The sequence below is a fragment of the Amblyraja radiata genome, chromosome 1, assembly GCF_010909765.2.
Source record: "Amblyraja radiata isolate CabotCenter1 chromosome 1, sAmbRad1.1.pri, whole genome shotgun sequence".
Taxonomy (NCBI): domain Eukaryota; kingdom Metazoa; phylum Chordata; class Chondrichthyes; order Rajiformes; family Rajidae; genus Amblyraja; species Amblyraja radiata.
Window position 1 is genome coordinate 53,908,742 of NC_045956.1, and position 246,055 is coordinate 54,154,796.

The following is a 246,055-nucleotide window of genomic DNA, read 5'->3' on the forward strand; positions in this document are numbered from 1 at the left end:
TTGGTTTGCCGCTGTGAATACAAGAAAAGTCTGTTCGATTAACTTTTTGTAACTTTATTGGCGCATTTCTAGCGACTGTTGTGCACTGCCTAGGTGAGGTCTGACGTACGATTTAATCGAAATTAATGGAAAGATTCCAAGGGGAGAAAGGGACGACCATGGCTGACAAGGGACGTCAGGAACAGTATACAAATTAAACCGAAGAAGTGCAATGTAGCAAAGATGAGCAGGAAGCAAGAAGATTGGGTAATGTTTAAAGAACAACAGAAGATAACCAAAAAGCCAATACGGGGAGAAAAGATGAGGTACGAAGGTAAGCTAGCCAAGAATATAAAGCAGGATAGTAAAAGCTTCTTTAGGTATGTGAAGAGGAAAAAAATAGTTAAGGCCAAAGTTGGACCCTTGAAGGCCAAAAAAGGTGAATTTATTATGGCGAACAAGGAAATGGCAGATGAGTTGAACATGTACTTTGGATCTGTCTTCACTAAGGAGGACACAAACAATTTTCCTGATATAGTAGTGGCCAGACGATCTGGGGTGATGGAGGAACTGAAGGAAATCCACATTAGGCAGGAAATGGTGTTGGATAGACTGATGGGACTGAAGGCTGATAAATCCCCAGGGCCTGATGGTCTGCATCCCAGGGTACTTAAGGAAGTGGCTCTAAAAATCGTGGATGCATTGGTGATAATTTTCCAATGTTCTATAGACTCAGGATCAGTTCCTGTGGATTGGAGGGCAGCTAATGTTATCCCACTTTTTAAGAAAGGTGGGAGAGAGAAAACGGGGAATTATAGACCAGTTAGCCTGATATCGGTGGTGGGGAAGATGCTGGAGTCAATTATAAAAGATGAGATAGCCGCACATTTTTATAGCAGTAACAGGATCGGTCCGAGTCAGCATGGATTTACGAAGGGGAAATCATGCTTGACTAATCTTCTGGAATTTTTTGAAGATGTAACTAGGAAAATGAACAAGGGAGAGCTAGTGGGTGGATGTAGTGTACCTGGACTTTCAGAAAGCATTTGATAAGGTCCCACATAGGAAATTAGTGGGCACATGGTATTGGGGGTAGAGTGCTGACATGGATAGAGAAGTGGTTGGCAGACAGGAAACAAAGAGTAGGGATTAACGGGTCCCTTTCAGAATGGCAGACAGTGACTAGTGGGGTACCGCAAGGCTCGGTGCTGGGACCGCAGCTATTTACAATATACATCAACGATTTGGATGAAGGGATTCAAAGTAACATTAGCAAATTTGCAGATGACACAAAGCTGGGTGTCAGTGTGAACTGTGAGGAGGATGCTATGAGAATGCAGGGTGACTTGGACAGGTTGGGGGAGTGGGCAGATGCATGGCAGATGGAGTTTAAGGCGGATAAATGTGAAGTTATCCACTTTGGTAGCAAAAACAGTTAGGCAGATTACTATCTAAATGGCGTCAATTTGGGAAAAGGGGAAGTACAACGGGATCTGGGGGTCCTTGTACATCAGTCTATGAAAGTAAGCATGCAGGTACAGCCTGCAGTGATGAAAGCGAATGGCATGTTGGCCTTTATGACAAGAGGAATCGAATATAGGAGCAAAGAGGTCCTTCTGCAGTTATACAGAGCCCTAGTGAGACCACACCTAGCGTATTGTGTGCAGTTTTGGTCCCCTAATTTGAGGAAGTACATTCTTGCTATGGAGGGAGTGCAGCATAGGTTTACAAGGTTAATTCCCGGGATGGCGGGACTGTCATATGCTGAGAGAATGGAGCAGCTGGGCTTGTACACTCTGGAGTTTAGAAGGATGAGAGGGTATCTCATTGAAACATATATGATTGTTAAGGGCTTGGACACACTAGAGGCAGGAAACATGTTCCCGATTTTGGGGGAGTCCAGAACCAGGGGCCACAGTTTAAGAATAAGGAGTAAGCCATTTAGAACGGAGACGAGGAAACACTTTTTCTCACAGAGAGTGGTGAGTCTGTGGAATTCTCAGCCTCAGAGGGCGGTGGAGGCAGGTTCTCTAGATGGTTTCAAGTGAGAGCTAAATAGGGCTCTTAAAAATAGCGGAGTCGGGGGGAGAAGGCAGGAACGGGGAACTGATTGGGGATGATCAGCCATGATCACATTGAATGGCGGTGCTGGCTCGAAGGGCCTAATGGCATACTCCTGCACCTATTGTCTATTGTCTATTAATTGGGTTGTATGCAAAACAAAGTATTTCACTGTACTTTGATACATGTGACACTACAGTCTTATTGAATGATTGAATTGTGTGTGCGCGCCTATGTATTATTCTCCACTCACTCCAAACACTCAGCTTCCTTCTACCTGTGGTGATAAACTACACTCTCTTAATTGGCTAAAAAAAAAACCCAAGTCATGATGAAAGAGAAGAATTTCAAAATTTCAGAATGAATTTGCTGCAATGGAGAATGATTCAATGATTAATGCATAATTGGGATTCAATACAAGATGTTGCTCTGCCAACATTTATCCCTCAACCAACAATATTAAAGCAGATTACTACATCATTATTAATTGCTGTGTGTAGGAGATTGTTGTATAGAAATTAGTTGACAACTGACATATAATACAGCACAAAATTACCTCTTTGGTTGCAAAGCATCTTAGGATACAATAATAAGTGCTTTCTGCAGATCTTTATCAAAAGAAGTTACGACGTTACGAGGATACAATTACAACGTTTTATTTGGACAAATTTATCGTTTGGAAATGTTGAGCGGAATACGGGCCAAATGCAGGCAAGTGGGAGTCACCCAGCATGCCATCCTGGTCGAAGGGCCTGTTTCTGTGCAGCACAGCTCCGGGACTGTGATTCGATTTACTCCGGGACTGATACCCCAATTTGGTTGACGGACTGTAAGAACTGACACTGCGACCCAATCCCCTTTCCCCTCCATGAGATTCACTGGGCGGCAAGGTGGTGCAGCGGTAGAGTTGCTCCCTTACAGCGCCAGTGACCCGGGTTCAATCCCGACTATAGGTGCTGTCTGTACGGAGTTTGTACATTCTCGCAATGACCACGTGGGTCTTCCCCAGGTGCACCGGTTTCATAAGTTCATAAGTGATAGGAGCAGAATTAAGCCATTCGGCCCATTAGGTCTACTCCGCCATTCAATCATGGCTGATCTAACTTTCTCTCTAAACCGAATTCTCTTGTTGTCTACCCATAACCTCTGACTCCAACACTCCAAAGACGTACAAGTTTGTAGGTTAATTTGGCTTCTCTAAAAATTGTAAATTATCCCTAGTGCGGGGGCTAGTGTTTGTGTGTGAGGATCACTGGTCGGCGTGGACTTGGTGGGCCAAAGTGCCTATATCTGCACTATATTTCTAAACTAAACTAAGAAATGATTTAAATACAGGTTATGCCTACAGACAAGTCAAACTGCTCTTAGGAAACAAAATTGTCCCTCCATTTGAATTATGGAATGTGAATAACACAGCAAGGTAGGAATTTAGTACTAAATGTTTCCAGATAATTTACAATTGGACAAAATGAACAAAATTCCTGTTGCACAGTTTTGAGGACTGGGTAATGGGAACAATTCAGAGCTGTGGGTGAATGTGGCTGAGGTTGTTGTCAGTGTAGTATCTCTCTATTTGATCATCTTCCATGCACCATGAGCTTCTGCAAGCACTCTACTCTACGTAGCTCAAATGCCATAATCAAAGCCACAGTCAAACAGTCTACAGAAGGGTCTCGACCTGAAACATCACCTATTCCTTTACTCCAGTGATGCAGCCTGACCCGCTAAGTTACTCCAGCAATTTTTTTCTATCAAAGCCAATCACTCTTCAGCTCCGCATCCTTTATTGAAGACCAGCAATGGACTGAATACTCAGGTAACGGACCACACAAAATCCCTGGTCTTATATTCTATAGTTTTAGTTGTTTCAACATTACATCGGCTTTCTTGATTGCACTTTTGCACACTCTATTATAATAGTGGAGATCATAAACATTTTTGATAGAAAACAAAATTTGAGGAGATGCAAGTTGATGACTAAATGAAACTAAATGAAACTATTGTAGTTAGATTTTAGGCTGGGTAGCCTGTATAGAGTGAAAGTGGAGCGGAAGCTTCCACTAGTGGGAGAGTCTAGGACCAGTGGTCACACCTTCAGAATAAATGGACGTACTTTAGAAAGGAGATGAGGAGGAATTTATTTAGTCAGATGGTGGCGAATCTGTGGAATTCATTGCCACAGAAGGTTGTGGAGGCCAAGTAATTGGGTATTTTTAAAGTGAAGATTGACATATTCTTGATTAGCAAGGGTGCCAAATGTTACACTAGAATTTAGAAGATTGAGGGGGGATCATATAGAAACTTACAAAATTCTTAAGGGGTTGGACAGACTAGATGCAGGAAGATTGTTCCCGATGTTGGGGAAGTCCAGAACAAGGGGTCACAGTTTAAGGATAAGAGGGAAGTCTTTTAGGACTGAGATGAGAAAATCATTTTTTACACAGAGAGTGGTGAATCTCTGGAATTCTCTGCCACAGAAGGTAGTTGAGGCCAGTTCATTGACTATATTTAAGAGGGAGTTAGATGTGGCTAAAGGGATCAGGGGATATGGAGAGAAGGCAGGTATGGGATACTGAGTTGGACGATCAAGGGATATGGGGAGAAGGCACGGGTTATTGATTGGGGACGATCAGCCATGATCACAATGAATGGCGGGGCTGACTCGAAGGGCCGAATGGCCTCCTCCTGCACCTATTTTCTTTGTTTCTATGTTTCTGTTTTTTTTATTTTAACATGTTTCTATGTTTCTATGTGATCGACGGTCAGTGCGAACTCTATGGGCCAAATGGCCTGTTTCCATGCTGTATCTCAAGACTAAATTAGTTTAAACTAAACTAAACTAAACATGCCAATCATTTCTGTAACAGAAATGTGACATAAAAATATAGATGGAAAATTACAATGTGAGGATAATTTGTTTTCACCTTGGGTTTAATTAACAGAGTTGAGCAAGTAAATGCCAATGCATACCTCAGCCTGAAGCAATTTGGGAGCCTACCTATTCAGACGTCTTAATTCAAGATCTTACTTGCCCATCCAGGTGGAGATAAAAATATCCAAATAAATTACCATGGCTAGCATTTATTCTCCAATCAACAAACCGAAGGCAACTCACATTTATGATCATGGGGTTAGTCCAAGAATGAAAAGAAATAGAATGTTAGTCATCACCTTACTGACTAGTAGAGGAACTGGAGGAGTTGAATGGCCTCATCCTGTTCATTTCTTGTTTTTTGTTGTATCGTCATTTGATAAATTGGTTGCCAAGAATGCCAGTATTTACTTTGGCGACATAGCTTGAAAACAGGCCCTCCAGTCCACTGAATCCACGCCGACCATTCACCACACGTTTAGTTTAGTTTGGTTTATTGTCACGTGTACCGAGGTGCAGTGAAAAGCTTTTGTTGCGTGCTATCCAGTCAACAGAAAAGCAATACATGATTACAATCGAGCCATTGACAGGGTACAGATACACAATAAGGGAATAGCATTTAGAGAAAGGTAAAGCCAGCAAAGTCCAATCAAGAATAGTCCAAGGGTTACCAAAGAGCTAGGTAGTAATTCTAGGTATGTTACAAAACTTACCTTCAGCAGCACTGCAGTTCTGTCACTGGCCGTGTGTGCGACTTTGGCGCCTTTGAGAGGGGGGGCGGGTTTAAAATGCCGTTTTTCTCCAGCCTGATCAAATCGATCTTTGTCAGGCTGTTTAGTTGCTGAAGAAAAATCGCTCCGACTGCCGTTATATCAAGTTTATTAAAATTAGAGCTGGATAATTTAATAGCAGGAGTAAAATTAAAATCGTCTTCTAAAGCCGCCAACGCCGACAATGGGACGGATCTCACGTACGGGACAAAGCAAGGTACGCCGTTTATTTTTACATATAAACGTGCTTCTTAGGATACCTTTAATCAAAATTTCACGTTGCGAAAATGTGATTATGTATATATATGAACCGTGTTTTTCCTGCCGATATGGGGTTCAAATTCACTGCAACCGCAACATTCCAAACGATCGCGTTCCACAAAATCTCACTCGCAAGATGATTTAAATGGCCATTAATTTACGGGAATTAAACACTAAATGCCTTCCATTTGGCCTATAAATTCATGAGAATGAGATTTAAAAATCATGTTATATTGTGAATTCTTGTGTGAATTTTATTTGGACACTTAGGCTATTTAAAAATATTAACCTTTTCTTAAGAAATGGATAGATGTTTAGATCTAGTAATTAAATTTTGTAATTAGCTACAATTACGTAAGTAACTAATTATATGCTTTAATTTCAGGTCATCCAAGTAAGATTGTTTCATATCTGTTTCAGAATGCTTCAATCTATGATAACTGAAAATTTCTTTCAGTTCTCTTAATTTTTAAGAAAGTTATGGGCTTTTGACTTGATCACAGCTTTTGAGTTAAGTCAATGGAAAAGCAATAGGGAACAAGATACTAATTTCCGAGTATGAAAATGGCCATAACTTTTTTAATACTGAGATATGAAAGCGAATTAGGTGTCAAATTAAATTTTTTAAATCTCAAAATTTGGTAACATTGCTAGTAGTTCAGCACTGCTCTCTGGTTGTGGTAGGTTGATTCAGTTGCCTGATAACAGCTGGGAAGAAACTGTTCCTGAATCTGGAGGTGTGCGTTTTCACATTTCTTTGCCTGTTGGGAGTGGGGTGAATTGGGAGTTGCCAGGGTTCGACCCGTCCTTGATTATGCTGCTGCCCTTGCCGAGGTTGTGTGATGTATAAATGGAGTCAATAGAAGGGAGATTGATTTATGTGATGGTATGGGCAGCATCCACAATTTTCTTGTGGTCTTGGACGGAGTTGTTCCCAAACCAAGCTGTGATGCATCCCGATAAAATGCTTTCTATGGTACATCTGTAGAAGTTGATGAGAGTTGTAAGTAGAAGCGTTGCTCGCTTTCTTGGTCGTTGCTTCAATATGGGTGCTCCAGGAGAAATTGTTGGTGATATTTACTTCTGGAATTTGAAGATTTTGTAGCGGCACCTGCTGGTGTGCGCCAGCGTCGAACCCTGCAGTCGGAAGCCACATGCACGTGACTCTGGGAGGGGTCGGGTTTTCGCGAGGTTTCTGGGATCAGCTCGCCAGTCGATTGAGGACCACCGTTGTGGTCAGTTGTGTATTAGAACCTGTGATATCGGAGAACCTCGATTCAGAATAAATCTTGTTCAAACAACCGAATGTCGTTTCTAATCCACCAAATTGGTGACCCCGACGAGTCTAACCGTCGTTAGACTAGAGGACATGCAGGAAGAATATTTACCCGCCGAGGCAGCCGGCGCTCAGCAGGACTTCGCCAGCCTTCGGCTGCCCCCTTTTTGGCCCGATCAACCACAGGTTTGGTTCGCTCACGTGGAGGCGCAGTTCCACCTGCATCACATCGTCGCCGACGAGACTAGATATTTCCACGTAGTGGGGCCCTGCCTCAGGAGTCGGCCTTGAGGTTGCTGCCATACCTGAGAGATCCACCAGTAGCAGCTAAGTACGAGGGCCTCAAGGCCCTGTTGCTACATACCTTCGGGCTCAGCCGCCGAGACCGGGCGGTGAAGATCCTGCATATGGACGGGGTGCCAGTTCGACTTGCGCTCCATCTCCTTCTTAGGACACAGGGTTACCCCTCAAGGTGCCAAGCCGCTGCCTGAGAAAGTCAACGCCATTCGCCAGTTCCCTCAGCCGCTCACTGTCAAGGGTCTTCAGGAGTTTATAGGGATGGTGAATTTTTACCACCGGTTCGTGCCGTCGGCCGCCACTGTCATGCGTCCATTATTCCAGTGCCTCGGTGGTAAGCCGCGGGACCTGGTATCGTCAGACAAGGCTGACGCGGCTTTCGAAGGTGCTAAGGCTGCGCTGGCTAATGCCACCGTGCTGGTGCACCCGAGGGTGTCCGCTCCCATGGCTCTGGCAGTCGGTCCCCAGACATCGCTGTGGGTGCTGTCCTGGAGCAGCAGGTCGGTTGCCGCTGGCAGCCGCTGGCGTTTTTCAGCCGGCAGCTTGGCCTCCGGAGTGCAAGTACAGTGCATTCGACAGGAAACTCCTCCTGCTCTACCTAAAAGCCGTCAGCAGTAAAATGGAAGAAGAATGATGTCAAAATAAAACTTCACTGAGAGATGGCTCCTCAACTTCAGTTTTTGTGCAAGACTCTCCTTTGTGACATTCCGTTATCAGTATTTCTCTTATACTGAGAACCTACTTGGCTGACATTATGTCGGCATGCCATTCTGGGCGTGGTCTTTCACTCTGAGATGCAGTAATACAGCTTGTAGATCTCCTCCCATACTATTGAGTCTGAAGAAGGGTTCCGACCTGAAACGTCACATGTTCTTTTTCTCCAGAGATGCTGCCAGACCCGCTGAGTTGCCCCAGCACTTTATGTCTATCTTCAGTACAACTCCAGCTACCAGGGTTCAGTCCTGACCTCCATTGCTGTCTGTGTGGAGTTTGCATGTTCTACTTGTGGACTGTGTGTGTTTTCCCTTGCTACCCCGGTTTCCTCCTATCTCTCAGAACCTGCAGGTTGGTTTGGTCTTTCTTTCCTTCCGTCATTCTTCACAAAGCTATTTTTCATTATTTGCAACTCGTTCAATGAAAATGAAGATAGACACAAAATGCTGGAGTAACTCAGCGGGTCTGTCAGCATCTCTGAGGAAAAGGAATAGGTGACACTTCATCAAAGCCATAGACGAGCCTCTACCTAGCGATCAGGCATTTTTGTTGCTTCCTCGAGGGCTGGGCTTTCACTGGTTTCAGGGACCACAAACCGCTTACTTTCACGTTGAGCAAGCTCGCTGACCTGTGGTCCGCTAGGCAGCAGCAGCACCTCGCCTACATATCCGCGTTCACGACTGACATTCGGGATGTAGCAGGGAAGCTTAATGTCGTGGCCGACGCGTTGTCCCGTCCAGCCATCCCATCGGTTTCGGCTCTGGACCTCGGAGTCGACGACGCAGAGCTGGCAGCGGATTCGGGCCTTGAGCTAGCTGAGGTGCCTTGCGGCGCGGCTGATGTCTAGGTCCTCTGTGATGTCTCCACGGGTAGAGCCCGTCCGATTATCCCGATCAGTTGGAGACGACGGATCTTCGACACAGTCCACAGCTTAGCCCACCCGTCCATTCGTGCCACATCCGCCTTGGTAGCGTCTAAGTTTGTTTGGCATGGGTTGCGGAAGCAGGTGCCCACATGGACCCATGCTTGCGTCCCGTGTCAGACTTCCAAGGTTCAGCGACATGTGCGGGCCGCCCGTGCAGGATTTCGCTGTGCCTGATGGCAGGTTCCTACATATTCATGTAGAGCTTGTCAGACCCTTACCATGTCCGTGTGGGGCCACGCACCTGCTTACTATAGTGGACAGGTTCACTAGGTGGCCGGAGGCAATCCCGTTGGCGGATTCCTCCGTGGAGGCTTGCGCTCGGGCTATCGTGTCCAACTGGATAGTTCGTTTTGGGGTCCCGTCCGACATCACCACAGACTGTGGGGCTGAGTTTACCTTGTCTTTGTGGTCCTGCTTAACGCAGCAATATGGCGCCAGCCTACACCAGATGACCGCTTATCACCGGGAGGCGAATGGATTAGTCGAGCGGTTCCATAGACACCTTATGTCGGTGTTGAAGGCCCGGCTCACCGGCCCCGATTGGGTTGACCAGTTGCCCTGGGTCCTCCTGGGCATCAGAACTACGCCAAAGGAGGACCAGGACGCCTCCTCGGCCGAGCTCGTCTATGGCTCGGCTTTACGGGTTCCAGGGGATTTCCTGCCCGCCATCTGTGATCAGGAGGTTTCGGCTTCGGCGGTGCTAGTCGACTTTCGTGAGCGGGTGCGCGCGGTATTCCCTGTCCCCACCTCCAGGCATGGGTCAGCTTCGGTGCATGTGCCAGTGCCATTACAGGATTGTGCTTATGTTTTCCTTCGTAGGGACGCTCACCGCTCGCCGCTGCAGCGGGTTTATGAGGGGCCGTATAGCGTGCTGAGGATTGGAGTCTCCACATTCACGTTGGACGTGGGCTGCCGGGAGGAGTTCGTCTCCGTCAGCCGCCTCAAGCCCGCGCACGTGGACGAGGACAGCCCAGTGTTTGTTGCGTAGAGGTTGTCTGCCGGCCGTTCTGTCGTCTCCTGCCCCTGTTGTTCCCGGCCCTGTTTCGCCGGTCCCCGTTGTTATGCCCGCCCCTCATTCACGGTTTTCGCGTCCCCCCGGTTCTGTTCTGCCGGTCCCTGTTGTTACGCCCCTCGCGCGTTCGAGGACTACGCATTCAGGCCGTACTATTCGGCTCCCGTTGAGTTTCAATACCTCGGTTTCTGGGGGGGGCCATGTAGCGGCACCTACTGGTGTGCGCCAGCGTCAAACCCTGCGTTCGGAAGCCGCGCGCACGTGACTCTGGGAGGGGTCGGGTTTTCGTGCGGTTTCTGGGCTCAGCCCGCCAGTCGATTGAGGACCACCGTTGTGGTCAGTTGTGTATTAGAACCTGTGAGATCGGAGAACCTCAATTCAAAATAAATCTTGTTCAAACAACCGATTGTCGTTTCTAATCCACCAAAATTTCAACCATCTCTAATTTGGCACCGTCAATGCAAACCGGGGTAGATGTACCACGTCGCTTCCTGAAGTCAATCACTATATCCTTTGTCTATGTTACCCACTGTCTGATCCACTCCCTAGACATTCAGGGCAATTCAAGTTCAAGTTCAAGTGAGTTTATTGTCATGTCCCTGTATAGGACAATGAAATTCTTGCTTTGCTTAAGCACACAGAAAATAGTAGGCATTTACTACAAAACAGATAAATGTGTCCATATACCATGATATAAATATATACACACATGAATAAATAAACTGATAAAGTACAAATAGCAGAAAGTGGTTATTAATAATCAGAGTTTTGTCCGAGCCAGGTTTAATAGCCTGATGGCTGTGGGGAAGTAGCTATTCCTGAACCTGGTTGTTGCAGTCTTCAGGCTCCTGTACCTTCTACCTGAATGTAGCAGGGAGATGAGTGTGTGGCCAGAATGATGTGGGTCTTTGATGATACTGCCAGCCTTTTTGAGGCAGCGACTGCGATAAATACACCCGATGGAAGGAAGGTCAGAGCCAATGATGGACTGGGCAGTGTTTACTACTTTTTGTAGTCTTTTCCTCTCCAGGGCGCTCAAATTGCCGAACCAAGCCACGATGCAACTGGTCAGCATGCTCTCTACTGTGCACCTGTAGAAGTTAGAGAGAGTCTTCCTTGACAAACCGACTCTCCGTAATCTTCTCAGGAAGTAGAGGCACTGATGAGCTTTTTTGATAATTGCGTTAGTGTTCTCGGACCAGGAAAGATCTTCAGAGATGTGCACGCCCAGGAATTTGAAGTTCTTGACCCTTTCAACCATCGACCCGTTGATATAAATGGGGCTGTGGGTCCCCCTCCTACTCCTTCCAAAGTCCACAATCAGTTCCTTGCTTTTGCTGGTGTTGAGGGCCAGGTTATTGCGCTGGCACCATATGGACAGTTGCTCGATCTCTCTTCTGTACTCTGACTCATCCCCATCAGTGATACGTCCCACAACAGTGGTGTCATCAGCGAACTTGATGATGGAGTTCGCACTGTGGTTGGCTACACAGTCATGGGTATAGAGTGAGTACAGCAGGGGGCTGAGCACGCAGCCTTGAGGTGCTCCCGTGCTGATTGTTATCGAGGCTGACACATTTCCACCAATACGAACAGACTGTGGTCTGTGGATGAGGAAGTCGAGGATCCAGTTGCAGAGGGATGCGCAGAGACCCAGTTCTGCGAGTTTGGTAACCAGTTTGGAGGGGATGATTGTGTTGAATGCCGAGCTGTAATCGATGAATAACAGCCTGACATATGAGTTTTTGTAGTCCAAGTGGTCCAGTGCGGAGTGGAGGGCCAGCGAGATCGCATCCACCGTTGATCTGTTGTGGCGGTAAGCGAACTGCAGTGGGTCCAGGTTTTTGTCGAGGTAGGAGTTGATTTGCTCCATGATCAGCCTCTCAAAGCACTTCATCACCACCGGCGTTAATGCCACTGGTCGATAGTCATTGAGGCACGTCACCTTACTCTTCTTGGGCACCGGTATAATTGACAATTTACAATAGTCAACAAACCTACAAACCCGTGAGAGAATGTGGGATGTGGGAGGAATCTGGAGCATCCGGAGGAAACCAGGTGGTCACAGGGAGAATGTACAAACTCTGTACAGACACCATGCAAAGTCAGGATTGAACCCGGGTCTCTGGCGCTATAAGGCAAATACTCTACTGCTGCGCCACAGTTCCAGAGGGCAATTGCAAACTTGCACATCTTTGGGAATGTGGGAGGAAACCGGAGCACCTGGAAGAAACCCATGTAGTCACAGAAAGACCCGTGCAAACCCCACACATACAGTCTCCGGGTCTCTGGTGCTGTAAGGAAGCAGCTCTACCACAATCATTTCACTATAGGCGGTTCATTGACCAACATGCACTTTGTGATGTACAGAAGAAGTGAAAGGTGCTACATAAATTCAAGTTCTTTATATGTCATTGAGCCAATAACTGCAAATCTATGGTTGATTATTAAAATATGTCACATTACCACAGGGCTATAGCAAACCATAACTTTCTCACAGTGGTTCAAATGGAGTTTTTGTGGTTGTCATTTCCTTTGTTTCATAAGTTGCACCTAAGCTTTTCACAGAGAATTACGAAAGAGGAAATTTCAGAATCTTACCGTTTGCTTCTTACAGAAAATATCTGAACCGGCAGCTAATCAGAAACCGGCAAGTCAGACCAGTAAAGAAATGAGTCACACTGGGACTCCTACATTGCTTCAAGACCAGTAAAGATACCAGCAAAGTCATTGTGTAGGAAGGAACTGCAGATGTTAGTTGGCACCAAAGATAGACACAAAGTGCTGGAATAACTCAGCAGGTCAGGCAGCATCTCTGGAGAAAAGGAATAGGTGACATTTCAGGTCAATACCCTTCATCAAACTTAAGGTGAGGGGGGAAGTCTGATGAAGGGTCTTGATGAAGGGTCATCTATTCCTTTTCCTTTTAGACTTTTTAAAGTATAAGTTCTTGACACCTAAATAGATATGAAGGCTTACCAGAATGCGAGACACAAAACACTGGAGTAACTCAATGGGTCAGGCAGCATCTTTGAAGAAAAGGAATGGGTGACTTTTCGGGTCAAAACCCTTCTTCAGATCCTGTCGGAGAGAGGCGGAGAACTTCTTCCAAGTAGGCATTCCGAGGAGACTTCCGTCGGAGAGAGGAGAACTTCTTCTGCCTAGCTTTGAGGATATTAGCTATAATAAGAGGTTAGACAAACTGGGATTGTTTTCTCTGAAGCATCGGAGGCTGAGGGGGGGGCCTGATAGAAGTATATAAAAATTATGAGAGGCATAGATAGAGTAGAAAGACAGTACCTTTCCCCCAGGATGAAAATATCAAATGCTATATGCATATCTTAAAGGTGAGAGGGAAAAGTTTAAAGGAGATATACAGGGTATGTAGCTCACTCTGGGAATGGAAGAGCCAATACCAAGAAGGTCAGGATGGGAATGGAAAGGGAAGTTAAAATGGTTCACTCCTGGGAAGTCCAGCAGTCCTTGGCGGTAAAAGCGCGTGTTTAAGACACGGTTGCCTAGTCTACGCCTACATCGGGAGTAGCGAATGCAGCAGACAAGGTTGGAAGAGGAACATGTGAGCCTCTGTCTCACTTGCATGGGCTACTGGTTGCCCTGCGATGGCAGGAGATGTAACACCAGACCCTACAAATCCTCACTGCTGATTGACCATATCAATTGTCTAGATGCTCCAGAGAAACCAATCTGAGTTTGTCCAACCTCTCCTTGTAGCTAATACCCTCAAAGCTAGGCAGAACTGTCTGAAGAAGGGTATCGACCCGAAACGTCACCTCCCCATGTTCTCCAGAGATGATGCCTGACCCGCTGTGTTACTCCAGCACTTTGTGTCCAGTTGTCTTGTTTGATTGGCTAGACACCGACAGTTTAGTGTGGGGTTATCAACATAACGTGGCCCAAGTTATTGTCCATGTGATAGCTATTTACGTTGAACGGTTTGTCTGCCAAGATCAAACTCCCCCAGTAATTTTCTTGGTTATTTCCTCAGATTTCCCAGGTAATTTCCTCTACGCTCGACGAGTTGTAACTACATCCTCCCTCCAGTGGTGGTGCTGCAGTGCCACTGTTGGTAAAAGACTGCAATTACAGCACTGCAAGTTTACATGGATGCTTTTTTAAAATCAGAAACCACTGCCTGGTGTCTAATTAGATTGGAGAGTTAAAAATAGGTACAAAGTATCCCATTTAAAAAATGAAGATTAGTGGTGGGTATTACACATCTGAGGGGGTAAACACAACAAAGGCAAATGTGATTGGAGTTCAAAAGTGAACATTCTTCCAGGTGCAGACTGATAATACATCGGATCCAGTCCAATTATCCTTACTTTACCTCAAGACTGCACCTGACATTGATATTTTGTTTATGTACAGCACCCCAGGTGATTAATTAATGTCTGTGTATGAATAAATATTTTTTGAAGATTGTTTTTAGGTGTCTACTCAAGATCATAAAGATATTCCATTAGCTTCTGGGGATCAGCAGTGAACAAATAACTAATCTAACACTTTCTGTGAACATCGAACGTAGAACAGTACAGCACAGGAACAGGCCCTTCGGCCCACAATGTCTGTTCTGAATATGATGAGTCAAGAGCAAAGATCATATGATCTTTGGTCAAGAGAGTGTTACTGTCATGTGTTCTGAAAGGGAATAATGAATTTCTTACTTGCAGCAGCACAACAGATATGTAAACACAGCACTCTGAAAACACCATAATAAGCAGCGAAATGTGCAAAATAATGCAAAAATAAACTAATCTCATCAACCTGCACATGATTTATGTCCCGACATTCATGTCCTGCACATCCCTGTGCATATCTAAAAGCTTCTTTTAAATGCCCCAATTGTACCTGCCTCTACAACCAGTCCTGGTAGCTTGTTCCAGGCACCGATCACTCTCTGTGTAAAAATAATGTGCCTTTAAACTGTAACATTCTCACCTTATGCAATTCCTTCTGGTCTTAGACATTTCCACCTGAGACAAAGTATTTGACTGCCCTATCTGTGCCTCTGATGACTTTAAGATTTCACAAAATGAATGCCCAAACAAATATTAAAATACTTCTAATCAAGTCCACACACAAGATTAGAAGTCATCCAGCCAGAGCTGAACACACTTCTCGGCATCTGCATACAATGGTGTCTTTCTTGTCGCTTCTTGTGCATGGTGGTGGAATGATTGGTGGAAACAGGGCCGCGATGTGAACGCTCTTTCCTTAACCCCATTAAAATACTAATATATTTCTTTCTTTCAGACAGGAAGAGAGGCAGAAATCAGGAAACAACAGGGCTTAACACGTGTGAGATGGAATAGACAATAGACAATAGACAATAGGTGCAGGAGTTGGCCATTTGGCACTTCGAGCCAGCACCGCCATTCAATGTGATCATGGCTGATCATCCCAAATCAGTACCCCGTTCCTGCCTTCTACCCATATCCCCTGACTCCGCTATTTTTAAGAGCCCCATCTAGCTCTCCCTTGAAAGCATCCACCACCCTCTGAGGCAGAGAATTCCACATACTCACCACTCTCTGTGAGAAAAAGTGTTTCCTTGTCTCCGTTCTAAATGGCTTACTCCTTATTCTTAAACTGTGTCCCCTGGTTCTGGACTCCCCCAACATCGGGAACATGTTTCCTGCCTCCAGCGTGTCCAAACCTTTACGATCTTATATGTTTCAATAAGATCCTCTCTCCAGAGTGTACAAGCCCAGCTGCTCCATTCTCTCAGCTTGTGACAGTCCCGCCATCCCGGGAATTAACCTTGCAAACCTACGCTGCACTCCCTCAATAGCAAGAATGTCCTTCCTCAAATTAGGGGACCAAAACTGCACACAATACTCCAGGTGTGGTCTCACTAGGGCTTTGTACAACTGCAGAAGGACCTCTTTGCTCCTATATTCAATTCCTCTTGTTATAAAGGCCTGCCTGCTGTACCTGCATGCTTACTTTCATAAGGGTGCAGCAGCTTTCATTAAAGACCTTTTCGCGGGATACCGACAAATTCATGGTAACCAGGCAAAGACAACATGGTTTTGTGAAAGGGAAATTGTGTTTGATCAATTTAGTTTAGTTTGGTTTAGAGAAACAAACCGAAAAAACGCCCTTTGTCTCACTGAGTCCACTTCGACCAGCGATTCCTGTACACATTCGCATTATCCTACACACGAGGGACAATTTACAATTTGTACTGAGCCAAATTAACCTACAACCTGTACATCTTTGGAATGTGGAAGGAAACAGGAGCACCCAGGGAAAACCCATGCGGTCACGGGGAGAATGTATAAACTCTGTACAGACAGCACGTGTAGTCAGGATGGAACCCAGGTCTCTGGTGCTGCAGTCGCTGTAAGGCAGCAACTCTACCGCTGGGCCACTGCGCAGCTCTAATGACAATTTATTAGAGTTCTTTGAATAATGTGTGCTGGAGATAAAGGGGAAGTTGGAGATGTCCTATACGTAGATTTCTAGAGAGAGCTTGATTAGTTACTGAATTAAAGATTACTGTAAAAGTGGGTCAAAAACAAGCAAATGGGATTCGCCCAATATGACACTTTGTCAGCATGAACAAGGTGGGCCGAAAGGCCTGTTTCGGCGCTGTACAACTCAATGACACCATTTCCCTTGGACATATTTTCTGACGTAACATTTTGGTGTGGATAAAAAAATATTGGCTGGCTAATATGAAACTGTGATTAGGCATAAATGGGATGTTTTCTGGCTCTTAAGATGTAATGGTTTGGTGTTAACTGTGCTAATGACTAACAGATAGTTAGGAAAGTTCGCTTTTTTAGAGTTTTGGAGATAGAGCATGGAAACAGGCCCTTCAGCCCACCAAGACTATGCTGACTATCAATCACCAATTCACACCAATTCTACGTCAACTCATTTTCTCATCCATTCCCTACATGCTAGGGGAAATTTACAAAGGCCAACTAACCTACAAACCCACACATCTTTAAGATGTGGGAGGAATCCGGAGCACCTGGAGAAAGCCCACTTGGTCACAGGGGGAACATGCAAACTCCACACAGACAGCACCAGAAGTCAGGATTGCATCCAGGTCCTTGGCGCTTTGTGAACCATTGTGTTGCCCTGGAAGATAAAGGAATAGAACTAGATTAGGCACGGCAAAGATCTGACAAATGGTGAAAATTTGAAATAGTCTATTTTTGTCCTCTTCTTCTTATCGAGTCCACACACAAGATTAGAAGTTGTTCAGCCAGAGCAGAACTCACTTCTCAGCATCTACACAATGTTGACTGTCTTACGCTTCTTGTGCTTCTTGTGCGTGTTGGTGGAAAGATTAGTGGAGACAGGGTCGCGATGTGAACGCTCTTTCCTTGATCCCGCCTATTTTGGTACGAACCAAATAAAAGAAGCACATTTCCAGTTAATGGTGAGAGGTGGTTAAACTCAGAAATGCATTGGGATCTGGGTGCAGGGCTTGTAAAAAGATATTTAGGATTGAGCAAGTAAGTTTCTGAAGAAATACATTGAATATGAGTTTTGACAATTTATTAGTTGCCATCATCACAATATGACAACAGTAGTTTCGAGTGTCGTGAGACAGGCCCTATAGTCCGTTAAATTCACACCAACCATCCACCCGTTCATGCTAGTTCTATCTTATTTCAGTTTCGCATCCACTCCCTACAAACTAGGAGCGATTTTACAGAGGCCAAGTAATCTATAAACCCGCCCGTCTTTGGGATGTGGGAGGAAACCGGAACACCCAAAGGAAACCCACGTGGTCACAGGGAGACCATGCAAATTCCTCATACAGCACCTAAAGTCAGAATCGAACCTGGGTCTATGGCACTGTGAGGCAGCTCCTTTACCAGCTACACCACTGTGCAGCCTTGCACATGGTATTTTACATCTGGAGTACTGTTTACACTTTTGATCTCATTTAAGTGAGGATGTAAAGTACAATGGAAGCAATTCAGAAAATGTTTTCCAAACTCATATCTGGAATGTGTACAGGATGGCCAGGCTGGGCTTGCATCTACTGAAGAGGTGAGCGGTGACTTGCTTGAAATATTTAAGGTACTGTGGTGTCTTGAGAGGGAGAATATGGAGATTGTGTTTTTCCTTGTTAGAAATCTGCAACTAAAATCACTGTTTAGAAATGAGTAACCAGATAAGAGAGGGATACATCAATATTATTTTTCTCTCTGAGGATTGTGAGTCATTGCAACTCTGCTCTTTGAAGCTTGATGGAAGTAGAATTTTGGAGCCAATGGTAGTTTATTTCAATCTAGTTTAGCTTAGTTTAGTTTAATTTAGTTTAAACTGTAGTTTACAGTTTACTTCAAAAAGTGGTGAACACTGCCCAGTCCATCACAGGTACTGATCTCCCCACCATCGAAGGGATTTACAGGAGTCGCTGCCTCAAAAAGGTAGCCAGCATCATCAGAGACCCACACCACCCCGGCCACACTCATTTCCTGCCATCGGGAAGAAGATATAGGAGCCTGAGCCTGAGAACTGAAACATCCAAGTTCAGCCAACAGGCCATTAAACACTACATCAGGGGTCGGCAACATTGTTCTGCATAGGGGCCGGGACACATGTCTGTGTGCGGATGGCGGGCCACATCTATCACGTGTACACATGGATCCCGCCCCCATACCGCCCCAGATGGCAGGCACCAAATCACGTGTTCACAGAAGGTAGACAAAAATGCTGGAGAAACTCAGCGGGTGAGGCAGCCTCATGCAATCCTTGCATGACTCACCCACTGAGATTCTCCAGCATTTTTGACTACCTTTGATTTTTCCCGCAACTGTGGTTCTTTCTTTAACGTGTTCACAGAAGGTGCGTGGCCGTGCCGGCGGCTTTGCGCAGGATGCGGTACAGCCAGAGCTCGGCGCTTGGCTGCGCGCGGCAGGCCGGATGATTACAGGGGAAAAAATGCATCTGCGGGCCAAATGTCTTCGGGTTACGGGCCGCATTATGCCTGGGTGCCGTAGGCTGCCGACCCCTGCACTACAACCTCCAAATAAGCTTTGAACTACATAGACAAAATTGCTCAATATATATATATTTATTTACACACACACACACACACACACACACACACACACACACACACACACACACACACACACACACACACACACACACACACATATATATATATATATATATATATATATATATATATATATATATATATATATATATATATATATATATATATATATATATTCTGTTGTGTTGCTGCAAGTAAGAATGTCATTGTTCAATTTGGGATATATGACAATAAACACTCTTAACTTGACTTTTAAATCTGTTTCTCTTTCCACTGATGCTGCCTGACCTAGAGAGTATTCTCAACATTTTCTGTTTTAATTTCAGCTTTCCATTGTCTGTAATTTTTTTTTTGATTTTGCACATAAATGCATATATCATTTTTTCAAATCATCCGTGACTATTGTGACTCCACTGTTACACCATCTTCGTTTTGCAGATATATTCAGGAAAGCTAGAAATATGCATCAAATATGGTTATCTATTTAGAATTCAGCTGGCAACATTTTTCACACTAATGCCAATGAAATTTGCCTTTTTTGAGAGCAACTCATCCAAGACCTAATGAAAGGATTTGTCTCTAATATATCTGCCCCTCCTTCCCATTAAATAGCTTGCAGGTTTAGAACAGATTAGATTAGAGATACAGCTATGGTTGCCAACTTTCTCACTCCTAAATAAGGTCAAAATAAGGGACAAATTCCTGATGACATAAAGTAGCGATGTTACAAAACTTTGAGATTTAAAAAATCAAGTCTGCAATTTATCCCATCAGATAAAGCATGAAAAGAAGTTTAATTTGACACCTAATTCACTTACATATCTCCAGTATTAAAAAAGTTATGGCCATTTTCATACTCGGAAATTAGCATCTTGACAACTCACAAAAGCTGTGATCGAGGACAGTCAAAAGCCCATAACATTCTTAAAAATTAAGAGAATTGAATGAAATTTTCAGTTATTATAGATTGAAGCATTTTGAAACAAGTATAAAACATCTTACTTGGATGACCTAAAATTAAAGCATATCATTAGTTAGTTACCTAATTGTAGCTAATTACAAAATTGACCGGTTCGACGGATATAGTAATTTACACCCAGACTGCCTTGAAAATTCAAAAATGTGATATTCTCAAGATCGGAACTTAATATTGTATTATATGCTGTAAGTCCATAACAGATAGGTAAATAAATTACAATTTCTAGCAATAGACCGTCTTTATGGAGAAGATCAGTTGCTAGCTGGTACATTGGCATATCATAATCAGCAGCACCTTCATACTTTTCAGATTGTAACCAATAAACAACTCTGTACACCTTGTTTTTCCTCAACTTTTCAATTTTGGCATTGTTAACTACAAGTTTTTGCTCTTCAAACCACGCATGACATGCCTTTCTGCCCACTACTTTCCCATTAACAATGTCCTGTAGATTCCATTTCTTAAGAAAAGGATATATTTTTTAAATAGCCTAAGTATCCAAATAACAAACTAATCCCATTCACACAAGAATTCACAATATAACATGATTTTAAAATCTAACTGTCATGAACTTATAGGCCAAATGGAAGGAATTTAATGTTTAATTCCCATAAACTAATCCAGAAACATCCACTCAAAATATAATCAAAATTATTGTTTTTTGCACAATACATGTGACTCAAACTGTTGTGAATATTTAGTTTAAAAATAATGATTATGGAGAGAGAATAACACAAAATATAGACAATTTAGACGGCTTATGACATGATTGTCCAAAAAAAAAAGAGAATTTTAATCATCTTGCGAGTGGGTGATTCTGGAACGCGATCGATTCGATCGTTGCATTTACGGTGAATTTGAACCCCATATTGGCAGGAAAAACACTGCCAGTTCATATGGGGCCCAAATAACATTTTCGCAATGTAAAATTAGATTAAAACCATCCCAAGAAGCAAGATTATATGTAAAATAGACGACTTACCCTTTGTTTTGTCCCGTTCTTGCGATCCGTCACGTTGCAGGCGTTGAGGGCGTTAGAAATCGCTTTTTATTTTAATCCAATTATTAAATTGTCCAGCGGATTAAAAAATAAAAACTGGGAACGGAAGTCCGATCGATTTTTCTTCAGCAGCTAGCAACCCGAGAAAAAACCGCCTCCGACAGGCAGTACAAAACTGCATTTTAATCCCGCCCCCCCTCTCAAAGGCGCCAGAGTTGCGCACACGACCAGCGGCAGAACTGCAGCGCCGCTGAAGGTAAGTTTTGTAACATCGCTACATAAAGTACAGAAGGCCTTCATTGAGTCACCGCTGACGGGCTTAACCCACATCTTTTTTGCTTCCCATTGTTTGTTATAACCGCGCAGTCTTTTCTTTTTTGCAGCTTTATCCATATTTGCACATGACAAACCGATCGAACAACACCAGACGTTACTGAAACTTTTTGTTTTGTCTGGAATCGGCAAAATATAGCGTACAACTGATGCGCATAAAGGGGCCTGTGATTGGATGACAGGTGAATCTCTCGTGCGTGATGCATCAACTTACGATATTTTGACTTTACGATGGTGCAAAAGCGATAAACATTCAATAGAAACCGTACTTCGAATTTTGAATTTTGATCTTTTCGACGAACCAGGCGTGCAACTGCTGCACAGAAAGTGACAGGACTTCAACCAAGTCACCAAGTCCGGGACAATTTGTTGACCGACTCGGCCGTGGCTGGGTGAATGATGAGTTGGCCCGGGTGCTGGACTGCACACAAAGTCCAGCCGGCGGGCCAGCTGAGGAGTTTTGGCCTGGGCTCCGGACTTTGCATGCGATGTCGCGCGCAGAGTCCGGCACCCCATCCAACTCATGAACCGATGATCGACCATGAAAAGGAAGGGTGGCGGTTTCGGTGGTAAGCAAAGGTCCGAAGATCGGACAGCTGACCGGGCTGCCGACCGACGGGGCCACAGGCGAGGTGCTGCTGCTGCACTCCATGGGCTGCACTACGTCGGGACGGGTGAGGCGGGGTCGAACGGGGCGCTCTGACCCGACAGTCCCCTCGACCCGAGTAGTAGGAGTCAAATGCGGGACAAGGGCGGTCCCGTATGGGACAAACCAATTCACCCCAATATACGGGTTGTCCCGGCTAATACAGAACAGTTGGCAACCCTAGATACAGCATGGAAACGGGCCCCTTTGACCTACCGAGTCCAAGCCGGCCAGCATTCACCCGTACACCATTCTTTCCTACACACTAGGGACAATTTACAGAAACCAATTAATCTACAAACCTGCATGTCTTTAAATGTGGGAGGAAATTGGAGCACCCTGAGTAAACCTATGCTTCACAGAGAAAATGTGCAAGCTCCAAGCAGACAGCACCCATAATCAGGATTGAACCTGGATCTCTTGTACTGTAAGGCAGCAATTCTACCTACAAATTTCAGTAAATAATGAACAAGCTTTTTGTTTTTCTATCCTATTTTTATGTTTTCCACACCAAGATGCCTATTACAGTTCTGATGAAGTTACACCTGAAATATTAATTTATCTTTCAATTTGCAGAGGAACCTATTATTTTGCACATTTTCCCTAATATGGAAGCATCTTTAAACATACATTTGAAGCAATCAGAGTGCATGTGTTTAGACATTGGAGATACAGCTTGGAAATGGGCCCTTCAGCTGACCAGCAATCATCCCGTATACTAGCACTATCCTACACACTAGAGACAATTTACAATTTTACTTCGGAGTCACGTGAGTGACTACGTGAAGAACCCGCTCAGTGCGCAGGCGCGGCATTACGCCAGCAGTGCAACAGCGGCCGCAACGGGAGTTAGGCTTTCCCGTTACAGGATGAACCGGACCGTCAGGTGAGTACCCTGAGGTCGGGGTTTCTTTTACAGGTGAGCCTTTTTTCTGCTTGTGTTTTTTACAGGCAGAGAAAAAGGCTCTGGAACAAAACTGTCCCCCGTTCAAGGAGGAACGGTTTCCCGTCGGGGGGAAGGGGAGCAGCAACAGGCGGTAGGAGCGACCCGGTGTTCCGTAATTCCCCGACACCGTGCCGAGGCCAGCCCGCTAGTACCTGAGCAGCGGGCTGGACGCATAGCCACTCGAGAGGCATCCGGCAGGTGTTCCCGATTGGGACGGGACGTCTCTCCACCCGCACGGGGGGAGAGAGAGCCGCCTGAGCCGCTGGAGCGGCTCACGGAGCAGGTGCCTGCGAGACGCGCTGCTTGAGGGGCGCTCTCGCATCTACAAGGCAAAAGCTCCAGAAGAAGGCGGTAGGAACCGGGCGCTCCGCTATTCCCATCACCGCGCCGAGCCCAGTCCCGCTAGTGCCTGAACTGCGGGCTGGATATCTAGCCATCCGAACAGGCATCCGACCGGTGGCGTCCGATTCGTCGGACGGGGGCATTTCTCCACCTAAATGGAGGAGGGACAGCCGCCTGAGCTGCATCCAACAGCTATTGGAGCAGCTCCAGCGAGATGCGCAGAAAGAGCGCTCTCGCGAAAAGAAAAAACAAGACTTTCGAAATCTGCCCCCGTCCAACTCCGCAAGAGGAGAAGGGGGGGCAGCAACAGGCGGTAGGAGCGCTATCCGGGCGCTACGCTATCCCCGACACCGAGCCGAGTCCAGCTCCGCTAATGTCTGAACAGCGGGCTGGAGGCAAAGCCAAACGGAAGAGCAACCGGCCGGTGGCATCCGACTCGTCGGACAGGGACGTCTCTCCACCCAGGAGGGGGAGGGACAGCCGCCTGAGCCGCATGGAGCGGCTCTTGGAGCAGGTGCTCCAGCAAGGTGCACCCCGGGAGGGGAGCTCTTGCAGAGGGAAGTCAGGCACTCCCTCTACAGTGCCTCCTGCACTGTCCATTGCATCCTCCTTTCCAGAGGATAGCTTTGGGGACCAGGACTGGGCTGGTCCAGAACAAGGGGTTATGGCTGAAGATTTCGGGAGTATGCAGGGGGTGCAGGAGCAGGAACAGCTGCTTGGTGCAGTGGGCCGCTACGTGTCAAAACCCCGTGCAGGGGAACCGCTAGAGGCCAAACTAGCGGCAAGTATCAATCACCTTTCCAACAGAGCTCTGCAGGGGCAGGTGATTAATGAAGCTTTAGATACTATACGGCGCCGGAGAACTGTGAACCTCTAAAAAGTACCAGCGGTGAACAGCCAAATCTGGGGACACATTGGGGCAACCATCCGGCACCACGAGCTAAAGCTGCAGCGGATACTCCGACTATTGACAGCAGGCATCACTTCGTTTGCTCGTTCTATAAACAACACCGAGATGACCACCAATCAACAGGATACACTCGCGTTGTTGTGTAACACGCAGTTTGAAATTAATAATCTGCGGAAAGAAATCATCAAACCTGCCATCAGTCCTCGATTTGCCGGGCTGTGTAAAACACTAGCCGATAAGCCAGACAGGCTGCTCTTCGGGAAGGCAGGGTATAAAACGAGCAAACTGAAAACACACACCACCAAGTGGCAGCACCCCGCCGCATCCACCAGTAAACATCCGCCATTCAACACTGGTGAAAGCTCGGGGTCCGCTTACTTTCACCGTAAGTCTTTTTTAGACCAGGGCCCAGAGCGGACCCCATGGAAAATGCGCCAACCCCCAACAAACACGACACATCAGACACCTCGCAAGCCGACCAAAGGGAATCAGAGGAAATACCCGTAACCATGGAGGTAGGTGGGTCTGGTTCCTATCACCTTTTGGGAGTTGGAGGCTTAATACTAACAGGAGGTAGATTGCACCGGTTTGAAGCATAGTGGATACAAAATACAATTCATGTCAGAAAAAACGCCGCCAGTTCAACAATGGCCCCAAAGGGTATTTCTCCCTCCGTCAAAGAGAAACGTGAGGGACAAGCTGAACTGGTGAGACTTATCACAAAGGGGGTCATCAAAAAGACCAAACATGAACCTTTGGAATTTGTATCGAATATATTCACTAAAACCAAAAAAGATGGTGGCTGTCGCATCATCATTGACTTAACATCACTAAACAAATTTGTTAAGTATATACATTTCAAAATGGAGACATATGTTACTGCCAAACAACTGAATTCCAAAGGATATTCGACAAGTAGCAAGAGTAATTGGGAAAATGGTAGTAGCAAAGGTACAGGCAATAAAACGACATACAGGTCACTATGATCGTGTCATGAACTTACCCACTGAAGCAATATCAGAGCTACAGTGGTGGGCAGAAAACGTTTGGCATAGTTTTCTGCCCTATCTTTATCACTAACCCTACTTTAGTTACTAAAACAGATGCCAGTGCTCAAGGCTGGGGAGCGACTAACTCCATATCCAGCACAGGTGGTAGATGGACTAACCTAGAGTCATCATTACTACTTACACTGGGCATTAACTATCTAGAGATGTTGGGCGCCTTTTATGGTTTAAAAGCATATGTATCTAATATGCAGCACTTGCATGTTCGGTTACAAATTGATAAATACTACGGTGACGGCTTATATTAACCATATGGGTGGCATAAAATCATTGTCATGCGACAAATTGGTCAACATGATTTGGCAATGGTGTGTCGAAAGACATATTTGGCTATCAGCTACTTACCTACCAGGTAAGCTAAACACCCATGCCATGAGAAAATTAAACGCCTGGGTTGCAAGTTTGAACAGACCTTACCTGGAACTAGGATTGTCCAAACAAACCATCACCATGTCGGCATCCCTTCGAACATCCACCAGAGGCAGTACTTAACCAGCATCAAAAAAGGGAGAAGTACTGCCAGGAAACAGGGACGACATACGCAACAGCTACAGCCACCAACATACTGGAGTTCCTGGCCTATCTACACCACGATGTAGGGATCAGCTACAGTGCCATTAACAACCAGCGCCAGGACAACAGGCGATGGGATCCCATCCACTGGTGGTAAAACTGATGAAGGGCATTTACAATATCAAGCCCTAAGCCCAGGTATACCCATATTTGGGATATCAGTGTGGTCCTGACATATCTCAGGGAATGGCCACCAGCCAGATCCCCCGGCCTCGAGCAAGCTACACTAAAGACGCTCATGTTGATGGCACTTGTATCCGCTCAGAGGGTCCAGTCACTACACCTATTGCGACTGGACAACATGATCACAGCTCCAGACCAGATCTGTCGTTATCCAGCGACTGATCAAACAGAGCAGACCAGGAACACCTAATCCAGTCGTGGCTTACCCACCAGAACCACGGTTATGTGCCATGACTCACCTACTATCCTACATAGACACAACCAAAATATACGAGGGAGATGAAAGGCCTTGTGGGTCAGTCACAAAAACCTTATGGTCGGGTGACGAGCCAAACCATTGCGAGATGGCTCAAGCAGGTGCTAGAAACTGCTGGGATAAACACTAACATATACAAATTTTATTCCACCAGGACAGCATCCATGTTGACGGCTAAAGAATGGACATGCCTATAGACCACATCCTGGCTACAGCAGGATGGTGGGGGGGAAAAGACCGTTCAGAAATTTTATAATAAGCCGTTGGCAAAACCTGGTTTATTTGCAGTAAAGATTTACGAACTGCAAATATTTAATTTAAGCCCAGGGGAGCAACTTAATTCTTTGTTGTTATTGTTTAAAAAATACCATTGTGTTTTTCTACAAATAGACTCATTGGTTGATTACGATAACACTTCCTCCCTCTCCGGCAGTGAGTGAAATGAAACTGTTACACGGTTTGAAATCACAGAGCTTTGAAATCTTCACGTAGTCACTCACGTGACTCCGAAGTAAAATAGTAAGATTAAACGAGAACTTACCAGTTTGAAGTTTGATCTGTATTTTATGAGGAGTTACGATGAGGGATTACGTGCCCTCCGCTCCCACCCTCATTATATGGATCAAACTAATAAATTGATGTCTCCTTATCTTTACTATGTTTACTTCAAATAACTGTGTCTATCTGTGATTCCACACCGCTGCTTGGAAGTATGCCGCGCCTGCGCACTGAGCGGGTTCTTCACGTAATCCCTCATCGTAACTCCTCATAAAATACAGATCAAACTTCAAACCGGTAAATTCTCGTTTAATCTTACTATTTTACCAAAGTCAGTTAACCTACAAATCTGTACCTATTTGGAGCGTGGGAGGAAAGCGGAGCACCTGGAGTAAACCCATGCGGTCACAGGGGGACGCAATGAATTCCACAAATTCACCATAACGCCACAAATTTTATTTTAGAACATAGAACAGTACAATCTAAACTAATTGGACTATCTTTGATCAGACTTTACTGGACTTTATCTTGCACTAAACATTATTCACGTTTTTCCCTTTATCATGTATTTGTACACTGTGGATGGTTTAATTGTAATCATGTATTGTCTTTCTGCTGACTGGATAGCAAGCAACTAAGCTTTTCACTGTACCTTGGTATATGTGACAATAAACTAAACTCTACTTAACACAACTCAACTGTAATCCTAACCACTGGCACTGGGTTTGTATTCCTTGACGCAAAGTGCTGGAGTAACTCAGCGGGACAGACAGCATCTCTGGAAAGAAGGAATGGGTGATGTTTCGGGTTGAGACTCTTTTTCTCTATTCCTTGCCTGTCATTCTATTCTGTGTCTGTCTGAATGCCTGTTATATGTTGCTATTGTACCTGCTTCGACCACTTCCCCCAGCAGTGCGTTCCAGCCACCTGCCACTCCCTGTGTAGAAACATTCGCACTGCCCATCCTTTAAACCTTCCCTCACTCATTTTAACATAATTAAGCTACACAGCCCCTCAAGCTTTGTCTGCCATTTAATAAGATCATGGCTGAAGCTATGCTACAGGTTGACTTTCCTGTTCAGCCCTCATATCTCCTGATTCACTTAGTGTAATCTATTGATTACAGCCTTGAGCGTGTGCAATGACTCAGCATCATTAGCCCTCTCAGGTAGATTTACAACCCCTCTTTGTTAAGACATTTTTCCACATATCCGTGCTAAATAGATGATCATTTTCTCCCTTGTTTTAAACTGTCCGGTCACAGGATGGAGTCTCTTGGTATCTCAAAAAAAGGAATAGAAAATAAGGCACAAAGTGCTGGAGTAACAGCAGTTCAAGCAACATCTTTGGTCCAAGCAACATCTAGCTACCCCACACCATCAGGTCCAGAATAAATTACTTTCCTACAACCATCAGGTTCGTGAACAGTCCTACACAATTCTCATCCTACCTCAACACCAGACCACTAACGCAATTATCAAAAAAGCTCATCAGCGCCTCTACTTCCTGAGAAGATTACAGAGAGTCGGATTGTCAAGGAAGACTCTCTCTAACATCTACAGGTGCACAGTAGAGAGCATACTGACCGGTTGCATCATGGCTTGGTTCGGCAATGTGAGCGCCCTGGAGAGGAAAAGACTACAAAAAGTAGTAAACACTGCCCAGTCCATCATCGGCTCTGACCTTCCTTCCATCGAGGGGATTTATCGCTGCCTCAAAAAGGCTGGCAGTATCATCAAAGACCCACACCATCCTGGCCACACACTCATCTCCCTGCTACCTTCAGGTAGAAGGTACAGGAGCCTGAAGACTGCAACAACCAGGTTCAGGAATAGCTACTTCCCCACAGCCATCAGGCTATTAAACCTGGCTCGGACAAAACTCTGATTATTAATAACCACTTTCTGTTATTTGCACTTTACCAGTTTATTTATTCATGTGTGTATATATTTATATCATGGTATATGGACACACTGATCTGTTTTGTAGTAAATGCCTACTATGTTCTGTGTGCTTAAGCAAAGCAAGAATTTCATTGTCCTATACAGGGACACATGACAATAAACTCACTTGAACTTGAACTTGATTCTCCTCTTCAAGCAGAATGGACTTCTTTTCTAATTGTGTTTTCCATTAACCTCTTGTTTTTTGCAGCATTTTTTCTCTTTTCACTGTCTTGTGGAGTCTACGTACAATTTGTATTTTTGTATTTGTATTTGTGTGCTGTCTGAGTCCATGTGCCTGTGATGCAGCTGCAAGCAAGATCTTCATTGTACTTCTACATCATTGAACCCGTGCATATGACAATAAACCTGACCTGACCCATGTGGACTGACAGAGGTGTCTCGCAGCACAGTTGAGTCCCACATTACGGAGGAGGCTGAGTTCTGAGTAAATGATCTGTGACGGGGTGGCACAGTGGTGCAACGATAGAGCAGCTGCCTCACAGTGCCAGGGACTAGGGTTCAATCCTGCCTACGGGTGCTGGCTGTAAGGAGTTTGTACGTTCTCCTTGTGACCACGTGGGTTTTCTCCGGGTGCTCCGGCTTCCTCACACACTCAAAGATGTACAGGTTTATAGGTTAATTAGCTTCAGTGAAATTGTAAATTGCGGTAGTGCTGGTGTACGGGGTGATCATTGCTCGGCATGGACTCGGTGGACTAAACGTTTCCGCGCTGCATCTCTAAAGTCTTCTTGGTTCTCCAAAATGTGTGTCTGCATTATCGATTCAGACTTAAAAACATTGTGCTCATTGATTTCATCTTTTTCCCCACATCAATTTCAGAAAAGTGAATTTTTATTCCATATCCCAGAATTTTTAGTGGTGATATGTGAATTCCGTAAGGGTGAATTTCTGTTACCCGAACTGTTGCTTGCAGAGGTCTCCTGAATCTACTCTGTCAACCTATCTCAGAATCTTCAATGCTCCCATAATAGCCCCTCTTATCCTTCAATGCTCCAGTGATCATTTCTTTACTCCATTCACTTCAAGTCCAATACCTGGCTGATTTTCATTTCTACCCTTCCCCAAAACAGTGGATGTCAAATAGCAAGCTGCCACCAGCTAAACCATGCCAGGTCAGATGCACTGTTAACTTCTTGGTCATTATGAATGTGGAGAGGATGTTTCCACTGGTGGGAGAGCCTAGGACCAGAGGTCATATCCTTTAGAAAGGAGATGAGGAGGAATTTATTTAGTCAGAGGGTGGTCAATCTGTGGAATTCATTGCCACAGAATCTGTGGAGGTCAAATCAACTTTGTAAGGAGGAGATTGACAAATTCTTGATTAGTATGGGTGTCAGGGGTTATAGGGGGAAGGCAGGGGGATGGGGTTGAGAGGGAAAGATAGATCAGCCATGATTGAATGGCAGAGTAGACCTGATGGGCTGAATGGCCTAATTCTACTCCTATAACATGAACCTATTAATGTTCAGTCATTTACTGAGGAAGGTGAACATTTATATAGCATCTTTCACAATCACAACCTCAGGGCATCCCAAAGTGCTTTTCACCCAAATGAAGTACAATTTTGAGTAGTGTATTCATTATCTGAGCAACTGAAAGGGTCGTGTAAACAGGCAATTACAGGGTGATGAATATCATCCACAGATGGGACTCTGTGATCCAACACATTGAGAGCAGAGTAGCATTTGATTGGAGTTTGTCCAAGTTAAGCACAATTGTGTTGTTCTATCTTTAATAGTCCTACTGCATGAAGAGCAATACTTGATTCATGCATTTGGTTTTAAATCCCAGTCAGTGGTGACATGAGAGCAGTCTATAAGAAACGTTCCCCAAAACAGTGGACCAAACAAAAAAACAGCTTCTTCCTCTCTGTTATCAGACTGTTAGCTTTTGTGTCCTCAGTGTTAGCTTGTTCCATTAGCTTAGGGCACTGTCCAATTCACCGCTTCTCAGTTTTGGACATTGGACATTGTCTATGGTACTGACTACAATGCTGATAACTATATCCTGCACTCTGTATCTTTCCCTTTGCTCTATCTATTGTACTTGAGTTTGACTCAAGGCTTTTCTTTTTTTTTTTTTTTTTTTTTAATTAGGTGCAGGAGTAGGCCATTCGGCCCTTCGAGCCTGCACCGCCATTCAATATGATCATGGCTGATCATCCAACTCAGTATCCCGTACCTGCCTTCTCTCCATACCCTCTGATCCCCTTAGCCACAAGGGCCACATCTAACTCCCTCTTAAATATAGCCAATGAACTGGCCTCGACTACCCTCTGTGGCAGGGAGTTCCAGAGATTCACCACTCTCTGTGTGAAAAAAGTTCTTCTCATCTCGGTTTTAAAGGATTTCCCCCTTATCCTTAAGCTGTGACCCCTTGTCCTGGACTTCCCCAACATCACTATACCTCAGTGCATGTGACAATAATAATCCTAAACCTAAACCTTATGTGAGCTCCAGGATGCAGAATAAACTGATGATATGACCCCAGGTGGAAGTTGAATTGCTAATGTAAAATTCCTCACTCCTGCTGCAACAATTACCTGATTGTATATGGTGTGTGGCCAGCACAGTAGTCCTCCAGCAGCGATCTCGGAGTGTGCTATTTTTGGCACTGCGCAATCCTGAGATAACTTGTACTTGAAACAAAATTAACTGCATATTAAATACAGCATATACCTTGCTGTTTTCTCCAATCCTCCCTCAATGTGGTGCTACCATGGGTCATGGGTCAGTCAAAGGCTAGGTATAAGATGTGAAGGCCACATATAGTAATGCATAACTTTCTGGTCAACTATCTATGTAATGTCTCCGTCCAGGAGAAATATGCCAGCACATTGCCATTAATCACTCCTAGGTTTAGCTTTGTTATTGTAGCAAGGTACAGTGAAAAACTTTGTTTTGCATGCTATCCAAACAGGTCAGATATACTACACATAAATACAATCAAGTCAAACTCAAGTACAATAGATAGAGCAAAGGGGAAGATACAGAGTGCAGAATATAGTTCTCAGCTTTGTAGCGCATCAGTTCCATAGACAAAGTCTAATGTCCACAGTGGTGTAGAGGTGAATTGGACAGTCCCCAAGTGTATGGAAGGACCATTCACGAGCCTGAAGACAGAAGGGAAGAAGCTGTTCCTGAACCTTGTGGTGCACACTTTCAGGCTACTGTACCTTCTGCTGGTCGGGATTAGGGAGAAGAAGGAATGATAGGGTGGAACAAGTCTTTGATTATGTTGGCTGCTTTTCCGAGGCAGTGTGAAATGTAGGTGGAGTCAATGGGGGGGGGGGGGGGGGGGGGGGGGGAAGTATTATTTTCAAGGAATTCTGATTACTTTTCATCTTCCCTTGCTATCCGCTTCCCCCGTAATGAAAGTCAGCCTCAGTGGGCCGAAGAGCCTGTTTCCACACTGTATCTCTAAACTAAACTAAATGAATTGCTTGCAGTAAGTTCTGACGATGTACAGTAATTTTGAGACTTAATGTAATTGTACTCTACACCTCATATATCCTGATTGACCATGTTGGGTCATTTTTGGTATAACATTTGGGTTATCCCCATTGAAGAAACTCCATATCCTGATAATTTTTGCTCTGACTGCACACAAATACACTTCCATGGAAATAAACCTGGAGTGCTCTCATGGTTTACCTGCACCGTGGCATGAATCAAGATACTTTCATTTGAAGTTTATTGACCCAGTCGTGACCCTTGCTCTTCAGCCTTGAAACCTTGTTTTCTCCAAACCTTTATTCCTTTCATTTGGATGCAGGTAGGAGAACTGAGGAAGCTGCAATAAGCTTTGAAGTTTGTGTCTGTCCCACAAGACACCCTATACAAGGTCTGCTTGTTCCAGAGCGTGCACCTTGGAGGTCAATGTTTCTTCTTCAATCCTTCCACTGAACGTGCATGAGCTGAGAATGGGAAGCGTGAGAACAAAACAATGCAGGAATAATTTCACCCTCCAGTGGAGCTCATTTGAAATGCACTTTTAGACCAGTCAGTAATAATCTGGGGTGTGGTTCTGGTTTATGGTTAGTCCTGAGTTAACCAAATCTCATTAGAGATTGCACAGGAAATGTGACATTTGATATTTCTTGAAAAAAATGGACAAAACTGGATTTGTAGAGCATAGACTTAAAATGCTGGAGTAACTCAGCGGGTCAGGCAGCATTTCTGGAGAAAAGGGATAGGTGATGTTTCGGGTCGAGACCCTTCTTCCGACTGAGAGTTAGGGGAGAGAAAAAGGTAGAAAGAACAAATAAATAAAAGGTATGAAAAGAACAATTTAAAGCCAGCAACAATGTTCAAGGCAAAGTGGAGCACCCAATGGTCCATTGATGGATATAGAAAAGGTGATAATAAGGTGATAATGAGGAGTATCTTTTGGGACATACCAACATTTTTCTACAGTGGATGGAATATATCTGAAATAATGCAAATGCAACACTTGGAAACTTCCAACATGGAGACATCTAGTAATCACCAACCATCTGTTTTATACGGGAATAGGTGGATGACGTTTTGGGTCGGGCCCTTCATCAGACTCTCATGAAAGGTTCTGACTTGAAACATTGTGCATCCATTTGCTGCCTGACCCTCTGGGTTCCACCAAGCTTCCAGCATCAGATGCTTCTTGTGTCTCTATCTGTTTTAGGACTGTTGATTGAAGGATAAATATTGAGTACGTATCTGAGCCAAATCTAAAAGACCACTACTAACAGTTAGTGAACACCCGCATAAGAGAGAAGATGGAGTGGTTTACACCCACATAAGGTGGAGGTTTCAGTTGAACTTCTCATCCAAAGGACAGCATCTCCAAGTGTGCAGTATCTCTTCAGTGTTATATCATAATGCTGGTCTACATATTTATGCTCTTGCCTCTGAAGTGGGTCTTGAACTCTAAACCTGAGAATCCTACCAAATGACCTAACATGGGGGAGGCACAGTTGCACAGTGGTAGAGTTGCTGCCTTACAGAGCCAGAGACCCATGTTCGATCTTGACTACGGGTGCTGTCTGTACATAGTTTGCACATTCTCCCTGTGACCACATGGGTTTTCTCTGGGTGCTCCAGTTTCCACCCGCGCTCCAAAGGCATACAGGTTTTTAGGTTACTGATTTTAGATTTTAGAAATACATCGTGGAAACAGGCCCTTCAGCCAACCGAGTCTGCGCCAACCAACAATCACCCCATACACTTGTACTATCCTACACACTATGCACGTATATACGTTTTATGCACGTATATATATTTATATTTATTGCTCATATTCTATGTTCGCTCTTCTGGGGAGATGCTAACTGCATTTCGTTATCTCTGTACTGTACACTGCACAATGAAAATAAAGTTTGAATCTGAATCGCAGCATCGGATTTAAATGTAAATTTGTGTTTCACAGTACTATTGTTGTAAAAATTCAGTAAAGGGTATCCATGTCTTAAGAAATTAATCTGTTTTTTCCGCCAAGACAAGCCTAATGTGTAGTGTCTCGGACATATCTGTAATCCACATCTTCAGTGTGGGGACTGTTGTCTGTTTCCAAAATTTAAGTATAACATTTTTCGCCATTATTAGGCCGTAATTGAGGAAACGTCTTTGAAATATCGTTAGCTTAGAACAGGCCTCTGACATACCTAATATAATCAGTTTTATATCTGGGTCCAATTTAGTTTAAAGTATTTTGGAAAAGGTATCAAATATTCTCCTCCAGAAGTTTTGTAACTTTGTGCAGGAAGCAAAAGAATGGGTTGTGGTCGCTTCTTGGAGGAGACATTTATCACAAATAGGAGAGACATTTGGGAAGATCTTGTTCAATTTGGACTTTGAGTAATAGAGTCTGTGCAGTATTTTAAATAGTATCAGGGAGTGCCTAACATTAAGAGAGCAGTAATGTATGTATAAAAGGCTTTCCTCCCAACTATCCTTTGAGATTAGTAAACCCAATTCATCTTCCCATGCTCGCCTAATCATTTCAGAAGATGGGATGTGTGCAGTTAAAAGGGTATTGTAAATATAGAATCAAATACACAGGACAAGATGTTAAGAAGTCCCTTGTGCCAATAGGTGGGGAGCATTTCACGACATTCGTTGATTGTTGAGAGTGGTAGACGCTCAACATCGGTGGGGGGGCGGGGGGGGGGGGGAGTGGATACGTATATCTTGGCCTGGGTAACCTTCAGGACAGTTGGGCACAGGACACATCATCAGTAGTGTACCCTTGCATCACTGGGTGTTTCGGCCTTTTAACACTATACACCCTCCACAAGGGCGGCCCGCTGCAGGATGATCAGCCCTCAGCGCGTGTCCCGTGTCAAACCGTCCCAAAGATTCACCCTGAAGTACTTGGGGCCCAGCATGGGTCTTTCCGCTTGAGCCAAATCCACCGGCTGCTTCTTTCAGCCGCCTCTGAGAGTGATCTTATGGTCTTCCGCAGAGCCTGACCGTGGATTCCAAGCTCCTTCAGCAGTCTGATGGTAGATGACGCAACAAATCCTCTGCATCCCACTTCAACTGGATAGACTTTGGTGTTCCAGCCACGCTGCGTTGCCTCTGCTGCAAGCTCTGCGTAGCGCAGCTTCTTACGCTCATAGGCCTCCTCAACAGAGTTCTCCCATGGAACTGTGAGCTCTATGATGTAAGCAGTCTTCTGTGAAGGGGACCAGAACACCAAGTCTGGCCTGAGGTTGGTGGAAGCAATTTCAGGTGGAAAAACTAGTTGTCGGCCGATGTCCGCCAGCATCCTCCAGTCGCGGGCCCTGCATAGGTTTCCTTCTTCTGATCTGGTGGAAGGATGTTTAGATGTTTTCTGTCCTTCTCGGACAAAGGTTGTTGCCCTTAGGGGGAGGGGGTTGCTTGCTCTCGGAGGCAAGGAGTTGGTCGCACACCGCCTGTTCTCAAGGGCTGATGCCAGGCTTTTTAGTACCTGATTATGCCGCCACGTGTATCTCCCTTGCGTGAGGCTGGTCTTGCAGCCTACCATGATGTGTTTGAGGGTCGCTGGAGTTGGGCAGAGGGCACAGGTTGGATCCTCGCCGTACCACTGATGGAAGTTCTTTGGTGATGGAAGCACGTCATAAGTCGCTCTGATGATGAAGCTGATCTTGCTTGCTTCCATTTCCCATAGTTCTTTCCAGCTGATCTTCCTCCGCTCCACACCTTCCCACTGCATCCATTGCCCCTGTTTGGCAAGAGAGACCGCCTTTGCACTTCTTGCGGCCTCCTCCTGTCGCCGCACCTCCTCGACCACCAATGTCCTCCGCTCTGATGTTGTGGCCTTTCGCCAAGTTGGTTTACTTGTCGTAAGGCCAAAGCCTCCTCTTCCCTGCTGGACTTGCCCCACGATGTCTTTGTGCCTCAGGGCTGATGAAGCTTGCTGTACTGCATCAGATGGTGTCCACTTCCGGCCAGTTACTAGGGGCGGCGCAACAGCACTGATGGTCTTGTCTCTAGAGTCCCTCAGTGTCATCTGAAGTCTTACTTTAGAACACTTGTATTCCTCTGTTAGACTAGTGAGAGGTAGTTCCAGGACCCCTTTGCCATATAGGCCGATGTTAGTTAGACATCGTGGGACCCCGAGTCATTTCTTCGCATATGAAGTTATGGTTCGCTCCATCTTCTCCACAGTTGTTATTGGGGCTTCATAAATGGTCAGTGGCCACATTGTCCGAGGAAGGAGTCCAAACTGTAGGCACCAGAGCTTCAGTTTCCCAGGCAGTAGGGTCTGATTGATGTTCTCCAGGCCATTGACAATTTCTTGCCTTAGTTGTTGCACCTGCTCTTTGTCCTTGAGACTTGCGTTGTACCATCTGCCCAGGCTTTTAACTGGCTGTTCAGACACTGTTGGTATTGGGTCGTCACTGATACAGAACCTTGTGTCTCTAAGCACCCCCTTGACTATGGAGATGCTTCGAGATTTACTTGGTTTGATCTTCATTCGGGCCCACTTGATGTTCTCCTGCAGCTTTCCAAGTAGCCGCTTGGTGCATGCTGCAGTAGTGGTTAGTGTGGTCATGTCGTCCATGTATGCCCTGATGGGTGGCAGACGGAGCCCAGCCCTGGTTCGTTCACCGCCCACCACCCATTTTGAGGCCCTGATGATGACTTCCATGGCCATTGTAAAGGCCAAGGGTGAGACTGTGCAGCCTGCCATGATGCCTACTTCCAAGCGCTGCCATGTTGTACTGAAGTCAGCTGTTGTGAAGCACAGCTGCAGGTCTTTGAAATAGCTCTTGACCAGTGTGGTGATGAGCTCTGGTACATGGAAAAAGGCAAAAGATTCCCAAAGGAGTTCATGGGGAACTGAACCAAATGCATTGGCCAGATCGAGGAAGATCACATGTAGGTCTCTCTTCTCCTTCTTAGCTGCTTGGATCTGGTGCCAGATCATGCTTGTATGCTCCAAGCAGCCCGAAAATCCTGGAATTCCTGCTTTCTGTACAGATGTATCAATGTACTTGTTTGTTACCAGATAGGTGGACAGCCTTTGTGATACAATGCTGAAAAAGATTTTTCCCTCGACGTTGAGGAGACATATTGGCCGGAATTGGCTGATGTCTGACGCATCCTTTTCTTTAGGTATTAGCACGCCGCCGGCCCTTCGCCACGCCTTAGGTATTGTTTGCTTCTTCCACACCACCCTCATGAGCTTCCATAGAAAGCGTAACACATCCGGTGCGTTCTTGTAGAGCTTGTATGGTACTCCGTTTGGCCCCGGAGCTGATGCTGCTCTTGCTCGCCGGACAGTGTTCTCTACCTCTTTCCATCTTGGAGGGCTGGTGTCCAGGTTGAATTCAGGTGGTTGAATAGGCGGGATGTCATGTGGGATGACTAACTGCTCATGCCTTTTCGTGTCTTGGTGGGCCTTTTCCAGGTGTTCCTCCAATTCCCGTTTTGATGTTTTCAAAGTTCCACTTTTTTCCTTTGCGAAGAGGTCTTTGATGAACTTGAAAGGGTCTTTGTAGAACCGTGTTCTTGTGTGTTCTTTCTTCTTGCGAAGTTTCCTCAAGTTCTCTGCTTTTCGCAAGGTTGCCAATCGGCTCTTGATGTCCTCTTGGAGTAGCATGAGACCTTCTCTCTCTGCCTCAGTTGCTTTTTTCCATTGCTTTTTCAACTGTCTCCTCTCTCTGATTAGCCTCTCGATCTCCTGCTGCCTCCTGGACTTGATTGGTGTTGGTAATTTCTTTCCACCTCTCCCTTTACTCACCCCAAACCGTTCTTCTCCATAGCTGTAGATTGTGTTGCCCATCCTTTCAAGCTTTTCCACTGCTGTGCCCGCTTGTTGCTCCAAGCTATGTATAAGGTCACTGTTGACCGTCTCCCACTCTTTCTTTTCAACAGCTTTGGGCCATTTCACTCCAGGTTTGTGCCCTTTGATCTTTCCCTCCAATGGAGGTCTTTGTCGTTGTTGCGTGGGCTCCTCCACCGGCATTTCTGTGCTTGTATCACCCTCTTCAGTGACATGGGTGCTGATGCTCTGCAAACTTTGGTTTGAGTCCTGTCGCTGTGCTTCACTCGACTGATTTGACTGGTTGCTTCGTAAGAAGTACTGGTCAATGCGAGGCCCATGTCTCTGCTCTCTCAAGCACTTTTTCCTCCCTTGGTGGATCTTCAAGCCCTTCACTGATGTAATTTTCTCCCAACCACAAATGCACACCTGAAGTTTGTGTCCCGCAGCTGTTGTGGATGTCTCATGTGCCATGCTCTCCTTGTCCGTAGTCGTTTCCGTTCCTGGGTCTGTAACCGTGTTATCAATCGGTGAGCCATCTTCCGCCCCCGCTCTCGCAGGCTCTAGGGGTATTCTCTTTAATTTACTTTTAGTAGCATTTAGCGGGTGTCTCCAACTAACTGAAACAGCGTTGGGGACTGCTATCATGGGTAGCTAGCCCATGACGGCCCCAGTGGGGTCTGTTCCCTCCTGTCAGCTGTCTCTCCAAGCTGTCACGTGGACTTTCCCATGTTGTCAGCTGTCCTTTCACAGCAGTCACTGGACGAGTCCAGATTATCAGAATCAAATACACAGGACAAGATGTTAAGAAGTCCCTTGTGCCAATAGGTGGGGAGCATTTCACGACATTCGTTGATTGTTGAGAGTGGTAGACGCTCAACATCGGTGGGGGGGCGGGGGGGGGGAGGGGGAGTGGATACGTATATCTTGGCCTGGGTAACCTTCAGGACAGTTGGGCACAGGACACATCATCAGTAGTGTACCCTTGCATCACTGGGTGTTTCGGCCTTTTAACACTATACACCCTCCACAAGGGCGGCCCGCTGCAGGATGATCAGCCCTCAGCGCGTGTCCCGTGTCAAACCGTCCCAAAGATTCACCCTGAAGTACTTGGGGCCCAGCATGGGTCTTTCCGCTTGAGCCAAATCCACCGGCTGCTTCTTTCAGCCTCCTCTGAGAGTGATCTTATGGTCTTCCGCAGAGCCTGACCGTGGATTCCAAGCTCCTTCAGCAGTCTGATGGTAGATGACGCAACAAATCCTCTGCATCCCACTTCAACTGGATAGACTTTGGTGTTCCAGCCACGATGCGTTGCCTCTGCTGCAAGCTCTGCGTAGCGCAGCTTCTTACGCTCATAGGCCTCCTCAACAGAGTTCTCCCATGGAACTGTGAGCTCTATGATGTAAGCAGTCTTCTGTGAAGGGGACCAGAACACCAAGTCTGGCCTGAGGTTGGTGGAAGCAATTTCAGGTGGAAAAACTAGTTGTAGGCCGATGTCCGCCAGCATCCTCCAGTCGCGGGCCCTGCATAGGTTTCCTTCTTCTGATCTGGTGGAAGGATGTTTAGATGTTTTCTGTCCTTCTCGGACAAAGGTTGTTGCCGTTACGGGGGGGGGTTGCTTGCTTTCGGAGGCAAGGAGTTGGTCGCACACTGCCTGTTCTCAAGGGCTGATGCCAGGCTTTTTAGTACCTGATTATGCCGCCACGTGTATCTCCCTTGCGTGAGGCTGGTCTTGCAGCCTACCATGATGTGTTTGAGGGTCGCTGGAGTTGGGCAGAGGGCACAGGTTGGATCCTCGCCGTACCACTGATGGAGGTTCTTTGGTGATGGAAGCACGTCATAAGTCGCTCTGATGATGAAGCTAATCTTGCTTGCTTCCATTTCCCATAGTTCTTTCCAGCTGATCTTCCTCCGCTCCACACCTTCCCACTGCATCCATTGCCCCTGTTTGGCAAGAGAGACCGCCTTTGCACTTCTTGCGGCCTCCTCCTGTCGCCGCACCTCCTCGACCACCAATGTCCTCCGCTCTGATGTTGTGGCCTTTCGCCAAGTTGGTTTACTTGTCGTAAGGCCAAAGCCTCCTCTTCCCTGCTGGACTTGCCCCACGATGTCTTTGTGCCTCAGGGCTGATGAAGCTTGCTGTACTGCATCAGATGGTGTCCACTTCCGGCCAGTTACTAGGGGCGGCGCAACAGCACTGATGGTCTTGTCTCTAGAGTCCCTCAGTGTCATCTGAAGTCTTACTTTAGAACACTTGTGTTCCTCTGTTAGACTAGTGAGAGGTAGTTCCAGGACCCCTTTGCCATATAGGCCGATGTTAGTTAGACATCGTGGGACCCCGAGCCATTTCTTCGCGTATGAAGTTATGGTTCGCTCCATCTTCTCCACAGTTGTTATTGGGGCTTCATAAATGGTCAGTGGCCACATTGTCCGAGGAAGGAGTCCAAACTGTAGGCACCAGAGCTTCAGTTTCCCAGGCAGTAGGGTCTGATTGATGTTCTCCAGGCCATTGACAATTTCTTGCCTTAGTTGTTGCACCTGCTCTTTGTCCTTGAGACTTGCGTTGTACCATCTGCCCAGGCTTTTAACTGGCTGTTCAGACACTGTTGGTATTGGGTCGTCACCGATACAGAACCTTGTGTCTCTAAGCACCCCCTTGACTATGGAGATGCTTCGAGATTTACTTGGTTTGATCTTCATTCGGGCCCACTTGATGTTCTCCTGCAGCTTTCCAAGTAGCCGCTTGGTGCATGCTGCAGTAGTGGTTAGTGTGGTCATGTCGTCCATGTATGCCCTGATGGGTGGCAGACGGAGCCCAGCCCTGGTTCGTTCACCGCCCACCACCCATTTTGAGGCCCTGATGATGACTTCCATGGCCATGGATATTAATTTGTATCTGCCTTTCTATTCATGCATTTGTCTAATATATCTAGGCCCATAGTCTTGTGTGTGTGTTTTCACATCGTCTCGGATTTGAAGATATCTAAAAAAATTGCTTTCAAATGATATTTCTCCTGTCATTCTTCAAACGAGAGGTAGCTCCCCTTCTCGTAAAGATCTCCCAGCGTTTTAATTCCTAAGTTTTCCTATTGTGCAAACGCCTTATCTAAAGTAGACGGTTTAAACGAGGGATTGTTGGCGATTGGTAAAAGGAGAGAGAAATTTCTCAATTTGAGAGTTGATTTCAACTGTTTCACCCTGACTATGGGTGCTGTCTATACAGTTTATCCATTCTTCCTGTGACCACATGGGATTTCTCCAGGTGCTCTGGTTTCTGCCCACATGCCAAAGACTTACAGGTTTGCTGGTTAATTTGTCTTCGGTAACTATTGTAGATAGTCCTTCGTGTGCAGGATAGTGCTAGTGTATGAGGATCGCTGGTCGGCACGGACTCGGTGGGTTGAAGGGCTTGTTTCCACACTGTATCCCTTAACTAAACTAAACTAAACTAAACTAAACTAAACTAAACTAAACTAAACTAAACTAAACTAATCTCGGCACTAAATTTTGGACACAGATATGGTGGTTAAACAAGTGAAGCTGAATTTCTTAATTGGCTTTATCCTATTGAATCTTCATCATTTTAGATACTTTGTTTAGGTTACATCCTAACCGTCTAAACTTAAGGGAATACAAGTTAGTCTGGTAACCTCATGATATCATCCTGATATCATTTTGGGTTGTGTTCCATCCACATCCAATAGATATTTCTTGGTCCTAAGCCTGACATTGAAGACAATACTCCTCTAGGGATCTGACCTAGACTCTGAACAACCCAAGCATAACTTCCTGCCCTTTGTATTCCAGCCGCCTTGTGATATAGGCCAAGATTCCATTAGCTATTTTTGGATCTGGCTTGTGCCTATTTTTTTTAAACTCACTCCTGCTGAGTTCTCACTCTGTTTTGCCAAATCTACACTGAGGACCAGTTTTAACAAAGCAAAATGATCGTCCATTAAGTCTGGAGTGAAAGTAGATAAAGTGAAAGCACTGGTAAAGTCAGCAGTCTTAGTTACCTAAAGCTTTATTACTGATGTCCATGAATCCGGAACAGTTTACTTGACTAAACCGTACAATTCTGGACAGAAAAGCACCAACTGATAAGTCACAGTTTCATAGTTTTTATTAATTTATTCAATTCCATGTTTAATCAAATGTTATTTTTATACATAATTTTAGATCATTTTCTTCATCTTTGTCTTGTTCATTTTGAAATTGGCATGATTAGGATACTGAAGTCTGAAGAAGAGTCTCGATCTGAAACATCACGTATCCATGTTCTGCAGAGATGTTGCCTAACCCATTGAGTTACTTCAGCACTTTGTGTACTTTTGAACACTACTCAGTCCTGCCTGAGAGTTCCATCTAAACAAACGCCTCCCCCCCTTCCTTCCTCTCTTTCCTGAGCACCATCTAGAAATTCACCTATTTCTCCTACAAGAGTATGAGAGTAGACTCGATGGGCTGAATGGCCTAATTTTACTCCCATGTCTTATGGTATTATGCACCTATGACTATTGGATTTGATTGGAATACAATTCAAAATGTTCCTAGGGCTATAGTAAGAGGTTATATAAGATTAACTTGTATTCTCGAGTTTAGAAGCTAGAATGTGACCTAAAGAATCGGAATAAAAGTTAATTTTATATAAACTCATAATATCACCCTGTTAACATTTTGAGTTGTGTTCCATCCACAGCCAATAAATAGAAAAGGTTAAATATAGTTTACATAAGAATAACTTGTTTTCCCTTGAGTTTAGAAAATTGTTCCAGGCACACTCCACCCTCTGTGTAAAAAAACTTGCCCCGCACACCTCCTTTAAACTTTTCCCCTCTCACCATCAAGCTCTCCCCGTCACTTCCGACATTCCAAAGACAACAATTTATGGTAAGTCTTTCCAGCCTCTCCTTGTCGCTAATACCCCCTAATGGCTTGATTGTAATCATGTATTGTCTTTCCGCTGAATGGTTAGCACACAACAAAAGTTCAGCACGTACTGTGTAGTTTGTACGTTCTCCCCGTGACCACATGTGCTTTCTCCGGGATCTTTGGATTCCTCCCACACTCCAAAGACACACAGGTTTGCAGGTTAATTGGCTTGGTGTATTTGTAAATTGTCCCTAGTGTGTGTAGGATAGTGTTAATGTGCGGGGATCGCTGGTCAGTGCGGACTCGGTGAGCCGAAGGGCCTATTTCCGCGCTATATCTCTAAACTAATTTTAACTAAAAAACGAACTAATCCAGAAATCTTTCTAGTAAACCTCTTGTGCACCATTTCTATAACCTGTACATCCTTCCTGCAAATTCATCACTCTCAGCTTCATTTGTAGGCTTACTACCCAGCATCCATGGGGAATGGGCTCTGCTGCTTGGACAAATATGGTGTTTAGTGAAGAGTTACTTTTGTTGTCACATGTTCAATGTTACTGAAGATTATGAAATAAGGCAAGAACCTTTAACTCACCTCCAAATTGGCAATTGGAGAATGTGTAGGGGATTATGAGCTGCACGGTGGTGCAGCAGTTAAGTTGCTGCCTTACAGCGACAGACACCCTGGTTCGATCCTGACTACAGGCGCTGACAGTACGGAGTTTCTACGTTCTCCCCATGACCACGTGTGTTTTCTCCGGGTGCTCCGGTTTCATCCCACACTCTAAAGATGTACAGGCTTGTTGAAAAATTCCAAATTATCCCTAGTGTGTACGATAGTGCTTATGTACAGGGATCGCTGGTCGGCGCGAACTCGGTGGGCCGAAGGGCCTGTTTCCACACTGTGTCTCTAAACTAATCTAAACTAAATAGGGATGTCAGTGTTCTCCTGATGTTGGGCTGGGTGCTCCTTCAGTGTTGGCCCAGTGGGTGTGGGAGCTCCCTCAGTTTGAGTTTTGTTTATTGTCACGTGTACCGAGGCACATTGAAAGGTTTTTGTTGCGTGCTATCCAGTCAGTGGAAAGACAATACATGATTACAATCGAGCTATTCACAGTGTACGGATAACATTTAGTGGAAGATAAAGCCAGTAAAGACCAATCAAAGATAGTCTGAGGGTCTCCAATGAGGTAAATAGCAGCTCATGACTGCTCTCTGGTTGTGGTAGGATGTTCAGTTGCCTGATAACAGATGGGAAGAAACTGTCCTTGAATCTGCAGGTGTGCATTTTAACACTTCTGTACCTTTTGCCAGATGGGAGGGGGTGGGGGGAAAGAGGGAGTGGCCGGGGTGAATCATTTGATTCACATTGTCATTGATTATGCTGGTGGCCTTCCCGAGGCAGCGTGAGGTGTAGATGGACTCAATGGAAGGGAGGTTGGTTTGTGTGATAATCTGGGCTGTGTCCACAATTCTCTCAGAAATTGCAGAGAATTGTAGACACACCCAAGTGGGTCTCTCAGTGCTGCCCCGCTGGGTGTAGGAGCTCCATTGATGCTACCCCACTGGGCCCCTCGAGGGGCTGAATAACCTGTATCTCTAAAATAAACAAAGAATTCTTCGTGATTACCTTACAGCGCCAGAGCCCTGGGTTTGATAATGACTAGTAGGGGTACTGTCTGCTACGTTCTCCCTGTGACCACGTGGGTTTTCTCTGGGTGCTCAGGTTTTCCTCCCACACTCCAAAGATATGTGGGTCTGTATGTTAATTGGCTTCAATAGCTTGTAAAATTGTCCCTAGTTTGTAGGATAGTGCTAGTGTATGGGGTGATCGCTGGCTGGTGTGGACTTGGTGGACCGAATGGCCTGCTTCCGTGCTATAGCTCCAAAGTCTCAAGTCTCCACAGATTGACCTGACTTACACTCTACTGTTTTGGCTATCATCAGTTCGGTTTCTGTGTCTCCGATCTGTGTGGCTGAAATGTTCAGCATTTATTATCCTGAGACTCCTGGGTCTGTCTCAACAACTCCCTCGGCTATTAAGCCTGTAAATAAGATGTCTTAAATGAGGTTAATCATTATCAAACAATTTGCAGTGTTATTCCCACTGCAATTTGAATTTTCAGGTACATTATAGCACAGAGCAGAGTGAAAGTGTTCTGTTAGAGGCTGGGACTGTGCATCTGATGAATGAGCATGAGCAGAGATGTTTTCTTTAATAAGATGCTATTCTAAAAACAAATGGATCTGTTTCAACCATACATGTTGCAAAATGTTCATTAACCTGGAAGCACAGTGGCACAGTGGTAGAGTTGCTGCGTTACAATGCCAGAGACCCGGGTTCGATCTTGACTATTGGTAGACACAAAATGCTGGAGTAACTCAGAGGCAGAATCTCTGGATAGAAGGAATGTGTGACTTTTCAGGTCGAGACCCTTCTTCAGACTGAATCAGGGGAGAGGGAGATACAGAGATAAGGAAATGTAAGGTGTGAAAACGAGAGAGGAGAATATCTTCAAAGTAGACATACCTTGAGAAGATTTGGTTCTACCTGTACGGAGTTTGTACGTTCTCCATGTGACCATGTGGGTTTTCTCCGGGTGCTTCCACACGCCAAAGACGTACAGGTTTGAGGGTTAATTGGCTTCGGTAAAGATTGTAAATTGTCCCTAGTGTGTAGGGTGGTGCTGGTGTTTGGGGAGTGATGGTCGGCCTGGACTCGGTAGGCCGAAAGGCCTGTTTTCACGTTGTATCTTTAAACCAAACTAAACAACATGTTTCAATAATTTAAACACTGGCACATGGTAAAGTTTTATTTTAAGATATTTTCAGATAGTCCCACACAACTTCTATTGGATTCTTTGGGCATGTGATTGGATCCTGATACATTAACCAACCTTCAGCCAAAAGGAAAGCAAATAACCCCGGCTGCCTTGAGTCATGCCTTGGCTCATCAGACAGAGTATTGAGTATGGAAGTCGGGAGGTCACGTTACAGTTGTATAAGTCATCGGCGAGGCCACATTTAGAGTATTGTGTTCAGTTTTGGTCACGCTGTGATAGGAAACTCGAGGGCCTGAGATTTAGGGAGAGGGCGAGCAGACTAGAACTTTATTCCTTGGAGCATAGGAGGATGAAGGGTGATCTTATAGTGTAAATGATCATCAGAGGAATGGATCGGGTAAATGAACACTGTCTTTTACCCAGAATAGGGAAATCGAGAACCAGATGACTTGGGTTTATGGTGAGGGGAGAAATATTTAATAGGAAACTGAGGGGCAACTTTTTTACACAAAGGGTGGTCGGTATATGCAATGAGTTGCCAGAGGTGGTAGTTGTGGCAGGTACTATCACAGCATTTAAGAAACATTTGTACAGGTGAATGGGTAGGGTAGGTTTAGAGGGATATGGGCCAAATGAAGGCAGGTAGGACTAGTATAGGTAGGGCATGTTGGTGGCCAAAGGGTCTGTTTCCACACTATATGACTCTATGATTCTAATAAGATACCATCCAATTGTGAAAGCTCAGAACAACAACAATAACAACAGTTGGCATTTACCTAGCACCTTTTAATGTAGGAAAATGTTCAAAGACAATTCACAGAAGACTAATTAGTCAAAATCAGGCAGGTGCGACTAGTGTACATGGGGCATGTTGGTGGGATGACCAAGTTGGTCCGAAGGGCCTGTTTCCACGTTGTATGACTATGTCTCTCTGAATCCAAGTCACTGCTCTACCCTGCAACAAACAGCATTGGCATCTCCAAGACATTGAGGTCCGAGCAACTACTACATTTTGACCAAAGATAGACACAAAATGCAGGAGTAACTCAATGGGCCAGACAGCATCTCTGGAGGAAAGGGATAGGATATGTTTTGGATTGAGACCCTTCTTCAGATTGAGAGTCGGGGCAGAGGGAAACGCGAGGTATGAAAAGGTTTAAAGAACAAATGAATGAAAGGTGTAAAAAGAACAAATCAAAGCCAGACAGATGATCAAGGAAAGGTGGGGCCCACAATGGTCCATTGTTGGCTGTGGAGAAGGCGATAACGAAGTGAAAACTAAGCAGGACAACAGTGAAACTAGTAGGATGACTAGGATGGGGGAGGGGTGGAAAGAAAGTTACATGGTTAGAGAAATCAATATTCATATCACTGCGTTGTAAGTTGCCCAGGCGAAATATGAGGTGTTGTTCCTCCAATTTGTTAACCCTGCCCACCTGGCCCGTCACCAATAAATGCCGTACCATTAGCTCCTGGAAGATCCAGACACTGATGCGCCCACTGGCCATTGAACAGTGGCCGAGTCTATGTAGAGCACCTCCAAATAAAATTGCACATTGCACTGAATAAACACAGCTTATTGTCAATGGAACAGCATTCAAGAGTGAAATATATACGGTTGATTGAGCTTAGCCCAATTTAATATATTTTTCCCGCAGACTTGTAGCACAATCCTGCTGTTCTGATTGCTCCACTGTAAGGAGAACTGTCAGACTCAACATGGTTAATGACAAAGTGCTAATATGTCTGCAGACTGATACACTTCAGCTTTTCATTTTTTTATTTCCTAATAGGAAATCAAATTCCAGAAAAAGCTTTTGCAGATATTAAACTACTTGGCAGGAGAAGAGACGGAGATCAGTGGTTGAACAACAGGACTTCTGCCGTTGGTTCACAGTGGACGGAACAAAGATTGGTGATTTAACAAAGAAATGTGCAAACTGCACCGATGTTAATTGAACAACATAGAGGCAGAGCAAGGTCTGGCAGACTGCTCCCTGACTGAAAGATCAGAACATTAACCTAACACATGTCACTTGTACTAAGTCCAAACAACAGTAGACTCATTGTTAAGCAACAGCATCCTGGTTTGTTTTGTTCATTCTTCACATTGGACTACTTCCATCATAGTCCCCACAAAACACAAATAAACTGTACGCCAGCAGGAGAGAAACTGCATTGCCTCCATCATGCTCAGAATGTCTTTTGATGCCCAACATATGTGCATATGTTTCAAATTCATTCTAAAATAATGTTCTTAACCAGTGCATTTTTTTTGTAGAAAATAAAAGCTGCCAGTACGCATGATTAGTTTAGTTTGGTATAGAGATAGAGCATGGAAACAGGCCCTTCAGCCCACCGAGTGTATGTTGACCATCGATCACTATGTACACCAGTTCTATGTCCGACAAACTAGGGGCGATTTACAGAAACCAATTATCCTACAAGCCTGCATGTCTTGGGTGGAAATGAGAGCTCCCGAATAAAACACATCCTGTCACAGAGAGAACGTAGAAACTCCACACTGACAGCTCTCGTAGCAAGGATCGAATCCAGGTCTCTAGTGCTATACGACAACGATTTGGGATGAAAGGCCTGTTTTTGTGCTGTGCGACTCTATGACACTCTGCCTTCTTGCCTCTGCCCTAGCATACTCCTTTAAAATGTTTGCTTTGAAGTAGGTTTCTGCTTGGGCGCTTTAGAATCTCCCTCTGTGGTTTGGTGACAACATTTGTTTGATAACACTTCTGTCATCTCTGGGAATATTTAGCAGCATTGAAGATGTGATATTAGTGTTGTTCAGATGTATGTTTATTGTACTTTCATTGCCGTTTATCTTCGATGAGCACAGAAAGTTTAACGATTGATCAAAATTTCTTGAAGTTAATTTACAGCTGCTGTGATTTTTCATGCAAGACGTGGAAGGAATGAAAAAAAGGAAATAGCTTCTTTAGTTAAAAGGAGTTTGAAGACACAAGGAATTGCAGATGCTGGAATCTTGAGCGAAGCACAAGGTGCTGAAGGAACTCAGCGAAGAAGTTTGCAGTTCTGTTCTATTTGTGGGCAGAACTTGCTACAGATTTATCAGTCAAAGCTGTAACCAATATTCTTGCAACAGAAATGTTCTGCTCTCTGGGGTGTACAATTCCTTGCCGCCTTCTCCTTTATGCATTCTCAGCTTTGCTTAAAAACTATGAATGGAAGTTTTTGCATTGGTAAGAATTATGGCGTAGGAGAAAATTGCTCCCATTTATTCCCTCATTAGGGAATAATAGTCACGTGGCATGGAATCAGGCCTGCAGTGAACCCATGCCAACCTTCAAGCTCCATTTACACCAATCCTGTGCTAATCTCAATCTATTCTCCCCATCTAACCATCAACTCTCATCAGATCTTACCATACACCTGTACTAGAAGCAATTTACAGTCCCCAGATAATTTACCAACACACTTCTTTGGGACACAAAGTGCTGGAATAACTCAGCAGATCAGGGACCCGGGTTCCATCCAGCCTACGGGTGCAGCAGCAGAGTTGTTGCCTTACAGCGCCGAAGCCCTGGGTTTGATCCTGACCAACTACGGGTGCTGTCTGTACGGAGTTTGTACGTTCTCCCTGTGACCTACGCGGGTTTTCTCTGGGTGTTCTGGTTTCCTCCTACGCTCCAAAGACATACGGGTTTGTGGGTTAATTTGTTTTGGTAAAGTTGTAAATTATCCCTAGTGTGCGTAAGATAGTGTTAATTGGCGGGGGTCGATGGTTTGCACGATGAGAGCGGAAGGGCTTGTTTTCATGCTGTATCTCACCATTAAACTATCAGGCGGCATCTTTGGAGGACATGGATAGTCAGCACACTTCTTCAGATAGAGTCCTTCAGAGATACTGTCTGACCCGCTGAGTTACTCAAGCACTTTGTACTTTTTGTTTCGCAAACTGGCATCCCCAGTTCCTTGTCTCGTCTCTTCTCTGGGATGTGGGTGCACTTAGCTTCTCCTATTTGTTTTATTTTCCATTGATAGCTACCACCGTTTTCCCCTGCACATCCTGCAGGCAAAATACACGAACAATATCAACATTTACAGAACACCTCAAATTATCACTGAGCAATTTGTAGCAAATTGAGTTGCATTGCCTGAAGTGTTGATGGAGGCAGACATGATAACGGCGTTTAAGAGACGTTTCAGTAGGCACATGGATATGCAGAGAATTGAGGGTTATGGATCATGTGCTGGCTAATGAGATTAGTTTATCTTGGCATCACGTTCAACACAGACATTGTGGGCTGAAAGGCCTCTTCTGGTGCTGTGCTATTCTATGTTTAATTTCATGTTCAAAGTTATTTTATGTGTTGACTACTGTTATAATGTAAGGAAAAGCAGTGGCCGATTTGTGCAACAGCAAATTCTCACAATTAACACTGAGATAAGAACCAATGAACTGTTTTTCTTTTGATTTATTGACCTGCATTCCTTTGATATTGTGGTAGGGGATACTTTAAGTCCAACTGGGAGGGCCAAAGGATTTTCACTCATCCGTAATATGGCACGGTGCACGAATCCCTCAGGCCTGCACTAGATGCCAATATTAAATTTATACTCCAGGATCTAGAATGGGATTGAACTCATTACTTTCTGATTGAAGTGGGAGTGCTGCCACCGAATCTAGACTGACACAATTTAGTGTGACTTTTAAAAGAAAAACCTCACTAGATTAATTTGGAACCCTGAACTAACAACTAGTACAAAGCAAGCATGAGGTGCAGGATGTGAGTTCAAATGACATCACAGAAAATTGAATTAAATATAAGTCTGATAATAGTGCAGAGAGGATTTGCCAGGATGTTGCCAAAACGTCAAGGATGTGAGTCAAAGAGTCATACAACGTGGAAACAGGCCCTTCGGCCCAACTTGCCCACACCGACCAACATGCCCCATCTACACAAATCCAACCTGCCTGCATTTGGCCCATATTCCTCTAAACCTGTCCTATCTGTGTAACTGTCTAAATGTTTCTTCAATATTGTGATAGTACCTGCCCCAACTACCTCCTCCGGCTGATCGTTCCGTACACCCACCACCCTTTATGTAAAAAAGTTACCCCTCTGGTTTCTATTAAATCTTCCCCCCCCCCCCCTCACTTTAAACCTATGTACGCTGGTTCTCGATTTCCCTACCCTGGGCATGAGACTCTGCGCCCTGATCTATTCCTTTCATGATTTTGTACACCTCTATAAGATGTACACATATTAAACTTAACCCGTTATCTTTAGAGATTTATGAAGTTTAATGTCAGATAGAATTGATTTCCTCGCCAACAGATACAGTAAGGATATCACATTGCAATGAACATTGTTTTACTAATTAATGTATAAGAAGGGTTAAAAACATTAAACAAAATAAATGGGTTTTACCTGTCTATAGTTCTGCACATTCCTGGCAACTTCTGATGTTGGCCAGAATTACAATGCTGCCTCTTGGAAGGCTAGAAGGTTGTTCACTTCCTTTTCCAATAAAGAAGACTTGCATTTATATAACCTTCCACAAGCTCTGGATCTCCAGAATACTTAAGGACAATTAAGCAGATCTGAACTTGGATTGTTTTCTCTGCAACACGAAGGTTAAAGGGAGACCTAACAGAAGTGTGTAAAATTATTATCAGAGGCATAGATAGAGTAGACAGTCAGAATATTTTCCCAGGGTGGAAATGTCAATGACTAGAGGGCATAGCTTTAGGTTAAGAGGTTGTAACAAGGTACTGCAGGTGCTGGTTTACACAAAAGGACACAAAGTGCTGGAGTAACCCAGCAGGTCATGCAGCATCTCTGGAGAACATGGATTGGTGACGTTTCAGGTAGGGATCCTGAAGAAGGGTCCCAACCCAAAATGTCACTTATCCATGTTCTCCAGAGATGTTGCCTGACCTGCTGAGTTACTCCAGCACTTTGTGTCCTTAGCTTTAAGGTGAGAGAAGCAAAGTTTAAATGAGATGTGCGGGGAAGTATTTTTTGCACAGAAAGTGGTGGGTGTCTGGAACGCGCTGCTACGGATGGTTGTGGAGGCAGATATGACAGCGACATTGAGGAGGCGTTTGGGTAGGCACATGGAGATGCAGGGAATGGAGAGATATGGATTGAGTGCAGGCAGATGAGATTAGTTTAGCCTAATGGTTAGCACAGACCTTGTGGGTGAAAGGGCCTATTCCTGCGCACTGCTTTTCTATGCTCTATATTAGTCAGTGCTGCAATATAGGAAACGTGGCAAGCAATTGCAAGCAGATGAAGTGTTTTAACAATGTTGGTATGGGGATAAATTCCATTGCCCTATGTGAACGGACAGGCGTTTAAAGTCTCATCCAATTCACCCCACGTCCAACAGTGCATCCCATCCTCCGTACTACAATGGAGCATCTGTTCAGAATTGTCAACTTAATTTCTGGAAATAATCTTGAAACCATAAACTATAGGACAGCACAGTGGCGCAGCGGTAGAGTTGTTGTCTTACAACGCCAGAGACCTGGGTTCCATCTCCTTGTGACCGGGTGGGTTTTCTTCGGGTACCCTGGTTTCCTCCCTCCTTCCAAAGACATGCAGGGTTGTAGGTTAATTGGTTTCTGTAAATTATCCCTTGTGTGTAGGTTAGAACTAGTGTACGGGTGATCACTGGTCGGCGCGGACTTGGTGGGCTAAAGGGCCTGTTTCCACACAGTATCTCTTAACTAAACTAAACTAAACTAGTCAATAATTTCCAACTCTTAGATACGACAGAAACTATACAATGGGATGAGCTTCGTCATTTAATCTTTGTTGCCCGGCACCTCATCACTCCTATCTTCTTTGTCTCCGTTTGAATCTGTACGGAATTTTAACCTGTTCATCTCCATCATCCACCAGTGATAATGCATGGTCTCTCTCTCTGTAGATGCTGCCTGACGATGAATAATTTCCAGTATTTGCGGCTTTTATATAAGCATTTGCAATAGTTAAGGCATTTCCATTTGTGTAAAGCAAACAGAGTTTACAAAACGTGGTGCCTTTTTCAACTAACAAATCATCCCAAACCATGTAGCTCTGTTATAGATTCATAGAATCCCATAATGTGGAAACAGGCCATTTGGTCTAACTTGCCCAGGCCGACCAACATACCCTATTTACACTAGTCCCACCTGCCTACGTTTTGCCCATCCCTCTAAACATATTCTATCCATGTACCTGTCTAAATATTTCTTAAACATTGCGATAGTACCTGCTTCAACTACCTCCTCTGGCAGCTCATTCCCTATACTTACCACCTTTTATGTAAGAAATTGCACCTCAGCTTCCCATTAAATCTTCCCCCGCTCACCTTAACCTACAATTAGATCAAGCCAATTCTCCCAATCTTCACCAAAAAATGCAAAAAAAATGCCCATGGATGGACAGCTCTTTCCTTGATGTTAGTTTGCTGATTTGATTGAGGCACGATGCATCGCAGATACTGGAATGTGGAACATAACACAAAGTGCTGGAGGAACTCAGCGGGGTCGGGCAGCATCTGTGGGAGGAATGGACAGGCAACGTTTGGAGAAGGGTTCCAACCCAAAATGCCATCTGTCCATTCCCTCCACAGATGCTGTCTGTCACATTGAGATCCTCCTGCGCTTGCACTTTGGTGATTTCATGACATGAGTTGCTGGATTCCATCAAAGTGGTGTAATACTTAACAGGGTGGGCTGCAACAAAGGCCACAACAATGTCTGAAGAAGGGTCTCGACCCAAAACATCACCCATTCCTTCTCTCCAGAGGTGCTGCCTGACCTGCTGAGTTACTCCAGCATTTTGTGTTTATCTTCAGTACAACAAAGCTTGCATTTCCCAATAGAACATAACACCAGATTTAAAATGATACAATAGCTAACCTTTTGAAAATAAAATTAGTTGTCTAGGCTGCTGTTTAAAACTCTAAATAACATTAATAGCCATAATTTGCAGAATATGGATACAATCACTTTACCCTATGATATTCTGAGCATTTGCATACCCCATTGTTCCAAAGAATCATTTGCATACCCCATTGTTCCATAGACTTTTCTGCCTTGTGCAAGTGTGGATGTGTTTGTGTGCCTGTGTGCATCTATGTGTGTGTCCATGTGCGGAACATTGTGCAAACATTGGCCCATGGCCAAAGGAGCTCTTGTTTTAGCCTGCATGGTGTCAACTATCAATGGCCAGGACCTTGGCAAAGGAAAATGGTTCTTTCATTACAGCAAATAAGTCTTAATTAATGTAACCTTGGGCTGAGCACATTTTGGGTGTAGTTACCTCGTCGTTTTGACTCCTGCGGTGAGGAGCAACCTGAATGTTGTGTGACTGATGAAACAAACTGGACTATGATAATCTTCCTCCTACATTGTTCGCCGGGTGAAACAAATTACAGGGCAGAGGGAAGCGATGAAAGACATCCCGTTAAGTTGTTGTAGTTCCACGTCAGTTGGCTGCAAGAGTCTAGACTTTAGACTTTAGAGATACAGCGCGGAAACAAGCCCTTCAGCCCACCAAGTCTAAGATGACCAGCAATCACAACGTACACTAAACACTATCCTACAAACTAGGGGCAATTTTATAATTTTACCAAAGCCAATTAACCTACAAACCTGTGCATCTTTGGAATGTAATAGGAAACCGGAGCACCCAGAGGAATCCCATGCAGTCACAGGGAGAACGTGCAAACTCCATACAGATAGCAACCGCAGTCAGGATTGAACCTGGGTCTCTAGCGCTGTAAGGCAGCAACTCTACTGCTGCATCACTCTGCCACTCACTGGGATAACTTAGAACAATCGTCATAGAGGTAGGCAAAGAACTATATTCTCCACTCTGTATCTTCCCCTTAGAGAAGGGTTTTAACCTGAAACATCACCTATCCATGTTCTCCAGCGCGATGCTGCCTGACCCTCTGAGTTACTCCAGCACTGGGCCTTTTTTTTGTAAACCTGCATCTGCAGATCCTTATGTTTACAGTGAGTCTAATTAAATCTGTTTGTGTGAAGTGCTGTTATTAAGAGATCTGACTTAACACTCTCCGGAGTTGTGGGGAGACCTGATCGATATAAAATTATGAGGCATAGATAGGGTAGAGAGTCAGAATCTTTTCCCCAGGATGGAAAAATCAAATAGTAGAGGGCATAGCTTTATAGCGAGAGGGGCAATGTTTAAAGGAAATGTGCAGGGCAGGTTTTTAACACAGAGGGTGGTGAGAGACTGGAATGCACTGCCGGGGGGTGGTGGTTGAAGTAAATACATTAGTGGCATTTGAAAGACCTTTGGGTAGGCATGTGGATATGGAGGGGATGGAAGGATACGGATTTTTAATGCGGGCAGTTAAGTGATGGTCTTGGCCTCATGTTCAGCACAGATATTGTGGACCGAAGGGCCTGTTCTTGTGCTCTATGATTATTGAAAAATAAATGTAAAAGTTTCTAAGATTATTGAAAAATTAATATAAAAGTCCAATAATAACGAGAGAAAGCTGTGGAAAGTTAGCGTGTCAGGCTACAACCAAGTTCTCAATGAAAAGCACTCAACATTTCAATTGTGAAACTTCTTATTGAATCTGAACTGTGGACAAATATGATCACAGATGAGTTTAAGTTTATGAATTGCAGACAACATTTTTTTCCCCCGTCTCTGCTGTTTTAAAACGCTGGATTGAGTCCAATCTCCACATTGTACCCAGATCCAAGGCTTTGATCTCTCTGTGTGTTTTATTTTCCTCCTTTCGCTCTTTCCTTTACCCGGAAGTGAACCGTTGCAGCCTCAGCTGGAACACGTGGGAAATAACTGCATTTTTTTTTTCGGAGCTCGGCTCCTTTCCAAATGCAAGGAAAGTGGAGAGAAGAAAGCGGCCGCCGAGAGATCAAAGGGACGGGCAGCCCCTCCTCCTGCTTTATAAGAGCAGCCCCGTCATTAACCCAGCTCTCACGCGATCTGCAGCCGGCCGCTGGCTTGGTGGAGAAGCAACAAAAAATAACACAGCAGAGAATTAAAACAAAATGTCTTTATTATGGCAAATATCGAAAACAAATAACCCTAGCTTCTCCCTCTAAAACTCTCTCCCCCCCCCCCCAAACTGGAACATATTTCTCAATTGCCTTTCCCATGTCTTATCCCTCCCTCCCCCACCTTCCTCACTTCCATCCCATTTCACCCAAATTGTTTATCCAGATTTCGGCAACATGAAAGGGGTGTCGGAGCAGAAGTTTCCCGCACCGATGTTTAAAGATGTTTGCAAACACGATGGCCCACAGTGGCTGCTCTGTGGTTGCTGTTCAAGACTTCATTCTGCCCAGTGTCGCTCAGATCAAAGGCTATTCCTGCAATCTCCCAACCCAATCTCCTGATTTTTGTGTGCTTTATATTGTTCGACTTTTTTGGTTCCTGACTTACACCCTCGTTTTTTGTTTTCATACCTGGACTGTATACGAGTTGTGCATAGTATTTACTGGCGATATAAACATGTAATTGTTCTCCACTTTTAAATCAGACCAGCATACAGCCTTGTCCCCTTTGATATGTTCCCTTTTAAGTCAGCCTAACGTACGCCGTCGTTTTTTTTCTTACACTCCGTCTCTCTTGCTGGAGCTGTACGCCTTACTGCTTTAAAGTCGACTAAGAAGTCTGTCGGTCAGATCAGAGACTATGCCTCTTACCACTGCTCTCTCCCTCAATCCCACTCTGTCGCCGCAACAGGTTCGATCCTCGCTGCGCTGCGTTGGAATCGAAACTTCCTGAGTTAACGATCTTGGCATAAATCAGACCCCCCTCCCCTCCATCCTCCCCCTCCCTTCTGTCCCTACTTTTAATAGCACCGAAGTACACTGGAAAGGATTCATCAGCACCAGGGGAAAAACTGGTAACTCCTTCAAATAGAATCTCGCCGGACACGCACTGAAAGAGAATAGCAATGATTGAACATTTTAAGACGTGTAAAGCAATCTCGTTTCCGCTACACAATCGGCTGCACTATCACACGATTGGAATAATCCAATCCTGCTGTACGGATAGACGCCACTCGGCCCGTCTCGGCTGTTCACGCTTGTTGGAAGACCTTATGTTTCACAGGCTTTCCCCTTCCAAATACACATGCAAATCCCGGAGAGTTTATTGTATAAAGGGCAGCGGCGCATTTAGAGTCCTAGAGTCATACAGCACGGAAACAAGACCTCTCGGCCCAACACGCCCATGCCGACCAAGATGCCCCGTCCAAGATAGTCGCATTTTCCCGCGTTTGGCCCATATCCATCTAAACCTTGGAAGAAATAAAGTGCTGGAGTAACTCAGCGGGTCAGGAAGCATCCATGGAGAACATGGATAGGTGACGTTTCGGGCCACATCCCTTCTTCAGGCTGAGGCTAAAAATACATCTAACCCTTTCCTAACCACGTACCTGTCCAATATCATTTAAATGGTGTTATAATACCTGCCTCAACTACCTCGTTCCATGCAACCATCACCCTCTGAGTGTCAACGTTGTTCCTTCAGGTTCTTATTAAATATTCCCCCTCTCAATTTAAACCTCTGCCCGCCCGCTGGTTCCCGGGTAAGAGACTCTGTGCATTCATCCCATCTATTAATGTTACGTGAGATAAGTCATATATCGAAATATTGCGGATTGTTAGGGCAAGTTGGACATTGGTTGCAGTGCACAAAGGCGCTTTTTAAGAAAGATTACATTTCCTCTGTATTATTAAACATGAAATATTCAGGACGTCCTAAAAAAAGGTTTCCTTCCCCATTCGTCGCTGATGTCCATTGTCCCGAAGCAGTACTTTACAGTTTCAAACGTGTATTTATTTACACGGGATTGAGGGTTTTGCTTCGGTCCCCCCCCCCCCCCCACCCCCAAAAAAAAATCATAGCTTAAATAATAAACAGAAAAAGTGTCAATCCTATTGTGGTCGTGACTCATTGGAATTCAGAATGACAAGAGACTGCAGATGTTGGAATCTTGGATCAGGGTCCCGGCCCGAAATATCAGCGGCCCATTTCCCTCCATAGATGCTACCTGACCCGCTGAGTTACTCGAGAATAGACACAAATTGCTGGAGTAACTAAGCGGGTCAGGCAACGTCTCTGGAGAAAAGGAATAGGTGACGTTTCAGGTCGAGTCCCTTCTTCAAATACGAAAAGTTTGATTTTTGGTCTCTTTGAATTTCCTTCGATTTTATGTTTAAGAAGGAACTGCAGATGCTGGAAAATCGAAGGGAGACAAAATTGCTGAAGAAACTCAGCGGGTGAGGCAGCATCTATGGAGCGAAGGAAATAGGCAACGTTTCGGGCCGAAATCCTTCTTCAGACATTACATGTTTTTTTCCTGAGCTTTAACAGAAAGAAGGCCGTGCGCCGTATAAACAAAATCACAATGCTGCCCAAAAAATTCGTTGCTGTACGGTGTACCTGAAGCAAGGAAAAAGCCTTTGATCTAATGTTTCAAGTTGACCTGGCTGGTCGGACGTTTAATGCCACCCTATGGGTTTGTGTATGTGTAGCAGATTAAGAAAACCGGAGTCAATTTCGCCTTTCCCTGATTAAATATCAACAAAAATCCTTGTACTTTCTCGAATCAAGAGGAAATTTGTTTACCTTCCCCGCGCACATGAAAAATAAAATGCTCCCCTAAGTTACATTGCGATGGGTTCAAAGAAATTTCGTTCAGCATCGTGAGTTTAATCGAGCCCCCCTAAAAAGAGGCTGGAAGTGGGGTTCAAAATAGGGCTGTTTGTTTTGTGGATTGATTGGGAGGGAGGGGGGGGGGGGGGGGGGGATGTCTGTGTGTGCCGGTACATTTGCAAAATCTCTTAGGTCTTTGCCTGCAGAGGCAGCGCTGAATCTCATTAGAGAAGCGGGAGGACAATTGTAAATCTCTCCCGTCAATCAGGCATGTCACTCAGCCCAGCGGCGCAGCTTTGATCTCCCCTCTCCCTCCTCCTCGCCTCGGTTTTTTTTCCCCTTCTCTGCTGCAAGAATCTCCGCCGTCTCCTCTAATACAACCAACCAACTAGTCTTCTGGGCTTGCTTTAACCAGCTTCACTCCCAAGACGGAGCGAGAGAGAGGGAGGGAGGGAGAGAGAGAGTGAGAGAGAGAGTGAGAGAAGGGGGCAGGCAAAGATAGAGTTTGCATTTAACGAAAGAGAGAGGAGAGTGAGTTACTATTGTGTGTTCTTGCTGGAACTTGTGCGATTGTTTTATACATTTTTATTGCAGGGGTTTTACCGAGATAAAAGACTGGCTTTTTTGTTTGGAAAGTCCGCTTTTTCTCTCTCCCCTCCCCTCCCCTCACCCTGCCCATCAGTTGATATTGTTGCATTTACCGGTTGTAAAGATCCCCCGAAATACAAGGGAGGGATGCCACAGTTAAACGGCGGTGGCGACCCGGAGTTGGGTGCGAACGATGAGATGATTTCGTTTAAAGACGAGGGCGACCAAGAGGAGAAAATCCTGGCGGAGATCAGTGGCAGCGAGGAGCGAGATCTGGCCGACCTGAAGTCGTCGCTGGTCAACGAGTCGGAGATTAGCCCCGGCAGCGGACATAGCGGCGACGGCTGCAACTCACGGGGGCCCGAGGTAAAACTAGAGCGAGTGAACCAACGCCGGCACAATCTTAACTCCCCTACCGTCCTGTCGCCTTCTCTGTCCCCCTGCCCAATTTAAACAACAGCTCAATAACCTCTACTCTCTCTTTCTCTCTCCTTCCCCGAACAACCCTAAAACAAATCGTGTTACCGACCCTCTAGGTGGGAAGGCGGTTGCAAGTTATCGAGGATTCCTATCGGAATAAAATCCGCCGCCCGGGCACCGAGGAGGGTGAGCACTTTGTGTTATTTTTACATGTGTGCCTTTTGACCGTTAAGGGTGCAATTAATTCGCGGGGCAATCTCATCTTTCACTCTTGCTGGTGTGTTTTATAATATGTCCATCAACTTTTTTGCTTTGGGCAGGGAAGCGGCTGGATGGGTCGATGGTCCCGGGATTCTGCGCTTATCAGCCCAGTTATATTATGATTCCCAACCTCAGCAACGAGCCGTACCTGAACAACGGCTCGCTCTCCCCACCCGGCGTCAGGACGGTGAGTCACAAGCCTGTAGTTAGTCCGCGGTGATGGTCACTTGTTTGTCTGTTGTTCAACTGAAGAAACCTCCTGTTCCCTCGCTGTATCTCAGCCTGGACTGGCATCTGTCTGACCCGCTGCAGGTGTGGTCTGCAGTCTGCAGAGCTCACCTGCCCGGGTCTGGTCTCTATAGCTCTTTGGTGCTGCTGCCTTATCTGAGTTAAATTGTATCACCCGCAAGTTCTACGTAAAACCAATGTGCGTGTTAGCGTGGCTTCAAAGTATTGTACAGCCGACCTGTTATTTACCCAGTCCTTTAATATCAATTCTGCACGTTAATTGACCTCTTTTTTTCTCGGATGGTTTTCACAAGGTGTATTTAGTGGGTAGGAGATTGTCGCTATACCTGCTCTATCCTCCTCTTCATACAGACACACACACACATCAACTTCAAATTAACACGAGCGGTTTTCCGCCGCTAAATTTAAACAGGCCGTGAGATGGCTCACTCTAACAGCAACAAAAACACCAAGAACAAACACATATTGCGAAGTCTGTACAGAAAGGGGACAGTTGTTTGCAGTTCGTGTCTCCTCCACTCTTCCCCCCGAGGGGGTTGGGAGGATGGGATACGGAGGAGGCGGGGGACAGGCTTGATTTAAGGAGGACAGGTCTGGAGTTTGTCAGCGGAGTCGCTTATCAGATTGCTGGCTATTTTTTTCGGTGTTCGAATAAGATCCCTTACTTCAAAAAGCGGAACAGGGATTGTGTCAAAGGCTGAGAATTTAAAATCTCACGGTGGAATCAAGGGATGCCTCCAGTAACAGCAAGCTCAGTCTGGAATGTTTCGAATTCAGTACTAATGCTGCACATACATTTATACTGCATTCATGCGGTGCCTGCCTTGCTGAAGCTGATCACCTCGATTGAGGACTTGCTGAAATGCCACAAGGTCTCTTCGTGAGCCACTCTGTTGTTGCAATGTTGCATGGAGAGCAAAAGGCGTTTAAAATGCCACATGCCAAGCCTCGAAGAAGTGCTGGCTTTGTTTTAGACCCTAATGAAGCAGAGTGCTTGATGTTCACGCCTGGGTCTGTAGCTTTTACTGCCTTCTATCCTTGGTGTGTGTACAGTACGAGTTTGAAGTGTTAAAGCTCTGGTTGTCAAGAGTGTTTTATTGTCAAATGTGTAGGGAGGAACTGCAAAATCTGGAGATAGACACAAAATGCTGGAGTAACTCAGCGGAACAGGCAGCATCTCTGGAGAGGAATGGGTGACGTTTCGGGTTGAGACCCTGCCTCAGCCCTTAATGTCATATGTCTCAAACAGAACAACAACATTCTTCTATATACTTATATACACATACACACATACTTACACATAAAATCAAATGACAATAATAGTGCAAAACGACAAACCAATGCCCCCAAGTCTATGTAGTTCAGAACTTATTTGAAGGTTGCAGTGATTAATAGCCTGATGTCTGTAGGGAAGAAACTGCTCCTGAACCTGGACGTTTCACTTTTCAGGCTCCTATATCTTCTGCCCGATGGCAGGAGTGAAATGAGTGTGGCCCGGGTGGTGTGGGTCTCTGATGTTGCTGGCTGCCTTTATGAGGCAGCGACTCCTGTAGGTCCCTTCGATGGTGGGGAGGTCAGAACCCGTGATGGACAGGGCAGTGTTCACCAAAGATCCTATAGCGGGGTGTTCACCACTTCTTTCAGTCTGTTCAGATGTCCCCGGACATGACTTCACACCATTGATCTGCCCACTTGCAAGCTCGGAAGTTCCCTCAGAGATTGTTCAGTTAGGGCAGGATACTCTGACTCTGCCCAGAGTGATTTATATCCCCGCGTTGATAAATAGCTTATCATTAGCTTGTGAACACACAGTTTGTAACAGAGTGATTGTTAGTTAGCATCTCCCATATTGGTCAAATTGCCACAATAAATACATTTAAAATTGTTTGGGCAACTGCATATTTGAGATAGTTACATATAATCACTATTTCTTCTCTCTATGTTAGGAAATTCGTTTTTGAATAAGTCTTTATTTTCTGAAAGAGAAAATACTAAAATATGACTTAGCTAGGGTCTTTTAAACTATAGGGGGCTTTGACAGAATAGATGTAAATAAGATGGGGGTTTTTTTAATTTTAGGGGTATATTAAAATGGTGAAAATATATGTAACCTCTTCATAAAAAATGTTCAGGGGAATTTTCACTTCAGATTAGTTCAAATCTGGAATTTGTTTCCAAATAGATTAGTTGAAGGAAGTAGTAGTGAGGAATTATTAGGACGCAAATTAGTACAAGGGAGAACAGAATGGAAAAATATACAGGACATAACATACAGGACTGTATGTCCTGTATACAGCAGGTCAGGCAGCATCTCAAGAGATGCACCAGCATTTACTCCAGCACTTTGTGTCCTTTTGTACAAGCCAGGGTCTGCGGTTCCTTGTTTCTACGGAAAGATATGCAGATTGGGCAAAGTGGGCAACGGGCTGTAGGTTTGCAGTGTAAATCCAGGCGTGTAAGTGGTGGATTGAATGGCCTGTTTTCATGCTGCGCTACACTCTAGGTCAACAGCTATTGATATATTGTATTTGAGTTTAAATTACATTGAATTACATTGAAATGAGTGTGGAGATGTCTGATGTCACATGGCTCCTTTACAGCAGTATAATTCATGCATTTGGCCTACTACTGTTGTGTCTGCACCACCTCATGGTGCAACTACACAATGTTTGCATAGTTCGTCAGGTAGTGATATTAACCCGCTGCCCAATGTTGTTAAAAGTGTAGCTTTAGGCAACTGTAGCACTGCAGCATTCTGTAGCCACCACGGGTATGGGGGAGGGGTGAGGTGCTGGAACCCTTTGCACTGTTTTGTTGTTTTCCCTTTTTTTCCCTCACAGGCCTTTTAAATCTAGTGTCAAATCAAAACTGACCAAGTTCTGATCACCGAGTTAAATGTTATCTTCTACTGCAACTAGGACACCCCCTCCTTACCGTGTTTACTTTTTTGACTAATTTCTCGTTCAATCGATGGTAGACAAACAGGGATTCCAAACTGCCTGCTAATCCAGGCAATTTTTTCCAATCAAAAGTTCGTGTTGGTGTGTGCTCCGTGGTTGTGAAAACATGTGGAGGAGATGACCCATGGTGAAGCGATTGTGGATAATCTACACTGGTAATGCGAATTGTACTGGAGTTCAGTTCTGACAGAACTGGCTATAGCACTCTGTTAACACGATAGAATTCACTCTGTCTTGGTGTTTACATGCTACTGCTCCTTTGAAGCTCGGCATATCTTGGATAGTTTCAAATTTCAGTCTTGATGCACAGGATGTAATGCATTGATGTTAGAGGTACAGGGAAGAGGGGGAGAGCAGACCAGTAAGATTTACTTTGCACATTTAGTTTTTGTTTACAGCAGACCCCATTTAATGCAAACTACTGTGAATGTTGTTAAGCTGAAGCATAAATGGAGAAAACTCGAAATACACTGCAAAATACGCAGCGAGGTGCTTGCTTGACCTATAATAGCCAGGTTTACACGATCACTACACAGGGTAGTGGCAATGCAGATTTGCCACTGCAATATAAATGAGTTGGAAATCTGAGATATTTTCTGAAGGGGATCGCAAAACTGGATTTAGTTATATTTTTTAATTTGAGGATGACAGATTTTACCACCTTTTGCAGTCGCAACGTAATGTTGTTGGATTAGAATTCATTCTTGTCCTGTTCAGAGAAAATCATTCTTTGATTATTTTGCTTAGTGGGAAATGTTATTTCTATTGGAGAAAGCACTACTGCTTGCTCCTTATAACTGGAGTGGACGTAGGCAGTTTTGGTTAATCAATTTGAGTTACAAAGCTTTATAATACGTGTGAACATTGCTCTCTTCTTGTGAACAGTATTGTTAAAAAGGAAATTGAAATTGATATATTTTGTTTAAAAATAAATCTGTGTAGGCGCTAAATAGTGTGCAGCAGATGCTTTGTAAAATAAACATGGCTCATGTCTTTTATGCCCTATATCTACCCAGTGTGGTCTGCGGTAGCAGTTATGCTCCAAGGTGAAAACATGTCACCGTTTTGTTTAGTTTGTTCAGTGAATCTGGGGAACAAGAGAGTGCTCAGTGGTCCCATGTGTTTGATCAACTCTGCTTTACAATCTTTACTGGAGCAAAAATCTGCAGATGGTTACCTTCACCAGAGGCTTATGATTACCATGCGCACATGTTGGAGATGCCTCCTAACTTACACCAGGTCCCGCTTCCCCCATCGTTACCCAGCTTCCTGATCTACGTTACAATCTGGTCCAGACAACTGAAGTTCTGGTCCGTTGGCTTCAAATCCCTCCTTGCCCTTTTCCCATCCACCCTGACCTCTAACTTCATCCCAACCTACTACGGAGATATCTGTCTACTTCAGCTGCTGGCCTCTTGTGCTTCTTTCTTTCTGCTCTGCCTCCCCTACCTGGGGTTCAGTACCTCATCAACCCTCTTTACCTTTTAGACCCAACTCTCTGTATAAGTGCTAACTCACCTACCCTGTTGTCTCCCTCTATAATTCTTGTCAGATGGAGCTGCTGTAAAGGGCCCAGCAACATCTTGATGTTAAAAGTGGCATCTAAAAATGTTGGTTGTTGTTAATTGTCAGTGGCTTGCCTTTTTAAGATGTAGATTGAGTAAATTCTTTGCCAGTTAGAGCTCCTTTTAATATCAATCATAGCTGCATGATGCTGATTTAATTATTAAAATGATTGATTGAAGTTATATTCAAAACTGTTTGATTTCTTGAGTAACTGGCATTGACGTTAGTAGGTCATATTGCTGTGAGTCGTGTGGCTGGGAGGTCTGATCATTCAATTGGAGAATGCAGGTGTCTAAAGTGATAGTCAGATGAAGTTTGGGTTCAGATTTTTGGCTCATTATCTGTGCAAGTGTGTAAACGTTGCAGCCTTGCAGCCAGGTGAGATTCATATAAACGGTGATTGTTGGCAACAAATATGCAACAAAACATGGCTTTGCTATACATGTAAGAATCTTATCTCCATTGTTAAAAGTTGAAAACAAAATGACTAAAAAGGGTTTGAAGAAAGGTCCCGACCCGAAACGTCGCCTATCCACGTTCTCCTGCAATGCTGTCTGACCTGTTGAGTTACTCCACCACTGTATCATCTTTTGCCACAAAATGTTGTTTATGTAATCTGTCATTTAAAAGAAAATTGTCAGGAAAGATCTTTGCACTGTCCGTCTTGACTTATTGTATAGATCACAAGAATAGAATAACAGATGCAGGCTCTATCTTTCCCAGTTACTGTCAAGAGTCTCAGCTGGTCAGTTATGTCTCATGTACAGGGAGTGAGAACTGGGTACAAGAGCTTTGGATAAGGAAGGTGTTGAATGTCCAGAATCCCTTCCACAGTTCAATATCCAGTAACCTGCCTTCATCGAAAGACGCACTTGGCAACCTCAAGCTTTGGGAAGGGTGTGCCTCTTGCAGTCAAGTGGCATCGCAACTAATCAACATTTGTCCCATCCCCATTTCTCTTCCCCTCCCCCTCTCCCCCTCTCCCCATTGCAATCAGGCTGAAAAAGGGTCCCAACCCAAAACGTCGCATTTTAGTTTAGTTTACTTTATTGTCATGTGTACCGAGGTACAGTGAAATACTTTGTTGTGCGCTATTGTGTGCTATTATGTTATGTGCTTTGCCACAGAAAGCTGTGGAGACAAAGTCAGTGGATATATTTAAGGCAGAGACAGATAGATTCTTGATTCGTATGGGTGTCAGAGGTTATGGGGAGAAGGCAGGAGAATGGGGTTAGGAGGGAGAGATACTGTAGATAAGCCACGATTGAATGGCGGAGTAGACTTGACGGGCCGAGTGGCCTAATTCTACTCCTATCTTTTATGATCTTACAATATGATCTATCCAGTCAGCGGAAAGACTATACATTATTACATTTGTGTCGACCACATTTTACAGATACAGGTTAAAGGGAATACCGTATAGTGCAAGATAAAGTCCAGTAAAATCCAATTTAATGATCGTCTGAGTGTCTCCCATGAGGTAGATGGTAGCTGTCCATTCCCTCCACAGATGCTGCCTAACCAGCTGAGTTCCTCCAGCACTTTGTGTTTCCCCCAAGAATCCAGCATCTGCAGTTCCTTGTGTTTGCAAAAATAGACTATATATTATCAGTGCTGACAGTTAATGAAGTGCCAGGTCTACAATGACAGTCAGTACTCAAACGTCTTATAATGGAAGGTCCTTGAGTAGGATCCTGCTAAATAATAATATTGCTGGAAAGATATGAACATTTTCACAAATTCAATTAGAAAATTTTAGGCAACATAGAGAGGAAAGGTCATCAACCCGAGTTAGAAATAGAGACTTGAAGTTACAATCAGATTAGCTGTGATTTCATTGAGTGGCTGAGAAGGTTCAAGGGGTTGAGTGCCTTACACTTGCTGCTAATTTATACATGTGCATGTACGTAACCAAGGGGAAATGTAGTACTTTAGTACTAAGAAGCACTCCCCATTATGCTTCTCCTTCTCCTTTTCCCGTATCAGTGTCCTTCAGATTTTCACCACTGTGATGGGAGTGATTTGGAGGGGGGGGGGGGGGGGGGGGGGGGGGGGAGTGGGGGGAAGAAATCAGTCGTTATTCTTCCTTTGTCATCTCACTGTGCACAAAACATTTCTATGTAGTTTACTTTATGTGACAGAGAAGCGACATAAAACTACCTGCGAGTTAATTAAAATAGACGCAGAGTCCTGATGAAAAGCCTGGGTGACACGTCAGTGTATGTAGAATGACCACTGCACTGTTGGCATGGTGCCTTTAAGGAAAATATGTTATAGTGAAGCCCAACTGTCCTGTCAGATGGATATAAAAATCCCCCCCCACCCCCACCAAAACATCCACAGACACTGTGATATTTCAAAGGAACTCGGGGACTCCTGGTCAATATTTAACCCGCTAAATAAACATTTAAAAACAAATTATTTGGTTGTCACCGCATTACCCTTTGTGGGAATTTACACTATACAAACTACTTACTGGGTTTCCTATATTACGAGTGTGGCTACACTTCCAATGTTCTTCATTGCCTGTGCTTTCAGAGGTCCTGAAAGTGACACTCAAAAAATACCAATAAACACAATCTATCTTGCTTTGTCTTTCAAAGTAACTTAAAACAGAGAACAGCAACTTCCGTAAATGTAGTTCCATGAACGGACTAAAAAAAATCTATTCCCAAAATATTCGCGTCTTTAAATTTGGTGAAAAAATGCCACAAATTATTCGACTGCATTTTTATTAGGAATTGAGAATGTTTTAAACATAATTAATTCTCCACTGTAATGATAACACCAAATAAGAGTGCAATGTTTACGATTGTGGCATTTCATCATTGTAAATGCAGTTCCTCGAATGGTGAAAAATACAGTTGTTGATAATTCTGGATTAAGTAACGTTTAATCAAATTGATGTGGAATGTATTTTATTTTACAAAAATATATTTATAAAATAATTCAAAACTCACCCTGTGGATTAACCATATACACATATCCCATAAGTTTAGTGTTGCGTTACTTTAGATTTATTAATCAATTTATTATACAAAAAGCTTGCTCTGATGAAAGAGGGATAAAATCATTTTAATTCAGGCATTTTAAATATTCATAATTCACATATCACATCGGATGATTTCTGAGCTATATTTAATCCCTTTGAATCAAACACCATTGTTACAAAGGGTATTCAATGCCTTTTAGTGAGTGGTTGTAAATCACACTGCCTAACATTGGTTACATCCCATTTCACCAATGCTATTTTCTGCAATTTAAAAATGTTATTGTATTACCTCTCGGCTGTGAAACCGGTGCGTTTATTTTGTGATTTATTTTTAATTTCTTGCTTTGTGCCAATGCATCATTGTCCAAAATGAGCTGAACAACATATCCTGGCCACCCAAATAATATGGATATGTATCTTTCTCTTTGCTTGCAAAGTAGAGTACTGTGACAAAACAAAAGAAAATACCCAACAGTGGTACGAGAAAGAACTTGACGTAAGATGGTCAACTTTGATTGTTGACTTGCTCTGTGTGGAGGTGCTGCTTGAATTGGCCCTGACCTGACACCCCCATCGGTGCAACCTTGCTTCCCACTGTTAGAATTAACGACAGACAGAACTTCAAAGGCTTGCTCTAATGACGGACCCAAGCTTCAAAGAAGAAAATGTTGCAGAGTAACCGCTAATGAAGAGGGATCCTGTAGAATTATAATGAAAAGCATTAACTCGCTTATTTTCCTGTACGACATTCCTGGTCCCTACTGGCAACTGTGTGTTCCTCGATCTTCACAACTGACCAGTAAATATCACGTTAAAAAATCTATTGTCTAAAATCATTTAAATCTTATTGATGAGCAACAACATATAATTCAGATTGCTGTGCATGTAATATACCCGAGTAGAAAAGGCAAGGAGCTCCATTTACAATTTCATAGTAGTTTTAGGGCATTCGGAGCAACAAAGATTTAATACCAATTTATGCTGTTAGCTCCATTTCCTTTAATGTGAAAATAGTGTGGGACATTGCATGCGTTGGAATATATTTTAAGTGTTGTATGTAGTAAACTGTAGGAACAAGGGTTTTGTCAGCTTCCAAGATGTTTATGTTTTGAAACTCACTACACGATGCCTGTTAATTTAAAAAAAATTATGTGTGTGCAATTGAGCCCTCTTTAACGATTCGGCTACTGAAACCCTTATATACATGCCTGTGTTATCTCTTGACTTCTTGAGCAATCTGTCCTACTCTACCTTTCTTGTACATGAGTCCATTCAGAAATCCTGCTTTTGTTTGACCATTTCACCGTCACTCCTGCACTTGCTGAGGTTCTAAGAGATGCCTCAATTTTAACATTTGACGTTTTACTCAAATCTGACATTCCTTCCAATTTTGTTACTCTTCTCAGCTCTGCAACCTTCTGAGAGATGTGTGCTCCTCCAATTTTGTCTTCTTTATCTTGCCATGAATAATATATCTTTACCATTGGTGGCTGTGACTTCAGTTGGCATGGCCCTGCGTTCTGCAATCCCTCACTTCTCTGCCTCAAGGCAGTCCTTGTAGCTTACCTCTTTGATTGGACTCTTGGTCATCTGCCCTAATATTTTCTCATGTGGATGGGTTAGTGCCAAATGTAATTTGTTTGTGCTTTTAAGAAGTGCTTAACAACCAAGGAATCATTGAAAACTCACTGCACAGATAAAGGCCATTTGGCCCATCATTTCCCTGACTAGGTGCCCAGCCTCCTCCCATCAGGTTGGTTTTGGCTCTTTGAGCATGCTCCCAAGTATTTTTTAAAGGTGATGAGAATTTCTGCTTACCCATACCTTTCCAGGCAGTGAGTTCCAGAACCGTACTGGCCTCTGGATGAAAAAAAAGTTTCCTCATTTCTCCAGTAATCCAATTAACATTTGATCAAGGCAGCCTATTCTGAAGAAGGGTCTCGACCCGAAACGTCACCCTTTCCTTCTCTCCAGAGATGCTGCCTGACCTGCTGAGTTACTCCAGCATTTTGTGTCTACCCTATTTTTCAATGCCTCTACTAAAGAAAGTAGATCCTATCTATTTTCGTACTTCAGGCCTCTCAACATTTTTTACTGATCAATTGCATCTCCCTTTTGCCTCATCTACTTCATACAAAACAATCCCAAGCAATCCAATTTTCCCCATAGCTAGAATTTCTATCCGTATAAATTTCCTTATACATGCACAATAGTGCAACCCCAATCTTTGGTGTCCACAACTGCAATCCCGTATCCCGAAATCATCCGGCCCGCAGGCGTATATTTTTTTCCATAATCATCAGGCCCGCAGACTTCTTCCTTCATGTCCTTCATCTCTGGTGCCTCCCGAGGCTCCAGGCACGGTGACGCAAGGACGCAAGGAGGCCTGCGCTGGCGGCCGTAATTGCGGACCCGCCGAGCGCCCGAGTGGGGCCAAGCGCCGAGCTCTGGCTGCACCGCTTCTGTGCCTGGGCTTCACTGTCGGGATCGGGGTTGCCAATAGGCCGGGGTCGAGTGAGTGAGTTTTTCAGCCACCATCTTCAGGACAGAGACAAGGCAATGGCCCGTAGGTACGCCATGTTCATGAGCGCCCATAACTAGGGGCCAGTTCTCCAGGTGGCGTCCTCGAAGGGGCGGGATCTATGTGAACACGTGATTTGATACCTGTCATCTGGGGCGGGATGGGGGCGGGGTCTATGTGAACACGTGGTAGATGTGGCTCGCCATCCACTCACAGACATGCATCCTGGCCCCTGTGCAGAACAAGGTTGTCGAACCCCTGCTTTAGACTTTAGAGATACAGCATGGAAACAGGCCCTGCAGTCAACTGAGTCCATGCCAACCAGTGATCACCCTGTACACCAACTAACCTACACACACTAGAGACCATTTTTACAACTTATCAAAGCTAATTAACCTACGAACCTGTACATCTTTTCGAGTATGGGTGGAAATCGAAGCACCTGGTGAAAACCCACACGGTCACAGGGAGAATGTACAGACTACGTACTGGCAGCACCCGTTGTCAGGATTGCACCCGTGTCTCTGGCGCTGTCAGGCAGCAACTCTATTGTTGTGCCACTCTGCCGTCCCACAAAATGATATTGTTGGGCCCATTTCTTTCCGCCTTTCCCCATGTGCTTGGATTTTTTTGCTTCCAGTTATTTATTCTGTTACTTTATAAAGCTCTAATTGAATCTATTTCCAGCATTCTGTTCGGCAGTCTGTTCCAATTCTAACTATTCCTTGTAAAAAAACGTATTTCTTTGGTTCTATTGCCAATCGCATTACATCTGTGCACATTGAGCCATTGGATGCATTTTTGTCATTTGATTAAAATGTTTGTTGAAAACCAGCCCACCTGCAGAACTGTGTAGGAAGGACTGCAGATGCTGGGTTTTGCCGAAGATAGACACAAAATGTTGGAGTAACTCCGCGGGTCAGGCAGCATCCTGGTAGAAAACAAATAGGTGACGTTTCGGGGCAGAACCTATCTTCAGACTGAAAGTCGAGGTGGGGGAGGAGGTGGGGTGGGGGGGGGGGGGATAAACTGGAGGCGAGAAAAGGCCAGATAACATCAGGGCTGGCAATCGCCCTTGCTGAGGTCATCTGTTGCCGGCTTTGATTTGTTCTGGCCTTTTCTCGCATAAAGTTTATTTACTACCCCCTCCCCCACACCACTACTTTCAGTCTGAAGAAGGGTTCTGACCCGAAATGTCACCTGTTTTTCTCCAGAGAGGCTGCCACGACCCACTCAGTTAATCCAACACTTTGTGTCTACCATCAGGAGAACTCTCTTGTATTTCTATGAATAGTACCATGTGTTCTAGTCCACCTGCACAGGCCAACAGGCCTTTGCATGACATCTGGTATGAAACATGGCACCTTTGGCAATACTGGGGCTCCCCGATTTACGATGCTTCGACTTCCGATATTTTAACTTTACGACGGTGCAAACACTGGGCAATGGCAGCGAGCCGCTGCTCACTTCCGGTCACGTGGTCAAATTGTATTAAATGTGTTTTCGACTTACGATATTTTTGATTTACGATGTGTTTATCGGAACGTAACCCTCGTAGGTCGAGGAGCAGCTGTATAGCACTTAATCAGTGTTGGACAATTTGCAGCTGGGGTTTGAACCGGTGACCTTCCACCTTGGGTGCTGCTCACAATGTCACCTGCTGCTCTCCTGTTGCACTGATGCCACTCACAAATTGGAGTTGCAATGTCCTAAGGCACAAGATTTTGCCTGCCTGATCTTTTGATTTAATCATAGAGTCAAACAGCATGGCAACAGTACCTTCGGCCCAACTTGCCCAGGCCGACCAACATGTCCCATCTACACTAGTCCCACCTGACTGCACTTGGTCCAATATCCCTCTAAACCTATCCTATCCATGTACCTGTCTAAATGTTTCTTAAACATCGCAATAGAACAGCCATAACGACCTCCTCGGGCAGCTCATTCCATTCATCCACCGTCCATTGTGTAAACAAGTTAGCCCTCAGGTTCCTATAAAATTTTCCCTCACCTTAAACCTATGTCCCCTGATCCGTGATTCCTCAAATCTGGGTCTCAGTAGAAATTGGTTGAATAACTGAAGTTGTATTTCAGCTTTTAGCGTTAACATAAGAGGTGAGGCAGATTGGTGACTAATTTGATGAAGTGGCCAGTGGTTATATGTTGTTGAGAAATATGTGGATTCCATGATGTGATCAAGATAGCTCCAAGCCAATGGGAATTAGTTGACACTTTATTGAGGAATTGATAATTGTGTCCAAACTTGTTGCAATGACTATTCTGGCAGATGATTTATCAAGCGATCTGTTTTACAGCGGACATAAGAATAGACTGGAATTCCTCTCATGAGTCTCCAGGTAACTACCTGTGTTCTTACCTATGACCGTGTAGGTTTTCTCTGGGTGCTCCGGTTTCCTCCCACATCCCAAAGGCATGCGGGTTTGTAGGTTAATTTGCCTCTGTGAAATTGCCCCCCCGCCCCACCACCCCTACCTAGGGAGTGGATGAGAAAGTGGGATAATGTAGAACTAGTGTGAACAGGTGATTGATGGTCAGTGGGCTGAAGGGCCTATTTCCACGCTGTATCTCTAAATTAAACTAAACGGTTCTAGCCAATATGAGAATGATTAGAAAAGCTATCTAGCTTCCCACAAATCCCTGTAAATGTTCCCCTTCAATAATTGAAACAACTCTCCATTGAAAATTACAGTTGAAGCTGCTTCCATCACCAGATTTCAGATTCTAAGGTTGGCTGCATATTGACCAGATTCACATGTTGCATTATTTAATAGTATTTATTCTGATTACATCAAGGAAAAAATTGTCAGGTCCATGATATGCACTTAACTGTTTTTAGCTGTGCAAATTATTAATTCAGCATGATCTTAGAGTTTGGAGTATCCCTATAATCAATCTTTACAGTGGGAACAAGTTGGTCTTTAACTTTAGCAACTGCAACTTGTATTTGAAGAATACCTTTGTAGTAGTTACATATTCCAAATTGTTTCATGGTAGGATAAGAACCGTGACGTGCATGCCGTTTTAGGACAGGTGACTAAAACTAAGCTGGAATTTGGCTGTGGTAAACAATACCATTTTCAATGTCATTTTCAAAACAATTTGTCATGGATGTTATCAAGCTGGTCTTTTTTAACACAACAGGTTCTGAGCCAGTGAAGTAAATGTATAGACCATTTCCATTGAATCTCAATCTGTTTGTGCTTCAAGCAAACCTGGTGCGTTTCTGGCTGGATTCCCTCCTTTTCAATGCCTATGTGGCACAGAAAGAAACTCCATATCTGTTCCCTCTTTGCCCATTTGAAACTTGGACCAAGGTTGGTAGAGTCTGATCCCAATGCCCTTTACACCATCCAAGCTATCTTTTGTGGTCTGTGTGATTCTTCTTTGATCTCAAGTTCAAGTTCAAGTGAGTTTATTGTCATGTGTCCCTGTATAGGACAATGAAATTCTTGCTTTGTTTAAGCACACTGAACATAGTAGGCATTTACTACAAAACAGATAAATGTGTCCATATACCATGATATAAATATATACACACATGAATAAATAAACTGGTAAAGTGCAAATAACAGAAAGTGGTTGTTAATAATCAGAGTTTTGTCCGAGCCAGGTTTAATAGCCTGATGGCTGAGGGGAAGTAGCTATTCCTGAACCTGGTTGTTGCAGTCTTCAGGCTCCTGTACCTTCTACCTGAAGGTAGCAGGGAGATGAGTGTGTGGCCAGGATGGTGTGGGTCTTTGATGATACTGCCAGCCTTTTTGAGGCAGCGACTGCGATAAATCCCCTCGATGGAAGGAAGGTCAGAGCCGATGATGGACTGGGCAGTGTTTACTACTTTTTGTAGTCTTTTCCTCTCCAGGACGCTCAAATTGCCGAACCAAGCCACGATGCAACCGGTCAGCATGCTCTCGACTGTGCACCTGTAGAAGTTAGAGAGAGTCTTCCTTGACAATCCGACTCTCCGTAATCTTCTCGGGAAGTAGAGGCGCTGATGAGCTTTTTTGATAATTGCGTTAGTGTTCTCGGACCAGGAAAGATCTTCAGAGATGTGCACGCCCAGGAATTTGAAGTTCTTGACCCTTTCAACCATCGATCCGTTGATATAAATGGGGCTGTGGGTCCCCCTCCTACTCCTTCCAAATCAGTTCCTTGGTTTTGCTGGTGTTGAGGGCCAGGTTATTGCGCTGGCACCATATGGACAGTTGCTTGATCTCTCTTCTGTACTCTGACTCATCCCCATCAGTGATACGCCCCACAATAGTGGTGTCGTCAGCGAACTTGATGATGGAGTTCGTACTGTGGTTCGCTACGCAGTCATGGGTATAGAGTGAGTACAGCAGGGGGCTGAGCACGCAGCCTTGAGGTGCTCCCGTGCTGATTGTTATCGAGGCTGACACATTTCCACCAATACGAACAGACTGTGGTCTGTGGACGAGGATCCAGTTGCAGAGGGATGCGCAGAGACCCAGTTCTGCGAGTTTGGTAACCAGTTTGGAGGGGATGATTGTGTTAAATGCCGAGCTGTAATCAATGAATAACAGCCTGACATATGAGTTTTTGTTGTCCAAGTGGTCCAGTGCGGAGTGGAGGACCAGCGAGATCGCATCCACCGTTGATCTGTTGTGGCGGTACGCAAACTGCAGTTGAGTCCAGGTTTTTGTCGAGGTAGGAGTTGATTTGCTCCATGATCAACCTCTCAAAGCACTTCATCACCACCGGCGTTAGTGCCACTGGTCGATAGTCATTGAGGCACGTCACCTTACTTTTCTTGGGCACCGGTATAATTGATGCCCTTTTAATGCAGGTGGGGACCTCAGACCTCAGAAGTGAGAGGTTGAAAATGTCCGTAAAAACTCCCGCCAGTTGGTCCGCACAGGTTTTTAGTCTGGAAGTCAAATGCTCTTCATTGTCACACACCTTCTGGTGATGACCCACAAACCATAAGCAACAAGCAATGTTGGTGCTCAGGACCACATACAACCCTTCTTCAAGGAAAACCTGGATGAATAGGTAACGTGTTCCATTCCGTGTCGGCAGAATGTGGTAGCTGGAATTGGCATGTTTCCTGTTTCTTTTCCGAAAGCCAGTAGCTCATTGGAAAGGGAATAATGAAAGGCCTAGACCGAGTGGAGGTGGAAAGGATGTTTCCAATAATGGGAGAGTCTAGAGCCAGAGGGCACTGCCTCAGAATAAAAGGACGTGCCTGTAGAATGGAGATGAAGAAGAATGTCTTTACCTAGAGGGTGGTGAATCTGTGGAATTCATTGCCACAGACAGCTGTGGGGCCAAGTCATTGGGTATTTTTGAAGCGGAGATTGATAGGTTCTTGATTAGTAAGGGCATCAAAGGTTACAGGGAGAAGGCAGGCGAATGGGGTTGAGAGGGAAAAAATGTCAGTCATGATTGAATGGTGGAATAGACTCGATGGGCTGAATGGCATAATTTTGATCCTCAGTTAAGGTTTTATGGTTTTATATGCTGGAATACAAGTTAAGTTTTATTTGTCTCAAAATGGTTACATTTACTCATTGCCGCGTGGTATCCGGTATCGTGAATCAAGTACCAATACATGAATAGGAAAGGCTTAGAGGGAGATGGGTCAAACGCGGGCAAATGGGACTAGCTTATCATCTTGATAGGCATGGACCAGTTGGGCCGAAGGGTCTGTTTCCATGATGTATGACTTTATGTGCATTTGTCATTTTCAAAGCAATTTTAATTGCGTTATTTATATGCAGGTAACAATGCAGGTATCTTTTGAGTTTTCTGGTGAGTCCAAGTGACATTTCCACAGAGAAAACCTTAATTAAAATAACATTATTCAGTTAACCTAAAGGACTTTTCCATCAGACATAGGGCCACCCACCCACCACCAAGCAAGGAAAGACCTAGTGTCATAGAACTAGGCCCACCATGTCCATGCCAACCTTTTTGCCCAACTACACCAATCCCACTTGGTTGCCTTGACTACTATGTGCCTGTATTATTGTCTCTTAGTGTCTAAATGTCACATAGTGATTCCACCTGACTCCACCGCCTCATCTGGCAGTGAGTTTTAGATATCAACCACACTGTAAAAAATGTCTTCTTGTGAAACAGTGAACTTTCGTTGGGTGGAGATCTCAAAATCGCACCCCTTGCTCACAATACATTTCTCACTCCCAGATGGTTTGGTGTCCTTAATTACTTTTATCGTGTTGTGCTGCAAACAAGAGAATTGGAAGTTTGGACAGAATTGAGTTCTTCGCGTAGAAACAAGGAACTGCAGATACTGGTTTACACAAAAATACATGAAGTGCTGGAGTAACTCAGCAAGTCAGGCAGCATCTCTGGACAAAGCCACAAAATGCACTGCTGTAAAATGCTGGAGTAACTCAGCGGGACAGGCAGCATCTCTGGAGAAAAGGAATGGGTGAGGTTTCTGGTCAAGACAACATGGATAGGTGACCAGACCATTCTTCAGAATGAGTCACTCCGGCACTTTGTGTCCTTTTGAGTTCTTCTTTCTGTGACATTTTCTATTCAGTGCCTTTTTCAAAAACAATCGAGAGTAAAACCACAAAAATATCTCTGTAGTGAAAGCGAGTCCCAGTGTTGGTTGGATTGAGGTAGTATTATCAGCGGCAATTTGTTTTGAGGTTACATAGCGCATCGTAAAACCATGAATTAGGTCATCATCTTCTACAAATATCTCCAATGAAGAATTCTTTACTTACTTAGAGATTGCAGAATTTTGTATCATAATGCAGCTGATGCAAACAGAAATATTAAGTTAGACTTATATCTGAAACGGAAAGGAATGGGAAAGGATACATTGACAGGAGGAGGTGAAGCCTTTTGTTTCTATGAAGAGCAGGCTCTGGAACACGCTACACCTCTGGGGCTGAAAAGCATGATTTTGTTTGCTTCAAATTGTAAGAAATTTGGCCGTGTCTCACTTTTTAGGAATGGAAAGCATAAAACAAAGAAAGATCATTTAGCTTGCTGATTCTTTCCTTTTTAATATAGTACCAGAATTTTAAAGCTTCCTTTCTTATCCATATAGCCATCCTCACGCAAACTGAATTCCTTTCAACTTCTTAAGTGGCTGTCTGAGGAAGTTTAGGTGGACCTATTAAAGATCCCCATTAAAGGGGCTAGTCAGACTATGCCCATTGTAAAGGTAATAGGCCAAAAAATAGTAGATTTACAGAATCTGTCTGGGGTGTGGAATGGTGGTCATTGTAAATGGTCTCAGCATTGTATGAATGTCACCATGTGTACCAAACATGCGTACACTAAACAAGCTGCACATTGTACTCCATTTGCCAAGTTAATTTCTGCTGATCCTCAATGGAACTGAATTTGAGAAGTGGAGTACATCATGAGCTGTTTCTCTGTATCAGAGGCTTAACGTGAACATAGTTTCATAGATACACCGTGGAAACAGATCCTTCCGCCCACCGAGTCCGCTCCGACCGACAATACACTAGTTCCATCCTACACACTGGGGACAATTTACAGAAGCAATTTAACCTACAAACCTGCAGGCCTTTGGAATGTGGGAGGAAACTGGAGCTTGTGCAGAAAACCCACCTGGTCACAGGGAGAACGTGCAAAATCCATACAAACAGCACCAGTAGTCAGGATCAAACTCGGGTCTCTGGCACTGTAAGGCAGCAACTCTACCACTGCGCCACTTTGCCGCCCCTTAATGAATGGCAACAATTTCTACAATGCCTAGAGTGGGTAAAACAGTCAACTTTGGGCAAAGTGTCAAAGTGGCCCATTTCTGAGCAGCAGCCCCATTGTACACATCTCCAGGATGTCTAACAGCGCTACGAATCAGGTGGCCCATGTTAAAGGTGGCCAATCTGATGATGCCTCTTTCTGTTAACTCCCTAAAGTTGTGAGTTGAGACTTTAGAATTTACTTTAGACTTTAGAGGCACCATGTGGAAACAAGCCCTTCGGCCCACTAAGTCTATGCCGACTAGCGAACACCCCATACTCTAACACTATCCCATACACTAGGAACAATTTACAATTTTACCAAAGGCAATTAAGCTACAAACCTGTGGAGTGTGGGAGAAAACTGGAGCCCCGAAGAAACCCCATGTGGTCATGGGGGGAACGTATAAACTCCGTACAGACACCTGTAGCCAGGATCGAACCCTGATCTTTAGGCAACAACTTTACCGTTGTGCCACCCTAAGCTTAGCAGAAAAAGACCTATTGCAAAGTCCCATATATACAGTAATCACAAAACCAGTTGCTTTAGTCAGTTCAATCAGATCTGCCCACCCATCCTGAACCCTCCCAAGCCGAGAGACAGCTTTGACGAGAACAGGGACCAAGCGGGAAATGAAAGGTGAATAAAAATTGAACCAAGAAAGAAAATTCTAGAACTCTTTGTCTTCCGGTGTAAATATGATTGATCTTGCTGCTTAGTTCCTGCAACCTGTAGGATCATCATTTCTCAAAACAAATGAGGTATAAACAAGGGGAGGATAGTAGCGGTAGTCTGTGTACAGAGAGTGGTTCTACTCCACCAATTACTGTATCAGCCACCAACCTCACGATCTTGCGAAATAGTTGAAGCCAAAAACAAGTGGAAAAAAAATATTAAAAACTGTGGTTAATCGCACAGGCTTGCTTTAGTGTTTTGGTTGTGTCAGGCCCTCAAGTCAGTGGGAAGGTTTTTTAGATAGAAGTGCCGGGAAACTGTTTCACACCCCACACAGGAAGGGGTGACAGGGCTGGTGAGAGTTGCATCCTTCACTTTGTTGTCGCACTTGCCGTCACTTTTGGTAAGTGTTGTTCGGATTTGTAAGTGGGGCAGAACGATCAGCAGCAGGGAAACAGGGAGATATTCATGGGAACGGTAGGATAGATTGGAAACATAGTCCTAGTCCGTCATAGTAAACAAGGTTGGCAATGCGGCACAGTTGGTAGAGCAGCTGCCTAACAGTGCCGGAGAACCGAGGCTCGATCATGAACTCGGAGGCTGTTGGTGTGGAGTTTGTACGTTCTCCCTGTGACTGTGTGGGTTTCTGCCGGGTGCTCCGGTTTCTTCCCACATCCCAAAGCCATGTGTGTTTGTAGGTTAATTGGCCTCTGTAAATTGCCCCTAGTGTGTAGGGAGCGGATGTGAAAGTGGGTAACATAGTATTCGTGTGAATGAGTGTGATGGCCAGCATGGTTCGGTGGGCAGAAAGACACATTTCCCTGCTACATCTCCAAACTAAAAGAACGATTGAAAGGAAAAATAGGCTAGACCTGATTTTAAACTCGCTTGCTTGGTCTGATGCCTCAAAATCACCCCATCCGGTTAATTTGCCCTCGATTGCCAAGGCCTTATGAGGTCATCAAGGACTTAAAAGTTTCAAGTGCAGTCAGTCACCGAGGTGGTCCTTGTCTTGATAAAATACAACTCGTACTTTCATTGTGCCCAATGAACCATCAGGATCTATTTGTGTGGCCATTGTGGGTAGAAAAAATCAATTGTGTTCATGCTTCAGGTGGTCTCTTTAAAATGCACCTCTTGTCAAAATGCTGCCCCAAGTCACACGGAGCTGCTACTGCTGCCACCAGCAGCTGTTGTTTACTGCTCTTACATCCAGCTTCTCAAGGCTGTGTGGTGTAATGTGTCTGTCTAGCGCTGCACAAGTTAACCCACAGTACCTGAGCGGATATCTTATCTGATGAGCTGGCTAGGAGCAGTTCAACTAAATCTAACCACATTAGCACCTGGCCGTGCTATTCATGCAGGGCTGGTTTTATGCAAGAGGTGCTTTGCTTGTGTGTCTGTGTGTTTATGTACATATCGGTGTTTGCATGAGTGTGTCTGTGATGTCTGCACTGTTTGTGTGCATGTGTGTGTGTTTGTGTGTGTGTGGCTGTGTGCATATACGGGTGCGTGTGTATATCTGTGCATATCCATGTTTGCATGTGTGTGCCCAGGGCTGCCAACTCTCACGCTTTGAGCGTGAGACTCACGGCCTCAAGCAAACTCTCACGCCCTCACGCTCATCAGAAATTTCTCACGCTCAGTGGTGAGAAATGTTGTGATCAACGAAAATGTCAAAACTCGGATAAACTGCATGGTCCGCGGGTGTTGGAGAGCAGGGGCTATGGGAGGGATGGGAGCGGAACCAGCGGCCGGAACAGATGCGGGGAACCGGGACTTGCGAGTGTTTGCGGCGCTGACGCTGCAGCTCCGGGCCATGGAGCATTCCGGACAGTGCGAGTGTCCCGGGCCGCGGAGCCGTCGGAAGCGTTGCGCCGCTGCTGCGAGAGTCTCTGTGCCGAAGGGACAGATTCTCAAAGGGAGAGAGAGAGAGGGGAAGGAGACAGGGAGACAGTGGGGGGGGGGGGAGAGAGGGGGGTGAGAGGAGAGAGAGGGGAGAGACAGAGGGGGCGTGAATGGAGAGAGAGAAGAGGGAGGGGGGGAGAGAGAGGTAGGGGAGAGAGAGGGGGGAAGAGAGAGAGGGGTGAGAGGGAAGAAAGAGGGAAGAGAGAAGGGGTGGAGAGGGAGGAGAGGGTAGGAGAGAATGGGAGAGAGAGGGAGAAGAGAGAGGGGTGGTAAATGAGAGAGGGGGAAAGAGAGAGAGATGGGGAGGGGACAAAGAGAAAGAGGAGATAGAGACAGGAGAAAGAGAGGGGAGAGAGGGAGCCAGGGGGAGAGTGAGGTGGGAGGGAGAAATGGGGGAGAGAGGGAGAGAGAGAAGGGGGGGAGGGAGAGAGAGGTGAGAGGTGAGGAGAGACAGAGAGAGAGGGGAGAGTGTGTAGAGAGGGAGGGAGAAAGAGAGGGGGGAGGGGGGAAGAGAGGGAGAGAGAGAGAGAAGGGGAGAGAGAGAAGAAAGAGAGGGGGAGAGAGAGAGAGGGGGGGGGAGAGTTAGGGGAAAGAGAGGGAGAGAGAGTTAGGGGAAAGGGAAGGGAGAGAGAGGGAGAGAGGGGAGAGGGGGAAGAGAGAGGAGAGAGGGGACGAGAGAGAGGGTGAGAGTGAGGTGGTAGGGAGAGAGAGAGGGGGGAGAGAGGAGAGAGGGGAAGAGAGGAGAGAGGGGGAGAGAGAGAGAAGGGGAGAGAGAGAGAAGGGGAGAGAGAGTTAGGGGAAAGAGGGGAGAGAGAGTTAGGGGAAAGAGAAGGGAGAGGGGGGAGAGAGAGGAGAGAGGGGACGAGAGAGGGGGAGAGTGAGGTGGGAGGGAGAGAGGGGGAAAAGAGAGAGAGGGAGAGAGAGAGGGGGGAGAGAGAGGGGAGAGAGGGGAGAGAGAGAGAGGGGGAGAGAGTGAGAGGGGTGAGACAAGGGAGAGAGGAGAGAGAGAGAGGGGGAGGGGAGGGAGAGGGGGGTTGAGAGGAGAGAGAGCGGAAGAGAGTGGGAGAGAGAGAGAGGAGAGAGAGGGGGGAGAGAGAGAGGTGGGAGAGCGAGAGAGGGAGAGAAAGAGAGGTGTAGAGAGAGAGAGAGGAGGAGAGAGAGAGGGAGAGAGAGAGGGGGAGAGGGAGAGAGGGATAGAGAGGCTGGGCTGCCAACTCCCATGCATTGAGCGTGAGAATCACGCATTTCACCAAATTCTCACGCTGATCACAAATTTCTCTCGCTCTGTTGTGAGAAATTCTGTGATCAACGAAAATGTAAAAACTCATATCAACTGCATGGGTGTTGGAAGCGGAAGCAGTGGCGGGGACAGATGTGGACGGGGAGCGGGGCTGGCGAGTGTTTGCCGGGCTGGCGAGTTGCTCTCTGCAGCTCCGGCCATGGAGCAGCCTCAGTGCAAGAGTCCCGGGCCGTCGGAGGCGTCGAAGCCTTGCGCCGCTGCCATGAGAGTCTCTGTGCCGAATTTGCCCAGGTGACCGGCATGGATCAGGCTGCGGCTCGGTGCATCCTGGAGGACAACCAGTGGCTGCTGGAAGTAAGTACCAAGCACTGGGTAGATACAATGGAAGATAGTGGACTTCAAATGGGGGTGCTTGGAGAAAGCATCCTGCTTGCCTGCTAGATTTTCACTTACTGTAACTGCAGGAAAAATGTTCCCGATGTTGGCGGCGCTCAGAACCATGGGTCACAGTTTAAGAATAAAGGGGGGGCCAGTTAGGACTGAAATGAGAACAAACTTTCTTCACGCAGAGAGTTGTGAATCTGTGGAATTCTCTGCCACAGAAGGCAGTGCAGGCCAATTCACTGGATGTTTTCAAGAGAGAGTTACATTTAGTTCTTGGGGCTAACGACATCAAGAGATATGGGGAAAAAACAGGAAAGAGGTACTGATTTTAGATGAATAGCCATGATCATATTGAATGGCAGTGCTGGCTCGAAGGGCCGAATGGCCTATTCCTGCACCTATTTTCTATGTTTCTATGCTTGAGTATATGACAATAAAACTCGATCACTTGATTTTGAAGCATTCATGCATGGTGGAGGTATAATGTAGTCATAGAGTGATACAGTGTGAAAACAGGCCCTTCGGTGCAACTTGCTCACAGCCGCCAACATGTCCCAGCTATGCCACCTGCTTTTGGTCCATACCTCCAAACCTGCCCTATCCATGTATCAGTCTAACTTTTTCTTAAATGTTGGGATGGTCCCTGCCTCAACTACCTCCTCTGGCAACTTGTTCCATACACCCATCACCCTTTGTGTGGATAAAGTTACCCCTTAAAAAGTTACCTCTTAAAAATATTTCATACAAAAAACATTGAAATCATACTTCTACAGTGCACTAAAACATGATTTTAATACATCAAATTACAAAAGGTTCCTACCCTGAGAGGGGGGACACCCTTCTTCCACACCCTCTCCCCACTCGGTTGCTCCACTCCCTCACCGGGTACCCCCAAGGCCAGTGATCAGTGATCGCACAGCCTCCCCCCTTTCAAAAACGCTCCAATCCAATTTAAAGCATATATATTGCATTCAAGTGTAAGTTAAAAGACTCGCTACAGTATGCACCATATTGCACAATTTTAAGCTGAAAAATGCAAATGTTCCATACCAATGGGAGGGGGACACTCTCCTCCCCCACCCCCCCCCCCCCCCCCGGTCGCTATACTCCCTCGGGCTTGATCTCTCGCAATTTCTCACTCCCAACTCTCACCCAATGTTGGCTGCCCTGGTGTGCCTGTGATGTCTGCATACGTATGTGTGTGTATTTATTCAATATGTGTGCATCTTGTATTTGTGGTGTCTTGTGTTTGCGCAGTCTGTATGTGTGTGTGTATGTGTCTGTGCAGTGCGTATGTGTGTACAGTTTGTGTATGGAGTCTGCATGTGTGTGCATCTATGATGTGTGTGTGTCTTGCATTTGTGGTGTGTGTCTGCAGTGTGTTTATATTTATGCTGTGTGTGTGTGTGTGTGTCTGTGTTTGTGCAATCTGTGCAGTATGTGTGTGTGTGTCCATGTGTGCATGGTTATGTGTGTGCCGCTATGCTGTGGGTATGTATGTCTTGCATTTGTGGTGTATTGTCTGTGGCACCTGTGTGTGTCTGTGTATTAGTGCCTCTGAGTGTGTCCGCGTGTGTAGTTCACACAACCTGTAGATGCTGCCTGTGTACTTGGATACCCACGCTTCCAACTACCTGTTGGAACTTTTACACTTTATGCCTTAATATTAAAAAATAATATTCGTTTTCAAAAATTTAGTGTACATTGTATAGAATTATGCACTAAATCTTACAAATTGCTGTAAAAGTGAAGTAATTGCCTTCTAGCTGAACGACTTTTAACAGGGTATTTTACTGGCTTTTATTGGAGCGGCACAGTGGCGCAGCAGAAGAGTTGCTGCCTTCCAGCGCCAGAGACCCGGGTTCAATCCTGACAACGGGTGCTGTTTGTACGGAGTTTGTACGTTCCCTCAGTGACTGCAGGGGTTTTCCCTGGGTGCTCCGGTTTACGTCCACACTCCAAAGATGTATAGGTTAATGGGCTTCGGTAAAGATTGTAAATTGTCCCTAGTGTGTAGGATGGATAGATAGATAGATAAGATAGATAAATACTTTATTAATCCCCTTATTCAGGGGAAATTCTGATGTCCTTGCAGCACACTAATAAAAATACAACACAGTATTCATAAAGAAATTCAACACCAAAACATCCCCCCACAGTGATTCCCACTGTGGGGGAAGGCACAAAGTGCAGTCCCCATCCTCTTGTCCACCCATAGTCGGGCCTATTGAGGCCTCCACAGTCGCCGCCACGGCGCCCGATGTTCTCGCCGGGTGATGGTGCTCCGGCGTCGGGAGAACCCCCAGCAGCTTGGGGTGCCAGGAACGGCCGCCTTCCCACCGGAGCCTGCGGCATCCAAGCCAACAGACCGCGCCGGACAGAGCTCCGCACACTGGCGATCTCGGCGAGATGTAAGTTCAACGTCGCAGCTGGCCGCTCCGCAGAACCGCGGCTCCACGATGTTTTCCTCGGCGGTACCAAGCATACTGGAGTCCCAGCGCGGTGACCCAGGAAAGGCATTGCCCGCTCCGCAATAGCGCTCTAGCGCTGCACTGCCGCCAACGCCGACGTTCTGCGCCGCCGCCAACGCCGATGTTCTGGCTAGGTCCCCTCAGGGAAACGTCGCTCCAGGACCCGCTGGTAGGCCGCGAGGACAGAGTTAGTGTGTATGGGGATCTGTACAGACTCGGTGGGCCCAAGGACTTGTGTCCTCACTGTATCTCTAAAGTAAGCTAAATAAAGAAACATCATACAGGTGCACAACCTTTTATCCGGAGTTCCGGAAACCGAAAAGCTCCGAAAACCGGACATTTTTTCCAGGATGTCGTCTGCACACCAAAGCTCGCGTTTGGCGCCAAACTTGACCCGAAACGACCCACGGTCAACCCAGGTCTGTACTACTGTAGCGGCTGCCTCCTCCCCGGAGACCGGGGAGACACTTAAACATCTGTAAATCATTGCTTAAATGTTAGTCAGTTAGTTTGGAGGGCTTTTATGTGAAGGGGGGGGGGGGGGGGGGTGAAGGGGGAAACTTTAATTCTTAGTCCCCTACCTAGTCGGAGAGGCGGGGAGCGGGCAATGCTTTACCGGGTCGCCGTGCAGTAAGCTTCGGAGCGCTGTGGCCGCCGACTCCCAACATCGCGGAGCTGGGGCTGCGGGCGTCCGGCCGCGGGCCGCGCTGGATTTGGAGCGCCGTGCAGCCAGGGGTAGAGTTCGCCGGGGTCGGAGTTCCAACCGGCGCCGCCCGCGGCCGGACGCCCGCAGCCCCCAGCTCCGCTATGTTGGGAGTCGGCGGCCACAGCGCTCCGGAGCTTACTGCACGGCAACCCGGTAAGGCATTGCCCGCCCCCCGCCTCTCCGACCAGGTAGGGGACTAGGAATTAAAGTTTCCCCCTTCACCCCCCCCCCACCACATAAAATCCCTCCAAACTAACTGACTAACATTTAAGCAATGATTTACAATGATTCCCCGGTCTCCGGGGAGGAGGCAGCCGCTCCAGACTTTTCAAGCCGCCCGCGCTACCTACCTAATCTACGCTAAAAATCTTCCATTCCGAAATCCGAAAAATTCCGAAATCCGAGAAGTGTCTGGTCCCAAGGCTTTCGGATAAAAGGTTGTGTACCTGTATAAAGATCATCATGTGGAAAGGGAAGAACGCAGATGCTGTGGGAATTTTAGCGCTGAAACTGTTGGCTCCACTAAATCTGTCTAATCTGAGTATTCCTTAAACTCTCTGCATTTATATCATCTCTCAATTTTCTTTCCAATGTTTCTTTTATGTTGTTTACATAAGGTGTGGCTGACTCTAAATGCCAAAATTAAAACTCTGTCCCTATTAAATCTGAACTGATGAGCCAATTGAGTGTGGAGTCAAATTAAGTGCAGACTGGGTAAGGGTAGGAGATTCCCTTCCTTGGTGGATATCAGTGAATCCTCTTCTTTAGACTCTAGACTTTAGTGATACATCATGGAAATAGCTCCATCGAACCCACCGTGTCCACGCCGACCAACGATCACCCCGTACACTAGCACTATCCTACACACTAGCGACAATTTACAGAAACCAACTAACCTACAAAGCTACGTCTTTCGAATGTGGAAGGAAACCAGAGCACCCGGAGAAAACCCATGGGATCACAGGGAGGACGTGCAAACTCCGTACAGACAGCACCCGTAGTCGGGATCGAACCCGGGTCTCTGGCACTGTAAGGCAGCAACTCTACTGCTGAGCCACCGTGCTGCCCAATTCTTCTTCTCCTGAGGCATTCCCTCTGCATTTGAGAAATACTTGCTGCCTTTTCTTCTGTATTCTGAGGGTTGACGGGATCTTTTTTTCGGATTTTCAAAAAAAGTATTAACTATCCATGAGTACTGTGTATACAGGCTGGTTGTGCTGCTGCAAGAAAGAATGTTCTTGTTCTGTTTTCAATGCATATGGCGATTAAACACTCTTGACACCCTCTTGATAAATCAGATGTTGGGGTAAAGGAGATTTTGATAGTTGGATGGTTGTCAAGAGATATGTAGCAGGTATATGGATAGGGTTCTAGGGCTGTAGTTCTTAACCTTTTTGGCACCAGTACGCGCAGACGCGTATGAACCTTTGTTAGGTTCCCAAACATGGGCTCAACAAATTGATATGTTATTTGTGTCCCCTTCATGACCCCTGGCAAAGCCCCAGAGGGGATCTCGACCCCCAGGTTAAGAATCACTGTTCGAGAGGGATATGGGCCAAATGCAGGAAAATGGGATCAGCCCAATATGCCAACTTGTTCGGCCTGGTCTAGGTGGGTTGAAGGGCCTGTTTCCATTTAGGTTTAGGTTTATATATATTGTTGTCATGTGTACTAAGAACAACGTATGACTTTGTTTTACATGCTATCCAACCAGATCAGATTATACCATACAGAAACACAATCGAGCCAGATATATGAACAATAGAAAGGAAAAATGTAGAAACAAGGAATTACAGATTTACTAAAGAATGACACAAAGTGCTGGAGTAACTCAGCTGGTCGGTCAAGAACCTGGATTGGTGATGTTTCAGGTCAGAATCCTTCTCTTAGGGAATGGTAGAGAGTTCAGAAATCTTTGTCCGGGTCCATGACTATTGTTCTAAATTATCCCATAGAGGATGTTGCTAGGACTAGAGGGTGTGAGCTATTGGGAGAGGTTGAGTAGGCTGGGTCTCTATTCCATGGAGCATAGGAGGATGAGGGGAGAAATCATATAGGCAGGGGCGGAAATCTCTGTTAAAACATGGGGGGGGGGACATAATTTCTTGGTGGCCGCATGCGCACACACACACACGCGCGAGGCTTCGGAGGCTTCGGCAGTGGGCCGTGTGGACGGTAACATTGGGAGTTGACCTGGTTGCTGACCTGGTTGGTGAACGACTCCGAGCTCCACCAACGTCCGTCCTGAATCGTCCGCCCCAAATCGTGGGGCTTGAATGGGCCCGTTCGCCAGGCATTTCATCGCCTGGCGCGGCTTAGAGCCGGCTGTAGGATCTTCCATCCCCCAGCGGGGGCTTCAACATCGATCACCTCGACGCAGCAATTTGACCGCGGGGCGGTGGAAGATCCCGCGGCCGATTTTAAGGTGTGCTGGGCTGGGCGATGAAAGGCCCCGCGAACGGGCCGATTCAAGCTCCGCTCTATGATCTTTGCTTCACCAGGACGTCTCCCTCCTCCAACCACGGCGCTCTATCCTCAGTCCCACCCCTCTACCTTCTCCCCTGACTGACCCCTGACTGACACAGGTGTTACCTGACCCATTGAGTTCCTCCAACGTTTTGTATTTTGCTGGCCTATTTTGCGGATGACACAAAGCTGGGTGGCAGTGTGAACTGTGAAGTGGATGTTAGGAGGTTGCAGGGTGACCTGGACAGGTTGAGTGAGTGGGCAGATGCGTGGCAGATGCAATATAATATAGATAAATGTGAGGTTATCCACTTTGGTGGCAAATACAAGGGGGCAGATTATTATCTCAATGGGGTTAGGTTGGGTAAGGGGGAAGTGCAGCATGACCTGGGTTTCCTTGTACAATCTGAAAGTTGGCGTGTAGGTACAGCAGGCAGTGAAGAAAGCTAATGGAATGTTGGCCTTCATAACAAGAGGATTTCAGTATAGGCGTAGAGAGGTTCTTCTGCAGTTGTATAGGGCTCTGGTAAGACCACATCTGGAGTATTGCGTACAGTTCTGGTCTCCTAATTTGAGGAAGGACATCCTTGTGATTGAGGCAGTGCAGCGTAGGTTCACAAGATTGATCCCTGGGATGGCGGGACTGTCATATGAGGAAAGATTGAAAAGACTAGGCTTGTAATCACTGGAGTTTAGAAGGATGAGGGGGTTCTTATAGAAACATATAAAATTATAAAAGGACTGGACAAGCTAGATCCAGGAGTAATGTTCCCAATGTTGGGCGAGTCCAGAACCAGGGGCCACAGTCTTAGAATAAAGGGGAGGTCATTTAAGACTGAGGTGAGAAAAACCGTTTTCACCCAGAGAGTTGTGAATTTGTGGAATTCCTGCCACAATCACTGGATGCCAAATCACTGGATGGATTTAAGAGTATCTAACTCTATCTGAGCTCTAGGGGCTAGTGGAATCAAGGGATATGGGGAGAAGGCAGGCACGGGTTATTGATAGGGGACGATCAGCCATGATCACAATGAATGACGGTGCTGGCTCGAAGGGCTGAATGGCCTCCTCCTGCACCTATTGTCTAGGTTCTACGTTTCTATGTTTCTATTCTTGATGTTTGTAATCTGATGTCGGTCTGGTTCATAATGTGAATGCCTTGCATTGCACACATGGGCATGATTATCAAATAAATTGACCAATACTCAAAGCAAGGAAATTAGGGAATTGATTAGTGATTAGTAGGACACTGGGATTAGTTTAGATTTTTCCACTAAAGAGTTTGCAGATTTGTAGGGTCAACTGTGATGTAAGTGCCTTATTCTTTAGTTTTCTCAGAGTCTCTTTAGTCAGAGCATGGTGAATCGGTGTAATTCATTGCCACAGATGGCTGTGGAGGCCAAGCCATGGATATTTTTAAAGTGGAGATCGATAGATCTTGATTAGTATGGGAAGAAGGCAGGAGAATGGGGTTGAGAGGGAAACATAGATCAGCCATCATTAAATGGCGGAGTAGACTTGATGGGCCGAATTGCCATATTCTGCTCTTAGAACTTAGAACTTATCAACATATGAATTTATGAACTTGACTTGGCAGGAACCAAGATGGCACTGGAGCATGGCGACTCCCTGCGTGCTGGTCCCAGTGGAGGACCTACTATCATCTGCTACAGTCACTTTGCTATTTTGAATCTCTTTTGTTCCTTCCTGTAAATCTAGCACCATCTCTAGTTGTTCTACTTGAGTTCAACTTGATTGTACTTACGTATAGCAATATCTAATCTGGATAGCATGCAAATCTAAAGCTTTAGACTGTACCTCAATACATGTGACAATAATACATCTAAGCCTAAAGATCCTGATGTGGTGCTATATCTCCAGCTTGAGTATTGGCAAGAACACGATTGTCACATTTGAAATGTACCTGGATGTGCACTTGATGTGTCTATAACCTACAAGACTATACGGAGCAGAGCTGGAAAGTGGGATTAGTGCCAGTCGCACAGATATAGTGGGTCAGATTCTTGACACTACCTAGTAGGAGGTAAACGCTTTAGATGGGGTGTGGAGAGGATTTACTAGAATGGATTCAGGAAAGAGGGCTTACAGTGACAGCGATAGTCTGGAAAACCCAGTCTCGTTCTCCTTTGAGTAGAAAAGGCCAAGGGCAGATTTAATACAGAAATGAAAAGTCATGAAGGAGAGATTAAATAGACTCCTTCCAGTAGCTGACTGGCCAATAATCAGAGGACACAGGTTTAAAGTGATTGCGAGCATGCAAAGAGATGCCTTTTTTTCCGCAACTAGTTAAGACTTGGACTGGACTGTTTGAGGAGGAGAGGGTGGATGCGGATTTTGTACCAGCTTTCCGACGGGTACTGAATACATTTTTAAAAGAGGTGATATCGCAATGGTAGAAGAAAAGTGCAAGTAAATAGTAATAACTGAATTGAACTTGGAAAAAGCTGGCATATGCACAATGGGCTCAATGGCCTTTTTCTGTATTGAAATATCCCGTGATTCAGATAGCTGAACCTCTCCTTGCCTGTGTTCACCTATTACCTAAGATGGACACAAAAGGCTGGAGTAACTCAGCGGGTCAGGCAGCATCTCTGCAGTTCCTTCCTCCAACTATTAGATGCCACTCTTTGTTTTGCCTCCAGCATTCCGGCAGCTTACTTCACACTCACCGCTTCCCCCACAATCAGTCAAAAGAAGGGTTCCAACCCGGAACGTCACCTGTCCACGTTCTTCTGAGACGCTGGGCTACTCCAACACTCTGTGTCTTGTTTTGTAAACCAGCATCTGCGGTTCCTTGTTTCTACGATCAGATGGCTGCCTCCAAGTTGGGGAGAGGAAGATATTCCAATAATGCTGGGGTCATGGGCTGTGAGGAAGGCTGTTAAGGAATGTACAGCGGAATATAGAACCGCAACCTGTGAGGAATGTACAGCGGAATATAGAACCGCAACAGAAATGGGCAGAAGTTTACATCTGGTGGTTTACATCGATATGGATATGCAGGGAATGGATTGAATTGAATTTCCTTTATTGCCTTTCAAACAAAAAATTTGAACGAAATTTCGCACCATGTAGTCATGACAGCAAAAAGCAACAAAACACACAATTAACACAATTTAACACAAACGTCCATCACAGTGAATCTCCAGGCACCTCTTCACTGTGATGGAAGGCAAAAAGTCTTATCACTTCCCTGCTTCTTCTCCCGCGGTCAGGCAGTCAAACTGCTGCGTCGAGGCGATCGAGGCTCTTGATTTTAAAGCCCCCTGCGGGCGATGGTAGATCCCGCAGCCGATTAAACCGCGCGGGGTGATGAAAGGCCCTGCGACGGGCCGATTCAAACCCCGCGATTCGGGGCGTGTGAAGTTGCCGTGCGGGAGCTCCCGAAAATCGGTCTCCACCCAGGGACCTGCGAGCTCCCGATGTTACCGTCCACAGGGCCCACGGCCGAAGCCTCCGAAGCTCCGGTCAGGTCGGAGCAGCAGCGCCACCACAGCCTCCGAAGTCAGCCAGCTCCGTGATGGTAAGTCCACAAGCTCTGCGACCGGAGCCATCAGATCGATTCCAGTTGGAGGCCGCCAGCTCCATGGAGTTAGGCCTCAGCGACAATGGAGACACGACAAGGGAAAGGTCGCGTAGAATGAAGAGATTAAAAAAAGTTTCCCCCATCCCCCACATATACACAACTAAAAATAAACCAAAACATACCACTCACAAGGCAAAAAAAAGATAAAAAGAAAAAAAAGACAAACAGTGCCGCCACTTCCAAATGGAGAGATATGGATTATGTGCAGGCAGATAGGAGTTGGTCTTAGCATCATGTTTCGCACTAACATTGTCTGCTGAATGGGCTGTTCTCGTGCTGTACTCTTCTATCTTTTATTTTCTACATTTTTCATCACGCAAACCAAACTCCTTCCATTGACTCCATCCACACTTCACGTTGCCTCGGCAAGGCCACCAGCATAATCAAGGACCAGTCTCACCCTGGGCACTCCCTCTTCTCCCATCTCCCATGAGGCAAGAGGTACAGAAGTTTGAAAACGCTTATCTCCAGATTCTGGGACAATTTTTTCTCAGCTGTTATCAGGCAACGGAACCGTCCTCTCAGCAGCTAGAGAATTGTTCTGACCTCCCATCTACCTCATTGGAGATCTTCAAGCTATCTTTAGTCGGACTTTGCTGGTGTTATCTTGCACTAAATGTTATTCCCTTTATGTCTTATCTCTGGAGATAAAGGATGGGTGACATTTCGGGTCAGAACCCTTCCTCAGACTGAATGTAGAGGGGAGGGATCAGGAGGTAGGAAAAGGCCAGAACAAACCACGGGTGGCATCAGATGATCAAGGAAGGGTGGAGCACATAATAGCCCATTGTGTAGAACTGGTTTATACTGAAGATAGACACAAAGTGCTGGTGTGACTCAGTGGGTCAGGCAGTAACCCTGGAGAAAAGAATGGGTGACGTTTCAGATCGGAACCATTCTTCAGACTGTCATGGATCAAGTAGAGAGTTGGAAGGGGGATCCTGTAATAGAATGAGTCGTTTCTTTGTTTCTTCTTTCGTTGGCATAGGTTGAATGCCCATAGTTTGTTCCGACCTTCCGTTTTCCTCAAAGAGGTGGCTTGGAGAGAGAAATATAAAGGACTAGTGGAAACAAGTTGTTGTACATTAAAGTATTGTTATCTCTGGGGCTAATAGCAGAAAATAATTAACTTGTCGCTTCTAAGATTGTCGATGTTCTTATTGCAAATTAAAGGATTTCCGATGCATGAACATATGCCTCAAGTCACATTTCAGCATTCTGTTGGCAGAAGGAAAAATTATGATCTCATGTGACCAGAGATTTTTTGATGTTCTTTAACCCTGTAGTCACTGATCTTAGGCAACGCAACACTTGATGTGATCTGAAACCAATTACAGTGGAAGGTGCATCATAAATGGCTGACTGTCTTGTTGTGGGCAACTCGATGGGCAGTGATCTCTACTTCCAATAAAGTACTTACTGGGATGGCGGGTGAAATATTTTGAAATGCGTAGTTAAACATTACCCCCTTCACCTTTCCTTTGATTGTTATTCCTGCGCCTTATCTCCCTCTCTCTGTAATACTTTTCAAAACACCTCCTACCATCTCTCACCCTTCTCATTCCTTAAGGCTTTCTTGAACACATTTCCTCCTTAAATTTCCTGCATTGACTAACCGCTGTTTACCTCTTTACTTCTTTTTCTGATATGCCTTGAGGGATGAGGGGGATCTTATTGAAACATATAAGATTATTAAGGGATTGGACACGCTGGAGGCAGGAGACATCAGGGATGACAACTCTCACGCTTTGAGCGTGAGAATCACTAATTTGAACAAATTCGCACGCTCTCACGCTGATCACAAATTTCTCACGCTCTGGCGAGTGTTTGCCGGGCTGGCGAGTGTTTGCCGGGCTGGCGAGTGTTTGCCGGGCTGGCGAGTGTTTGCCGGGCTGGCGAGTGTTTGCCGGGCTGGCGAGTTGCTCGCTGCAGCTCCGGCCATGGAGCAGCCTCAGTGCAAGAGTCCCGGGCCGTCGGAGGCGTTGGAAGCATTGCGCCGCTGCCGTGAGAGTCTCTGTGCCGAAGGGACAGAGACTCTCAAAGGGAGGCAGAGAGAGAGAGGGGAAGGAGACAGAGAGACAGGGGGGAGAGAGAGAGAGGCGGTGAGAGGAGAGAGAGGGGAGAGACAGAGGGGGAGAGAATGGGAAGAGAGAAGAGGGAGAGTGAAGGGGGAGAGAGAGAGGGGAGATAGGGGAGAGAGATAGGAAGAGAGAGGAGCGAGGGGGGAGAGAGAGGCAGGGGAAAGAGATAGGGAGAGTGAGAGGGGGGAGAGAGAGGGGGGAGACAGAGAGGAGAGTGAGGTGGGAGAGGGGGGGGGGAGAAAGAGAGGGGTGAGAGGGAGGGGGAGGGAGGGGGAGGGAGAGAGGACTGACCAAACTGTGCCTTCCACCACAATGATGAATGCTGTGGTGGATGTTTGTGTAACATTTTTCTTGTGTTTTGTGTGTTCTTTTTTTATTGTACCGCTGCTGGCAAGTTCATTTCACTGCACTTTATGTGCAAGTGACGAATAAAACTGACTTGACAGTTTAAGAATAAGGGGTAGGCAATTAAGAACGGAGATGAGGAAAAATTGTTTTCACCCAGAGAGTTGGGAATCTGTGGAATTCTCTGCCTCAGAAGGCAGTGGAGGCCAATTCTCTGGATGCTTTCAAGAGAGAGTTAGATAGAGCTCTTAAAGATAGCGGTCGAGGGATATGGGGGGGAAGGCAGGAACGGGGTTCTGATTGTGGATGATCAGTGAATGGCGGTGCTGGCTCGAAGGGCCGAATGGCCTACTCCTGCACCTATTGTCTATTGTTTATTGTCTATTGCCTTGGCACATTATCTCTTAGAACGGTAGAATAGATATGGTAGAAGGCAGCCACTAGGTTGTCCGTGCTTGTGTCTGTTATCAGGTAGAACATACAACGTGTTCCACTCGTTTACATTTATTTCTTCTTTCAATTAATGATACAATTGCCTCGCAAAAGCCACAAATAATTTCACCTCCCCGTCAGGCTTTAGACTTTAGACTTCATAAATACAGTGCGGAAACCAACCCTTCAGCCCACCGAGCCAATGCTGACCAGCGATCACCCCGTACACTTACACTATCATACACGCTAGGATTCAATTTTCTATTTTACCGAAGCCAATTAACCAATTAACGTTCGTGGAGTGTGCGAGGAACATGAAGAAAACCCATGCGGTCACAGGCAGAACGTACAAACTCTGTGTAGCCAGTACCTTCTTCTTCTACTTCTTGCGTATGGCGTGCACAGCCTAAAGTTGTCGGACAACTTGTTCTATTTGATCTTATTTGATTGTGCACGCCGGGTTGATTGCATTTGTGGAAACACGTGAAGGTTGCAATCTCCCACCCCGTAGCCAGTACCTGTAGTCAGGAACGAACCCAGGTCTCAATGGTTCAATTGTTCTTTATTGTCACGTAAGCACAGCACAATTAAATTCTTTTTTGCAAACCACAAATGCACAGTTGCTATATTTTGGCGACTTTTGCCGAGAAAAAAAAGTCAAACGTCCAAGTCTGGTCCACACGCTGGAAGTACTGGAGCGCCCCTGATCCAGATAAGCCCAGGCTGTTGTAGGCTCATGACCCAACGTCCCTCTCCTCATCCGACTGCCTCTGTGTCCCGAGGGGGGGGAGGAGGTACCTCCTGGTGCCGACCTTGAAGGTGCTGGAGACAATAACCAGTCCCTCTCCTAGCGTCCAACTCCTTGCGTCCATCGTCACCAGCAGCTCCCTCCTCCTCGATTCTCCGTCTTTGGGACCTGTTTAGGAAATGAAGCCCAGATAGTAACTCCGTATCGCAAAACACAACATGCTGGAGGATTGAGTGGGTTAGGCAGTATCTGTGGAGAAAACGGACAGGAAAATTGCCACTTTTCATTTCACTGCACATCTCGTATGTGTATGTGATGAATAAACTTGACTTGACTTGACTTGGGTATGAAAAGGGTCTTGGCCTGAAACATCACCCATCCATGTGTAGGAAGGAAATGCAGATGCTGGTTTACACCAGAGATAGACACAAAATGCTGGCGACTCCAAAGAAGGGCCTCGACCTGAAACATCACTTATTCTTTTTCTCCAGAGATGCTGCCTGACCTGCTGAGTTACTTCAGCACTTTGTGTCCTTCTGTCTATTAATCAGCATCTGCTCCACAGTTCTTTGTTTCTACAAAGAAATTCGTGCTTGCAGTAGAATAATAGGTTGGTAAACACAGTACCCATAGATAACATAATAAACAAAAGGAAGTTTAATAATTTCAATAAAACCCCGATATTAGTGCAAGATAAAAGCTCGATATCCCTGGTGCAACCAAGACAGTTTTTAGTCTGCAGTTTAGTTGGTGTTTGTTCAAGAGCCTGATGGTGGTTGACATCAAGAGTGTCATGTTGTAAGTGCAAACTGCTTTTGCCCGTGATTCATTTACACAATTCCCACTAGTGTCCTGCAACTCAAATACATGAATGAATATTGAATATTTTCAAAATTAATGATTTCTGTTAATTAGCAATAAAGGTTTTAAATGGAAGCAAAGAGCTGTTTGCAAAAGCTAGAGTGGTTCCCGAGAGATGCATGTACAGATTGTTAATAGTTTTGTGACAGGAAATTGTTGAACAGAATTCACATGTTAGTTGAACCTTTGCCTGGGAAGGAACTGCAGATGCTGGTTTACACTGAAGAGAGACACAAAATACTGGAGTAACTCAGCGGCTCCGGCAGCATCCCTGGAGAAAAGGAATAGATGACGTTTCAGGTTGAGACCCTTCTTCAGACTTGTGATGTTGCAGACTAAGTCTGAAGAAGGGTCTCTACCCAAGTCACCGATTCCTGTCCAGAGATGCTACCTGTACCGTTGAGTTACTTCAGCATTTTGTGTCCATCTTCAAAGAATATTTGACAGCATTCTCGTTCCTTGCCGGCCAGCTCCTCGGGGTTGTTGATGACTTGTTTCACCTCAGTTCTGTGGCATCTGAGGGGGCTGGTGAGGACCATGTTGGATGCTCAGAATCTGCTGCAGGTTGGGAGGAGGTCATGATGTTCGTGGGAGTGGGTGGTTTAGGTGTAGTTCCCTCCTTCAGTTGAGTATCACCGCCTGCATATGCATTTGACAAATAAACTGTAATAAATTGCCGTCAGCGCAAGAAATTGTAGAGAATTGTGGACGCAGCCCAGAACATCACACAAACCAACTCGTCTTTCATTGACTCCATCTACATTTCACGCTGTCTCGGGATGATTGAGGACAAGTTGTGACCCTATCAACAACTAGAGATCGGTCCTGAGCCACTAACTACCTCACTGAAGACCCTCGGATCATCTTTAATCGGACTTTGCTGGACTTTATCTCGCACAAAACATTATTCCCTTTATCTTGGATCCATACACTGTGAATGGCTTGGTTCCAATCATGTATAGTCTTTCCACTGACTGGGTAGCATGCATCAAAAGCTTTTCACTGTACCTCAGTATATGTGACAATAAATTAAACTAAACTAAACTAAACATGTACATGTGGTGTGGATTATACCACTTTGCCCACTCCTCTATCCAACATGCATTACTAATCCTTCCTCCTAGATTATCCCCCCCCCCCCCCACCAAATCTCTTCTCCTTCAATATCTCCCTACTTGGCAACCTACGCCTAGTGCTCCCCAACCCCTCAGACATCCCTGTTCTCACCACCCTATTTCTTGCACTATTTAACCTCCTCTTCTTTTCCCAGCAATGGGAACATTTCCCAAACTCTTTCCACTTACTTTCTGGTCTTCCCACTTTGTTCCCACTCCACCATCCACCTCACTTTCCCCTTTCCACCCCCCACCCCGAGTCCTTTCATTCTTGGAGTTGGTCTCGCTACCCCACCCTGCCCCACCCCTCACTCCCCAATGCCCCTGGGGCCCATAGAGCATTCACCCACCCGAGACCCGATGTGGGCGGCACAGTGGCGCAGCGGTAGAGTTGCTGCCTTACAGCGCCAGAGACCCAAGTTTGATCCTGACTACGGGTGCTGTCAAGTCAAGAGTCAAGAGTGTTTTATTGTCTACAGGGAGTTTGTACGTTCTCCTTGTGTCCGCGTGGGTTTTATCCGGGTGCGATGGTATCCTCCCATGTTCCAAAGATGTGCAGGTTTGTAGATTAATTGGCTTCTGTGAAATGTTCCATCCTAGTATGCAGGACAGAACTAATGTATGGGTGATCGCTGGTCAGTGAGGACTCGATGGGCCGAAGGGCCTATATCCACGCTGTATCTCGAAACTAAACAAAGGTAAATTTTAGCTCCTCCACACCCTGTGCACAGGGTTTTTCTCAGTTGCAAACATTATTTGGAGTGGGTAAGAACTGATCACTTATCTCATTTCACACTTTTACTTGATAGTTTCCATTTTACACTGAACTAGTAGGTTTACATTTCAAAGTGAAAAACTCAATGTATCTCCCTGTCTATGTAGCAGGTTAATTACTTTGGGTACATTTGCATGTTGCATGTTTTTAAAAATATTACATTTTTCGCATTGATAATCCAAAATTAATATATTAGTCCATGAAGTACAAGGTGAACTAGCTTTGCAGAATGTGCAGACGGGTTTATTTATATGGTAATTCTGATCCCAGACTGGAAATGAAACTAAATCCTTTTGAAGTCAGTCAAAATGTGTAGGAAGGAACTGCAGATACTGGTTTATACCGAAAATGCTGGAGTAACTCAATGGATCAGACAGCATCTCTGGAGAAAAAGAATGGTGACATTTTGGGTCGCAACCCTTCTTTAGAGGTGGGGGGGAAATAATGTGGAGGTGAGAGATGGCCAGAACAAATCAGGGCCGGCAACAGATGACCTCAGGAAGGGTGGAGCCCATAATGGCCCATTGTTGGCTGGGGAAGATGTGACATCAAGAGGGATATAAAGATGCGTCCAGTTGAACTGGCAGGACGACTGAGGTGGGCAGGGGTGGGGGGTGGGGTGTGAAGGAGGGAGGGGAGGGGATGCAAGAGTGCTTGAAATTAGAGAAATCAACTTCCCTGGCAAAATATAAGGTGCTGTTCCTGGGCAGGTCAGGACTGAGCTCGACAAGAATCAAGTAAATGTTTGGATTTTCATCACTAATTCTTAATTACTAATTACTTTTCATTACTGACCGACTTTGCACTACTAATTGTTTTATATGCCCTGGTTTTTGCACTAACATTGTCCAGTTTGCATTGGATAAAATTTATTGTATATTGATTGTCGTTAATGCGTCTAAATGTTCCTGTAAAGCTGCAACAAGTAAGAATGTCATTGTTCTGCTTCATATCCAGTGCAAATGATAAATAAACACTCTTGACTCTTCCTCAAACCTCCTCAAAGTTTAAGCAGCCAGAAAACCTCAATGATCGCCCTTTGATGGGATAGGATTGACCAAACATTTACGCCCTGCTCCACTTAGTTTCATTGGTAATTGGTTGAAAGTAAAATTGTGCCATCTGTAAGTCAAGTGGGAGTCCAGTTTATGTTTATTTCACACATAATGATTGAAGATGTTTTTCTTTGCATTCATTTTTCGCGATCTGGGCACCACTGAAAAGGCCAGTGTTTATTGTTCATCCCCCTAAATGCCCCTGAGATGATGATGGTGAGCTGCTTTTGGAACTGTTGCAGTCCTGAGGAAGATATGCCCACGGTGCCATTGGGTAGATTGGTCCAGTTAGAGACCCAGTGACAATGAATAAGTTGTGGTACGTTTCCACATTGGAATAGTATGCAACTTGGAGCAGAGAATGAAAGCATGGTGTTCTCATGTGCTTGCTGCCCATATATACAGAGACCGATTTACCTACCAACCCGCACGTCTTTGGGATATGGGAGTAAACCAGGGCACACGGAGGAAAGCCATGTGGTCACAGAGAGAACATGCAAACTCCACACCGACAGCAACCGATGTCATGGTCAAAACTGGGTCTCTGCCGCTGTGAGGCAGCACTGTGCTGCCGCTGGTGAGGTGGTGGAGGAGAGAATGGATGGTCAGGGTGGCTACTGAGGTCTCTATGACAAATATAAAATAGAGTATATTTAGGATTTTTACTTTACCATGAACTTAGTCAGTGGGTTAACTTGTCTAGAAGATGCCATCCCACAAACAATGCTGTGAATTGACTCTCAATGGTTCAATGGTTTTAAAGCACAATCGCCTTGGTCAGTACAATATGAACAGAACAGCCCACTGAGTCCATGTGCAAGAGGTTCTATTTTACAAAGCCCGCTGCAGTCGTCCCGTGATCCGATGTCCCTCACCACGCCTGGATTGACCCTTCAGTGGATTATTTTAATGAAGGTTAACTCATGGGAAACAGAAGAACTAGCAGAGGCTATTGCTGCCCTGAGCCTGTTGCCCAGTTCAATCAGCTGATGGCAGCTCTGTACCAGCGTTTACCTGCATTTAATCCACAAGGCTTGCCACTCTTGGTTGACAAAATCGTACTGGACTCAAACTTCAAGATTTCACAAGAAGGCTGTTTAAAATATATTTGGACAGTTATATGGATAGGAAAGGTTTAGAGGAATATGGGCCAAATGCAGGAAGGTGGGACGAGCATAAATGGGGCAACTTGGTCGTCATGGGAAAAAGTTTAGATTTTTAAATTTTCAGATTTCAGAGATACAGGGCTGAAACAGGCCCTTCGGCAACCAGAGTCCGCACCGACCAACGATCACTGTACACTAGCACTATTCTGCACACAATTTACAGTCGCCAATTAGCCTTCAAACCTGTACGTCTTTGGAATGTGGGAGGAAACCGGAGCAGCCGGAGAAAACCCGCGTGGTCACAGGGAGAACGTACACATTCTGTACAGACAGCGCCAAAGGTCAGGTTTGGATCCGGGTCTCTGGCGCTGTAAGGCAACAAATCAACCATTGCGCCACTGTGCTGCCCTTAGTTGAGCCAAAGCGCCTGTTTTTGTGCTGTGTGTCTTTGTGACTCTTTCCAGCAGAATCACATTAGTGAGAGTTAATTTGACTTCCGAAACTGCTTGTTGTTGTTGAAAGATGATGTTTATTAAAGTGGTGGTTTCAAGGGGGGGGGTTACTTTTGACCACAATGATGCTCACCAGGGAGTCTGTTTGAGTCATTGACTCACCCCTGGGGGTGGGAAGGCACAACGGCAGACAAGTGACTTATTCTGTTCAGACAGAATACAACGTTCAGGTCTCAACATTGTCGTCTATCCAACATCCTGAATAAAGATGCTCTTGTGTGGGAGGAGGGTTGGAACAAATGGATTTCTCTTCAGCCAACAGTAACATTCACTCATCGAGTAAGATGATTCTTAATCTAATGGAGAGAGAGGACTTCTGCTTCAGTTGCCAACGCTGCAAATAAGATCAGTGCTGGAAGAATATCAGTGATGTCAAACATCATTCCCCTCTCTAGTTGCAATTCAGGTTTGTTATCGTCAGCTACTGGTAGCAAATGTGTAAGAAGTAGAACCCAAAAAATGCCCCTGTCCCACTTAGGAAACCTGAACGGAAACCTCTGGAGACTTTGCGCCCCACCCAAGGTTTCCGTGCAGTTCCTGGAGGTTTTTGTCAGTCTCCCTACCTGCTTCCACTACCTGCAACCTCTGGCAACCACCTGCAACCTCCGGGAACCGCACAGGAACCTTGGGTGGTGCGCAAAGCCTCCAAAGGTTTCCGTTCAGGTTTCCTAAGTGGGACAGGGGCATATCAGACTAAATGGGTCAGAAAAGAAACTTTAGGCATACAGTGCAGAAACATGCCCTTCGGCCCATCGAGTCTGTGTCGACCAGCGACCACCCTGTACACTAACCTACACGCACTCGGGAGAATGTTACAACTTACCGAAGCCAATTAACCTACAAACCTGTACGTCTTTGGAGTGTAGGAGGAAACCAGAGCACCCGGAGAAAACCCACACAGTCACAGAGAGAATGTACAACCTCCTGGGGTCAGGATCGAACCCCGGTCCCTGGCGTTGTGAGGCAGCAGCTCTACCAGCTGTGCCACTGTGCTGCTTTGCACGATATATTTAGTTGTTTTATATATCAAGGTATAATTTAAATCTTTTTGTCAGGGATGATTGTTAAAAAACCAATGGAGGTTTGTGGTAATTCATACTCGACCTGTGGCACTAGTTGCTCTATAAATAAATGTCTGTGGATTTCAACCCACATTTAAAATTTTAGTTCATTTACTTTAAGGAACCAAATTTTGAACGCTGAAAAAAAATTGTGCACATATAATGATACAGTTTGGGTAAAGCTCACATCTGGGAATATATTTTCCCAACACTGAGTGTGCAAAATGTGAGCAAGCCTTTGTGACTGGTGGGTGCATGGGTGTCGACTTGGGTTCATGTGTTTGGAGGGGATGTTAGTTTTATTTCCGTCAGTTTTGAAATATATGTTATTTGTCTTCATGTAGGTTTAGACGTAGTTTTACTAGCCTATAAGTACAAAGGGATTTGAGGGAAACTGAAAGAAATATCTGCAGTTGAACCTGTGTTGGTTTAAATAGTCTGAAATGTTGCAATGTAAACCGTTTGGTTCACAAAGGAAGACTTTGTCTTTCGTTAAACAAAATAGGTCATCTTAATGAATGGTCTTATCTTCAGCTTCTGATTTAACCACCGCCATCATTTGACACTTGGCCGTTAGAGTTAAAGGCAGTTTTGTGATTCCCTCCCACACCCAGTCGAAAATCCCCCTGAAAATTGTTTCTGGAAAGTTAAAATATGGAATGAGCCGAGTTAACATTTTATTTCTTGCAAGCGTAATTAGCTTTTGATGTGAGTGAATAAGGGTGTTATCTAGCATTGATCTGTGCTTTGTTATAAAGATATGGAAGTTGGGAGGGATGGTTGGGGGGGGGGGTTAAAATATGCAATGAACCAAGTTAACCTTTTATTTCTTGCAAGTGTAATTAGCTTTTGATGTGGCTGAATAAGGGCGCAATCTATTGTTGATCTGTGGTTTATGGAAGATGGGAGGGAGGGTTGGAGAGGGTGGGGGGGGTTTGATGGTGGAGTGGAAGAATCACCTTGCTGCTTTGTTGTCTGGATTAGTTATTGATGAGATCCGAACCTGTACTGGCAGCATTCAGAGCGCATTTCAGCCATAATCTGACATGACATTGAGAATGGATCTGTGCATAAAAGCCTGCGATGGTCCCAAGGCACACAACTGCTTCTGGCCTTGGCTTTGATCTTCTTCAAGAGCATCCTCCTGGACCCGATGATTTGGCTCGCCGTGTGTCTCACCGAGAGGCAAGAGGCTTGTATTCAGCCCAGGATCAATCACTGCACAAAAAGAAAACAATTACGTGTAATTCAACCTACATGGAAATAAGGCAGAGATTAGGGAGGGGACTTGTTACCTGAGCAACCGTGTGGTGATGGAACTGGCGAACATTAGAGTCCTGCTGACATACAATGTCTGAATGGGAATAACAGATCCATGAATGATGTGGCGAGGGTATGATGACAAATACTGGTCATGCTGTCCAGCTGAGCAGAAAATGTGGTTACAAAGAAGGATTATGTTTGCACATGTAACCCTATTTATACCAGCTGCAGCACTCCAGTGATCTAATGGGACCAGGCAAACCTACAGAAAGTGCTGTCGGGGTTCCCCCTTTTGACTGATTTCCTTCCAAGTATTCTAAGAGCGCAATTTGTTTGAGGACTGGAAGAGGGGACCTTTTATAATGTGAAATTTAAAACTCCACGTGCAATACATTGTAAGAAAAAAAAAAATCTCAATCCTATGAGGTGAGTGTAATATTCGGGTTGACATCACTCTGCGAGAATGGTTGAATTACTGTGAAATGAAGTTATATGGACATACAATCTAAATACAACCCTCAAAAATATGAAAAGCACAAATTACACAATTAATTTTAACTTAAGGTCAATACTAACCTAAAATTCACCTCCTGTGATAAAACGGCAGTGTTCATAAGTTCACAAATTTTAGGAGCAGAATTAGGCCATTCAGCCCATCAAGTCTTCTCTGCCATTTAATCACGGCTGATCTATCTTGCCAGCTCGGTTTCAGTCCCTTGTTGCCATTTCCGTGGTATCTGGGTCATTTCTAATCATCTAATGTTGAGGTGAAGGAGGTGCCTTTCGATCTAGGAGGACATAATCGTTCCAGTCCCGGGGCGTAAAGTTAAATGAAGGCAAATAGTTGCATTTGTACAGCACCTTCTTTGTCCATTTCAGGACGTGACGTATCACCTTAGCCCAATGAATCAGGGTTGCAATGTAGAAAATATAGCAGTTAGTTTACGCAGAGCAACCTCCCATAGAAAGCAGTGTGGACATGAACTTTAGTTTAGTTTAGTTTAGTTTATTATCATGTGTACCGAGGTACAGCGAAAAGCTTTTGTTGCGTGCTAACCAGTCAGCAGAAAGACTATCCGACAATACAATCAAGCCGTCCACAGTGTACAGATACATGATCAAGGGAATAATGTGAATAACAGACAGACTTTTATAGTATATTGATTATGGGACAAACATTGAGCAGGAAACTGGGCTGAACACTGCCACTCTTTGAAATAGTCTGTGGGAAGTTTAATATCCACCTGATTGTGCAGACAGGGGTCTTATCTGAAAAAAAGCATGTAAGCATTTAAATTGCACGATACTGGAGTGGCAGCCTGGATTTAAATGAACATAGAAGATAGACACAAAAATGCTTGAGTAATTCAGCGGGTCAGGCAGCATCTCTGGAGAAAAGGAATAGGTGACACTTTGGGTCGAGACCCCCCTTCAGACTGAAAGTCAGGGGAAAGGGAAAGGAGATATAGAAGGTACATAGAACAAATGAATGAAAGATATCCAAAAAGCAACACAATGATCAAAAAAAAAGTGGAGCCCACAATGGTCCATTGTTGGCTGTGAGGTAGGTGATGACGAGTTATACAGATAGCGCAACTCAACAGGACAAGAGTGAAACTAGTAAGACGACAAACACATTTTAAACAAAGGTATGAATTAGCTTTGCACTTTAAAAAAAAAAAAATTTCAGATTCAAATAGGAACTATTTATTTTTAACCTCTTTGTGGGGATATGCTTGACAATATATTAGCTACCTGTAATTGCAGATAAATGCGGTCAGAATTGTGCAATGTCAAAAAGGCTTGCTGTGAGTTTCAAGCTGTTGTCACCACTCCTTTCCATTTTCATTTCCAAATAAAACCACAGGAAATGTTTCAATTGAAAATGTGCACTCAGAAAATGACCTTTAATTGAGATTTACGTTAGATATTCATCAATAAAATCAGCCTGAAGGTTATTGTTTCGATATTAGTGGTTGAATTTTTATTACTTAACCAACACAATTCAGCAAATTTTGAATGCAGAAAGCCACATGTAGGTATCTACCTAGTTATGTTGCCAACAACAATATGTGGTTCATGTAATCACATTTTGCACATTGAAGCAATCGGAAGTTTTATTGTGTAATTCATGCTTTTCATATTTTCTGTGTTTTATTCAGATTGCTTGCAACTTAATATCACAGTAATTCAACCACTTAATGAATGAGGGATGTGCAAAGATATCAGTCTGAGATGCTTCAAAATCCGAGATTTTGTCATCAGTGTCTGAAGGATTTGTAAGGACACAGAAAATTAAAAAAAACTACAGTGTATGGGAAGGAACTGCAGATGCTGGTTTAAACCGAAGATAGAAACAAAATGCTGGAGTAACTCAGCGGGACAGGCAGTATCTCTGGAGAGAAGGAATGGGTGACATTTCGGGTCCAGACCCTTCTTTAGACACCATAAAAAAAAAAACTACAGTGCAGGAACAATAACAGGCCCTTTGGCCCACAATATCTGTTATCGAACATGATGCCAAGCAAATCTAATCCCCTCTGACTGTACATGATCCATACCCCTCCATTCCCAGAACATCCATGTGCCTCTCCAAAAGCCTCTTAAACACCATTATCGTATCTGCTTCCACCACCAGCCCTTGCAGCGCATTCCAGCAACCCACCCCCGACCTCTGTGTTCGAAAACTTGCCCTACACATCTCCTTTAAACTTTGCCTCTTTCACCTTAAACCTATGCCCTCTAGTCTATGATGTTTCCACCCTGGGACATTTCCACAGTCTACTGGTGCATAGTGCATGATCTGTGGATGTTGTATAGAGTAGACTGTAGTCTATATAGGTTTATACAATGTACCCGATAAGGTGGTGTATGAACTGTCTGTACTGTATGTACAGCGACATGTGTGCTGTAAACGACATTGTATTTGTACAATGTAATGGCACAGTTAAGTCCATGTGCACAGTTCCCTGGATAAGATGTGTGTGTTCATTTCCTTTGTGCACCTGGTAAACTCCAGACATGACGGAGCATGTAAGCAATCCGATCTGCCTATCGGACAAAAATCAGTGCAAATAGAGCTTCAATGTTGGACTAGAGGGGGACACTGACGTTGATTTATTTATATTATTTGAACGATTTTGTAGGGACATTGGTGGTGTCTCCCAACACCTCCAGCTCCCCTGTCATAAATAACCCATGACACAGTTTAAGGATAAGGGGGAATCTTTTAGGACCGAGATGAGAAAAACATTTTTCACACAGAGTGGTGAACCTCTGGAATTCTCTGCCACAGAAGGTAGTTGAGGCCAGTTCATTGGCTACATTTAAGAGGGAGTTAGATGTGGCCCTTGTGGCTAAAAGTATCAGGGGGTATGGAGAGAAGACAGGTACAGGATACTGAGTTGGATGATCAGCTATGGTCATATTGAATGGCGGTGCAGGCTCGAAGGGCCGAATGGCCTACTCCTGCACCTATTTTCTATGTTTTTATGACTCTGACATGGATCGGAGAGCAGGGATATTAAGTACCCAGCAGACCATCAGCTTTCAGGTTTGAAGTCTTAATCTTCAAATACTTTTGTCCTCAGATGGTAAAAGGCCTTGCTGGTACACTGAGGGGGGCACTCTATTTAATCAGGGATATCAGGCGTACACCTCTGTATACTCAGCACAGAGTATGTCTTCAGTTTGGTTTAGGGATAGAAACAGGTCCTTCGGCCCACCGAGTCGACACTGAGCACTGTACACTTTCTCTATGTAACACACTAGGGACAATTTACAATTTTACCAAGCTAATTAACCTGCAAGCCTGTGCATCTTGGGAGTGTGGAAACCGGAACAACCAGAGAAAGCCCACGCGGGTCACAGGGAAAACATACAAACTCCGTACCGACAGCACCCATAGTCAGGGCTGAACCCTGGTCTCTGGTAAGGCAGTAACTCTACCACCACGTCACTGTGCCGCCCTTATAAACAGAATGCAGGAGTAACTCAGCGGGTCAGGCAGCATCTCTAGAGAGAAGGAATGGGTGACGTTTCAGATCAAGACCCTTCTTCAGACTTGACCCAAAACATCACCCATTCCTTCTCTACAGAGTTGCTGCCCATCCCACTGAGTTACTCCAGCATTTTGTGTCTATCTTCGGTGTAAACCAGCATTTGCAGTTCCTTCCTACACATGTTTATACGCACACACCAATCACTGGGAACAAAGCCTAAAGTCGGCAGGGCAATTGGGATCCTGTGTACTGAACTGTGAACTACAAACTGTGCCGATTGCACTTTGGGCTTTTGTTTTGTTTTGCACTAAATTGGGTTTTTTTAATCGATTTTTTTGTTTCTTTATTATGTTATCCAGTACTTTGTTCACAAATCTCTCGTGCTGCTGCATGTAATTCTGATTCAGTACACATGAAAATAAAACACTCTTGACTCTCTTGACTCTTGTGAGAATAAAGTTGGATTAGATTAGTGTAAGATTAGTGTAGACGTGTGGTTGATAATCAGAGTGGATTCAGTGGGTCAAAATGCCTTTTTCCAAGCTGTAACTCCCTATCTCCCTATACATACACAACCCGACTTACGAATTGGACGATTTACTTCAATTTGCACTTACATAATAATTCCGCCAGTTTGTAATTTCCACAACACTGTACGATCACTCACGTTTACATCGGAAACAAGCCGGCATTGGCGATGTTACTTACCGCAGAAAATGCCCTGGTCACAACTGCACGCAGCTGAGACAGTTAATACTCTCAGGGACCGTCACATAGTGATGAAGTAACTCAGCGTCTCTGGAGAACATGGATAGGTTTTGGGTCAAGACCCTTCTTCGTATTCAGCGAGTTATTTCGGGCAGGGGATGGTGCAGTGATTCCGACTTACATAAGGGTTCACGAAACGTAACCCTTACGCAAGTTGGGGAGCGCTTGTATCTGTCCAAATGTCTTTTAAAAATCATAATTAGATTGGAGAAATGTAAAGATCTTGAAGGGTTGAGGCTGGAGGTGATTAGTAATGATATTGGAGGCTCAGACTTTTATCAATTGGAGATTTTGCTGGTCTTGGGATTGTGTATAGGTGAACATGCATAGAAACGATGGCTAAACCAGAATACACAGAGGTTGCAGACTTATGGACCATTGTGGGATCATATGGGAGAAAAGCAGAGGCCAGCCAGAACACTGCAGTGAAAAGTAACATCTGTACTTGCTGGTATTTCCAAAGTTAGCAGTGACTTGTAGAATTAGTTACATATAATCAAAGACATGTCCCGCCTCGGTCATTCCTTCTTTTCCCTGCTCCCATCTGGCAAAAGATACAGAAAGTTGAAAGGGTATACCATCAATTTCAGGAAAAGCTTTTTCCCCTCTGTTTAGACTTAAGAGATACAGTGCGGAAACAGGCCCTTCGGCCCGCCGAGTCCACACCGACCAGCAATCATCCCATATACTAGCACTAGCGACAATTTTTTACAATTTTTACTGGCCATTAACCCACAAACCTGTATGTCTTTGGAGTGTGGAGGAAACAGGAGCAGCCGGAGAAAACCCACGCGTTCACAGGGAGAACGTACAGATTCCATACAGGCAGCACCAAAGATTATAGAGCAGAGCATGATGCGCCACTCTGTGAAAAAAGCGTAGTATGACATGGGTATGACATGACGCCATTTTATTGAGCTGCAATTTACAATAATATGAACTAAATATGTGGTGATCGATGCTATATAAAACACTGTTCCCTACAACACTGATTACACCAAAGATGATAGAGCGGATCAATCTTTGGAACGGATTACACCAAAGATACTAGAGGAGCATTGCCCGCTGCCTCGGGAAACGCTTGAGGCTCTCCAGCCGGCCGCCTTCATCTGGTATCGGGGGGACCGAGAATCAGTCCTGGATCAAACTCAGGAGTGGAGGAAACGTCCTCTTCCCCCAAAGATACTAGAGGAGCCTCTAGTATCTTTGCTTTTCCCTGCAACCTGATGTAAGAGCAGATTGTAGAACTGTGGAGTCCGTCCCCGCTACCAAAGATGTCGCGTTTGGCATAAACAAATGGCGGCCGTGACATTCCGTTACGTACTACATGTCAGTCCATAGGATTTCGGAGGAGTGGTCTATCTTGCTCTTTATAATCTTTGGGCAGCACTGTAGTTAGGATTGAACATGGGTCTCTGCCGCTGTGAGGCAGCAACTCTACCACTGTGTCACTGTGCAGCACTGCTATCAAGCTTCTGAACAGTCCTTCCATAAGCTAGGGTGTTATGTTTTGTAGTTGTGAAGTTTAAATAAAAGAAAGAATGGAGTCAGCATTTTGTGTCGTGGTTCACATTGAATAACTTCCAACTTAATGGATTCTGCTCTTAATGGGTTTGAATCTGCACCTGCCCTGCAGACTGCTCCTGGTCACATGACGTCAATACGCCCTGTTCTCAACCGGCATGTCACAACATAGTTGTCAAGTATGACAATATAACATGGATAGGACAGGTTTGGAGGGATATGGACCAAGCGCAGGCAAGTGGGACTAGTGTAGCTGGGACATTGTTGGCCGGTGTGGGCAAGTTGGGCCGAAGGGCCTGTTTCCACACTGTATCACTCTATGACTCTCTATGACTCTAACATAGGGTGCTCTACTGCCTCTATACCACCTCTACTCCATTGTGGACATTGGACTTTGTCTTTGGAACTGTTGTGCTACAAGGCTGAGAACTATATTCTGCACTCTGTATCCTCCCCTTTGCACTACCTATTGTAGTTGAGTTTGACTTGATGGTGTTCATGTATAGTATTATCCGCTCTGATTGGAAAGCATGCAAAATAAAGCTTTTCACTGAACGTGAAACTATTGTACACATGACAACAATAAACCTAAACCTAGGTTTTCACTTCATAATGTTGATTCTCTCTTCAGTGGGATATCAGTGCAATACGTGGCCTGCAAATGACACAAACACAATCATTGTGGAGCCAAAATTCTCTTTCTTCAGAGTCTTTTTAAAGCCTTTGGTATTTGGGTTACAAAATCAGCTGCTCTGATGATAAGGGGCCTTCTTACTCAAGTGCGTTACTCGAATGTACTCAAATGTATTCTTGTTTTTCCATCTTGAAAATTTTGTTTTTTTCATGGCCAAGGGCCTTTTACAAACTATTTTTGTACAGGAGGGTTAAGAACTGAAAAGAAAAGGGGTATGATTAGGTCTCTTATGTGCAAAGTATGGAACATAATGACGCTTCTAATACTGTCTGCATCTTGAATATTACAGTGCTGGGGAAAGTACATTTTTCTTTTATCTGCAAAATGTATCCTCGGCAGAAACAGTGGAAAATGACAGCTGAAAGGCTACAGAGTCTCTGGCTGATGGTCTATAGAATCAGGTAAAGCCTTTTATGCTGCTTAAGGTTAGACATCAGAGACAGCGAGTCACTTTGAGTACTGATCTTCAAACAATGAGTCAAAACAAAAAATCAATCCACTCAGTCCCCGGGTGCAGTTATCTAAAGATGAAAGGAAAGGTACAAGAATGGCGAAGCTGATGGAGGAATGAAAGCTACGGGAATGCAGAGGGCAAGTGTGAAGATGAAGTGGCTCAAAAACAACATCAACAAACAATATCTTATCAGGGAAAGCATAAGGTTGCCGACTCTCTCGGTTTCATGTTTGCATTTTGTCCATTCCAGTGGTCTGTGCTGGTTTCAATTACAGTCAGTTTCACAGCTGCAAAATGGATCTGATAAACAACTGTACAGGTCCAGTAGTATCCTGATTAACAGTGTCCACCACTGACACATAAACTTGGTAAACAGTTTTGACTTACGTAGCATTGATACACATCAGTCAAAAGAGTTATTTACTGATAAACACTGATCAAATGGGCAACACAGAAGTTCAACATATTTAATGCAATTGATGGGCAATTTCACATGTACACAACTAGTTTTGTTTTTTTATTTAGATATACAGCAAAGGAAACGACCCTTCCACTCACCGAGTCCATGCTGACCAACGATCACCTGTATACTAGTTCTATCCAACACGCGATGGATGATTTACAGAATCAATTAACCTACAAACCTGCATGTCTTTGGAATGTGGGAGGAAACCGGAGCACCCGGAGAAAACCCACATGGTCACAGGGAGAATGTACAAATTCCATGCAGACAGCACTCGTAGATAGGATCGAACCCGGGTCTTTGGCACTGTAAGGCAGCAACTATACCACCGTGCCACTGTGCTGCCCTAATTAGTGAATAATTACAACAACTTGCTTAACAAACAATATCACACATACAACACTGTCCTGTTAAACAATTTCCCATACTGTATACAAAGCAACACAGATAAACAGTGTTATTTTTCTAAAGCACTCCTGATAAAGAGCATAATTCACAGGCAAAAGTCTTATCCATTTCCTTTTTTGTTCCTTTATATGATGAGTATTAACACTGAGAATGGAGAGTTTATACACAGTTTTGTTTCATATATATTTTAATTCTGAATAAAGTTTATTTTAAAATAATTTTTATTGATGAGTTATGATACAGTTGTGAGAAAGGAATTAGGATTTTGTTTGTCATTTCTCATTAGTACTTCAGTGCACTAAAAATAATGTTTTTTAAGCACAACAAAAACTAGATTTCCGAGTACTTATACGTTAGTTTGCGTTTTGTTGCTTTTTTTAGCCACTTTTTTTTAGATTTTTAAGTTGTGTGGGATGGAAGCAACAAAAGAAGCTTAAATGTACATGCATGGAGAGGTGGGAATGCCAATGAAGTAAGGAACGTCTGCCAAGTTGACACTGTTGTGTTCCTGTTCTCTAACCCATTATGTATATATGTGTATATTTAGATCACCTGGCAGACTTCAAAGCAGCTGGGAGTGAGTGAATAGACAGCTAAAGAATGTCAGACTGCCCAAAAACCACTGCATAATATTATTCATTATTTTTATGGTTTCCAGTTATTCAAGGTGTTAGTAACACAAAAGAACACAGTAAATTCCTCAGAGCATGTGTTTGCGTGTGTGTGGTGTGTGTGTGTGTGTGCTTGTGTGTCTGCGTGTGTTGTGTGCATGTGTATGTTATGTGTGCATGTGCATGTGAGTGTGTTGTGTGTCCGTGTGTGTGTTTTGTGAGTGTTGTGTATGTGTATGCGTTTAGTGTGAGTGCATGTGCTGTGAGTGTGACTGTGTGTGAGTTTTATGTGTGTGTGTGTGTGTCCCACAGGTTCACATGTGTGCATTTATGTGTGTCTGCACAAATTGACCTCATTAGATAAGACACAAAACAATGTTCACCATCATAAACTGGACTCACTCAGGTTCAGACAAAAAAATGAGATTTTACGTCAAAGAAAGAAAATATTTGAAAACAATCTTACAATAAAAGTAATGTAGCAGCACACGAGAACCCTCGGATTGTAACTGGGACAGAAGAATCCAGAGGTCACCGATTTAAGGTGATGGGCAAAGGGTACAGTGACCAGATGAGGAAATTATTTTTACATATTGTGCAGACATGAGCTGCGGTGTAGAGGCCTGTAAAAGGCCTGTCCCCCTAACGCAGCTTTTCAGCCACTGTCTTCAACCTTCAAGCTCGAGGGCACACACCTTAAAAACCTCGAGCTGGATCGACCGTCAGCGATGAAACCGCGAGCCAGATTGTTCATCAGCACACGCACGCACGCACGCACACATCGCAAAGGCGGGGGCCAGGGAAAGCGGGGGAGCGCTGTCTGAAATTCACACCCGCGATGAACAGAAAGGTAAAAGACGGCTGCACAGTGTACGGTATGTCCTTTCGAGAGCGCAGAGATGGGGGGGGAGAGAGAAAGAGAGAGAGGGGGAGAGAAGAGGGGAGAAGGGGGGAGAAGGGGGGGGAGAAGGAGTGGAGACATTTTTAAGAAGCCAGACAACTTTAAATAAAGTTTAGCGGGCATTTAACTTTACCAGTCGGTTTACTTACCTTTTTTTTCTCAATGAACTTTACCTTCGACTACCCTCGATTACCTTCGATTGCCTTTGATTACCTACGAATAACATGCCGACCTACTACGACCTACCTCGATTAAACCTACGATTAAAAAAAATATCGATTTTTTTCCATGGCAACCTTTTTTTACTCGCGGGCATTTTTCAGCATGTTGAAAAATACGCCGCGACCTAGCTGAGGCCTCGAGTACGCGGGGACTACTCACAAGCATGAAGGAGAGTTACAAAGACCTCCTAGGACCTTGTGTCGACCATGCTGCGAGTATGAGTCGAGGGCAAACTCTTCTAAACTCGCCAATTAGGTCGCCGAAGTGGGACAGACCCTTAAGAGTGACGGAAGCAATAATGTGCAAAACATAAACAAGAGGCAAAAATTTACAGAGCTCTGGGAAAGAGCAGAGGAAGGAAGTCTTTAGACGGTGAGCAATGGCTGGCGCGATGGACCTAATTCTGTGCCATTTACCCTTCCTCTGTCTTTACAAACTGATTTTGAAAGACTCCATAATTGTTATGTCCTGATGTGCGGGCAGCTTAATGAGGGGCGTGTGATTTTTTTTATACCATGTTATAAAAATAGTGAGAACAGACTGTTTTGCAGTGTAGGGGATTTTGCTGTCAAACCCAAGGTTTTAGAGATTTCAAAATAAACCAATCATAAACAAAAGGGTATGGTGGCACAGCGGTAGAGTTGCAGCCCTACCTCGCCAGAGACCCGACTTCGATCCTGACTACGGGTGCTGTCTGCAAGGAGTTTGTACGTTCTCCCCGTGACTTGTGTGGGTTTGCTCCGGGTTCTCCGGTTTCCTTCCACACTACAGACATACATGTTTGTAGGCTAATTGTAGGTTAGTGTGCAGAGATTGCTGGTCGAGGTGGACTCAGTACCTATACTGGTACTTTGGATCTATAAACTAAACTAAAAGAACTGAAACATCGTGAACACTTATATCCAGTTATCAACAGACAAAAATACCCAAATATAACTGGTACTGAATTAAGTGGCGGCACGGTGGCGCTGCAGTAGTGTTGCTGCCTTACAGCGAATGCAGCGCTGGAGACCTGGGTTCGGTCCTCACTACGGGTGCTGTGTTACGAGCTTGTACGTTCTCCCCGTGAGCTGCGTGGGTTTTCTCCGAGATCTTCGGTTTCCTCCCACACTTAGGTTAATTGGCTTGGTAAATGTAAAAATTGTCTATAGTGTGTGTAGGATGGTGTTAATATGCGGGGATCGCTGGTCGGCGCGGACCCGGTGGGCCAAAGAACCTGTTTCCATGCTGTATCTCTAAACTACGTAGTCATGAACTCAGATCCCTGATGTACATGATTGATATCCCTCTCTTCCTTGCACTTTCATGTACCTGTCCAAAATAGTTTTAAACACCACTAGTCCCCCACCACCCTATGTGTAAATAAATTTGCCCCGCACATATCCATTAAACTTTCCACCTCTCACCTCATAGCTTTAGTGTTGGACATATCCACCTTGGGGAAAAGGTTCTAACTGTCTACCCTATCTGTGCCTCTCAAGAATTTACATTCAACCTCAGATGTTCCAGAGAAAACAATCCACGTCTGAACTGTGCAACTGAAAACCTTGGTAAAACTTTCCTTTTGCTTACCACATTGTGTAGAATTTCATTTGATTTCTTTGTTCAAAATCAGTGGATAAATCCAAATCACAGTCACAGGGACTAAATATTTTATGAAGGCACAATATGATAGAATATGACCTGAACTGGCCTGAACTGGCCAGATAAACTCTGAAGAGGAATACAATGCCGTTCATTTATCCCATTAACTCTTGTGTCTTCCTCATGAACATTCACAGTCCTGTGACTTGCAGCTCGTGACTTGCTACAAATGTGCAATTTGAATGAAAGTTTGGGTGATTTTGATCTTACATTGAAAGAAAAATGTGTGTGTGGGGGGGGGGGGGGGGGGTGGAGGGGGCAAGGAGGGGTTGGTTAATGGTGGGAGGGGGAGAGAGAAGACTTTGTTCCATTGGGGGATAAATTATATTAAATATTTTATACAAGCATCCCAACTCAAAATGGTTGGGACCGTTGTTGATGTGTGAGAGAAGGAACTTTGGTGCCCGGATTGGTCTGAGCACAGATGCACATAATTTAGGATCTTCATCCTCAGTCAGCAGCGCTAATCATTCTACGTGGCTGTGCAAATGTGTGGTACAATTTGGTCCCATTGACTATAGAACTGAAATTTGGAATTGGTATACATCTAGAGAGCCAAGAGTCAAGAGTGTTTTATTGTCATATGTCCCAGACAGAACAATGAAATTCTGACTTGCAGCAGCACAACAGAATATGCAAATACCGGTCGGTAGTAAACAAAAAAACAGTTCAGTGTATATATGTTGTTCCAAATACATTATGTAGTTCCTATAAGGTGTGCTTCTGTCTAGGGATGAATATCTAGGCAACGTTGCATTTTCAATGAATGGTGAATGTTTTGATCCTGTGAAACACTGATTAGACTATCAATGGGGTTGTGTTCACCACTCTCTGCAGGTTCAAGTGGTCAACAGCAGAGCAGTTACCAATGCAGTCAGTTACCATATCACTGATGCATCACCTCAGAATATTATATTCATAGTGTATCTATAGATGTTCAAGAAAATGCTCATCGACAGGCCAGAAAGTAAAAACTGTTGCACTGTTGTGATCAGTAAATCAGTGTGATGGGTCAGTGTGATGGGTCAGTGTGATGGGTCAGTGTGATGGGTCAGTGTGATGGGTCAGTGTGATGGGTCAGATGAGGTTGCCGGTGATATGGATGCCTAGGAACTTGAAGCTGCCGACCGTCTCTACAACAGCTCCATTGAGGAGGATGGGGCTGTGTTCACCCCCTCACTGCTCTCTAATTTTGACCACATCATTTTTAGGAGGGGCGTCCCACTTGAGCGTTTTCAGCTGCCATATTTCACTGAAGGAGATGGGTTGTGCTCCTTGTAACAATGAAGACTGAGAGGAGATTTGATAGCAATGTTTGCATTCGCAGATATTGAAAAGATGCAAGTGGGCTGTGAGCATCATACATCATGGAAACAGGCCCGTCAACCCAGCTTGCCCTCGACGACCAACATGTCCCATTTACACTAGTCCCACCTGCCTGCATTTGGCCCATATCCCTCTGAACTTGTCCTATCTTTGCACCTGTCTAATTGTATCTCACACGTTGCGATAGTACCTGCCTCAATTACCTCCTTTGGCAGCTCGTTTCACACACCCACCACCCTCTTTGTGAAAAAGTTTCCTATTATACCTTTCCCCCTCACCGTAACCCTATGTCCTCTGGTGAGGAATAACATTCCCTACACCAGATATGGTTATGGTTTTAGAACTCACGGACTGTTGGACCAGTGGAAACAGTGGAGTCAATCAGATCTTTGAAAAGTAAATTGAATTATCAATTGTAGTCCAATAATTTGCAGGCTATGGGGGAAAGAAAAAGCCGTGGACTGAATGACATTCTTCAATATTGAATTCTATGATTCCAAGATGTTTTTAAGTTAACTGTCCTTGGTCATGAAAGGCAGAAGACAGTATCATTTATGGGACTCCCAACACTTGCACTGTCTTATAATATTTTAACATTACATTTTGCTGAATCTAAATTGAAGAGGCTATTTATATTTAGCTAAGCAGTTTAGTGCACCCTCCGATACAGTGCCTTACATAAATATATTTATATATATATATATACACACACACACACACACACACACACACACACACATATATATACATATATATATATACGCACACACACACACACACACACACACACACACACACACACACACACACAAACACACACACACACATATATATATATATACTAGACCAAGTGCAGACCCGTTGGGTCTGTGTCCCCAACGGCGTTTGCGGGGGGGGGGGGGTGGGGGGTGGGGGGGGGGGTGGGGGGTGGGGGGGGGGGTGGGGGGGGTGGGGGGTGGGGGGGTGGGGGGGGTGGGGGGTGGGGGAGCCCAAACACACAGGTGGGGGGAGGGGGATGAGAAGAGGGGAGGGAGGGGAGAGGAGGAGGAGGAAACGGGACAGATTTGGGAGGGAAAGGAGAGCGGAGTAGGGGGTGAGAGAGGGGGATGGGGAGAGAGATGTGGGGGAGGGGGATGATGGGGAGGGAGGGAGGGGGAGAGGGGTGGGGGGAGAGAGGGGAAAGAGTGGGGAGGGAGAGTGGAGGGGGAAGGGGGGAGAGGTGGAAGAGTGGGGAGGAAGGAGGAGAGGGGTAGGGGGAGTGATGGAAGAGGGACAGAGGGGTAGGAGGAAGGGGGCGGGTGGAGAGAGGGAAGGGGGGGTGGGGGAGAGAGGGATGGGTGGGAGAGGGGTGAGGAGAGGGAAGCATAGAAACATAGAAATTAAGTGCAGGAGTAGGCCATTCGGCCCTTCGAGGCTGCACAACCATTCAATATGATCATGGCTGATCATCCAACTCAGTATCCTGTACCTGCCTTCTCTCCATACCCCCTGATCCCTTTAGCCACCAGGGCCACATCTAACTCCCTCTTAAATATAGCCAATGAACTGGCCTCAACTACCTTCTGTGCCAGTGAATTCCAGAGATTCACCACTCTGTGTGAAAAATGTTTTTCTCATCTCGGTCATAAAAGATTTACCCCTTATCCTTAAACTGTGACCCCTTGTTCTGGACTTCCCCAACATCTGGAACAATCTTCCTGCATCTAGCCTGTCCAACCCCTTAAGAATTTTGTAAGTTTCTATAAGGTACCCCCTCAATCTTCTAAAATCTAGCGAGTACAAGCCGAGTCTATCCAGTCTTTATTCATATGAAAGTCCTGACATCCCAGGAATCAGTCTGGTGAACCTTCTCTGTACTCCCTCTATGGCAAGAATGTCTTTGAGCATTGGGCATTGTGACATCACACGATGGAACGTTCACCAGGGGCTGGGGCTGGGGCTGCTTCTATGGGTGAGAAGCCAGTTTATTTTTGAAATATTGGGGGGGTGGGGGGGGGGGGGGGAGAAGGATTTGATTAAAAATGTGTACATAAACACGACAAAATGTAATCAGGAGTGGATACTTTGAAAGAAAAGTGAAATCTCTACCGAAATGGAAAAGATCTCGGCGATTCTGCGTCTGGTTTCAGAGTTGCAAGGAATCAAAGGAAGAAAGGCGGCCGGCAGCCGGACGGATGGACGCAGACGGCGGCAGGCACACAGTTTTAATATATAATAGATAGATATATATATACACACACACACACACACACACACACACACACATATATATATACACACAGACAGACAGACAGACAGACAGACAGACAGACAGACAGACAGACAGACAGACAGACAGACAGATAGATAGATAGATATAAAAAGACACAGACATAAAGATATATGTGTGTGTGTCTATGTCTGTGTCTGTGTCTGTGCATGCAGTATATGTGTAGTGTTAGATATATCAGAATATACCTGTCAGGCCACATATGTGTGAAAGAGGAACATGGGAAACATAATCAAATTCCAGAGCGGAAGCCATTCATCAGAATTGAAGATTGTGTGTGCAGGGCTCGAAATTAACGGTTGCCCGGGTGCCAATGGCGACCTAAAGTCCCGCTGGGCAACCTGAAAGTCGTGTCATTTTGCCCGGCTTGGCAAGCACCCGGGACACCTATCGTTCAACTCTGAGCGGGTCCCCCTCTCTATCTCTCTCTCTGTCACTCTCCATCTCCGCCCGCCATCTGTATCCATATCCGGGCCACCGGTTCTCCGCTCTCCGCCCGCTCATCTGCCTTGCACATGTGCACTGCCACAGCCTGCACGTCCTCCCCCTGCACATGCGTACAGCCACAGCCAGCGCATCATCGGCTGTGGTTGTGCGCATGTGCCGCTCTGCACATGCGCACTGCCACGGAAACTGGTTGGCGCAGGGTACTTTCTTCCTCCCTTTGCATTGTGGGAGATCTGGCCGCCATTGCTGTCCGGTCGCTGCCTCGTCGTGACCGCTGAAAACCAACGCAGAATCACTCCTTGGAGTTGGAGTAACTCCCTGGAGTAACTCTTGCTTCTTGGTTTCCTGGTCCTCCAAAAATATTCCAAATGGAATTTAAACTGGAGTGGACCCACCACAACCAAACTCCAAACTCTGAAAAATATCAGCCTATTGCACTTTATCTGTTTATTTATTGTGTATATATATGATCTATGGTATATAGACACACAGAACTTTTATCTCCTGTTCTGTATTATGTTTACATATTCTGTTGTGCTACAGCAAGCAAGAATTTCATTGTCCTATCTGGGACACATGACAATAAAACTCTCTTGACTCTTGACTTGGACTTAAGCAAAAAAAGGCTTATTGGGAAAAAAGAGCTACCTTAAATTTAGTTGCATCTGGTTGGGTAACTATGGTAGGGTGAAGACTATTCCATGCTTTCATTGTGCGGGGGAACTCCATGGAGCAGCCAGCATCTCTGGATAGAAGAAATTGGGTGACGTTTCGGGTAGAGACCCTTCTTTAGATTTCCTCTGGTTTTTGCATTTTTAGTTTAATTTAAAGATACAGCGTGGAAACAGGCTCTTCGGCCCACCGAGTACACGCTGACCATCGATCACCCGTACACTAGTTCTATCCCACACATTAGCGACGTAAGTCAAGAGTCAAGAGTCTTTTATTAACTCATGTCCCAGTTAGAACAATGAAATCCTTACTTGCAGCAGCACAACAGAATATGTAAACAGTACTCTGTAAACAATGTTATAAACGAGAAAACAAGACGGTGTATATGAATATATATATATGTGTGTGTGTGTGTGTGTGTGTGTGTGTGTGTGTGTGTGTGTGTGTGTGTGTGTGTGTGTGTGTGTGTGTGTGTGTGTGTGTGCGTGTGTGTGCGTGTGTGTGTATGTGTATGTGTGTGTGTGTATAATATATATACCCACACACACACACAATTTCCGTCCTGGGATTAATAACGTTCTATAGTATAGTATCGTGTGTGTAGAAAGGAACTGCAGATGCTGGTTTAAACTGAAGATGGACACAAAAAGCTGGAGTAACTCAACAGGTCAGACAGAATCTCTGAACAAAAGGAAAATATTACGTTATATATATATAGTACCTATCGTATAGTTTAGTTGTGTGTGATTTTTTTGTGAATGCTCCAGTCAAATGTTGGCACATTCACATCTGTACCTTTTTAATAGAATTATTTTAATATTATGTATTCTAATAATAATGCTAATTTGTGCTTCAATGACCATTGCAAAAGTTGAGCTGCCACATTGGGTCCTTTGGATTAACAGTGTACATTGAAATTAAAGGGATACATTGATTGTACAAAGCCCCACTGGGTAGTGGGGTTTCTGTGCATGCATTGGGAATTAATTGTGACATTCCACGGTGGCTCTCTGAGTTCCTGCAACAGTTTTGGAGCAGCTGGGCATCAAGTGATAACTTTTTATTTCCTGACCTTGAGACCTGGGTCAACTGTTGCTGCCTAGTCAAGTCAAGTCAAGTCAAGTCAAGTTTATTTGTCACATACACATACGAGATGTGCAGTGAAATGAAAGTGGCAATGCTCGCGGACTTTTGTGCAAAAGACAAACAACCAAACAAACTATAAACACAATCATAACACACATATTCTTTTACATAATAAATAATGGAAGTAAAAACGTTCAGTAGAGTTAGTCCCTGGTGAGATAGGCGTTTACAGTCCGAATGGCCTCTGGGAAGAAACTCCTTCTCAACCTCTCCGTTCTCACGGCATGGCAGAGGCGTTTGCCTGACCGTAGCAGCTGGAACAGTCCGTTGCAAGGGTAGAAGGGGTCTCTCATGATATTGTTGGCTCTGGAGTTGCACCTCCTGATGTATAGTTCCTGCAGGGGGGCAAATCAGGGTGGTTTGCAGTGACTTGTGACTGCGACGGGGGCGTTCTGCTTCTGAACTATGTCTCTTGGTTGTCCAAGTCTGATTCGAGATGTTCCACAGTGAGTTGCCAGTACTCCAAGCATTCTGGAGCAAGCTCCGGTCATTCAGCTTCGATCCTGACCTCCAGCGCTGTCTGAGTGGAGTGTGCATGTCCTCCCTGGGAATTTCTTTCAAGTGTCTAGGTTTTCTCCCACACCCATAAGACACGGGTGAGAATGTTAATGGGCCACTGTAAATTGCCTCGGCAAGGCCGCCAGCATTACTGAGGATGAGTCTCACACCAGCCACTCCCTCTTCTCCCCTCTTCCATCAGGCAAGAGATGTAGAATTATGAAAACGCACACCTCCAGATTCAGGGACCGTTTCTTCCCAGCTGTTATCAGGCAAATGAACCATCCTACCAACAACTAGTGAGCCTTCCTGACGTACTATCTACACCTCATTGAAGACCCTCGGACTATCTTTAATCAGACTTTATTGGACTATAGTTTGCACTAAATGTTATTCCCTTTATCATATATCTGTACACTGTGGATGGCTCGATTGTAATGATATATGTTTTTTTTGCTGATAGTTAGAATGCCACAAAAAGCTTTTCACTGTACCTCACTACATGTGACAATAAACGAAACTAAACAAATTGCCCTGAGTGTGTGGGTAAGTGGGGAGAAAGAAAGAATGAGATTAGTGTAGATGGATGTTTAATGTCAGCATGGACTCAGCGGGCTGAAGGGCCTGTTTCTGAACTGTATCTGTGAACTCACCCAGGGTCTTCATTATTCGTTAAGTAAGTGAAAATCAAAAAGAAAACGGCTCAGGCTGCAAATCTAACTAAAATCCCAGAAAATGCTGTAAATACTGATCAAGCCATACATGTGGGAAAAGAAACATACCAGAGTGAACACCCTTCATCGGAATTAATCAACTATTTCCAGCATTTTCTGCTCTTGTTTTTCTTTATTCATTCAAAATCTCAATTTCTAAATAGTTTTTTTGGAGAACCTGTATAAGTATTTCATATAGGCTGCAGTTAAATTTTTATGACATTTTTGTTGAGATATTAAACATTTGGGTGTTATAATTTGGTACAAGTGTGCTGATATTCCAGGTACTTTGGCCTTCACCGATCATAACTATCCTAAGTTTTAGTTTAGTTTAGTTTATTGTCACCTGTACTGAGTTACAGTGAAAAGCTATTGCCGTGTGCCAACCCGTCAGCGGAAAGACTGTACATGATTACTATCGAGCCGTCCACAGTGTACAGATACATGAGAAAGAGAATAACGTTTAGTGTAAGATAAAGTCCAGTGAAGTCCGATTAAAGCTAGTTCGACTGTCTCCAATCAGGTAGATAATAACTCAGGACTGCTCTCTAGTTGTTGGTAGAATGATGGTTTAATTACCTGATAACAGATGGGATGAAACTGTTCCTGAATCTGGAGGTGCACATGTTCTACACCTCTTCCCTGATGGTAGAGGGGAGAAGAGGGAGTGACCAGGGTGAGACTCGTCAAATTGAGCAGCTAAATACAATTCCTCGATAAGTTTCCCGTGAAAACTGTTTTATCTTGGTTTAATATGCTCTCTGGGGTTTTACTATGCAAATTTCTGATGCAGCTTTTACTTTGGGGCAAGGTTTACAGTATTAAGTCTCAATTAATTTTCTTCCTGAAATTCAATCTACATGCGATCATGCAACCTACCTCATTAACCAAGGCACATGTCCTTTCTTGCTGTGAGGAGACCTCTCTTCTCAGCTAATTGGGTTGCTTGCAGTGTTAAGGCCTAAGAAGCCAAGAGGCAGGACCACTGATAAAAGATGCTCCCTCTGGGAGAAGGGGAAAAATGCACAGAAAGACTCCCAACACTCGCCAGGAAACCCAATAAAGAAAAGCTACTATTTTCTGATGAGGGGCTTCAGATTTCCCTCAGAATATCCATTTTAAAAAAATCGATTTCCTTTTAAAGCTCGGCCTGACTTTATTATTAATGGGCTTTGAGCATATTTTGCTGCACGCATGATATTTTCAGTGTTGGTTATTATGTTAACCTCTGCTAAAGCTGTTAGAAACTACAGAATAATCCTTTCTTTCACCACATGGTGATATTATACTGAGCATTTCCGGCAGAATTTAATGATTATCAAGTAGATGCATTTTGATTCTAATTTGCCTTCAGTACAAGGTAACGTATGTATAATTTAACAGTTTTGAACCATTGTGCAAACAGTCCATGAATATTCAGATGCTGATTATTCAGTACTAATGATACGCAGTTTTAAGCTTCAGCTCTGCTCTGATCCATCGTCCTTAGATTTATTTTCTGTGACCATTGAGTATGCAACAAATTTTGGATGATATTTGCTCTATATTTCAATGGGTACGTATAACTGAGTATTGATCTAATTGATTTGATAGGGAAGACATTAAGAAACTAGTTCCTTTGGGTGGCTTCTCAAACAAGGGAGCCTAAATATCTGGCCTTTGAACAGTGAAATAGTGAAGCATTTTTGGAAACAGGGTAAGTAGAAACATGGAAATGTCCCTCAAAAGGCCATGGGCACAGGAGCGATTCAAATATTCGAGATTGAAGTTAATTTTCGTTGGACAATAGTTTTGCAGCATAGTCAGCAAAGCAAGATAAACAGGTGTAGGAAGGAACTTCAGATAAAGCATGTGAAGGAAGGAACTGCAGATGTTGGTTTATACTGAAGATAAACATAAAACGCTGGATTAACTCAGCGAGTCAGGCAACATTTCTGGAGAAAAAGGATGGGTGACATTTCATAAGTTCATAAGTTCTAGGAGCAGAATTAGGTCATTCGGCCCATCAATTCTACCTCGTCATTCAATCATAGCTAATTTATCCTTCCCTCTCAACCCCATTCTCCTGCCTTCTCCCCATAACCCCTGATACCCTTATGGACCTGTCCCACTTAGGCGACTTTTTAGGCGACTGCAGGAGACTATGCAGTCGTCACATGGTCGCCACATGTTCGCTGGTGGTTGCCGGGGAGTCGCCTTCATGGTCGCGAGGAATTCCCGCATTCTGGGAACTAGTCGCAGCCTCTTTATGGTCAACGCAAATTTTTCAACATATTAGCGGCGTCCAGAATGAAGCCCCCATGGAGAATAGCGAGAATTCTCTTGCCATAGGTGGGTCGCCAGGAGGTCCTAGTGGGTTGCCAGGAGGTCGTAGGTTCTCGTAGGTTGTAGCCGGTGCTGACCGGTGAATTTCATTGGCTCATTGGGAAAAAAAACGTAAGCAGTCGTTTTCAGAACCAAGGATAACCGACCGGTAATGTTAATGTCCTCCGAGCTTCACAGCTGTGTATTTCTGGTTTCTTAAAAGTTGTCTCCACTCCTTCTCCCCATATCTCTTCCATCTCCCCCCTTCTCCCCCCTCTCACACCCCCCCCCCTCTTCCCCCTCTTTTAAGGGACTTACGTGACCCTTCCCGTACACTGTGCTTTCACCGTCGTAATTACGGCGCCAACCTTCTGTATCACATTGGCTTTGCACCGTGTGAATTTCACTCAAGACTGCACTCCCCCTGTTTGCCCTGTCCCCCGCCCGCATAACGGGCTGGTGAATGAAGCAATGTGTGTGTGTGTGTGTTCCACTCTGACAGTCGCCGGCAGTCGCCTGAAAAATCACCTAAGTGGGACAGGCCCATTACTAATCAAGAATCTGTCAATCTCCGCCTTAAAAATATATATTGACTTGGCCTCCACAGCCATCTGTGGCAATGAATTCCAGTTTTGGATTTCAGATAAAGCATGGTCTGACAAAATGGGAGGAAAGATGGAGGGGCAACTCCTGATCCTGTATTCTCACTGTAGAAGGTGTGCACAACTGATTGCAAAACTACAAAGAGTTGGCAGTAAGTCTCCATTGAAGCACATGTCCAGGGCTGAACAGACTCAGCTGCAGACTCTGGCAAGGATGCTTTCTGCAGCTCTGACAATGATACAGAGGAAGTTGTGTATGTGCGCAAATCACACCTGCACAGTTCTTTAGAAGTCGCTGTTATTTCTGGCTGTGATCACTTTCGGAATATGTGAAAAAAGTATCTGTACAGGTGGCTTAAAAATAATAGTGCCTGGCATCACAAGAGATTGCAGATACTGGAATCTAGAGCAAAGAACAACGTGCTGGAGGAAGGTAGCGGGACAGGCAGCGTTTATAGAGGGAAATGAATGGGCAATGTTTTGTGTCAGGAACCTTCTTCAAGACTGGAGTAGAGGGGAGATTATTGGTAGAAAGAAGTGCGGGGAAGTGTCTGAGAAATGGTTCAGGCTTGAAGTGTCCACTGTCCATTTCCTTCACAATACAGTTCCTCCAGCAGTTTGTTTATATGTGTTGTTTGCCTGTGCAACACAGTAAAGAAGCATTTAAAATCTATCCAAGGACGCTCGACATGAATGATTTACAAAAACAGATGCAAAGCCATGATCTCAATAAATAAGTGTGAACTTTTCAGAAATCATATACCTTGCATTGAGCGTGGTGTGCTGGTATGTTGCATTAAGAGAACAGGAACAATTCACATTACATGGAATGTGGTGTAATTGTACAAGTTACATTCACTGCACTGTACAATGCTCATAAAGCCAAATGTCGTGTAACAACGTCTGATGGTCGGAGAGTAATGACAAGGGTCCCGACCCGAAACATTGCATATCCATGTTCTCCACAGATGCTGCCTGACCAGGCACGGAAATCTATCAAAACAATTCTTGGCGGCCATGCACGCGCATGCGCATGCGCACACAAACACGCGCACGCATGCGCACACACGGGGTCTTTCATCGGCCGGCGGGGGGTTCAACATCGGGAGCCTCGATCGCCTCGATGCAGCAGTTTGATTTTAAGCCGTGCCGGGCGCTGAAAGGCCCCACGAATGGGCCGAATCAGCCCTTAGAAAGCGTCAGATAAAGTCCGGATTACAAAACATGGGGCGGGGTTGTCTCCCACCTCTCAAAGCATGGGGGGGGGGAGATGGAGGGGGTGGGGGAGGGGAGGGGGGGGGGGGGGGGGCGAGTGTCCCCTGTCCCCCCCAAGGATTTCTGCCCATGTGCCTGGCCCGCTGAGTTACTCCAGTACTTTGTGTCATTTTGCTAAACCAACATCTGCAGTTTCTTGTTTCTACGTTAATATACATTGTAATGAGTGTAACGTAATGCCCCTGTCCCACTTAGGAAACCTGAACGGAAACCTCTGGAGACTTTGCGCCCCACCCAAGGTTTCCGTGCGGTTCCCGGAGGTTTTTGTCAGTCTCCCTACCTGCTTCCACTACCTGCAACCTCCGACAACCACCTGCAACCTCCGGGAACCGCACGGAAACCTTGGGTGGGGCGCAAAGTCTCCAGAGGTTTCCGTTCAGGTTTCCTAAGTGGGACAGGGGCATAACAAAGCAAATTTTAAAAAGTACATTGGAGACCTTCGGACGTCATTTTAATGGGACTGTACTGGACTTTGTATCTTGCACTAAACGTCATACCCTTCATCCTGTATCTTTACAATGTGGATGGCTTGCTTGTAATCATCTTTCCGCTGACTGGATAGCACGCAAGAAAAGTTTTAGACTGTACCAGTACAGGAAAATAAACTAAACTAAAGAATGAGTTGTACGCATCAGTAGAATGATGCACTTTTTTAGACAATAGGTGCAGGAGTAGGCCATTCGGCCCTTCGAGCCAGCACCACCATTCAATGTGATCATGGCTTATCATCCACAATCAGTACCCAGTTCCTGCCTTCTCCCCACATTCCCTGACCACTATCTTTAAGAGCCCTGTCAAGCTCTCTCTTGAAAGTATCCAGAGAACCGGCCTCCACCGCCCTCTGAGGCAGAGAATTCTACAGACTCACAATTCTCTGTGTGAAAAAGTGTTTCCTCATCTCCGTTCTAAATGGCTTACCCCTTATTCTTAAACTGTGGCCCCTTGTTCTGGACTCCCCCAACATCGGGAACATGTTTCCTGCCTGTAGCGTGTCCAAACCCTTAACAATCTTATATGTTTCAATAAGATCTCCTCTCATCATTCTAAATTCCAGAATATACAAGCCCAGCCGCTCCATTCTCTCAGCATATGACATTTTTTACTCAGCGTATTGTGATAATTGCTTGAATCCGCCACTGACTGCTTGACGGATGTACTCAAGTCACCGACCCACTAAGCCAACTCTTACCTCGAGCAGGACATCACTTTGTCAGTAAAGCCATCTTCTCCTGTTCAACAAGGCCCAGCATCACTCAGGCACCTTGCTGTTGGTAAGCGACAAGACCTGCCCACTGAATTGCTTTGTCAGCTGCCTGGGTCACAACTCCGAACTGAGTCTCCTGCCATTTCAGGGATTCAAAAACTATTAAAAATTAAACCTACCATTACATTTCTTCAAATCGCTTTATAAAAAAAATTAAAACAGTCGCAAACATTTAAAGACATCAAAGATCTGAATTCGTTCAGAACGGAAATTGTAAATTCTCTGATATTTAGCCTCCTGTCTCACAGCTGATTTTCAGCATGTAAATAAGCTTGCTGTTGCTGCCTCAAGCTGAACCTGTAATAGCAGTCAGAAGAAGGGTCAGTCTAAAGAAGGGTCCCAACCCATAATGCCATCTATCCGTGTTCTCCAGGGATGCTGCCTGACCAAATGTGTAGAAAGGAACTGCAGATGCTGGTTTAATTTGCTTTGTCCCGACGCAAAACAATTCCAAGGCTGCTGCCTGGACCGCTGAGTTACTCCAGCACTTTGTGATTTTCTTTGGTAAACCGGCAAATGCAGTTCCTTGTTTCTACTGTAATAGCAGACCTATTTTGCAGCAAAGGCCGGGACCCTTCTTCAGGCTGGACAGTGTGGCTGTGTCTTACTGCATTTCTGGAAGGGAGAGATCTGTGGCCTGAAATGTGAATAACCTGTCTGCTATTCCCTGTATGACTATACGTGGCAAGAACTGGCACCACTGTGTTCTATCCCATCTCCCCTTCCACCAGTTCTCACAGTGCGTTACCCTTGATGTGTGGTCACAGTTAAGCCCCTGTCCCACTTAGGAAACCTGAACGGAAACCTCTGGAGACTTTGCGCCCCACCCAAGGTTTCCGTGCAGTTCCCGGAGGTTGCAGGTGGTTGCCGGAGGTTGCAGGTAGTGGAAGCAGACTGACAAAAACCTCCGGGAACCTCCAGGAACCGCACCAAAACCTTGGGTGGGGCACAACGTCTCCAGAGGTTTCTGTTCAGGTTTCCTAAGTGGGACAGGGGCATTATAATGTAGAAAATGTGGCAGGCTGTAAACAGGCTTGGATAGAGTGGAAGTGGAGAGGATGGTGCCAGTGTAAATTGTGCGTGCCCACCAGTCAACGGAAACACAATACATGATTACCATCGAGCCATCCTCAGTGTACAGATACATGATAGAGGAAATAACGATTACTGCAAGATGAAGTGCAGCAAAGTCTGATTAAAGATAATCCAAGCGTCTCCAATGAGGTAGGTGGTAGGGTTGGGTTAGTTCGGTGCATGGCGTGTGGGAGTGTGGGAGGGACGTTGGCTATTGTCGGGTATTTGGGAAAGTGAGGTCAAAGTAAAGTGAGGAAAGTCATGGCAGGCGAGAACTAAATGGGATGTGTGCATGACAACAGGATTTGAATGATTTAAGCAATTAATTAATTAACTGATTAATTAATTATTTAATTCATACATTTATTGGCCAAGGATGTACACATACAAGGAATCTTCCTTGGTGCTCCCCTTGCAAGTAACATCACGACATACAGTAAAACGTTAAGAATAAAACATAAAACATTAAACATTTGGAATGAGAGATTTAGTCAAAGCACTACCTGTGAAAAGTGTGGTCACATGCATTTTAAAAACATTCATAGAGGTGCTTTTATGTAATAGGTGAAAAACACAAAGCGCGGGATTAACTCAGAGGGTCAGGCAGCGTCTCAGGAGGACATGGATAAATGTTTCAGGTTAGGGCCTTTCTTCAGTGATTGTAGTACGGGAGGGTGGCACAGGAAGCTGTACAAGAGGCGGGGATGGTATAAAGTCTGGGTATTTCTCATTAAATTGTAGCACTACCGTGTACCGTTTTGGCGGGGTTTTGGTATCTCACGCACACGCACGCATACAAACAAACGAGATGAGAGTTATATATCCACATAGATATATAGATATTATGGACATTTCAATGACAAACATATAAAGTGAATCCTGCGATAGGCAGAACAGATTTTTTATGTTTAGCATTGTCATGTGTAACGAGGTACAGTAAAAAGCTTTCTGCTCTGTAGCTCTGTATGTCAGGTTAAGGACTCATCATTTTATAACAACCCTTACAAGCTGTTATCACTCCCTCTTTCACCCCTCTGAGAAAGGGAAGAGGGAGATAGAGGGAGAGGAAAGAAGGAAACTAAAGCAAGAAGCTCTCGAGCCCAAGAAAACTCACTCGATCTTCTCTCTCTATCAACTCCACTCTCTCTCCCCCTTTCTCTCCCGTCTCTCACATCATATCTACTCCTCACCTCTCTCCCCTCCCTCCCTCTCTCTTCTCTCTCTCGCTCCTTTCCACTCTCTCGGTCCAGCCATGGTGTTACTCCGTCCCCCCAGGGCTCGTGGACGCCTTCCTTGCAATATAACTTACTAATGTGAGAAGTAATTATTAAAATTCCTCTTCCTCTTCCAACTTAGGCAGGGTGATAATTGCCTGTGATAATCACAGGAGATCATGCATTGTTGATTATACACAACGACATTGCTCTAATCATTGCAGCAGGTTGGCTGTTTAATTCAACATCTAATTATCACAGATAGGCTGCTGCCAAGCTGAGGGGATAGAAACTTAAAATCTATGCTGGGTGGAGTCGCGTGGAGGGTCGGGGATGGGATCCTGTGAGGATACCCACCCTGTAAAGTGCTAATGACAGCATCTGTTCTTGCTATCTTCCAGTTCCTGTACATTCAGCAGGTTAGGAGTTAAATCTCCTGTTGAAGTAATGTATTCACTTAAACAACAGTGAATCTTTGCTGAACTTCAAGAACTCCTCGTGCCCCCCACTTTCTTTCCCATGACGCCCACTGCCACGCTTTGCTTCACCAAAGTAGTCCATATCATGAATAGCAAATGCAGTAGAACAGCTTGCCTGAGGTGCGTGACCCTCTGACTCATTTTCTTTTCCAAAACAGGTGCAAGATGTATTTAATTTCTTTAGGCGTTAGAGATACAGCATGGAAACAGGCCCTTCAGCCCACCTAGTCCCCACTGATCATCCCGTACACTAGCACTATCCTACACACTGGGGACAATTTATAATTTACAGACGCCAACAAACCTACAAATCTGTACGCCTTTATAGTGTGGGAGGTAACCGGAGCACCCGAAGAAAACTATACAGACAGTGCAGTCAGGATCGAAGTAGGGCAGCAACTCTGCCACTGTGCTCCCCTATCCTTTCCTGCTATTTCCTTAGTCCCCGATGTAATTTCTCCTATTTCATTTTGTGACGGGCATAGTTATTTTCACTCATTGTTTTATATGCCTCTGGATGCTTTTATAATCAGCTTTGTGTTTCTGGTTGTTATTTTTATATTCTACTTTCATTTTCCTTAAGTATCCATCCTTTTGCAGAATTCTGAAAAATCTCTATCTACAGATTCCTGCTCTTTTTGGCAATATATTATATACAATTTTCTTTGCAATAACACCAACTTTTCTCGTTAGTCAGCTTCGTGGTGTGAATTTTACGGGTCAATAACCTTCCATCAGAAGTGGAAATATTAAACAAGTCAGAGTCATAGAGTGATGCAGTGTGGAAAATGGGCCTTGAGCCCAACTTGCCCACACCGACTAACATGCCACAACACTAGACCCACCTGCCTGCATTTGGCCCATAACCTTCTAAACCTGTCCTATCCATGTACCTGTCGAAATGTTTTATAAGAGTTGGCATAGTACCTGCTACACCTACTACCTCCGGCAGCACGTTCCATACACACACCACCCTTTGTAAGCTGCAGGGGAAAGGGGAGGAGAGGACATTCTTCCACAGATGCTGCCCAATTGGAGGATCATCTTTTATGCCAGATGTGATAGTTACATGAAATAGTCCTGCCTTAACTATGTAGGAAGGAAATGCAGGTGCTGGTTGATACCGAAGATATTTATTGTTGGCCCTGGGGAGGCGTAGAGTGGAAGCATCGGTAGCCTCGGGGAGTCGATGCGGGTCAGCGGTGGCAGCTTCGGTGACACCGGCCTGGGTTTGCCGGGAGCCAACAATGGACCAGTATGGACTCCACCCTTCCTGAGGACATCTGTTGCCAGCCTGATTTGTTCTGGCCTTTTTCCACCTCCAGTCTCCCTACACCCCTGTCCCCTCTATCTTTCAGTCTGAAGAAGGGTTCTGACCTGAAAAGTCACCAATTCCTTTTCTCCAGGCATGCTGCATGACCCGCTGAATTACTCTTGCATTTTGTGCCATATTCTGCCATAATGGAGCTTGCTAATTCCCTTGCTTATCAAGAATCTGAATTGAAAACATTACCCAATCCTCTTGCTTCCCGCTCATCTTTGCTATGTTGTACTTCTTCGCTTTAATTTTTATACTGTCCCTGACGTCCCTTGTCAGCCATGGTCGTCCCTTTCTCCCCATGGAATCTTTCTTCCTCCTAGGAATGCACCTTCTGTATTATTCCTAGAAACACCTGCCATTTTTTGTTCCACATGAACAAGTAACAACATGACATACAGTGACAGTTATGAATGACTCAGAAAACACTAAACATTAATAATAATAAAACATAAATGTGTTATCCGCATACTTAAGAAGCTTGATAGAGGAGTCAGTGGAGGTGCAGTCATTGGTGTAGAGAGAGTAGAGGAGAGAGTACGCAGCCTTGCGGTGCTCCAATGCTGAGCGTTTGGGGGTCCAAGATGTGCTTTCTCCAGCCTTACATGCTGCTTCCTGTCTGCCAGTAACCTAGTGATCCACATTGAATTAAAATTTCTCAAATTCCTTGTTGGAAATCCAACTAATGTCACCCAATCAATGGGCCAGGCATCTGGATTTTAGTGCGGCAATTGAACCATTGAGATTTTACTCCTTATCTGCCTCAATTGTTTCCAGGTTTCCCAATTCCTTTGTATCATTTAGCCATTGTGATTTCTCCTCTCTTCTGCCATAAACTATGGTTAATATAAATAGATCGGTGCTAAATGCCATATCTTTCTCTTGTTTGAAGACATTAAAATTAATGGAGTACTTATTAAAATCTAATTTAAAATGGTGCACAAAGGAGTGTCCTGTGATTGCAAACGTACAACCAGCCTTAGGTTAGTGTTCAAAAGGTCCCATGATTTATCCGTGCTTCCTGTAATTTATATGAGTGGGCACAAACATATGTGAGTCCATTCATCTGTTTAGATAGTTTAGCTATTAGTTTATGCTGAATTTAAATTCTATTTTAAAAAAGCTTCCTTTCACCCCTAAATGAATTTGACATTTTTGTTAATTTATATAAAGACAGAAAGTATGCATTATCACCCACTTGTGATGAATTTGCATTATATGCGTAATTCCTCAAGAATTGAAGAGGTCGCCCATCCATCAGTGTTGGACTACTAAGTTTAGTCTTTGAGTGGTGTGATCCGAGATTCTTGAAACCTAAAACTAATTTTTGTTATAGATTTAAAGATTTCAAAGCTTGTGTGCCTTGGCAGTTTTAGTAACTAAATGCCTGTGGTCACAAAGTGCTGCAGTAATTCAGCGGAATAGGCAGCATCTCTGGAGAACGTGGAAAGTTGACGTTTCAGATCACGAAACATCAGAAGAAACTGGAGAAGTATGAGGAAGGATTCCAACCCGAAACGTCACCTATCCATTTTCTCCAACAATGCTGCCTGACCCGTTGAGTTACTCCAGCACTTTGTGTTTTTTTTGTGTAAACCAGCATTTTCAGTTCCTTGTTTGTACTAAATGCCTGAGATATTTATGGCAGCAGGGTGGCACAGCGGTAGAGTTGCAACCTTACAGCGCCAAGGACCTGGGTTAGATACTGGTTACAGGTGCTGTCTGTATGGAGTTTGCACGTACTACCTGTGACAGCATGGGTTATCCCCGGGTGCTCCTTTTTTCCTCCACACTGCAAAGACGTACAGGTTTATAGGTTAATGGCCGCCTATAAATTGCCCGCAGTGTGGAAACGCCTGTTTATCCGTTGCATCTCTAAACAAAACTAGACTAAACTAAATTAAACTATTGGATTGGCTACGGCATAAATTGCACACAAAAAAATCCTTTAATTTGAACAGATTATTTGTTGCCGATTTTATACCTGCAGCATCCCTGGAGAACATGGATCGGTGATGTTTTGGGCTGAGAGTCTGAAGAGGGTCCTGGCCCAAGATGTTATCTATCCATGTTCTCCAGGGATGCTGCCTGACCCGCTGAGTTACTCCTGCAATTTGTGATTTCCATTGTTGATGGAAGTTTCTGAACCAGAGATTTACAGAATCGATGACCCATGCTAACTGCAAAGCATAAATAAATGGACAACACAATCAATGTATCCAACCCCTTCCACACAAGCAAATGGGGAAGAACATATCTCTGCTCAGTGTGGAAGCTGAGGTACCCAATAAAAGCAAATGTTTGTGTTTGTGATTATGTGACCTTTTCCAACTTGCCCATCAGCCAACAATTTAGCCAACAATGCTAAATTCCCTTTCAGTTGATTTTCTCAGGCAAGGACCACATGGCTCGATCCATTGAAGTATTGACTGTAAGAATTTAAGAAATATAAACGGAAATGGGCCTGGTGCCTGTTCTGTCATTCCACAAGATTGTGGCTGATCTTTTACCTTGCATCCTTGATTACCATAACATCCAAAATCTATTGAACCCTTGTGGCGCCACCTGGTGGTTCGGCCGCTTACTGGGCGGACCCTCGACCTGGCTGGGTCACGTGACTATGTTTGGCGGGAATAAGTCGTCACATGGTTTAAGGGTGTGCCCTGATATATATATATATATATAGAACTCTGGGAGAACCCTCCCCAGTCGAGTGTGAGCTGTTCTCTGTGTAACACAACAAAGACACTTTGTTTCAAAACATGTGTCTCGCTATACCCTTTTAAATATTCTCAACAATGGCGCAATTCAAAGATGCACTAGTCTCTAGATGAATATATTTTTTCTCCTCTCCATGTGACCCCTGGCTCTGGATACTTTTGCCAGAGGAAACATCAGCTTCATATCTTCCATGCCAAATCCCAATGTACAGATTTACCATCAGAAAACAGAGGATAGCGATGGAAGAACCTTATTTGGGCTGGAGGTTTGTGACCAGTGATGTTCCTTAGTTCATAAGTCACAGCAGAATTAGGCCATTCAACCCATCATGTCTACTCTGTCATTCAATCAATGGCTGATCTATATTTTCCCCACAACCCCATTCGCCTGCCTTCTCCCCATAATCTTTGACACCATTACTAATCAAGAATCTGTCAAACTCCACTTTATTTTCTATGACTGGGCCTACACAGCATCCGTGGCAATGTATTCCACAGAAATACCACACTCTGACTAAAACAATTCCTTTTTATCTCCTTTCTAAACATACGTCCTTTTATTCTGAGGCCGTGTCTTCTGGTCCGAGACTCTCCCACTACTAGAATCATCCTCTCCACATCCCGGCCTTTCATTCAGGTAATTCAAAATCAGTGCTGGAACCTCAATTTTTTGTAGGATATATAACTTGGTTGAAAATGTAGATGGGTCAATTCTGGATTCAAACTAACGAGTCATCGAGGATCCCATGCACCGTAATCTTCTGGATCAGCTTATCACAAGGGACTATACTAATGGCTTTACTAAAATCCATGTATATCACATCCACTGACCTACCCACATCAATCACCTACATCACATTCTCAAAAAACTCAATATAAGTTTACTAGACATGACGTGCCCTGGACAAAGCCATGGTGACTGCACCTAATTATACCATTCTCTTCCAAATGCAAATCCTATCCCTTAGATTCCTCCACAATAGCTTCCGTACCATTGATGTGAGGCTCACCAGTCCATCATTTCCTGAATGATCCCTATTTCCCTCTTAAACAAAGGAACAACATGGGAGACTCTCCAGTCCTCCAGGACACCGCCTGTGACTCGAGAAGATTTTTTGTCAAGGTCCCAGCAAATTACTAACTTGCCTCTCTCAATAAGAGTCAACTACATTGCCACACCTCTGGAACCACATATAAATAGAAGACCTTCCTTCTCTGAAGGACATTAATAAACCAAGCTTGTTTTTTCCAACATTCACTGCTGATGAAAAATGTCTTATTATTTATTGAGCTAAATTCTATAGTTGCCGAGATGGGATTTGGACTTTTACTGGCATTTTGGTCCAGGACTCTGGATGACCCAATTGAGCACAAAACCAGCAAGTTACAGAACCCAACTAACTTCTTCTCCTATTCACTGTCCTTCAATGTTCCCCTTTCTTCTCGTCCTTCTCCCTCTCTCACCTTCTCCGCCACTCTCTTCCTATGCTCACCCAACTCTCTTCCCACTCCCACTCATGCACCAGGAATGTTTCTCTCTCTCTGGCTGGAAGAGGCCCAATCCTGCTCCTTCATGGCTGGAGCTCCACGCATCTGGGTGTGCTTCAGAGATACGAGACAAGGTGCCTCCAGCAGGAACTGATTCCTCACTGCTCCGTGTTGCCTTTCTGTTGATGTTAATGAGGAGTTGGGAAACCTGCATGATGAATCTTGGCAGCAGCACGCCAAGAGCAAAGGAATGGGTGGAGCGGCAATGGTGGAAGCGAATCTCAATGATGTTTTGCAGGCTAGCGAGAGATGTGGCTTTTCAGATCCTTAAATCTCCATCTCACCGGCTGCCAGGCAAGATGGCGAGTTGTGCTTACTGAATCAAATTCACTATCGCACTACCAGGCTCCCATCGCAGCGGGGGAGGTAACTGGTTTTGTTCTGCCAGGGACTGAAGCTGCTTTGTACCTTGAAGCCCACAGGCACATTGCTTTCGTCAGCTGACATTTTAAAGTAACGCTATGCGGCCAAGAAAATTTTAAAAGTAACTACGTGGGAATCAGCTTGACAGGCATATTGACCGACAGAAATAGAGTAATATTGTATTTATAATGAGGGTTTATCAGAAATTCTTCATGCTTTTTTCTCTTCCAAAATGGCCACCGAGCCTTTTTTTAGGAGTTGAGTTGCCGTAATCTGCTTTTTGTCCTCCCTCACAGTGAGCAAACAGCCGGAATTACTGCCAACTGCGTGTTGAACGATTTTCAACAGTTCCAGTTGAATATTCATCAGCGAGGATTTAGAGCAATGCGTACACGGCAAACAATATTAATTCCGTCAACAACATTCCATGTCAAAACACAAATGCAATGCTCTCACCGTCTGTGGGGAAACCTTCCGATTGCCCATTAGTACCGCCCACTGCAAAGTATTAGATGTTTATTCTCTGAAGATTCAACTTGGTTTCATTTATCTCCAGAATTTTTATTCTTGGCAAGTTGTGGCAGTGCACGCTGGTTCTTAACCGTCATGTTCCACGCCTATGTGTGTGAAGAGCAGCATGTTATATACCAGGGGATATACCCCACGCACAGGGAATTATGTTAAAACTAAGTTTCTCAATGCGCATAATTCCCTGTTGGATCCCACTCTAAGCTGTCAAAAACCTAGCCCAATTTTTTGATCTAATGATGTCTGTCACAATTGAATTGTTGTCCCTGCTTGTGATTCAATCCCTGAATGTGTTTGCTAGAGTTCTGTGGAAGGTGTGGCATTCTGCTTATGTAGCAATAGGAATGGTCCTATGACTACCATTGTTTGGTCAAGAGAAGTCAACAGGCTGTGGAGATATCATGACCATCTTTCCTCAAGCCAGATCAAAGTAGCTGAAGACCATATAGCTTTTCCTTGGAGATGTTTGTTCGAGACTCTTGACTTAATACCAATATCCAGATGCTCGGGGAAATCGTTTCTCGAAGATCTTAAACTCAAAAGATCCTTTACACTCAAACTTGCTTAAGTGAATTGTTGATAAAGCTAATGATCACTGCGGCGTGTTAAATTTTTAACTCAATCGGAAACTGACAGAAACACTAGTTTGAAAACTTGACTGATTTTCTTCCAGTTGCATCAATAAGCCTATGAGCCAAAAGATAATTTGACCCAATCTTGTTTTTCCCCCTCCAGGTAGGGCTAGAGTGAGTTCAGGTGTTACCACTGAAGACAATAATTCTCTGAAGACAATAAACTGTGACTAATCAACATAGTATCAGGTTGTGGTCTCCAATCTTACTGCTGCCACAAAGTGGTCAATAGCTTTGGGCAATTGACCGTCTGAGGAAGGACATGGAAGCCGCAATGAAGGCGAGACCATGTAAAGCAGGTTGAGCTAATGCTTGACTTAAGAGGCGTAGACCACAAGCCACAAGCTAAGACCCTGGTCACTGGTAGTGAAGAGAAAAAGTGGACACAAAACCAGGGCAATTGTCAAGCATTGTTACAGATGATGACGAACCGGATATTAGGGGAAGTGGCTGTCAGAGTGTCACTGAAACCATGCTGCAATACCCTGGAGAGAGCATCTTTCAGTGTTAGATGACTATGATTCTAATAGGCCAGTGAAGACCATACTTTACACATGCATATTGGGGCCCTGGACAATAGGACCAAGAGTGTTAGTCTCAAGGCGTTGTCTGTGTAGAACATTCCTTCTCTCCAGAGAAGCTGCCTGTCCTGCTGAGTTACTCCAGCATTTTGTGTCTGTCAGGCAATGTCTGGACAGTTTCCAGTGTCTGTTATTCTCCGGCTCAATGTGAGGAAGGAGCCTTCATTGCTTTCTGTACCTTATGGAAATCATTGGCCAACCCTCAATTACTTCCTAGTCAATGATGATGGAGAGGAGGGAGTAATATCTCCAGCTTCCCAAAATAACATCCGGGGACATTACCTCCTTTCCATGGCATCTCCTTCATCGTGGCAGCCAATATGGAATTTAGAATGCATATTATTCAGTTTATCACAATTATCTTTTAATTCATGTAGGTTGGAGATAATATTGCATAAAACATTTTGTCACGGGTGCCAGTACTGGTCAAAAAGAGATTACAGCTTGATATTAATGGTGGATGTTTCAATACCCAACCAAGCTTTCACCCCTCTTGCCTCTTCTATCATTCTGAAATATGTCCCCTTCATCTATTTACTTTGCACCGATCCTGGTGAATATCCATTTAAAGATCTCGGCCAGATCATCCTTTAACTTTAAGGAAATATACTCGAGCATCTTTATTCACTTTGTCTTTGTTCTTATAGTAAACTAATTGCATGTGATCACAAAAAAAACCCACTTGATGATAGGAAAAGACCAAATTTATATGGCACCTTTTAGGATTCCCCAAATAATTTAAAGGCTAAAGAGTTCATTCAGATTTAATTAAGAAGTAGAATATAGTTTGGCATAATAAGGTCCAATGTGATAGTGACAGATAAACTGTTTTCTTGATGGCTAAATGATAAATATTGGCTGAGATTTGAGAAAACACCAATGATTTTCCACAAAATATTTGGTGAGAACTTCCAGTTTCATTTGGGAAGTAGAAGTGGCTTTGATTTAATGTTTTATCGGATGAGGTTCAAAGTTGTGGCCTAGATAGGGAATGGATAGGAAATCATTCATATTACTTTATTTGCAACTACAGGCATCTTCAATTTAACAAAGTCTTGTGTACCTGGAAAATGTTTCTTTAGAACATAGAACAGAACAGCAAAGGAACAGGCTTTTTGGCCCAAAATGTCTGTGTCGCGCATGATTGCAAGATAAATTCTTATCTAACTGCCCATAATCCCATATCCCTCCATTCCCTGCATGTCCATGTGCTTATAAAAAGTCTCTGAAATGGCATCAAAGTTTCGCCTCCCAACAAACAATGTGTCCCAGGCACCCACCACCCTCTGTATTAAAAATGTTATTTATTTATTTTTTAAAATTATTTTTATTAGAAGTACGGCAAATTACAATAATACACAACACATATATCTTAATACATTTTTTGTACCGCTTCATTTTTTTGAGCTTTAAGAAAAAGATAGAAGTAAGGAAAGTAAAGAAAGTGCGCAAGAGTCGTGAAGTGCAAGAGAGTGTTGGGAAAAGAAAGCCCCTTAGAAAAGAAGTTAGAGAAGGAAGTAAAGTAAGAAAGTAGACCCTAGAAAAGAAAGAAAAAGACAGTAGGAACAATCGCTCTATTATAACATTATACTCCGCAGAAAGGGGACTACCAACCAAGTCTGTTTTTGTTGTTTTACCTCCCATTGCCAGGTCCTGATACCATTTATTTATTTATTTATTTTTAAAATTACTATTGCACCTCATGCTTGTAATAGGTCCAGAAACGTAGACCACGTCTTTTGGAATTGGTCTGCTTTACCTGCTAAGAGGAATCTCATCTCTTCCAGATGTAATGTTATTTAGTTTATTTTATTTTAAAGATACAGCGTGGAAACAGGCCCTTTGGCCCACCGTGTCCGCGCCAACCAGCGATCCCTGTACACTCGCACTATCTTACGTACTAGGGACAATTTGCAACCTTTGTCGAAGCCAATTAACCTACAAACCTGTCCGTCTTTGGAGGAAACTGGAGCCCATGCGATCACGGGGAGAATGTACAAACTCCGTACAGTTGGTTAATTGAGGAACATTTACACTCTGGCACCACTAAAAATCTCCTCCGGTGAAGGTCTATTGAGTCAAAATCAGATCACATAACTCTGTGAACTTTATTCTGTGGAACTGATCATTTATGGAACTGATGCACCACAATGCTGAGAACTATATTCTGCGCTCTGTATCTTCCTCTTTGCTCTCTCTATTGTACTTGAGTTTGACTTGAGTGTATCAATGTGTAAGAAGGAACTGCAGATGCTGGTTAAACCAAAGATGGACACAAAAAGCTGGAGTAACTCAGCGGGACAGGCAGCATCTCTGGGGAGAAGGAATGGGTGACGTTTTGGGTAGAAAACCTTCTTCAGACTGTTTAGGGATAAGGGAAATGGGAGATTTAGACAGTGATGTGTTAAAGAACAATGAATGAAAGATATGCAAAAAAGTAATGATGATAAAGGAAACAGGTCAATGTTAGCTGTTTGTTGGGTGAAAATGAGAAGAGAGTGTGACTTGGGTGGGGGAGGGATAGAGAGAGAGGGAATGGCGGGGCTACCTGAAGTGAGAGAAATCAATATTTATCCCACTGGGCTGTAAGCTGCCAAAGCGAAATATGAGATGCTGTTCCTCCAATTTGCATTTAGCCTCACTCTGACAATGGAGGAGACCTAGGACAGAAAGACTGGGCTAAAGAGGTCATTCAAAGGCTGAGTGAAGGTGTTCGGCGAAATGATCAACCTGTCGCTAGACCTCCACTCTCGACTCCGTCCAGGGACCCTGAAAGTCCTTTGAGGTTAGGCAGAGGTTCACTTGCACCTCCTCCAACCTCATCTGCTGTTTAAGATGTGGACTGTTATACATCGGCGAGACCAAACGTAGACTGGGCGATCATTTCGCGGAACACTTTTGCTCAGCCCGCGTGAACCTACTTGATCTCCCGGTTGCTGGACACTTTAATTCTCCTTCCCATTCCTACACAGGTCTTTCTGTCCTTGGTCTCCTCCATTGTCAGAGTGAGGCTAAATACTAATTGGTGGAGCAGCATCTCATATTTAGCTTGGGCAGATTACAGCCCAGTGGTATGAATATTGATTTCTCTCACTTCAGGTAACCCTGGCATTCCCTCTCTCTCTATCCCTCCCAAACCCAAATCACACTAGCTTCTCATTTTCACCCTACAACAGCTAACAATGGCCTGGTACCTTTATCAGCGTTACTGTTTTGCATGTCTTTAATTCATTGTTCTTTATCACTCCAAATCACCATCTATATCTCTCGTTTCCCTTAACCCTAACCATTCTGTAGAAGGGTCTCGACCCGAAACTTCACCCATTCCTTCTCTGCAAAGATGCTGCCTGTCCCGCTGAGTTACTCCAGCTCTTGGTGTCGATCTTGAGTGTATCTATGTATGGCGTATCTGATCTGTTTGGAAGCTAGCAAAACAAAGCCTTAAGGGCCTGTCCCACTTGGCGAGTTTTTCGGCGACTGCCGGCATCATTGACTGACGTATCAGGTCACCGAAAAATTCACGGTGTGACACGGCGGTGAAGCGGCGTGATAACGTATTGACGCGGTGCTTTTTCAAGTGTCGCAACATTTTTTATGTCGCCGCTGGATTTTGAAATGTTCAAAATCTTTTGCTGACCCTGATATGACGCCGGCAATCAGCAAGTGGGACAAGCCCTTTACACTGTACCTCGGTACATACAAGTGACAACAATAAATCTAAACCTAAACCTCTTTGTTAATTAAAGGGAAATTCCTGCTAATAGCCAAATCAACTTTTCAATAGAGGTAATAACTTGGTCTGGCTCTGAAGAAGAGTTTCGAGATGCATGAATTTCTCTGTGCTGTGCATATGTTACAATAAAAAACCATTGACCTGAAAGATCACCTATCCATGTTCAGGAAGGAACTGCAGATACTGGTTTAAACCGAAGGTAGACACAAAAATTTGGAGTAACTCAGCGGGTCAGACAGGATCTCTGGAGAAAAGGAATGGGTGACGTGAAACGTGACCCGAAATATCACCTATTCTTTTCGCCAGAGATGCTGTCTGACCCACTGAGTTACTCCAGCTTGTTGTACCTATCCATATTCTTCAGGGATGCTGCCTGACCCGCTGAGGCACTCCAGCACTTTGTGTCTTTGTTTTGGTTCCACAATCTTTCTAACCTATAAAAATGGAGGAACTGAGTCTAAACCATCATCTGCAGGTCTCTGTTTCCCTGAAGTACAAAATGATTGGATGGCCTTACAGCTTTCTCAGAGTTCCAGTGTGCGATGACATTTAGTATTCATTCAGGGTGTTTTTGAAGACCTTGAAGTTTTACTTCACCCAGGAAGGGGGCGAACCTGCCCAAGTAATTACTGATCACTGTCAGGCAAGGCCTTGATCTCAGGGGCCAGTCAATCTGCCTTGCATCAATTTTGACAGAGTGAAGCCTGGACTGGCAGTGCAAGATGCATACTATCAGGACAGTTTATTATATTGAAAACTCCCGAGACAAAGATGCCAGATGACAGCTTAGACCTCCAAGTAAAGATTGCACAAAATTGGTGAAACGTGCACTGTTAATCCTCAGCAAGGTCAAGAAGCCAGGACTACAGGCTGTCAAAGATGTCAAACTAATTATTATTTCATTTGCGCATTTGTGATTTGAATTGGTGAGATGCGTGGCACTTTCATGTTCATTTTGTGATGGCACAGGCACATTAGCAGAGTTTCGCAGGCCTGAACCTCCTTTAGTAGCAAACACAAGGTGTGGGGGGGGGGGGGGGGAAGAAACTGTTTCATTGCAAATGTGGAATTGACCTGATTCTGCAGGCTTGCTGCTTCTTGTTCACACACTCCCTCTTCTCTCTGTTTCCATCCTGCAGGAGAGAAGAAAAGGATGGAGCTTAAATTAAAATCCTGCAGTTCCTTATCTGCTTCCCACATGAAGGCAAATCTGAGTTGAAAACCGTAAAATTAAGAGAAGATCGGGGATAGTTTAATTCAGCAAATCCATCGGTTCGGCTTTCAGCCTGTGTGACTGGAGGGAGGAAAAGGGGTCAGATAGACATTAATAAGGTGCAAGCTATAAATTTGCTTTTCACTTGGAAGCATTTGTACTCCCAGTAAAGAGGGAGGTGTGAGAGGGACAGTGTTAGTATTTAAAAGGCTGATGAAATATCTCCGATGATAGATCTCTGGGTACATTTCTGGCAGGGTTTAAAACGCAAACCTCTATCCTGCATCTTATTGCAATGCAGCTGATAATTATGTCACCGATTACTCAGTAATCTTAAGTCAAGGCGTGATGTAGATTTTGCTTTTCTCTTCAGCTGTCTCCCCCTCTAGTTCTGCATCCATTTGGGCAAATCCATTGATGGCACCATGATTTTCCTGTGACCAATCTTGGTGGTCCAGGCCTATGTTCTCAGAGCAGGGAATCATGCTAAGCTCATACCTTTTAGTTTCAGAGATACAGCGCCGAAACTGGCCCTCGGGCCCACCGTGTCCACACGGACCAGCGATCCCTGTAGACCAACACTATCCTACACACGAGGGACAATTTACAATTTTACCAAAGCCAATTAACCTACAAACCTGCACGTCTTTGGAGGGTGGGAGGAAACCGGAATAACCGGAGAAAACCCACGCAGGTCACGGGGAGAACGTACAAACATTGTACAGACAGCACCCGCGGCCAGGATCGAACCCGGATCTCTGGCGCTGTAAGGTACCAACTCTACCGCTGCGCCACCATACCTCTCGTTGGAAAATATTTCGTCTCTTTGGTTCGTCCCTGCGGTCAGCCGCATCTGCCTTCTCAGGTGGATGTGAAGAACGCTAGATATTTAGATACTTAGATGAATAGATATTGACCATGGTCCCCTGGCCAAAACATCCATCCCTCAACCAACACTTGGGACAAATGATTTGGCCACTTATTTACCTGGTCAAATGTACACATGATTTGCTACGTACATTTGAAGCAGCATCTGCTTCATTACAAGGGTGATGCGATTTCAGAAGCATATCCTTGGTCGGGCTGGGCTTTGGAATACTTAGTTTAGCTTAGTCTATTATTGTCACGTGGTGCAGGGACAAGCTCTTGTTTGCGCGCTATCCAGTTAAAGAAAAAGACTACACATGAATACAAACAAGCCGTCCACAGTGTACAGATAAAGTTTAAAGGAAGCAACATTTTTAGTGCAAGATAAAGTACAATAAGGTCCAAGTAAAGAGAGTTCAAAGGTCTCCAATGAAGTAGCTGGGAGGTTAGGTACCCTCTCTAGCTGATGAGAGGACTGATAGCAGCTCGGAAGAAACTGTCCCTGAATCTTGAGGGACGGGGTTTGTACTCTCGCCTGACAGGAGAGGGGAGAAGAGGGAGGGAGCAGGGTGAAACTGATCCTTGATTATGCTGGTAGCCTTGTTAAGGCAGAGTGAGGTGCACGCATATACATAACAATACACAATAGACATCAACATTGTTAAAGATGCAGTATAGTAGCCATTGTGTCTGGTCTTTCATTCATTCTGCCATTGGTGGAGGAGGACATTGCTGACCTTCCCACTTAGATGGTGAAATGTTACAATGTGGCCAAAGGCTTATCTGTTGATTTGGTGCTAGTGTTGTATTGGTCAAAGTCACTTTTATTCGTCACATACACCCGAAGGTGCAGTGAAATGAATTTGCCAGCAGCGATACAATTTAAAAACACACACAATACACAATAAGATTTAACACAAACATCCACCACAGCATTCTTCACTGTGGTGAAAGGTACAAAGTTCAGTCAATCCTCCTTGTTCACCCGTAATCAGGGCCATGAACCCTCCGTAGTCGCCGTTACGTACAACCCGATGTACAGGCCCTCTCGTCGGGATGATTGAAACTCCGAAGTCGGGACAGTCAAACACACTCTGCGGCTTGGAGGTCCCGAATCGGCACTTTCTTACTGGAGACCGCGGCTTTAGGATGTTATTGGGCCGCAGGCCGGCAGTCGGAGCTCTTCTCCGGGGATCCCCGGTGAGCGATCCCAGGCTCCGGTTGGTAAGTCCACGCCACACCCGTGGCTAGAAGCTCCGCAGACCACGGCTTCAGGATGTAACAGTCCGTGGGCCAGCGATCAGAGCACTCCTCTCTGACGGCCCCCGGCAAGGGTTCGCCCGCTCCGCAATGGAAAAGTCCATGCTGCACCTGCTGCTGAAACACCAGGCCCGACTCCGGGAAAGGCCGCTCCAATCCATGGTGTTAGGCCGCGAGGGAGGCGACATGGAAAAAGTCGCCTCTCCATCGAGGAAGCGACCAAAGCGGTTCCCCCCTTCCCTCTCCCCACCACCCCCCACACACTCCGCACCACCCCCCACACAAGACACAAGAGACACTGAAACAAAAATTTGGACACACACAAAAAACCAAAAAAAGTTGAAATAAAGAACACGCTGCTGGCAGGGCAGCAGACTCGCAGCGCCCCCACTGTGTGAGGGAGTGCCGCACTTTCAGAGGTGCAGTTTTCGAGTAAGGTATCAAACTGCGGGCTTGCCTAGTTGCCCTCATGCATGACAAGCGTCCTAGGCCAATATTTTAACGAAGTCTACTATAACAACATTTAAGGCATTTGGGACAGGAACGTGGTTAGGAAAGGTTTAGAGGAATATGGGCCAAATGCAAGCAGGTAGGATTAGTGTAGATGTGGCATCTTGGTTGGCATGGGCAAGTTGCATCGAAGGGCCATGCTGTATGACTTTTGGACTCTAAAGGGCCTGTCCCACGAGCATGCGACTGCATGCGGCGAACGCGACCAAACAGGAACCGGGGGCCGCGCGGAGGTCGAGTGATCCCCGTACAGGGCCTGTGCCACCAGCATGCGATTACATTCGGCGAGCGCGACCAAACCGGAAGCGGGGGCCACGCGGAGGTCGAGTGATCCCCGTACATGGCCTGTGCCACCAGCATGCGACTACATGCGGCGAGCGCGACCAAACTGGAAGCGGGAGCCACGCGGAGGTCGAGTGATCCCGTACGAGTTGACGTGAAGTTCGATCGAAGTCCGCGGGAAGTTCGCGCTAGGCGTACGCCGTCAAGATGCTAGTACGGCGTTGAGACGGTGTGTACGGCGCCGAGACGCTGCGCATGCCGTCGAGGCGCTGCGTACGGCCTCAATGCGGCTGCGGGCTGGCAGGCCATTGCCGCTCGGAATTTTTGAACAGTGTCAGTTTTTCGGAGCCCCGCGCGATGTCGGGACCAGCCCCGCACAACTCCATACGGCTCCGGCGATCGAAGTGGAACCAGCCCCGCACGGCCGTACGGCTCAAGTGACCACGTTAGGTCGCGCTCGTGGGACAGGCCCTTTAGTCCAGGACAAATATGGGTGATCCAGGCCTACATTTGTTCTCCTAGTGGGGATCATTCCAAGCTTTTCTCCGTGATGTATTTCTGTTCAGATATTAAGGGTCCCAATCGGAAACATCACCTTTCCATGTTCTCCAGTGATACCGCCTGGTCCGCTCAGTTACTCCAGCATTTTTTGGCTGTTTTTGTAAACAAACATCCGCAGTTCCATGTTTCTCTCTGAAGTCCTCGACACATCTGCTTATTGTCCCCCCCAATGTATCTCTGTGAACCAACCATGACTTATCTGGCCAATATCCTCTTACTATGATTATTAGATTGCCCTGCGATGTTTCAATGAACAACAGTGCGCGCACGACAGTGCTAATTCCACAGAAAAGAGCACAATGACGAGTCCCCGAGGCTCTGACTCGCTGTTCTTCTGTTTTCCACTCTAGTTCACTTGTACTCTTTCTCTATCTTTTGGGGTCCATCACTCGGAAGCTTACGGTAGTGTAACTGTGGAGTTGTGTTACTTGGAGTCCATTTGATACAATGCAGAGATACCAACATAAGGATGTGTGTGGAAGAGGAACAGGACTCAAAGGGAGTCACCAGACTTATCATTGATCATGTGTCGTTGGGAGTTGGTATTGGGGGGGGGGGACTAATGTTCTCCCGACCCATCTGTGATGTCTGATCTCTGTGAGGGCAGTGTCCTGAAGAATACACTTCAGCATTTCTTCCTTCTCACACAATGCTGACGTTGTGCACCGCTCCTCCTGGTGTCGCACGCCATCCCTGTATCTCCTGAACACGATTTAAGAGAGAGAATCCACCATATTAAACCACGGTGCAGGTTGAATTCCCCTTAAGACACGATTCAGCCAATTCAATCAGAGGAAGATGAGAATCTCTGTACCTAGCATCAGTTTTCCTGATTTAGTTCTGCAGTGCCTACAGCAGGTTTTCCTATTAAGCTCAATATGGATTAATAACATGCATGATTACTATATATCCGTTATTTGCATATATTCTCATTGCAGCTTCATTTTGTGTTGAAATTCCACTGTAACTCCAAGATACACATGCATTGTGTTGTGTCCCGCAAATGTAGGTGTACAGACAGAGATTTCTTTCTGATGCCGTCATTGAAAACTCTCAAAGTTTCGGATTTACATCTGAACTATCCAAGCCTCACATCATCTCCAGTGCCTGGTTTCAGCGCCTATCTATGTAATTAAAATGTCTTGCTTGTAGCACGTCACACATTTGATGTGTGGCCCGGCATACTAAACATGTCAGAAGCAAAGAGAGTCGAGTGTCACACTCTGCTGATTGGCCCAAGGAAGGAAAATCTACGCTGATTTGCTGAACAGGAGAAATAGCAGAGGAATTCAACCTATGCAACGCTGCCCGTTCGATTGCCCGACCTTGGCACAGATCCCCCAATCCTTCAACATAATTTGCCATCTAACGCATACTTATAACGCAGGTATCGTGTAAACCCACCCAGAAAGTGCATCAGTTGATTAGAATTGGTCATGACATTTGCTCCACATCGACCCTCAACACTCATGCTTCCCAGGGTTGTGTCTCAGTCTCTTGCTCTAGTATTCAATATTGAAAAATATCATTCAAACCATTGATGATGCTTCATTCCACATAGTCTGCAAATTATTGTCCTACTAGTAACAATTCAATTTACTTTTGTGTGTACTGCTGAGGCTTTCTAAAGCACTGGTCAGACCACATTTGGAGTATTGTGAGCAGTTTTGGGCACCATATCTGAAGAAAGATGTGTTGGCGCTGGAGAATGGCCAGAGGAGGTTTACAAGAACGATCTCAGGAATTATTGGGTTAACATATGAAGAGCGTTTGACGGCTCCGGGCCTGTACTTGCTGGAGTTTAGAAGGATAAGGGAGCAACCTCATTGAAACTTGCCACACAGTGAAAGGCCGAGACAGAGTGGATATGGAGAGGTTGTTTCCACTAGTGGAAGAGTCTAGGACCAGAGGCCGTAGCCTCAGAACAAATGACATACCTTTAGAAAGGAGATGAGGAGGAATTTCTTTAGTCATAGCGTGGTGAATCTGTGGAATTCATCGTCACAGATGGCTATGGAGGCCAAGTCAATGGATATTTTTAAAGGTCGAGTTTGACAGATTCTTGATTTGTGCGGCTGTCAGAGTTTATGGGGAGAAGGCAGGAGAATGGGGTTGATCAACAAAGATAGTTCAGCCAAGAGTAAGTGGCAGAGTCGACTTGGTGCGCTGAATAGACTAATTCTGCTCCTAGAACTTATGAACTTATTGTCCTGCAAGTGATAATTCAATTTACTTTTGAAAGATGTTTGATTCTGTTTCCACCAGTCCAACAGTCCATGAGTTATAAACCGTAACCATACCTGGTGTAAGAAAGCCGTTCGTCACAGCCCACTTTGACTTCAATATGCACTGATGCAAACGGCTGCCTCTAAACTAATACACTGCTGTCAAATCGCCTCTCAATCTTCATTATCCCAAGGAGCGCAACCTATCTGCTTCAGTAGGAACTGGGTGGCTGAAAACCTTCAAGTGGGGCTTCCCTCCGACAATGTAGTGGAAATAATTAGAAGGAAGTGAGGGGGTGAATACAATCCTGTATGCTCAGCCCCTTGCTCTACTCCTTGTGTACCGTGGACATGTGGCCAAGTGGAACGTCATCTTCAAACTCGCCGATGAGACCACTGCTGTCGGCCGGATCTGCAACAATGATGAGATAAAGTACAGAAAAGTGATCGAGAAACTAGTGTGATGGTGTCAGGACAACAACCCATCCCTTCGTGTCAGCAAGATGAAAGAATTGGGTTGTTGACCTCAGGAAGCGAGGTGGTAAACAACAAGTGTATCTGTACACTGTGGATGGCTCGATTGTAATCTTTCCGCTGACTGGTTAGCACGCAACAAAAGCTTTTTACTGTACCGTGGTACACGTGACAATAAACTAAGCTAAAGCCTGTCCTCATTAATGGAGCTACAGTATAGTTGGTCAACGGCTTCAGGTTTATTGGCATCCATACCCTCCGGCAACCTCCCCTCATATTGATATGGTGATCAAGAAAGGACATGAGCGCATTTGGCACAATGATTCCCTTTAACGCCTATAGATAAGCTGCAGAAAGTATTCTGACGTTATGGCAACTGCTCTGCTCTTGACTGCCTGAACCTGCAGAGAGTGATGAACACTGCCTAGTCTATTACAAGCTCCTCACTTCCTTCTATCCTGTCTATCTTGACGGTGCTTTGCATTGATTTAGGAAGGCTGGAAGTATCATCAAGGATGCGTTGACACCCTGGCCATTCCTTTTTCTCCCTGCTACCTTCTGGGAGAAAATACAGAAGCTTATAAGCTTGAACATCCAGACTTAAGAACAGCTTCTTCCCCACTGCTATTTTACTCCTGAACTTTAGTTTAGTTTAGTTTAGAGATACTGCGTGGATAATATGCGGATCCCCGCATATTAACACCATCCTACACCCACTAGGGACAATTTTTTCATTTACCAAGCCAATTAACCTACAAACCTGTACGTCTTTGGAGTGTGGGAGGAAACCGAAGATCTTGGAGAAAACCCACAAAGGTCACAGGGAGAATGTACAAACTACGTACAGACAATACCTGTAGTCGGGATCGAACCCGGGTCTCCGGCGCTGCATTCGCTGTAAGGCAGCAACTCTACCGCTGCGCCATCGTGACTGCCTTTCAAACCTCATTCCTGAAGGTAGATCCAAGGAACTGTAGATGCTGGTATACAAAAACAGATGCAATGTGTTGGAGTAACTCAACAGGTCAAGCTGTATCTCCAGAGACCATGGATAGATGATATTTCGAGTTGGAACTTTTCTTCAGACCCATCCTGGAAGTGCTGCCTTGTACTCTTACTTTTTCCCTCAGTTGTTTATTCTGCTATTGTACTTTACAAAGGACAAATAACATTTATAGTCACCTACACCAATCGGTGCAGTGAAATTTGAGTTACCATGCAGCACACAAATAAGATAAACACAACACCATAGAATTTAACATAAAACATACAACTTCATTCTTTAATATTCTTTTGCACTACAATCATGTACCATTCTGCTAGTTTGAACTTGCCATTGTATCGTTAGATTAGTTTAGAGATGCTGTGAGAAAACATGCCCTTTAGATCGGCGAGTCCATACCGACCAATGAACCGCATCCATAGCAATATCCTACACCATAGGGACAATTTAGAATTTTACCGAAGCCAAATTAACCAAAAAACCTGTAAGTCTTTGGAATGTGGGAGGAAACCAGAGCACCCACAGCAAACCCACGCAGGCATGGGGAGATCGTACAAACTCCGTACAGACAGCACCCAAAGTCAGGATCGAACCCAGGTCTCTGGCGCTGTAAGACAGCAACTCTACCATTGCACCACTGTGCCATCCCAAAGTATCCATTGTATACCTCACTACAGCATGTACACTGTTTTCTCTGGAGTTTCATGTGACAAAGGATTTGATTACATCCTGGTGTACATGACAATAGTCCAATCTGAGGAAAGGAACAACCACTGACAATGTCCAGAGGGATCCTATCTACAAACGGCAAGGAGCATGTGGTGGGATGGAAGGAGGAGCTCAGTATGGCAATGGGATTGGATTCGGGAAACGTGGACAACTCTCCGACCCGTGGAACTGATGAAAACTCATGTTCCAGGTTACACTTGCTGAATTCCCAGCAGAGGATCTCACAGTCCTCACACAAATGGACACCACTGAATTAAACCAAACTGATGGTCAGGTCAGGCAGCATCTCTGGAGAACGTGGTTAGCTGACGTTTCGGGTCGCAACCTTTCTTTGAAGAAGGGCCTCGACCTGAAACATCAACTATCCATGTCCTCCAGAGATGCAGCCTGACCTTCAGTTTGGTTTCATTCAGTTTAGTTTATAACCAGGTGTACTGAGATACAGTGACAAGCTCTTTTGCTGCGTGTTATCCAGTCAGCAAAATGATCACAATCAAGCTGCCAACGGTGTACAGATACAGGAAAAAGGGAATGCTATTTAGTGCAAGATAAAGCCTGATTAAAGATAGTTACTTCAGCACTTAATGCCCTTCTGCACATTAACCAGCGTCTGCTGTTCCTTGTTTCGTCCTCATGATCTTTACATCCTGTTCTGATGTAAAATATCTTTGAAGCATGTGTCTGATGATCTTTCAGTTTGGATATAGTCAGTCACAATCCATTTGCTGCTCTGAGCCACTCTTCTCTTCTATGGGGCAGCCACACACATTCAACTTATTTCCTGATCATCCTATTAAGAAGTGTTTTGTATCTGCTGTCTGACAGTAATGCAACACAATCGATATCGATAATACCTCTCATTTCGACATGCCGATGCCAACAAAGCACATTTTAAATCAGCAAAGTAAAAGTGAATTATCCATCAAAATCACTTTGGGCGGCAGTGGTTTGCTGATATGGGCTGTGGGTTGTGAATCTCTGGTCTACTCACTGACTTAATCTATTGATGAGCTTTTCTGATGGAGAGCAGGCAGGCAAGGTGAGCAGTGTGATCTCTCTACAGCTTCAGGAAGGAACCCAGCCACTCCTTGCTCTGCCCGATGTGTATATGAAGACCTGTATCCTCTTCAAGTGCTGATTGAAGAACGTGGGCTTCCTGTAATGTCCATCGGGCAACCAAAATATCATTTCAATTCAACCCCCAGCTTTCACAGCATTGATGGAGCGAGATCACGTCTTCGTTTTGTTTATTGTCACGTGTGCCGAGTAGGGTTTCCAACTTTCTCACTCCCAAATAAGGGACAAAAGGTCAAAATAAGGGACAAATTCCCGACGTCAATTCGTTGACCGACTCGGCCGTGGCTGGGTGAATGATGAGTTGGCCCGGGTGCTGGACTGCACACATAGCCCAGCCGGCGGGCCAGCTGAGGAGTTTTGGCCCGGGCACCGGGGGCCTCCGGCACCCCATCCAACTCATGAACCGATGATCGGCCATGAGAAGGAGCGGTGGTGGTGTCGGCGGTAAGCGAAGGTCCGAACATCGGACAGCTGGCCGGGCTGCCAACCGACTGGGCCATGGGCGAGGCACTGTTGCTGTTGCACTCCATGGGCTATACTACGTCGGGATGGGTGAGGTGGGGATGGACACGGCGCTCCGACCTGACAGTCCCCTCGACCCGAGTAGTAGCATTTAAATACGGGACAAGGGCGGTCCCGTGTGCGCACACACACACACACACACACACACACACACACACACACACACACACACACACACACACACACACACACACACACACACACACACACACACACACACACGCGAGCGAGTCTTTGGCCGTGAGCCCTGCGGACGGTAACCTCAGGAGCTGACCTGGTTGGTGACCAACTCCGAACTCCAGCAACAGCAGCTTCGTCTGCCCCGAATCGTGGGGCTTCAATCGGCCCGTTCGCGGGGCCTTTCATCGTCCGGCGCAGCTTAAAATCCGCCCCAGAATCTTCCATCGCCCGGCGGGGGCTTCAACATCGGGAGCCGTGTCCCCTGTGATGTCCGCCCATGGTCTGGGCTGTGTTCACAATTCACTGCAATTTATTGCGGTCTTGAACGAAGCAATTCCCAAACTATGCTGTGATGCATCCCGATAAAATGCTTTCCACGGCGCATCTGTAGATGTTGGTGAGAGATGTTGGTGAGAGATGTTGGTGAGAGATGTTGGTGAGGCATTGGTGTGCTATTTGGGCCATTGGTTCTATATGGATGGTCCATGACAAGTTGCTGGTGATATTTACTCCTAGGCGCTTACAACTATCAACCATCTCTACTTCGGCACTGTCAATGTCAATTGCTTCCTGAAGTTGATCAATATCTCCTTTGTCTTGCTGGCATTGACAATCAATGTCATTAGGAATCTCAACCTGCTCCTGACAGGTTTCAGGCATTAAGTCCTGATGGTGCTAATTTTTTTACTTGGTTTTGGTAACGCACGTGAGGTAGCAATTCTCGAGGCTCCCTCAGCCACAGGATTTATGATAAAATACAAATCCACAGAGATTAAAACCCACTTCCTCTCAAGAGATCGAGGCCGTGGCTAGTTAGGCTTAATATTGCAGCATCACTTCCTGAAAGAGGTCCTGCTGTTTTAATTAGTGCAGTGGTGTTACTATGTATTTAAGGTTATTTTTCCTCTTGAGGAATTTAGTCAAAAGTCGCCTTTGAAATGAAGGCTGCAGAAGGATTTGAATTCACAGATACTTTTCTATCCAATAATGTAGGGCTCAGTACAATCATACATTGAACACATCTCTCACGCCTAGGGGAAAGGAAAATGCCTTTATTTTATGATCGGGCATAGCTTTAAGGTGAGTGGGGCAAGGTTTAAAGGTATGAGGCACAGTGGTGTAACAGTAGAGTTGCTACCTTCCAGCGCCAGGGACCCAGGTTCGATCCTGACTATGGATGCTGTTTGTACGGAGTTTGTACGTTCTCCTTATGACTGCATGGGTTTTAGTTTCGTTTAGTTTAGAGATACCGCACAGAAACTGGCCCTTCCGCCCACAAAGTCCGTACTGACCAGCGATCTTAGCACATTAATACTATCCTACGCTAGGGACAATTTTTACATTTATACCGCCAATTAATCTGCAAACTTGTATGCCTTTGCAAACTTGTATGCCTTTGGAGTGTGGGAGGAAATCAAAGTTCTTGGAGAAAAATCCTGCAGGTCACAGGGAGAATATACAAACTCCATACAGACAAACTCCCGTAGCCAGGATCAAACCCGCTTCTCTGGTGCTGTAAGCGCTGTAAGACAGCAACTCTACCGATGTGCCACTATCCTGCCCGAGTGCTCCGGGTGTCTGGGTGCTCCGGGTGTCTGGGTACTCCGGTGTCTGGGTACTCCGGGTGTCTGGGTACTCCGGGTGTCTGGGTACTCCGGTTTCCTCCATACTCCAAAGATGTACCGTTTTGTAGGTTAATTGGCTTTGATAAAATTGTAAATTGTCTCTAGTGCGTACGATAGTGCTAGTGTACGAGTTGATCGCTGGTCGGTGCGGACACGGTGTATCTCAACAGTTTAATGTCTAAACAGTGATGCGTGCCCAGAACACACTGCCACGGGGGGTGATGAATGCAGATACGATAGTGGTGTTTGAGAGGATTTTTGATAGCTGCATGAAAGGGCGTGGAGGGAGATGGATCAAAAGCAGGCACAGGAGACTAGTTTAACAGCATCATGTCCAGCAGAGACATTGTGGGCCAAAGCACAGCAGTTCCTTGCTGTACTGTCCTGTGTTATATGGTATTTAAAACAAGCAGTTCGTTTTTAATGCAAACTTTTCAATTGTTTTTACGCTTAATATAAAGTTTTAGTTTTACATAAAATTTGTAATGAATAATTCAAGCATTGTGATTAAATGGCTGCTGAAACATCATACAACATCTAGATGTTGCCGTCCCTGAACACAGATTGTTCCAAAGAGTTTCAAATCCAGTGAACTCCTTGTGAATTGTCATCATTTCATCTGTGGGAGAAGATTGCAGGCAGTTGGCACTCTGTCAACTTCCAGAAAGCATGTGGGTAGGAGAGGTCAGACCACCATCTGTGTTGATGGTTCTTGACTGAGAAGCAAGGACTAGAACATCAGGAAAACCCAGTCGCTTTTTATTGTTCTGACTGTCTAACCTATCTATGCCCCATATAATTTAATATACCTATATCAGGTCTCCCCTTAACCTCTGGCACTCCAGAGAAAACAATCCAAATTTGTTCATCCTCTTCTTAAGGCTAATACTTTCTAATCCTGGCAGCATTCTGATAAACCTGGTATAGGGGGCACAGTGGCGCAGGTGTGGTGTTGCTGTCTTACAGCGCCTGAGACCCAGGTTCAATCCTGACTATGGGTGTTGTCTGTATGGAGTTTGCACGTTCTCCCTGCGACCGCATGGTTTTCTCCAATTTCCTCCCACATTCCAAAGATGCACAGGTTTGTAGGTTAATTGGCTTTGGTAAAGATTGTAAATTGTCCCTTGTGCATGGGATAGTGCTAGTGTATGGGGATCGCTGGTCAGCGAGGACTCATTGGGCCCAAGGACTTATTTCCTCGCTGTATGTCTAAAGTAACCTGAACAAAGAAAATTCATATAAAGATCATCATGTGGAAATGGAAGATTCCAAAGACGAACAGGTTTGTAGGTGAATTGGCTTCTGTAAATTGCCCCTGGTGTGTAGGATAGAACTAGTGTGAATGGATGATCGCGTGGAATCGGTGTGCTGAAGGGCCACACTGTATCTCGAACCTAAACTAAACTAAACTAAACTAAATACTCCTAATGGAATTATTTTTTAAATCATGTAGAAACAATATAGATGCTGGTTTACAAAAAAAACACAAAGTACTGGAGTAACTCAGTGGGTCAGGCAGCATCTGTGGAGAACAATGATAGGTGATATCTGGGTCCTTCTTCACACTGATGGTCAGCTCTACCAGCTGCGACACTGCCACCCCAATTTATTTTCTTGTTGGATGTGGTGACAATCTTCACCTGAGGAGAACAAAACATTGAAGAGAATTAGAGATGTAGCCCAGTCCATCACACAGACCAGACTCCCCACCATTGAATTCATCTACACTTAGTGCTGCCTTGGAAAAACGGCCAACATAATCAAAGACTTGGCCTATCATTCCATTAGTCATTCCGTCTTCTCCCCATTCCTGCCTCACAAAAGGTACAGGAGCATGAAAATGCACACCTGCAGACTCAGGAACAGCTTCTTCCCCTCTGTTATCCGGCTTCAGAACAGTCCATGTGCTGGAGTACTGTCCGATTCTGCTCTGCCCCATTGTGGACTTTGGTGTGTGTCAATGGAACTGATGCGCTACTGTGCTGATACCTATATTTTGCACTCTGTTCCATTCGCTTTGTTACCAGGCATCTGAATGGTCCTTCCATATGCTCGAGTACTGCCTGATTCACTATCCCGTTGCGGACATTGGGCTTTGTCTGTGGAACTGATGCACTACAATGCTGAGAACTATATTCTGCACTCTGCATCATACCCGTTACTCTATCTATTGTACTTGAGTTTGACTTGATCATATTTATTATTTGGTATCTCTGATTTGTTTGGATAGAATGCAAAGAAAAGTTATTAACTGTATTTCAGTGCATGGAACAACAATACACCTATACCGCTTTCTGTTTTCCTGCCAATGTTCTGCCTGTCGCTGTTTGGTTACATTAAGCCTGTATGGTTTTTATCGATTGTTACTGACAGAAACTGCACTGTTTTGTTTCCTGTCTTCCAGTCAAACAAGGTGCCTGTGGTGCAGCCCTGCCACGCTGTTCATCCTCTGACACCTCTCATCACTTACAGCGATGAGCACTTTGCGCCAGGATCTCACCCGACACAAATCCCCACAGACACCAGCTCTAAGCGAGGTGAGTCATCTCTCATACAAACTATGACCGGCCCTGAATACAGGAGAGCTGAATATACCAGATGTGTTACAAACATCTGTTTACAATTGGACAATTAAAGTTACGGTGTTGTTTTCTTTGGAACAAAGGAGATTTAATTGACATATAAAATTATGAGATTGAGGCAATGTGAACAGGAAAGACCCTATTTCCCTTGGTCGAGCTGTTCGTGACTGGGCAATATAGACTTAAGATAATTGGCAGAAAGATTAGAGGGAAGTTAAGTCCATGAGTGATGTTGTGTGGAACTCACTGCAAGAGAGGTTAGTGGAAGCAGGAGCTCATACCACATTTGAGGAGCATTTGGAAGAGCTCAAACCTGGTTGAGCTTCTGCTCACAGCTCTAATGACCTGGGTTTGATCCCGACCTCCAGTGCAGTTGTGGACGTGGCCCAGACCATCACACAAACCTACCTCACTCCCATTGACTTAATCTGCACTTCACGCTGCCTCTGCAAGGCCACCGGCAAAATCAAGAACCCGTCTCAGCCCAATCACTCCATCTTTTCCTCTCTCCCATCAGGCAAGAGGTACACAAAAGTGAAAACACACTCCTCCAGATTCAGGGACAGTTTCTATCCAGCTGTTATCAGGCAACTCCTGTCACCAACTAACTGTGTCCTCTCACCAACTAGAGAGCAGTCTTGACCTCCCATCTACCTGATTGGAGACCTTCAAACTATCTTTACATTATAATAAACATTACACCCTTTGTCCTGTATCTATACACTGTGGACGGCTTGATTGTAATCATAGCAATGTTTTCACTGACTGGATAGTATACAACAAAAAAGCTTTTCACTACTTTTGTGTACGTGATAATAATAAACTAAACTAATTCAAACTAAACTAAACTAAACTAAACAAAACATCCTCCTGTGACCTGGTGGGCATCTAACAGGTGCCCTGGTTTCCTCCAAGATCGCAAAGACAGGATGGTGAACGGGTAGTTAACGGGCTACTGCAAGTTAGCTCCTAGACAATGGGTGAGTGATACAATCAGAAGAATGTTGATGGGAATGTGGAGAGAATGATTTACAGAGACAATTTCTGTGTCAGATGTAAACATAGAAATTAGTATTTAAGAAGGAACTGCAGATGCTGGAAAATCGAAGGTACACATAAATGCTGGAGAAACTCAGCGGGTGCAGCAGCATCTATGGAGCGAAGGAAATAGGCAACGTTTCAGGTCAGACCTGAGGAAGGTTTTCGGCCTGAAACGTTGCCTATATCCTTCGCTCCATAGATGCTGCTGCACCTGCTGAGTTTCTCCAGCATTTTTGTGTACCATAGAAATTAGTAACTGTGAGCGAAAAGATGGAAAATGGAATGAATGCAAAATTCATATTTTGGGAAGCATAGACACAATGGGCTGAGCGGCCTCCTAAGCTACAAATCTCCATGAATCATGAGATCAATAGAAGTCTAACCTAAATCTTTGGGGGCTTTGTATTTTACACTAATTCAAGACACACCCAGTATTCAAGCCTCAGTTTGTTATGAATGAATTTGAGAGAATATCACAGCTGGCCGTGTGTCATTATTAACTCGTTGACAGGCTCATAAAAACTACTTGTCTGAATTTGTCTGGTGGAGGATAAGAAAATGAAGCAAATGGAACAGCGTTTAAAATGCTTCATCAAGTATCCAGAGTAACACAGGAGGAAAAATACCAGATTGTCTATGCTGAATTAATAGTTTGAACAACTTGGCAAAAACTCTTGGAAGCCTTGGACATTGTAGGAGGAAGTCTTTTGAATCTTGAAGTAAAGTAGATGGGGTAAGTGCACAGAACCTCTTGGCCAGAGTAGGGGAATCGAGAACCAACCAGAGGACACAGGTTTAAAGTGAGGGGAGAAATATTTAATAGGAACCTAAGGGGTTACTTTTTCCACACAAAGGGTGGTGGGTATATGGAACGAGCTGCTAGAGGGGTAATTGAGGCAGGTACTATCACAACATTTAAGAAGCATTTAGAAGTACATGGTAGGATAGGTTTAGAGGGATATAGGCCATAGAAACATAGAAAATAGGTGCAGGAGGAGGCCATTCGGCTCTTCGAGCCAGCACCGCCATTCATTGTGATCATGGCTGATCATTTCCAATCAATAACCCGTGCCTGCCTTCTCTCCATATCCCTTGATTCCACTAGCCCCTAGAGCTCTATCTAACTCTTAAATCCATTAAAGTGATTTGGCCTCTACTGCCCTCTGTGGCTGGGAATTCCACAATTTCACAACTCTCTGAGTGAAAATGTTTTTTCTCACCTCAATCTTAAATGGCCTCCCCTTTATTCTAAGACTGTAGCCCCTGGTTCTGGACTCGCCCAACATTGGGAACATTTTTCCTGCATCTAGCTTGTCTAGTCCTTTTATAATTTTATATGTTTCTATAAGATCCCCCCTGGTCCTTCTAAACTCCAGTGAATACAAGCCTAGTCTTTTCAATCTTTCCTCATATGACAGTCCCGCCATCCCAGGGATCAATCTCGTGAACCTACGCTGCACTGCCTCGATCACAAGGATGTCCTTCCTCAAATTAGGAGACCAAAACTGTACGCAATACCCAAGATGTGGTCTTGCCAGAGCCCTATGCAACTGCAGAAGAACCTCTCTACTCAATACTGAAATCCTCTTGTTATGAAGGCTAACATTCCATTAACTTTCTTCACTGCCTGCTGTACCTGCACGCCAACTTTCAGTGACCGGGTACAAGGACACCCAGGTCTCGCTGTACCTCCCCCATACCTAACCTAACCCCATTGAGATAATAATTTTCCCCCTTGTTTTTTCCGCCAAAGTGGATAACCTCACATTTATCTATATTATACTGCATCTGCCATGCATCTGCCCACTCACTCAACCTGTCCAGGTCACCCTGCAACCTCCTAACATCCTCTTCACAGTTCACACTGCCACCCAGCTTTGTGTCATCCACAAACTTGCTAGTATTGCTCCTAATTCCCTCTTCCAAATCATTAATATATATGGTAAACAGTTGCGGCCCCATCACCGAGCCTTGCGGCACTCCATTCGCCACTGCCTGCCATTCTGAAACCATACCTGCCAAACACAGGCAGGTTGCACTAGAGTAGATGTGGCATGTTGGACGGCGTGGGCAGGTGGGGCCGAAGGGCCTGTTTCCATGCTGTATGGCTCTAATCATTCTAGATCTTGCCATTTTGTAAAATTGGTTGACAAAATCAACACCAATAGAACTTAAGAATGAGGTTAACCTGCTGTTGTTCATTTTGTACGGTTGCCCTGAATAACGCTGGGATCTGTTGTGGTCATCAGCTGAAATTATCTCAAAGAGTCGTCCCAATCCGTTCCACAATGCGGCTTCAAATCTAGAAATAGTTTGGCGAGAGCAAGGGTATCTTCAAAGCATTGCCTCCAGTGCCGCAATACTTTATTTACGCTGCGATGATACAAGTAATGAGCGGTAACGGGGTCTTGCCTATTGTGGGTTGTGCAGCTGAACAAACACAGAGACGGTGCTATCATCACAGAAGGAGACCAGAAAGGAAGTTGTGTTTACGTGCTGCATGCAGACTAAATAATGAGCAGGGTTGCCTGCTTTCAGTTTGTTTTGAGAGCGTTGGTGTACGTGCATGCATGCAAGTGTGTGTGTGTGTGTGTGTGTGTGTGTGTGTGTGTGTGTGTCTATGGGTGTGAGTATGTGTGTGTGGGTGCATGTGGGTGTATGTTTAATTTAGAGATACAGCACGGAAACAGGACCTTCAGCCCACCGAGTCCGCACCGACCATCGATCCCCGCACATTAACACTATCCTACACACACTAGGGACAATTTGCACATACACCAAGCCAGTTAACCTATAAACTTGTACGTTTTTGGAGTGTGGGAGGAAACCGAAGATCTCGGAGAAAACCCACGCAGTCATGGGGAGAACGTACAAATCCCATACAGACAGCACCGTGATCACTGTGATCGAACCCGGGTCTCCATCGCTGCAAACGCTGTAAAGCAGCAACTCCACCGTGGCCGCCCACTGTGTTTGGGTTTATGTGTGTATGTATGTGTAGTGTTGTGTGAGAGTGTATCCCCGCTTGTATCTGTGTGTGTCTTCAAATGTGAGTTAATGTGCATCTGATGCATGAGTGCATATACATACACATGCTTTGTTACATGCATGAGTTGTGCATGCTTGTGAACATATGTTTGCATGGGAGTGCAAAACTGAATTAACATATTTGTTAGTTCCTTGTTTCTGCAGGTAGATTAGACGTTCTCTTGTTCGTGATAACTAGCTGGCATTTTTATGGCATAACTCGTACTTGTCATCAAGCCTGAATGATATTTAGATCGTTCTGCCTGCAGGCATGGGTTGCTTTGTCTGAAGAGAATATATGAATGGATTTTGACTGTGCTATCGTTACTAATTATTGCTTATGGTAATAGGAAGGTTTCATTTAGGTTTAGGTTTATTATTCACATGTACCGAGGGACAGTGAAAATCAATGCTATCCAAGCAGATCATATATACTAAACATTGATACAATCAGTCCAGCAGAATATAGTTCTCAGCATTGTAGCACATCAGTTACATAGACAAAGTCCTATGTCCACAATGGGGCTGAGATGAATCAAAGAGTACCCGAGCTTATGGAAGGGCCTGATAATGGAAGGGAAGAAGCTGTTCCTGATCTGGTGGTGCGCACTTTAAAGGGTCTGTACCTTCTGCCTGACGGGAGCAGAGAGACGAAAGAATGACCGAGGTGGGATAAGTCTTTGATTTTGTTGGTTGCTTTTCGGTGGCAGCACCATTGATGAAGCAGGAGAAGTTTGTGTAGTGCACCCTGCCTTGTAGAGTTGCTGCAGTGATGCATGGGAGCTGGGATATTTGACCTCTAATAATCACCATCATCAACCTTTGTGCCAGGTACGACTCCAGACTCTGCCTGGTCAGCGCAGACTCGGTGGACCGAAGGCCCTGTTTCCTCGCTGTATTTCTAAAGTCTCAAATCTAAACTCCACATAACTCATACTGGTTCCCAGACTCATATCATTAGCAAAATTAATATAGATACATAGAAAATAGGTGCAGGAGTAGGCCATTCGGCCTTTCGAGCCTGCACCGCCATTCAATATGATCATGGCTGATCATCCAACTCAGTATCCCGTACCTGCCATCTCTCCATACCCCCTGATCCCTTTAGCCACAAGGGCCACATCTAACTCCATCTTAAATATAGCCAATGAACTGGCCTCAACTACCCTCTGTGGCAGAGAGTTCCAGAGATTCACCACTCTCTGTGTGAAAAATGTTTTTCTCATCTCGGTCTTAAAGGATTTCCCCCTTATCCTTAAGCTGTGACCCCTTGTCCTGGACTTCCCCAACATCGGGAACAATCTTCCTGCATCTAGCCTGTCCAACCCCTTAAGAATTTTGTAAGTTTCTATAAGATCCCCCCTCAATCTCCTAAATTCTAGCGAGTATAAGCTGAGTCTATCCAGTCTTTCTTCATATGAAAGTCCTGACATCCCAGGAATCAGTCTGGTGAACCTTCTCTGCACTCCCTCTATGGCAATAATGTCCTTCCTCAGATTTGGAGACCAAAACTGTACGCAATACTCCAGGTGTGGTCTCACCAAGACACTGTACAACTGCAGCAGAACCTCCCTGCTCCTATACTCAAATCCTTTTGCTATGAATGCCAACATACCATTCGCTTTCTTCACTGCCTGCTGCACCTGCATGCCTACTTTCAATGACCATGACACCTATCTCCCCTTTTCCTAATCGGCCACCATTTAGATAATAGTCTGCTTTCCTGTTTTTGCCACCAACATGGATAACCTCACATTTATCCACATTATACTGCATCTGCCATACATTTGCCCACTCACCCAGCCTATCCAAGTCACCTTGCAGCCTCCTAGCATCCTCCTCACAGCTAACACTGTCCCCCAGCTTAGTGTCATCCGCAAACTTGGAGATGTTGCATTCAATTCCCTCGTCCAAATCATTAATATATATTTTAAATAGCTGGGGTCCCAGCACTGAGCCTTGCGGTACCCCACTAGTCACTGCCTGCCATTGTGAAAAGGACCCGTTTAGTCCGACTTTGCTTCCTGTTTGCCAGCCAGTTCTCTATCCACATCAATACTGAACCCCCAATACCGTGTGCTTTAAGTTTGTATACTAATCTCTTATGTGGGACCTTGTCGAAAGCCTTCTGAAAGTCCAGATACAACACATCCACTGGTTCTCCCCTATCCACTCGACTAGTACATCCTCGAAAAATTCTATAAGATTCGTCAGACATGATTTACCTTTCGTAAATCCATGCTGACTTTGTGCAATGATTTCACCACTTTCCAAATGTGCTGCTATCCCATCTTTAATAACTGACTCTAGCAGTTTCCCCACTACCGATGTTAGATTAACTGGTCTGTAATTCCCCGTTTTCTCTCTCCCTCCCTTTTTAAAAAGTGGGGTTACATCAGCTACCCTCCAATCCTCAGGAACTACTCCAGAATCTAAAGAGTTTTGAAAAATTATCACTAATGCATCCACTATTTCTGGAGCTACTTCCTTAAGTACTCTGGGATGCAACCTATCTGGCCCTGGGGATTTATCGGCCTATAATCCATTCAATTTACCTAACACCACTTCCTGACTAACCTGGATTTCACTCAGTTCCTCCATCTCCTTTGACCCTCGGTCCCCTGCTATTTCCGGCAGATTATTTATGTCTTCCTTAGTGAAGACGGAACCAAAGTAGTTATTCAATTGGTCCGCCATATCCTTGTTCCCCATGATCAATTCACCTGTTTCTGACTGCAAGGGACCTACATTTGTTTTAACTAATCTCTTTCTCTTCACATATCTATAAAAACTTTTGCAGTCAGTTTTTATGTTCCCTGCCAGTTTTCTTTCATAATCTATTTTCCCTTTCCTAATTAAGCCCTTAGTCCTCCTGTGCTGGTCTCTGAATTTCTCCCAGTCCTCTGGTATGTTGCTTTTTCTGGCTAATTTGTACGCTTCATCTTTTGCTATGATAACTATCCCTGATTTCCCTTTTTATCCACGGATGCACTACCTTCCCTGATTTATTCTTTTGCCAAACTGGGATGAACATTTTTTGTAGTTCATCCATGCAGTCTTTAAATGCCTTCCATTGCATATCACCGTCAACCCTTTTAGAATTAATTGCCAGTCAATCTTGGCCAATTCACGTCTCATACCCTCAAAGTTACCTTTCTTTAAGTTCAGAACCATTGTTTCTGAATTAACAATGTCACTCTCCATCCTAATGAAGAACTCAACCATATTATGGTCACTCTTGCCCAAGGGGGCACGTACAACAAGACTGCTAACTAACCCTTCCTCATTACTCAATACCCAGTCTAGAATAGCCTGCTCTCTCGTTGGTTCCTCTACATGTTACAGAATATGTTACAGAAACACAAGGCACTGCAGATGCTGGAATGCTGCATAGGACACAGTATGTGGGAGTAACTTAGCGGGTCAGGCAGTATCTCTGGAGAACATGCATAGGGGACATTTTGGCTGATGGGATGCCAAGTCAGCAAAGTGTAGGATTAGTTTCACCCCAATTGCTCTGTGTTGAGGGTGTCATTCCCCCTGCAGAAAGCAACGCGTTTCCCTCTATCCTCATCTATCCAGCAACTCCCTGGCTGATGGGGACGTAACTCGAGAGCAAGGGTCCCGACCTGAAGCATCCTCTGTCCATGTTCTCCAGAGATGATGCCTGACCCGCTGAGTTATGCCAGCATTTGTATTGGAGATATTACACTTGATGCACATCAAAATCACTGATATAAATTGCAACTAGCTGATGCCCACTGGCCAGCCCTTGCCCCTGCCTTAACTCACACCCTACCAAAACTGACCCATCAATCCCTACTCTTTTATTTGTGTAACCGATTTGTCTTACTTAATCTTCATCCTCAATCCACGACGGTGAATTGTGCTGAATCCCATGTGCTATAATTTTCATAAGATCATATGACATAATAATCGAATTAGACCATTTAGACCATCGAGTCTGCTCTGCCATGTGAGTGTGGCTGATCTACTTTTCCCTCTCAACCCCATTCTCCAGCCTTCCCATTGCCTTTGACGCCCATACCAATCAAGAACATATCAATCTCCGCTATAAAAATACCCCATAACTTGGCCTCCACAGCCGTTTGTGGCAATGAATTCCACAGATTCCCCACCCTTTGGCTAGAAATGCCAAAGTCAGTTGGAAGGGAAGACATTTCCATCAGCAGATGATTTGAGGACCAGGAGACATTGATTTAAAGAGACGGTACATGGAGAGGGATAGAGGGAAGAATCTCTTTTTTAGCAGTGAGTGGTAAAACCCTGGAACTCGGTGGTGGTAAGGACGGTGGAAATGGAGATCTCCGAGGGGGAATTGGATCGACACTTGAGGGAAATAATTAGCAAGGTTCAGGAAAGATGAAGGGGAATGGGACGGAGCTTTAGAGAGACGAAGGACTTGTAGATGCAAGGAACTGCAGATGCTGGAATCTTGAACGCAAAGTACTGGGAGTAAATCAGCGGGTCAGGCAGCATCTCTGGAGAACATGGAAAGGTGACGTTTCAGGTTGGGACCCTGCTTCAGACTAATGATAGCAGTGGAGAGAAAGAGGTGTGGGTGGACAAAGCCAGGCAAGTAACAGGTTGAACTGAGTGAGGGGGTGGGAAGTTGATTGGCAGATGGACAGACAAGGGCTCGAGATGAAAGATAAAAAGGTGATAAAAGGGGACAAAAAGAAGACAAGAAATGGCTAGTCTGAAGAAGGGTCTCGACCCGAAACATCACCCATTCCTTGTCTCCAGAGACGCTGCCTGTCCCGCTGAGTTACTCCAGCTTTTTTTTGTCAATCTTCGGTTTGAATCAGCATCTGCAGTTCCTTTCTACACAGGAAATGGTCTGTCATAAGGAGAGATGAAGATTGATAGAGGAGTGAAATGTGAAGCCAGAGGGAAGGATATAGCTGGAAGGGGAAGGAACAAGGGGACGGGATAGTAGGAGAAGTGAGTGTGCATGGGGTGGGAAGGGGAGTGGCCACTGGAAAAAGACAGGAAGAAAAAGGAAGATAAAAAATCTTTAATAAACGTTTGTGAAGGAGAGGGGTTGGTAGTATTTAAAATTGGAAAATTCAATGTTCATAAAACTGGGTTATAAGTGAACGTGGAGAGGATGTTTCCACTAGTTGGAGAGTCTAGGACCAGAGGCCATGGCCTCAGAATAAAAGGACGTACCTTTAGAAAGGAGATGAGGAGTAATTTATTTAGTCAGAGGTTGGTGAATCTGTGGAATTCACTGCCACAGGCGGCTGTGGAGGCCAAGTCAATGGATATTTTTAAGGTGGAGATTGACAGATTCTTGATCAGTACGGGTGTCAGGGGTTATGGGGAGAAGGCAGGAGAATGGGATTGAGAGGGAAAGATAGATCAGCCATGATTGAATGGCGGAGTAGACTTGACGGGCTGAATGGCCTAATTCAGCTCCTAGAACCTATGAACTATAAGTACCCAAGCAGAATATGAGGTGCAGTTCCTCATTCCATTCGCCATGCAAGGGCTTGATAGGCTGAATGGCCTTGCTCTGTGCTGGATGGATGCAGTGATTCTCTGGTCCAGAGTAACATGATTTAGCTTCATTCTGAGCCCATTGCCTGACAGGAAGTATATGTCTGTGCTGTGGGGGCAGGGGAATTTAATATGAGAAATTACTGCCTTCTACAGACTTCCTAAGAGGACATTTTAAGGTATACCATAAAATGCAAAGGTCTATTTGGGATTAAAGCCCTGGTTTAATCCTGCCAGGCACTTCTGAAAGCTCTAGGGCTTCACGTTCGCGGGTTGTCAGCAGCAAGAGAGTTCTCCCGGCAAAGCTTTGGATGTTAAATACTACACATGCAAAACTATTTGACCTTGAAGCCTTAAGGAATCAGCTTGATGAAGAGCTTAGCATGAGCTGGAGCGACAATACTGAGGCAAATGAATCATATCAAGTGTAAGCATTAAGGGACTGAAAATGGTTCTTAATTAACTGCTGATCCTGTAAAGTTGCGGATGGTGGAAAGGCCTGTGTCTAGAGAGAGAGAGAAAGCCGACAACTAGCCTTGTAATGTTTTGTCGGCAAAGAACCCAGGGCACAAATACAGAGCTGCAAAGCAATTGTACTGAGTAGCATGGAAGTTGAAATCGTTCATTTTAGATTAAGATATGGTGGAAGTTGGGTCACAGTAATACCAACAGAAGATTATATTTAACATTCACAGTGTCACATCATTATTTTCAATGGCTGTGTGTGTGTGTGTGTGTGTGTGTGTGTGTGTGTGTGTGTGTGTGTGTGTGTGTGTGTGTGTGTGTGTGAATGTATGTGTGTGTGTGCACGTGTGTGCGTGTGTGTGCGTATATATATGCATGTGTGTGTGTATGTGTGAATGTATATGTGTGCGCGCGCGCACGTGTGTGTGTGTGTGGGTGTGCGCGTGCGTGTGTATATATATGCATGTGTGTGTGTGGGTGTGCGTGAGTGGATGTATGAGTGCATGCATGTGCCTGTGTGGATGTGCGTGTGTGAGTGCATGCATGTGCGTGTGTGTATATGTGTGGGGGTGTGTGCGTGCATACATGTGTGGGTGTGTGTGTGTTGTTGTGCAGGTGTGTGTGCGCGCCTTTTAACAACCAGTCACAGCAACTACAGCATTTTAATTTTGGTTCCAAAAGGGAATTGTAAACAAGAAAACTGTCACAACGCCAGGAAAAAATGAATCCGTTTTTTTTTCTTCCACAGCACACACTGACTATACTATGACAAAGCTTTAAAAGGCGAACTGTACAGCCTTTCTTAACGAGGTGACACACTAATTAGTGCAGATTAAAATGTCATATCTATCAAAAAGAGAAAATGATAATAAATGCAGCAAACTACAACCTCTAAATATTCAGTTTGGATCGTTTTACTACAAAAAAGCTATGTTTTGGTGTTCTTTTAGATATTTACAAATTCTTGCTTACAGTGTTTTGCTGATGTACATATTCTTCTGCCTGAATTGCAAAAAAGATGTCAGGAAAACTTAAAGGATTATATGCAGTTGTTATCAACCTTGCAAGCTACGGTTCTGTTTAATTGATTTGTTTTCTCTTAAAAAAAAGACTATCTCTGCCAGGGATAGGGTTGCCAACTGCCCCGTATTAGCCGGGCCATCCCATATATTGGGCTAAATTGGTTTGACCCATACAGGACCGCCCTTGTCCCGTGTTTGACTGCTACTACTCGGGTCGAGGGGAGGGTCGAGGGGACGGTCGAGTCGGACGCCGTGTCCGGTCCCGCCTCACCCATCCCAACGTAGTTCAGCCCATGGAGTGCAGGGCCAGCTCATCATTCACCCAGCCATGGCTGAATCGGTCAACAAATTGCCGTCGGGAATTTGTCCCTTATTTTGACCTTTTGTCCCTTATTTGGGAATGAGAAAGTTGGCAACCCTAGCCACGGAACAACCGTATAAAGGAAATAAGAGATTTTTCCACTTGCATAGACCCTTTAACTAGTTCTGGATGTCCTAAAGCACTTGATGGCCACTGACATTGTTCTGAAGTGTAATCACTGCTGTAACGTAGGAAATAAAGCCATATGACCATAGGATTGGGGGGCAGAATTAGGCCATTCAGCCCATCAAATCTGCTGCACCATTTGATAATGGTTGATCAATTTTTCCATCTCAACCATATTCTCCTGCTTTTTCTCCATAACCTACGACACCCTTACTAATCAAGAACCTATAAAATAATTTTAAACCTAGTTATCATTCAGAAATACACCAACCAATTTGCACAGAGCAAGTTCACAAAACAGCAATATGATAATGCCACATAATCTGTTTCTAGTGATGTTTATTGAAGGATATACATAGCAGCTCATCTTATATGTAGGGAGCAACCTGGAGAGAGGAGGAGGAATAGCAGATCCAACTTCAAAAAGATTTGCAATAAAACAGAAAATGTTCGATCAATTCTGATGAAAGATCCTTGACCTGAAATGTCTTCACTCAGACAATGTCAAATCTTTTAAATTGTCTATCTCGCCCCTTTGGTCAGCATGGGCCTGTTTGGATCAAAGGGCCTGTTTTGTGCTGTATAACTCTATCATGGCAGACTGGAAGCTCAGTCATTTCATTCATGATTGAGATTGATGGAGCCTTGAATTCAGTGGATCAGGCAGCATCTGTGGAGGGAATGAACAGCCGAAATTCTTCAGACTCAAGAAGGGTCTCGATCTGAAACGTCGCCTATCCATTCGCAACCTGACCTGCAGAGTTCCTCCAGTACTTTGTGTTATGCTTGTAATTCAAAAGTAATTAAAGTCACAACATTAATGAAATTCTTTCGTTTTTATTATTTAAAATACTTACCAAGATTGTCTATTTTAAGATCTATCCATCCTATTAATGTTCTTTCATGAATAATAACTGTGTAACTGTGGTTGTGTGATGAAAAAAAAGTTGAGAAGACCAGGGAGGCACATAGGGACGATGCCGCGTAGAGCCTCACAGCGCCAGAGACCCGGGTTCAATCCTGACTATGGGTGCTGTCTTTTCTCTGGGTGCTCCGGTTTCCTCCTACACTCCAAGGATGTACAGGTTTGTAGGTTAATTTGGCTTTGGTAAAATTGGGAAATGCTAGTTTAGTTTAGTTTAGATTAGTTTAGTTTAGTTTAGAGATACAGCGCAGAAACAGGCACTTGGGCTCCCCAAGTCCGCGCCGACCAGCGATCCCCCTACACCAGCATTATCGTACACACTATGACAATTTACCATTTTTACCGAAGCCAATTAACAATTTTTACCGAAACCAACAAACCTGTACGTCTTTGGAGTGTGGGAGAAAACCGGAGCACCCAGGGAAAATTTGAAATAAAACGGGGAGAACGTACAAATGTTTCCGCACTGTGTCTCTGAAGTCTTATAAAGTCTAAGTCCAAAGATAATTTCTGATTATATCTTGTCTAATGCACGTCCTTTTCATTTTTGTTAATTGTGCTGGAATGTTTTGTGGAAATGTGATATGCTTGTGTTGTTTCACCTGAACCCTTCCTCCCCCTACAGGCATGCACAGACATCCCCCTGGCCCCGATATCCCCACCTTCTATCCCCTGTCTCCAGGAACTATCGGACAGCTCACTCCTCCTCTCAGCTGGTAAGCCTCTGCTTTGTCTTTGAACCTAAGCGTGTTTACTGCAAGTCCCTCTCTTTCCTTTCAAGCAGTTTTGAGACTTTGAAACTGACACTGCCTCGCCACTGTTGTAAGACTTTAATTGCTAAATTCAGTAGAGGCAAGGATTGTGGCCGGTTATTGACTTTGTAATTTCACATCAAAAGGGTGGTGGATATATGGAAGGAGCTGCCAGAGGAGGTAGTTGAGGCAGGGATTATTGTAACGTTTAAGAAGCAATTAGACAGACATATGGATAGGCCAGGTTTAGAGGGATATGGGCCAAACGCAGGCGGGTGGGACTAGTGTAGATGGGACATGTTGGTCGGTGTGGGCAAGTGGGATATGTGCCAAACTCAAACAGGTGGGACTGGTGTCGATGGGGCATGTTGGGTGGCATGGGCAAGTTGGGCCAAAGGGCCTGTTTCCACGCTATATGACTATGAATCTAGGCCTATGACATCAGGACTTAAGTGGATTATCAAGGCAACTCAGATAATCATAAAATGTAACCCTGGTATTAATGCAATAGCCACAAAACATTAAAAAAACTGACAAAGCTTCTTGTGTCCACTCTTGCCTCTCTTTTATTCTTTATATATCTGCAAAAAAACCTTTGTTATCCTCTCTTATATTATTGGCTAGCCTAACTTCATATTTCATCTTTTCTCCTCTTATTGCTTTGCTTGGTCTTTCCTTGAGCTGTATTGGTCAGGGCAATCCCGGGTTTGGACTCCCTGTCCCTTTTTGGCATGCATTTGTTGCTTGTGATGACCTTCGGGCATCTATTTTTAACCCTTTGACTGTCTGAATTTGATAGGAGGCAGCACCAGAAAGGGTTTTTTTTAATTTGTAAAAATAACATGAAAGCTGCTGCAAGTCAGAATTCCGTGTTTCATTGTCATTACATGTGGCAATCAAACACTCTAGACTCCTGAATACAGTGTACTGAAGCCATAAACATATAGACTTCTGATATTAAAACAAATGGACTAAACAAGACCTGTTGTGCAACATATTATTTTTATGATCGAAAATTATTTTTGATTTGTGATGCATATAATGCTGATTAGAACATTGATGTACAGAGCAAAGTGTCAACTTCAGTGTTTTTATTGACATCATGCAATGCCTGAATCGTGTGAACTTTCTGAGCAACACAACTTATTGACAGCTTCTTTTTATCTATATAGGTCAAACATTTTTTGAGGGAGTTAGATGTGGCCCTTGTGGCTAAAGGGATCAGGGGGTATGGAGAGAAGGCAGGTACGGGATACTGAGTTGGATGATCAGCCATGATCATATTGAATGGCGGTGCAGGCTCGAAGGGCCGAATGGCCTACTCCTGCACCTATTTCTCTATGTATCTATGTATTTACCTAACCAATAAAACTTGCACTTAATCCTCAAATTCATGTAGATATATTTTCCCTTAGAACTACCACTTCCGTGCAGATCTATTTGTCCACATGTTTCTTACACCTTCTCCTGACTTAATTTCATTAGTTTTTGAAGGAGTAAACATTTCAGTCCAATGTTTGGAGCTTTCATTTAATAACCCTCTCACAGGCACACACCCACGTGCACACACACAACCTGCAAACGCACACATAAAATCACACACACATACAGATACCACAAAGAACTACACACACACACCCTGACACTCATGACCAGGCAGGCACTCACACACACAGAGCACACGTGCACACACACACACACACACACACACACACACACACACACACACACACACACACACACACACACACACACACACACACACACACACACAATAAGCCGTTCAATCTGCAATATTTTCCACTGTGCTTTTTTTAAATTTCCATTATTTCCGGTGTAAAGCCGTTGCCAATTAGTTGTGGGCTGGTTTCTGCTTTTGGTTTACGGATGTGGAAAAGGCCATTAAATCAACTAGTCATAGAGTCATGCAGCGTGGAAACAGGCCCTTTGGCCCACACCGACCAACATGTCCCATTTACACGTCACCTGCCCATGTTCTCCGGAGACGTTGTCTGACCCTCTGAGTTACTCAAGCTCATTGTGTGCTTTGATATTTACTAGAGTGAATAGAGTTTCTATTAGACTAGAGTTTCTATTTTACTAGAGTTTCTGCAATGAAGCCTTTGCTGAGAATTGCAAGGAAGATCATTTTCCAGTCTACCCTGCGCATGATTTCTCTTTCAATCTGCATGCCTGCCTCATTAAAATTCACCTCCCCTCATTAAAAATGATCTGCAGTGGACCGCGTTGGCCCATTCCTCTCAATTCTGAGGCCATACTAAAGTGATTCTTCTTACAAATGCAGGGTTTTCGAGGCAACTTTGTAGCAGTTAACCACAAAGCACCTGTAGAATGTAATCAAGAGACACATTTGCTAAAAAAAAATCATGCATGAATCAGTTTAATTCTTAGAACTTCGCACTTGACACTATTACTATGTCTGGCCACTGTTTCCCAGACACTGAAAATTGATATTAATATCTAGCCGAAGTGAGATTTGAACATAGATCCTGAAGATAGTCCATATTAAGAACCAATAGGCCACCCTGTCCATTAAGATGTGACAATCTCTCTTTCTACGTAAGCCATCTGCATACACCCTTTAGAGTCATAGAGTCATGGAAAAAAGCCCTATGGTCCAACATGCCCATGTTGACTAAGATGCCCCATCTTCACTAATGCCACCTGCCTGTATTTGACCTATATCGCAGGTCGAAGTGGACTCATTGGTCTGAAAGGCCTGTTTCCAAGTATCTTTAAACTAAACTAAACTAAACTCAACTTGTTGATTGAGGAATAAATGTTGATGAGCACACAAAAGAGAGCTGTGAGATTTTCTATACCCTCCATTTAAAGAGCAAACATGGCCCAGTTTAAATGTTACAAACCTCAATATTTTTACACAAAGGGTGTTGAGTGTGTGGAATGAGCTGCCAGAGGAGGTAGTTGAGGCAGAGACATTTAAGAAACATTTAAGAAACATGTAGACAGGCACATGGATAGGACAGGTTTAGAGGGATACGGGCCAAACGCAGGCAGGTGGGACCAGTGTAGATGGGGCATGTTGGTCGGTGAGGGCAAGTTGGGTTGAAGGGCCTGTTTCCATGCTGTAAGACTCTACGACTCTCTATTAGTTGAGAGTCTTATGGTCAAATGACCCACACCTGTCTGATTCAGCCAAGATTTCTACTCTCTTAGCCACAAGATGGAGTTGTGGTAGCATGCGGTGACCTCAGTGACAGTGAGCTTATTGCTGTCCATATTCACGGCCCCTCCAGCACAACAAATTATACACAAAAAAAACACAATGGGATTTTTTTTCAATATAAATGATCACAAATTATTTTCAGAAGCCTTTTTTTCACCCTCCAAGGGTAGCAAATAAAAATAGTTCAGTTCGCCACGGACACAAATATTTTTACAAATAAAAGTGTAGCAGGTCAGAGATTAGGGTGGATGGAAGTCTACACCCATCACAACAACCTTCATGGTCTGATGTACTGAGAGCGACTGAGCAAAGAACGGTGGGAGAATGGGAAAGAAAGTTGAGCTGAATAAGAGAAAGATAAGGGAAGTGAAAGAGAAGAGAGGAAATGAATCCGTTTTATTTATGCGTACAATGTGGGCAGTGGTGGTGAGCTAACATTAGGCTAGCTACCCTTGAGATGGTATTCATTAGCCAGTCGATACCAATACTCCTGTACCCTGCTGAAAATATTCCGGTTTAGAAAGGTGATGCCCAGGAAATGAAGGAAGAATTGTTAATAAACTCAATAAGCCTAAGTTGGGAGTGTGTGTCGCTGGTAGGTGAAGTTAGTCGGGCAGCACAGTGGCGCAGCGGTAGTGTTGCTGCCTTACAGCCCAAGCGACTTGAGTTCAACGCTGACTACGGATGCTTCTGTACGGAGTTTGTACATTCTCCCTGTGTCTGCGTGAGTTTTCTCTGGGTTCTCCGGTTTCCTCCGAAGCTTCAAAGACGTGCAGGTTTGTAGGTTAATTGGCTTTGGTAAAATTGTAAAATGCCCCTTGGGTGTGGGGGAATGCTAGTGTATGGAGTTATCACTGGTTGACATGGACTCGGTGGGTCAAGGGGCCTGTGTCTGCTTTGTATCTTTAAAGTAAAGTCTACAGCAGATAGCAGAGGTTACAGGTTTGGCATGAGCTGTTGAAGAGTTCTTGGCTGGTTGTAGAATCATTGAGTCCTACAGCATAGTAAGCAGGCCCTTCGACCCAACATGCCACATCTACACAGGACCCACCTGCTTGCGTTTGATCCATATCCCTGCAAGCCTTTCATATCCATAATTGTTGAAAGGCATCTCATTGATGGTACATGCTGGAACTAAGAATCTTTAGACTAGGGGATTAGGTGCCAGCCAAGTGGGCTGCTTTGACCGGGCTGTTGTCAGGCATCTCAAATGCAGTTGGAGGCACTGGAGAAGTGAAGAGTGTGGCATCGCACTCCAGACTTATAACCTCGTAAATGCTAATATCGTCACTGGTGAGTCACATGCTGCACTCTTGTCCAGTTAAATTTGCACCAGTGGATATTAATGATGGGGAATTCTGTGACATAATGCCTTGTTCCACACAACAAAATGCCACGCAACAAAAGCTTTTCACTCTACCTTGGTACACGTGGCAATAAACTAGACCAACAATGATGAAGGATGGTGAATTTATTTCCCTTTTATCAACCAAAGCTTGAAAGTTGGTGAGGAGGGAATTGCTACCTTTATCAACAACTAGAGAGTGGTCCTGAGCTATCATTTACCTCACTGGAGACCCTTGGACTATCTTTAATTGGATTGTACTGTACTTTTTCTTGCACAAAATGTTAATCCCGATATCCTGTATCTGTACACTGTGGACGGCTCAATTGTAATCATGTATAGTCGTATAGCCTTTCTGCTGACTGGATAGCACGTAACAAGCTTTTCACTGTACCTTGGTACACGTGACAATAAAATCAAACTAAACTAAATTAAACCTAAACTACTCCCACACGTATGGCCTGCGATCACCCCGTACACTAACATTATCCTACACACTAGGGAGGATTTGCAATTTTACCAAAACCAATTAACCTACAAACCTGTATGTCTTTGGAGTGTGGGAGGAAACTGGAGCACCCAGAGAAAAGCCACACAGTCACAGGGAGATAGACACAAAAAGCTGTAGTAACTCAGCGGGACAGGAAGCATCTCTGGAGAGAAGGAATGGGTGACGTATCGGGTCGAGACCCTTCTTCAGACGAGACTGAATAACACTGAATCATTAGTGAGTTTTGCTGTATTAAATCTTATGGAGAGGAGGTTATCAATGAGGCAGCTGAAGATGATTGGGCTAAGGACATTCCTCAGAGGAATTCTAGTAGGATTCCTTATCATGAAGGGATTAGCTTCCACCAGCCATGACCATTTGGAAATGTGGACAGTTTTCCCATTCCCTCCATCACAGTGAGGAATGTGGGGAATCCACTGTGGTGGATGTTTATGTTAACTTTTATGTAGATGTGTGTCTTGTTGCTTTTTGGTTTTCGTATGGCTGTATGGTAATTCGCATAACACTGTACCTTAATTGGTACATGTGACAATAAAAGACCTTTGAAACCTTTGAATGTGAGTAATGGAGGCGAAAGAGAAAGAAACCGAGGGACTAAGAGAGAGTGAGGCTGGAGAGAATGAGAATTAGACAGCCACGAAATACTGGAGTAACTCAGCAGGTTAAGCAGCATCTCTAGAGATGCCGCCTGACCCACTGAGATACTTCAGTATTTTCTGTCCATCCTCGGTGTAAACCAGCATCTGCAGTTCCTGCCTCCAGGAGTATGAAAAGGAAGTGTGGGAAATAATGGAGACCGGAAGGAAATAAGTGAAGGTATCAAGTGAGATCGAGGGAAGGGAATAGGACACGAATTGACAGCAGAAGGAAGTGAGCACATTTTAAAAAACAACACAGACATAAAAACAAACAGAACTGAGAGGAAGAAAAAAATATAGTGAAGTTACAGGATAGATTCATGAAATGTAGTATTATTAATATAACTTGGTTACCACAAAACTGATCTTTATTGTACAAGATCTTTACTGATATGTGTGGCCTCTAATTCTAACGGATCCATAGTTTTCCCATGTCACCAGATTGTGGTGTTGCAGCTCCTCGGGTTTACTGGTCCACGAATGTTTTAATGGGATGGCACAGTGAATGAATGAATACTTTATTGTCACATGTAACAAGTCACAATGAAATTCTTTGCTTGCTTCAGGAAACTAGAAGTTTTTAATGGGAAGGCACTGTGCTACAGGAAACAAAACCTTTAACGGATTGGCACACTGCTTCAGGAAACAAAACGGCAGCAAGCAGCTTGTGGTGTGTAAGCTCTCACACTGGCCTTAGTCTACAGGCAGGTCCTGACCTTTCCAGGAGATGTCTAGTTTAGAGATACAGCGTAGAAACAGGCCCATTTTGGCCCACCGATTCCATGCCGGCCATCAACCACCAGCTCAGTCCTACAGGGATAATTTATAAATGCCAATTAATCTACAAACTCAACCTATATTGAAGGCATGACACAAAAAGCTGGAGAAATGCCCCTGTCCCACTTAGGAAACCTGAACGGAAACCTCTGGAGACTTTGCGCCCCACCCAAGGTTTCCGTGCGGTTCCCGGAGGTTCCCTGAGGTTTTTGTCAGCCTCCCTACCTGCTTCCACTACCTGCAACCTCCGGCAACCACCTGCAACCTCCGGGAACCGCACGGAAACCTTGGGTGGGACGCAAAGTCTCCAGGGGTTTCCGTTCAGGTTTCCTAAGTGGGACAGGGGCATAAAAAACTCAGCGGGACAGACAGCATTTCTGGAGAGAAGGAATGGGGGACATTTCGGGTCGAGACCCTTCTTCAGACTGATGTCAGGGGAGTGGGTGGTACATAGATAAGGAAGTGTATAGATAAGGAAGTGTAAGGTGTGAAAAACGGACAAAGGGAATAGAGATCAAGGAAAATGTAGAATAGGTCATTGTTGGTTGGGAGAAGGTAACATCAAAGCAAACAGAGATAAAATGTAGTCGGAGACAGTAAGACTGTTCGGAGAACTGGGAAGGGGGAGGTGATGGTGATAGAGAGAAAGCAAGGGCTACTTGAAGTTAGAGAAGTCAATGTTCATACTGCCATACTGTAAGCTGCCAAAGCGAAATATGAGGTGCTGTTCCACCAATTTGCGCTGGGCCTCACTCTGACAATGGAGGAGGCCCAGGACAGAAAGGGCAGAGATTGGGAATGGGAATGGGAGGGGGAGTTAAAGTGAATGAAGGAAGGCATGGTGTACTCTGGTGCTAATGTTGTCTTGTTGAAATTGGCCACTCAATTAGATGGTTACTTCAGCTAACGGTGACAATATTGTGGTAAATTTAAGGCTCTTCAAAAACAGATAGGAAATAAATATCCATTTATTCTATTGTTTGGATATTTAATTTGCCAGGAGCACCAAAATTAAAATTAATTAGAATGTTTATCTGATTGAAAGCACAATTATTACAGTATAATCCACTTAAACAGAGAACAACAATGACACATGGCCAATGTGTAGTCTAGCATTTAATTGCTCCAAACAACTTTTCTCATTGCTCTTTTTTCATGTTTTATTTTCTGTTGTACAGGCAACATGACTTAATTTAACTCAATTATTAAATGCAATCCTTTAATTATACTTTGAAGTTGATGTTAAAAGCAGCAGTATTATATAACACCTGGGACATAACTGTACACAGTATATGATCACAAAAGCTTAAATGCATGCAGCAAAATACTAATTTCAATTTTTCTTTTAAGCTGCCCACTTTCAAAGTCACGTCAAATGAAAGCACTCAAGTTAAGTTACTCACATTGATGTACTAACTCCATACAGACAGCACCCATAGTTAGGATCGAACCTGAGTCTCTGGTGCTGTAAGGCAGCAACTCTACCGCTGCACCACTGGACCGCCCTATCATGGAATGCAAAGAATTAGTTGTTGTTGTTGATGTAGGTTTGATGTGTGAGTTCTGCATTTGCACCACTGCGATGTGATCAAGGGCAGACTTGCTCCACATGGCTATTACTAACCCCTTTGTCTCCAGTAGTGTTCACGATCAGCTCCTAGATGTATGGGTTTGGCGCTGTGGCTAATCAGGGTTTATTTTATCCGTCTTGATTCAGGTTTACACATCCCATGGTTCCTACACATCCATCTGGTATTCCCCACCCAGCCATGGAGAACCACCAAATCAAGCAGGAACCCATGCACAGCGAGATTGAACTCATGAACACGTAAGTTCACAATGTGGAGGAGGGAGGGGCTGGTGCTGATCCTTATTCCAACTCCCAACACTGATGGATTGCTGAAAATCAATGAACTAACCCACAGATGCCAGAAAGAACAGAAAATGCTAAAAAACAGATCAGGCAGCATTTGTGGAAGGGAAGATAGACACAAAATGTCTGTGTGTGTGTGAGAGAAAGTCTGTGTGTATGTGTGTATGTGTGAGAGAAAGTCTGTGTGTATGTGTGTATGTGTGTGAGTGTGTGAGTGTGTGTGTGTGTAAGAGTGTGTGTGTGAGAGAGTTTGTGTGTGTGTGTGTGTGAGCGTGTGTGTGTGAGTGTGTGTGCGTAAGAGTGTGTGTGCGTGTGTGTGTGTGTGTGTGTGTGTGTGTGTGAGAGAGAGTTTGTGTGTGTGTGTGTGAGTGTGTGTGTGTGTGTGTGTGTGTGTGTATGTGTGTGTGTGTGAGAGAGTTTGAGTGTGTGTGTGTGTGTGTGTGTGTCTGTGTGAGTGTGTGTGCGTGAGTGTGTGTGTGTGTGTGTGTGTGAGAGAGAGTTTGTGTGTGTGTGTGTATGTGTGTGTGTGTGAGTGTGTGTGTGTGTGTGTGTGTGTGTGTGTGTGTGTGTGTGAGAGAGTTTGTGTGTGTGTGTGTGAGTGTGTGTGTGTGTGTGTGTGTGTGTGTGTGTGTCTGTGTGTGTGCGTGTGTGTGTGTCTGTGTGTGTGTGTGTGTGAGAGAGAGTTTGTGTGTGTGTGTGTGTGTGAGCGTGTGCGTGTGTGTGTGTGTGTGAGTGTGTGTGCGTAAGAGTGTGTGTGCGTAAGAGTGTGTGTGTGTGTGTGTGTGTGTGTGTGTGTGTGTGTGTGTGTGTGTGTGCATGCCTGCATGTTAGTATGTGTGAAAAAGTATAATGAAACACTGAATTTGAAGGGAAGATGTGCTCATGTACATTTTATACCTTGCTTAGTAAATTACTAATTACTTGCTGATATTGCTTTCGACGTTTAGTTGTTTCCGCAGTGGGAAGGATTCTAGTTGTTCAACGGTATTTTCTTTTTGCCTGCAGAAAACCTCAGCACGAAACGAGGAAAGAACAGGAGGCCAAAAAACCTCACATCAAGAAGCCTCTTAACGCCTTCATGTTATACATGAAGGAGATGAGAGCGAACGTGGTCGCAGAGTGTACATTGAAAGAGAGTGCCGCTATCAATCAGATTCTTGGGAGGCGGGTAAGCAGACATTCTCTATGAATAGAGCTACAGATGTTGCAACATGCCGTCTGGAATTATGTTAGTCTAGATTTCATCCTGCAGCGGTTCAAGATGGTGACTCATCACCACACCTCTCAAGGACTTGACCTCTCAGGAGTTGAGTTTAGTTTATTGTCACGTGTACCAAGGTGCAGTGAAAAGGTTTTGTTGCGTGTCAGCGGAAATACAATACACGATTACAATCGAGCCGTCCACAGATGCATAATAAAGGGACTAATGTGAATAACGTTTAGTTCAAGATGAAGTCCAGCAAAGTCCAATCGAAGATAGTCGAAGGGACTCCATTGAGGTAGATAATAGCTCAGGACTGCCCTCTAGTTGTGGTAGGATGGCTCAGTTACCTGATAACAGCTGGGATGAATCTGTCCCTGTCCCTGAATCTGGTGGTGTTCGTTTTCACACTTCTGTACCTTTTGCCCGATGGGAGAGGGGAGAAGAGGGAGTGTCCAGGGTGCGACTCGTCCTTGATTATGCTGGTGGTCTTGTCGAGGCATGGTGAGGTTTAAATGGAGATAATGGAAGGGAGGTTGGTTGGCGTGATGGTCTGGGCTGTGTCCACAGTTCTCAGCAATTTCTTATGGTCTTGGATGGAGCTGTTCCCAAACCATGGCGGACCAGGGCGGCGCTGTGGCGAGGGGGGGGCCACACAGTAGCTTTGCTGCCTTACAGCGCCAGAGACCCGGGTTCGATCCTGACTATGGGTGCTGTCTGTGAGGAGCTTGTACGTTCGGCGTGAACTAATTGGGCTGAAGGGCCTGTTTCCATGCTGTATCTCTAAACTATGTAAAAAAGCATATAAGCGCTGGTTGTATCTGAGATTGAGAGCATGGAGAGGGAAATAGATTAGCTCAGCATTGCAAAGGTTAAGGTACTGCACATGCAATGGACGCTGGGTCACACAAAGTTCCTGGACAAATAACCCCGGCCTTTCATTCCCTGTGAAAGGCACCAGTGTCAATTTTGAAGCGATATCTACCCCTCCTGTTACTGCTGCCTCCAGCTACACTCCTTTGTACTGTCATTCGATACACAACAAAAGGAAAAGTGCCACTGACAACCCCCTTCTTGATTTGACAAGTTTGCACTGCAGGGGAATTCAGAAGTACACGTAAGCACATCTTCTTTACTGTCAAATACTGTCCTGCAGGAGGAGAAGGGGAGGCACGGTGAAATAAGAATGAATCAAAGGAGTCGTTTCCATGCCTTTTAGGAAGGAAATGGGGAGGAATTTCTTTAGTCAGGCGGTGGTGAATCTGTGGAATTCATTGCCACAGACGGCTGTGGATGCCAAGTCAATGGATATTTTTAAGGCGGAGATTGATAGTAAGGGTGCCAGGGATTATGGGGAGAAGGCAAGAGAATGGAGTTGAGAGGGAAAGATAGATCAGCCACGCTACTGGTTTACCTTTTGTTCGGACTGAAAAAGGCCTTGATCTGAAATGTCACCTATCCATGTTCTCCAGAGATGCTGTCTGACCCACTGAGTAATGCCAGCACTTTGTGTTCTTTTCTGTATTAACAGCATCTGCAATAAACTTGTTTCCACATTGGGACATATTAGGCTATCTGATTGGATAAATATAAGATGAAGAGTCATGAGAGTATTATTGTCATGTGTCCCAGATAGGACAATGAAATTCTTGCTTGCTGCAGCACAACAGAATATGTAAACATAATACAGAACAGGAAATAAAAGTTCAGTGTGTCTATATACCATAGACCATATATATACACAATTAAAAAAGTGCAATAGTAATAATAGACTGTTATTGTTCAGAGATTGTTTGATGTTGTGTTTAATAGCCTGTGGGGAAGAACCTGGATGTTCCAGATTCCAAGCTCCTGTACCTTCTTCCCGATGGCAACGAGAGATGAGTGTGTGGCCAGGATGGTGTGGCTCTTTGATGATGTTGGCAGCCTTTTTGAGGCAGCGACTGCGATAGATCCCTTCGATGGTGGGGAGTCTACTCCGCCATTCAATCATGGCTGATCTATCTTTCCCTCTCAAACCCATTCTCTTGCCTTCACCCCATAACCTTTGACACCCGTAAAAACCACACCATCCTGGCCACACACTCATCTCTCGTTGCCATCGGGAAGAAGGTACAGGAGCTTGGAATCTGGAACATCCAGGTTCTTCCCCACAGGCTATTAAACACAACATCAAACAATCTCTGAACAATAACAGTACACTTTCCTTTGGCCCCCACATCAGCAATATCACACGCTCTGCATACTTTCATCTCCGCAACATCTCCAGACTCCGCCCCTCCCTCTCCAAAGATAATACAAAAGTCCTCATCCGCGCTCTGGTCACATCCCGCATCGATTACTGCAACGCCCTCCTCACTTGCACCTCCAATAAACTTCTGCACCGTCTCCAATGCATTCAGAACTCTGCAGCCCGGATCATCACCCGCACCAGATCATCGGACCACATCACACCCATCCTCACTCAGCTCCACTGGCTCCCTGTGCACCACCGGATTAACTACAAGATTTTACTGCTGACCTTCAAAGCCCTACACCATCTTGCTCCCCAATACCTCTCTGACCTGCTGCTACCATACACTCCTTCCTGGTCACTTCGTTCCTCCTCAGCTGCAATTTTAACTGTCCCCACATTTAGACTCAGCACCATGGGTGCCAGAGCCTTCAGCTGCTCTGCCCCACGTCTCTGGAACACTCTCCCACCTCCCATCCGTCACCTGGACACTATCGATCAATTCAAATCACAACTCAAAACACACCTGTTTAGATTAGCATACCCGACATAACTTCCACCATGTTCACCCTGATTTTAATGACTTAAAATGTTTTGTGTATTTTTTAAATTTTTTTAATCAACTTGATTTTAATATTGATAAATGTATTGTGATTTTATGTCTTGTAAGGTGTCCTTGGGTGTCCAGAAAGGCGGCAGCAAATAAAATGCATTATTATTATTATTATTATAAATATTTTTATAATCAGTAAAGTTTAGTTTAGTATAATTTAGTTTAGCGATATAGCGTGGAAACAGGCCCTTTGGCCCACCGAGTACGTGCCAACCAGCGATTCCCGTACATCAGCACTATCCTACACATAACGGCATTCAAACATTTTTACCAAAGCCAATTAACCTACAAACCTGTACGTCTTTGGAACGTGGGAGGAAATCGGAGCACTCTGAGAAAACCCAAGTGGTCATGGGGAGAATGTGTAAATTCCGTACAGACAACACCCATGGTCAGGATCGAACCAGTGTCTCTGGCGCTGTAAGGCAGCAACTCTACCGCTGCGCCACTGTGCCGCACCTGTGATGTGTTCAAATATTAAGTACGGTATATCTGATCTCTTTATTTCTAGAAAATTAATTTTTACTCCCTGAAGACACCAGGGCACATCAGGGTAGGTGATGATCAAGCTGTGACTTCATATCTTCTGTGTAAAAGTTTGAGGTGTGCTTACGACTGACTGCTTGACAGTAGGAAGATCCATAAATTGAAGGCTTATTAAAAAGCTTGCATTGCATAGAGGATCACACTACCTGCGGCAATGATTGCCTTTTTTGTACGTCCGAATGAATGCAGGAGAACTCTGTGCACAGGATGTATGGTGTTGATGACAGGTTTTGCACTCATTGCCCATTATTGCCCAATGTACCCTCGGGCCTAAATGGCTTGACAGCAGAAAGTCAATCACATTGCCATGGAGTCACAGGCAGGCCAGACTGGGAGGGGCAGCAGATCTCTTTCACTAATCGGCATTTAGTTAGGCGGTTACACTTGAAGAAGTGTCCTGACCCAAAACGTCTCCTCTCCATGTTCTCCAGAGATGCTGCCTGACCCGCTGAGTTACTCCAGCATTTTGCGTATATCTTTGGTATAAACCAGGGTTCAGAGGAGGTCTACGAGAATGATCCCAGGAATGATTGGGTTAACATACGATGAGCGTTTTACGGCACTGGGCCTGTACTCGCTGGAGTTTAGAAGGATGAGGGAGGACCTCATTGAAACTTACCAAATCGTGAAAGGCCTCAATAGAGTGGGTGTGATGTTTCCACCAGTGGGAGAGTCTAGGACCAGAGGCCATCACCTCAGAATAAAAGTACATACCTTTAGAAAGGTGATGATGCGGAATTTCTATATTCAGAGTGTGGCAAATCTGTGGACTTCATTGCCACAGTCGGCCGTGGAGGACAAGTCAATGGATACTTTTAAGGCGGAGATGGATAGATTCTTGATTAGTAAGGGGCTATGGGGAGAAGGCAGGTAAATGAGGTTGAATCATAGATTAGCCAAGATTGAATGGGAGGGTAGACTCGAAGGGCTGAACAGCCTAATTCCGTTCCTTTAACTTATGAATATCTAAACTGTAGTTATAATTTCTAACCAGTTGTTCTCTGCCTGTTTTGCTCAGATGGATGTTGAGAGTAATTTTGCACCCATCTCTTCTTTTTCCAGTGGCATGCCTTGACTCGTGAGGAACAAGCCAAGTACTACGAACTGGCTCGCAAGGAACGGCAACTTCACATGCAGCTCTACCCGGGCTGGTCTGCACGTGATAACTATGTAAGCTTCTTATTGCTTTGTCGGGGAATCGAAGGGGGGTCTTTGGCATTAGTTTTACATCCAGCAGTTTCTTTTACCTCCTACTAGAGAGCTTCCACCTGCTTAGACTTTATACTTTAGAGATGCGGTATGGAAACAATCGACAACAGACAATAGGTGCAGGAGTAGGCCATTTGGCCCTTCAAGTCAGCACCGCCATTCAATATGATCATGGCTGATCATCCCCAATCAGTACCCCATTCCTGCTTTCTCCCCATATCCCCTGACTCCGCTATCTTCAAGAGCCCTACCTAGCTCTCTCTTGAAAGTATCCAGAGAGGCCCTCTAGCCCACCAAGTCCGTGCCCGAGCACTATCCTACACACTAGGGACAATTTACACTTTGCATAAGTTAATTAATCAACAAACCTGCACGTCTTTGGAATGTGGCTGGAAACCTGAGCACCTGGAAAAAATCCACGCAGTCACAGGGAGATCCGTACAGTCAGGACTCGTAGTCAGGCTCGAACCCGGATCTCCGGCGCTGTAAGGCAGCAACTCTATCGCTGCACCAATGTGCCGCCCTTATTATAAATTAATTTATGCACACTTACAGCTTTTATTGATTTCAAAAATAAAGTTTATTCGGAATAAAAAGTGATATACTAAACAGAAGCTGTGCAAAAACTCTTTGTTCATTCCAAGTGACTGTACATTCAGCAATTACATACTCAGTAGTGTTTACACTTATCTTCAAAGAAAATACTCTTGCCTCTCATGTAGCCCCCTGGGGTGATATCCTTTTCCTTGTTTGAGGACTCTGCCCCCCAATGTCCAGCAGCGGAAGGACCCGTGGACTGTGGTCCTCCCCCACTGAGCCTTGGCATTGGCTGCACCAAGCTTCAGTGCATCCTTTAGAACGAACTCCTGCAGTCTGGAGTGGGCTATTTGGCAAAATTCTCGCTCTTGCATACTAAAGAGCTTCTTTGACCGAGTTCAGTTCAGTTTTGTTTATTGTCACTTGTGCCGAGGTACAGTGAAAAGCTTTTGTTGCGTGCTATCCAGTCAGCGGAAAGACAATACATGATTACAATTGAGCCATTTACAGTGTACAGATACATGATAAGGGAATAACGTTTAGTGCAAGGTAAAGCCAGCAAAGTCAGATCAAGGATAGTCCAAGGGTCACCAATGAGGTCAAGAGAAGTTCAGGATTTGATGGTCTTCCAACAGCACTTAATATCCGTCTCCAAATATGTCCCTAGGAATAGCCGCAAATCAGAGAGGCCTCTGTTACGGAGCTGTTCAGGATGAACGGTGAAGATCCATCTGCTTGTGTGCAAACACAAATCAAACAAGGATCCTTGCATCCTTCTTCACAAATCCGCACTCTGCAAAGAGGTGGACAGCCACCTCTTCTATCTTCAGGCACCCCAGGAAAAATATTATTGTTCCTACTATCAACTGCTCTACTTCATCACCTCCGTGTGAAAAAAAGGTGCTCTCAATCTGTAGACTGCTGTGCCTTTGTTTTATGGCATGGCGAATGGGATTTGTTTGATCTTATTTTAATTTACTACTTATTCAAATTGGTGGTCATTATGATATCTTGCGGTGTGACAGCTGCGAATGCTTTGCTGTAAATACAGCTGGCACCAGCTTTAAACCCTTTTTAGATAGATTCTTGGATTGGCAGGAAAGTTCCTGGTGAAGACCAGGGACTTGTTGGAAGGACATGGCATTCACAGGAAAGATCCTGGCAAACCTTTCTTTGCTGAGGGAGGAGAAGTGCGTGATATTTGCAACTCTGTTGTGTGTAGGATGAGGTGTTTACGTGGGATATGATGTGTGTTTGCAAACGAGCAGATAGATCCTCACCACATGCCTGGGTTAACCATCGCCTTCATTGTCTGGGCATTAAGCAAACCCATCATAAACTGTGGTTTTGATGATAGGTGATTATCTGCCTTGTTAGTTTCAAACATTGAGGAAATTGTTTCTCTTTTAGGAAAGAGACGCTCCTTGAAGTTTAAGACCAAGTCTTGTTTTTTTTTCTCCAAGCTTTTGTCAATATTCCCTACCCTGGGTAGAGCTGCTACTTCACAGTGCCAGAGACCCATGTTCGATCCTGACCTCTGGTGCTGTCTGTGTAGAGTTTGCACGTTCTCCCCATGCCCGTTTCCTCTGGGTGCTCCGGTTTCCTCCCACATCCCAAAGACAGGCGGGTTTGTAGTTTAATTGGCCACAATAAATTGGTGCTTGTGTGCAGGTTAGAACTAGTGTACAGGTGATTGTTGGTCAGTATGGAGTCAGTGGGCAGAAGGGCCTGTTTCCATGCTGTACATCTAAACCAAAAAACAAAACTAGTTTGCTGTATATGTGTAAGGGAGTGGTTGCAAAAGTAGGATAAAATGGAACTGGTGTAGATGGTTGTTCCATGGTCGGCATAGATGTTGGGCCGAAGGGCCTGTTTCCATGCTGTGTCTTTCAATCAATCAATCAAAATCATTGATGAAGATGTAGCATCTTGGAGGTTTCACTTGCCACGTCCAGATGGCTAATTAATTATAAGGGTTTTGATAGCCAACTATTCTATTCTCTTCCAACTCATAGATGGCATCAGAGCTCACTTAACATCCTCATGTGTGATAATCAAGAATCTGAATGTATTTTTTCCTCCCAGTGTAAGCAATTGAGATGATGAGGCTACTTCCATTGCACTAACTAGCGACTGAGACCGTAACCAGTGACTGGCTGCTCAAGCAAGAGACACGAGCGACTGCAGATGCTTGGTTATAACAATAAACACAAAGTGCTGGAGTAGCTCAACGGGTCAGGCAGCATCTCCGGAGGACCGAATCTGAAGAAGGGACCTGACCCGAAACGTCACCTATCCATGTGCTCCAGGGATGCTGCTTGACCCGCTGAGTTACTCCAGCACTTTGTAACTTTATTTTAGATCAACCTGAAGAGCAAACTTTTTGCTACATCTGATTCACTTTCATTGACCTTGTCGCAGAGTCCAACTAATCTTTACAGAACCAGAATCTTTTGGGGTCGACATGGTGGTGCAACGGTAGAGTCGCTCCCTTAAGCCCCTGTCCCACTTAGGAAACCTGAACGGAAACCTCTGGCGACTTTGCGCCCCACCCAAGGTTTCCGTGGGGATTCCCGAAGGTTTTTGTCAGTCTCCCTACCTGCTTCCACTACCTGCAACCTCCGGCAACCACCTGCAACCTCCGGGAACCGCACGGAAACCTTGGGTGGGGCGCAAAGTCTCTAGAGGTTTCCGTTCAGGTTTCCTAAGTAGGACAGGGGCATTACAGCTCCAGAGACCCAGGTTCAGTCCTGACAATGGGTGCTGTCCGTACAGAGTTTGTACATTCTCTCCGTGACCACATGCGTTTTACCCGGGTGCTCCAGTTTCCTCCCACTCTCCAGGTTGGTAGGTTAATTGGCTTTGGTAAAATTGTAAATTGTCCCTAGTGTGTAGGATCGTACTTGTGTATGAGTTGATCACCGGTCGGTGTGGACATAATGGGCTGAAGGGCCTTTTTTTTGCACAGCATCTCAAAACTAAACTAAACTTAGCTAAACCAATTCATTTGGGTCCAGGTTTAGTTTCTCCAGTTCACTCAAGCTTCTCGAAAGATACATTTTGACTTTGTGTCAGACAGAATTACAATACTGTACGTATAATTGACCCTGTGCTGTTTTGAACTCAGCACAGAAAGAAGCAATTGAAACAACATTCGCTGTTTGATTACGTCGTCATGGCATCTATCAGAGCCCCACAAGAATGAATTCCAGTATTAGGTTTCAGGTGGATACATAGAGAAGGTGAGGTTAGCTTTTTAGATAGCTAAGATTGCAAGGACATTTCTTTGTCCTTTGCCCAGATTGAGTCATACACATGCTACCTCTTTGTGAGGCTGTGAATAGACTCTCTGTTACAAAGCTAGTGGAACTTGGCTCCTGATACTACCAAGTTGTTTGTTACAGTACCTTTGTTATAACATGAATCCTATTACAAAGCATCTTTGGTGTTTGAGACGCTGTCTCATACCAAAAGTAGCTTAGTTTGATTCTCTCTTTTGTCTCAATGACTGGAGGCCCAAGCTCCAGTGACTTTCTGCCTGTCTTAAGACTTGTGCACATTCTGCCTATGTATGTACTGTAGGTGAACGTACAGTAGCTGCACAAATGTTTCCCTTTGTTCAGTTTTGTAGAACATAGAATAGTACAGGAGAGAAAGAATGGGCGATGTTTCAGGTCGAGATCCCTTCTTCAGAAGAAGACCATTCTATAAGGGTCTCGACCCAAAACATCGCCCATTTCTTCTCTCCAGAGATGCTGCCTCACCCGTTGAGTCACTCCAGCATTTTGTGGCTACCTTTGATTTAAACCAGCATCTGCAGTCCTTTCTGACAAAGAACAATACAGCACAGGAACAGGCCCTTTGGCCCACAATGTCTGTGCCCAACATGATGTCAAGATAAATTGATCTCCACTGCTTGTACAGAAGTAAGTTCATGTTATAAGAGCAGAATTAGGCCGCAATTCAATCATGTCTGACCTATCTTTCCCTCTCAACCCTATTCTCCTGCCTTTTCCCCATTACCCCTGACATCCATACAAATCAAGAATCTGTCAATCACCACCTATCCATTGACTTGGCCTCCACATCCTTCTGTGGCAATGAATTCCACAGATTCACCACCCTCTGACTAAAGATACTTGATCCATATGGGGAGAAGGCAGTAACGGGGTACTGATTGGGGATGATCAGCCATGATCCTGTTGAATGGTGGTGCTAGCTCGAAGGGCCGAATGGCCTTCTCCTGCACCTATTGTCTATTGTCTAAATGCTTGGATAGAGTGAATGTGGGGAGGATGTTTCCATTAATGGGAGAGTCTAGGTAGGGCCAGAAGCCATATCCTCAGAACAGGAAGAAGATAAGGGGGAATTTCTTTAGTCAGAGGGTGGTGAATCTGTGGAATTCATTTACACAGACAGCTGTGGAGACCAAGTCAATGGATATTTGTAAGGTGGAGATTGACAGATTCTTGATTAGTAAGTGTGTCGGGGGTTATGGGGAGAAGGCAGTAAAATTGGGGTTGAGAGGGAAAGATAGATCAGCCATGATTGAATGGTGGAGTAGACTTGATGGGCTGAATGGCCTAATTCTGCTCCTAGAACGTATGAACTTATGAAAATGGAACACTCAGGGAAACCCACACATTCACAGGGTGAACGTGCAAACTCCACGTAGAATCCAGGATTGAACCTCAGTCACTGGAGCTAAGAGGCAGCAGCTGAAGCCGTGGCATCACTGTGTAGCCTGTGTTCATGTTTACATCTGTCGCACTTGGACCCATAAAGGAAGTTTTATGAACTCACATTGGACACGTTGGTCTTCAAAACAAGCAACCAGCTGACCACTAAGTTAATATGCCAGTTAGACAACAGACAATAGATGCAGGAGTAGGCCATTTGGCCCTTCGAGCCAGCATCGCCATTCAATGTGACCATGGCTGGTCATCCCCAATAAGTACACCGTTCCTGCCTTCTCCCCATATTCCCTGACTCTGCTATCTTTAAGAGCCCTATCTAGCTCTCTCTTGAAAGTATCCAGAGAATCTTTCAAGAGAGCCCCCCAGAGCCCCCCTACTCCAGAGCCCCCCACTGCCCTCTGAGGCAGAGAATTCCACAGACTCACAACTCTCTGTGTGAAAAAGTGTTTCCTCATCTCCGTTCTAAATGGCTTACCCCTTATTCTTAAACTGTGGCCCCTGGTTCTGGACTCCCCCAACATCTGGAACATGTTTCCTGCCACTAGCGTGTCCAAACCCATTATAATCTTTCAATAGGATACCCTCTCATCCTTCTAAATTCCAGAGTATACAAGCCCAGCCGCTCCATTCTCTCAGCATATGACAATCCCCCCATTTGGGAATTAACCTTGTAAACCTACGCTGCACTCCCTCAATAGCAAGAATGTCCTTCCTCTAATTAGTGGACCAAAACTGCACACAATACCCAGGTGTGGTCTCACTAGGGCTCTGTACAACTGCAGAAGGACCTCTTTACTCCTAAACTCAACTCCTCTTGGTATGAAGGCCAAAATGCCATTCGCTTTCTTCACTGCTTGCTGTACCTGCATGCTTACTTTAATTGACTGATGAACAAGGACCCCCAGATCCTGTTGTACTTTCCCTTTTCCCAACTTGATTCCATTCGGATAATAATCTGCCTTCCTGTTTTTGCTACCAAAGTGGATAACCTCACATTTATCCACATTAAACTGCATCTGCCATGCATCTGCCCACTCACCTAACCTGTCCAAGTCACCCTGCATCCTCATAGCATTCTCCTCACAGTTCACGCTGACGCCCAGCGTTGTGTCATCTGCAAATTTGCTGATGTTACTTTGAATCAACTTCATCTAAATCATTGATGTAAATTGTAAATAGCTGCGGTCCCAGCATCGGTGCTTGCGATCACTGCCTTCCATTCTGAAAGGGACCTGTTAATCCCTACTCTTTGTTTCCTGTCTGCCAACCAATTTTCTATCCATGTCAGCACTCTACCCCAATACCATGTGCCCTAATTTTGCCCACTAATCTCCTATGTGAGACCTTATCAAAGGCTTTCTGAAATTCCAGGTACACTACATCCACTCGCTCTCCCTTGTCCATTTTCCTAGTTACATCCTCAAAAAATACCAGAAGATTAGTCAAGCATGATTTCCCCTTCGTAAATCCATACTGACTCGGACCGATCCTGTAACTGCTATCCCAATGTTCTGTAATTTCATCTTTTATGATTGACTCCAGCATCTTCCCCACCACCGATGTCAAGATAACTGGTCTATAATTCCAGGTTTTCTCTCTCCCGCCTTTCTTAAAAAGTGGGATAACATTAGCTACCCTCCAATCCACAGGAACTGATCCTGAATCTATAGAATCCTGAATCTATAGAACATTGGAAAATGATCACCAATTTCTAGAGCCACTTCCTTAAGTACCCTGGGATGCAGACCATCAGGCCCTGGGGATTTATCAGCCTTCAGTCCTATCAGTCTACCCAACACCATTTCCTGCCTAATGTGGATTTCCTTCAGTTCCTCTGTCACCCCAGATCCTCTGGCCACTTGTAGATCAAGAAGATTGTTTGTGTCCTCCTTAGTTGAGTCCTTTTGAGGGATAACAACCTCATATTGCGCTTGATGATGCACATGATGCCCTTGCCCAACTTAAATGGGCAACACGTGAGATGAGGCAGCATTGGAATTAAAACCAAGTGATCATTCAACTCAGCTCACTTTCATTTCCCTGCCAACCTAACAGGTGCAAGTTGAGACAATTTAAAGTTCTTCCTGTTGTGTCTTTGAGATAATTGCTTGTATGCCCAGTCGGTGCAATGCCAGTGGGGGCATTAAGGATATTAAAGGTAAGGCTAGACACAAAATGCTGGAGTAATTCAGCAGGTCAGGCAGCAAATGGACAGGTGACACTTTGAGTCGGAAAACTTCCTCAGACTGAGGATAGGTCTGATGAAGGGTCCCAACTTGAAACGTCAACTGTCCATTTTCTCCAGAGATGCTGCCTGACGCGTTGAGTTACTCCAGCATTATGTGTCAATATTTGATGTGAGCCAGCATCTGCAGTTCATTTTTATTAAAAAGGTAAGGCTCTTGGGCAAAAGTGCATTAATGACGGAAGAACATTAAGGATAATGATGTGAGATATATGTTTCCCTTTAATAACTGATCTATAAAATATCCTGAATTTGTTTCAAATGTTGAAGGGAAAGAAGAAGAAGAGGAAACGTGAAAAGATGCAGGAGACCACTTCAGGTAAGAAATCAAATTACCAACAGGAATTACAGTGTCTAAATAAAATGTCACACTTTAGTGTGGATCCAATACCTTTTACACAGCAGTTCAACCTGCTGAAGTGAATTCCCTCTCAGCAGATTCTATTACAGGATAGATAGGATCCCATTATACTGGGGTTTCTGAAGTAGGTGTCTCGTTTTCCTCAGCCTCGCTTCTGTTGCCACACTACACACAAAATGTGTGGGGCTGGAGGGAGGCATGCAAAATATGGAGCAATGTCATCTCAGTAACTCCTAACTGTGAGGTTCATTATTAGTTTCACAAAACTGTGATGTGTTTTGTTAGAAGTATCTGCTCCTGAGTAATCTCCACACTCACTCCCAGATATTTAGTTGTGAGTTAAGTGGAAGTGCATGTTAACTTAGTTTAGTTTAGCTTAGTGTAGAGATACAGCGCGGCAATAGGCCCTTCGGCCCACCAGGTCCGCTCCGACCAGCGATCCCCGCACATTAACACTATCCTACGCACACTACGGACAATTTTAATATTTACCAAGCCAATTAACCTACATACCTGTACGTCTTTCGATTGTGGGAGGACCGAAGATCTCGGAGAAAACCCACGCGGTCACGGGTAGAACGTACAAACTCCATACAAACGTACAAACACCTGTAGTCGGGATCGAACCCGGGTCTCCGGCGCTGCACGTGCTGTAAGGTAGCAACTATACTGCTGCTCCACCATGCTGCATTTATTGTTCCTTTCAGTTAATGCATTTATTTTAAATGTTTGTGTTTACTTTATTCACATTCCGTGCTTTGCTTTGTATTGGCTTCAGAATTCAAGGTTACATCTTATTATGAACCAAGACTTCTCAGAAAACTGCTACTAATTTGTTACTTTTAGTTTAAGAAAAACGTCATTGCAATGAACAAAGCTTATTAAGCAACTGTGGATATTATTTATGATGGTCAATGATTCAGTACAGTGATACTTAGACAATTGGAAACCAGCAGAACGCATGCGTCAGGTAAATGAGTTTTGCACTGAAATCCATTTGCCAGGGTTGAGCAGAATTTGGTTCCCTGATGGAGAGCAGCCATTACATTTTTGTACCAAAAGGTGGGAATGAGAAACAATCCAATTGCATTTCAGACGATATGGTCACAGTGTGCCTTTTGTTCATTAATTTAGTTTAGTTTTAGAGATACAGCACCGAAACAGGACCTTCGGTCAACTGAGTCCGCACCGACCAGCAATCTCCGCACGCTAACACTATCCTACACATTGGGGACAATTTACATTAATACCAAGTCAATTTAACCTACAAACCTGTACGTCTACGTGTGTGAGGAAACCGGAGCACCCGGAGAAAACCCACGCAAGTCGCAGGGAGAACATACAAACTCCATACAGACAGCACCCGTAGTCAGGATCGGATCCGGGTCTCTGGCGCTGTGAAGGGCCTGTCCCACTGTACGAGATAATTCAAGAGTTCTCCCGAGTTTTCCCCGATCTGAACTCAGAGAATGTGCGTAGCGGGTGCGTGGATGTCTCGTAGCGGCTCGTACGAGTAAAAAGTAACAATTATTTTCATCACGAGTATTTTTTTACTCGTGGGCATTTTTCACAGTGTTGAAAAAACGTCATGAGTTTACCGGATTTCCCGAGTACCTGCCGTTACTCGTACAAGCCGCTACGAGAAATCCACGCACTCCTACGGACCCGCTACGGACATTCTCCGGGTTCAAATCAGGGAAAAACTCGGGAGAACTCTTGAATTACCTCGTACAGTGGGACAGGCCCTTAAGGCAGCAACTCTACCGCTGCGCCACCGTGCTGCGTCGTGCCGATTGTGGTTGTTCAGTTGAAAATCTAAATCCTAAAACATCAGCAGATGCTGGACATCTGAAATAAAAAGAGAAAAGACGCTGGGGCAGGTGCACGGATAGGAAACGTTTAGAGGGATAAGGGCTAAACGCGGGCATAAGGGGCACCTTGGTCTGCATGGATGGGTTGGGCCGAAGGGCCTCTTGTAGTGCTGTATGACTCTAAGAAAAGCCTGGAAACATTCAGCAGGTTACTCAGCATTTCTGGAAATGCTGAAGGAGAAATAATGTAGAAACAAAGAACTGCAGATGCTGGTTAGTACACTAAAGACACAAAATGCTGGAGTAACTCTGCAGGCAGGCAGAACATGGATAGATGACGTTTCGGGTCGAGACCCATCTGAAGGAATGAACAGAACGTCACCTATCCATTGTCTCCAGAGATGTTACGTTTCGAGTCAAGACCATTCTTCAGACACTTCTCAAACCGAAACGTCATCTATCCATGTTCTCCAGAAATGCTGCACCATCTGCTAAATTACTCCAGCACTTTGTGTCCATTTAAGAGAACTGATGATTCAGGTCGAGGACCCTTTGTCAGAATTGGGAACGAGAGATTAAAGAAAGGCAATGTTAAGTTGCAGGGAGAGTTTTGGGGGCAGGTGAACAAAGGGAATATCTCTGATATCCACAGGGATGGGCTGTAGGAGCTGTAGGAGCCTAATGGTCAAATCAGTTGGTGGGAGAAGTTAGACGGTGACAGCACAGGCATAAAGTCCAAAATGAGTTGCTTATGGCGCAGTTGTGGGACATATCCAGCAGGTCAGGCTATACCAGTAGAGAGAGAAAACTGAGCTAATATCACAGATGGATGATACGGTACACCTGTTCTGATACTGACAGACAAAGCATATTACCTGAAGTAGGAGATGAGTTGCATTGTTTACGAAGGAACTGTAGATGTTGGAAACTCATCGGTAGACAAAAATGCTGGAGAAACTCAGCGGGTGCAGCAGCATCTATGGAGCGAAGGAAATAAGCAACATTTCGGGCCGAAACCCTTCTTCAGACTCAACACAAATTTGAGTCTGAAGAAGGGTTTCGGCCCGAAACGTTACCTATTTCCTTCGCTCCATAGATGCTGCTGCACCCGCTGAGTTTCTCCAGCATTTTTGTCTACCGATGAGTTGCATTGATAGAAACATAGAAACATAGAAAATAGGTGCAAGATGAGGCCATTCGGCCCTTCGAACTAGCACCGCCATTCATTGTGATCATGGCTGATCGTCCCCTATCAATAACCCGTAAAAAGAGTTTAGAGATATAGCACAAAGACATGCCTTTCAGCCCACTGAGTCGGCGCTGACCAACGATTACCCCGTACAGTAGTTCTATCCTGCACACTCGGGATAAAGCCTCCACATCCTTCCTATAATGGGGTGATCAGAGCTGCATGCAATACTCCAAATGTGGCCTGACCAAAGTCCTATAAAGCTGCGACATGACTTCATGACTTATACTCAATGTCCCGACCCATGAAGGCAAGCAAGCCATATGCCTTCTTCACCATTTTACCACAGGGACAGTTAAAAGTCAGACCTGCCTAGACACGTGCATCTGCTGCCCACGTTGCGGTCCTCTTCCCACTAACTAGAGGCAGCGCTCTGCAAAATACCTGGGTTCTGCCCACAAGGGGTGCCTGAATGGCACCCTGTAGCTTCTACCTTGCGTTGCAGTCCCATTCCAATCAGCAAGTGAGCAGGAGAGGAATGTTTGCTGATGACTGATCAAGCCGACAGGTTGCTGGGAATCGCAGCAAATGCAACAGTCGGGACAACACAGTGGTGTAGCGGTAGATTTCCTGCCTCACAGCGCCAGAGACCCAGGTTCGATCCTGACCTCGGGTGCTCTCGATACAGAGATTGTACGTTCTCCCTGTGACCCCGTGGGTTTTCCCTAGGTGTTCCGGTTTCCTCCCGCACTCCAAGGACGTGCAGGACTGTAAGCTAATTGGGTTAAGTCAAAATTGTAAATCGTGCGTAGTTTGTAGGGTAGTTCTATTGTATCGCTGGTCAGTGCAAGCTCAGCTTGTATCTGCTCTGTATCTCTAAACTAAACAGTCCATTACACCACCTTGCTAATCCAAGGCAACTTCAGACAGGCAGCATATAAGAGTCACACCACAAGAGTGTTACGTAGTGCCCATCGGCAGCAAGAGTAGCAGTAATACAAAAGCAAAACACTGCAGAGGCTGAAAATGTGAACTATAGACAGAAAATGTGATAAACACTCAGCAGGTAAGGCAGCATCTGTGAAGGAAATACATAGAACAGTGCAGCACAGGAACAGGCCCTTTGGCCCGCAATGTCTGTGCCGAACATGATGCCAAGATGAGCTATTCTCAGCTGCCTGCCCATGCTCCATATCCATCCATTAGTGGCATATCCATGGGCCTATCTAAAAGCCTCATCGACTCCACTATCCTATCTGCTCCCCTCAACCTCCGACACTCCAGAGAAAATAATCCAAGTCTGTCTCACTTCAGTTCAGTTCAGTTTAGTTTAGTTTAGTTTAGTTTAATTTATTATCATGTGTACCGAGGTACAGTGAAAAGCTTTGGTTGCGTGCTAACCAGTCAGCAGAAAGACAATACATGATTACAATCGAGCCTTCCACAATGTACAGATACATGATAAATGGAATAACGTGAATAACATTTAGCGCAAGATAAAGTCCAGTACAGTCTGATCAAAGATAGTCTCCTATGAGGTAGATAGTAGCTCAGGACTGCTATCAAGTTGGTGAGGATGGATGGTTCAGTTGCCTGATAACAGTTGGGAAGAAACATTATTGCTCAGAGTATCTGAACATCTCTCTAGAGCATCCTATCAACAACTTGGGAGTGGTCCTAAATTGCTATCTAACTCATTGGAGATCCTTGGACTATCTTCAATTGGACTTTACAGGATTTTATCTTCCACTAAACGTTATTCCCTTTATCATGTATCTGTACAAAGTGGATGGCTCGATTGTAATCCTGTATAGTCTTTCCGCTGACTGGTTAGCAGGCAATAAAAGGTACATGGATAGGATTGGTTTAGAGGGTTATGGGCCAAACACAGGCAGGTGGGACTAGTGTAGATGAGGCATGTTAGTCGTCTTGGGCAAGCTGGGCCGATGGACCTGTTTCCACGCTTTATGACTCAATGAAAAGCTTTTCACTGTACCTCGGTAATTGTGACAATAAACAAAATAAACTATCTGAAAGCATAGTAAAATCAAATCTCAATTACGACAGTGCCTTTTTGGGTTTTGTTGTGTTAATATTATAAAATGAGTTTGGAGGAGTAAGTTAAGGGCCTGTCTCACTTGCCCGTCATTTGCGCGCCATTTACGCGGCCTCCAAAAATGTGGTTGTCGCATTGTGACGCACGGGTATCGTGTGGGTAGTGCGGACGGGCGCATGGAGAGGTGTGGAGGAGTGTGGAGTTGCGTGCGGTATCACACGGTGCTCCAGGATTTTGTGCTGCACGAAATCCTCGCGCGCCACCTGCGTGACATATCGCGTACGCACGCTGACGCATTGGGTACGCACGCTGATGCATTGGCGTCGCACGCTGGCATCCCGACGTCTCACGTGTATCGCGTGGTGACGCATTGTTTTGTCACCGTGCGTAACCATGCGTCGCCGTGCACCGCAGGGTATTCTAATGACGTCACGCGCACCAGACGGCATGATGATGCGTGATTTGCGCGCGACATCGCGTGTAAAGACGCATCGACCTATTGTACATATGACGCGTAAATGAGGAGCAAATGACGGCCAAGTGAGACAGGCCCTTTAGATGCTATTTTTCCAAAGCTTCTGATACATCTAATAATTAGCAATGCCTTCACACTTACCTGCCAACATAACGTTTTAGCAAAAGAATGCAAACCAAAGTTAAACCAGGGCCGGGCTTTCATCATGAATGACTGGTCCCTGGGAGTTTTGTAGAGCAGAGGTGTCTGGGAGTGCTGGCACATAGTTCCTTGAAAGTGGCGTGACTGGTCAATAGGGTGGTCAAGTAGGCTTTTGGCACATGGGCCATCAGACAGGGTACTGTGCATAGAAGTCGGAAGATTAGGTTACAGTTATACAACACGTTGGTGAGGCCGCATTTGGAGTATTGTGTTCAGTTTTGGTCACTCTGCTACACAAAGGATGTAATTAAGCTGGATAGAGTGCAGAGAAGATTTACCAGGATGTTGCTGGGACTCGAGGGTCTGAGCTTTAGGGAGAGATTGGGCAAGCTAGGACTTTATTCCTTGGAGCGCAAGTGGCAAGAAGGGGTGATCCTCGAGAGGTGTATAAGATTATGAGGGGAATTGATAAGGTGAATGCACACTGGATATAGGAAAGGGCTGCCAGTGGGGGTAGTGAGGTAGGTTCTATAAAAGAAGACTCCTAACCTGAAACACCACCTATCTAAGTTCTACAGAGATGATGCCTGACCAACTGAGTTACTCCAGCACTTTGTGTCAGGGGAGGCATGCTGGTGCAGCGGTAGAGTTATTGCCTTACAGTGCCAGAGACCCGGGTTCCATCCTGACCATGGGTGCTGTCTCTACAGAGTTTGTTCATTCTCCTCGTGACCGTATGGATTTTCTCTAGGGTTTAGTGCGTGGGGATTGCTGGTCAGTGCGGACTCGGTGGGCCGACAGGCCCGTTTCTGCGCTGTATCTCCAGAACATACATTTTAAAGGACACTTGGACAGATAGGAAATGTTTTGAGAAATATGGGCCAAATCTGGGCAAATGAGGGGATCTTCGTTACTTGGGCCACGGGGTCTGTTTCCATGCTGTTTGACTATGTGTACGAAGGAACTTCAGATGCTTGTTTACACCAAAGATAGACACAAAATGCTGGAGTAACTCAGCGGGACAGACAGCATCTATGGAGAGAAGGAATGAGTGACGTTTCAGGTCGAGACCTTTCATCAGACTCTATGACTCTCTAACGAGCTGCTTGTTTTCTTTACCGCACTTTCAAAGTGTGTCAAATGTCAGGATGTGAGTTGGTTTGCTGCCATAAATAAGTTTGGCTTTACAACTTGCACGATAGTTCGGCAAACACATGCAGCACCCTGGCATTAGATTTTCGAAAGACTGCTGCCTGCAGTGTTGTATGGTGTCAAGGATACAGCAGGTGAGGCTGTGGGTGGTTAGAAGAGGAAAATTGATTAAATGTGGTACTGCATCAGTGCAAGTCCTATGTGCAGTGAGACGGGGAATAAAATGCCACATAAGTGTTGGTGGGTATGTTTAAACTGAGACAGTGCTCGCTTGTGTGTTTACAGTTAGATTAAGCAGCAGATAAAGGCACAGCCCGACCACCACAGGCTTCATCACGACAAGGCATATAAATGTTACCCGCAGTGCAGCTAAGCCACATTTCTAAGAAGGTGTGCACTGATCTTAACAGGAACCAAGCCCCCGCATGCTCATAACACAGGTAGCTTTGAGCAGATAACACGCCTCTTGGCACTTGTGTTTATTTTCTGTGGGGAGTTGCCAACACGTGTATCAAGTCCTCTTGCAGAAAGCCACATTTCAAAAACATAACCACGGCCGAGGCAGCGTTCAAGAAATAAATATTTTGAGGCATTAAAGGTTCTGTTGTCATCTCCTCTTTTTCACAGCTTGACACATAAAAACATTTTTTAGCAAGTTTTACAATGTGTTTGAGATTGAAAAATGTAATAAACACATTTTTCTAAATTGCTGTGAAGGTGACAAGTGTGGGTGCAGGAATTGTCATTCAATTGATAATTGAATGGGGCGGCACAGTGGTAAAGTTGCTATCCTACAGTGCTAGAGACACGGGTTTGATACTGACTGCGGGTGCTGTCTGTGCGGAGTTTGTACGTTCTCCCTGCGAGCGCATGAGTTTTCTCCGGCTGCTCCAGTTTCCTCCCACATTCCCAGGACGTGCAGGTTTGTAGGTTAATTGTGTTCTGTAAATTGACCCCACTGTGTAGGATGGAACTTGTGTATGGGTGATCGTTGGTCAGCGAGGACTCAGTGGACCGAAGGACCTGTTTTCACTCTGTATCTCTAAACTGAACTAAATTAAACTAAACATACATGTCTTTAAGTCTTTAAGCAACACCGGAAATTGGAGGAACAGCACCTCATATTCCGCCTGGGTAGCCTGCGGCCGGCGGGCATGAACATTGAATTCTCCCAATTTTGCTAGCCCTTGCTGTCTCCTCCTCTTCCTTAACACTCGAGCTGTCTCCTCCCATCCCCCCGCACTCGGGTTCCTCCTCCTCCGCTTTTTCATTCCTTCTCCCCCCCCACCCCCTATCAGTCTGAAGAAGGGTTTTGGCCCGAAACGTCACCTATTTCCTTCGCTCCATAGATGCTGCTGCACCCGCTGAGTTTCTCCAGCATTTTTGTGTACCTTTGTCTTTAAGTCTGAAGCTTTCAGAACTACCATGGCATAACTCCAGGTGCTGTCTGTGTGGAATTTGTACATTCTCCCTGTGACCACATGGGTTTTCTCCATGTGCTCCAGTTTCCTGACATATTCCTAAGAGGTACAGGTTTGTAGGTTAATTTAGGTAAGATTGTAAATTGCGTCGTAGTGTGTAGGATAGAAGCAGTTAGTGTATGGGGTGATTGTTGGTCAGGGCGGACTCGGTGGGCCGAAGGGCCAGCTTCTACTCCGTATCTCTAAAGTCTAAAGTCTGAACTGAGGGAGCACTGCACTGTCAGAGGTAATATAGAAACATAGAAAATAGGTGCAGGAGTAGGCCATTCGGCCCATTCAATATGATCTTGGCTGATCATCCAAAATCAGTACCCCGTTCTGGCTTTTCCCCCTTGATTCTCTTAGCCCTAAGAGCTAAATATAACTCTCTCTTGAAAACATCCAGTGAATTGGCCTCCACTGCCTTCCTCACAACTCACTGGGTGAAGATGTTTTTCCTCATCTCAGTCCTAAATGGCCTACCCCTTATTCTTCAACTGTGACCCCTGGTTCTGGGCTCCCCCACCATCAGGAACATTTTTCCTGCATCTACCCTGTCCAATCCACTAAGAATTTTATGTGTTTCTATAAGATCCCCTCTCATCTTCTAAATTCCAGCGAATAGAAGCCCAGTCGACCCATTCTTTCAACATACGTCAGTCCCACCATCCTGGGAATTAACATGGTGAACCAACGCTGCACTCCCTCAATAACAATAATGTCCTTCCTCAAATTAGGAGACCAAAATTACACACAATACTCCAGGTGCGGTCTCACCTGGGCCCTATACAATTGCATTAGGACCTCCTTGCTCCGAAACTCAAATCCTCTTGCAATGAAGGCCGACATGCCATTGGCTTTCTTCGCTGCCTGCTGTACCTGCATGCTCACTGTGATGCTGAAGTGTGTTTGTGATCTCCTGGTCCTTTTATAATTAAACACAGGGCCATTATCTCATGAGCCTTGACCATTATTTATCTCTCAATCAATATACAGTATTGTTTCAAAAAAGCACATTATCGCACCATTGTTATACTGCTGTGTGTGGAGGTGGCTGTGCACAAACCTGATGCCATATCTTCTAATTAACATTGGTTCATCAGTAATAGGAGCAGAATTAGGCCATTTGGCCCATTCACCATTCAATCATGCCTGATCTCTTTCCCTCTTAACCCCATTCTCCTGCCTTCTCCCCATTAAAGTGGGGCCTGCACCACTTTATGGGACTTCACGATGTTCTAAAAACGACATGAAAGGTGCAGCAGAAGTGTAGAAAGAAGGGGACGGCACGGTGGTGCAGCGGTAGAGTTGCTGTCTCACAGCACCAGAGACTCCGTTTTGATCCAGACTATGGGTGCTGTCTGTACAGAGTTTGTGCGTTCTCCCTGTGACCGCGTGGGTTTTCTCCGGTGGTGCTCAGGTTTCCTCCCACATTTCAAAGATGTGCAGGCGTGCAGGTTTATTGGCTTCTGTGAATTGTCTCTAGTGTGAAGGATACAACTAGTGTACAGGGTGATTGTTGGTAAGTGCGGACACAGAAGGTCGAAGGACCTTTTTTCACACTGTACCTCTGAACTCAACTAGATGAAACTAAAGTTACTTTCAGAGGTGAAACTTTTAAATTCCGCTGTGGCAGATATGCATGTGGTTAAAAAATCCAGATCCTGCTTATTCCATTAAAAACGGTAGTTTGATTTGATTTGCTTGCCTGATATACATGAAAAGCTTTTGGGATTTTTCCCCTTGAAATTAACATTTAGATGAAATAATTAACATTTTAATTTTTGAAATACCATAAAATCCAGGTTGTAAATCACTTCTATATTTTTATGCTTCTAACTTTTCTATGGTGCTTGCTAGTTGCTCCTTTGTGGAGTAGCAAAAGCAACTAAATCCCAGCTTGCTTCTGAAAGGGGTCATTGGGCTAAAGTGGACATTTGGTCAATGGTACTTCATTGTCACATGTACCGAAATATGGTGACTTTTTTTGCATGCAATCAGTAAAAATCTTACGTTAGAACAATCGAACTTAAATCCAAGTGTAAGAATAGTAAATAACACCCAGGTAATATACAAAGGTCGGCATGTTTCTGACATGGAAGGTGGACACAAAGTGCTGGAGTAACTCAGTGGGTCAGGCAGCATTTCTGGAGAAAAAGGATGGGGGATCTGAAACGTAACCCATCCTTTTTCTCCGGTGATGCTGCCTGTCCCGCTGAGTTACTCCAGCACTTTGTGTTTATCTTCATAATAAACCAGTGCCTGCATTTCCTTTCTACGCATGTTTCTGGCATCATCATATCCTTCATATCGTGCAGCAGGCAGTGAAGAAAGCGAATGGTATGTTAGCATTCATAGCAAAAGGATTTGAGTATAGGAGCAGGGAGGTTCTACTGCAGTTATACAGGGTCTTGGTGAGACCACACCTGGAGTATTGCGTACAGTTTTGGTCTCCTAATCTGAGGAAAGACATTCTTGCCATAGAGGGAGTGCAGAGAAGGTTCACCAGACTGATTCCTGGGATGTCAGGACTTTCATATGAAGAAAGACTGGATAGACTCGGCTAGTACTCGTTAGAATTTAGAAGATTGAGGGGGGATCTTATAGAAACTTACAAAATTCTTAAGGGGTTGGACAGGCTAGATGCAGGAAGATTGTTCCCGATGTTGGGGAAGTCCAGAACAAGGGGTCACAGTTTAAGGATAAGGGGGAAATTTTTTAGGACCGAGATGAGAAAAACATTTTTCACACAGAGAGTGGTGAATCTCTGGAATTCTCTGCCACAGAAGGTAGTTGAGGCCAGTTCATTGGCTATATTCAAGAGGGAGTTAGATGTGGCCCTTGTGGCTAAAGGGATCAGGGGGTATGGAGAGAAGGCAGGTATGGGATACTGAGTTGGATGATCAGCCATGATCATATTGAATGGCGGCGCAGGCTCGAAGGGCCGAATGGCCTACTCCTGCACCTAATTTCTATGTTTCTATGTTTCATGTTTGAACTTATTAAAAATGTAGAGCTTCAAAAGGTGTGTTGTCCTGGTGCCAGCACTGATTTGGGAGTTGCAGGGGTTGGCCTGGTCAGCCGATGTTGCCGATGTTGCCGATGAACTCCACCGCTGCTCTGCCGCTGCAGTCCGCGTCTGATCCCCGCGCCCGTCCGATCTCTGTGGCACCTCCAGCAGCGGCCCGATCCCTGCGTTGCCAGTGTCTCCAACCTCTATAGATACGTCAACCCGTGAGCCTCCCGCGGCCACTGCTCCAACTCCGTGCGCTAGGGGTACTTGCCACAGGTCAAGGAGGAGGCATGACAGTGAAGATTGCCAAAGAGGTGGACCTTGACGATGCCTTTGGAAGCTGAGCGCCAAGACAACTGCCACATGACCAGAGTGATTAGGGAATGTCTTACAGGCCTGTCAAGCCTCCTTCTTGACCTGATAGAGGCACCCCTACGCGCACTGAGCTGCTCTCTACCGTATTGGAGACCCTCGGACTATCGTTCATCGGACTTTACTGGACTTTACCTTGCACTAAACATTATTCATTTTATTCCCTTCACCATGTACCTGTATACCTTTGACGTCTTGATTGTTATCAGTCTTCCTGCTGACTGGAGAGAGAGCACGCTACAAAAAAGCTTTTCACTGTACCTTGGTGCACATGACAATAAACTAAAAAATAATAATTTAAAAAATAAATAAACCTGGGTGGAGTGTTGGATGGAGTGAGCACTTTTAATACAAAGTGGGCACGTTTTAGAGCATTAGGTCCACATTCTTCCGTGTATTTTCAATCCTGAAAGATAGTTGGGTCTGGGGAAGAGACAGGGATAGCCGGAGAATGATGGATCATCGATACTTGTGCAACGTGGATGCCGGTTACTGGGTAGGGTAGCACTGTGGTAAAATCACAGGACTAACATCTAGAGACCTTGATCATAAACCCAAAGGCTTTAGAGCAGCGCGGTGGGTGCAGCGGTAGAGTTTCTGCCGCCCAGCGCCAGAGACCCTGGTTTCATCCTGACTGCTGTACGGGGTTTGTATGATTTCCCCGTGATCTCGTGGGTTTTCTCCGGGTACTCCAGTTTCCTCCCACTCTCCAAAGACCTCCTGTGCCGCCACTTGCAGAGAGCCCACTAGGTCTCCGGCCACAGTTTCTGTCAGGATGGTGAGCAGCCAGTTGGGTTTTACTGCTGCCATCCCTTATCCAATTGAGCTGAGGCTAACTTGCCTGAGAGCAGAGGCCTTTGTGAGAAACAGGTAACGCCTCTGCTCACCACACCAACGAGAGCTCCTGCGTCGGTTGTTTGTGACCTCTTTCCCCCCGCAATTAGCACAGTTTCCAAACCGCCACCTGTTTGCAAGCACTTACCCAATGCACAGTGGGTTAGCGAGAACTGATCAAAAGTGACAGCACATAATGCCGAAAATAAAATCTGAAGGGGCTTCACCCACGTAAGGTGTCTGAACCTTCTCCCCCGCCACCCCCTCCAGCCTCCCAACACAGTATTATTTTCCACATGCAGAGATGAAGTCTTTCTGTGCAGTCACGCACTATAGGTGCTTTTAAAGTGAGCATCAGAGGTTGTAGTTTTTGTTGTTATTGGTATAGAGCAGGTTGGGACTTCAAGTTTAAGTTCAGATTTAGATTTGTGATTGTCACCGTGTTCTGAGGTACAGTGAAAAACGCCTGTTTTTTCCCCCGGGTGCTCCGGTTTCCTCCCACACTCCAAAGATGGGCGATCACGGTGGTGCAGCGGTTGAGTTGCTGCCTGACAGCGAATGCAGCACCGGAGACCTGGTTTCGATCCCGACTACGAGTGCTGTCTGTACGGAGTTTGTACGTTCTCCCCGTGACCTGCGTGGGTTTTCTCCGAGATCTTCAGTTTCCTCCCACACTCCAAAGACGTACAGGTTTGTAGGTTAATTGGCTTGGTGAATGTAAAAATTGTCCCTAGTGGGTGTAGGATGGTGTTAATGTGCAGGGATCGCTGATCGGAGCAGACCCGGTGGGCCGAAGGGCCTGTTTCCATGCTGTATCTCTAAAAACTAAAACTAAATGTACAGGTTTCTAGGTTAATTAACTTCTGTACATTGTCCCTTGTGTGTCAGGTAGCGTTACTTTATGGGGTGATCATGCGTAATCGTGGACTCGATGGGCCGAAGGGCCTGTTTCCACGCTGTATCTCTAAACTAAACCAAAGGGTGATAGGATGGTCAAGAATGCTTTTTGTAGATTGGCCTTTGTCAATCACTGTGTTGAATATAGAAAAAGACACACATTTCTGGAGTAACTAAACAGATCAAGCAACATCTCTGAAGAACATGGATAAGTGACATTTCGGGTCTTCAGACTGAGATCGCTTGGTGGGCCGAAGGGCCTGTTTTGGAACTGTATCTCTAAAGTCTAAAGGAGCAGAATTAGGCCATTTGGCCCATTGAGTAATCCGCTATTCAATCTTTGCTGATCTAATATCCAATGACTTGGCGTCCACAGCTGTCTGTGGCAATGAATTCCACAGACTCACCACCCTCAGTCTAAAGAAATTCCTCCTTATTTGCACAAACCCAGCTTGTTTAACATTTGCCACATTGACAACCTAAATTCTGCTGTTTATAAGTAGCGTGGGTTACTATTCACATGTGTTAAGTATTCCTTGCGATTTTGCAACGTTCTATATTTCCGATTTCCCTCCCAAGATGAGATTCAGGATGGTAGCACACATGTGAAGAGGATTCCTGTTATCTTTGGACCACCATGACAGGACTAGGTGGTAGTAAGTACAAAGAGAGGTTGAACAAACTTGGATTGTTACCTCTGGAACGTCAGAGGTTGAGTGGAGACCTGTTAGAAGTAAATATAATTATGTGAGACACAGACAGACATAGACAGGGTAGACAGTCAGAACCTTTCTCCCAGGATAGAAATATCAAATACTAGAAGCCATAACTTTAAGATGAGAGTAGCAAAGTTTAAAAGAGATGTGAGGAGCACATTTTTTAAACAGAGAATGGTGAGTACCTGGTACGTATGCCGGGGGTGGATGTGGAAGCAGATATGACAGTGGCATTTCAGATGCTTTCAGATAGGTTCATGGATATGCAGGGAATTGAGCAACATGGATCACATGTCGGCAGAGGAAACAGCTTTACATTGGCATCAAGATGAAAGGGCAGCTCCTGTTCTGTACTTTTCTCTGAAAAACACAAAGTGCTGGAGTAACTCTGGAGCAGGCAGCATCTGTGGATGCTTTGGATTAGGATCCTTCTTCAGACTCAGTTCTTTTCAATGCTCTATGTATAAATACCAAGAACAAAGACTATAAAGAGGGTGAGGAACTGTTTGCAAAAAATAGTGTTTAGTTTAGTTTAGAGATACAGCGTGGAAACTGGCCCTACGGCCCACCGAGTCCATGCCGACCAATGATCACCCGTACACCCATTCACACTAGGGACAATTTACAGATGCCAATTAACCTACAAACCTGCATGTCTTTGGAATGTGGGAGGAAACCGGAGCACCCAGAGAAAACCCACGCAGTCACAGGGAGAACGTGCAAACTCCATACAGACAGCACTCCTAGTCTGGATCGAACCCCAGGCCTCTGCTGCTTTAAGGCAGAAACTCTTCTGCTGCACCACTGTGCTGCTCTTAGTACACGAGAATTTGGCACACTTAGAACATGACAAACTCAAGGATGTGATATAGAAATAAGGAACTGCTGATGCTAGTTTACACAACAAGGACACAAAATGCTGGAGTAGCTCAAAGGGTCAGGCAACATCTCTGGAAACAGTCTGAAGAAGGTTCCAGACCCCAAACGTCTCCTATGCATGTTCTCCAGAGATGCTGCTTGACCCGCTGAGTTACCCCAGCACTTTGTATCCCAAGGATCTGATGATCGATACATCTAGAATTTGAGCAAAGTGGCTGCGAAGATAATGAATGCTCTGAATATCATCTTCTAAATTCCTCTGGATTGGAGGGTAACTAACAACAGGCACTTGCCGTGAGTAATTTATCAGGGTAGGCAGTCTGTCGGCTTTTAAACATTTCTTAAACCGCGCATGCGCAGATTGTTCTCCTCTCCGTAATAATAAAAAATAAAAATAAAGAAATTAACAATTCAATTTGCCCAAGGCTTCCAAATCTCCTTTATTCTGAATTACTGAATGGGTGGTGGGTGGAGGGTGACGGCAGGTGAAGAGATGGCGGGTAAAACGGGAGCACACCTGGACAAGTAGAATCAGTTGTGGTCTTATTGAATGACAATACTAATTCAAGGGACCAATTAGGGGGAGAGTTCCTGTCACAGCGTGTGGGGAGTCTGGCCAGGGGTAAAGTTGCGGGGAGGGCAGGAGCGTTGAGAAGGAGGGGGTCGGGGATCATGCCAGTAACCCACTCACTCACCTGCCGCGGCGCTCCGGGCCAGGGAGGGAAGTAGCTCGGGTGGCTGCGAGCGGCTGCCGGGACCTCAGCGCCTTCTGCCGGCCCCCTCACCTCTGGCAGTGCACTCCGTCTGAACAGTGAGGGGACCAGCTCATGAGCAAAGATCATAGAGCGGAGCGGGTCAGCGGGCGATAAATAACAGGACAGTGGGCAGTGGACGCTCCTATGTCAGCGCAAACAAGGAATCAATTGAGGTTAGTCGCACTGATTCATGGAGTAAGCTCCACCGCCAGCTGTCTTGTTATCCATCGCCCGCTGACCCGCTCTTGAGCTGGTTGCTGGCATGATCGCCAACCCCCTCCTTCTCAACGCTCCTGCCCCCCCGCAAGTTTACCCCTGGCTAAACTCCCCACACGCTGGGAAGGGAACTCTTCGCCCCCAGCAGCGCTGTCCTTTTACAGCCGCTTCCACTTTACAGCTGCTTCCCATCGGCAGCTAGCAATGAGGGATAGACTTGGTTACCCCTCACTGCAGCAACATGATTCTTGATGTTGCTGTACTGAGGGAAACAAAGTCCATCTTTCTTGGCTAACAACCCTCGGCCTCCAAGACGCAGGTACATTTTCGTGCCTTATCTTTGGGTAAAAAATAGCGTCTTCATTGCCGGGAAATACGGTATTTATAAACATCTAGCTCAAAGAAATTTACATACCACGTTATTTGTACACAAACTCCATTCCTCTCTCTTTGTTTCTTAAGATACTCTTAAGATAATGACAATCCATGTTTGAATAACCCGCCAAGAAACTTACGCTACGCATGCGCAGTAGGCTGCTGCACCTGCGCAGTACGCAGTCCACGCTGCAAAGGCAAAATTTCAGCTGCCTTCAGCTCCCCTTGAAATTGACGGCTTGAAGCAGCGTCGACGGCACCTCGACTTTCGTGTATTACATGTACTGCGCATGAAAGGCACGGAGAATTATGCTTACTTAAGAGATGCTTACCTAAGAGATCGATCTCTTAGGTAGGCATAATTCTCCCGTGCCTTTACTATTTATATTTAATAATTATCATTTGATAATTTTAGTCAGGGTAGGCAGTGCCTACCTTGCCTACCCTGATGGCACATGCCTGACTAAAAATAACCTGCTAGTTAAGAAAGGAGGGAAGGAAAATGTAGGAAACTATCGACCTGTTAGCTTAACATTGGTGGTAGGGAAAGTGCTGGAACATTTAATGAAGGGTTTAATAACAAAACACTTTGAAAGAACTAATAGACTAAGCAGAGACAGCATGGATTAATGAAAGAAAAGTCACATTTGACTAATCTGCCTGTTGAGTTTGTTTAGGATGTGACTTGTAAAATAGATAAGGGGAAAATAATGAATGTGGAAGAAGAACAGAAAATGTTGGAAATAACATTAGACTTATGCCCCTGTCCAACAGGTGATTTTTCAGGCGACTGTCAAGATGCCGGCAGTCGCCTGAAAAACCGGCAACTGTCAGAGTGAAACACTCACACAAACACACACACACACACACACACACACACTTCGCTTCCTTCACCAGCCCGTTATGCAGGCAGGGGACAGGACAAGCAGGGGGAGCGCTGTCTGAGTGAAATTCACACGGTGCAAAGCCAAGGTGATACAGACGCACACTGCGATGGACAGGAAGGTTGGCGTTGTAATTAAGACGGCTGAAGCACAGTGTACCGTAAGTCCTTTAAAAGAGGGGGGGGAGAGGGGGGGGGGGGGAGAAGGGGAATAAACGGGGAGAAGGAGTGGAGACAACTTTTAAGAAGCCAGAGGACATTAAAAGTTCACCAACTGTGAAGATTGGCGGACATTAACATTACCGGTCGGTTATCCTTGGTTCTGAAAACGACTGCTTACGTTTTGTTTACTAATGAGCCAATGAAATTCACCGGTCAGCACCGACTACAACCTAAGAGAACCTTCAACCTCCTGGCAACCCACTAGGACCTCTGGCAACCCACCTGCGGCACGAGAATTCTTGCTACTCTACATAGCGGCTTCATTCTGGTCACCGCTAATTTTTCAACATGTTGAAAACTTTGCGGCGACCATAATGAGGCCGCGACTAGTTCCCAGAATGCAGGAACTCCTCACGACCATGAAGGCGACTCCCCGGCAACTACCCGCGAACATGTGGCGACCATGTGGCGACCGCATAGTCTCCTGCAGTCGCCTAAAAAGATGCCTAAGTGGGACAGGCCCATTAGAGATTTGGAGGGATCTGAGCAGGACCATTTTCAGTGTGAGACCAGGGAGGGGGGGGGGGGGGGGGGGGGGGGAGAAGAAGATGGATGGGGGAAGAGAGTTATGGAGAAAGAGAGACGGAGGGGGTGAGGGAGATAGAGAGAGAAAGAGAGATGTTGCAGTGAACTGGAGTCTAAAAGGGAATGGTGAAAATCCTCATCAGATCAGACAGCATTAATGGAGGGAGACCAACTGAGTTAGTGATACCTCCATTGCAATAGCAAGCCAATTTTTCTCTCTCCACAAACAGATCAGCCTGATCAGCAAGCTATTTCCAATGCTTTTCATTTGGTTTCATTTCTCTGCAACAAATCTGAACTGCATTCTTCCCGCCCCCCCCCCCCCCCTCTCTCCCTCTCTCTCCGTCTCTCTTTCTCTCCCTCTCTGTCTTCTCTCTCTCTCTCAGTGAAAATGGTCTCACTCCGATCCATTCCAAATCTGTAACTCCTTACGCTAAATCTATGGCGTCTAGTTTTGATATGCAGGAAAGTTTCCTGCAATATATGCTATCTATTACTCATACAATTTTATTTACCGCAGTCATGTCCTCTCTTCACATCTGGGACTTGAAAATGGCGCCAAAAACTGGAGCCTCTGTGCACTGACTCAGTGTCCTACTGCTGTACACTTGTACTGCATCTGAGATGCTTATCTAAGGTATCTAAGTTCTTATGTATAGTGACACTTGACCCAAACTGTATACAAATATGAATTTCACTGTGTGATAAATAAAGTAGCATTGAATCATTGCAAAACCTCCTCTCCTCCAGGGAAAACAGACCTCGCCACTCATACCTGAAATGCTCCAGTCCCAGGCCTTGCCCTTGTGATTCTCCTCTGCACCCAATCCGGCACTGTCACATGTGTCACATTTGCTGTTATGTGGTATCCAGAATTGCATACAGTACTCTAGTTGACAGTCGACAATCCATGCACAGATTTAGGCTTATGTTTATTATTGTCATGTGTACCGAGATGCAGTGGAAATGTTTGTTTTGCATGCTATCCAATCAAATCAGATAATACTATACATAAATACAATCAGGCTAAACCCAAGAGGTAAACCAGAGGGGGAGATACAGTGTGCAGAATATTGTTCTCAGCATTACAGAATCGTAGAGTCATATCGCATGGAAACAGGCCTTTTGCCCCTAGTTCCACCTGCCTGCAGTTGGCCCATATTCCTCTAAACCTGTCCTATCCATGTACCTGTCCAAATGTTTCTTGAACATTGTGATAGTGCCTGCCTCAACTACCTCCTCCGGCAGCTCGTTCCATACACCCACCACTCTTTGTGTGAAAAGGCTACCCCTCGGGTTCCTATTAAATATTTCCCCACTCACCTTAAACACCATGGTTCTCGATTTTCCTCCGCTGGGCAAGAGATGCTGTGCATCTATCTGATCTATTTCTTTCATGATTCTATAAGATCATGTGCATTGTAGCATATCAGTTCCGGAGACTGAGTCCAATTTCCACAATGGGGTTGAGGTAGCACCCTTGGTCTCCTTACCTAGAAAATGATGGAGAAAGTATGGCAAGGGTATGGATTGTGTCACATGAGGAGACTTTAGATAGATTAGGCCTATAAACCTTGAGTTTAGAAGAATGAGCTAACTTATGCAAAGAGGCCTGATAGGCTGGAGTAAGGAACAATGTGTTTCAGGCTGAGGTCTATAATCAAAGATTAGGCCATTTTGGACAGTTGTGAAGAAATGTCTTCATGCAGAGGACGGTGAATCTCTATGCCAGAGGCCAGTGGGTCAGGCAGCATCTCTGGAGAACATGCATAGATGATGTTTCACGTTGAGATCCTTCTTCAGACTTAGCATGGATAGTTGACAGATTGGCACAGTGGCGCAGTGGTAGAGTTGCTGCCTTACAGTGCCAGAGACCCGGGTACAATCCTAACTATGGGTTCTGTCTGTACGGAGTTTGTACATTTTCCCTGTGGCCGTGTGGGGTTTCTCCGGTTTCTCCGGTGTCCTCCCACACTGCCTCCACCTGGACTACAAATTCGTAGAGGTTTGTACATTACTTGGCTTCTGGAAATTATAAATGATCCCTAGTGTGTAGGATAGTGCCAGTATATGGGGTGATTGCTGGTCCGCACAGACTTGGCGAGCTGAAGGGCCAGTTTCCACATTGTATCTCTAAAGGTCAAAAGTCTAAAGGTAACATTATGGGTCGAGAACATCACACTCTTCCTACTTCAGCACTTTCATCCAATGATTTCCTTCCTGTCAGCAGAATTCAATCAGATGCTCTTTATCTTAAGATGTTACACAGTGGCTCAGCTGGTAGAACTGCTGCCTCACAATGTCAGAGACCCGGGTTCGATCCGGTCTTCAGGTGCTATCTATGCGGAGTTTGCACTTTTTCCCTGTGCCCGTGTGGGTTTCCTCCAGGTTTGCAAGAGTCTTCCCACATCTCAAAGACGTGCGGGTTTGTAGATCAATTGGCCTCTATAAATTAGCCCAAGTTTGTGGGGAAATGGATGAAAAAGTGGAATTGCATAGATCTAGTGTGCCAGGGTGATGGATGGTCGGTGTGGATTCAGTGGGATGAAGGGCTTGTTTCGTTGCCGTACCTCTGAATTAAACAAAACTAAACTCCAGGAGAATAAAAGCAGATCAACTTTATTCAAAAGACTTTTCATGAAGACAGCATTTTGACCATTATCGCGTCTCCGTCAGATAACCTGGACCACTGTTTGGTTTCTTATATTGAATGCCTGTGGTGAAAGCGGTGATTTTCAGATTGTTGCCAGATTTGATCAGTCTACGTGCTGGGTAGACCTGTATCTTGTGTGCCTCCAGCCAACACTGTTATCTTTGTACACAAATAAGAGAGTTGTTAGCAATGTGTCAGGTAGATTGGTCGAAGCAAACAGGAAGCTTGATGTTTACACGCCCACTGATCTGCAGATCAAGATCTGATATAGCCTCTTGGTTGAACTTCTGTGCCATTAATGCACTGCTTATCTGAGGTATCCTCCCATCTGCTTGAGTAGCCTGGGGCCGCTCGTCTCTAAGATACAGAGGTAAAAGAGACTGCAGAAGGGTCTGAAGAAAGGCGTTGACCAGAAATATCACCGGTTGGTGTTCTCCAGAGATACTGCCTGAACAGCTGAGTTACTCCAGCACTTAGTGCCTTTTTGTGTAAACCAGCCTCTGCAGTTCTGTGTTTCTACAGAATTTAGTTTTGTTCCTTGTTGTCACGTGTTCTGAGGTAGAGTGAAAAGCTTATGTTTGTATGCTATCCAATCAAAACAAAATACTGCAGATGCTGGAATCATGAGCCAAACACAAAGTGTTGAATGAACTCATTGGGTCAGGCAGCATCTGTGGAGGGAATGGACAGATGATGTTTTGGGTTGGGACCCTCCTTTAGACTGAATAAGAAATGGAAGGATCTTCTTCTGAAGAATGGATAGAGTCATAGTGATACAGCGTGGAAACAGGCCCTTAAGCCCAACTTGCCCACACTGGCCAATATGCCGCAGCTACACTAGTACAACCTGCCTGTGTTTGGCCCATATCCATCCAAACCAGCCCAATCCAGCTTGTTCCATTCACCCACCGCCCTCTGGGTGAAAAGGTAACATCTCAGATTCCTGTTAAATTTATGTCCTCTGGTCCTCGATTCACATACTCTGGGTAAGAGACTCTGTGCATCTACCTGATCTATTCATGATTTTATACACCTCTATAAGATCATTCCTCTTTCTCCTGAGCTCCGATAAATAGGATCCCAGCCTACTCAACCTCTCCCGAAACATCTTTCCATTCCCTCCACAGATGCTGCCAGTTGAGTTTCTCCTGCACTTTGTGTTTAAATATAGAATTTCTTGAGCTAAAGTTCGTTTGCATTTGAATTTAACAAAAGCAAATAGCCACTGCTTTCCGCTGGAAGAAAGGGATTCTCAGACATTGAGTCAGGGCAGAATCAGGCCTAGCCAGGATTGTCCCCTGCCAACCCATTGTGGAACTACCTGCTATTAATGTCTAGGCTCACACATGTCAAACGCTAAAGTACCAGAGGCACTTGTGAAGCTGGATAAGTCAATGCCAGCTGAGGGAGGAAAAGAGTATATTTATACGTTGAGGTTTCAAAGGTACATTGAGTCGTAAACATTTGTTAAATTGTCAGACTCTTTATTTCGATCGAAAATAGACACAGAATGCTGGAGTAACTCAGCGGGCCAGGCAGCATCTCTAGAGAAAAGGAATAGGTGACATTTCGGGTTGGAACCCTTCCTCAGACTGAAAGGTAGAGAAGGCCAGAACAAAACAAGGGGAAAAAACGGTTCTGGTCTTCTCTATCTTTCAATCTGAAGGAGGGTTCAAACCTGAGATGTCACCTATTCCTTTTCTCCAGAGCTGTTGCCTGACCCGCTGAGTTACTCCAGAATGTTGTGTCTATCCTCGGTATAAACCAGCATCTGCAGTTCCTTCCTACACTCTTTATTTCGATCTCCTGTCCCCAACCCAACCTAAATCAAAGTGAAGCGATCGCTTCGCCCAACACCTCCGCTCAGTTCGCAATAACCAACCTGATCTCCCGTGACTCAGCACTTCAACTCCCCCTCCCATTCCGAATCCGACCTTTCTGTCCTGGGCCTCCTCCATGGCCAGCGTTAGTCCTACTGCAAATTGGAGGAGCAGCACCCCATATTTCGCATGGATACTTTACACCCCAGCGGTATGAACATTGACTCCTCCAATTTCAGGTAGTCCTTGCTTTCTCCTTCTTTCTCCTCCCCTTCCCATCTCTCCCACAGCCTACTGCTTCCGCCTCTTCCTTTCTTCATCCCCCCCCCCCCCACACCCACATCAGTCTGAAGAAAGGTCTAGCCCTGAAACGTCACCTATTCCTTTGCTCCATGGATGCTGCCTCACCCGCTGAGTTACTCCAGCATTTTTATCTACCTTTGCCTCTTTGACCATTGCCACTTCGGTACGGGTTGGGTGGGGTTGGCGGTGAAACCATTACCGTGAGCTGGGTGCATAAAGAGACGGCTGTGGTGTCGGTACGGTAGGGAGGTAGTCTTCTCTCTGATGGAATCTTTTCTTGTCGGACATTTTGTTTGAAGTCTAACTGGAGCTGGGAGAGCTGTGATTGTGCCTTTGATTACGTGGGCTATGCTGCAGGATTAGACTTTGCTTGGGCTTGCCTTCCTTTGGCCAGACCTCAGCTGTGAGGCCCCTCTTGAAGTGCCTCAGATGTGGGCACTCATTAGACAGGGTGCATTCACATGCTTGTGGCTGCGTGCATGCAAAGCCCCTGATCCTGACTTGTATCACTGCTGACGGCTTGTCACAGTCTGTCAATGGGTTTGGCTAAAGATAGACACAAAATGCTGGAGTAACTCTGCGGCATAGGCAGCATCTCTGGAGAGAAGGAATGGGTGACGTTTTGGGTCGAGACCCCTCTTCAGACAGAGTCAGGGGAGAGGGAGTCTAGAGATATTGACCTAGGCCATCCTATTCCACATATATCTCACTTACATCTTTCCGCCCCCTTCTCTCTCTCTCCCTTGCTCTCTCGCTTCACCTCACTCTCTTTTTATCTTTCTATCTCTTTATCTCTCTATCTCTCTTTTATCTGTCTCTTCTAAATTTTTCTCTGTACGCTCAAGTGCCCGAGGCACTTCGACGATGGAGATAAGTCATTGCTAGCTGGAGGAGGAAAAGAGTATATTTATATTTCAGTTCTCTGAATTTATGATGAAATCTCACTAGGAAAATTGACATCCCTAGGGACTGCACAGAGAGTGTAATTCAGAACGGGATTGAAACATAAGATCCCTGGCACAGCGTCTGATATACATTGTAAATAAACCTTGACAATTTTTCTAAATAGTTATTTATTGCTCAGGGTTTCTTTTATAAAATTTTGCTGCCTATTTGAGAAAACCACCTCTTGCTTGGATTGAGTGGATGTGGAGAGGATGTTTCCACTAATGGAAGAGTCTAGTGGGAGACTCTCACACTAGTGGAAATGTCCTCTCCACATCCAAAGGGCAACTTTTTTACCAGGTGGGTGGTGGGTATATGGAATGCGCTGCCAAATGTGGTAGTTGAGGCAGGTACTGCAACTGTATTTAAAAGACACTTGTACAGGTACATAGATAGGAAATGTTTAGAGCGGTATAGGCCAAGTGCAGGCTAATGGGACCAACTTAGATGGGGCATCTTGGTCGGCATGGACGAGTTGAACCGACAGGCCTATTTCCGTGCTATATGAGTCTATGACTCTAAATTCATATTTGACTGGTTGCACCATCCACCACACCATCGGCTCCACTGACGTCAACGGAATTGAATGTCGGGGGGTTAGTGTAGTCATTGGCTTATGTTGTCGTGAACACTCAGTGCGAGCAACTGATGTCTAATCTCTCTCACAAAGAGTGTGGTCCCACATTCAGATTCCGAGTAAATATATGTGCTCTGCCGTCCGACATCTGACAATGTTCCTGAGCCCACCTGGACTTGAATCACTTATCAGTGGTAACCCAAGGTAAGGGAGGAGGGGTGACCTCGAAAATAAATCCAAATTAATTCCTAACGCAATCCTTCCCCCAAATCCAAAACAAGACCATTGCTTTCTAGTGATGCTCATCCAGCGGAAATGCAGGCAGACTCCGTACATAGTGGTGCAGGTGACAGCTGATAGATGAAGGTAAAGTTGTTGAGAATGCCTGTGCATTGTGTGGCGCGGTTAGATGTGGAGGTGCCACACATGACTGAATCACCTAAAGGGTCTGGAGAAGAATAAGGAAGGTTGTCAGGTAAGGGGGGGGGGGGGGGGGGCGTCTTTTGTAAACACAAAGCTTTCAGATGTAGTTTTCTGGGTGACCCATGTTACCTTGTTGTTTGTGCATTGGGCAGCACAGTGGCTCAACGTAGTCGTAGGGCCAGGAGAACAGCTGGACTCGGAGAGGAGGAGCAGTGAGAGAGGGTCTCAGAGAACTCCCGTCTGAGAGAGGAGGAAATCTTCTTTAGAGTCGGCAGAGGCAGACAGTCCATACAAGGGGAGAAAGCAATTCTTCGCTGCAGGCGTACAGGAAAGGTCAGGTGAGATTCCTACCATTGCCGCTCACATCCCAAGCAGACGTCTCCTGCACAGTACAGCGATGTACATGCCTGTGAGGCTGTGGGCAGAATAATTCAGAAAACTGTAATAAGGGACGGCACAGTGGTGCAGCAGTAGAGTTGCTGCCTTACAGCGACAAAGACCCGGGTTCAATCCTGACCACGGGTGCTGTCTGTACAGAGGTGGTTTCTCTGGGTGCTCTGGTTTCCTCCTTCACTCCAATGACATGCAGGTTTGTAGGTTAATTGGATTCTGTAAATTGTTCCCAGTGTGTAGGATAGAACTAGTGTATGGATGATACTTGGTTGGTGCAGACTCAGTGGGCCAAAGGCCCTGTTTCCATGTTGTATCCCTAATGTCTAAATTGTAAGGAGATTGCGTGATAGAAGTATATAAAATTATAAGAGGCATAGATAGGATGTACAGACAGAACTTACATCCCAGGATGGAAATATCAAATACTAGAGCTTTAAGGGTCAAGGTTTAAAATTTAAAAAAATGAAAATTGGTATAGTTGACAAAGTATTTGATTTGTATTTGATGCCGAATATGCACATTTTATACCTTTGTTTTCATGGCCGAGTGCATTTTGGTTGCGTGCAGAATATTGTGTCACAGCTACAGAGAAAGTGCAGATTCTAAAAAAGTGCAAGGGGCAGAATGAGGTGGATTGGAAGATCAAGAATTCATCGGTAGCTAATGGGAAGTCCATTCAAGAATCTGATCACTGCGGGGAAGAAGAGGTTCTTGAATCTTGGAGATGCCGATCAAAATCTTGAATCTTGCAAATGTTGAGTATGTGCTTTCAAGCTGTTGTATATCGTGCCAAAATGGGAGAGGGGAGGTTGAGAATGACGGGGATGAGAGAAGTCCCTGATAATGGCTCTGAAGAAGGGTCCAGATCCAAAATACCACCTATACATTCACTCCACATGTCTGCCTGACCCTCTGAGTTACTCCAGCACTTTGTGTTTTGCTCATGATTCCAGCATCTGCAGTTCTCTTTGTCTGTTTGATAATGTTGGCTACTTTCCTGAGGCAGTATGAAGTACAGATGAAGTTGATGGGGTGGGGGACTGGTTTGTGTGGTGTGATCAGCCTTGGGTCAGTTGGTAATACCCATCCTTTACACTGAATGTCACATGTGTTCATATCCCATTGTAAAGTCTGGGCTATGCAGTGGTGATATGGAAAGAGCTGCAGTGCTGTTGATTTTAGTTACTTGAATTTAATTGACAACAGTCAAACACTCCGGACACTATCTTCTCTTTGGTGGATATATGGAAAGAGCTGCCAGAGGAGATAGTTGAGGCAGGTACAGTATAAATCAAAAGACATGTGGACAGGTGCATGGATAGGAAAGGTTTAGAGGCAAACACTGGCAGGTGGGACTAGTGTAGCATCTTGGTCAGCATGGGCTGAAGGACCTGTTTCTGGGCTGTGTGACTCTGAGTCTGTGACTCTCAACATTAACTTCTCTTTGGGCCTCTGGACACTAACGTCATGAACGAGGACAAATTGTTTACACTCTAGGGGGTTCTGAGGTGACCGATGAGGCCAATGTGGGAACCACAGTCTCTTCCACAGACACAGCTGACCTTTAGCATGTGAGGCATCTTTCACTGCCCAGGCACGGCTTGGACCCCAGGTGTCAGCACCGTCCACATTAACTTAGTGGAGGGCAGGTGTGGCGGACAAAAGGAATGTCTGTTGTCAGACAGAGACCAAGCGGGAGTGAAGGACATGAGTCAAGAACTATCCTTTGCTAGCAGAGGGTGACACAGGAGCCAATTAACCTGCAAACCTGCATGTCTTTGGAGTGTGGGAAGAAACCGGAGCACCCGGAGAAAACCCATGCAGTCACAGGTAGAACGCACAAACTCTGTACATACAACACCCGTAGTCAGGATCGAACCCTGGTCTCTGTCCCTGTAAGGCAGCAACTCTACTGCTGTTACAGTTTTCTCCTGCCCACACCCTCACAGGCATATAACTCGCTGTACTGTACAGGAGACATCTGCTTGGGGTGTGAGATGGATTGGTAGGAATCCCACCTGGCCTTCCCTGTACTCCCGCAATGAATAATTGTTTCCTCCCCTTGTATGGACAGTCCGCCTCTGCCTGCTTTGGAGAAGTTCTTCTCTTCTCTCTGATGGGAGTGTGAGACCCTTTCTCCCTGCCCCTCCTCTCCGAATCCTGCTGCTCTCCTGCCCTACGGCCACGTTCTGTTCGGTGAACGGTTGTAACTTTGTCGGCACCAAAACGTGGTGACTCCTGTGGACTCGTGTCTAGGGATGGCATGGTGTGCGCAGTGGTAGAGTTGCTGTCTTACAGCACCAGAGACCCACGTTGGATCCTGACTGTGCTGTCTGCAGGGAGTTTGTCCGTTCTCCCCGTGACCTGCGTGGGTTTTGCTCCGGTTTCCACCCACACTCCAAAGACGTACAGGTTTGTAGGTTGACTGGCTTGGTGTGAATGTAAATTGGCCCTAGTGTGTGTCGGGCAGTATTAATGTGCGGGGATCGCTCATCGGCACGGACTCGGTGGGCCGAAGGGTCTGTTTCCGTGCTGCATCTCTAAACTAAACTAAACTAAGCTAAACTACCTCATAGGTGTGATCTGCTGTATGATTTTACCGGGTTGTATGCAAAACCAGTGTACATGTGACAAAAAGTATAATTGAATCATCTGACACAGACACGCTACCACACTCTTCCTCTACCTGTGAGTCGCTGGCGTGAGTGTCGTTGTCGGAGACTCCCCTGTCTGCATATAATGCTGGAATCATTTCTCTTGGCACCAACTCTCTCATTCCAAGGAACATATCCTGAGCACGAAGCAAGATACTTGTTTAGTTCCTACCTCACGTCACCTCTGTTTTACTGTAATTCTAAGGGAAGTAATAGAACATAGAACTGTACAGCACAGGAACAGATCCTTCGGCCCAAAATTGTCTATGCCAAACATGATGCCAAGTTAAACCTCTCAGTCTACACAAGATCCATATCCATTCCCTGCATATCTATCTGCCCATCTAATGCGCCTGGAGTCAGAAGAAGGGTCCCGACCGGAAACATCACTTGCCCATGTTCTCCAGAGATGCTGCCGGACTCGCTGAGTTATTCTGTATCTTGTTTGCCTGTCCAGAAGCCTCTGAAACTCCACCACCACCCCTGGCACTGTGTTCCAGGTCTGAAGAAGGGTCTCAATCCGAAATGTCACCCATTCCTTTTCTCCAGATATGCTGCCTGGCCCGCTGAATTACTCCAGCTTTTTGTGTCTACCAAACATCCTCTGTTACATCTCCTTTAAACGTTTCCAGAGAAACCAATCCGAGTTTGTCCAACCTTTCCTTGTAGCTAATACAGAATTGATTAGCAGAATTGAATGCTTCATTTTTCCAAGTAATGAAGGCAATACTTTGCCTGTGGGGATCTTGATCAGCTGGGCAAGTGGGCTGAGGAAAGGCAAGTGGAGTTTAATTCAGATAACTGTGAGGGTTTGGGAAGTCAAACCAGGGCAGAGTGTTGTGGAGCAGAGGATTTAGGAGTACACGTACATAGTTCGCTGAAAGTAGCTTCATAGGTAGATGGGTGGCGAAGAAAACTGTTGGTACATTGGTCTTTATCAGTCAGGGTACTGAGTTGGGACATTATGTTAGAGTTGTACAAGATGTTGGTGAGGCTGCATTTGGAGCATTGTATTCAATTTAGGTCACCATGCTATCAGAAGGATCTCATTAACCTGCAAAGAATGCAGAGAATGTTTTACCAGGATGATACCAGATTTCCAGGGCATGAGCTATAGGGAGTGGTTGGGTAAGTTAAGGTTATACTTCTTGGAGCGCAGGAAGGTGAGGTGATATTATAGAGGTGTATAAAATCATGGGGGGAATAGATAGGGTAGATGCATGGAGTCTTTTCCCCAGGGTAGAGGAAGCAAGAGCAAGAGGACTAGGTTTAAGATGAGAGGGGAAAGTTTTAATTGGAGTCTGAGGGACAACCTTTTCATTCAGAGGGTGGTAGGTATAGTAGGTTGGTAGGCAGATACAGTAAGAAAATGTAAAATACATTTGAACAGGTACATGTGTAGGAAAGGAAAGGGGATGCTGGTTCCACTGGGAAGGGTCACTTTTAAATATGTGCTGAGAAAAACCAGAAGGAATCTGACCTCCTATGTCTTGAACTCTAACTCTGTGACTCTGTTGGGCAACCATGGTGCCAGGATCTGGGGCTGATTTCCTTTGACAACACGGTCCACAAGCTGCTGATATCAATGGACCCGTTAAGAGAATACCCCGATCTGTTCGATGACAAACTAGGCAAGCTGCCTGTGACCTACAAGATATCTACCGACCCCAGCGTGGTCCCTGTCGTTCGTGCACCACACCGTGTGTCACATGCCTTGAAGGACAGGGTTGAATCTGAGTTTTAAAAAAACATGGTCTCCTTGGGCGTGCTTGAAGAAGTCAGTGAGCCCACTGATTGGGTGTCCACCATGGTTGCTACTCTCAAGAAGGATAAAAATGAAATCCGCCTGTGCATCAATCCGAAATATTTGAACTCTGCCACTATCCCACTTCTGACACCATGTAAACAAGAGATATACACGCCATGTAATCCAAGATCATCTTTAATCAGTATGCAGACTTTAGCAGTACAGTAGATTGTTAGTTGTCAGAGCATCCTGACTGCTATCCGAGCTGAGCAGTGCAGGAAGTGGGTGTTAATATAAATGATACAGTAAGGTGGGGTTAGTGATGCTAACCTATATATGATTGGTTGTCATGCATAAACCAATCTACAGGGGGATTTAGGCAAATGGGACTAGCTTAGATGAGGCATGTTGACATGGATGAGTTGGGCCAAAGGGCCTGTTTCTCTGTTGTATGAAGCTAATATTGCCTAACTCTGGGGAGAGGAGGCTAAGAATTCCTTTCACAGCCACAATATCTGCACACAGGAGGATAGCTAAAATTGGCAACTTCTTTCACAGGCTTTACACATAGTTGTCTGTCGGTGATTGCACGTCTCCCGAGTGAATGGTGAATGACTCCAGTTGTTGCTATAATTATTCTTTTTTTTTTGTGTTAAGCCGTTTTCTTGAGGCCTTTTCTGAAGGCATCTCAAACAGTGGGCATACTGTCCTGTTCATTCTAGGTTGATAAAACTAGCCTGGAGCTTGCACACAGTTCACAAGACAATGGATAAACGTTGCTATTTGTAGCAGCCCTTTCAGAGAAGTGTAGACAGTGTGACCTTGTTTTCATCCCCCCACTATTAAAAACTGATTTGAATGGGAACAAGATCCTATTTGTGTTCCATGGTATAACACATCAGTTGGAGGAAGGACTGGGCATGGAGCAAGTGAAACCAGAGCAAAGTTTCTGTGGAAAAGATGAGGCTAGCATTGGAGCTTCCCAGCTACCATCAGGCAACTGAACCATCCTACAAACAGCTGGAGAATGAAAGAACACTTTGTTGTCAGGTGTGACAATTCACAGTGAAATTCTTTACTGGCAGACCCAAGGTATTCGAGTAGTCACCACAACAGGGCACTTATCCGCGTCAGGTCCACTTTTGTTCTCCCCCTCCCCCCCTCCCCCCCACCCTCCGTCATGGCACCCCCCGCCCTCACGGCATCTCCCCCCCCATCCCCACGCCAAGACCTCCATTGTTCTTTGTTCTTCCCCTTCCCTCATGGTCCCCCCCACGCTGGGTCCTCAGTCCTGAGCTACTATCTACCTCATTAAAGACCCTCGGACTATCTTTAATTAGACTTTACAGGACTTTATCTTGCACTAAACATTGTTTTCTTTAACACGAATCTGTACACTTGGACGGCTCGATTGTAATTATGTATAGTCTTTCCACTGACTGGTTAGCATGCAACAAAAACCTTTTCACCGTACCTTGGTATACGTAACAATAAACTGAACTAAACTAAACTAAACTAAATGCTGTACGTTGCTAGCACGCACCTTCAGTCTGATCCCACACAATGAATGTATGGTTCATCTATTACAGAAACACGATACTGCAGACACCTCTTAGATAAGCATCTCAGAAACAATGCAAGTGTATAGCAGTAGTAAACTCTGTCGACTGTAGACAGTTTTTGGCTACATTGTAAGTGCAGGGTTTTTGGCCTGAACATGATGGCCCATTGTCCTGGTGGCGTGTCAGGGTCGGCCTGGCCAAGTGTAGATGTGGTGTCCGCCACCGCTGCTCCATTATTGCAGACCGCATCCGGCACACGGGCTCGCCCTCGTGGAGCAGCGCACGGTCCAGCCAAGCCCCAGGCAGATGCAGGGCCTCCAATGGCCCACTCCACCATCAAGGTAGGGCACTGCCTCCCGCAGCCGTTCTGCTTACCACCCCTCCTTCCCACTCACTCCACTCCAGGCGGGCCAGCCAGGCCTGCCGTCAGGTATCACCGCGGCACGACAGGGGTGACCTTCTGCCATGAAGAGATGATCAGCCTGGCTCCTCTAGGAAGTAAATTGAAGTAGGTACTATAATAGCATTTAAAAAGACACTTGGCCAGGTACGTGGATAGGAAAGGTTTAGAGGGATATGGGCCAAATGTGGGTAAATAGGACAAGTGTGGATTTAGTTTAGTTTAAAGATACAGTACGAAAACGCCTACGAGTCCATGCCGACCAGCGATCTGCATACACTAACACTATCCTGCACTCACTAGGGACAATTTACAATTTTCCAAACCAATTAGCCCGCAAACCTGTACCAACCTGTTTGGAATATGAGAGGAAACCAGACTCCCCGTAGAAAAGCCACATAGGTCACGGGGAGAACGAACAATGAAAGATGCGGCATTTTAGTCAGTAAGGGCAAGCTGGGCCAAAAGGTCTGTTTCCTGCTGTATGACTGACTCTACGACAAACAATAACATTCTGTTGGCTTTCCTAATTATTTGCAGGTTTTGACTGACCCTTCCTGTGGCATCTTCTACTAAATCTCCTCATCTCACTACTTTCCTTATGTTCTCCACATGGGTCCCCAATCGGAACACTCAGCTCTAAGGCTCAACAACTTTTTCTTCATTCATAAAAAACTCTTGCAAAATCGTTCGGGGTGTTTTCCAACAATATGGATCTAGGTTTCAGTCACGGAAATAAAAACCGAGCAACAAATACTGAGAGGATCGTTCCGGTCAATGGTTTTTCAAAAGTTTTGGGGAAGTTGGAGGTTGACTGGTTTGAAGTTGCGGAGAAATGTAGGAGGGGAGGAAAGTGTGTTGTGTGTGTTTGTGTGTGTGTGGTGTGTATGTGTGTGCATCTGCATGTGTGTACATGTGTATGTGTGTCTGCATGTGTGTACATGTGTGTATGTCTCTGCGTGTGTGTGTGTGAGTGTGTCTCTCTGCATGTGCAGTGTGTGTGTTTCTGCATCTGTGAGTGTGTGTCTGCATGTATGTGCATCTGTGTGCATGTCTGCATGTGTGTGTTTCTGCATATGTGTGTGTGTGTTTGCATGTGTGTGTATGTCTGGGTCTGCCAGCATGTGTGTGTCTGCATGAGTCCGCGTGTGTGCATGGGTGTGTGTGCGTGTGCGTGTGTGTGTGTGCGTGTGTGTGTGCGCGCATCAGTATAAATCTGTAATAAAAAACAAAAAAATGCTTGAGACAAGCAATAGGTATGGCCGCCCGCATCTGTGTGAAAAATAAGAGCCAACCCTTCAGGTTGAAGTGGGAAGTGCAGCAATTGTAAATGGAAATATAAAGATGACGGGATTGTGGCAAACAATGAAATAAAATCTAACTGAAACATACCCATGCCATTGAGTGGTGCCCTCTCCCATCTAACATGACCACTCCATTGAGCCATTATCTCACCACTTATTCCTGGTAACTCCACTCAAGTATGGCATCTCTGCCAATTTTTTTTAACATGGATAAACTAAAGGGTTGCATTTAATTCATAAACGTTGTCACCATGTGCCACTAGGGTCTGCTCCTCAGGAAGTTCAAATGATTTGGAAATTGCACCCAGTCTGAGGATGTTGTTCTTGTTCAAGATCCTATCACTGGTGTCCACGTATGGTTGCACCACAGCTTCATGAATTAATTAACACAATGGAAGAAATAGTTTCAAAGGAATTCCCTGTCCATCTCAGGAAATGACTAGAGGGGCCTGGCTCCGACGAAGATTTATTTTTGACACACAACCGACTGCTGCTGCTGGAATCTGGAGCAACGAGCAACTGCTGGGGGAGCTCAACGGGTCGAGTAGCATGGGTGCAGGGCAAGGACAGTTGAGATAGTTGGGCTGGCATGGCGGCGCAGCGGTAGTGCTGCTGCCCTACAGCACCAGAGACCCGGGTTCGATCCTGACCAGCGATCACCCAGTACACTAACACTATCTTACACACCGGGGACAATTTACAATTCATAGAAGCATGTCTTGGAAGTGTGGGAGGGGAACCGGAGCACCTTGAGAAAACCCACGAGGTCACTGGGAGAATGTACAAACTCCATACAGGTAACACCCGTAGTCAGGATCGAACCCGGGTCTCTGGCGCTGTAAGGCAGCAACTCTACTACTTGCGCCACCATGCCACCCAATCTCCACCAAACTTATTTAAGAAGGAACTGCAGATGCTGGAAAATTGAAGGCAGACAAAAATGCTGGAGAAACTCAGCGGGTGAGGCAGCATCTAAGGAGCAAAGGAAATAGGCAACGATTCGGGTCGAAATCTTGGTCTGAAGAAAAAATGTTGCCTATTTCCTTCGCTCCATAGATGCTGCCTCACCCGCTGAGTTTCTCCAGCATTTGTGTCTACCCCCACCAAACTTACATTGAATTTTCTTTGCTGTCCTATATTGTTCTTCACCACTGTGTCTACTCTCTTCCTTGATTGTTCCATGCGACTTGGTTTCATTTTCATGCCTTGATCAATAGATGGTTTTGGCGTGAAGAGTTTCTGTTGTTTATGGTTGTGCTTGTGGACATTTGTGTAGGAGTTGGACAGTCATGGTCAGAGCTGCTACAATATAGAGTGACACTGGTCGATTTCACTGAAATCATGTGCACTTTAGAAAATCCTCATCAATCAGGGTATTGAGTCTAGAAATTGAGAAGTCATTTTGTAGCTGTGCAAGATGTTGGTAAGGCCACGTTTGGAGTGCTGTGCATAGTTCTGCTTGCCCTGCTATAAGTAGGGTCTGATATGTGAAACATTAAGAGTTGGCAGGTGTGGTTTTCGAAAAAGCACCCTTTCAAAAACGAATTAGCTCAAGGCAGGTGAAAAGAAGAACTTCCTTATATCCTATATGTTTCATGGCGGAGGATGCACAAGCTTAAATTATTCTTCAGACAATTCATCACTTTTCAAGTGTATGGAAACATGGGAAACAACTTGCACACAACACTGCCCTGCACATTGTGTTGGCTTGCACTAGAGTTGGCTTTGGTGATGGGTTAAATGAAGGCTAGAAGAATGAGGAGAGAGCTCTTACATTTCTTTGACGAATACCACATAAACTCCTATCAAAAGTCAAGAGTGTTTAATTGTCATATGCACTGGTAACAGAACAATGAAATTAGAGTCATGGAGTCATACAGCACGGAAACAGGCCCTTCGGCCCAACCTACCCACGCTGACCAAGGTGCCCCATTTATGTTAGACCCACTTGCCCACATTAGGCCCATATTCCTCGCAACCTTTCCTATCCATGTACCTGTCCAAAGGACTTTCAAATTTGTTATAGTACCTGCCTCAACTACATCTTCTGGCAGCTTGTTCTATATCCCAACCACCCACTGAGTGAAGAAGTTGCCCCTCAGGTTCCTATCAAATTTAAGAATAAGGGGTAAGCCATTTAGAACGGAGATGAGGAAACACTTTTTTTCATAGAGAGTTGTGAGTGTGTGGAATTCTCTGCCTCAGTGGGCGGTGGAGGCAAGTTCTCTGGATGCTTTCAAGAGAGCTGGATAGGGCTCTTAAAGATAAGCGGAGTCAGGGGATATGGGGAAAAGGCAGGAACGGGGTACTGATTGGGGATGATCAGCCATGATTGCATTGAAAGGTGGTGCTGGCTCGAAGGGCCGAATGGCCTACTCCTGCACCTATTATCTATTGTCTATTGTCAAATCTTTCTCCTCTCATCTTAAACCTATTTTCTTTGGTTCTTGATTCCCCTACTCTAGGTAAAATACTCTGTCAATTTGACTTATCTATTCTTCTCATGATTTTATACTCCTCTACAAGAATACCCCTCATCCGCCTGCACTCCAAGGAATAAAAGTCCTAGCCTGCCCAACCATTCCCTAAAGCACGGTCCTCAAGTCCTGGCAACATAGAATAGAATAGAATAGAATAGAATAGAATAGAATTGAATAGAAAATAATAGAATAGACTATTTTAGTATCGCATGTGATAAGTCACAGTGAAATTCTTTGCTTGCATACCATGCCAAGGTATACAAATTGTTGCCCATAAAGGGCACTTACACAGTTACAGATTCTCCCCACCGCCCCCTCGCCTGTTCCCCCTTTGTTCTTCCCCCTCCCCCCCTCCCTCATGGCCGTCCCCCCACGCCGGGTTCTCCTTTGTCCCTTTGTCCCTTCTCTCGGCAGTGGCGTCCTCACTTCCACGTGTCCGTCCTCGTCTGTCGGTCAGCACCATCATCGACCGCTGCACCGACCACTCCACTAGCACTGCCGGGTCCTCTCTGGATGCCTCCGTGGCGCCGACCCTGACCCCAGCTGCAGGCTCCGTCGACCCATGAGGCTCCGGCCTCGGCTTTCCAGCGGCAGCCACGACGCCTCTGGAAGGCCTCTGCTGCTCGCTATGCTTCCGGGAGGCTTCCTTGTACAAAGGCTTTACATCCTCGTAAATCATCTCTGCACCCTTTCCAGCTTAGAATTCTTAATGCATGGCCTGTAACATAATACACACAGATAATATATAATGGACAAAATTCAATAATCAATAACCCTATTACTTGTGCACACAATGATAAAACCTCAGGCTGTGCAAGGCAGGTCTGGAATGAATGTTGGTGTGTCTGGAGTGGGAGTTGAACCAGTAACCCTCTGACATCTGGGGTGAGGGAGGGCTACATCTGAGCCACCCTCTGACATCTGGGGTGAGGGAGGGCTACATCTGAGCCACAGCTGCCACCGCTGGGCTGAAGCTTTGGAACAGAAAGGCATTCATGGTGGTTTTGCAAGCTACAGCCTGCTGCTGATGCCAATATCTGGGGGGAAAACCGAGATCGCAAAGGACAAATATGGCATCCCATTGAAATGCATTGATTTGCATGTGTGTTGTTTGTGCCTCGGTGGTATGGATCATTTTTAATACATTCAACAAAAATAACACATCATAGCTTAATTGAGTTGTCTCTAACTGAACCATTCCTAGGCTCTGGTTTTGTGATCCAGTGAACTAAATTTAAATAGCAGCTTTGCCATGCGTTTTCTTTTGCACCTGGAACAGATTAATTAACATAATTCATTTACATCCACTTATTGTGTTCAGTTTAGTTTGAGCTTAGTTTAGAGATACCGGGTGGAAACAGGGCCTTTGACCCACCGAGTCCACGCTGACCAGCGGTCACCCACACACCAATACTACCCTGCACACACTAGGGACAATTTACAATTTACCAAGCCAATTAACCTACAAACCTGCTCGTCTTTGGAGTGTGGGAGGTAACCGGAGCACCCGGAGAAAACCCACGCGGTCACAGGGAGAATGTACAAACTCCATACTGACAGCACCAGTGGTCAGGATCAAACCCGGATCTCTGGCGCTGTAAGGCAGCAATTCTACCGCTGCGCCACCCTGCCACCCTAAGATGACCTTGTTTCTAAAATAGAATTTAAAAATATATATATATACTAAATATATTGTAAATGACAATAAAAAAAATAGCACTTCATCACTTGCATTATAAATAACTAAATAATGAATTTCAAAATACTTTAAGCAGGCAGTATGATTAACTTTGTCAAATTACATTACATTTTAAAAGTCAATATACAAATGCAATGCAAATTATTTTATGTGTATTGCACCGTAATTGATACATGGGTAGGAAAGGTTTAGAAGGATATGGGCCAAACATGGACAAATGGGACTAGCTTAGATGGGACATCATGGTGGTCATGGCCGAGTTGGGTCAATAGGCCTGTTTCTGTGCTGTACGACTCTATGCCTCTAACTCAGAAGATAACTAGATTTAGTAAAACTCCAATAATCTGGCACACTTGGGACTTTAATGGTGCCAGACTTGCAGAGATCGGATGTTAACCCTGAAATAGGCAGAATTCACTTCCTTATAAATGCAACACATTAATGCAATAAATGTCCCAAGTAACCCATTGAGTTTAAAGCTGTAAGCCAGTATCTTTACTGCTGCGCCACTGTGCTGCCCTCTCCGATTGTATTTTGCATTAATGTCATGTTTTTTTTTTAAATGTCTTCTTTCTTTTTACTGTGTTAAACTTGCAAATTATACGTGTGATTTTTATGTATGAAAATATATGTTATGTGTATTGTCTGAGTCTAGGTGCCTGTGATGCTGGTTTAGTTATAGTTTAGTTTAGAGATACAGCGTGGAAACAGGCCCTTTGGCTCACCGGGTCCGCGCCGACCAGCGATCCCCGCACATTGACACTATCCGACACCAACTAGACAAGTCAAGTCAAGTCAAGTTTATTCGTCACATACACATACGAGATGTGCAGTGAAATGAAAAGTGGCAATGCTCGCGGACCTTGTGCAAAAAGACAAACAAACAAACAAACAACCAAACAAACTATAAACACAATCGCATATTATTTTACATATTAAATATTGTGGGTGGAAGGAAAAACGTTCAGTAAAGTTAGTCCCTGGTGAGATAGGAGTTTACAGTCCTAATGACCTCTGGGAAGAAACTCCTTCTCAACCTCTCTGTTCTCACCGCATGGCAACGGAGGCGTTTGCCTGACCGTAGCAGCTGGAACAGTCCGTTGCAGGGGTGGAATGGGTCTCCCATGATTTTATTGGCTCTGGAGTTGCACCTCCTGATGTATAGTTCCTGCAGAGGGGCGAGTGAAGTTCCGATAGTGCGTTCGGCCGAACGCACTACTCTCTGCAGAGCCTTCTTGTCCTGGGCAGAGCAATTCCCAAACCAGATGGTAATATTTCTGGACAAGATGCTTTCCACAGCCGCTGAGTAGAAGCACTGGAGGATCCTCGGAGACACTCTGAATTTCCTCAATTGCCTGAGGTTGTAAAGGCGCTGCCTTGCCTTACTCACGAGTGCTGCGGCGTGTGATGTCCATGTCATATCCTCAGAGATGTGGACTCCCAGATATTTGAAACAGCTCACCCTATCCACAGTATCCCCATTTATCCTCAATGGCATGTACGTCCTCGGATGATGTGCCCTCCTAAAGTCCACGATCAGCTCCTTAGTTTTTTTGATGTTCAAGAGGAGGCTGTTGTCCTGGCACCAGAGTGCTAGATCAGCCACCTCCTCCCGGTAGGGCTTCTCATCGTTGTCTGAGATCAGGCCCACCACCACAGTGTCATCAGCAAACTTAATTATTGATTTGGAGCTGAACCTAGCCACACAGTCATGTGTGTACAGGGAGTACAATAGGGGGCTGAGGACGCAACCCTGGGGCGATCCTGTACTCAGGGTGAGGGACTTCGATGTATTCCCTCCCATCTTGACTATCTGGGGCCTGGCGGTGAGAAAGTCCAGGGCCCAGACACACAGGGGGGTGTTGAGCCCTAATTCCAGTAGCTAGGGTCAATTTTTACATTTACCATGCCAATTAACCTACAAACCTGTACGTCTTTGGAGTGTGAGAGGAAGCTGAAGATCTCGGAGAAAACCCTCCGGGAGAACGTACAAACTCCGTACAGACTGCACTCGTAGTCGGGATCAAACCCGGGATCTCCGGCGCTCCATTCGCTGTAAGGCAGCAACTCTACCGCTGCGCCACCATGACCGTGCAAGGTTGTTGCCGTACCTCACCATACTTGTACACATGACAATAAACTCAACTTGACTTGAAGGCCAGGATTGAACCTGCCTCTCTGGTGCTGTGAGGCAGCAGCTCTAGATGCCCACATCTGATATTGGTGTGTAGAAAGGAACTGCAGATGCCGGTTAATTCCGAAGATAGACACAAAGTGAACTGGAGTAACACAGCGGATCAGGCAACATCTCTGAATGAAAAGGATGGGTAATGTTTCGAGTCGGAACCCTTCTTCAGACACATTGAAGACTTTACAGTCTGAAGAAGGGTCTCAACCCAAAATGTCACCAATTCCTTTTCTCTCTAGAGATGTTGCCTGACCCGCTGAGTTGCTCCTGCATTTTGTGTCTACATTTGGGTATTGGTTATGGGATAATTTGCGTCCAGCTCATAGTACAAACAGGTTCTTTGTTTATCATCACATCCACAATACAGCACCTCCCCAGTGGAGTACACGGCCCATACTGAAATGGAGTGCACTCATTAACAGGGTTCTGATTGATTTCTTAGCCCAGTATGTGAAGGCCAGTCACTATCATTCCAACCTCCTTACAGCCTTCAGAATCTTCCAGGCTGAAGAAGGGTCCCGCCCTGAAACATTGTCTGTCCATTCCCTCCACAGATGCTGCCTGACCCGCTGAGTTACTCCTGTGCTTTATGTCCTTCTTATGCAAGAGGTAATCAGGAGAATGTAGCAAAGCTAATAAATAGATGATCGCAGGCAGTGGAAGAGGTTTAAGTGACCTTTCCCGCTGTCTAATTTTTACACCATGGCAAGGATCCATGAAGTTATTAACACAGATTAATCTACTATTTAACTCCGTATTATCTGCTTATCTCTTAATTAGCAAAAGCAGCACTGTGAGAAATGTCCTTGGTGGTTCTGAGCCATTTTACAGGATTTCTCCGAGGCGTAGGCGGATTTATTCCATTGAGTTGCTAAGATGCCTCCTGTTTGTTCTGGAATGGGGGATAATATTAAGACATCTTCTTACTGCTTGCTGTTCTTACCCATGTGTGAGGGTGTCGTTCAGGTGAACACCTGCAAAGGACTAGCCGATAATTTGATATCTGCTTTGCATGTTTAATTTAGTTTAGAGACACATCGAGGAAACAGGCCATTCGGCCCACCTGTCCACACGGCCCACCTGTCCACACTAACCTTCGATCGCTCATTCACGCTAGTCCCATGTTATTCCACTTTCTCATGCACACAAGGAGCAATTTACAGAGACCAATTAACTTACAAACCCCCGCACGTCTTTGGGGTGAGGGTGGAAACCCAAAGCACCCAGAAGAAACGCATGCGGTCACAAGGAGAACGTGCAAACTCCACACAGACAAGCACCTGAGGTTAGGATCAAACCAGGGGTCCCTGGTGCTGTGATGCAGCGGCTCTACCAGCTGTGCCACAGTGCTGCATTGTGATAGCTGAGCGTAACTGGCTGAGTTACCATCTGTTTAATGCTTATTTGGCGACTGAAAGAAAAGCGATGGAACGTGGTAACCAATATTTCATCACTTATGCGGTAGTCATTAAAGCTAGGTTTTGTGCAGATGAGTGGCCTTCAAATCACCCACCGTCTTACTGGGGTGAAGGAGGAACGAAGGGAGGTTGGTGCCTGAGGGACCTAGTCTCGTCCCACGGCTACTTCTACAGAGGAAGATCAAATGGACAAACCAGAGGAAGTAGACTGGAAGCAGAGAGGCCATATCCATCTACTCACCAGTAGTTTGGTTTAGTTTAGGTTTACAGCGCGGAAATAGGCCCTTCTGACCACCGAGTCTGCACCAACCAATGATCCCTGAAAACTAAAGGGCCTGTCCCACTTGGCGATTTTTTCGGAGACAGCCGGTGTCATACCAGTGTCGCCAAAAGATTTTGAACATTTCAAAATCCAGCGGCGACAAAATAAATGTGGCGACACTTGAAAAAACACCGCGCGCCATACGTCATCATGCCGCGTCACCGACGCATCATGCCGCAAATTTTTCGGTGACCTGATACCTCAGTCAATGATGCCGGCAGTCTCCGAAAAAATTGTCAAATGGGACAGGCCCTTAACACTATCCTACACACTAGGGACAATTTACAAATTTACAGAAGCCAATTAACCCACAAACCTGTTCTTCATTGGAGTGTGGGAGGAAACCAGAGCACTGGGTGAATACCCATGCAGTCACGGGGAGAACGTGCAAACTCCATACAGACAGCACCCGGTGTTAGGATCAAACCCGGGTCTCTGGCGCTGTAAGACAGCAACTCTACCGCTGTGCCACCGTGCCAGTAATTGTGGAGACATTCCGGTTTTTTTCCTCTGGGGTGTAACAGTTTGTGCTTTCTATCACGGATTACTCTTGCCTAGCGGTGTATTCATTCTTGTATTTCCTTCTCACAGGCCACTCGCCCAAGCTCCTCCTCCTGCAACCTGGCGAGCAGGATGGGTTAGGCCACAGGCTCCTCCGAGACTGTCAGCAGCGGTGCTCCATCATCAGCCAGCAGAAAGCACAGGTCAAGTGGGCCGAGCCGGACGATGGCAGCTATTTCCCTCCACCGGACATGGAACGCCTCACGTCCAAGTGGTGCTCCATCTAGCAGCCCGCCTGAAATATGGCACACTGAGAAACAAAACAAAAAGCAAAACTAAACACTCACCCGACCGAGGCAGGGAGTTCAGAGCGGCGGACTCGGAACTTGGGACCTTGCGGTCGGGACTTAAGCACTCAATGACTTGGTGCAAACTGGGCTGTTGGCAGAGACTGTCGTTTGAACCTGAACGTACTGCTGGAAGAAAACCAACTGGGTCCCGGTCACGTCTTTTTTTTTACTTTCCAATTTACAAGCTCTTACCAAGGGAGCTTTCTTGCCAGTGTGAGGCTGCGCTTAGCATTGCTTACTGTTCTCAGCCTGAAGTGAAACCAACACCCTTTATGTGTTTACACACATACACGCACACACACACACACACAACACACACACGCACATACACACACACGCACATATACACACGCACATACACACACATGCACATACACACGTGCATGTACACACACACACCCATATGCACGCACGCACGCACACACGGACATGGGGCACAGAGGGAGCCTCACTGCATGTGCGCTGCAGTGAGGAATTGAGGGATTTTTTTTTCTTGTGTAAAGATTTTTTTTTATATATAAATTTGCAAACTGACCCTCCGAGCTCACCCTCAACTCCCTTCTATGGTATACATGCACTGTCATTGCTTTAAATATTTGGGAAAAAAATGTTATTGGAAATGGGGTTGGAGGGAATTAAGGCAAATATATTGTATAGGTTCCGATGATCTTGTTAAGGAGAAAGGAAATTTGTACAGTTCTCAAGGTCAGCCATGCTGACACTCCCTAATCACTTGGTCCTTACCTCTTCTGGCCATTATTGCACTTCATTCATTGTTCTTGCCCAGAAGCACCCTGATGCCTCCATCCATCCATGACACTTTGTTACTGCCGACTGGTACATGAGGTTGATTTGATCGCGCTGGAGATTGGTTTCCATCTTTCCTTTCCCATTCCCCCTCCCTCTCCCGCTCCCCTCCCCTTGAGCCTCCCAAGAGCAGATGCAGTGAGGAAACTCCATCATGGACCAATCACCCTGAGATACCCCAACCTCCCACCCCCCGTCCTCAAAGCATTGCTGCTCCGTGTTCTGGCCCTGCTGAACTCACACGCAGTCAGGGACACGCATTAGCCGGAGGTTCAAGCTCAGTCACGCTGAGACACCAACGCTCTTCCCTTCAGAGCAAGTGCGGGATTGTTTTATTTGAAGAACTGGAACAGAATATTTAAAGGTGTCGGGACAGACAGACTGACGGGACAGACTTGTGGCAAAAAGTACTTTCACATTGCAAATAGAGCAGGGATTCTTGAGTAAGCTTTCGTGAGCTGTATCACTATACTATTTCTTTTGAAGCAGATTTGTTGAGAATATTGGAATTTTTAAAAAATAAAGTCAAAAGCTGTTTTTTTTACATTTTATTGTGGTTTATCATTTATTTGGATGGGAGACACATACAACATTTTTTTTTATCCTGGTTTAATCCGGGTTTGATCCTGACCTCAGGTGGTGTCTATGTGGAGTTTTCATGTTCGTCCTGTGACCACGTTGGTTGCACTGGTTTCCTCCCACATCTCAAAAACGCCTGGGTTTGTAAGTTATTTGGCCTCTGTAAAGAGCCACCAGTATTTGGGGAATGGAAATGGGATAACTTAGAACTAGTATGAGCAGGTGATTGATGGTTGGTGTGGCCTCGGTGGGCCTGCTGCATCATTCAATCAATTGGGAGCTGAAATCCCACTACAATATAACTTAAGCACAATTCTTTAAAAAATCTGGAAATTAAAATGTTGTCATTGGTAAATGTGGCTCTAAATCTGTTTGATTGCTATAAAAACGCATCTGGTTCTTTAATATCTACCGGAATGTAACCTGCCCTAGGGTCAAAATACGAAGGCTGAAGGCCTGGAGAGGAGAGTCTATCTGGGCAGCTGCAGCTTGGACTGTCTAAAATGGTGACTAAATCTGGTGACAATTGCATATGGACTCAGTGGGCCATTTACATGCATGGGATACTAAATTGGGGATTGTCTTTATGTATGGTAACAATCTCACTAGCCTATATGATTCCACTAGCCCCTAGAGCTCTATCTAAATCTCTTAAATCCATGCAGTGACTTGGCCTCCACTGCCCTCTGTGGCAGGGAATTCCACAAATTCACAACTCTCTGGGAGAAAAAGTTTTTTCTCACCTCAGTCTTAAATGGCCTCCCCTTTATTCTAAGACTGTGGCCCCTGGTTCTCCGGGAGTTCCGGTTTCCTCCCACAATCCAAAGACGTACAGGTTTGTAGGTTAATTGGCTTCTGTAAATTGTAAATTGTGCCTAGTGTGTGTAGGATAGTGTTCGTGCAGAGGTGATCGCTGGACAATGCTGACTTGGTGGGACAAAGGACCTGTTCTCGCTCTGTATCTCTAAACTAAAAGGGTTTTAACCCAAAATATCACCTAGCCATATTCTCCGGAGATGCTGCCTGACCTGCTGAGTTATTCCAACAATTTTGTGCTTTTGTATAAATCAGCATCTGCAGTTCTTTGTTCCTAGAATGGCACGGTCATTTTAGCTGCTGTCTGAAGTGTCTCGTCAGCAGTTTGTGACTGGCACCGTGGCTGCCAGTGACACCCACATCCCCGAGGGAGTGAACAACAGAATAAAAATCCCTTTCATGTGAATTCTGCACAGCAGCAAGCAAACGGAATTAACACAACGGCACTTTGATCCTGGTGGAGGTTAAGGTTCTACTTAAGAAGCACAGACTGAAGTTCAGGACCCAGATGAACTGTCTTAACCTGCTGATATCAAAGAGGAGATGCTGTTTGGTGGAGGCGCTGGAAAAATTTCCAACGGAAACACATCTCATTTCCTCCGGTGGGGAAACGCATTCCTCGCTGTTAATGGGGGACATCATTGAATGAACATGTGAGTGTTGTGGGCCTTGATGCTGTGAACTCACTGGCTGAGAGCCCAAAGGCCTCTTGTGTAGGAAGCCAACTGTGCTGATGCAAAAACATGACAGGAAAAAAGTTTCTGGCAAGAGGAACCAAAGATACTCTTTGGAGTTTCTGGAATATAGAAAGAACTGGATCAGATTAAACCCATTCCCGCCGACGTTTCTTTAGTGGTTTTCCAATTATTGGTTGGGGATAGACACAAAATGCTGGAGTAATTCAGTGGGACAGGCAGCATCTCTGGAGAGAAGGAATAGGTGACGTTTCGGGTCGAGATCCTTCTCCAGTACTTCTTTACTGAACTTTACATTGCTCTGTACGTTAGTCCCTTTATCCTGTATCTGTACACTGTGGACGGCTGAATTGTAATCATTTGTAGTCTTTCCGCTGACAGGTTAGCACACAACAAAAAGCTTTTCACTGTACCTCACTAAACGTGACAATAAACTAAACTAGAACCAAACTAACTTTTCACCTCAGATAGACACAAAAAGCTGGCGTAACCCAGCGGGACGGGCAGCGTCTCTGGAGAGGAGGAATAGGTGATGTTTCGGGTCGAGACCCTTCTTCAGACTGGTTAGGGATAAGGGAAAACGAGAGATGAAGACGGTGATGTGGAGAGATAAAAAACAATGAATAAAAGATATGCAAAAATGTAATGATGATAAAGGAAACAGGCCATTGTTAGCTCTTTGTAGGGTGAAAAAAAGAAGCTAGTGCGACTTGGGTTGGGGAGGGATAGAGAGAGAGGGAATGCCGGGGCTACCTGAAGTGAGAGAAATCAACATTCATACCACTGGCCTGTAAGCTGCCCTAGAGAAATATGAGATGCTGTTCCTCCAATTTATGTTTAGCCTCACTCTGACAATGGAGGAGACCCAGGACAGAAAGGTGTGTGTGGGGATGGGAAGGAGAATTAATGCCTTTGTGTCAAGACATGCGACTGATAGCGATCTGTTCTCAGCAACACTTGGCAGCTCGCACTCCTGCTGCCTGTCGGGAGTAGGGGTTTCCACTGTGTTCCTCCAATTAGAACTTAATGTCTTCACAATGCACTTTCCCACTAGTGGAATCATCCTCTCCACATCCACTCTATCCAGGACTTTCACTATTTGGTAAGTTTCAATGAAATCAACCCCTCATCCTTCTAAACTCCAGCGAGTACAGGCCCAGTGCGCTCATCATATGTTAACCCAATCATGCCTGGGATCATTCTTGTAAACCTCCTCAGGACCATCTCCAATGCCAGAACATCCTTCCTCAGACATGGGGCCCAAAATTGCTCACAATATTCCAAATGCAGACTGACCAGTGCCTTATAAAGCCCCAGCATTACATCCCTGTTTTTGTATTCTAGTTCTCTCGAAATAAATGCTAGCATTGCATTTGCCTTTCTTACTACTGATTGAACTTGCAAATTAGCTTTTTGTGAATCCTACACCAGCACTCCCAAGTCCCTTTGCACCTTTCTGAATTATCTACCCATTTAGGAAATAGTCTATGCCTTTATTCCTACTATCAAAATGCAAGAGGGTAAAATTGTATCTGTGGTCCTAAAACATTTGACGACAATATTATAACCAAGAGTGTTTAAATTATAGAAATTGGTGATATTTCCAATTACTGCTGACGAATGCTGCATTCTACTGTATAGCACCGTTTACAACCTCAGCATGTTCCATTGGTGTAGAAGAACGTGGGTCACAGACTGGCTATGGTTTTATTGAAGAATTGAAGAGGTTTGTGTTTAGTTTAGTTTAGAGATACAGCGCAGAAACAGGCCCTTCAGCCCACCGAGTCCACGTCAACCAGTGATCACCCCCATACACTGGCACTATCCTCCACACGAGGGACAATTTACAATCTTTACCGAAGCCAATTCACCTACAAACCTGTCTAATTCTGGAGTGTGGGAGGAAACCGGAGCACTCAGGGAAAACCCACGTAGTCACAGGGAGAATGTACAAACTCCGTACAGACAGCACCTGTAGTCAGGATCGAACCTAGGTCTCTAGTGTTGTAACGATACGATACGATAAAACTTTATTCATCCCGGAGGGAAATTGGTCTACCGTTTCCTATTCTACCGCCGTGCCACTGTTTACACGACTTAATGGTCTTCACCTGTGTATATGCACCCTTGCACATAGCCAGTTGCATAGAAATTCATCCCCTATCAACAGTTCCAGTAGTGGTCAACAGTACATTATACTCTGAACTTCATCTCTTGAAGTCAAAAGAAAGTCCAGGTACATGGGGGCACAAGAAACCGATGGAATCTTGAGCAGCGAACAGATGGTTGGAGCGACTCGTAATCAGAACAGAAACATCTTCTGTCCATTCTCTCCTCAGATGCTGATACTTTCGACTTTATACTTTAGTCAGAGGGTGGTGAATCTGTGGAATTATTTGCCACAGAAGGCTGTGGAGGCCAAGTCAAGTTAAAGCAGAGATAGGTACTGTAGATTCTTGATTAGTAAGGAAGTCAGGGGTTATGGGGAGAAGGCAGGAGAATGGAGATAAGAGGGGAAGATAGGTCAGCCATGATTGAATGGCAGAGTAGACTTGATGGGCCGAATGTCCTAATTCTACTCCCATCACTTATGCCCATATGACCTTATGACCCGCTAAGTTCCTCCATCATTTTGTTCTTTGCTTCAGATACACAGTGTTGATACCGACCTTACAATTGAATTGGAAGTACTGCCAAAAGCTTTTAATTTCATGCTCTGATAATATTTTTTGAGTGTGAATGAAAGGATAGATGGTAAAGTGTTTCTAGCATTTGTGTATATTTATATAAAATAATGTGCGTCCAGATTATGCAACAAGTTGACTCAATGAAGAAGCCAGAATTCCCTGCCACAGAGGGCAGTGGAGGCCAAGTCACTGGATGGATTTAAGAGAGAGTTAGATAGAGCTCTAGGGGCAAGTGGGGGCAAGGGATATGGGGAGAAGGCAGGCACGGGTTATTGATAGGGGATGATCAACCATGATCACAATGAATGGCGGTGCTGGCTCGAAGGGCCGAATGGCCTCCTGCACCTATTTTCTATATTTTCTATGTTTCTAATGTGATGTGAAGGAACTGCAGATGCTTGTCTATACTGAAGATAGACACAAAATGCTGGAGTAGCTGCAGGTCAGGCAGCATCTCTGGAAAAAAAGAATAGGTGACGCTTTGAATCGGAATCCTTCTTCAGATGTGGTGGGAATATGGAGCAAGCTGTCAGAGGACGTAGTTGAGGCAATATTTAAAAGACATTTAGACAGGTACATGGGTAGGAAAGGTTTAGAGGGATATGGGTCAAGCGCGGGCTAGTGAGACTAGAGTAGATGGGGACATCTTGGTCGACGTAGATGAGTTGGGCTGAAGGGCCTGTTTCCGTGCTGTATGACTATGTCGAAATGAGACCAAACAAGGCAGTCAGAGCGGACATGTGAGCTGCAATTAAACAGATTGGCTGCAGGAAGTAATATTAACAAGTGGATGACGTGTCACACACTGCTTTTTACACATGGCACCCTTCATAAGACTGTGACTTTTATCAAGCCATGAACTCACAATCGAAAAAGGTTAAAGTACAAGTTTTGGCTGATGGGCATATTTGAAAACAAATATGGAGAGAACTTGAAACCTGGGGCAAAGAACATGCAACCTTACAGCAGCGGGGAATCTGAAACAAAAACCAGGAGCTGCTGGAAATGCCCAGGTGGTCAGGCTCTGCTGGTGAGGACATCAGACGGATTGACAATTCAGACCAGAGGGAGGTGCAAAGGGGTATTTTGACAGCGGGCCCACATTAAAACATTGTCTGGTGGTGGCTGATGCACTGTGTATGGGCAGTGTGTTTTGTCTAGAGCATGGGGTTGTGCAGAGCTAACCGGCAAGGTAAAGTTCTCTACAAGTTTGCTCAGTAACATAACCATGTACTATTGACAGCGGCTTTTAACACAAGCTCGTTTGATGGAGTGAAGAGTGTGTATTTGAGTAAAATAACTCTGGTATAATGTCAGACCAATTCTTTTCAAAGCGGCAAGCCTTTTACTGATGACTGCCACAGTTTTAATCATCTTCACTTAAGATAATTTAAATTTAAACCACACTCACTAGGAAACCAATAATAATACCTGTATGTTTTATTTTGATGTTTGACATTGGGTCACATTGTTGGGGAGCAGGGGGATCTTACATTTCATATTATGGAGATACATCAAACGCAGGTTTGGTTGTATTAAAGATTATATGGGGTATTAATAGGGCAAGGAGTGAGAAAGAGCTTCCTCTGACATATATTTAATGACCAGAGGATATTAAATTAAAACAATACTCAAGAGTAGAGTCAATACAGATATATTGTCATATGTTTTACTCTTTAAACACCATGATAAATTACAAAAAGTTCAGTATATATTATATATATATATAATATATATAAAGGTATATATATATATATACACCTTTATTTTAACTTTGACGTTAAGTCACATTGTTGGCGAGTTCAGTATATATATATATATATATATATATATATATATATATATATATATATACAGTGGCTTGCAAAAGTATTCATACCCTTTGAACTTTTCCAAATTTTGTCACCTACAACACAAACGTAAATGTATTTTCTTGGGATTTTTATGTGATAGACAACACAAAGTGGTGCATAATTGTGAATTGGGAAGGAAAATGATACATGGTTTTCAAATTTTATTACAAATAAAAACTGAAAAGTGTGGCATGCAAAGGTATTCAGCCCCCCTGAGTCAATACTTTGTAGAACCACCTTTCGCTGCAATAACAGCTGCAAGTCTTTTGGGGTATGTCTCTACCAGCTTTGCACATCTAGAGACTGAAATTTTTGCCATTTTCTTTGCAAAATAGCTCAAGCTCAGTCAGATTGGATGGGAGCGTCTGTGAACAGCAATTTCAAGTCTTGCCACGAGATCTCAATTGGATTTAGGTCTGGACTTTGACTGGGCCATTCTAACACATGAATATGCTTTGATCTAAACCATTCCATTGTAGCTCTGGCTGTATGTTTAGGGTCGTTGTCCTGCTGGAAGGTGAACCTCCGCCCCAGTCTCAAGTCTATTTGCAGACTCTAACAGGTTTTCTTCCAAGATTGCCCTGTATTGGCTGCCATCCATCTTCCCATCAACTCTGACCAGCTTCCCTGTCCCTGCTGAAGAAAAGCATCCCCACAGCATGATGCTGCCACCACCATGTTCACAGTGGGAGGTGTGTTCAGGGTGATGTGCAGTGTTAGTTTTCCGCAACACATAGCGTTTTGCATTTAGGCCACAACTTCAATTTTGGTCTCATCTGACCAGAGCACCTCCTCCACATGTTTGCTGTGTCCCCCACATGGCTTGTGGCAAACTGCAAACGGGACATCTTATGGCTTTTTTTCAGCAATGGCTTTCTTCTTGCCACTCTTCCATAAAGGCCCCGATTTGGGAGTGCACGACTAATAGTTGTCCTGTGGACCAGATTCTCCCACCTGAGCTGTGGATCTCTGCAGCTCCTCCAGAGTTACCATGGGCCTCTTGGCTGCTTCTCTGATCAACGCTCTCCTTGCCCGGCCTGTCAGTTTAGGTGGACGGCCATGTCTTGGTAGGTTTGCAGTTGTGGCATACTCTTTCCATTTTCGGATGATGGATTGAACAGTGCTCCGTGAGATGTTCAAAGCTTGGGATATTTTTTTATAACCTAACCCTGCTTTAAACTTCTCCACAACTTTATCCCTGACCTGTCTGGTGTGTTACTTGGGCTTCATGATGCTGTTTGTTCACTAATGTTCTCTAACAAACCTCTGAGGCCTTCACAGAACAGTTGTATTTATATTGAGATTAGATTACACACAAGTGGACTTTATTTACTAATTAGGTGACTTCTGAAGGCATTTGGTTGCACTGGATTTTATTTAGGGGTATCAGAGTAAAGGGGGCTGAATACTTTTGTACGCCACACTTTTTATTTGTACAAAAAATTTGAAAACCATGTATCATTTCACCTTCCACTTCACAATTATGCGCCACTGTATATATATATATAATGTATATATTTTAAGATGAACTGAGCGGTTATTTGAGGTTTTCCATCTGAAAGTCATGAACCTGATTTCCAGGGAGACACAGCGGCAAAACATTGGAGCTACTGCCATACAGCGCCAGACACCCGGGATCAATCCTGACTATGGGAGCTGTCTGTCCGGAGTTTGTATGTTCTCCCTGTGACCCTGCGTGGGGTTCTCCGAGATCTTCGGCTTCCTCCACACTCCAAAAGACGTACAGGTTGTCGGTTTATTGGGTTGGTATAAATGTAAAAATTGTGCTTCGTGTGTGTAGGGTAGTGTTAATGTGCAGGGATGCTGGTGACAGCGGACTCAGTGGGCAGGAGGCCTGTTTCCACGCTGTATCTCTACACTAAAGTAAACTAAACCATACTGTTATAAAACAAACACTGCTGGAGGAACTCAGTAGGCCAAATAGCATTTGTGGAGGGCAAATGTTTTTGATTGAGGAGTGATGATGGGAGATTATACATTTCCCTCCACAGATGCTTCCTGATCCTCAGAGATCCGCAGTTTGCATTATTTTTGCTCCTGATTCCACCATCTGCAGTGTCTTGTGTCTCCATCGGTACCGTTACTGCTGAGAATCATAAGGCTTAATTATGCGGTGAGTTTTAAAGGGTGGGTATCAAACCACAGTCCTCTTGTCTCAGAAACAAGACTTATCGAACCAACGCTTCTAATGAGAAACACTGGAAGGACAAGAGAAGGGCTTCACCTTCTACTCATTAGTGTGACAGATCCCCAAGTGGCAGTACAGTGCTAGAGCTGCTGCCTCACAGCGCCAGAGACTCGGGTTCGATCCCGACAACTGGTGCTGTCTGTACAGATTTTGCCCTTCTCCCTGTGACTACGTAGATTTTCTCCCGGTGGACCCGGTTTTCCTCCCACATCCCAAGACATGCAAGTTTGTAGGTTAATTGCCTCTGTAAATTGCCCCTAGTGTGTAGGGAGTGAGATGCAAAAGGGGATAACTTAAGAAGTACTTGTGAATGAGTGGTGGATGGTCAGTGTGGACTCTGTGGGCCACAGGGCCTGTTTCCATGCTGTATCTCTAGAGATACTGTGTGGAAACAGGTCCATCGGCCCAATGAGTCCACGCCGACCAGCGATCCCAGTACACCAGCACTATCCTACACACAGGGGACAATTTAGAAATCTTTACCAAAGAAAATTAAGCGGCAAGCCTGTACGTCTTTAGAGTGTGGGAGGAAACCGGAGCACCCGGAGACAACCCACGCTCTGTCAAGCTTTAGTTGGAGAATAACCAATTTGTTTTCTCTTTTCTTTAAGGAAAACAAAACACATTCACGACGGGAAAGACAAAAGCAGCAACACCGAGCCCGCTTCCAGAGATGGAGGCTTGTTGACATTTTGCTCACAATCACTCTTGCTCAGCGACTCGTCCATTTCATCTCAGTCCGATTGTCCTCTTCAGATCAGCTACTAAATGGCAGCTGGACTTGGACCCACATCAAGATCACACATGGCCTGTACAAGGTGCATAAAACACAGGGAAAAGACTGTAGGTCTCAGGCTCAGAAAATGGCCCCTGGGTTTACCTTTTGCTGAAATGTAGGTAGATTTAGTTCTATTTAACGGTTTTCTGAACTAGCATCTGTTTCTCCCTCCTTTATTTACTTTACATCTTAATGTTCTTACGTGCAAATTTGCAGTGAAGGTCAATTAATAAGAAATACATTTAGAGATCAGGAACTCATTGATTCAGTCAGAGGGTTGACAGGAAGACACAGACCTCATGTAAGTGCTACTGAGCTTTGAGATTCTGTACAGTGCACGATAGTCAAGTGCTGGGGAATCTCCCAGGCATTTTACATCAACTTGGGAATAAAAGCAGTGCAATCCTTGGAAGAAAAATAAACACTACAGCTCTGGAATCTTCCAAGTTGGTGCAAGCAGGAGAATCGATGGGCAGCACAGTGTTGTCACTGTGGAGTTTGCATGTTCTCGTATGGGTTTCCTCCAGGTGCTGTAGTTTCCTCCCACATCGTAAAAACGTGCAGGTCTGTAGGTTAATCGGCCTCTGTAATTTGCCCCCAGTGCGTACGGAATGGTTGAGATAGGTTTTAAAGGTTTCAAAGGTCTTTTATTGTCACATGTACCAATTAAGGTACAGTGCTGTTCGTCTTACCTTACAGCCATAGTGAAAAAAGCAGCAACAAGACACACAACTACATAAAAGTTAACATAAACATTCCCCACGTTCCTCACTGTGATGTAAGGCAATAAAGTCTAATCTTCTTCCCTCATTTTGCTCCCATGGTCGGGCCAGTCAAACCATCCGGAGTCGGGGCATTCAAAGCTCCCGCAGCCGGTGATCGAAGCTCCCGCGTCGGGGCGGTTGAAGCCTCTGCGGCTTGGAGCTCCCGAAGTCGGTCTCTAACCAGGGACTGCGAGCTCCACGGTGTTAAAGTCCGCAGACTCCTGCGGTTGGAGCTCCGAGGACGATCTCCAGCAAAGGTCACCAACTCCTCGATGTTAGGCAACAGTGCGGACGGAGATACGATGTGGAAAGAAATTGCATCTCCTTCGGGGTAAGAGATTAGAAAAAAGTTTTCCCCAGTCCCCCTTCCACCCCCCATCTAAAACAAGCTTAAAGAACACTAAAAGATACATTTAACAATACTATAAAAATAGCAGAGAAGGAAGGGACAGACGACTGTTGGCGAGGCAGCCATTGCTGGCGCCACCTGGTGGATTGGAAAGTGGATTAACGTAGACTTATAGGGTGGCACAGTGGCGCAGCTAGGTAGCAATGCTGCCTCGCAGCACCTGAAACAGCGGGCTCGTATCCTGACCACAGGTGCTGCCTGTGTGAAGTTTGCACGTTCTCTCGGTAATTGCACAGGTTTTTGCCGGGGTATTAATTTCCTCTATCATCCCAAAGGTGTTTGGGTTTGTAGGTTAAATGGCCTCTGTAAATTGCCGCTAGTGTGTAGGAGTGGATGAGAAGTGGGATAACATAAAACTAGTTTGAATGGGTGATCAATGGTCAGCGTGGACTTGGTAGGCCAGAGGTGTAGGAGGAGAGAGAGGGGAGGGACAGGGGGGGGAGTGAATGGAGAGAGAGAAGAGGGAGGGGGGGGGGGAGAGAGAGGTAGGGGAGAGAGAGGGGGGAGAGTGAGGTGGGAGAGGGGGGGGAAGGAGAGAGGGTGAGGCGGAAAGAAAGAGGGAAGAGAGATGATGGGGAGGCGTGAGAGGGAGGAGGATGAGGGTAGGAGAGAATGGGAGAGAGAAGGGGAAGAGAGAGGGTGGTTAAAAGAGAGAGGGGAAGAGGGAGAGAGGGGGAAAGAGAGAAACGGGGGAAAGAGAGCGCTAGGAGGGCAAAGAAAAAGAGAGCAGAGAGCCGGCAAAAAAAGAGGGAGAGAGGGGAAGGGGACCAAGGTGCGGAGGGAATGGGGAGAGATCTGTCAGGAGAGAGAGATTCGGGGGGAAGAGAGAGAGAGGTGAGATGATCGCCTAGCTCTCAGCTGAGAGGGGAAAGAGAGAGGGGAGTGAGTGCGAGGGAGGGAGAGAGGGGGGGAGATAGAGAGGGAGGGAGAAAGAGGGTGGGGGGAAGCGAGGGAGAGAGAGGAGAGAGAGGGGGGATAGAGAGTTAGGGGAAAGAGAGAGGGGAGAGAGAGTTATGGGAAGAGAGGGGAGAGCTTTCATAGCAAAATGATTTCAGTATAGGAGCAGGGAGGTTCTACTGTAGTTGTACAGGGTCTTGGTGAGACCACACCTGGAGTATTGTGTACAGTTTTGGTCTCCTAATCTGAGGAAATACATTCTTGCCGTAGAGTGAGTACAGAGAAGGTTCACCAGACTGATTCCTGGGATGTCAGGACTGTCTTATGAAGATAGACTGGTTTATACTCTCTAGAATTTAGGAGATTGAGAGGGGATCTTATAGAAACTTACAACATTCTTAAGGGGTTGGACAGGCTAGATGCAGGAAGATTGCTCCCGATGTTGGGGAAGTCCAGGACAAGGGGTCACAGCTTAAGGATAAGGGGAAATCCTTTAAACCGAGATGAGAAGAACTTTTTTCACACAGAGAGTGGTGAATCTCTGGAACTCTCTGCCACAGAGGG

At 45.1% G+C, this 246,055-nt stretch overlaps 1 protein-coding gene and 2 long non-coding RNA genes across 5 annotated transcripts; all 3 read left to right on the forward strand.

The window, feature by feature from the left end:
• The first annotated feature begins 8,944 nt into the window (after window positions 1-8,944).
• On the forward strand, window positions 8,945-19,107 carry LOC116971998. The gene is made up of 3 exons (XR_004411695.1): window positions 8,945-8,956; window positions 13,645-13,646; window positions 19,036-19,107. It is a non-coding gene; the product is annotated as an uncharacterized LOC116971998 (long non-coding RNA).
• Window positions 19,108-34,324: 15,217 nt separating this feature from the next.
• On the forward strand, window positions 34,325-46,286 carry LOC116972039. Its single transcript, XR_004411706.1, has 3 exons — window positions 34,325-34,405; window positions 36,888-36,895; window positions 46,276-46,286. It is a non-coding gene; the product is annotated as an uncharacterized LOC116972039 (long non-coding RNA).
• A 12,428-nt stretch (window positions 46,287-58,714) lies between these two features.
• On the forward strand, window positions 58,715-243,536 carry lef1 (lymphoid enhancer binding factor 1). Of its 3 annotated transcripts, none has more exons than XM_033022112.1 (10): window positions 58,715-59,400; window positions 59,571-59,640; window positions 59,775-59,902; window positions 155,874-156,006; window positions 169,167-169,257; window positions 177,490-177,600; window positions 178,651-178,813; window positions 183,301-183,408; window positions 191,194-191,245; window positions 243,255-243,536. In XM_033022112.1, the coding sequence occupies exons 1-10, from the start codon at window positions 59,182-59,184 to the stop codon at window positions 243,329-243,331; spliced, it is 1,152 nt and encodes a 383-aa protein (XP_032878003.1). In that variant the 5' UTR covers window positions 58,715-59,181; the 3' UTR covers window positions 243,332-243,536. The 3 variants fall into 3 exon arrangements, with proteins under 3 accessions (XP_032878003.1, XP_032878001.1, XP_032878002.1); XM_033022110.1 differs by lacking the exon at window positions 243,255-243,536 and adding an exon at window positions 232,738-234,347 and having other exon boundaries at window positions 58,716-59,400; XM_033022111.1 differs by lacking the exon at window positions 243,255-243,536 and adding an exon at window positions 232,738-234,347 and having other exon boundaries at window positions 59,182-59,400; window positions 191,197-191,245.
• The last annotated feature ends 2,519 nt before the right edge of the window (window positions 243,537-246,055 follow it).

What these genes read in the sequence shown, in the direction of transcription:
- lef1 (XM_033022110.1), top strand. Translation starts at nt 59,182, where the DNA reads ATGCCACAGTTAAACGGCGGTGGCGACCCGGAGTTGGGTGCGAACGAT. An exon ending in CCGCCCGGGCACCGAGGAGG is followed by an intron (nt 59,641 to 59,774) that starts GTGAGCACTTTG and finishes TGCTTTGGGCAG; the next exon opens with GGAAGCGGCTGGATGGGTCG. An exon ending in GAGATTGAACTCATGAACAC is followed by an intron (nt 177,601 to 178,650) that starts GTAAGTTCACAA and finishes TTTTGCCTGCAG; the next exon opens with AAAACCTCAGCACGAAACGA.